This window comes from Apodemus sylvaticus, chromosome 7, assembly GCF_947179515.1.
Source record: "Apodemus sylvaticus chromosome 7, mApoSyl1.1, whole genome shotgun sequence".
NCBI lineage: Eukaryota > Metazoa > Chordata > Mammalia > Rodentia > Muridae > Apodemus > Apodemus sylvaticus.
In genome coordinates, this window is record NC_067478.1 from 110,821,624 (window position 1) to 111,104,467 (window position 282,844).

The 282,844-nt window shown below is 47.4% G+C and overlaps 11 protein-coding genes, 3 long non-coding RNA genes and 1 pseudogene across 30 annotated transcripts; 8 read left to right on the top strand and 7 right to left on the bottom strand.

The window, feature by feature from the left end:
- Positions 1–10,317: 10,317 nt before the first annotated feature.
- Positions 10,318–11,704, top strand: LOC127689807 (TIMELESS-interacting protein-like). Its single transcript, XM_052189391.1, is given in 3 exon segments — positions 10,318–10,496; positions 10,763–11,201; positions 11,204–11,704. Coding segments are annotated over 3 exon segments (1,119 nt in total).
- An 11,659-nt stretch (positions 11,705–23,363) lies between these two features.
- LOC127690120 (uncharacterized) lies at positions 23,364–26,647 on the bottom strand. The gene is made up of 3 exons (XR_007978968.1): positions 26,461–26,647; positions 24,855–24,926; positions 23,364–24,483 (listed from the first exon to the last, which is right to left on the bottom strand). It is a non-coding gene; the product is annotated as an uncharacterized LOC127690120 (long non-coding RNA).
- A 174-nt stretch (positions 26,648–26,821) lies between these two features.
- On the top strand, positions 26,822–74,554 carry Znf700 (zinc finger protein 700). 5 transcript variants are annotated; one of them, XM_052188828.1, is made up of 9 exons: positions 26,822–26,950; positions 29,557–29,647; positions 32,984–33,076; positions 39,168–39,272; positions 43,524–43,650; positions 45,160–45,252; positions 47,707–47,813; positions 48,929–49,966; positions 72,156–74,554. In XM_052188828.1, exons 4-9 carry the CDS (start codon positions 39,270–39,272, stop codon positions 73,011–73,013), a joined length of 2,226 nt encoding a protein of 741 aa, XP_052044788.1. In that variant the 5' UTR covers positions 26,822–26,950; positions 29,557–29,647; positions 32,984–33,076; positions 39,168–39,269; the 3' UTR covers positions 73,014–74,554. The 5 variants fall into 5 exon arrangements, with proteins under 5 accessions (XP_052044788.1, XP_052044785.1, XP_052044786.1 ...); XM_052188825.1 differs by lacking the exon at positions 72,156–74,554 and adding an exon at positions 29,737–29,830 and having other exon boundaries at positions 48,929–51,525; XM_052188826.1 differs by lacking the exon at positions 72,156–74,554 and adding an exon at positions 31,648–31,795 and having other exon boundaries at positions 48,929–51,525.
- Positions 64,631–97,486, top strand: LOC127689308 (zinc finger protein OZF-like). 3 transcript variants are annotated; one of them, XM_052188823.1, is made up of 5 exons: positions 64,631–64,767; positions 89,117–89,243; positions 93,546–93,638; positions 94,655–94,758; positions 95,667–97,486. In XM_052188823.1, exons 1-5 carry the CDS (start codon positions 64,765–64,767, stop codon positions 96,969–96,971), a joined length of 1,632 nt encoding a protein of 543 aa, XP_052044783.1. In that variant the 5' UTR covers positions 64,631–64,764; the 3' UTR covers positions 96,972–97,486. The 3 variants fall into 3 exon arrangements, with proteins under 3 accessions (XP_052044783.1, XP_052044782.1, XP_052044780.1); XM_052188822.1 differs by lacking the exon at positions 64,631–64,767 and adding an exon at positions 87,188–87,325; XM_052188820.1 differs by lacking the exon at positions 64,631–64,767 and having other exon boundaries at positions 89,105–89,243.
- Positions 97,487–99,361: 1,875 nt separating this feature from the next.
- Positions 99,362–147,022, bottom strand: LOC127689808 (zinc finger protein 809-like). The gene is made up of 9 exons (XM_052189392.1): positions 146,771–147,022; positions 142,861–142,987; positions 142,625–142,684; positions 139,771–140,655; positions 109,120–109,239; positions 104,736–104,862; positions 103,378–103,470; positions 101,997–102,106; positions 99,362–101,255 (listed from the first exon to the last, which is right to left on the bottom strand). The coding sequence occupies exons 4-9, from the start codon at positions 140,533–140,535 to the stop codon at positions 100,521–100,523; spliced, it is 1,950 nt and encodes a 649-aa protein (XP_052045352.1). The 5' UTR covers positions 140,536–140,655; positions 142,625–142,684; positions 142,861–142,987; positions 146,771–147,022; the 3' UTR covers positions 99,362–100,520.
- Positions 125,599–129,812, top strand: LOC127689311 (uncharacterized protein K02A2.6-like; annotated as a pseudogene).
- Positions 147,023–154,143: 7,121 nt separating the features above from the next.
- On the bottom strand, positions 154,144–159,821 carry LOC127689312 (zinc finger protein 14-like). Of its 2 annotated transcripts, none has more exons than XM_052188832.1 (4): positions 159,659–159,821; positions 156,475–156,601; positions 156,225–156,282; positions 154,144–155,281 (listed from the first exon to the last, which is right to left on the bottom strand). In XM_052188832.1, exons 1-4 carry the CDS (start codon positions 159,659–159,661, stop codon positions 154,333–154,335), a joined length of 1,137 nt encoding a protein of 378 aa, XP_052044792.1. In that variant the 5' UTR covers positions 159,662–159,821; the 3' UTR covers positions 154,144–154,332. The 2 variants fall into 2 exon arrangements, with proteins under 2 accessions (XP_052044792.1, XP_052044793.1); XM_052188833.1 differs by lacking the exon at positions 159,659–159,821 and adding an exon at positions 158,373–159,652.
- Positions 159,822–164,824: 5,003 nt separating this feature from the next.
- Positions 164,825–166,557, bottom strand: Pigy (phosphatidylinositol glycan anchor biosynthesis class Y). Of its 3 annotated transcripts, none has more exons than XM_052188843.1 (2): positions 166,389–166,489; positions 164,825–165,441 (listed from the first exon to the last, which is right to left on the bottom strand). In XM_052188843.1, the coding sequence occupies exon 2, from the start codon at positions 165,203–165,205 to the stop codon at positions 164,990–164,992; it is 216 nt and encodes a 71-aa protein (XP_052044803.1). In that variant the 5' UTR covers positions 165,206–165,441; positions 166,389–166,489; the 3' UTR covers positions 164,825–164,989. The 3 variants fall into 3 exon arrangements, with proteins under 3 accessions (XP_052044803.1, XP_052044804.1, XP_052044802.1); XM_052188844.1 differs by lacking the exon at positions 166,389–166,489 and adding an exon at positions 165,627–165,726; XM_052188842.1 differs by having other exon boundaries at positions 165,204–165,441; positions 166,389–166,557.
- Positions 166,558–186,766: 20,209 nt separating this feature from the next.
- Positions 186,767–195,843, top strand: Acp5 (acid phosphatase 5, tartrate resistant). Of its 3 annotated transcripts, none has more exons than XM_052188836.1 (5): positions 186,767–186,915; positions 192,292–192,558; positions 192,763–192,890; positions 194,463–194,808; positions 195,307–195,843. In XM_052188836.1, the coding sequence occupies exons 2-5, from the start codon at positions 192,292–192,294 to the stop codon at positions 195,547–195,549; spliced, it is 984 nt and encodes a 327-aa protein (XP_052044796.1). In that variant the 5' UTR covers positions 186,767–186,915; the 3' UTR covers positions 195,550–195,843. The 3 variants fall into 3 exon arrangements, with proteins under 3 accessions (XP_052044796.1, XP_052044794.1, XP_052044795.1); XM_052188834.1 differs by lacking the exon at positions 186,767–186,915 and adding an exon at positions 190,898–190,990; XM_052188835.1 differs by lacking the exon at positions 186,767–186,915 and adding an exon at positions 191,808–191,924.
- LOC127689317 (uncharacterized) lies at positions 189,532–191,014 on the bottom strand. Its single transcript, XR_007978880.1, has 4 exons — positions 190,941–191,014; positions 190,355–190,524; positions 189,998–190,111; positions 189,532–189,876 (listed from the first exon to the last, which is right to left on the bottom strand). It is a non-coding gene; the product is annotated as an uncharacterized LOC127689317 (long non-coding RNA).
- A 14,838-nt stretch (positions 195,844–210,681) lies between the features above and the next one.
- Elof1 (elongation factor 1) lies at positions 210,682–214,801 on the top strand. Of its 2 annotated transcripts, none has more exons than XM_052188840.1 (3): positions 210,682–210,770; positions 213,895–214,030; positions 214,144–214,801. In XM_052188840.1, exons 2-3 carry the CDS (start codon positions 213,915–213,917, stop codon positions 214,277–214,279), a joined length of 252 nt encoding a protein of 83 aa, XP_052044800.1. In that variant the 5' UTR covers positions 210,682–210,770; positions 213,895–213,914; the 3' UTR covers positions 214,280–214,801. The 2 variants fall into 2 exon arrangements, with proteins under 2 accessions (XP_052044800.1, XP_052044801.1); XM_052188841.1 differs by lacking the exon at positions 210,682–210,770 and adding an exon at positions 210,801–210,944.
- Positions 214,802–218,841: 4,040 nt separating this feature from the next.
- Positions 218,842–229,237, bottom strand: Cnn1 (calponin 1). Of its 2 annotated transcripts, none has more exons than XM_052188837.1 (7): positions 229,086–229,237; positions 227,248–227,369; positions 223,391–223,457; positions 222,274–222,411; positions 221,998–222,108; positions 219,704–219,850; positions 218,842–219,589 (listed from the first exon to the last, which is right to left on the bottom strand). In XM_052188837.1, the coding sequence occupies exons 1-7, from the start codon at positions 229,146–229,148 to the stop codon at positions 219,344–219,346; spliced, it is 894 nt and encodes a 297-aa protein (XP_052044797.1). In that variant the 5' UTR covers positions 229,149–229,237; the 3' UTR covers positions 218,842–219,343. The 2 variants fall into 2 exon arrangements, with proteins under 2 accessions (XP_052044797.1, XP_052044798.1); XM_052188838.1 differs by lacking the exon at positions 229,086–229,237 and adding an exon at positions 227,906–227,976.
- Positions 229,238–245,025: 15,788 nt separating this feature from the next.
- Ecsit (ECSIT signaling integrator) lies at positions 245,026–258,101 on the top strand. Of its 2 annotated transcripts, none has more exons than XM_052188829.1 (8): positions 245,026–245,126; positions 251,815–251,932; positions 253,784–254,201; positions 255,276–255,499; positions 256,324–256,381; positions 256,490–256,638; positions 256,996–257,101; positions 257,478–258,101. In XM_052188829.1, the coding sequence occupies exons 2-8, from the start codon at positions 251,837–251,839 to the stop codon at positions 257,735–257,737; spliced, it is 1,311 nt and encodes a 436-aa protein (XP_052044789.1). In that variant the 5' UTR covers positions 245,026–245,126; positions 251,815–251,836; the 3' UTR covers positions 257,738–258,101. The 2 variants fall into 2 exon arrangements, with proteins under 2 accessions (XP_052044789.1, XP_052044790.1); XM_052188830.1 differs by having other exon boundaries at positions 245,031–245,118.
- Positions 254,081–257,539, bottom strand: LOC127689318 (uncharacterized). Of its 2 annotated transcripts, none has more exons than XR_007978881.1 (3): positions 257,445–257,539; positions 256,033–256,194; positions 254,081–254,179 (listed from the first exon to the last, which is right to left on the bottom strand). It is a non-coding gene; the product is annotated as an uncharacterized LOC127689318 (long non-coding RNA). The 2 variants fall into 2 exon arrangements; XR_007978882.1 differs by having other exon boundaries at positions 256,033–256,282.
- Positions 258,102–258,190: 89 nt separating the features above from the next.
- On the top strand, positions 258,191–276,020 carry Znf653 (zinc finger protein 653). 2 transcript variants are annotated; one of them, XM_052188818.1, is made up of 9 exons: positions 258,191–258,823; positions 261,680–261,723; positions 263,855–264,070; positions 273,098–273,709; positions 273,810–274,011; positions 274,114–274,225; positions 274,974–275,088; positions 275,399–275,498; positions 275,593–276,020. In XM_052188818.1, exons 1-9 carry the CDS (start codon positions 258,531–258,533, stop codon positions 275,768–275,770), a joined length of 1,872 nt encoding a protein of 623 aa, XP_052044778.1. In that variant the 5' UTR covers positions 258,191–258,530; the 3' UTR covers positions 275,771–276,020. The 2 variants fall into 2 exon arrangements, with proteins under 2 accessions (XP_052044778.1, XP_052044779.1); XM_052188819.1 differs by having other exon boundaries at positions 273,834–274,011.
- The last annotated feature ends 6,824 nt before the right edge of the window (positions 276,021–282,844 follow it).

Consider the following 282,844-nt stretch of genomic DNA (forward strand, 5'->3'; position numbering starts at 1 on the left):
GAAGAGCAGTCAGTGATCTTAACCACTGAGCCATCTCTCCACCCCTTGATAAGAACTTCTTAATGTAACTGAGAACTTTGAAAGGTTAATAGCTGAGAATCCATAAAAATACAAATTCAGAACCAATAATAAAAAATTAGGGCATACTTTCTCTACAAAATACTGCATAGTGTAAAAAAAAAAAAAACTGAATTAGGCCCACACATCTAGGAAAAAATTTAAATGTGCTGTCCATGTGAAATTGTAGTATACACTTACATTGACAGTTAATGAAAATATGGAAGGACCACTTTAGTTTTCACTTGGGAAGGGGAGAGATTTGTTTTGAAATCAGGCTGTACTTCTGGACTATTTCATATGGTTATAATGAGAATATTTTCGTTATATTGAATAATTGCATTGGATATTCTGTGATGGACTTGGGAAAATTTTCAAAATTACAAGTCAGAATGAAGAATTGAGTAAGCAGTGAGCCAAGGGCAGAACTGGCTGTGGGACCCTGTGGTGGGGATCCATCCTGTAACGTAGCTTCTCTGTTCTCAAAAAATACTTCCCAGATTTTAGCTCAGTGGCTGTCTTAGGGTTTTACTGCTGTGGACAGAAACCATGACCAAGGCAAGTCTTATAAAGAGAACACTTAACTGAGGCTGGTTCAGTCCATTATCATCAAGGTGGGAGTATGGCGGCATCCAGGCAGGCGTGGTGCAGGAGGAACTGAGAGTTATACATCTTCATGTGAAGGCTGCTAGTGACTTCCGAGAAGACAGGATGATGCTTTTAAAGTCCACAGTGCCCACAGTACTACACTAAAAGGGCCACACCTTTAATAGTGCCACTCCCTGGGCCAAGCGTATGCTGGTCTCTTTTTACTCACTCCCAGTTTCTTAGCTGCAGGTAACCAGCGTCAATTGTCCCGGTAATTCCTTCTACTCTACTCTAAAGCCAGAGCTCCATGACCAAAGCTGCTAAGTTCTGCTACTGGGACTGGAAATGGCTCCTTTCCGGTAGATACCAGCTTTCTATTTTCCAGCTCCTTCACTGCCTAAGCTTGGTTGTCCTGGCGCTTGCCGTGTAGACTACCTTGAACTCGAGTTGTGCATGCCTCTGTCTAAGACTGCTGGGACTGAAGGTGTGTCCCACCTGCCTGCACCCCAGCTTCTCTTTACCTTTCACAAGATCTTTATAAGGTCTGCATTGTAGACACAGTCAAGTTGACAACTGAATTGCCGTCACAATCCATCCCTTTGTCAATTTGACACAATCATGTCTCCTTATGTCCACATGAAAACAATAACAATAACCAGTCAGGTCACATTAACACCTAACATGATATACGATCCCTTGTTCAAGTGCAAATGCATAAACAATTTACTCTTTCTAGTTTTTCTCTCTAAGCTTGCTGTGCTTGGTCAAAATGCTCCTCAGAAAAGTAATCCATCGAACAGAGGCAGACCCTGTGGACAAGGGCAAAAACCAGCCACATTCTTCTCTAAAACATAACAAGAATGATTTCTAGACAACAGTCTAAATCTCTTCTCTGAAACCTCTTGATCCAGGCCCCTAAAAGTCTAAATCACCCTCAGTACCAATGTCTTCTTTCATATTATTCCTAGGATGGTCCATAAAGTCCCCAAGTCCACATTCCTCTAAACAAAAGCATGTCACGCCCATCACCTCAATACTCCAGTCCCTTGTACCAGTTTCTGTCTTCGTTAGGGTTTAATTGCTATAAAGAGACACCTTGATCACAGCAACTCTTACAAAGGAAAGCATTTAATCGGGGCTGGCTTACAGTTTCAAAGGTTTGCTCCATGATGATTCCTGCCAGGAAGCAAGGCAGTGTACAGGCAGATGTGGTGCTAAGAATTCTTAAAGAGACACTTGGTTTCCAAGCTCTGGGTCAAGACCCATTTGGGGTCAAATGACCTTGTGATGAGGTCACAATCTGCATATCGGATTGTTACATTATGATCCAGGGCAGTAGCAAGATTACAGTTAAATGAAATAGCAATGAAAATAATTTTGTGGTTGGGAGTCACTACAAAATGAGGAACTGGGTTAAACGGGGGCAGCATTGAGGCTGGGAACCATTTCTCCGGAGCCATGATTGGCCTGGAACTCACAATGTGGGCTTCAAACTTACAAGCCTTTTGCCTCAGCCTCCCAACCACTGGGTTAATACTCAGGGGCCATCAACTTTCCCGCCTGCTGTTTTGTTTGTTTGTTTTGTTTTGTTTTGTTTTGTTTTTCCTTCCCCAGGGTGTGTCTGTGTGTGTGCTCAGTAACCTGCATTTGTGACCCAGAAAATGGAAGTGGAGGCCTGGTCTGTGAAGGGTTAAGGCTGGCCCAACAGTGGTTTGTTAACCCAGGATTCAAGATTCCCAGAGCAGCAGTGCCCCGAGGTTTCGTCCCTTCTGCACTCCTTCCACCCTGCTCCCTCAGGGCTCTGTTAAGGTCAAAACACAGGAGCATGCGTAGAGCTGGGTTCAGATCTTACCTACAACCCTGGTGTGGTGGCTTAGACCTGTAATCCAGGCCTCTGGGAAGGGTGATACATGAAGAAAGATGGGCTGTACTACTCAGCTATTAACAACAATGAATTCCTGAAATTCTTAGGCAAGTGGGTGGAACTGGAGAATGTCATCCTGAGTGAGGTGACCCAATCACAAAAAAACACACACACATGGTATGCGCTCACTGAGAAGCAGATTTTAGCCCAGACGCTCAGAATACCCAAGAAACAATTTACATATCAAATGATGCCCAAGAAGAAGGAAGGAAAGGACCCTGGTCCTAGACAGGCTAGATGCAGCAGTGTAGGGGAATACCAGGACAGGGAAGGGGTTGACTGGGGAACGGGAGGAGGGAAGAGGGCTTATGGGACTCTCAAGGGGGGGGGGGGGATCCAGGAAAGGGGAAATCATTTGAAATGTAAATAAAGAATATATCTAATTTTTAAAAAAAAAAAGAAAGAAAGATGGATTGTCCCAGAACAATATAGTGTATAGAGAGAACCCAAGACCAAACTGGGCAACTTAGTGAGACCATGTCTCAGAAAAAAGAGGGCAGCACACAGTTCCATAGTAAGGCACTCACAACAGCTGAAGGCAGTACAGAAGGCCAGCTGTGAGGAGGCAGCTTGCACTGGTGAGTCTGTCTGGCCTGGCAGAGCAGAGGATCCAGTCCAGAGGCCTCTGGTGGGAGCCTTCCGGTCTCCACCTCTGGATCAGGAACAGCCTGGGCCACAGCACTCCAGGCAGTGCAGAAGGCCAGCTGTGCACCCGGAGGCCGGCTGCAAGGAGGCAACATGCACTGGTGAGTCCTGCATTGACAACAAGACCAACTAACACCAGTGAGATCTAGATGGCAAAAGGCAAACATAGGAACGTTACTAACAGAAATCAAGGCAATATGGCAGCATCTGAACCCAATTCTCCGTTAACAGCAAGTCCTGGATACCCCAACACACCAGAAAAACAAGATTTGGATGTAAAATCATTGGTCATGATGCTGTTACAAGAATACATGAAGAACATAAATAAATCTCTTAAAGAAATTCAGGAGAAAATGCATCAAAAGTTAGAAGCCCTTACAAGGGAAACAAAAAATCATTAAAAGAAATTCAGGAGAATATGGGTCAAAAGACAGAAGCCAATAAGGAGGAAACACAAAAATCACTTAAAGAAATACAGGAGAACTTTGGTCAACAGGCTGAGGTCATGAAAGAGGAAACACAAAATCTCTTAAAGAATTACAGGAAAACACAAACAAGCAAGTGAAGGAGCTGAGCAAAACCATCCAGGATCTAAAAACAGAAGTAGAAACAACTAAGAAATCACAAAGGGAGACAACTTTGGAGATAGAAAACCTTGGAAAGAAGTCAGGGGCCATAGATGCAAATATCAACAACAGAATACAAGAGATAGAAGAATCTCAGATGTCGAAGATACCGTAGAAACCATGGACTCAACAGTCAAAGAAAATGCAAAATGCAAAAAGCTTATAACCCAAAACATCCAGGAAATCCAGGACACAATGAGAAGGCCAAACCTAAGGATTATAGGCATAGATGAGAGTGAAGATTTACAACTTAAAGGGCCAGCAAATATCTTCAGTAAAATTATGGAAGAAAACTTCCCTAATCTTTTAATTTTATTTATTTATTTATTTATTTTTGGTCTTTTGGATTTGGTTTTTTCAAGACAGGGTTTCTCTGTATAGCCCTGGCTGTCCTGTCACTCTGTAGACCAGGCTGGCATCGAACTCAGAAATCTGCCTGACTCTGCCTCCCAGAGTGCTGGGATTACAGGCGTGCGCCACCACCGCCTGGCAACTTCCCTAATCTCTTTAAGAGAGAGATGCCCATGAATATACAAGAAGCCTACAGAACTCCAAACAGACTGGACCAGAACAGAAATACCTCCCATCACATAATAATCAAAACCCCAAATGTACTAAAGAAAGAAAGAATATTAAAGGCAGTAAGAGAAAAAGGCCAAGTAACATATAAAGGACGACCTATCAAAATCACACCAGACTTCTCACCAGAGACTATGAAAGCTAGAAGATCCTGGGCAGATCTCATGCAGACTCTAAGAGAACACAAATATCAGCCAAAACTAGTATACCCAGCAAAACTCTCAATCATCATAGATGGAGAAACCAAGATATTCCATGACAAAACCAAGTTTACCCAATATCTTACCACAAACCCAGCCCTACAAAGGATAATAGGAAGAAAACACCAATACAAGGAGGGAAGCTTCACCCTGGAAAAAGCAAGATAGTAACCTTCTTTCATCAAACCCAAAAGAATATAACCAATCAAATATAAAAAATAACATCAAAAATGACAGGAAGTAATAATCACTTTCCTTAATATCTCTTAACATCAATCTACTCAATTCCCCCCAAAAAAGACATAGACTAAGGGACTGGATATGTAAACAGGACCCTACATTTTGCTGCATACAGGAAACACACCTCAGTGTCAAAGACAAACACTACCTTAGAATAAAAGGCTGGAAGACAATTTTACAAGCAAATGGTCTCAGGAAACAAGCCAGAGTAGTCATTCTAATATCAGATAAAATTGACTTTCAACCCAAAGTCATCAAAAGAGACTCTGAGGGACACTTCTTGCTGGTCAAAGGAAAAATACAAAAAGAAGAACTGTCAATCCTGAACATCTATGCCCCAAATGCAAGGGCACCCTCTTTCGTAAAAGAAACTTTATTAAAGCTCAAAGCACGCATTGCACCTAACACAATAATTGTGGGTGACTTCAACACTGCACTTTCCTCAATGGACCGATCAGAAAAGCAGAAACTAAACAGGGACACAGTGAAACTAATTGAAGCTTTGGACCAATTAGATTTAACACATATATAGAGAACATTTCACCCTAAGGCAAAAGAATATACCTTTTTCTCAGCACCTCATGTTACCTTCTCCAAAATCTGCCATATAATTGGTCACAAGACAGATCTCAACAAATATAAGAAGATCGAAATAATCCCATGCCTCCTATCAGATCACTATGGAGTAAAAGTGGTCTTCAATAGCAACAAAAAGAACAGAAAGCCCACATACACATGGAAACTGAACAATATTCTACTCAATGATACCTTGGTCAAGGAAGAAAGAAAGAAAGAAATCAAAGACTTTTTAGAATTTAATGAAAATGAAGACACAGCATACCCAAATCTATGGGACACAATGAAAGCAGTGCTAAGAGGAAAACTCATAGCCCTGAGTACCTCCAAAAAGAAAATGGAGAGAGCATACGCTAGCAGCTTAACCACACACCTGAAAGCCCTGGAACAAAAAGAAGCCAATTCACCCAGGAGGAGTAGAAGGCAGGAAATCATCAAACTCAGGGCTGAAATCAATCAAGTAGAAACAAAGAGAACCATACAAAGAATCAACAAAACCAGGAGCTGGTTCTTTGAGAAAATCAACTATATAAACCCTTAGCCTAACCAAAGGGCACAGAGACAGTATCCAGATTAACAAAATTAGAAATGAAAATGGAGATATAACAACAAAACTGAGGAAATTCAAAAAATCATCGATGTAAAAATACTAAATAAAATTCTTGCCAACCGAATCCAAGAACACATCAAAACAATCATCCACCATGATCAAGTGGGCTTCATCCCAGGGATGCAGGGATGGTTAAATATAAGGAAATCCATCAATGCAATCCACTACATAAACAAACTCAACGAAAAAACCATAATATCATTTCATTAGATGCTGAAAAAGCATTTGACAAAATTCAGCATCCTTTCATGCTAAAAGTCTTGGAAAGAACAGGAATTCAAGGCCCATACCTAAACATAGTTAAAGCAATATACAGCAAACCAGTAGCCAACATCAAAATAAATGGAGAGAAACTTGAAGCAATCCCACTAAAATCAGGGACTAGACAAGGCTGCCCTCTCTCTTCATATCTTTTCAATATAGTACTTGAAGTTCTGGCTAGAGCAATTAGACAACATAAGGAGGTCAAAGGGATACAAATTGGAAAGGAAGAAGTCAAATTATCACTATTTGCAGATGATATGATAGTATACTTAAGTGACTCAAAAAACTCCACCAGAGAACTCCTACAGCTGATAAACAACTTCAGCAAAGTGGCTGGTTATAAAATCAACTCAAGCAAATCAGTTGCCTTCCTATACTCAAAGGATAAACAGTCTGAGAAAGAAATTAGGGAAATGACACCCTTCACAATAGCCACGAACAATTTAAAGTATCTTGGTCTGACTCTAACCAAACAAGTGAAAGATTTATACGACAAGAACTTCAGGTCTCTGAAGAAGGAAATCGAAGAAGACCTCAGAAAATGGAAAAATCTCCCGTGCTCGTGGATCGGCAGGATTAATATAGTTAAAATGGCCATTTTGCCAAAAGCAATATATAGATTCAATGCAATCCCCATCAAAATCCCAACTCAGTTCTTCACAGAGTTAGAAAAAGCAATTCTCAAATTCATCTGGGATAACAAAAAACTCAGGATAGCTAAAACCATTCTCAACAGTAAAAGAACTTCTGGGGGAATCAGTATCCCAGACCTCAAGCAATACTACAGAGCAATAGTGTTAAAAACTGCATGGTATTGGCACAGTGACAGGCAAGTGGACCAATGGAATAAAATTGAAGACCCAGAAATGAATCCACACACCTATGGTTACTTAATCTTTGACAAAGGAGCTGAAAACATCCAGTGGAAAAAAGATAGCCTTTTCAACAAATGGTGCTGGTTCAACTGGAGGTCAGCATGCAGAAGAATGTGAATTGATCCAGTCTTATCTCCTTGTACTAAGCTCAACTCCAAGTGGATCAAGGACCTCCACGGAAAACCAGACACACTGAAACTAATAGAAAAGAAATTGGGGAAAACCCTTGAGGACATGGGCACAGGGGAAAAGTTCCTGAACAGAACACCAATAGCTTATGCTCTAAGATCAAGAATTGACAAATGGGATCTCATACAATTACAAAGTTTCTATAAGGCAAAGGACACTGTCAAAAGGACAAAACGGCAACCAACAAATTGGGAAAAGATCTTCACCAACCCTACATCTGATAGAGGGCTAATATCCAATATATACAAAGAACTCAAGAAGTTTGACCCCAGGGAACCAAATAACCCTATTTTAAAAATGGGGTACAGATCTAAACAAAGAATTTTCACCTGAACAAATTCTGATGGCCGAGAAGCACCTCAAGAAATGCTCAATATCATTAGTTGTACTGGCTGGTTTTGTGTGTCAGCTTGAAACAGGCTGGAGTTATCACAGAAAAAGGAGTTTCAGTTGGGGAAGTGCCTCCATGAGATCCAGCTGTGGGGAATTTTCTCAATTAGTGATCAAGTGGGGAGGGCCCTTTGTGGGTGGTACCACCTTTGGGCTGGTGTTCTTAGGTTCTATAAGAGAGCAGGCTGAGAAAGCCAGGGGAAGCAAGCCAGTAAGGAACATCTCTCCATGGCCTCTGCATCAGCTCCTGCTTCCTAACCTGCTTGAGTTCCAGTCCTGACTTTCTTTTGTGATGAACTGCAACGTGGAAGTGTAAGCTGAATAAACCCTTTCCTCACCAACTTGCTTCTTGGTCATGATGTTTGTCTTAATCATTAGGGAAATGCAAATCAAATCAACCCTGAGATTTCACCTCACACCAGTCAGAATGGCTAAGGTTCAAAACTCAGGAGACAGCAGGTGTTGGCAAGGATGTGGAGAAAGAGGAACACTCCTCCACTGATGGTGGGGCTGTAAGATGGTACAACCACTATGGAAATCAGTCTGGTGGTTCCTCAGAAAACTGGGCATGACACTTCCGGAGGACCCTGCTACACCTCTCCTGGGCATATACCCAGAGGATTCCCCAGCATGCAATAAGGACACATGCTCCACTATGTTCATAGCAGCCTTATTTATAATAGCCAGAAGCTGGAAAGAACCCAGATGCCCCTCAGTGGAGGAATGGATACAGAAAATGTGGTATATTTACACAATGGAATACTACTCAGCAATTAAAAACAATAAATTCATGAAATTTTTAGGCAAATGGTTGGAACTGGAAAATATCATCCTAAGCGAGGTAACCCAATCACAAAAGAATACACATGGAATGCAATCATTGATAAGTGGATATTAATTAGCCCTGAATCTCTGAATACTGAAGACACAATTAGCATATCAAATGATTCCCATGAAGAAGGAAGAAGAGGGCCCTGATCCTGGAAAGACTTGATCCAGCATTGTAGGGGAGTACCAGGACAGAGAAAAGGGAGGGGGAAAGATAGGGGAATGGATGGAGAGAAGAGGACTTATGGGACATATGGGGAGGGGAGAACTGGGAAAGGGGAAAGCATTTGGAATGTAAACAAAGACTATAGAAAATAAAAATATATATCTACAAAAACAAAAAAATCCCCAAAACCTCACAACTGTCAGTTGCGAGGCCTGGCTTCCATTGTCGCATCTTCACGTCACCCCAGAGCAGCCAAGTTTCCCTCCTGAGACTGAGTCCATGAGTCCCTGTCTACAACTATGTTGAGCAAGAATCAACGATCACCTCAGAAGGCTAGGGGCTCTTTAATCCCAGCTAGCCCCTCCTGTGGGAACTTCAAAACCAGAAGATGGGTGGGAAGGGTAGCACTGGTCACTGCCAGAAAAGGGAGGTTGCAAACCAGAAAGGGTGTATGGTAGGTGAGCCCCACCCGACCCACCACCCTGGTCTGGGAAGGTGTATGGCTGCGATAGAAAAGCTGAGGCCTCCTAGGAAGGAGCTGAGTAACTAAGGGAAGAGGCAAATATCTGAGGGAGGAGGCCAGGGCCTGAAAAATGGGGTGAGAATCTGAGAGAGGAGGCAAAGACTGAAAAAAAATGAAGCCAATGCCTGGGCCTGATGAAAGAGATTATATCTCAGGAAATGCATGCCCTTTGGCTGCTATGAGCTTAGCATAAGACTTATGTGGAAATGAGTAAAACATGGGATGTGAGCTAGAGAGGCCCCTGACCGTTCACCAAGGGTCTGGATGCCTCTCAGCTTCAAGCCTGTCTTCATATATGACTTCCAAACAGTAGTGTCCTTATAGATCATACAAAAGAGAAGGCAGACAGGAAGCCAAACCAGAAGACAGAAATCCCAACTACTCTGGCATCCTTGGTCTCAGTCCAGGGCAGGGCCAATCCCATTTCTAGTTCCTGACCAGGGATGAGTTGAGGTCCCAGTCTCTCATCTGCCTGGCCAGCGTTTATCTTCTACTGTCACCATTCTTCGCTATGAGAGGTAACTCTAACTGCATCTAGGGAATTTAGACAAGGAGTTCCAATTGGTTCTATCCAAGGGACCTAAAAATCTATACCATTTATACAATAATAGCCTGCTAACGTAAGGAAAGGGTGGTTTTCATGCCTGAGTAGAGACATCAGGGAGAAGGGACAAAGGCAAGATAAGGGTCAGGGAGAAATGACATCGATCCTCTGTGAACAGAGGAAAGGACCATCGTGCAAGGAACAGGTACGGCTTCGTGCAAAAGGTTAGCATTGTAAGCCGGAGGGAGAGAACTACATCAAACTGCCAACGACACCAGAACCTAGCGGAGAAGCAGATGACCTGGACAGAGTCTGGCTGTATCCTCAAATACCAGAAACAGACAAAAATGAGGTCTCGACCCTGCGATGAATTGTCTCTTCCTTGAACACTGTAAATGCATCGGCAGAAAGAAGAAACAAAATGGAAAACTCAGTCAACTCCAGATACAAAAATCCCAACACAGAAACAAAAATCATGTCACACCAAGATAACATGTCTCCTCCAAAACCTACAACTTCCATAGTAATGTTTCCTAATGGAATTACATGGAAGAAATTACAGACAAAGAATTGGGACCCTTGGCGCCGAATTTCCCAGCTTCTCTCGCGGAGCGAGGTTCTGAGTCTCCCGAGACGAGAAGCGTTGTTGGTGCGCGTGGCGGCACCGTTTGGGTGAGGTGTGCCAGCCACACCGTAGCTGTCCTCAGACACCCCAGAAGAGAGCATCAGATCCCTTTACAGATGATTGTGAGCCACCAGGTGTTGCTGGTCATTGAATTCAGGACGTCTGGAAGAGCAGTCGGTGCTCTTCCCTGCTGAGCCATCTCTCCAGCCCCCGGATATGCAGTTTCCTGTCTTTGCTTATCATTGCTTAACAAACCACGACCAACAGCAAGCGATCAACCCTGGCCTTTCTATACCGCCTGAAAAGTGCCCAGGATTCCGGACAGCACACAATTGCAGAAGCTATCTGCAGTGAGCAGAATCCCAGCCAGTCCCCCCACCGCCGTTAGAGGTCAGCACAAGAAGATCGAGCAAGAAGAAAATGGCTTGTTTGAAATTCCAGATTGTGAAGCATTACAGAGGATGAAACTTATCCTCCCTTGCCACCCCAACCCCCCCCCCCCCACCCCGGCCTCTCCAGAGAGAGATCCGGCAGAAGCGGAAGCTGATGAAGGATCAGGGGGCGGAATACGGGTGCCGCCAAAGAGAACAGTTAAGAGCAATCTACCTAAGCTAGATGCTGCAAGATCGACTTCAGAGAGGGGGCTTCCAGCCTTAAGGCGTGTGTTTGATAAGACAAAATTCAAGGGGAAAGGTCACGAGGCTGAAGACCTGAAAACGCTAATGAGACACGTGGAGCCCTGGGCTCATAGGCTACTCTATTCCCCAAACTGCAATTTGAAGATTTTATTGACAGAGTTGAAAACCTAGGAAATAAGAAGGCGGTTCAGACCTGTTTAAAACGAACTGGACTTGATCTGCCTATTGTACATGAAGATTTTGTTAATGATGAAGTTGAGGACACTAACAGCCTTGATGTAACTGCTACTGAATCTGATCCCTTTTTGACAAGTGCATCCAACAGCAGGAAGTTTGCTTCTGAATCAACTGGAAGCCTAACAGAAGAGCAGCAACAGAGAATTGAGGGGAATGAACAGCTGGTCTTGGAAAGAAGGCAGGTAATGCTACGACGGAGTAATAGCCAGTCCCTGGAAAGTGACGGGACAGTTGAAGAGACTAGAACTGGTGAGGATCAAGAAGAGTCAAATGGATTAAACAGAGACACCGCTGATGGCCCACATGATGTCCCTTCTGCCAGCACTCATGAAGAGGAACAGCTCAACGCAGAGGAAACACAGCTGGAAACACTAACTTAGACTAATCCAGAAATAAATCACCAACCCTCTACAACAGAATCCTGCAAGCTTGGGATTGTTTGTAGATCTTTCTACTTTGTACAAATCCTTAAGCCTTAAGTAAATTCCTACTTAAGATACAGTGACTATTTAAACTGTTTCCTACGTATTTTAGTAAGTCTATTTATTTTTGGTGTTCTGTATAAGTCTGACTTTATAAGCTGTTATGTAGTTTGCATTGAATTGTTTCTCACTAAATTAGGTGATGATTTAAAATGCAAATATGCACTGACTATTAGGTCAGTTTTTATAAAGAAATAAATTATTTTGTAAGGAAAAAAAAGAATTGGGAATGAATCTATCCATGGTCAAACAATTGGAACACGCCAAGATGATAAGAAACATGATGTAAAGAAGTCAATATGAACATGAAAATAAAGTGAAATTTTGAAGAAAACCCAAATTTGATAATGATAATGGAAATGAAAATCTCAAAGCTTCAGCGGAAAGCCTGAGCCACAGAACTCAGCAGGCCGGAAACAGAGCAGGGGTGGAAGACAAGACGGGGCAGTGGTGGCGCAGGCCTTTAATCCCAGCACTTGGGAGGCAGAGGTGGGCAGATTTCTGAGTTCAAGGCCAACCTGGTCTACAGAATGATTTCCAGGACAGCCAGGGCTACACAGAGAAACCATGTCTCGAAACCCACCACCACCGAAAAAAGAAAGAAAGAAAGAAACAAACAAAGAAAGAAAGAAAGAAAGAAAGAAAGAAAGAAAGAAAGAAAGAAAGACAGACATTGGGTTGTTCAGTAAAGGTCCATGAGAAATTTTGAGGCATATGTATGAACAAAACATGGAAGAATTCTAGAACTAAATAAAAACACCTGGGGCTGGAGAGATGGCTCAGCGGTTAAGAGCACTGACTGCTCTTCTGAAGGTCCTGAGTTCAAATCCCAGCAACCACATGGTGGCTCACAACCATCTGTAATGAGATCTGCTGCCCTCTTCTGGAGTGTCTGAGGACAGCTACAGTGTACTCACATATAATAAACAAATCACTGGAAGTCTTTAAAAAAACAAAAACAAAAACATACAAAAAACAAAACAAAACACCTAAGTGCCAAATTATGGCTGTGGAAGAAGGAGAAGAAAACCATGGTAAAGGCATAAAAATGTCTTCAGTAAAATCATAGAATAAAATTTCCCAAACATAGAGAAAGAGATGGCTAGCCAGGCCTACGACACCTACATCACACTAAATATAGAAAACCAGAAAAGAAATTCTCCGTGACAGAGTTAAAATATTATAAAACAGAGAAGAAGCGGGCACAGAAAGCTGCAGGGGAAAGGTCGAGGCACTTTACAAGGCAGAGTATGAGAATGACACCTGATTATTCAACCTTTAAAGCCAGAAGAGCCCAGACATGTGTACTGAGAGACCAAAAGCGGGAACTCTCGACTACCCATTAAAATTGAAGAAGAAATGAAAACTGTATAAGATAAAAAAAGGCTAGAGAAAGTTATGAGTACAAAGCCAGCTCTACAGAAGATAATGGAAGGAATGTTTCAATCTGGAGAGAATGATAAAAAGACCCAAGAGGTTACAGAGAACAGCAACAACAACCAACAACAACATTGACAACAACAACAACAACAAGGACACATGTCAGGGCAAGTAATGAAAAGAGTTTGGGGAAAATGAAATAAAATCAGCAAAGTGACATTTTCAATAATGACTCTGAAGGTTTGTGCTCTTAATGCCCTAATAGAAAGACATGGACCAACAGACTGGATTAGAAAGTGGGATCCATCTATCAAAAGCAGAAACCTTGTTACAGCAAGAGGATGGACAAGGGTATTCCAAGCAAATGAACCTATGAAACAAGGGATAACTGGTCTAATATTAGGCAAAACAGACTTCCAGCCAAAACGAGACAGAAGAGGTAAAGAGCTACAGTTTGTACTCATTAAAAGAAAAAAAATCAACCAACATATAGTACAACCATAAACATATATGCCCCAAACACAGGAGCACTCATGATCACAGTTGAAACACTATCACACCCCAAATCATAGATGTATCCCAATGCAGTAATTATGGGTGATTTCAATACCTCACTCTCACCAATAGAAAGAACATCTAGGGGGAAAAAAAGAAAACAAACAGAGAAGCCCTGGAATTAAATAACATCCAAAATCAAATGGACCTAAGAGACAGCTACAGAATCTTCTCCCTCAACACTAAAGCACACACATTTTTCTCTGAAATCAACTGTATTTAGGACACAAAGCTGGATTTAAAATCACATCTCATGATACTGATGGAGGACTTTAAGAAGGACATAAATAACTCCCTTAAAGAAATACAGGAGAACATGGGTCAACAGGTAGAAGCCGTTAAAGAGGAAACACAAAATCCCTTAAAGCAATACAAGAGAATACGGATCAACAGGTAGAAGCCTTTAAAGAGGAAACACAAAAATCCCATATGGTATTATGGGAGAACATGTGTCAACAGGTAGAAGCCCTTAAAGAGGAAACACAAAAATTCCTGAAAGAATTTCAGGAAAAAACAAACAAACAAATGAAGGAAATGAACAAAACTATCCAGGATCTAAAAATAGAAGTAGAAACAATAAAGAAATCGCAAAGTGAGACATCTTTGGAGATAGAAAACCTTGGAAAGAATTCAGGAGTCATAGATGTAAGCATCAACAAGAGACTACAAGAGATAGAAGAAAGAATCTCAGATAGTGATTCTATAGAAAACATTGACTCAACAGTCAAAGAAAATGCAAAATGTTTGTAACCCAAAAACATCCAGGAAATCCAGGACACAATGAGAAGACCAAACCTAAGGATTATAAGTACTGAAGAGAGCAAAGATTTACAACTTAAAGGGTCAGTAAATATCTTCAACAAAATACTAGAAGAAAACTTCCCTAACCTGAAGAAAGAAATGTCCATGAACATACAAGAAGCCTACAGAACTCCAAACAGACTGGACCAGAGCAGAAATTCCTCCTGTCACATAATAATTAAAACACCAAATGCACTAAACAAAGAAAGAATATTAAAAGCAGTAAGAGAAAAAGGTCAAGTAACATATAAAGGCAGACCTATCAGAAATACACTGGACTCCTCACCAGAGACTCTGAAAGCTAGAAGATCCTGGGAAGATGTCATACAGACCCTAAGAGAACACAAATGTCAGCCCAGACTACTATACCCAGCAAAACTTTCAATTACCATAAATGGAAAAAACAAGACATTTCATGACAAAAGCAAATTTACACAATATCTTTCCAGAAATCCAGCTCTACAAAAGATAATGGGGTGGAAAATACCAACACAAGGTAGGAAACCACACAGTAGAAAAAGCAATAAGGGAATCTTTCAACAAACCCAATAGAAAATAGCTACACAAACAGAATTTCACCTTTAACTAAGAAGATAACAGTAAGCAACAATCACTTTTCCTTAATATCTCTTAATATCAATGGTCTCAATTCCCTTATAAAAAGACATAGGCTAACAGACTGGATATGTAAACAGGACCCAATGTTTTGCTGCATGCAAGAAACCCACCTCAGTGACAAAGACAGTCACTATTTCAGAGTCAAAGGTTGAAAAAATTTTTTCCAAGCAAATGGTTCCAAGAAACAAGCTGGAGTGACCATTCTTATATCAGATAAAATTGACCTTCAACCAAAAGTTGTCAAAAAAAGGAGGGACACTTCATACTGGTCAAAGGAAAAGTCTACCAAGATGAACACTCAATTCTAAACATCTATGCTCAGAATGCAAGGGCACCCACATTCATAAAAAAAACTTTAATAAAGCTCAAAGCACACATTGCACCCCACATAATAATAGTGGGAGACTTCAACACCCCACTCTCAACAATGGACAAATCATGGAATCAGAAACTAAACAGAGATACAGTGAAACAAACTGAAGTTATGGACCAAATGGATCTAACAGATATTTATAGAACATTCCACCCTAAAGCAGAAGAATATACCTTCTTCTCAGCACCTCATGGTACCTTCTCCAAAACTGACCATATAATTGGTCATAAAAAGGACCTCAACAGATACCGAAATATTCAAATTTTTCCATGTACCTTATCAGATCACCATGTCCTAAGGCTGGTCTTAAGCTCAAACAAGAACAATGGAAAACACACCTACACATGGACTTGGAACAAAGCTCTTCTCAATGATAGCTTGGTCAAGGAAGAAATAAAGAAATTAAAGACTTTTTAGAATTTAATGAAAACAAAGACACATCATACTAAAATTTATGGGACACAATGAAAGTAGTGCTAAGAGGACAACATAGCTCTAGAAACATGCCTCTAAAAAGAGAATGGAGAGAGCTTACACTAACAACTTGACAGTGCACTTGAAAGCTCTAGAACAAAAAGAAGCAAATACACTCAAGAGGAGTAGAGAGCAGGAAATAAACTCAGGGCTGAAATCAACCAAACAGAAACAAAAAGAACTATACAAAGAATCAACAAAACAAGGAGCTGGTTCCTTGAGAAAAATCATCAAGATAGATAAACCCTTAGCCAGACTAACCAGAGGGCACAGAGACAGTATCCAAATTAATATCAAAAATGAAAAGGGAGACATAACAACAGAAATTGTGGAAATTCAAAAAATCATCAGATCCTACTACAAGAGTTTATACTCAACAAAGTTTGAAAATCTGGATGAAATGGACAACTTTCTAGATATATACCAGGTGCCAACGTTAAAACAGAATCAGATAAACCATCTAAACAGTCCCATAAGTCCTGAGGAAATAAAAGCAGTCATTAATAGTCTCCCATCAAAGACTCAGTGAAGCAGTAATAAGCAAAACCAGAACGGGGAAGTGGGAAGGGGTGGGTGGGAGGACAGGGGGAGGGAAGGGGGCTTGCGGGACTTTCAGGGAGTGGGGGGCTAGAAAAGGGGAAATCATTTGAAATAAAAAATATATCGAATTAAAAAAAGAAGGAAAAAAAATAGTCTCCCATCAAAAAAAAAAAAAACAAAAAAAACAAACAAACAAACAAAAAAAAAAGCCCAGGACCAGATGGATTTAGCGGGGAATTCTCTAAGATCTTCAAAGAAGAGCTAATACCCATACTCTTCACACTATTCTACAAAATAGAAACTCAAGGAACACTACCCAAATCATTCTATGAAGCCACAATAATGCTTATACCTAAACCAAACAAAGACCAAACAAGGAAGGAGAATTTCAGACCAATCTCCCTCATGAACACTGATGCACAAATACTGAACAAAATCCTAGCCAATCGAATTCAAGAATGTATCAAAACTATAATTCACCACGATCAGGTATGCTTCATCCCAGGGATGCAAGGATGGTTCAATATATGGAAATCTGTCAATGTAATCCACTACATAAACAAACTAAAGGGAAAAAAAAAAAACACATGATCATTTCATTAGATGCCGAAAAGGCTTTTGACAAAATCCAGCATCTCTTCATGATAAAATTCTCGGAGAGATTGGGAATCCAAGGCCCATACCGAAACATAGTGAAAGCAATGTACTGCAAACTGATAGCCAACATCAAGTTAAATGGAGAGACACTTGAAGCAATCCCACTAAAATCAGGGACCAGACAAGGCTGCACACACTCTCCCTATCTATTCAATATAGTACTTAAAGTCCTAGCCAGAGCAATCAGGCAGCAAAAGGAGGTCAAAAGTATACAAATTGTAAAGGAAGAAGTCAAACTATCACTATTTGCAGATGATATGATAATATACTTAAGCGACCCCACGACTTCTACCAGAGAACTCCTAAAGCTGATAAACTTCAGCAAAGTGGCTGAATATAAAGTCAACTCAACCAAATCAGCAGCTGCCCTCTACTCAAAGGATAAACAAGATGAGAAAGAAATTAGGGAAATGACACCCTACACAATAGTTCCAAATAATATTTCAAACCTAAGTGTGAAGCAAATGAAAGATCTGTATGACAAGAACTTCAAGCCTCTGAAGAAAGAAATCGAAGAAGGTCTCAGAAGATGGATAGAACTCCCATGTTCATGGATTGACAGGATCAATATTGTAAAAATTGCCATCTTGCTGAAAGCAATCTACAGCTTCAATGCAATCCCCATCAAAATCCCAAATCAATTCTTCATAGATCTAGAAAGAGCAATTCTCAAATTCATCTGGAATAACAAAAAATCCAGGATAGCAAAACTATTCTCCACAACAAAAGATCTTCTGGGGGAATCACCATCCCTGACCTCAAGCTCTACTACTGAGCAATAGTGATAAAAACTGTTTTGTATTGGTACGCAGATAGGCAGAAAGATCAATGGACTAGAATTGAGGACTCAGAAAAGAACCCATACATGTACGGTCACTTGATATGTGACAAAGGAGCTAAAAACATCCAGTGGGGGAAAAAAGACAGCATTTTTAACAAATGGTGCTGGATCAACTGGAGGTCAGCATGCAGAAAAAAGCAAACCAACCCATTCTTATCTCCTTGTACAAAACTCAAGTCCAAGTGGATTGAGGATCTACACATAAAACCAGACACACTGAAGCTTATAGAGGAGAAAGTGGGGACGAATCTTGAACACATGAGCACAGGGGGAAAGTTCTTGAACAGTACACCAATGGCTTATGCTCTAAGAACAAGAATTGGAAAATGGGACCTCATAAAACTGCAAAGATTTTGTAAGGCAAAGGACATGGTCAATAGGACAAAACAGCAACCAACAAACTGGGAAAAGATCTTTACTAATCCTACATCCAATAGAGGGCTAATATCCAATGTATACAAAGAACTCAAGAAGTTAATCCCCAGAGAGTCAAATAATCCTATTAAAAACTGGGGTACAGAGCTAAATAGGGAATTCTCAACTGAGGAAACTCGAATGGCTCTAAAGCACCTAAAGAAATGTTCAGCATCCTTAGTTATCAGGGAAATGCAAATCAAAACAACACTGAGATTCCACCTCACACCAGTCAGAATGGCTAAGATGAAAAACTCAGGGGACAGCAGATGTTGGAGAAGATGTGGGCAAAAAGGAACACTTCTCCATTGTTGGTGGGATTTCAAGCTGGTAAAACCACTCTAGAAATCAGTTTGGTGATGCCTCAGAAAATTAGACATAATACTACCTGAGGGCCCATCTATACCACTGCTGGACGTATACCCAGAAGATTCTCCTACATGTAATAAGGACACATGCTCCACAATGTTCATAGCTGCCTTATTTATAATAGCCAGAAGCTGGAAAGAACCCAGATGTCCTTCAACAGAGGAATGGAAACAGAAACTGTGGTATATATACACAATGAAGTACTATTTAACTATTAAAAACAATGAATTCATGAAATTCTTAGGCAAATGGATGGAACTAGAAAGTGTCTTTTTTAGCAAGGTAACCCAATCCCAAAAGAACACACATGGTATGTACTTACTGATAAGCGGATGTTAGCCCAAAAATCTCAAAATAAACAAGTTACAATTCACCCAGCACAGGAAGTCAAGAAGAAGGAGGTCTTAAGTGAGGGTGCTTTGGCTCCTCTAAGAAAGGGAACAAAATACTCACAGAAGCAATAAGGGAGACAATGTGTGGAGCAGAGACTGAAGTAAAGGCCACCCAGAGATTGCCTTACCTGGGGATTCATCCTATAAACAGTCAACAAACCCCGACACTACTATGGACAACAAGAAATGTATACCAAAAGGAGCATGCCATGGTTGTCTCCAGAGGGGCCCTGCCAGAGCCTTACAAATACAGAGACAGATGCTAACAGCCAACCATTGGTCTGGGCATGGGGTCCCCAATGGAGGAGCTGGAGGGTGGTCCGTAGGAGCTGAAGGGATCTACAGCCCCAAGGGAAGAACAATGATTCCGGCCACCCAGATGCCCCAGGACTCCCAGGGACTAAACCATCAACCAAGGGGTACGGTTCCTGCCAAAACTGTGGCAGAGGAATGCCTTGCTGGGCATCAGTGGGAGGAGTGTTCCTTGGTCAGGTAGAGGCTCAATAGATTCCTCAAAAAAGGGAAATCGAGGGTGGGGGAAGTGGGAGTGGGCTGGGTGGAGGGGTATAAGTGGAGGCAGGGGGTGGGAGGAGGGGTTGGGGGTCTTTAGGGAGGGGGGAAATCAGGAAAGGTTTTACCATTGGCAATGTAAATGAAGATATTAAATAAATACATACATACATACATACATAAATATAAGATGATAGAAATCACATCATGTATTCTATCCAACCACAAGGGAATAAAGGTAGATACCAACAGGAACAAAAACTAGAGAATGTGTTCAGAGAAACTAAGAAACACATTTTAAATCGTAGTTGAGTCAAGGAAGAAATCAACAATGAAATGTTAAAATTCCTAGAAATTAATGAAAACAAAACCAGAACATACCAAAATCTATGGGGCACTGTGAAGGCAGTCCTGAGAGGAAAGACTAAATTGGTGTCTACATCCAAAATTTTGAGAGGTCTCAAATTAATAATGTACTTGAAGTTCAGATACATTGAATCTCATAGAATAGAAAGTGGGAAATACCCATGAATGCCTTGGTGCAGGAGATGCTGTCCTGGATATAACAATAATGGCTCAGGCTTTAAGATCAACAATGAATATATGGAACCTCATGAAACGGAAGCATTTCTGTAAGGCAAAGGGCACTTTCAATAGGACAAAACAGCAGCCTACAGATTAGGAAAGAATAGTCACCAACCCTTCATCTGACAGAAGGCTAATATCCAAAATTTATGAGGAATTCAAGAAGTTAAACACCAACAACCCAAATAACCCAATTAAAAAAACAACGGGGTGGGCTGGAGAGATGGCTCAGCGGTTAAGAGCACTGCCTGCTCTTCCAGAGGTCCTGAGTTCAAATCCCAGCAACCACATGGTGGCTCACAACCATCTGTAATGGGATCCAGTGCTGTTTTCTGGTGTGTCTGAAGACAGCTACAGTGTACTTATACACATAAAATAAATCCATTTTAAAAAAAAAAAGGGTCACAGAGCTAATCAGAGAATTCTCAATATAGGAATCTTGAATGGCCAAAAAACACTTAAAGAAATGTTCAAAGCACTTAGTCATCAGGGGAATGCAAATCAAAACGACTCTAGATTCATCTTACACTGCTCAGAATGGCTAAGATAAAAACCTCAAGTGATAGCTTTCGAGGATGTGGAGCAAGGGGGCGTTCCTCCACTGCTGGTGAGAGTGCACACTTGTACAACACTTTTGGAAAAGAACTTGGAGTTTCTCAGAAAACTGGGACTAGTTCCATCTCAAGACCCAGCGATACCACTCCTGGGCATATACCCAAAGATGCTCCACCATCCCACAAAGACACTTAATCAGCTATGTTCTTAGCAGCTTTATACCTAATAGCAAGAAACTGAAAACAACCTAGATGTCCCTCAACTGAAGAATGCATAAAGAGAATGTGGCACATCTCTGAATGGATGAATACTATTCAGCTATTAAAAACCAACACATCAGGCTGGTGAGATGGCTCGGCAGTTAAGAGCACTGACTGCTCTACTGGAGGTCATGAGTTCAAATCCCAGCAACCACAGGGTGTCTCACAACCATCCATAATGAGAAACAAAGATCCTATGGGCTGGACCAAACGGAGCTAGAACAAGTGGGGTTGGGAGCAAGCAGGGCTGGAGCAAGAGAGAGAAAGGGAAGGGGGGGAAACCCCAGTACATCATGAATTTTATAGGCAAATAGATGGATATTGAGAATATCATCCTGATATCAGATCTTGAGATAAAATCCTGATATCATCTTGATAGCTACCTATGATCTTGAGATAACATCCCGAGTGAGGTAACCCTATCCCTAAAGAACAAGCGTGGTATATATTCACTTACAAGTGGCTATTAGCCATAAAATTCAGGATTTCCATACTACACTCCACAGGTCAGAGGAGGCTGGCAGGAAGGAGGGCATAAGCAAGGATACTTGAGCCTCACTTGGAAGGGGAATGGAATGGTTGAGGAAGGCAGATGGAGAATGAATGTAGTCTGCAACTGACAGGGGAGGGGGGAATCTCCACAAAGAGGCACCCAAGAATCAGTGTGGGGTGGGTGTCCTCAGCTGTGACTCACAGCACTGGGGATGTGGCATGGGGGAGGGTTGCCTCCTGTGGCCAGGCAGGGACCCCAGTGGAGCAACAGGGGACACCAACCCACCAACAAAACTTTCAACCCAAAATATATCCTGTCTCCAGGAAATGCAGGGATTGGTGACGGAGCAGAGCCTGAGGAAATGGCCAACCAATCCCTGGCCCAACTTGAGACCCATCTCATGGGCAAGCACCTATGCCTGGCGCTATTAATAATACTCTGTTATGCTTGCAGACAGGAGTCTAGCATGGCTGTCCTCTGAGAGGCCCCACCCAGCAGCTGACTCAGACAGATGCAGACACCCACAGTCACACGGTGGGTGGAGCTGGGGACTCCTATGGAAGAAGAGGAGGAAGGATTGCAGGTCCCAAGGAGGATAGGAAATCTACAGAAAGACCAACAGTGTCAACTAACCTGGACCCTTGGGGCTCTCAGAGTCTGAACTATCAACCAAAGAACATACACGAGCTGGACCTAGGCCTCCACACACACACACACAGACACACACACACACACACACACACACACACACACAGCAGATGTGCAGCGTGGTCTTCATGTGGGTCCTGAACGACTGGAGCGGAGGCTATCCCGAAAGCTGTTGCCTGTCGGTGGGATATGTTCTCTTAGCGGGGCTGCCTTGTCTGGCCAACCTCAGTGGGAGAGGATGTGCTTAGCCTCACAGAGACTTGAAGTACCAGGGTGGGAGGGATACCCAGGCCCCACCCACTCAGAGGAGAAGAGGTGACTGAGAGGAGGATAGTGAGAGGGATGTAAAGTGAATAAGTAAATACTTGAGAGGTCTCGAAAATGATTTTTAGAAAATGCATCCGAAGTCCTTTTAAACGAAGATGAAACAGCACCCCAAAAAGTAGATGGGGAAAGACAGTACAAATAAGATGAGGGCTGAAATCGATGAAGGAAAAATGCAAAGAATCAATGAAACAATATTGGTTCTTTGAAAAGATTAACAATGGGGCTGGAGAGATGGCTCATCAGGTAAGAGCTCTGACTGCTCTTCCAAAGATCATGGGTTCAAATCCCAGCACCCACATGGTGATTCATAACCATCTGTAATGAGATATGACGCCCTCTTTTGGAGTGTCTGAAGACAGCTACAGTGTACTTACATAGAATAAACAAAGCCGGGCAGTGGTGGCGCACGCCTGTAATCCCAACACTTGGGAGGCAGAGGCAAGCGGATTTCTGAGTTCGAGGCCAGCCTGGTCTACAGAGTGAGTTCCAGGACAGCCAGGGCTACACAGAGAAACCCTGTCTCAAAAAAAACAAAAAAAATCTGAATACAAATTTCAATCATAACATAAATAAGATCACATACATACATTCACACACATACACCACACACACACACACACACACACACGGCTTTTGTTTGCTCAAAGTCTCCAGGCAAACTTCATTATTATTTGGATTCATCAAACTAAGGTATATTGTGAAAAAAATGACAAATAACAGAAAATGGTCTTTTCATCTTTCAGTGTGATTATTATTTTCTTTTCATCCAGACACAAGAAAAGGACCTCAGAGTAAGAACACTTGATTATTTTTTTGAAAGGTCATCCTTTGCTTCCTTTAGGTTGATAAAAATTACACAAATGTAGCAGAGGGCATTGATGGTCAAGGAAAACGAAGCAACAGTTAGGAGCACCATGCCATTTCCTGGGTCTGACTTGAGATCTTCCTGGCTAAACTTGAGGATGTCTGGCTGGTTGAAAGCCATCCTAAGGAAATTAATTGGCAAGTGCCCTAGGAAGGGGGAACTCATGGTTTCTTTGGAGACCCAGTTGGGTCATGAGATGCTGTTCTGGAAACTGTCTTATGATAGGCTGCTTTGCTGAACCATTCACAGGAGAGGATGTTTTGCTGAGACCAGACGTGTGGCATTTTTTTTTTCTGGAAGTTTCCTGGGAAAGAGGCATGTGGTGTTTTACTGGAGTGGGCGCTTGAGAGGACACGTGATGTTAGAAAGCGTATAGGTATAACCCACCAGCCAGTGGACCACACCGTGGCATTGGTTCGCCTTGCCATTCTTTGCTGTTCTTGGTTGGTCTTTGCTGACGCTGGTTTTTGCTGAAGATGCTGTGACATTGGTTCATCTTGCCTTCTTCGCTGGTCATTGCTTGTCTCGATTTCATGGAGAAAAAAATGCATCAAAGAAATTCTCGTGATAATCCAGTGGCTCCTTCCTGCTTCCCTGGATGCTGGCCAGTTGCCAGAGCCTTGCCTTCTGCTTGGATCTAGCAACTGCTGTGGATTCCTGTGAACTGAACTGCTGATATCCCAACAGTAAAGATTGGAATTGCCCCAAAGAACTATTTCTAAATAGGCCCACATCCCCCTTTGTCCTGTTAACCTTTCCTTTCTATCACCTCCATTGAATGGCAGGTTAGGAAGTATTTAAGAACCTGTAGGTAGATTATGAAAAATCTAAGCTGATGGCCCTCCTCCACAAAGGAAAAAATACATTTGTAAAACACTGTACTATTATGGTTGTTTTTCCCTGCAGGGAATTTATTTTATACATTACAATTGTAATTGGTCCAGGATCAAAATGCAGACAAATATCATGTGTTTTTTGAAGCCAGGGTACAGCCTTTGTTGAAGATAGGTGGCTATTCATCTACACAGCAAAAAGAAGATGCATTAGACACCTCACAAGGCACTTGTGCCTCCTCACCAGGGAGCCCTCTGGCAGTTCCCCGGTCTTTCATCCCTTCCTTGAATGAGGACAAGGAGAGGAGAAGCCCCTCGGCCTGGTTGACTTTACCAGCCTGAGAGTGATTCCCTGTATCCTGTGCTCCCTCGAGTGACCAGGAGAAGTGCAGCCCACTGGGCATGGCACACACACCTGTTCTCACTCCACATCTTGATGAATTCTTTGTGCATTTGTCTGAGAATCATCAGTTGCATTCACTGCTCAGCTTGGCAAGAATCAAGGCCCCAAAGTTAATGGGAATTGGAACAGTGTGTTCAAACCAGTTCCAGACTTACCTTATTCAGTGAGGACTACGTGTTCCAGTGAGGGTCAGAGTCCGTAAATTTTCTTGACTGGTGGCTTTAACTCTGTGGAAAAAATTCCACAGAGAGGGTATTTTTTTTCTTTTTCTTTTTCTTTTCTTTTTTTTTTTTTTGCCTCTTAACAGATTTGACATTGATTTCCTTTCTGTAAGAATCTGGAATGACCAGAAGAAAACTATAGAGAAAGGGAAGGGTAAGCTGTCCAGAGAGGGACCGTGTCATGTGAGATTTTGGTTATTGATCTATTGTAAGTTGAGTCTGTATTGTTTTAAACTGTCCTGTTAGCATTCACTGTAGATCTGGCAGTTGGAAACACGAGTTTCGGCAACCAGTGTTCTCGGTGTGAAGCATCTCTGTGTGCCTTTGCTCATTACAGCCTCTCAGTTCTCTGTGGTAGAAATGATACTGCATAGATTAAAAAACAAACTTAAAACAAACTCAAGGCACACCCCATTGTTGGCCTATATTGCTTCAAGACAAAAGCCCATCCCCAGTATTAATGCCATTTGCAGTCATAAAAAAGATGTTTCAAATCCAATTTTGTCCGTGTTAGAAAGCATAAAATGTCTAAAATTAGTCAGAGGCATGAAAACAAGTCGTTTCCATGTGGGATTAATTTCATATGTTTCAATTTTTTCCCACCACGAGAAATGCAAAACATATCATTGCTTTTTGAATGGTTGGTTTTATAGTCCATTTCATTAGTTTTGATTTTTTTATGTGAGCATTACAACGTTTAAATTTAGATTTCTGGGGATATAGCTAATATGAAAGCTGGGGGCAGGCCATCAGGGAAAGGAGGAGCACCTACACTTTAAGACATTTTATAATTTGTCCCCCATTTTATTTGTATCAGACATGAATTTTAGGGGTTGCCGCCCATTTCGAAGCTCAGGCTTTCTCCTCAAAAGAGCAAAGTTGGAAAAAAATGTGCAGGGAATCTATAAAACTTGATGCATTCTTCTCATTTGTGAATAAGATGATATAGCTGAGGGGTCAGGAACTCGACACATCCCGACAGGCAGACAGACAGAAAAAGGGACCTCAAATAAAGAACAAAAACTGCAAATTTCTGGCCTCCTCCCTCCCCCAACCCCTACTCTGGCTGCAATGACCTACTTCCGGACGACTGGATCAGGCTGATCAGATCCGCTCAGGGCCAGACAGGGATTTGTTTATATAGTTATGGCTCTATCAAATAGATATTCTTTGTCTAAACTGACTAATCCTAAACTAGGGAAAGGGGGACTCATTCTTGGCCAAAATACTTCAAAACCCAAGCCCTTCAGGGGAAAAAAATGTTGTCCCTTTTCTTCTTCGATCTGGGTGTGCCTGGCTATGTTTGGGTGATTTGTTTTGTTTTTTAGAGTCAGGATCTCTCAGCGTATAGACCGGGCTGGCCTCGAACTCAGAAATCCGCCTTTCTCTGCCTCCTGAGTGCTAGGAGTAAAGACACGCGCCGCCGCCACCCGGCCGTGCTTTTTAGCTTTTATTAAAATTTGATACCTGAAAAAAAAAATTTTTTTTTTTGATACTTGTTGCTGCTGCCTACTGTGTCTGAGATTTTTTCTGTTGCTACCTGCGGTGCTGGTCCTGTCTCACTTCTTTAACTGGCAGAGGAGATGAACTCGATCCAGACCCTAGGACGATATCACCGCCTTTTGTACACGCTAAATGCAAGCGTTCGGTAGGCGGTGGGCTCTCGCACAGGAAGCCATACCTCGGATACCTGCTGCTGGAGAAGTTGTCATTTTTAAACGGTGGGAATAAAGTTAGCCCGCTCGCTTTAGCCACTCATGGATTGGTGCCAGATTCTGTCAGTCACGGTCTGAGCCGGATGAGAACCGAAGCCCTGGCCAATCGAAGGCGCCGGGGAGAGAAACGTGCAATCAGGCTCACAAACAAAGGGAAGGGGGCGGGCTCTGCTAAGGCCTTTGTCTTTGACGTGCCAGCACACCACCATCTTGGGATCTGGAGCCGGTGTCCCAAGTTCGGGGGACTCTGTCGGTCGGTACCGGCCCGGGTCTGCGCCGCGCAGCGAGGACGCGGGGTGTCTGGACTCCGCCAGGGTGAGCGCGGCGTCCCCGCGGAGCCGGCGGCTGCAGAGTCCCCAAGCCCGAGCCCTCCGTCCCCCAGCTGCGGGGTGGGGGCTGGGCACCCCGGGCGTCCTGTCGCGTCCCTGGTCCTTGCGGGGGGACTCGAGTCCCGCCGCCGCGCTCCCCGCAGCTCCGGCCTGGCTGGGACCGCGCTGGACACTGGGGTGCAGCGGGTCGCGGTCCTTGGACCGAAGCCCCCCGCGGGGTTTGGGGCTTGCGGCACAGTCTTGCAACCAGCTGTTCTGAAAGGACTCGTGTCAGCCGGACAGTGCCAGCAACCGCCCCCCAGGTTACCTGGCTCCAGTTGTCCCCGGATTTTCCTGGCCCTGCGTTTCTGCACGGCCCCACCCCACCACCCTCAGCCCTGTATGCTCCTTGCTCTGTGGCTTGTTTCTGAATTTCAGGGTCGCACTGAAGGACTGTTTAACTGTACCGATTTTAGACGCGCGTCCTTTGATTTCTCACCTCTTCCCCTCACGGCATATATGTCCTTGGGTCCCGTTCTCTAGTGGATGGGTTGGAATCTGAATACCGGCCTATCCTCTGAATACCTGCCTTACCTTCTCTGCGATGGAACCTAGGAAATAACATACCAGGGAAGCGCTCTGTCACGAACCCAGCCCCCGCAGAACAGGAATGTCAATGCGGTGTGCTGAGAATCTAGGTGTCCAGGTTCTTCCCAAAGGCAAAATAAAAGAATTGAAGACCTAGGCACCAAAAAAGTAGAGAAAGGTAAACCTTTCACCTCTGAAGAAGTGAGAACAGGCATCTCTTGAAGCAGAAAACAGCCTGGCAGGAAGAGGGGAGGGGGTAGATCTCCAGATCAGGGGGACCCTGAAGTGTCTTTGGGTTTGTCGTGTAACTGGGCCCCAGGATCTTTATTTCCCTATATCCCTTCTCCCTACATGCATTTAATCTCTAGCCCTGGCGTCTGGATGGAGAGAGCAAGGCCAGAGGCCCTCGTTGATGGCCTTGGCCATCCCAACCCCCTTCATTCAGTGGGAAGTTATCTCCTGTCTTCCCTGCTGGTCTGCCTATCAACTCCTGACACCCGGTGGGTGTTCTCTTGTTCTCCCTCTCTCTCCCTCCCTTCCTCCCTCCCTCCTTCCCTTTTGTTTCAGGGCTTCTCACACTAGCCCAGGCTGCCCACAGCTATGGCAGCCCTCCTCTAGCGCCCTGAGCACATTGAACCAACACTGCTTCCCTGACCCCTGACCCCTGACCCCTGACCCCTTCTCTCCCCACCTCTGTTGGCGGGTCTCTGTATTTCTCTGTTGGTTGTTCCTTGTTGGCATTTCTCTGAAACCCTGAAAATGGGTGTGAAGGCCAGGCTGGAAGACAACTTGTACTCGCTGGGCCTTTACTGAGGCAGCCTGGGGTGTGGGCTTCCAGAACAGCTCTGCAGATGGCCCTCCCCTCCCCGGCTTCCTTTTGTTGCACGTTCCCTCAGTACCCGCTAAGGAGAAAGGGGAGAGGGCTTTAGATCTGGGTGCAGATCTTACCATCAAGCTCGACATGGTGGTATAGTCCTGTAATCCCAGGTACTTGGGAGGCTGAGGCAGGAGTAAAGATCCTCAGGTGGACACCAGGTTAGGCTATAGACTGAGTTCAAGCCATCCTGAGGAACCTAGTTAAGTCCTGTCTTAAGAACAACCAACAGGGAACCAATTTAGTGGCAGCGTGTGCTTGGCAGTTTTTCAGGGCCCGTGTTCCAGTCCCAGTCGCCTCTCTGAGAGCTGTCAGCACTCTCTTGTTGGGTAGTTGGGAAATGTTATCCCCTGACTCCCAGTGTGGTGGGCCCACAGCAGGGCCAAAATGGGGACTGTCTCTGAGAGACCCATGCTGCTTAGAGCCAATAGCCCTCCCTGCTGAGACCCTCAGACCTGAGTACACATGAGACAGGGGTTCTCTGGTCACTCTACTGCATGGTAGTAGGGCCAGGGAATGGGTCTAAGTGTGAATGACTTCCTCAGTGCCTGTCACTGGGCAGCCAGGGTAGTCAGCAGATTGACTGTCATAGAAATCAGAAGCTGGTGTCTACTAGACTCCCAAAGGGATGGGAGAGGCAGTTTGCCAATCCCACCCCCCCCCCCCCCCCCCCCCGCAGTCTCTGAGGACGGATGAGGAACTGAAGGGTCTGTAGGAGGGATAAGGATGTGATGGAGGAAATGAGTGTCTGAGGGAGGAGGCCAGGGTCTGAGGGAGGAGGCCAGGGTCTGGTGGAAGAGGTGAAGGTCTGAGGGAGAGGATGCCTCAATCTGAGAAAGAGTTGAGGGAAAGGGGTTTGAGGATGAGAAAAGTGAAAAGACATCTGATCCTGAAGACCGGCTCCTGGTCTGAGGGAGGACGCAGGTTTGAGGAGATGTGATGAGTGAAGCAAAGACAGACTGAATATAAAGTGGAGACATGCAAGGGATGTGGGAAGAGAAAGGAAGCCCCCCCTGCAGCCCCCTCCCTCTGGAGTCTGACAAAGTCTTGCCAGCTGAAGCCCAAGAAGAACAAGGCTGCAGAACTGCCAGTGCTGTGTTCTGCATTACCACACCTGCATTAAAAGTCAGGTCTTCTTGATTGTTTTGCAGATGTAGACTTGCGTTTCCCTGGGAAATCCTTATGACTCACAGCTTCCAGAAGGTCCAAGGGAGGAACTCTATTCCCTGGAAGTTGGAAATGGTGAGTTTGTGGTCTGATTTCCACATGCAGGGGGCGGAAATCCACAGCCTGCATAACTGGGCTAACCTAGGTCCCTGTTGTCTGTGCAGTGTGATTATGGGGTACACTCCCCCCCCCCCCCCCGTCGTCGCCTGACTGCCAAGGGAGAAAGGTTACGGTGGCTCGTGGCTTCCAGAGCATTCGGTCAGTGCCTACCTGGTCACGTCACACTGTCTCTGGAGTGAGAAGGAACGTGGAGCATAGCTGTTTATCTCACTGAAGCCAGGAACAGTGTGTTTGTGGGGGTGGGGGCGGGGTGTGTATGTGTGAAAGCTGGTTAGCAGCCAGCAAGCAGGAAGGGGGTGGGGTGGTGAGGACACCCCAATAGCCCTTCTAGGACATGTCCCTAGTGACTTTATTTTCTGACACTGGGCTCTGTCCAAAGACAGTCCAATAGATTATTGGCCAAGACTTGCACCTGGATTTTGGAGTGCACATGCTTTTGTTGTGGGGTTGCTCATTCTGTTCCACTGTTGACCGTGACCCTTACTGTGCTGTCGCCCTGCTGAGTCGGTCACTGTGGTCCTGTAGTTTGGTAATGGTTATTATGAGAGTGTTCTGGTGGTGGTGGTGGTTTTTGAGACCACCTCACTGTGGCCCTGGGAAGCTTGGAGCTTGTTCTGTGGGCCAGCTCCACCTGCGTGCTGGGATTAAAGGCATGCAGCACCATGCCCAGCCCAAGTGCATTCTTCTTAATTGAGTTATGTTGACAGTTTGGGCTTTTAATGCATATATATGTTTAGGACACTGTTTAGACAGTGTTTTGTGATGATTATCTTTTGTATTAAGAGGGGTATTGAATCTTTAAATCTGTGCGCAATATGGATATCTAGATTTAATTTTTACATCTGTGAACGTGAAATATCTCCCCCCTTCACCCCCTTGTGTGTGTGTGTGTGTATGTGTGTGTGTGTGTGTGTCCTGACATAAGGTGTCACTGTGTATCCAGTAGAGCCTTGAAGACACTGTATAGTTTAAGCTGGCCTCAAAGGAGTAGCAGTCCTGTCTGGGGTGCTGGGTCTTGCGGAGGTTGTGTCCTCTAATCTTGAGTTTTCAGGATAGTGGTCTTTGACTCTTCAGCTAGTAAGTTGTAAAGTTAGGTGGGAGATACAGCTCAGTAGTAAAGAGCTTACTCAACATGTGCAGGACGTAGCCCAGGCTGGCCTCGCACTCAGAGATCTCCTTGCCTCTGCTTCCCGACAGCTGGGACCAAAGGTGCCACCACCGCCCTGCTTGTTGAGCATTTGTTTTTAAAGATTTATATATTTGTATGTGAGTACACTGTAGCTGTCTTCAGACACTAGAAGAGGGCATCAGATCCCGTTACAGATGGTTGTGAGCCACCATGTGGTTGCTGGGATTTGAATTCAAGACCTTTGGAAGAGCAGTCAGTGATCTTAACCTCTGAGCCATCTCTCCAGCGCCCCTTGCTCAGCATTTTTAATGACAACTTTTTCCTATTTATTTATTTAGTGGGGAGAAGATGTGTGTGCCACGGTAAACCTGTTGAGGTCAGAAGACAAATTGTAGGAATTGGTTCTCTCTACCACATGTGCCCTAGGGGTTCCACTCAGGTCATCAGACATGGTGGCAAATGCCTTTCTCCACCAAGCCATCTCAACAGCCTCTGTGGAGAGTTTTTTCATGTATTTTCATCAATGGTATTGACTGCTTTGACTACAGAAAGTTGTGCCCATGCATAATTTTGTTTATTGTTTATTGTTTGTTTTGTTTTGTTTTTACTTTTCATTTGTTTTTTGTTTTAGATAAGGTCTTACCCTGTAGCTTAGGCTAGCCTGAACCTCACCTGTGTTGCCCAGTCAGACCTTGAACTTGCAGACTCTTGTTTCAGCCTCCAGAGGGCTGGGATTACTTTCATGTACCCCTACAACCCACAGCATGGAACCCCATCAATGGCCCAAGGTCGTAGGTTCGATACCTGTCTCTTCCTCCCTGTCTAGGATCTTGGTGTGTAGCCAAGGCTGGCTTGAAACATGTGATGGAGCCTCCTGAATGTCAGTGTTGCACGCTAGACCCAGCACTCCGGCCTGGAGGCAGGGCCTCACGCTCCGTCCACACTGGCCCTGATCCCAGTCCTGCCTGAATCAGGTGCACATCAGCATTTAACTAAGTCTCTCAGCAGCCAGCGGCTGCCTGGGCGTCTCTGCCTCCAGTGCGTTCTTCTCTGAGGCCATTTACTCTGACTTGCAGGAGAGCACGGGCTCTCCAGTTTAGAACTATAGTGTGATTCACACTGTAGTGTGACCCATTGTGGGTCCTGTATTTCTCTCTGTCTTTTTTGTCTCTTGAGGTTGTGTCATGTAGCCCAGGCTAGTCTTAGGTAGCTTTGAAAGCATCATACTTCTGGCCATAAGGTTCTCGCTGGGAACCGGCAGGGCCTCGACTGGGATTTGTCTTACGAAGGCCTTTGGGCTAGCCTCTTGAACTTTATAGAAGTTTCTGACAAAGAATTTTGTTAATTTCCATGTCTGTGAAAGAATTGTTCTGATTTACTGAGGATCCTTTGAGTTTCTTCAGTCTCCTTGTGTGTGTATCTCTCCTAGATGCTAAAATTCTCTCATTGGAACTCCGTTTTTATGTGTTTTCTCTTCTGGAACATACTTCTAGTGTCTGATTCCTTAATGTGCATCTTTGTATATCAAAAGGTCATTTGTTCCTTTTAATTTCCCATTTCCTAACCTGCCTGAGTTGTTTAAAAAGGAAGGCATTGTGCTTTGGGCTTTCTCTCTGCCTTCTCAGCCATGGACTCTATGGTTTTTACGCTTTTTTCTTCTTTAAGTTGCTTTGGGGTTATTTTTCTTTCTTTACATTTTTTTCTTTTGAGACGGTCACCATGTACTCCTGGTTGCCGCATATGCCAGGGTGGCCTTGAACTCAGCCTTTCCTCCCATTTGCTGGATAAACTTCCTCTGCCGCCATGCCTGGCTTTGGTTCCTTTTCCTTTTTTTAAACATGCAGTTTCTGACTGACTCTTGCCATTTTCTCTGTGTCCCATGTGACCTGATGGAGTTTTCTCTCCAGCTTGGTTGTATTTTCTCTTTTATTATCTATTCTCTCAAATATTCTCCAAATCTTTCTTTTGGGTTATTTATCATGCAGTTTAATGCCACTTGAGGGTAAAAATCCCAGCCGATGAACACTGAGTGTAAAGACTGTCTCCGGACAGTCTCTGGCTCACTTGTGATAGTGTTGTCCTTAGAGTGCATCCTGTCATCATTTATCACTGGGCCCCACTTAGCGCATCAGCAGAACTGATGCACTGTTTTCCGTTTGCAGGACACTCCATGACCAGACCAGAGTTCATCTTTGAGTGGGAGCTTCGGTTCGGGCCATGGACCACAGCAGAAGCCTCAATTCGATGCGTGCCCGGTCAGTGAGTGGGTCCTGGGCAGGGGCTGTCCACTCGGAGAGAGCTCATCATATGCAGAGTGTGTTGAGCTCTTTGTATACCCAGACTCTTCCCTGCAGATAGCTAGTCCTGTGATGAAGATATGTGTTTTGTGAAGTTTCTGAAAGGGTTCTCTATGTTAACTTATCCCCAAGTTTCTGCTATTGAAGTATATTTTCTCAGATTTATCAAAATGTCAATCCTATGTGCTACTTAGATCCAATGGTTCTCAACCTGTGGGTCATGACCCCTTTGCGGGGTCACCTGACATCACTGAAAACATAGCTATTTACATTATGATCCATAACTGTACCAAAACTACAGTTATGAAGTAACAATGAAAATAATGTTGTGGTTGGGGGCTACCACAGCGTGAGGAACTGTGGTGAAGGTCAGAGCATTAGGAGTGTGGAGAGGCACTGGGGTGTTGTCTTTCTTGGTTAGTCAGTCTATCTGAATTCTCACTCTTCCTTCTGTTTTAAATTAGGCATTTGCTAGCATGCTCTTCCAACCCTTGGGCTTGATCCCTAATGATTCTGTGTAACTGTGTTGATAATACCCACAGAAATCACCCACGCACTCTTAACATTGTCTTACATTCAGTGAATGTAAAGTGAATCAAAGACACAAGGATTGTGGTGATGGAGAACTCAGAGAATGCTTACAAGGAATGGGAAAAAGTGGGTCTGAGGAGCTGTAAACGAAGCCTGCTGTTAGGGAATTGTTTATTCATTTTAGTTTAAATTTGATGTAATCCTTTTCCAAATTTGGTACATTGTACTTGACTCAGGGGTGGTGATGTTTTTAATATTTTCCCTGTTAATAAAGTCAACACCAGGATTGAGGGCAGCCATGAAAGTCAAGAGAAAGTTTTGTGGCAAATCGGAATCAACAAAGCAGTCCATCAGGTGAAGACATGGTTAGCACAGGTGGAACCGTCACCGTGAGCTCTCAGAGTGCCGTTCAGAGCTGGACACACAGAAGCGAACCCCTCAGGGATGGGGGAACCAATCTACAGTGTGGCTGGTAAGACACAGGCTGGAGAAGAACCACATTTTTTCTTTTTAAAGCACAGTGGACATAAAATACAGGTTTGGAGCATGAAGACAGAGAGAAAGGTAGCTTGGAAGAAAACGACATCTGAAACCACGCCTGTCGATTTTCAGAGAAGTCTCACCTAGCCTGGCATTTTTATAATTGCAGAAGTCCTCTGGTATCCTGACCGTCTCCGTCTCTATAATGGGACCCCAGACTTGTGGTGCTCTATTCAGTATGTCTGATGAGGAATATCCATCTAAAGCGTAATCTTCCTGACAGAACAAGGAAGTTCATACTCCAGATCTTCCAGTAGATTTAGTCAGTGCTGGAAGTCCTTTTATCAGGAAGCACTTAATGCCCAAAACATGAAAAACATAAGGAGCAAAGCACTAAGTTTAATGTGTGGGATAATGTTCCATTAGAAGATGTAACTCAGAAAAGGGTAAGTACACACATAAGAGAATGTAAATGCAGTTATTCTGAGAAATCTTTAAATAATGCTTCAGAAAGCATTAGGATATAAGTGTTAGGAAATGGCCCAGTGAAGATAAGCGATATAAATAATTTTTGTGTCTCCAGTTAGAACTAAAGGTCTGGCTAGGCAGTGGTTGCACACACCTTTAATCCCAGCACTTGGGAGGCAGAGGTGGGCTGAATGCTTCCTATTGCAACTAAACACCGTTCACCACCAGAGGTCAGACTATGGGAAAGTAGATGAATTTACGCATTGTAGCAAAGTATTCCATTTGAAGTCAGCTTTCGTGTAAGAACACACGCAGAAAGAAACCTGTGAATGTAAAGGAAGCAAGAAAACTGTTACCTGCATGCCATGCCTCACTGTACATTGGAGAATTCACACAGCTTGGAATTCGTAGTAAGGTGAAGAATGCAGGACTCTTCAGTCTCAGCTCTGTACATCAGAGATGTCGTGCAGGTCATGACCCACATGACTGCAAAAACTTTCTTGAGAAAGTCTCACTTTGCTTGACATCAAAGCAGATTCCTACAGATGAGAACATTATGATATGGAAATGTAGGCAAAACTTCCTCCACTGCACACCACAGACTCTGCGTAGGCGAGGAGCTCTATGAATGTAAGAACTGTAGGAAAGCATTCTCCCATAAGCCATACCTCATTGCACATCAGATCATTCATAAGGTAAGAACCCTCTTGGATGTAAGGATGAAGGAAATATTTCTCTCTCAGGTCAAAACCATATTAGAGAATACGTAAAGGGGAGAAATTCTGTGACTAAGGAATACAAAAAGTTTTCTGCCAGGTCACAGTTCAGTGTGTCTCAGGGAGCACACACATGCCCTTTGAAAACTACAGAAAAGCTTTCTGTTACAAGCCACAACTTACAAGTCATTAGAGATCCCTTGCGGGTTATAAGCCTTAGGAATGGGAAGAACTTAGGGCATAACTCAAAGTGTGCCAGAGAGCTCGTTCTGGTCAGAATCTATAGGAAGACAGGATGCAGGAAGGCATTCATGTGCAAGTGAAAATGTACTGTTTGTCACGGACACGCGGGGGAAGCACTGTACAAGCAGAGAATGCAGGGAAGCTTTGACCCCCACGCTGAAATTACCTGCGTCAAGAGATACATGCAGTTGAGAAATAATACGAATATAAAGAGTGCAGGAAAGCCAGCTACTGCAAGCCAAAGCTCCTTGTCTATCCGTGAGCTGTATATTAGAAAGCACACAGTTGTAAAGAATACACAAAAGAGTTTAAGGGAGATCTCACTCTGCTTCTAGAGATGATAGAGGAGAAGGCATGAATGTAAAGAATTCAGGAAATCATTTTACATCAAGTTAGAACTGCCTTGATACCAGAGAGCTCGCATAGGAGTGGTGAGAAGCCCAGTAAATACAAGAAATTCAGGGAAGATTTCATTTCGTGTGAGATGTTTTACCTGCATGTGCACATGTGCATGAAGGCCAGAAGAGGGCCCTGATTCTGGCGTTAACAGTGGTTGTGAGGCAAACCCACCTGTGGACACCTGGGACTAATGAAGAGTCCTCTGTAGAACAAGCAACTGTGCTCCTAACCAGAGAACCATCTATATGAGAAACTGGCCCGCATTGTCTGTATTTATTGAGTTTAAAAATGGAAACATTAAAAGCCAGAAAGAAAATTCTGGAACAGTGCACCTCAAGTTCTCAAAGACCGTGAGTGCCAGCCTAGACTACTATCCCCAGAAAAACCATGACCATAGGAAAAGGAAAGAAAAACACCATGATGTAAGCAGTCTGACAATTCATGGCTACAAAACATGGCCCTACAGAGAAGCCTGGAAGGAAGGCTGTGCATTTATGAGAGAAGTAAGCACAGCGAGAGAAGATGGAAATGAGGCTACAGTCACTGAGCCACTAAGAGTGCAACAGAAACAAGCAACCAAAATAAGAGTCCAGCACAATGCCGGTAACCAATAACCTAATAATGACAACATTAGGTATGAATGGCCTCAACTCCCTGATCAAACACACAGGCTAGTTGAGTGGACTAAGAAACTCCATCTGTTGTCTACAACAAACTCAGCTCCAACAAATGTCATCAAGAAGCAAGCAGATGTCGCCATCCTAATATCTGGCAAATATCTTCAAACTAAAACAAAGCAGAAGATATAAGGTACTCTTCCTTTTTTATCACTGGAGCAATTAACTAAGAAGCCATCACAATCTTAACCATAAATGCACTGAACTCTGGCACACAGTTCTATAAAATGCATAGCACTGTCCTTACAGACAAGGGTCAGCTTCACACAAAACACCACTTTCCCAGGAGACGGGACATCTACACAAAAAAATAAACAGAAATTAAATAAGCAGAATTAAATGACAGTGCACATCAAATAGACCCAACATTTACTCCACAGTTCATGGAGGCATCTCTAATAGAGGCCGAGTTAAACCGGCTCCAGGCAGATAATGGACCAGAAGCAACGATGAATCCTTTCTTCTACAAAGGAAGTGCAGGCCCAGATGGCTTCACCCCAGAATTCTGCTGGATTCCCAAAGAAGATCCACAGCCAGCCCTTAAATTAGTTTTTTAAAGAAGAAAATAAACAAAAGAAAACCCAAGCCAGGTAAAGATAACTTCCAAGCACTCACTATACAGTAACTGGACAATTTCCAGCCACATTATATGATGTTAAAACAGAACAGTTTATATCTGAGGGCACACATGCACACACTCACATGATCACACACAGAGAAAATGGTTTTATCACTAATATCACTGACTGGGGTTTGTGGGTTACAGATGAGAATCCGTGTCAATGTCGGTATGACTGAGCTGACTTCAAAGAAGCCAGTGTAGATGAGGCATGGTGGCACATGACTGCAATCCCTGCATTGGGGAGGCAAAGGCAGGCGGCTCTAGGAGTCCCCGGCCAGGTGCTTCTTCAAAGTGAAAACCTGTCTGAAAGAAAAGATACAAAAAAATAATTCAATACAGAGAAATCTCTCACATCACTGACTAATAGTGAAATCAGTGAGCAGAAGAGTCCAGTAGCAGTTGCCCTCACTTCCTTCTTAATCTCAGCAACGCACTTAAGGCTGGGTCCGTTTGTACAACTCAGAAGACTACTCTTCAATAACGTGTGTAATGCTGGACTTTTGATAGAGAACAATAACAAAGTTATGAATTATGCTTTGGGTGTTGTGAGTGAATAACATTGTTTTTAAGGGAAAAATTATATGTGTAATAAAAAATGATAAATATCCTACGGGTAATAATGCTTGATCTTATATGAACAGGGTCAAAGTGGCCCTAAATTATGCTTAACTTACGATTCTAAAAGTCTATAACTGTATTGGAAAAATCGGGTCCTTAAAGATGAAGAAGGCAAAGACAAGACTGAGTGAATATAATTTATATGTTTATAGTTTAAAAATCTTTATAGAGAGCCATGGAAGTTTTGCACAAAGCAGTCAAGCAGATTTTAATAATATGTGTTAAATGACCATGCCTGAAAGCATACTGAGACACAAGCAGAGTGCTTCACATGGAGAGAGCCCCACTAGCCCTGGACAGCTGGTCCCCGCCTTCCCCCACAGTTGTGGCTGGCTGGTCTCTTGGAGCTGTCACTTTGGTGTCAACACCATGGTCGCTGGGTGTGGAGTTAGGAGGAAGAGGATTTAGCAACAGGAATGGAGCCCTAGGATGAGTTAGGTCCCAAGATGAAGTGAGCCTGCGTTTCATAGACTACTCCCAACTTGGAGTCTGAATTGCTTGCCTACAAGACTCATTAAAGCTTCCTCATTGTGGAAGGGTGTACTTTCCGGAATCTCAAACTCTTTTCTAAGAGAGGAAGCTAGAGGAGCTAATGGCTAACTGTACAATCAAACAAAAATCACGTCCTTCACTTGACTATAGCAGGGAAGAATTTCCATCGAAAGGAGCAGAGGATTTTTCTAAAGGTTATGAAAATATTGACTGTTTGCATACCTTAGTATCTCGGAATGACAGCCGACGTTTGTTCTGTGTCAAGTTGAGCCTGGTTAAGGGGGTGCAGTGGTGCTCCTGAGTCTGTGTCTCCCATCTCCTTGGGAGACATGAGAAAGGATAGCGATCTGAGCCAGCCTCTAGCTGGGCCTTGATGATAGCTGCAGGGTCTCATCCCAAACCCTGCCTTAAATTCCTGGAGGCAGACGCACACCTGTAATCCCAGCACTTGGGAGGCAGAGGCAGGCAGATTTCTGAGTTCGAGGCCAGCCTGGTCTACAGAGTGAGTTTCAGGACAGCCAGGGCTACACAGAGAAATCCTGTCTCAAAAAACCAAAAACCAAAAAAAAAAAAAAAAAAAAAAAAAAGAATTCCTGGAGGCGGGAACTTGTCTCTCTGGCTTCATCCAGCCTTGGGTTTGTGTCATCTACTGTTGGGATCTGAGGAGTTGAGAACTAAACCCTGTCCAGCTCAGCAGTGAGGTGAGGAATATCCAGTCAGCTGTAGAGACAGGACAGGTTAGGCGTTCACTGTCCTTACCATAGCCTTCGATCTGAACAAAGCATTATGTGATCTGTCACCAGGATCATCTTGATCAAGAGGCACTAATGCCATGTCTGTTTCCTGGTGACATGCTGCAGCCTTGAGAACCACGGCGAGGACACTGGGTGTCCTGGGACCTGGAAATGGTGAGTCTGTGGCAAGGAGCACAGGCCGGATACTTACCTGATTTTGTTTTTAGTTATATTACAAACATAATTTACATCAAGATTTAATGAATAAACAAATTCAGAAAGCCCATTTCTTCTGGGATGGGTCTGATGGTAGGTTATCTGTGAAATTATCAAAGAATAAGAATATTTCAAAACTTAGGTAGAAAAACACATAAGTTGGTTTATGTACTTCTGTTGCCCATGACAATCACATCTCTAACTTCATAGAGAAGACACCATGTGAGCGACGATGACATGGGAAAATAGATTCATTTTCCGGTCTAGCCTAGGGCACCATATATGTGGACCTTCCCAGCCTGGTGAATACCTGGAACTTCTCCTACCTGTGCCATCCTCAGTCCTTAAACCCAGCCTTGGTCTTACACCGTGTGTGCCTGCCTAGCCTGATGAGTGCCTGTCTTAGGGTTTCTACTGCTGTGATGAAACACCATGACCAAAAGCAGCTTGAAGAAGAAAGGGTGTGTTTTCGCTTACATGTCCTGATGGCACTCCCTCATGACAGGAAGGCAGGGCAGGAACTTAGAGATGGAGCCTGGAGGCGGGACTTAAACAGATGCTGTGGAGGAATCTGTGTACTGGCTGGCTCAGCCTGCCTTCCTATAGGACCCAGGCCACCATCCACTGTCCCTGGAAGTGTCCTCACAAACAGTGAGGGCTCTCCTCCATCGACTGTCAGTCCAGAAAGTGAACCACGATCTTGTTCACAGACCTATCTTTTTATTTTAAATATGCTGAACTTATTCATGATACAGTCTTCAAATTACCTCATTTAAAAGTCACAGCTAAAAAAAAAAATCCATTTTAAAATACATTGATAATTTGAAAACAGGCACAACATGGAAATGAAGACTCCTGATTTTAAATAGCTGCTTACCTATGAAATTATCCTTTTAGCATTTTTTTTTTAGTTCAATTCTGGGTGAACCAAGATGGCCTCTTTATGTTTCTTTCAATAATCCTCTTTTTTAAAAAGGCTTATTTACTTATTTATTTATTTAATGTATGTGAGTACACTGTGCTATCTTCAGACACACCAGAAGAGGGCATCAGATCCCATTACAGATGGTTGTGGGTCAATATGTGGTTGCTGGGAATTGAACTCAGGACCTCTGGAAGAGCAGTTAATGCTCTTAACCACTGAGCCATCTCTCCAGCTCCAACATCCTGAGTTTTTAAAGTTCTAGAGTCTTTACAAATCCACATACCTTAAAATTCCAGTTCATTTAAAACATCCAAAGCTTCTCTAAACACGCAAAGCACTCCATTGTTGGCTTCTGTGAAAGAAAAAAAAGTTAATACTTTCTTACTCCAAGAGAGAAGAGCCCGGACACAGTCACAGGCAGATCGAAGCAGAACAGAAGTCCAGCAGTGTGAGCTCGGTACCGAGACTCACCATCCGCTGGGCCCCAGTGGGCCATGACAGTGGCACTTCTTCAGCTCTGATCCTCCACAGAAAGTGCAACTTCTTTCCTAGACTCTAGCTTGCCTTTATACCTTGATGTAATAAATTTCTAGTAAAACAAAAAAGTACATAAAAAAGAGTAAGCACAAATAAATTACTTAATGATACAATTAAGAATTTTGAAAAGGAATAACAAACCAAATCTAATAGATGAGCAAAACATTATAAAATCAGAGAAGAATTTAATGAAGTATAGATAATGAAAACAAAACAAAGAATTGACAAATCTAAGAGCTGATTCTTGGAGAAGGTTAAGAAGATTGACAGAACCTTGGCCCAATTAACCAAATGAAACAGGACCCAAATGATCAGAATCAGAAATGAATGGGGAAACATTAAAACAGACACAAAAGAAATTCGGAATATTGTAAGGGAATACTTTACAACCCTACAAGTTAAAGGATGGATACGTTCCTAGATTCACCTGAACCACAAAAGTTAAGGAAAAGATCTGAAACCTAAAAAAAAAAAAAAATCCCTAAAAGTAAAGGGGCTCGAAAGACTATTTTAAAAGCCACAAGACTCAAAAATACCCAGGTCTGGATGGATGCTGTGATGGTGTGAATGAGAAATACCCTCATCATCTTAGGCATTTGACCGGAGGCAGTGTAACTTTGATAGGTAAAGCATGCCACCACTACCTTCAAATTCGTGTTCTCTCTCTCTCTCTCTCTCTCTCTCTCTCTCTCTCTCTCTCTCTCTCTCTCTACCAAATAATCATATCAGTATATGCAGAAAGGCTTTAGCACTATCCAATATGTGTATATGTGTTCATGGTTAAAGAATGGGGTAGGAGGGACATACCTCAACATAAACTATGACAAATGTACTGCCAACCTCATTGGGAATGGATTGCGAGAGAGTAAGAGAGTGAAATTAAAGGGAAACAAGTGAGAAAAGAAAAAAAATTATCCTAATTGCAGATGATGTAATATACTACATAGAGAAAAGCCAATATACTACAAAGTTTCTACAGAATTCTGCACTTTCAGCAAAGTCGCAGGATTTAAAACCTACTTAAAGCTAGTAGCTACTCTATGTATCAACCCCAGAGAGACTGAGAGATCATAGCAACACTCTCATTTACAATAGCTTCTCTCGCTCATATATATATTTATTTATATATTTGGAGATGAACAGTGATATGGAAATCTGAAGCCACATAAACCTGTACCTCCCCAACTTGCTTTTTGGTCATGGTGTTTTGTCACAGCAACACTAACCCTAACTATTAGACAAGTCGTAAGCAAACCACGCTGGGTTCCTTCCAGAGAAACGTTTAGTACTTTTTGTCGTCTGCCCTGATCCCCTGGGTAGAAGCCAGTGGAAACAGCACATGCATAGAACACCCAAGTTTTACCTGTTCTCTTGACTCCTGTGGATTCATCTGCATGGAGTGCAGAGATTAGGTAACCCGCCTTCGATCCTCAGAGTGACATTAGTGGTTTGGAATTGTTTCATAATTGCTTAGTACATTGACCCACTGTGGGGCTCTTTCCTGTGTGTGCCAGGGCATTCCAGAATCATTTTTATATGGTTGTTCTCCAAATTATACAGAATATAGAAATCTGTAAAGACCTGGGCTATGTGGAGATATTTATTGTTAGTTAATTTAAGGGCTAGAGAGAGGGCTCAGCAGTTGAGAGCACGGACTGCTCTTCCAGAGGTCCTGAGTTCAATTCCCAGCAACAACATGGTGGCTCACAACCATCAGTGATGGGATCCGATGCCCTCTTCTGGTGTGTCTGAAGACAGCTGCAGTGCACTAATGTACATTAAAATAAATAAATAAATCTTTTAAAAAGTTATTTTAAAATGATTCTTTGTTATACATATAATTTTAACATTAGAGATGAAAGCAAGGTTACATGCTCAGATATGAAAGGGCCTGTGTTTCTGACAACACAATTTCAACATATAGTAGTTTGATGCTTAAATGAAGACTATGGAAAATGATTTCTTTCATCCTCACATCTCTGAGAGAGAGGAAAATATATTTCCAGTAAAGACCCTGCAGTTTAAGACACTCATGTGAGCCAAGGCATTCCTGTCCTGTTGCCTGGGGTTGGGTGCTATGCTGGGGCAGTGGCGGGAAGGGGTGTGTGCGCTCTCACAGCAGCTACGCCAGAGTCACCACTCAGCACGGGTGAGCACTGCCAGACGCCCTGTAGGCCTGTAACACATTCAACGAGGAAGTGATTTTTGGTTATCACATATTGAAAAAACTTTCACATGACAATTTTTCACAACCTCTATATCGATTTATATGATTCCATGTGGATTTCACAGTTTAAGATTCGTGCCTTTTCCACACCAATCTCCCAGAATCAAGCCCTGCCCTTCTCTGTATGCCCTGGGTCAGACAGGGGTGGGGCAGCTCCAACATCTGCTTTTCATTGTTTTGTCTGTTATTTTACAGATTTAATGTCATTTTTACATGTTTATGTGTATGATCTCTTTTGCTCACAATCCTACAAACCATGCACATGCATTTATTCCTCTATGGATTTTTGTTTCTGTTGTAATTCCTTGAAAAATTTCTAATCGTATTGTTTAGAATCATAAGATTAATACATAGATAATATTTGAGTGTTGATTTTTCTTTCTGTCATGATACAGAATCCAAAACAAGCTACATTTTTTATAAGACACTGATGAGACAGATACACATAAAACAACAAATTCCCATTTTCTGTTCCTAAGGCTGGGGATAACTTGGATTGGAGACAAATGTGTCATTCCAGGTGTTGGTGTCATTTGAGGACATAGCCGTGGACTTCACCTGGGAGGAGTGGCAGGACCTGGACGCTGCCCAGAGGACCCTGTACAGGGACGTGATGCTGGAGACCTACAGCAGCCTGGTGTCCTTGGGTGAGTCGGACTCATCGGTAAATCTCAGCAGTACCCATTGTAGTGTTGTTACTTGCTTTCAATTCTGATTTGATATCATACATTTTAACTGACATGGCAATTTTTGAACAACAGTGTAGTTTTATAATACATGTAGTGTACAGTGATCAGATTGCTGTTAACTGATAGTGCATCCCTGTTTATACTGGGAACATTTAAAATCTCCCTGATGCTGTTTTGAAGTCTTCAGTTGGTGTCATCCATATTGTTACAATAGTACTAGAGAACATATGTTATAGACCATCCTCCCTCCTGTCTTCCCAGTTAGCGCTCACCTGCCCTTTCCATCCCTCCATCCCTGTATCTTTCCCTCACTGTACTAATTATTGTTTTACTGCTTGAGGCCACCTGTATTTACAAATACAATAAGAATGTGGAGAAATTTTTATCTTGTGCCTGACTGACATATTTCATCCACATATTGAAACTTTCCTGGGGAGACATAGGACAATGTCTTTGCTCAAATATGAATGGAGTTTTATTGCCCAAAGAAAGATTTCATCAATGCTTGGTATATCCGAGTGTGTTGGATTTATTTAGTAAATGTGATTCTCAGATTTAAAAAAAAAAAAAAAAAAAAAAAACCAAACCAAACAAAAACCCAACAAACAAACAAAAAACCCAACCCTTGTTAGTTTTTACCCACAGTTTTACCAACCTACAGCTGGGAAAAGTGTGTCCTGTCTGGAATTTCAGCTGAGAAATTCAGGATAATCTTGTCAGGAAGTGCTACCCACCCTGTTACAGCCACAGACCTCGAGATCTGCTGGGAGTTTCCTCATTTCATCACTGTGACTGTTGCTAAGCCCATCCTGTATTATAAGATGGTGCCAATTACACCCAGAAGAGTAGCCACAGTCCAGTCCACAGAATGCCCTTGTGCCTGTCACTATGACAGGATATTCTATTATTATGAATTTATATTTGGCATTTTTCTCCACCTACATTCCTCGATTAAAGTAGGTTTATATGCAGATTTCCCTGAAAAATATGGATGTCATTTTCTTTAACCATATGCAACCAACAGTGGACAGTGTCAATGTAGTTCTAGGTTCAGTTTTTAGAAACCATCATAGTAATTTTTTGTAGTGACCGCCCTAATATAAATGCTACCATATGTGGTTTGGGGTTTTTTTTGTTGTTTTTTTGTGGGGGTTGTTTGTTTTGGTTTGTTTTGGTTTGGTTTGGTTTTTTGAGACAGGGTTTCTCTGTGTAGCCCTGGCTGTCCTGGAACTCACTCTGTAGACCACGCTGGCCCCGAACTCAGAAATCCGCCTGCCTCTGCCTCCCAGAGTGCTGGGATTACAGGAGTGCACCACCACCACCACCCGGCTCTGAAGGCAGTTTCTAAGTCATCCATCATCACGTAGTTCCCGGGATGCAGCTGTTGCCTTCTAGTGGGTACTTGAGTCCTGGGAGATAGATCATCTGTAGACCTGACATAATCTGTACATTGTGTCTCCTTCACAGGGCACTGTGTGGCCAAACCTGAGTTGATCTTCAACTTAGAACAGGGACTTGGGCCACGGAGCACAGCCGGGGCTTCAGGCTGGAACCTCTCAGGTCAGTGAGTGCTACAAGCAAGAGAGAACAGTAAACAGTAGAGACATCAGATGTGGGTTACACTGGCTCTTAAAGACCGTTGGTCTCATGAACCAGACAATTGGTTTATTCAGTTTTCCCAGAGTTCTTTGCGTTAAACCACCAGTTTCTTGATGTTGAAGAGTGTCTTTTCCTTGGGAATAATTCGGTGACTTTACACAGTACTCAGTGGTGCGCAGTGGTGCTTCTTCCCTTCCTTTTCTCTCTGTATGTTTTTTTCTTTTTCAAGACTGAGTTTGTCGATGTGTGTCTCTGGCTGTCCTGGAACTCACTCTGTAGACCAGGCTGGCCCCGAACTCAGAAATCCACCTGCCTCTGCCTCCCAAGTGCTGGGATTAAAGGTGTGTGCCACCACGCCCGGCTTTTTGTTTTTCTCCTTTGTTTTAAGTTAGACATTTATTGACATTATTTCCTCAGTGTCTTTTTGACTATTGGTTATCTTTGCAATTCTCATGATACTTAGTAGTCACACAAATGCATCTGCTCTTAAAATACTTCCCTTTTGTGACCAAAGTCCAGCAATGATGTGTCACAGTGAGACAAGCAACACAAGGATGCTAGTCAGGAGCAGAGGGGGAAACACGGGCTCTACAATTGGATAGTAATAAAGGAAAAATATAGAGCACTACACTGAAGACCTATTGGATGGATTTATAAGATCTCCAGTTTGTAAATCTGTGTTAAGTAGTAAACTGAGAGTAAGGTCAGAAACAGAAAACATACTGCATGAAATTAGTGTACAATGTTGTGCAGATCTGGGCCACAAGACAGGTATCTAGATATATGGAAATACAATCACGAATTGACAGGGGCTGAGAATATTTCCTCAATGGGCATTATAGTTAAGAAGGCAAGACTGGAGGGATGGCTCAGCAGTTTAGAGCATCGGCTATTCTTCCCAGAGGTCCTGAATTCAATTCCCAGCAACCAGGTGATGGCTCACAACCATCTATACTGCAGGAATACATGCAAATAGAGAACTCATATACATAAATAAATGTTTAAATTAAAAAGAAAAAGAAGGCCAAGAAAATAGAACATGAGCAGAATATTGAAAACTTAGCGAAAAGTGTACTTATTTTGTTTGTTTTGTCCTTTCGGTTTGGTTTTCGAGACAGGGCCTCACTGCGCAGTTCTGGCTGGCCTGAAAGTCATTATGTAGCTCAGTCTCATCTTGAACTCACAGAGATCCGCTGGCCCCCAACTCCAGAATGCTGTCACTAAAGATATGTCCCACCATACCTAGGTAACATAAGTGTACTATCATAGCTGATATCTTAACAGAGACTCTGAAATTCAGAAAGTATAGTCTTAGGTGTTCTAAACCCCGGGGGAGAACAAACAAACAAACCCTGCCAATCAAGATTATTCTATGTAGCAAAGTCAAAACCAGAGAACATTATGAATTTCTTTAATAAGCATTGTCTTAGTTAGGTTTTCTACTGCTGTGAAAAGACACAATGACCACAGCAACACTTATTAAAGACAATATTTATATTGGGGCTGGATTATCGTTCAGCGGTTTAGTCCATTATTGTCTTGATGGGAAACGTGGTAGCATCCAGGAAGACACGATGTTGGAGAAGGAGCTGATTGATGCTCTACATCTTGGTCTTGAGGCTACAGAAGGGACTGTGAGGCATACCGAGTGTAACTTGAGCATATGACACCTCAAAGCTGGCACACCCCTGCAGTGGCACTCTCCCTTCAGCCAGGCCACATGTAATCTACACTCTCCATGGGCCAAACATTCAAACACGTGAGTCTGTGGGGGCCATTCCCAGTCAAACCAGCATGTACATAAACGGAATCATTGCCTGAATTCTAGTCAACTATTACAGAAGATACTTAAAAAAATAAAGTAACTAAATCTTTTCTGTAAAAGCCAGCCACAGACCACATTTCTCATAAAAGAAATCATTTCCACAAAACCCTTACAGGGTCTTGCTAGTCCTTATTAGAGCGAAGTGCACTACCTGAAACAGCTATGTAGCAGTCTTTCCCTAATCTATGTTGTACTTGGGAGAGAGAATATTGACAGCAGCTAAGTCCTGCATAGAGCTAGTAGAAGGTCAGGCATCCTACGTTCAGATAGTGAAGGAGCAGGGCAGGTAGAGGAGTGAAAGGGGGACGTGGCTATAGAGACATACAACAGAGAAATGAGTGTTTTCTTGCCACATGTTTCAGTAGCACAGCAATGCTACTGAGAACCAGGACTCAGCACCCCAACCTGTTAGTGTGCAGTGGAATTCCCATTCATTGATGACTCGGGTGTGTACAGTTCTAAGGGGATATCTTAAAAGTTCAAGTGTGATTCTAAGAAGGCGCTATTTTACTTTTGTGTTTGAATTTTGTGTATTATTATGAATAAGCTTGTGCCTATTTCATAGAAATTGAAATATTAAATATTTTCAGATGTTGACAAAGTGAGTAGGCTGGTTGATACCATCCAGGAAAATGATAGCAGACGTTTCTGGCAAATTGAAATCAACAGCCACACATCAAATGAAGAACTGGTTAAAGTAAGTAAACTGCATGAGGGCATAAAGTGTGGCTATCCATAGGGGTCTTGATCAGGTTCACTTTCTCTTCCAGCTAAGGAAGCATCATGAGCGTAACAGTTAGCATCAAAGAGAACATTAGACGGAGCAGACAAATCACCCAGTGAAGAAAGGTTATCTGTCATAGGGATGAGGAAACGCGCACAACAAGGCACATGGAGAAATACCTCTGGGAGCTGAGGAGACCCTCAGGAGCTGCAGGGGCTTCTCAGTGAACACTTGGGGGTTTCCCGAGTATTTGAGGGATCTCCCTCCCCTAATCTAGGGTTGATCAGTCCAAACAAAGAAAGAATGGCTAATGGAGCCAATGCTTTGGTTTGAACATGTTCTGACCCATTGAACTTGGTAGAGATGCGAGGTGCCCCACTGCAGGAATAGAGCCCACCAGGCCTTTCTTTTAAGCTCCCAGGCTTTTACCTCAGATCGAGAGAGTGAGGAAGAAGCTGCCATCTTGGAAGTTCACTGTCGTTATTACCTAGTTATTGCCCTCTCCCAGCTGTCCATCAAGCAGGTGTCTGTCTAACTCCAAGTCTCTCCAAATTGTGTTTCATAGCTGGATATAAAGAGTGGAAACTATTTTAGGAATGTTTTGTTAGAAACTTAGTCTATGGCAAGTTGAACTTCTTATTGAACCTGGTAAGATGTAGGCTAGAGAGGAATTTGATAATTTCAAAGTAATTGAAACGCTTCAGTTACCCTGAGTCTCTGAGTATCCTTAACAGCAACTAATCATGTCTTTATAAATGTATAGAATCAAGGAAAACTTAGGGAGGGATATTAGGACAGAAGTTGTCATTTGTAGGGGAACTATAACTATAATAAGCTCAGTAAATACGGGAAATCCTTTAATGAGGCATCATTTATTCAAGATTAGGAAGCAAAATCTCTAATACAGTGTATGAATTCTTTGACTAAATTCAGTAAATGAAGTTATATTTAACAGTGGAGAGAAATATTTCAATGTAGTCATTGGGAGAAATCTCATTAGGAAATCATGACAAGAAAAGCTCAGATAGTAAATTCTACAGAGTATTTCTTGTGATTATGAAAACTGTAACAATTTTTTTTATCTTAAGGCAGAACTGAAGATTCAAGAGGAAATCCACCGAGGGGCAAAATCCTATGACTGTGAAGTATGTCTGGAAGCAATTTACCTGAAGCCGCAGTATAGCAGAAAGCAGAGATATCACTCCTGCGAGAATCCATGCGACTGTAAGGAATGTGGAACAGCTTTCTACTCTAAGTCTCCCTTCCGTCGCTATCCGAGGCTCGAGAGAGGTGAGAAACCCCATGCATGTATAGAGTGTGGGAAATCCTTCTACTGCAAGTCTCACCTCACTGTGCATCAGAGGACCCACACAGGCGAGAAGCCTTACGAATGTAAAGACTGCAGGAAAGCTTTCTACAGCAGGTCCCAGCTCAATGTGCATCTGAGAATTCACACAGGCGACAAGCCCTACGAATGTAAAGCCTGCAGGAAAGCTTTCTACCGTAATTCTGACCTCACTGTGCATCAGAGAACTCATACAGGTGAGAAGCCCTATGAATGTAAAGTGTGCAGTAAAGCCTTCTACTGCAATTCACAGCTCACTGTCCACCACAGGACGCACACGGGTGAGAAGCCTTATGAGTGTCAAGACTGCAGCAAAGCCTTCTACTGCAAGTCCCAGCTCGCTGTCCACCACAGGACGCACACCGGTGAGAAGCCTTATCAGTGTCAAGACTGCAGGAAGGCCTTCCAGTGTAGGTCAGACCTGACCCGGCACCAGAGAACTCACACTGGCGAGAGGCCATATGAATGTAACGAGTGCAGGAAAGCTTTCTACCGCAAGTCAGACCTCACGGTGCACCAGAGAACTCATACAGGGGAGAAGCCCTACGCATGTAAAGAGTGCAGGAAGGCGTTCTACTGTAATTCACAACTTACTGTACATCAACGACAACACACAGGCGAGAAGCCTTATGAATGTAAAGACTGCGGGAAAGCTTTTCAGTGCAAATATGAGCTCACTCGACACCAGCGAACACACACAGGTGAGAAACCTTATGGATGTATAGAATGCAAGAAAGCTTTTTACACCAAGTCAGATCTCACTCGGCATCTAAAAACTCATGCAGGGGACAAACCCTGAAGATACTTGATAAGTCAGTCCTTGACTGACACCAGAGAACACACATACAAACTCGAATACCATAAAATTAGGCTAAATCTCAGAATTCATAAAAATTCAAGAAACCATTGATGTAAGAAAGGTCTCTAGCTCATCTCCACATATAGACCAGTTAGTTTAGGGAATGTGGAAAGACTCTGTGCTCAAATCTTTTGTGACATCATACAGTGTATGCAGGTGAATTCCCCTTTGAATATAAAGGATCCTAGAACACTTTGTTTCTTAAATCATAAAGCACATCCAGTGGCAGGAAATCTCATCCAGACTTCATCAATATGCATGACATGGAAAATGTTGGTACCTAAGTCAGGCTCAGTCTGCAGGAGATCTCACAAAGGTGTAGTAGTGCACAGCAAATGATTTAGCTTGGTACTGCATTCCATCCTGCCCCATTGGGCGATCTTGGCAGGACTCATTTGGACTTGATGTTTAACAGCACAACAAGACATGAAATCAAAAGCCCAAGGAAATCCCAGCATGGTGCTGCTCAGGTTTCATACCAGTACTCAGGGGCAGCGTCACACACATCAGTGCGAGTGTGTGCTGACCTTTTCAGCATAGTGTGCTCTGGGCCAGCTGGGCATTACAGTTAAATCCTGTCATGACAAAAGTGAGAAAATGTTAAATGGCAACCAAATCCACATTGTGGTTAAATCATAAGAAAGAATATGAGTGACTGTTTAAACAGTACTTGAACCTCAACTGACGTCAGAAACACAACAAAAATACAGTAAAGCATAGGAGTGTGATATGAGAGTACAGGTGCACATTACATCGTCATATTACATCACCACGTTACATCACCACATTACATCACCATGTTACATCACCACATTACATCATCAGTATAATGACTTCAGTATTCAGCTGTAGACACAGTAGGAGCCCTATCAGTCTACAGGTTATAAAAGCTGCACTCACACTCATGCAAGCATGACATCAAGTGTGAAAGTGAGAACACGTTTGAATTTAAAAAATGAGCTTGAGTGTGGCTCAGTCACACGTGCTTAAGAAGCACGCGCATTTCCTGTTCTGGGTTTGAGAGTTCTTATACATCACCTGCAGCTTCAACATTCATACCCATGAGGCCATTTGGGAGAGTATAAGCAATTGCGAAGAAGTTGCAACAAATTGATCACACCATTTTGAGTGCTGTCAGTAAAATCACACCTTGTTTAGTGAGACAAGGTCTACATATACAGGCCATGCTGACTTTGAATTCTTTGTATCGTGGGCAGTTCTCCTATTCACAGTCATACTGATTCAAGCTCTTGAGACCTTGGAGCAGAGGAATGGCCTTCCATGCAATCATATATATCTTTAATATGTGACATTTTCAGTGAAATTTCAGCATTTTTATACATCATACATTTGGGGAAGAAAATTCAGTTTATGTAACTTGCATGTTAATTTCCAGATGGAATTGTTTGAAATGGCATTGGAAATGAAGCATCCAACTGTATACTACAAATAAACACAATGATATTTCCAGCCAGTGTAAATTAAGCTTTTTCTTTGGGCATTTATTCTTATCATAACTAGTTTGGTAGTAGTTAGTGAATATAGTAGACAAAGACCTCAATGCTAATAAACATTTGTTTCTACACAATTACTCCTCATCACATAATGGGTTTTTTCTATATATTTATTCAGAGTTGCCTACAGAACAGTCAGCATGCCAATATAGAAAACATGTGTACTTTGTATGAGACATAAGAATGGAGGAAAATGGAAGGGGCATGGTGTGTACCTTTGTATGTGTGTAGTCCTGATTGGAATGTTCAGTATATATGTGAGATACATAGACTATAGACAACAGATAGGTAGGTAGGTAGATGGGTGGATGGATAGACAGACAGACAGACAGACAGATATTGTGACTAATTCTGTTCAATATCTTTTTGTCACTCTAATATCAGACACAAAGAAATTAAAGTGTGAAGTAATTGTTTTGGGTTGTGGTTTCAAAGGACTTTGTTCATGGTTTTGTTGCCCTAGAGTAGTATGAGCAATATTATGGTGACAGGTTATTGTGGTAGAAGAGTTTCCTCACATCATGGCAGGAAACTGACCAAAGAATTAGAACATGTACCTATTACATTTTCTAAAGCACCTAATTATATAAATGTAACAATACCTCCTAAAGTTTTTATGGCCTCCAAAAACAATGCTCAAATTTGAGTTCAAGTACTAGACAGATGCCCTGAGTAATGAACATTCTGTCCTGAGCAGGATAAAATCTCCTAGATAAGACACCACCTGGTTGAAAAACTTCTAGACCTCTGTTATCCCCCACTTCCCCTCCCCCCATTCACTTCATTTCTCACACCTTCCCTCTCTGGCCCCTATAGGTTTGGGATATTCTGAATTAATCATCTTCCTTGAGGGAATCACACTAGTCCTTGAAAAACAATTTTTAAATGTCATTGCTTTCTGTTTCAGATATATACTATATTTTAAAAATCCTCTCAGCACTGAGGAGGTACCTGGGTTGGTAGAGTGCTTGGTAGTATGCAAAAGCCCTGAATTCAGTCCCTAGCAGGCATGATGGTACAAGCTTGAAATCCACAGCCTTCAGAAGGTGGAAACTGGAGGATCAGAAGTACAAAGTCATCCTCAGCTGCATGGCTCCTACTTGGGATCCTATCTCAATAAATAATGAATGAATAAATAAATAAATAAATAAATTTGAGTTCAAGTTCTATGGGAGAAATTTCATGTGAAAACCAAAATGCATGTCAGGCAGTGGTGGCACACACTTTTAATCCCACCCAGCACTTGGGAGCAAGAGGCCTGTGGATCTATAATTTTGGGGTCAGCCTATTCTACAGAAATAGGTCCAAGACAGCCAGAACTACACAAAGAAACTTGTCTTGAAGGTTTTTTTTAACTAAAAAATAATACATAAGATAAAACCAAAATACACTACAAAAATCCACCTTTAATAAAATTCCAGGAATGGAGAGATGGCTCAGCAGTTAAGAACTGAAACGGTGTTGATGCAATAGCAAGAGGATTTTTACTCTGGGGTCCACAGTCGTACACTGTGCAGGGGTAGAGGACTATGGGACCCTGAGCAACTGAAGTCAGGGGTATTTACAGGGGAAAAGTCGAAAGACAAGGGGTGGAGGACAAAAATCACAAGGCAAGGAGGGTGGAGGACAAATCTTGCATGGAATGGGAAGTACAGAATGGGGAAGTCAGGAAGTTTATGCCTTAAGGAAGGTTAGGGATTATCTGGAGCAAACATCCTTGGGGCAGGGTATAGTTAAACAATGGGCAGGACACCAGATATGTCAAGAATGCGGTAAGCTAGTTCCTGGAACAGGGTGTGCTATCTTTCTCAAGCTGAAAGCAGAAAAACTAGTCACTTTGTGCTGGGCTAGTTATGGGTCTAAAAACATTGAGTTGAGGTCTCTCACAAAGAATCCTGCGACAAGAGAGGCAAAGCTACCACCGTGGACAGCTCCTGTGCTACTGCTCCTGCAGTAGTGCTTCAGGAAAGCTGGAGGCTGAGGCAGAAAAGAAGGTGATGCCACCGTGGACAGCTTCTCATGCTGGCAGTAGGCTGAGGCAGAAAAAGTGTCCACTATGGACAGCTCCTGAGGGGCTGCTCCTGCAGAGGCAGGAAAGGCGGTGAGCCACCATGGACAGCTCCAGGGCTGACCTGGTGGTGCCGCCATTTTAACAGGAACCGCCATTTTGAACAGTGCCAGTGGAACATTTCAGTATGGGTAGGAAGGAGGGGGCCTGCTGCTTCTTTTAAGGCTTTTGTGACTCAACAGCTTTTGTGGTGCACTACTCAGGAACTACATTCCCCCTTTTCAGTTTAATAAATAATCAGAGGTTAGGAAGGGAGAAGGGTTTGAAACTGTGGTTTTATCAGACTGCCTCCTGCAGATCTGGGGCAGCAAGGTCCTTGGGGCAAGTTTGATGATTGCTCTCAGGATATAACTGGGTGTGCCCGGCCTCTGACTCCTCAGCTAGGGGTTGGTAATACTATAATCACAACTACTTAAATGTCTGATTAGAAATGTTTTGTATTTGTTGTTGGAGATGTCTAAATGAGAACTTTATAAGGCAGGGTACAATTAGTAAGAAAAGGAGAACAGGTTAAAAAGTGTATCATCCAACTTTATACTGGACTGTCAATGATCCCCTGGCCAGAGGAATAGAGCTTTTTATAATGATATTTATTTATTTATTTATTTATTATTTATTTATTTGGAGAGCTGTCTGGAGTGTTGGATCTTTTATTATAAGACAGCTAGGTTGACTCCATGACAGGCTTCAAACTGGCAGTTTAGAAGACTAGCCCTTAGAACTGGACAAATCCAGGCAAATCAGTTACTTGGGGGGTGGGGGGGGAGCCCCCGGCTTCAGGCAACTAGTCAGAAGCTGCCACACCACCTGGCCTGAGGCAAGGACAATTGGTAAGCAGCACTTTCCAGACTTCCATAGAAACAGTTTCCAGCCCCATTCCCCACTAATGGTTCTAGAATTTCTGATGGACACAACAGATTAAGATAGAGGACACCTACCCTGGAATTCCCCTACCTTGCTACTTTTTTTTTTTTTTTTTTGGTTTTTTTTTTTCGAGACAGGGTTTCTCTGTGTAGTCCTTGGCTGTCCTGGAACTCACTGTGTAGACCAGGATGGCCTCGAACTCAGAAATCTGCCTGCCTCTGCCTCCCAAGTGCCAATACTGCCCGGTTTTTTATTTATTTATTTATTTATTTATTTATTCATTTATTTATTTATTTTGCCTACCATGCTTTAAATTGGCCTGTAAACTCATTTTGGGGTCTTCCTATCTTGGTAATGAGAGACCCCAGCATGCTGGACTTCTGCAGAATAAGACACTCTGCATTTACATACTATTTGAGTCCTGGATACCATCCTTCAGCAAATCATGGACCCTTACAATTATACCTGATTTGTTAACATGAAGTGGCATTCCTCCCCAAGAAATAGACAAAGACCACCTCTCTCTACTTTTAGTAAATCTATCAGATGTGCAGAGGTTAAGATCTGAAACAAAAAATGCTATGACAGGGAAGTGGACTCAGTATCACCTAAAGAGGTGATGTTATGGATGTGAGCGTAAGACCCCGACCCTTGGTCAGTGGTACTTACTTCAAGATGCCCCCCTCCCACGCACCCTCAACCCCCTCCCCCCCCCACCGTGAGACCAAGATACAAAAGCAAGAGGTTTATTGGGGGCAACCTTCAAATAGTTCCTCAAAACGAGTTACTAGGAAGGTGACCCCAAATGGCTATTACAAGCAGTTTTTATACTTTTTAGGGGCACAGGTTACATCAGCAAGGTTACAGTTCAAACTTATTGGCTAAGCATATTGACTCTTAAATCTTTTGGTTAGCAGGATGACATGCATTTGAACTCTACCTGGGACTTGCCAGAAGGTTCAGTGACTACCAGTCAGTACATTCTGAGAATATTTTACTCAAAAGTGTTCCTGTGGGTGGAGAATGGAACTTGGCCTAACTTTGACCCCAGGCAGGAGGGGGCAGCTGTAAGGTGGGTGTGGGGCTGGAAATGCCCTAGGGTCCCTCATTAGGCCTTTCAAGGAGCTTTGGAACATTTTCATCTTGTCTATACCTAGGGTTGAAAGAGTGGGATGTATACTCTCTGTGCTGTAATTTGAGCAGCTGTGGTAAGCATTATAGTCAAGTTTACCAGTGACCCCTGTGTCCCATCTGGGGTGACATTAAAACCTTAATTAGAGTATAAAAGATCTTTTTGGATCATTTGTTTGTGCAAGGACAGGAGTTGTCATCATTGAAAATCGAGCATGTTCATTTCAGCCATTTGAACCATACAGAGGCCAAGCTATTTATGGTAACACAGTGAGACTTTAATAAAATCTGAGTCTGTAAGCCAGGTGGTGGTGGTGGCACATGCCTGTAATCCCAGCTTGGAAGGCAGAGGCAGGCAGATTTCTGAGTTCAAGGCCAGCCTGGTCTACAGAGTTCCAGGATAGACAGGGCTACACAGAGAAACCCTGTCTTGAAAAAAAAAAAAAACCTACTGGACCGAGTTTCTGTAAGGTCCAAGTGGGAGCTGAGAGACAAAGAAGCCCGGGCGGGGATGGAGAAGCTGTACAGCTTCCAGGACGGAGCTGAGAGAAGTGAGAGACAAGGTCATAAAGGCCCAGAAGAACTTAAGGAATTTTTGGTCTTATCAGGCGTCTCCTAGTGGGAGAAAGGAAGGAAACAGGGAGGGTTCCAACAGAGGGAAGCATCAAGTGCTTCAGTAACTGGAGAGCTGCTCACATTGTGAGCCTCCAGGAGCCAGAGAAAAGCTCCTTACTTAGTAGGCAAAGAGAGAGGGAGAGGTGTATCCCTGGCTGGACAGAGGTATCTGGTTAATTGCGGGGATGGACTCTGGAGGAGATCATCATTGTATTGGATTTGGCAGATAACAAAGAAAGAAGGCCAGAGCCCCGAGTCTAACAAATAAATCTGGGCTTTCTGTGGCCCCTGAGGTAGGACTGTCCAAGAGGGTTGAGTAGAAGTGTGTCTGAGTCAGGCCAGGTAAAGGCAAACATGTTTTGTGACTGGGGGTCCAGAGAAATAAGGTCTCAGTATCCTTGAGATCTAAGATGGAGAAATGGAGGGTCTCTGAGGCGATGATTGGAGAGGAGGGTATGTGGGATTGTGAAAGGTAGCCTGGTTTCCAGTTGAGCTAAGGCTTGAAACCCCAGTGATCCTGAAGGGACAGTAGGCGTTTCGTCTGTTCCTGGGCACCAGGCCCCTGTTACTAGCTACAGCCCTCCATAGATTTGTGGTCATCAGTCACGTAAGGCCCTCCACATGTAGAGGATGTGACCTATAGTCACATAGGCTCAAACTGATCTCCATTCTAATGAGATACCTAGAGGCCTGGCGAGGCCTAGCCAACAAACTTTCCTTCCAAGACACCCTCCCTGCAAAAGATATTTAACCTCAGGCCCACTCCAAGAAGTGGTATATGGTTTTATTCATCCTCTTTCCATCACAACAGCAACATCTTAAAACCATGGACTTCCTCTTTTCATCAGGATTGGCCGTGGGGAGCCAAGAAGGCCTTTGTCTATAGAGCCACCATCTAATCTCCCATAGAAGGCCTCTCTGCACTTCCTGCCACTGTTCCCCAAAGCCCAAGCCCGCTTGCTACTACCATCAAGCCAAAGACTCTCCCAGCTTGACCAGCCAGAGCTCTCCATCCCCTTCCTCTCCCTCCCCGGCCCCAGGCTGGATCCAGCCCTCAGACCCCCACTCCACTCTCATCTCTTCCCTGGGTGCTGAGAGCCTGAGAGCCAGACAGCCCCAGTTTTATGACTTTGTTCTGCATTTTATGGTCCGTTCCTAGAGCTGAGGTCTTCTGACCTAGTTTCTGGACCATTTGTGGTCTGTTCTGGGAGCTGATGCCTTGTGGTCCTTTTTGAAATCAGGCCTGGTCCTTAAGTGGAGATGAATGGGGTTATGTTGCCCTTTCACTCCAGAGTCCAGTTGTCCACTCCTCGGGTTATTGTCCGAGACTAGAAATAACCCCTACTCACGAGGCCGTCACCCTAAATTAAAAAAAAAAAATCAATCCAGTCACTCACAGTCCCATCACCAAAGATGAAACTCTATCATTTCTAAGGACGACTGGCTTCTTATGCTCTTGAATACTCTTACTCTCTCTTGTCTTGCTTACCACTTACATGAGGCAAGCCATGGCTTCACTCATGAACCACTCCTTGTGCCCATTACGAAGGCCTTTCACAGACTTCAACAGGCCCTCCACTGTGGAGACTGGGTGTGGCAGCCATCCCAAGATGGCGCCCGGGCTGGCTGCCAGGTCGCATGACTCAACCCTGCATCCTGTTGTTCCCCTTTAAGAGTCATGTACGCACTGGAGAAGTGTGCATGCACCCTTTGACGTCATATCAGGCCACTCTCGGGCCATGGTCTCGATCCTATCATGAGCCCCTTCATGGCGGTCGCTGACTGGTGCAGGCTGGGATAAAACTGGGGCAGCGGACTGGTTTCGAGTCTCCCGTGTCATCTCCCTTATTCTGCTGGATGGATAATGTCAGCAACACTCCGCCAAGCTCCAGCTGTACACCTTCCAGACCTAACACCCCCTTCTCTCTATGTCACTAAAAAGGAGGAATATATATATTCTGGGAGTCTTGGGTTACCAGCTACGACCTTCCTTTGCCCCTGAAAAAATTAGAGCACACTATTCAAGGGTGGGTACCTTTTCTGCTAGCCCTGGCTGCAGCTGAACTTTCTATACACAAATGGAAGAAGTTAACCTTTGGGTCACCCATCACTGTCTTATCTTGTCATCACCTATCCTACCTTCTGACACACAAGGCTCTTTAAAACTACTGCTTTCCAAGACCTCTCCCTTCAGGAAGCATTAGCAAAGGATGCTACAGTTACCTTTCCGCCATGTTCATGCCCACTGCTCAACATTACAAACTGACTCAAGCTACTGACGTAGAATATATAAGATCATTTGTTTCTGCTGGCTTCTGACACCTGTCATATTTGTTTCCAGATTATGGAGGCCACCTCTCCAGCACCTTCCTCCCCCTCCCTGCTTTAACTAGCCCCAGCCTTGGACGGGGGATCCCCGAAACCAGCACCAGCTGTCCCGAACCTCAGACTGAGATTCCCCATCCCCGGAGCAGTGTCTCAGGGCTACCCTATGGCCAACTCTGGCCTGGTACTGGCCTGGTGACAGTGTGGGGCAAGTAGGGCCAACGTCCCATGTCCTGTCTCCCCAGCAGCTGTGCCCTGTGGTGGAGCGGACTCTACAGAGAGTATAATGGTTAATCCTAAGGGGTCGAAGGGAGCTACTGCTGAATTTGTAAGTCAGAGATCCTGAACCAACTGGTGGGCTCCTATGGATTTTTAAACTGCTAGTACAGGGGAAGAATTGAGACATAGAAGACTGTTTCCTAAAATGTCAGAGGTAAGAGGTCCTCTAATTAATTTAGGGGGGCCCTAATTTAACTTTTTATCCTAAAATATTCCCTGGATAGCTCATTTTCTGCAGAACACAAATCTAGTCTTTTATTTTATTTATCAATCCAGTCATTTCTCCAGGTTTCCTTTTGAGTATCTTAAGGATCCTGTGACTTTTGGTTCTTAAGAGATGGCAAGAATATATTTTTTTTCCTTATCATTGCAAAAGATTTCAGTCTACCTTTGTTAAGCACAAACAATAAGCTAGTTGGGTGGGACCGTGCCTCGAAATTATAGTTTCTACCACATCTGGTCCTAACCTGGCTGTCCTAGGCTGACCTTGAACTCAGGAATCTGCCTGTCTTTGTGTCTTTCTGACTTTGTGTCTGGTGACAAGCTGGCTCATAGCGTAGCTGCCTTTGTTCCTTTAAATTCATGAAGCCCCTCCTTTAGATTCAAGAAGTCCCTCATATAATTCATATTGCATCCTTATTTTTTGCATCACTGAGAAATTATATACTTTCAAACTCATGTATTTGAGAGCTCTTTCCCATAGCCTTAAGGGCTGTCCTGAAGGCCGTAGCATTTACCATTTTGCAGAGACATTAGCCACACCCTTGACTCCTGGACTTGTGATGTTTCTATTAACATTAACAGGGAGGACATTTCTCAGAGGAAGTGAAATATCTACATTACACAAAAAAGCCTTATACCCATAGCATCTGTGGACACTCATGGGGGCTCACCCTGTCAGGGGCAGGAACCATGTCATTCTGTCCCTGGCTTGGCATCAGAGTGTACAGTTTGGAGGAGGGGGAGGAGAGGAATGCCAGTGAGTCTGGGGTCCAGCAGATGTGGGGAACAAAGGGAAGAAGCTCCTATTTTGTCTAGGAGGTTTCTTCCCAGTCAGGGAATGGCACAGGTTGGTTCCATAAGGCATAGATAAGGGGATACCCCTAAATATACAGTTAAGAGGTGGGGTTTGGTGAGCCTGATAAAGCCATCCCCCTACTCCAACAATAGAGGAATGAAAAGGAGAAGTGGACCCCCAGAATTTTGTCAAGACTGCAAAAATGGCTCCTGTGTCCAGAAGGAAGGGCAGTGAACACCCTGATACTGTGAGGCTTTATCTATATTCACCTCGGATGAATTACCCAAGGTTTCCTGTCAGAGATGACAGTGGACAGGCCAAGAGAGCCCAGGCCCCCTCAGTTGTCCATGGCTAGACCAAGGACATTGGCTGAAAGGTGATCTGGGTTTGATGTCCCCACAGGGTTCATGGAGGCAGTCAACACCCCCGCAATGTTTCTTGTTGACACCTTGAGCATGGCTCCAGTGGTTCATGGTGGTTTATGAGCATTTAGACAGACCCAAGCCTAGTGATGCTCCTGACCACATTTGGAAACAGGCACATGGAGGTTCTTGTTCTTAGGGAGACGAGGGAGCCTGGGTTTTTGTTTAGCCAGCTGAGAGGCCTTAGACATTTTTGGGCGTTGTTGTTTGGGGGCTTTTTCATCTCTCCAGTGGTTTGTCTTCAAGGCCATGGATAAGATTTCTGACTGAGGAGTCGAGGCTCCTTTCTACAGATGTTTAAGTTTGGTCCTAGTATTAGAGGAACTCTGGGAAAAGAAGTCTCTCCAATTGCGTTGTTTTCCACCTGGGGTCTCAGGATCCAGATTAGTATATCATAGGAGGGCCTCTGTAAGGTAGTCTAGAATTGTGGTGGATTTTCATATTTATCTTGGATGGATGACCTTTTGGAATTTTTCATAATCTACAGCCTTAAGGACAGCTTTGTGGAGACTGGCCAGGAGGCAAGGTATAAATTGATTCTTCGCTAAGATGCCACCTGGGATATTGTGATACTGTTTAGGGTCCCGCCTAGCCCTGACTGGATGGGCAGCCATTGCTGAGAAGAGAGAAAGAGAAACCAAAGAGGCTGAAGAGGAAGGGAAGGAATCTGGGTTTGTTAGTTGACCTGTCCAGCAGGTCCAGTTATTCCAGGGTCTCGATGAGGCACTACCTGAGGGTCAAAAATGGGGGGAAGAGAGAAGGGGGACCAAGCACGCTAACAAAATCAAAGTCAGTCTGGGTTGTGTCAAGGCTTCATTTAATGTCGGGAAGGTAAATGGGTTTTAAGGCTTACAGAGAAGGAATTGACCTTCACACAAGAACAAAGGAGGAAGGGTGGAGACACCCCCAGCGATCTAAGCAGGAAGCAAGGAGGTCATCGGGTAGGGACACTCGGAGTTAATGGAGTTAACGCTGCCGCAGGAACATTCCACGGTTAGGGCGAGAACTCGCACTCTTCTCGCACAAACAGCTCATGGGGAAGGCTCTAGTTAATTGTTCTCATATTTTAGCAGCCACCACCTTAGGGCCGGGAGTAAGCATTAAATCTGAATAGCTCAGGACAGCTTCCCACAGTTAGGGCAGCCAAAAGTAGTAGAAGAATTTTCTGGTTTGGGCCTCACAGCTAGGAACTGTTGCTTCCTTGGTTGGCTTATGCCATGTGATCACTTTTTAATCAAGATGAAAGTGAGACTGCAAAAGTTCATCCTTTCAAACCCTAACAAAGAGGCTGTCAGCCATATGGCTGCCTACATCCTGATGTGGGGTTCAGGGGGGACAGTGGCTAAGATAGCAACAAGCCTCATGTTTCCTTTAAGATTACTTGTGGGTAGATTCTTAACTTTCTACCCTGGGGTCACAAGTTTTAAGTAAACCCCTTTGTTAGAGATTTTATGGGATTTCAATCACATACTTTAGCAAGTTTTGAGAATTGATCCAAAGACTACAGAGTAGAGATGAGCAGCAAGTCCCTATTGTAAATAACCTGTCCCTTTAACCTGTCCCTTTATTTTGCTTTTCTCTCCTTTCTTTGTCACAGTTAGGTGGCTCGCCTGATATGAGGCAGAGATATTGGAGGAAACATTTTAAAAAACATACTTGGCTCTAGTGGAGAGGGAGCTATACCCAACTCCAGAGCCAGATTTTAATTGAAGTGGAGCAACATAAAAGAGTCTAATGCTACTCATACCTAAAAGGCACCTGAAATCCTGTAAAACTGAATCCAGTAGGATAATAATGCAGAGGCTTGGAGATAGGAAAGTTGCCATGTCTGACTGGAGACAGAGGACACTACAGGAGGGAGCTGAGAGACTGACCAGGAGGAAATCACACTTAAATAAAAACACACAAAACTTCCATGATCTCTCTTCATGTGCTGCCCAGGTTGTTGGCTCCTCATTCACCATAGCTGATAAAATAATTTCTTTCAAGATCAGGCGAGTATCCTTCTCAATTCTGTGAGAGATTTAAAATTTTGAATAGTCTTATTCCACCAAACTAAAGTGTCTGAATTTCGTTTTGGGGATGGTTTTGTATAGTTCTTCTGTGTCATTCTAGCTGTTTCTGGCACTGTGTCTAGACCTCATCAGCTCTGTAAACTGTGTAAAGATCGATAGGTATTGAATAATATATAGCTGCATGTCGCGACCACCCTCGCCAGCAAGGAATGACGCAACACAGGAAGATCTTCTCCAAGCAGTTTACTCAGGATCCCTGTACAAGCTTCTTCTGACCCCAGAGAAAATAAGCCAAGCCCTTAAATAATAATAGCCAGCCAGTCAGGCTTAGCCATGTGGGCATTGCTGATAGGCTGTATCCACAAGGGCGCAAGACTCAACAGGCTCCACCCAAATAAGGTCTTGTTAACTGTTACCAACAGGGAGCCCGCCAGCAGGAAGGCGGAAAGCAGAAACCCGCACCATTTTAAGGGTGCAGTAGCAAGCAGCTCCCTACAGCTGCACACAATTACTTCATTTTTAACATGGCTTAACTCCTGTTCACTGTGGTTTTGAAAAGCCTTATAGCTAAACTGCCAACGACCTGTAGCAGTGCTGCTCACACAACACAGACATGTTTAAGAACAAGACAGGGTGGGGTGCCAGGGTGCCTCTAGGAGCCGCCTCCACACCTCAGATGCTTTAACTAAGCCCAGGGGATTTCCTGGCACTAATTTCTCCAAGTCTGTCGCTTGCCCCTCCCCCAAGGGTTGGGATCACTTCAGACCAACCAGGCATCCTGGGGCAGAGAACAAATCCCCAGAGAGTGAATCAGCAGAGCTCAGAGATGAGGGGGAGGTGTCAGGACTCAAAGCCAGACTGACAAGGAAACACTTGCTTGTGATCCCAGCACCTGTGGCGCTGAAGCAGGAGGATTGTAAGTTTGAGGTCAGCATGGGCTTCATGATGAGACTTTGTCTCAAACCAGCAAGATGGAGTTCCTTTTGTCCACCCTTTCAAGGGAAACCAGAAGATGAGAGATTAAGAAAAATGGTTCTTAGGCATGTGACGAACCAAACTCGCCCTAACCCCATTCCGACTAGCTTGCGCCACCCAAGATGATGACTTTAAACCAGCAAGTGCGGAAATGTAACCAGCTGGGCAGAGAATTCCCCCCCTCTCTCTCTTTCTCTCTCTCTCTCTCTCTCTCTCTGTGTGTGTGTGTGTGTGTGTGTGTCTTTCTCTCTCAACATTCTATTAACTCCTTTGATAGTGGAATTTGTGGAAATGGGGGAAATTTCACATCATTTATTATCAGAAAAAAATAGATTTGTTCACTCATAGTCTATTAACCAAGAATTATTAAGACGCAAAACACTTAACATTTGACCACTTATTGTACTGAACAATGCTGTATATGCTTAAATTTCATCTCAAAGTCTATTTATTTCATACTACATGAAAATCTATTTTTATAATCATAAAGATGATTTCTACAAAGACAGTCACAACCAGTCTGCCTCCATCGTAGGTTTGCAAGCCATCTATAATAAAGACAAACTAGGTTCATTCCTGTTTGTGTATTTATCTGCTCAAGGATGGGACCACGGCCCAACTGTACCCTTAAGTACAAAAGGCTCTGTACCACCTGTACAGGAAACTACAGCCACACCTTTGTTTCAAACAGTTACTCTGACCAACTCGTTACATTTACCTTTGCTTCTCTAACCCCAACTACCTGCCTGTCAAAACCTCCATTCGTAAACTCCCTGCTTCTGAATTATAAAAACCCTCATCTTCCCCATAACCAAATTCGGAGATCTCAAACCCTACCTTTGGGGAGAGACAGCCCGGACAGGAATTTGGACAGGAATTTTTAAAATCTTGCTTTAATTAATTTGGCCCTGATGATCTGGGTCGGTGGTCTCCAATTTGTGGAAACAGAGGCATACACTTAATCCCATCACTAGGAATGCAGAGGCAGGAGGATCTCTTGTGAGTTTGCAGCTAGCCTAGTCTACAAAGCAAATTCCAGAGCAGGAGTATATAGAGATCCTATTTCAGAGGGGGAAAAATGTCATGATACTCTTTCTATTTATAAATACATATTAGATGATATAATGCTCTACTTAAATGTGAGGTTGGAGCTGGTTTTCCTACTGGAAGCCCTGCCTTAAAATACAGCCAAGAACTTGTCAATCTTGTTAAATTCACCAATGGTTGGTGACATTTAGGCTCTGAACAGGTGAGACGGAAGCCAGTCTGAGAACCTATGGCGACGAGTGTCCAATCAGACACACCGGCAGAGAGTAGGGGCGGGCTTTCAGTCTTGCAAGCCCTCGCCTCTGACCACCCCTGCTCCCCCTCTTCTCCACATTGGCACCTGTCCAGGTGTTCCGCGCTCGCCCAGAAGTCCCGAGAGGTTCTGCCGGTCGCCGCGTGTCACGTTTCCCCACTGAGAACCACAGTGAGGGCTTTGGGAATCCTGAAATGGTGAGTCTGTGGCAGGTCCGAAGCCCGAGCCCTTTGTCCCCCGGCTGCAGGGTGGGGGCTGAGCGGGTTCCGGGCGTCCCGTCCGGTCCCCTAGTCCCTGCAGGGACCTGAGCCCTACTGCAGAGCTTTCCACAGCGCTGGCCCGGAGCGTGTGCCATGCTGGGTGGAAAGGGAAACCGTAACCCCATGCCTGGACCCGGTCGTTCTGCTCTCCCGTTGTCTCTGCCCTTTGGCCCCACATCTCTGTCCCTGATCGTTCCCGCCTTCCAATTCGTGAGTCACTGTACCTGGAGTTTAGGGTGTTCAGTCTGGTGCCTAGATGATCCTGTTCCTGAGACGTCTGGCTCTATTCCGTTTCCCAGAATCCTGGAACCCCATCTATCTGTGGCACGAACTCTGTACCCACCCCTAAGAAGCACCTCCGTTTTCTGTGTCAGCATTGTGACCCCACTGTGTCTCTGTGAACATGGATGTGAAACCTTTTACATTTTCTGGCAGCTGAGTCTCACTGTGTAGCCCTGGTTAGCCAGTACTCATTATGTAGACTGTGCTAGTCTCAAACTCAGAACTCTCCCTGCTTCTGCCACCCCAGGGCTGGGGTTAAAGGCTTGTGGTTTTACTTTCCTCGTGACGGGTTCCTTGTATACCAGCTTCCTTGGCTGAGGATGACCTTGGTCCTCTAATCTTCATCCTGGAGGCCATTTTCTGACATTCAGATTTCTGTTCTTTAGATACTTCCCAGCAGTAGTGATTGCTGGGTCCTTTGGTAGTTCTATGTTTAAGGCTTTGAAGAACTGGAATGTAAATTTATAAAATGTTTGCACTACCTTTCATGTTAAAAGCAGTACAAGGCTTCCCTCTTTGGCATGCCTGTTTCCTCTTAAGCACTCGTAATTTCCCTCTCTCTCTCTCTCTCTCTCTCTCTCTCTCTCTCTCTCTCTCTCTCTCTCTCTCTCTCTTTCTCTCTCTCCCTCTGCTATTTTTTTTGGTTGTTTGGTTGTTTGGTAGGTTTGGTTAGGTTTTTTTTCGAGACAGGGTTTCCCTGTATAGCCCTGGCTGTCCTGGAACTCACTCTGTAAACCAGGCTGGCCTCAAACTCAGAAATCTACCTGCCTCTGCCTCCCAGAGTGCTGGGATTACAGGCGTACGCCACCACTGCTCAGCTCTCTTTACTATTATTATAGATTTTTTTAGAGTTTAGGAGTCCTGCTATCTGATGCATTCAACGTCTGGTGTGAGTCTGTTAGAATTCAATCTGTCAACAGCCACTGGAAGAGAGCACCCAAGCGTTGTCTCTGAAGAGGCAGAGTTCTGTTTTTCCACCCTTTCCCACATGTCCATTATCAAATGAGCTAATAGAATGTTCAGAGAGGGACAGACAGAGTGAAGGTTTTAGGTCACAGAGCTGGTCACATGCTTGCTTCTTCTTTTGAGATCTGGGAAGATGTTTCCTGAGCTCTGAGCTTTTCTGTGCTCAGTAAACGCTTTTAAAACTGAAGTCTTAGGTGCATGGGCCAACTCCTTCCAGGAAATAGAAGGTACCAATGGACCTGGAGACTTTGAATAGGGAAGCCAGGGTATGGCTGTCCATGTTGAAATCCTTTGGAAAACTCTCGCCGTGTTTTCTGGTATCTTTACATTAACAGATCCCGGTGCTGAGTTTTCTTTCTCCCTATGAGACAAATCATATGTCACCTGCTATGGGACCCTGGTGTGAAACTTAAAATAGAATGGGCCCCACTTTCTGTTCCAAAAGCTAACCGCTTGGGTTGAAGAGAAACATGTCATTGCAGGGGCCGGTGTCATTTGAGGACGTAGCCGTGGACTTCACCTGGGAGGAGTGGCAGGACCTGAATGCTGCCCAGAGGACCCTGTACAGGGACGTGATGCTGGAGACCTACAGCAGCCTGGTGTCCTTGGGTGAGTCTGACTCATCGGTAAATCTCAGCAATACCCATTGTAGTGTTGTTACTTACTTTCAATTCTGATTTGATATCATACATTTTAACTGACATGGCAATTTTTGAACAACAGTGTAGTTTTATAATACATGTAGTGTACAGTGATCAGATTGCTGTTAACTGATAGTGCATCAGTGTTTATACTGGGAACATTTAAAATCTCCCTGATGCTGTTTTGAAGTCTTCAGTTGGTGTCATCCATATTGTTACAATAGTACTAGAGAACATATGTTATAGACCATCCTCCCTCCTGTCTTCCCAGTTAGCGCTCACCTGCCCTTTCCATCCCTCCATCCCTGTATCTTTCCCTCACTGTACTAATTATTGTTTTACTGCTTGGGGCCACCTGTATTTACAAATACAATAAGAATGTGGAGAAATTTTTATCTTGTGCCTGACTGACATATTTCATCCACATATTGAAACTTTCCTGGGGAGACATAGGACAATGTCTTTGCTCAAATATGAATGGAGTTTTATTGCCCAAAGAAAGATTTCATCAATGCTTGGTATATCCGAGTGTGTTGGATTTATTTAGTAAATGTGACTCTCAGATTTAAAAAAAAAAAAAAAAAAAAACCAAACAAAACAAAAACCCAAGAAACAAACAAAAAACCCAACCCTTGTTAGTTTTTACCCACAGTTTTACCAACCTACAGCTGGGAAAAGTGTGTCCTGTCTGGAATCTCAGCTGAGAAATTCAGGATAATCTTGTCAGGAAGTGCTACCCGCCCTGTTACAGCCTCAGACCTAGAGATCTGCTGGGAGTTTCCTCATTTCATCACTGTGACTGTTGCTAAGCCCATCCTGTGTTATAAGATGGTGCCAATTACACCCAGAAGAGTAGCCACAGTCCAGTCCAACAGAATGCCCTTGTGCCTGTCACTATGACAGGATATTCTATTATTATAAATTTATATTTGGCATTTTTCTCCACCTACATTCCTTGATTAAAGTAGGTTTATATGCAGATTTCCCTGAAAAATGTGGATGTCATTTTCTTTGACCATATGCAACCAACAGTGGACAGTGTCAATGTAGTTCTAGGTTCAGTTTTTAGAAACCATCATAGTAATTTTTTGTAGTGACCGCCCTAATATAAATGCTACCATATGTGGTTTGGGGTTTTTTTTGGTTTTTTTTGGGGGGGGGTTGTTTGTTTTGTTTTGGTTTGGTTTGGTTTTTTGAGACAGGGTTTCTCTGTGTAGCCCTGGCTGTCCTGGAACTCACTCTGTAGACCACGCAGGCCCCGAACTCAGAAATCCGCCTGCCTCTGCCTCCCAGAGTGCTAGGATTACAGGAGTGCACCACCACCGCCCGGCTCAGAAGGCAGTTTCTAAGTCATCCATCATCACGTAGTTCCCGGGATGCAGCTGTTGCCTTCTAGTGGGTACTTGAGTCCTGGGAGATAGATTATCTGTAGACCTGACATAATCTGTACATTATGTCTCCTTCACAGGGCACTGTGTGGCCAAACCTGAGTTGATCTTCAACTTAGAACAGGGCCTTGGGCCACGGAGCACAGCAGGGGCCTCAGGCTGGAACCTCTCAGGTCAGTGAGTGCTACAAGCAAGAGAGAACAGTAAACAGGAGAGACATCAGATGTGGGTTACACTGGGTCTTAAAGACCGTTGGTCTCATGAACCAGACAATTGGTTTATTCAGTTTTCCCAGAGTTCTTTGCGTTAAACAGCCAGTTTCTTGATGTTGGAGAGTGTCTTTTCCTTGGGAATAATTCGGTGACTTTACACAGTACTCAGTGGTGCGCAGTGGTGCTTCTTCCCTTCCTTTTCTCTCTGTATGTTTTTTTCTTTTTCAAGACTGGGTTTGTCGATGTGTGTCTCTGGCTGTCCTGGAACTCACTCTGTAGACCAGGCTGGCCCCGAACTCAGAAATCCACCTGCCTCTGCCTCCCAAGTGCTGGGATTAAAGGTGTGTGCCACCACGCCCGGCTTTTTGTTTTTCTCTTTTGTTTTAAGTTAGACATTTATTGACATTATTTCCTTAGTGTCTTTTTGACTATTGGTTATCTTTGCAATTCTCATGATACTTAGTAGTCACACAAATGCATCTGCTCTTAAAATACTTCCCTTTTGTGACCAAAGTCCAGCAATGATGTGTCACAGTGAGACAAGCAACACAAGGATACTAGTCAGGAGCAGAGGGGGAAACACGGGCTCCACAATTGGATAGTAATAAAGGAAAAATATAGAGCACTACACTGAAGACCTATTGGATGGATTTATAAGATCTCCAGTTTGTAAATCTGTGTTAAGTAGTAAACTGAGAGTAAGGTCAGAAACAGAAAACATACTGCATGAAATTAGTGTACAATGTTGTGCAGATCTGGGCCACAAGACAGGTATCTAGATATATGGAAATACAATCACGAACTGACAGGAGCTGAGAATATTTCCTCAATGGGCATTATAGTTAAGAAGACAAGACTGGAGGGATGGCTCAGCAGTTTAGAGCATCGGCTATTCTTCCCAGAGGTCCTGAATTCAATTCCCAGCAACCAGGTGATGGCTCACAACCATCTATACTGCAGGAATACATGCAAATAGAGAACTCATATACATAAATAAATGTTTAAATTAAAAAGAAAAAGAAGGCCAAGAAAATAGAACATGAGCAGAATATTGAAAACTTAGCGAAAAGTGTACTTATTTTGTTTGTTTTGTCCTTTCGGTTTGGTTTTCGAGACAGGGCCTCACTGCACAGTTCTGGCTGGCCTGAAAGTCATTATGTAGCTCAGTCTCATCTTGAACTCACAGAGATCCGCTGGCCCCCAACTCCAGAATGCTGTCACTAAAGATATGTCCCACCATACCTAGGTAACATAAGTGTACTATCATAGCTGATATCTTAACAGAGACTCTGAAATTCAGAAAGTATAGTCTTAGGTGTTCTAAACCCCGGGGGAGAACAAACAAACAAACCCTGCCAATCAAGATTATTCTATGTAGCAAAGTCAAAACCAGAGAACATTATGAATTTCTTTAATAAGCATTGTCTTAGTTAGGTTTTTCTACTGCTGTGAAAAGACACAATGACCACAGCAACACTTATTAAAGACAATATTTATATTGGGGCTGGATTATCGTTCAGCGGTTTAGTCCATTATTCTCTTGATGGGAAATGTGGTAGCATCCAGGAAGACACGATGCTGGAGAAGGAGCTGATTGATGCTCTACATCTTGGTCTTGAGGCTACAGAAGGGACTGTGAGGCATACCGAGTGTAACTTGAGCATATGACACCTCAAAGCTGGCACACCCCTGCAGTGGCACTCTCCCTTCAGCCAGGCCACATGTAATCTACACTCTCCATGGGCCAAGCATTCAAACACGTGAGTCTGTGGGGGCCATTCCCAGTCAAACCAGCATGTACATAAACGGAATCATTGCCTGACTTCTAGTCAACTATTACAGAAGATACTTAAAAAAATAAAGTAACTAAATCTTTTCTGTAAAAGCCAGCCACAGACCACATTTCTCATAAAAGAAATCATTTCCACAAAACCCTTACAGGGTCTTGCTAGTCCTTATTAGAGCGAAGTGCACTAACTGAAACAGCTATGTAGCAGTCGTTCCCTAATCTATGTTGTACTTGGGAGAGAGAATATTGACAGCAGCTAAGTCCTGCATGGAGCTAGTAGAAGGTCAGGCATCCTACGTTCAGATAGTGAAGGAGCAGGGCAGGTAGAGGAGTGAAAGGGGGACGTGGCTATAGAGACATACAACAGAGAAATGAGTGTTTTCTTGCCACATGTTTCAGTAGCACAGCAATGCTACTGAGAACCAGGACTCAGCACCCCAACCTGTTAGTGTGCAGTGGAATTCCCATTCATTGATGACTCGGGTGTGTACAGTTCTAAGGGGATATCTTAAAAGTTCAAGTGTGATTCTAAGAAGGCGCTATTTTACTTTTGTGTTTGAATTTTGTGTATTATTATGAATAAGCTTGTGCCTATTTCATAGAAATTGAAATATTAAATATTTTCAGATGTTGACAAAGTGAGTAGGCTGGTTGATACCATCCAGGAAAATGATAGCAGACGTTTCTGGCAAATTGAAATCAACAGCCACACATCAAATGAAGAACTGGTTAAAGTAAGTAAACTGCATGAGGGCATAAAGTGTGGCTATCCATAGGGGTCTTGATCAGGTTCACTTTCTCTTCCAGCTAAGGAAGCATCATGAGCGTAACAGTTAGCATCAAAGAGAACATTAGACGGAGCAGACAAATCACCCAGTGAAGAAAGGTTATCTGTCATAGGGATGAGGAAACGAGCACGACAAGGCACATGGAGAAATACCTCTGGGAGCTGAGGAGACCCTCAGGAGCCGCAGGGGCTTCTCAGTGAACACTTGGGGGTTTCCCGAGTATTTGAGGGATCTCCCTCCCCTAATCTAGGGTTGATCAGTCCAAACAAAGAAAGAATGGCTAATGGAGCCAATGCTTTGGTTTGAACATGTTCTGACCCATTGAACTTGGTAGAGATGCGAGGTGCCCCACTGCAGGAATAGAGCCCACCAGGCCTTTCTTTTAAGCTCCCAGGCTTTTACCTCAGATCGAGAGAGTGAGGAAGAAGCTGCCATCTTGGAAGTTCACTGTCGTTATTACCTAGTTATTGCCCTCTCCCAGCTGTCCATCAAGCAGGTGTCTGTCTAACTCCAAGTCTCTCCAAATTGTGTTTCATAGCTGGATATAAAGAGTGGAAACTATTTTAGGAATGTTTTGTTAGAAACTTAGTCTATGGCAAGTTGAACTTCTTATTGAACCTGGTAAGATGTAGGCTAGAGAGGAATTTGATAATTTCAAAGTAATTGAAACGCTTCAGTTACCCTGAGTCTCTGAGTATCCTTAACAGCAACTAATCATGTCTTTATAAATGTATAGAATCAAGGAAAACTTAGGGAGGGATATTAGGACAGAAGTTGTCATTTGTAGGGGAACTATAACTATAATAAGCTCAGTAAATACGGGAAATCCTTTAATGAGGCATCATTTATTCAAGATTAGGAAGCAAAATCTCTAATACAGTGTATGAATTCTTTGACTAAATTCAGTAAATGAAGTTATATTTAACAGTGGAGAGAAATATTTCAATGTAGTCATTGGGAGAAATCTCATTAGGAAATCATGACAAGAAAAGCTCAGATAGTAAATTCTACAGAGTATTTCTTGTGATTATGAAAACTGTAACAATTTTTTTTATCTTAAGGCAGAACTGAAGATTCAAGAGGAAATCCACCGAGGGGCAAAATCCTATGACTGTGAAGTATGTCTGGAAGCAATTTACCTGAAGCCGCAGTATAGCAGAAAGCAGAGATATCACTCCTGCGAGAATCCATGCGACTGTAAGGAATGTGGAACAGCTTTCTACTCTAAGTCTCCCTTCCGTCGCTATCCGAGGCTCGAGAGAGGTGAGAAACCCCATGCATGTATAGAGTGTGGGAAATCCTTCTACTGCAAGTCTCACCTCACTGTGCATCAGAGGACCCACACAGGCGAGAAGCCTTACGAATGTAAAGACTGCAGGAAAGCTTTCTACAGCAGGTCCCAGCTCAATGTGCATCTGAGAATTCACACAGGCGACAAGCCCTACGAATGTAAAGCCTGCAGGAAAGCTTTCTACCGTAATTCTGACCTCACTGTGCATCAGAGAACTCATACAGGTGAGAAGCCCTATGAATGTAAAGTGTGCAGTAAAGCCTTCTACTGCAATTCACAGCTCACTGTCCACCACAGGACGCACACGGGTGAGAAGCCTTATGAGTGTCAAGACTGCAGCAAAGCCTTCTACTGCAAGTCCCAGCTCGCTGTCCACCACAGGACGCACACCGGTGAGAAGCCTTATCAGTGTCAAGACTGCAGGAAGGCCTTCCAGTGTAGGTCAGACCTGACCCGGCACCAGAGAACTCACACTGGCGAGAGGCCATATGAATGTAACGAGTGCAGGAAAGCTTTCTACCGCAAGTCAGACCTCACGGTGCACCAGAGAACTCATACAGGGGAGAAGCCCTACGCATGTAAAGAGTGCAGGAAGGCGTTCTACTGTAATTCACAACTTACTGTACATCAACGACAACACACAGGCGAGAAGCCTTATGAATGTAAAGACTGCGGGAAAGCTTTTCAGTGCAAATATGAGCTCACTCGACACCAGCGAACACACACAGGTGAGAAACCTTATGGATGTATAGAATGCAAGAAAGCTTTTTACACCAAGTCAGATCTCACTCGGCATCTAAAAACTCATGCAGGGGACAAACCCTGAAGATACTTGATAAGTCAGTCCTTGACTGACACCAGAGAACACACATACAAACTCGAATACCATAAAATTAGGCTAAATCTCAGAATTCATAAAAATTCAAGAAACCATTGATGTAAGAAAGGTCTCTAGCTCATCTCCACATATAGACCAGTTAGTTTAGGGAATGTGGAAAGACTCTGTGCTCAAATCTTTTGTGACATCATACAGTGTATGCAGGTGAATTCCCCTTTGAATATAAAGGATCCTAGAACACTTTGTTTCTTAAATCATAAAGCACATCCAGTGGCAGGAAATCTCATCCAGACTTCATCAATATGCATGACATGGAAAATGTTGGTACCTAAGTCAGGCTCAGTCTGCAGGAGATCTCACAAAGGTGTAGTAGTGCACAGCAAATGATTTAGCTTGGTACTGCATTCCATCCTGCCCCATTGGGCGATCTTGGCAGGACTCATTTGGACTTGATGTTTAACAGCACAACAAGACATGAAATCAAAAGCCCAAGGAAATCCCAGCATGGTGCTGCTCAGGTTTCATACCAGTACTCAGGGGCAGCGTCACACACATCAGTGCGAGTGTGTGCTGACCTTTTCAGCATAGTGTGCTCTGGGCCAGCTGGGCATTACAGTTAAATCCTGTCATGACAAAAGTGAGAAAATGTTAAATGGCAACCAAATCCACATTGTGGTTAAATCATAAGAAAGAATATGAGTGACTGTTTAAACAGTACTTGAACCTCAACTGACGTCAGAAACACAACAAAAATACAGTAAAGCATAGGAGTGTGATATGGGAGTACAGGTGCACATTACATCGTCATATTACATCACCACGTTACATCACCACATTACATCACCATGTTACATCACCACATTACATCATCAGTATAATGACTTCAGTATTCAGCTGTAGACACAGTAGGAGCCCTATCAGTCTACAGGTTATAAAAGCTGCACTCACACTCATGCAAGCATGACATCAAGTGTGAAAGTGAGAACACGTTTGAATTTAAAAAATGAGCTTGAGTGTGGCTCAGTCACACGTGCTTGAGAAGCACGCGCATTTCCTGTTCTGGGTTTGAGAGTTCTTATACATCACCTGCAGCTTCAACATTCATACCCATGAGGCCATTTGGGAGAGTATAAGCAATTGCGAAGAAGTTGCAACAAATTGATCACACCATTTTGAGTGCTGTCAGTAAAATCACACCTTGTTTAGTGAGACAAGGTCTACATATACAGGCCATGCTGACTTTGAATTCTTTGTATCGTGGGCAGTTCTCCTATTCACAGTCATACTGATTCAAGCTCTTGAGACCTTGGAGCAGAGGAATGGCCTTCCATGCAATCATATATATCTTTAATATGTGACATTTTCAGTGAAATTTCAGCATTTTTATACATCATACATTTGGGGAAGAAAATTCAGTTTATGTAACTTGCATGTTAATTTCCAGATGGAATTGTTTGAAATGGCATTGGAAATGAAGCATCCAACTGTATACTACAAATAAACACAATGATATTTCCAGCCAGTGTAAATTAAGCTTTTTCTTTGGGCATTTATTCTTATCATAACTAGTTTGGTAGTAGTTAGTGAATATAGTAGACAAAGACCTCAATGCTAATAAACATTTGTTTCTACACAATTACTCCTCATCACATAATGGGTTTTTTCTATATATTTATTCAGAGTTGCCTACAGAACAGTCAGCATGCCAATATAGAAAACATGTGTACTTTGTATGAGACATAAGAATGGAGGAAAATGGAAGGGGCATGGTGTGTACCTTTGTATGTGTGTAGTCCTGATTGGAATGTTCAGTATATATGTGAGATACATAGACTATAGACAACAGATAGATAGGTAGATAGGTAGATGGGTGGATGGATAGAGAGACAGACAGACAGACAGACAGACAGACAGACAGATATTGTGACTAATTCTGTTCAATATCTTTTTGTCACTCTAATATCAGACACAAAGAAATTAAAGTGTGAAGTAATTGTTTTGGGTTGTGGTTTCAAAGGACTTTGTTCATGGTTTTGTTGCCCTAGAGTAGTATGAGCAATATTATGGTGACAGGTTATTGTGGTAGAAGAGTTTCCTCACATCATGGCAGGAAACTGACCAAAGAATTAGAACATGTACCTATTACATTTTCTAAAGCACCTAATTATATAAATGTAACAATACCTCCTAAAGTTTTTATGGCCTCCAAAAACAATGCTCAAATTTGAGTTCAAGTACTGGACAGATGCCCTGAGTCATGAATGTTCTGTCCTGAGCAGGATAAAGCCTCCTAGATAAAGCACCTCCTGGTTGAAAGACTTCTAGACCTCTGTTATCCCCCACTTCCCCTCCCCCCATTCACTTCATTCATTTCTCACACATTCCCTCTCTGGCCCCTATAGGTTTGGGATATTCTGAATTAATCATCTTCCTTGAGGGAATCACACTAGTCCTTGAAAAACAATTTTTAAATGTCATTGCTTTCTGTTTCAGATATATACTATATTTTAAAAATCCTCTCAGCACTGAGGAGGTACCTGGGTTGGTAGAGTGCTTGGTAGTATGCAAAAGACCTGAATTCAGTCCCTAGCAGGCATGATGGTACAAGCTTGAAATCCGCAGCCTTCAGAAGGTGGAAACTGGAGGATCAGAAGTACAAAGTCATCCTCAGCTGCATGGCTCCTACTTGGGATCCTATCTCAATAAATAATGAATAAATAAATAAATAAATAAATAAATTTGAGTTCAAGTTCTATGGGAGAAATTTCATGTGAAAACCAAAATGCATGTCAGGCAGTGGTGGCACACACTTTTAATCCCACCCAGCACTTGGGAGCAAGAGGCCTGTGGATCTATAATTTTGGGGTCAGCCTATTCTACAGAAATAGGTCCAAGACAGCCAGAACTACACAAAGAAACTTGTCTTGAAGGTTTTTTTTAACTAAAAAATAATACATAAGATAAAACCAAAATACACTACAAAAATCCACCTTTAATAAAATTCCAGGAATGGAGAGATGGCTCAGCAGTTAAGAACTGAAACGGTGTTGATGCAATAGCAAGAGGATTTTTTACTCTGGGGTCCACAGTCGTACACTGTGCAGGGGTAGAGGACTATGGGACCCTGAGCAACTGAAGTCAGGGGTATTTACAGGGGAAAAGTCGAAAGACAAGGGGTGAAGGAAAAAAATCACAAGGCAAGGAGGGTGGAGGACAAATCATGCGTGGAATGGGATGTACAGAATGAGGAAGATTTGGTGTGGCGTGTTTATGCCTTAAGGAAAGTTAGGGATTATCTGGAGCAAACATCCTTGGGGCATTGTATAGTTAAACATTAGGCAGGACACCAGATATGTCAAGAATGAGGTGAGCTAGTTCCTGGAACAGGGTGTGCTATCTTTCTCAAGCTGAAAGCAGAAAAACTAGTCACTCTGTGCTGGGCTAGTTATGGGTCTAAAAACATTGAATTGAGGTCGCTCACAATGAATCCTGCGACAGGAGAGGCGGAGCTACCACTGTGGACAGCTCCTGTGCGACTGCTCCTGCAGTAGTGCTTCAGGAAAGCTGGAGACTGAGGCAGAAAAGAAGGTGATGCCACCATGGACAGCTTCTCATGCTGGCAATAGGCTGAGGCAGAAAAGGTGTCCACTATGGAGAGCTCCTGAGGGGCTGCTCATAGTGAGGCGGGAAAGGCGGTGAGCCACCATGGACAGCTCCAGGGCTGACCTGGTGGTGCCGCCATTTTAACAGGAGCTGCCATTTTGGACAGTGCCTGTGGGACATTTCACTATGGGTAGGAAGGAGGGGGCCTGCTGCTTCTTTTAAGGCTTTTGTGACTCAACAGCTTTTGTGGTGCACTACTCAGGAACTACATTCCCCCCTTTCAGTTTAATAATCAGAGATTAGGAAGGGAGAAGGGTTTGAAACTGTGGTTTTATCAGACTGCCTCCTGCAGATCAGGGGCATCGAGGTCCTTGGGGCAAGTTTGATGATTGCTCTCTGGATGTAACTGGGTGTGCCCGGCCTCTGACTCCACAGCAAGGGGTTGGTAATACTATAATCACAACTACTTAAATGTCTGATTAGAAATGTTTTGTATTTGTTGTTGGAGAAGTCTAAATAAGAACTTTATAAGGCAGGTACAATTAGTAAGAAAAGGAGAACAGGTTAAAAAGGGTATCATCCAATTTTATACTGGACTATCAATGATCCCCTGGCCAGAGGAATAGAGCTGTTTTTAATATTTATTTATTTATTTATTTGGAGAGCTGTCTGGAGTGTTGGATCTTTTATTATGAGACAGCTAGGTTGACTCCATGACAGGCTTCAAACTGGCAGTTTAGAAGACTAGCCCTTAGAACTGGACAAATCCAGGCAAATCAGTTACTTGGGGGGTGGGGGGGAGCCCCAGGCTTCAGGCAACTAGTCAGAAGCTGCCACACCACCTGGCCTGAGGCAAGGACAATTGGTAAGCAGCACTTTCCAGACTTCCATAGAAACAGTTTCCAGCCCCATTCCCCACTAATGGTTCTAGAATTTCTGATGGACACAACAGATTAAGATAGAGGACACCTACCCTGGAATTCCCCTACCTTGCTACTTTTTTTTTTTTTTTTTTTTTTTTTGGTTTTTTTCGAGACAGGGTTTCTCTGTGTAGTCCTTGGCTGTCCTGGAACTCACTGTGTAGACCAGGATGGCCTCGAACTCAGAAATCTGCCTGCCTCTGCCTCCCAAGTGCCAATATTGCCCGGCTTTTATTTATTTATTTATTTATTTATTTATTTATTTATTTATTTTGCCTACCATGCTTTAAATTGGCCTGTAAACTCATTTTGGGGTCTTCCTATCTTGGTAATGAGAGACCCCAGCATGCTGGACTTCTGCAGAATAAGACACTCTGCATTTACATACTATTTGAGTCCTGGATACCATCCTTCAGCAAATCATGGACCCTTACAATTATACCTGATTTGTTAACATGAAGTGGCATTCCTCCCCAAGAAATAGACAAAGACCACCTCTCTCTACTTTTAGTAAATCTATCAGATGTGCAGAGGTTAAGATCTGAAACAAAAAATGCTATGACAGGGAAGTGGACTCAGTATCACCTAAAGAGGTGATGTTATGAATGTGAGAGTAAGACCCCAACCCTTGGTCAGTGGTACTTACTTCAAGATGCCCCCCTCCCACGCACCCTCAACCCCCTCCCCCCCACCGTGAGACCGAGATACAAAAGCAAGAGGTTTATTGGGGGCAACTTTCAAATAGTTCCTCAAAACGAGTTACTAGGAAGGCGACCCCAAATGGCTATTACAAGCAGTTTTTATACTTTTTAGGGGCACAGGTTACATAAGCAAGGTTACAGTTCAAACTTATTGGCTAAGCATATTGACTCTTAAATCTATTGGCTAGCAAGGATGACATGCATTTGAACTGTACCTAGGACTTGCCAGAAGGTTCAGTGACTACCAGTCAGTACATTCTGAGAATATTTTACTCAAAAATGTTCCTGTGGGTGGAGAATGGAACTTGGCCTAACTTTGACCCCAGGCAGGAGGGGGCAGCTGTAAGGTGAGTGTGGGGCTGGAAATGCCCTAGGGTCCCTCATTAGGCCTTTCAAGGAGCTTTGGAATATTTTCATCTTGTCTATTCCTAGGGTTGAAAGAGTGGGATGTGTACTCTCTGTGTTGTAATTTGAGCAGCTGTGGTAAGCATTATAGTCAAGTTTACCAGTGACCCCTGTGTCCCATCTGGGGTGACATTAAAACCTTAATTAGAGTACAAAAGATCTTTTTGGATCATTTGTTTGTGCAAGGACAGAAGTTGTCATCATTGAAAATCGAGCATGTTCATTTCAGCCATTTGAACCATACAGGGGCCAAGCTATTTATGGTAACACAGTGAGACTTTAATAAAATCTGAGTCTGTAAGCCAGGTGGTGGCACATGCCTGTAATCCCAATTTAGGAGGCAGAGGCAGGCAGATTTCTGAGTTCAAGGCCAACCTGGTCTACAGAGTGAGTTCCAGGACAGACAGGGCTACACAGAGAAACCCTGTCTTGAAAAAAAAAAACAAAAAACCTACTGGACCGAGTTTCTATAAGGTCCAAGTGGGAGCTGAGAGACAAAGAAGCCCGGGAGGGGATGGAGAAGCTGTACAGCTTCCAGGACGGAGCTGAGAGAAGTGAGAGACAAGGTCATAAAGGCCCAGAAGAACTTAAGGAATTTTTGGTCTTATCAGGCGTCTCCTAGTGGGAGAAAGGAAGGAAACAGGGAGGGTTCCAACAGAGGGAAGCATCAAGTGCTTCAGTAACTGGAGAGCTGCTCACATTGTGAGCCTCCAGGAGCCAGAGAAAAGCTCCTTACTTAGTAGGCAAAGAGAGAGGGAGAGCCTGTATCCCTGGCTGGACAGAGGTGTCTGGTTAATTGTGGGGATGGACTCTGGAGGAGAAGATCATCATTGTATTGGATTTGGCAGATAACAAAGAAAGAAGGCCAGAGCCCCAAGCCTAACCAAATAAATCTGGGCTTTCTGTGGCCCCTGAGGTAGGACTGTCCAAGAGGGTTGAGTAGAAGTGTGTCTGAGTCAGGCCAGGTAAAGGCAAACATGTTTTGTGACTGGGGGTCCAGAGAAATAAGGTCTCAGTATTTTTGAGATCTAAGATGGAGAAATGGACGGTCTCTGAGGCAATGATTGGAGAGGAGGGTATGTGGGATTGTGAAAGGTAGCCTGGTTTCCAGTTGAGCTAAGGCTTGAAACCCCAGTGATCCTGAAGGGACAGTAGGCGTTTCCTCTGTTCCTGGGCACCAGGCCCCTGTTACTAGCCACAGCCCTCCATAGATTTGTGGTCATCAGTCACGTAAGGCCCTCCACATGTAGAGGATGTGACCTATAGTCACATAGGCTCAAACTGATCTCCATTCTAATGAGATACCTAGAGGCCTGGCGAGGCCTAGCCAACAAACTTTCCTTTCAAGACACCCTCCCTGCAAAAGATATTTAACCTCAGGCCCACTCCAAGAAGTGGTATATGGTTTTATTCATCCTCTTTCCATCACAACAGCAACATCTTAAAACCATGGACTTCCTCTTTTCATCAGGATTGGCCGTGGGGAGCCAAGAAGGCCTTTGTCTATAGAGCCACCATCTAATCTCCCATAGAAGGCCTCTCTGCACTTCCTGCCACTGTTCCCCAAAGCCCAAGCCCGCTTGCTACTACCATCAAGCCAAAGACTCTCCCAGCTTGATCAGCCAGAGCTCTCCATCCCTTCCTCTCCCTCCCCGGCCCAAGGCTGGATCCAGCCCTCAGACCCCCACTCCACTCTCATCTCTTCCCTGGCTCCCAGCGGAGCCTGGGTGCCGAGAGCCTGAGAGCCAGACAGCCCCAGTTTTATGACTTTGTTCTGCATTTTATGGTCCGTTCCTAGAGCTGAGGTCTTCTGACCTAGTTTCTGGACCATTTGTGGTCTGTTCTGGGAGCTGATGCCTTGTGGCCCTTTTTGAAATCAGGCCTGGTCCTTAAGTGGAGAGGAATGGGGTTATGTCGCCCTTTCACTCCAGAGTCCAGTTGTCCACTCCTCGGGTTATTGTCCGAGACTAGAAATAACCCCTACTCACAAGGCTGTCACCCTAAATTAAAAAAAAAAAATCAATCCAGTCACTCACAGTCCCATCACCAAAGATGAAACTCTATCATTTCTAAGGACGACTGGCTTCTTATGCTCTTGAATACTCTTACTCTCTCTTGTCTTGCTTACCACTTACATAAGGCAAGCCATGGCTTCTCTCATGAACCACTCCTTGTGCCCATTACGAAGGCCTTTCACAGACTTCAACAGGCCCTCCACTGTGGAGACTGGGTGTGGCAGCCATCCCAAGATGGCACCCGGGCTGGCTGCCGGGTCGCATGACTCAACCCTGCATCCTGTTGTTCCCCTTTAAGAGTCATGTACGCACTGGAGAAGTGTGCATGCACCCTTTGACGTCATATCAGGCCACTCTCGGGCCATGGTCTCGATCCTATCATGAGCCCCTTCATGGCGGTCGCTGACTGGTGCAGGCTGGGATAAAACTGGGGCAGCGGACTGGTTTCGAGTCTCCCGTGTCATCTCCCTTATTCTGCTGGATGGATAATGTCAGCAACACTCCGCCAAGCTCCAGCTGTACACCTTCCAGACCTAACACCCCCTTCTCTCTATGTCACTAAAAAGGAGGAATATATATATTCTGGGAGTCTTGGGTTACCAGCTACGACCTTCCTTTGCCCCTGAAAAAATTAGAGCACACTATTCAAGGGTGGGTACCTTTTCTGCTAGCCCTGGCTGCAGCTGAACTTTCTATACACAAATGGAAGAAGTTAACCTTTGGGTCACCCATCACTGTCTTATCTTGTCATCACCTATCCTACCTTCTGACACACAAGGCTCTTTAAAACTACTGCTTTCCAAGACCTCTCCCTTCAGGTAGCATTAGCAAAGGATGCTACAGCTACCTTTCCGCCATGTTCATGCCCACTGCTCAACATTACAAACTGACTCAAGCTACTGACGTAGAATATATAAGATCATTTGTTTCTGCTGGCTTCTGACACCTGTCATATTTGTTTCCAGATTATGGAGGCCACCTCTCCAGCACCTTCCTCCCCCTCCCTGCTTTAACTAGCCCCAGCCTTGGACGGGGGATCCCCGAAACCAGCACCAGCTGTCCCGAACCTCAGACTGAGATTCCCCATCCCCAGAGCAGTGTCTGAGGGCTACCCTATGGCCAACTCTGGCCTGGTACTGGCCTGGTGACAGTGTGGGGCAAGTAGGGCCAACGTCCCATGTCCTGTCTCCCCAGCAGCTGTGCCCTGTGGTGGAGCGGACTTGGGATCCCATTAACTCTACAGAGAGTATAATGGTTAATCCTAAGGGGTCGAAGGGAACTACTGCTGAATTTGTAAGTCAGAGATCCTGAACCAACTGGTAGGCTCCTATGGATTTTTAAACTGCCAGTACAGGGGAAGAATTGAGACATAGAAGACTGTTTCCTAAAATGTCAGAGGTAAGAGGTCCTCTAATTAATTTAGGGGGGCCCTAATTTAACTTTTTATCCTAAAATATTCCCTGGATAGCTCATTTTCTGCAGAACACAAATCCAGTCTTTTATTTTATTTATCAATCCAGTCATTTCTCCAGGTTTCCTTTTGAGTATCTTAAGGATCCTGTGACTTTTGGTTCTTAAGAGATGGCAAGAATACATTTTTTTTTCTTATCATTGCAAAAGATTTCAGTCTACCTTTGTTAAGCACAAACAATAAGCTAGTTGGGTGGGACTGTGCCTCGAAATTATAGTTTCTACCACATCTGATCCTAACCTGGCTGTCCTAGGCTGACCTTGAACTCAGGAATCTGCCTGTCTTTGTGTCTGGTGACAAGCTGGCTCGTAGCGTAGCTGCCTTTGTTCCTTTAAATTCATGAAGCCCCTCCTTTAGATTCAAGAAGTCCCTCATATAATTCATATTGCATCCTTATTTTTTGCATCACTGAGAAATTATATACTTTCAAACTCATGTATTTGAGAGCTCTTTCCCATAGCCTTAAGGGCTGTCCTAAAGGCCGTAGCATTTACCATTTTGCAGAGACATTAGCCACACCCTTGACTCCTGGACTTGTGATGTTTCTATTAACATTAACAGGGAGGACATTTCTCAGAGGAAGTGAAATATCTACATTACACAAAAAAGCCTTATACCCATAGCATCTGTGGACACTCATGGGGGCTCACCCTGTCAGGGGCAGGAACCATGTCATTCTGTCCCTGGCTTGGCATCAGAGTGTACAGTTTGGAGGAGGGGGAGGAGAGGAATGCCAGTGAGTCTGGGGTCCAGCAGATGTGGGGAGCAAAGGGAAGAAGCTCCTATTTTGTCTAGGAGGTTTCTTCCCAGTCAGGGAATGGCACAGGTTGGTTCCATAAGGGATGGATAAGGGGATACCCCTAAATATACAGTTAAGAGGTGGGGTTTGGTGAGCCTGATAAAGCCGTCCCCCTACTCCAACAATAGAGGAATGAAAAGGAGAAGTGGACCCCCAGAATTTTGTCAAGACTGCAAAAATGGCTCCTGTGTCCAGAAGGAAGGGCAGTGAACACCCTGATACTGTGAGGCTTTATCTATATTCACCTCAGATGAATTACCCAAGGTTTCCTGTCAGAGATGACAGTGGACAGGCCAAGAGAGCCCAGGCCCCCTCAGTTGTCCATGGCTAGACCAAGGACATTGGCTGAAAGGTGATCTGGGTTTGATGTCCCCACAGGGTTCATGGAGGCAGTCAACACCTCCCAATGTTTCTTGTTGACACCTTGAGCATGGCTCCAGTGGTTCATGGTGGTTTATGAGCATTCAGACAGACCCAAGCCTAGTGATGCTCCTGACCACATTTGGAAACAGGCACATGGAGGTTCTTGTTCTTAGGGAGACGAGGGAGCCTGGGTTTTTGTTTGGCCAGCTGAGAGGCCTTAGACATTATTGGGCATTGTTGTTTGGGGGCTTTTTCATCTCTCCAGTGGTTTGTCTTCAAGGCCATGGATAAGATTTCTGACTGAGGAGTCGAGGGTCCTTTCTATAGATGTTTAAGTTTGGTTCTAGTATTAGAGGAACTCTGGGAAAAGAAGTCTCTCCAATTGTGTTGTTTTCCACCTGGGGTCTCAGGATCTGGATTAGTATATCATAGGAGGGCCTCTGTAAGGTAGTCTAGAATTGTGGTGGATTTTCATATTTATCTTGGATAGATTCCAATTCTTTTGGAATTTTTCATAATCTACAGCCTTAAGGACAGCTTTGTGGAGACTGGCCAGGAGGCAAGGTATAAATTGATTCTTCACTAGGATGCTGCCTGGGATATTGTGATACTGTTTAGGGTCCCGCCTAGCCCTGACTGGTTGGGCAGCCATTGCTGAGAAGAGAGAAAGAGAAACCAAAGAGGCTGAAGAGGAAGGGAAGGAATCTGGGCTTGTTAGTGCGGCCAAAAGTAGTGGAAGAATTTTCTGGTTTGGGCCTCATAGCTAGGAGCTGTTGCTGCCTTGGTTGGCTTATGCCATGTGGTCACTTTTTAATCAAGATGAAAGTTCATCCTTTCAAACCCTAACAAAGAGGCTGTCAGTCATATGGCTGCCTACATCCCGATGTGGGGTTCAGGGGGGACAGTGGCTAAGATAGCAACAAGTCTCATGTTTGCTTTAAGATTACCAGGGGTAGATTCTTAACTTTCTACTCTGGGGTCACAAGTTTTAAGTAAGCCCCCTTGTTAGAGATTTTATGGGATTTCAATCATATACCTTAGCAAGTTTTGAGAATTGATCCAAAGACTACAGAGTAGAGATGAGCAGCAAGTCACTATTGTAAATAACCTGTCCCTTTAACCTGTCCCTTTATTTTGCTTTTCTCTCCTTTCTTTGTCACAGTTAGGTGGCTCGCCTGATATGAGGCAGAGATATTGGAGGAAACATTTTAAAAAACATACTTGGCTCTAGTGGAGAGGGAGCTATACCCAACTCCAGAGCCAGATTTTAATTGAAGTGGAGCAACATAAAAGAGTCTAATGCTACTCATACTTAAAGGCACCTGAAATCCTGTAAAACTGAATCCAGTAGGATAAGAACACAGAAGGCTTGGAGATAGGAAAGTTGCCGTGTCTGACTGGAGACAGAGGACACTACAGGAGGGAGCTGAGAGACTGACCAGGAGGAAGTCACACTTAAATAAAAACACACAAAACTTCCATGATCTCTCTTCATGTGCTGCCCGTGTTGTTGTCTCCTCGCTCACCATAGCTGATAAAATAATTTCTTTCAAAATCAGGCGAGTATCCTTCTCAATTCTGTGAGAGATTTAAATTTTTAAATAGTCTTATTCCGCCAAACTAAAGTGTCTGAATTTCGTTTTGGGGATGGTTTTGTATAGTTCTTCTTTGTCATTCTAGCTGTTTCTGGCACTGTGCCTAGACCTCATCAGCTCTGTAAACTGTGTAAAGATCGATAGGTATTGAATAATATATAGCTGCATGTCGAGACCACACTGGAAAATCTTCTCCAAGCAGTTTACTCAGGACCCCTGTACAAGCTTCTTCTGACCCCAGAGAAAATAAGCCAAGCCCTTAAATAATAATAGCCAGCCAATCAGGCTTAGCCATGTAGGCATTGCTGATAGGCTGTATCCACAAGGGCGCAAGACTCAACAGGCTCCACCCAAATAAGGACTTGTTAACTGGGAGCCAGCGGGAAGGCAGAAAGCAGAAACCCGCGCCATTTTAAGGGCACGGTAGCAAGCAGCTCCCTGCAGCTGCACACAATTACTTCATTTTTAACATGGCTTAACTCCTGTTCACTGTGGTTTTGAAAAGCCTTATAGCTAATCTGCCAACGTCCTGTAGCAGCGCTGCTCACACAACACAGACATGTTTAAGAACAAGACAGGGTGGGGTGCCAGTGTGCCTCTAGGAGCCGTCTCCACACCTCAGATGCTTTAACTAAGCCCAGGGGATTTCCTGGCACTAATTTCTCCAAGTCTGTCGCTTGCCCCTCCCCCAAGGGTTGGGATCACTTCAGACCAACCAGGCATCCTGGGGCAGAGAACAAATCCCCAGAGAGTGAATCAACAGAACTCAGAGATGAGGGGGAGGTGTCAGGACTCAAATAAAGCCAGACTGACAAGGAAACACTTGCTTGTGATCCCAGCACCTGTGGCGCTGAAGCAGGAGGATTGTAAGTTTGAGGTCAGCATGGGCTTCATGATGAGACTTTGTCTCAAACCAGCAAGATGGAGTTCCTTTTGTCCACCCTTTCAAGGGAAACCAGAAGATGAGAGATTAAGAAAAATGGTTCTTAGGCATGTGACGAACCAAACTCGCCCTAACCCCATTCCGACTAGCTTGCGCCACCCAAGATGATGATGTTAAACCAGCAAGTGCGGAAATGTAACCAGCTGGGCAGAGAATTCCCCCCCCCCTCTCTCTCTCTCTCTCTTTCTCTCTCTCTCTCTCTCTGTGTGTGTGTGTGTGTGTCTTTCTCTCTCAACATTCTATTAACTCCTTTGATAGTGGAATTTGTGGAAATGGGGGAAATTTCACATCATTTATTATCAGAAAAAAAAAATAGATTTGTTCACTCATAGTCTATTAACCAAGAATTATTAAGACACAAAACACTTAACATTTGACCACTTATTGTACTGAACAATGCTGTATATGCTTAAATTTCATCTCAAAGTCTATTTATTTCATACTACATGAAAATCTATTTTTATAATCATAAAGATGATTTCTACAAAGACAGTCACAACCAGTCTGCCTCCATCGTAGGTTTGCAAGCCATCTATAATAAAGACAAACTAGGTTCATTCCTGTTTGTGTATTTATCTGCTCAAGGATGGGACCACGGCCCAACTGTACCCTTAAGTACAAAAGGCTCTGTACCGCCTGTACAGGAAACTACAGCCTCACCTTTGTTTCAAATGGTTACTCTGACCAACTCGTTACATTTACCTTTGCTTCTCTAACCCCAACTACCTGCCTGTCAAAACCTCCATTCGTAAACTCCCTGCTTCTGAATTATAAAAACCCTCATCTTCCCCATAACCAAATTCGGAGATCTCAAACCCTACCTTTGGGGAGAGACAGCCCGGACAGGAATTTGGACAGGAATTTTTAAAATCTTGCTTTAATTAATTTGGCCCTGATGATCTGGGTCGGTGGTCTCCAATTTGTGGAAACAGAGGCATACACTTAATCCCATCACTAGGAATGCAGAGGCAGGAGGATCTCTTGTGAGTTTGCAGCTATCCTAGTCTACATAGCAAATTCCAGAGCAGGAGTCTATACAGAGATCCTATTTCAGAGGGGGGAAAAATGTCATGATACTCTTTCTATTTATAAATACATATTAGATGATATAATGCTCTACTTAAATGTGAGGTTGGAGCTGGTTTTCCTACTGGAAGCCCTGCCATAAAATACAGCCAAGAACTTGTCAATCTTGTTAAATTCACCAATGGTTGGTGACATTTAGGCTCTGAACAGGTGAGACGGAAGCCAGTCTGAGAACCTATGGCGACGAGTGTCCAATCAGACACACCGGCAGAGAGTAGGGGCGGGCTTTCAGTCTTGCGTAGCCCTGGCCTCTGACCACCCCTGCTCCCCCTCTTCTCCACGTTGGCACCTGTCCAGGTGTTCCGCGCTCGCCCAGAAGTCCGGAGAGGTTCTGCCGGTCGCCACGTGTCACGTTTCCCGACTGAGAACCACAGTGAGGGCTTTGGGAATCCTGAAATGGTGAGTCTGTGGCAGGTCCGAAGCCCGAGCCCTTTGTCCCCCGGCTGCGGGGTGGGGGCTGAGCGGGTTCCGGGCGTCCCGTCCGGTCCCCTAGTCCCTGCAGGGACCTGAGCCCTACTGCAGAGCTTTCCACAGCGCTGGCCCGGAGCGTGTGCCATGCTGGGTGGAAAGGGAAACCGTAACCCCATGCCTGGACCCGGTCGTTCTGCTCTCCCGTTGTCTCTGCCCTTTGGCCCCACATCTCCGTCCCTGATCGCTCCCGCCTTCCAATTCGTGAGTCACTGTACCTGGAGTTTAGGGTGTTCAGTCTGGTGCCTAGACGATCCTGTTCCTGAGACGTCTGGCTCTATTCCGTTTCCCAGAATCCTGGAACCCCATCTATCTGTGGCACGAACTCTGTACCCACCCCTAAGAAGCACCTCCGTTTTCTGTGTCAGCATTGTGACCCCACTGTGCCTCTGTGAACATGGATGTGAAACCTTTTACATTTTCTGGCAGCTGAGTCTCACTGTGTAGCCCTGGTTAGCCAGTACTCATTATGTAGACTGTGCTAGTCTCAAACTCAGAACTCTCCCTGCTTCTGCCACCCCAGGGCTGGGGTTAAAGGCTTGTGGTTTTACTTTCCTCGTGACGGGTTCCTTGTATACCAGCTTCCTTGGCTGAGGATGACCTTGGTCCTCTAATCTTCATCCTGGAGGCCATTTTCTGACATTCAGATTTCTGTTCTTTAGATACTTCCCAGCAGTAGTGATTGCTGGGTCCTTTGGTAGTTCTATGTTTAAGGCTTTGAAGAACTGGAATGTAAATTTATAAAATGTTTGCACTACCTTTCATGTTAAAAGCAGTACAAGGCTTCCCTCTTTGGCACTCTTTGTTTCCTCTTAAGCACTCGTAATTTCTCTCTCTCTCTCTCTCTTTCTCTCTCTCTCTCTCTCTCTCTCTCTCTCTCTCTGCTATTTTTTTGGTTGGTTGGTTGGTTGGTTGGTTGGTTGGTTGGTTGGTAGGTTTGGTTAGGTTTTTTTTCGAGACAGGGTTTCCCTGTATAGCCCTGGCTGTCCTGGAACTCACTCTGTAACCCAGGCTGGCCTCAAACTCAGAAATCTACCTGCCTCTGCCTCCCAGAGTGCTGGGATTACAGGCTTACGCCACCACTGCTCAGCTCTCTTTACTATTATTATAGATTTTTTTAGAGTTTAGGAGTCCTGCTATCTGATGCATTCAACGTCTGGTGTGAGTCTGTTAGAATTCAATCTGTCAACAGCCACTGGAAGAGAGCACCCAAGCGTTGTCTGTGAAGAGGCAGAGTTCTGTTTTTCCACCCTTTCCCACATGTCCATTATCAAATGAGCTAACAGAATGGTCAGAGAGGGACAGACAGAGTGAAGGTTTTAGGTCACAGAGCTGGTCACATGCTTGCTTCTTCTTTTGAGATCTGGGAAGATGTTTCCTGAGCTCTGAGCTTTTCTGTGCTCAGTAAACGCTTTTAAAACTGAAGTCTTAGGTGCATGGGCCAACTCCTTCCAGGAAATAGAAGGTACCAATGGACCTGGAGACTTTGAATAGGGAAGCCAGGGTATGGCTGTCTGTGTTGAAATCCTTTGGAAAACTCTCGCAGTGTTTTCTGACATCTTTACATTAACAGATCCCGGTGCTGAGTTTTCTTTCTCCCCATGAGACAAATCAAATGTCACCTGCTATGGGACCCTGGTGCGAAACATACAGAGTAGAATAGACCCCACTTTCTGTTCCAAAAGCTGACTGCTTGGGTTGAAGAGAAACATGTCATTGCAGGGGCCGGTGTCATTTGAGGACGTAGCCGTGGACTTCACCTGGGAGGAGTGGCAGGATCTGAATGCTGCCCAGAGGACCCTGTACAGGGACGTGATGCTGGAGACCTACAGCAGCCTGGTGTTCCTGGGTGAGTCTGACGCCCAGAGCTCTCAGTCGCAGCTACTCTCTCTTTTAGTTGGTAAGGGGGGAATCATTGTGAACTTAATGCTAATTCTGTCTTGTACATTTTAGTAGACACACTGTAATAATAGCTTACACGCTTTTGAGAAACAGCGTGGGTTACAGTGTCCTTACATGGTTTACAATGATCAGATGAAATTATGAAGTAAGTTTATCAGCTCAGGCCCTATTCATTCCCAATTTGAACATTTAAAGATCCTCTCTGGTAATATTTTGAAGGGTTTAATGGATTTCAGTCACATATGTATTGCGTTCTGTAGAATGTAAGTTACTTATTCCATCCATGTACAAGGTCTCCCCATCCCATCCCCCTCGTGTGTTTTTCCGGACTCCAGAGTGAACTTGGTTCTCATCTCCGTTTCTCTGCAAGCTTGGATAGCATACAAGCCTGTGTGTGCACACACATTTCACTATGTCTTTGACTTCTCTGGGAAAATGTAAACATCCCCTCGCTACAAATGTGGAGGTCCTTCCTACTGTTCGGTGGCCTTATATGTTATGGAAATGACTGTGTTATTAATGAGTAGTTTAACAATACTTTCTTATTCTGTGAGTTGACTAATATTAATTGTTTGCTTTTCTGGATGCGTGACTGTGAAGTTGACATTTTCCAGTGTGTCCTGTTTTTCATCTATATTAATGAAAACACTGTCTACATGATTGCCTCAAAATGTCTGCATATTCTGGAGCCTCACGGTTTTCAATTTCATATTTCAGTTTCATATTTAACTTTTGTTTTGTTTTGTTTTGTGGATTTGGTTTTTTCGAGACAGGGTTTCTCTGTGTAGCCCTGGCTGTCCTGGAACTCACTCTGTAGACCAGGCTGGCCTCGAACTCAGAAATCCGCCTGCCTCTGCCTCCCAGAGTGCTGGGATTACAGGCATGCACCACCACCGCCCAGCTTCATATTTAACTTTTTAGTTGACATCTTGTATGGTGGCAATGAGGCGTCCATTGTCCCTGTTTCTTATCATGACTTACATAGGAGAACTTCCTTCCAACTATGAGTTCCTGGGACAAAACCCTGCAGATGAACACTGCAGATGAAGATCGTAAAAGGAGTACAGGGCTGCTTTTGCTTGTGGGTTTGTTTTTAGTTTATTTGTTCTAGAGTCACAAAGGTATCTTTATTGAAAAATCTGAACTACCTATTTAAGGTTTTCCACTACTGAGGGGAACAAAGGCCCTCACAGGCCCGAGCACCTCCCCTTCAGTGCTGTTCCTGTGGGGCATCAGCATGACCACTGCTGTCTTCTCAGCCGCCAGTTGTGCCAGCTGTGGCCCCAGTGCCACAAACCAGGATTTGACTGGTCGGACACCTTGAACTTCTTCCAACTGCCTCTTTTTTATGTGCGTTTTTTTCCCCCTGAGGAGAACAATCTAGTTTATCTGCCCAGGATTTCTCTGAAAGGAACTTGACTTTGATGGCCATCCAGGTGTGGTTGCACAGGCCTTTAATCCCAGCATTTGGGAGGCAGGCAGGAGGGTCACTGTGAGTTCGAGGCCAGCCTAGTCTAGGATAGCCAGGGCTGTTAAACAGAGAAACCCTATCTTGAAAAGAAAAGGAAAGAAAAGGAAAGGAAAGGAAAGGAAAGGAAAGGAAAGGAAAGGAAAGGAAAGGAAAGGAAAGGAAAGAAAAGACGGCTGGAGAGATGGCTCAGCAGTTAAGAGCACTGACTGCCCCTTATCTTCCCTCTGCTCTTGGGTGAAGACGGAGATTTGCAGTTTCTCTGGGCCAAAGATCTATCCCAGCACTCCAAGATGCTTTTCTTTTCTTTTTCTTTTCTTTTTATATTTTAAAGATTTATTATATGCAAGCACACTGTCACTGTCTTCAAATACTCCAGAAGAGGGCATCAGATCTCATTACAGATGGCTATGAGCCACCATGTGGTTGCTGGGATTTGAACTCAGGACCTTCGGAAGAGCAGTCAGTGCTCTTAACTGTTCCCCTCCACTGGAAGCCCCACCTGGCTACAGGAGATAGCCACTTCAGTCTCCATATCCACCGCTGGTAGAAGTCTCAGCTACAGTCACCCCCAGAGACTCCCAGGGACCCCCTCCTTTTCAGGTCACCAACTAGTCCCAAAGATGCCCCCTCCATCGATTGCCATTCTATTCTCACTCCCAGTCCTCCCCTGCATCTCCATTCCCCTGCTCATGCTCTCTCCCACCCAGTTCCCTCCCTCTAGCCAGCATGGATGGCTATTAGTTTCCTCTCTGAGAGAGATGCACGCATCCTCCCTTGGGCCCTCCTCCTTACCCAGTTTCTTTGGGTCTGTGGAGTGTAATATGGTTGTCCCGCACATCATGGCTAATGTCCACTTATATGTGAGTAATACCATACGTGTCCTTCTGAGTTTGGGTTACCTCACTAGTTCTCACCTTCTAGTTCCATCCATTTGCTGGTAAAAATTCACGACGTCATTGTTTTTCCTAGCTGAATAGTGTTCCGTTGTGTAACTGTACCACATTTTCTTCATCTGTTCTTCAATTGAGGGACATCTGAGTTGTTTCCAGTTTCTGGCTATTATTACAAATAAAGCTGCTGGGAGCATAGCTGAGCAGGTGTCCTTGTGGTACAATGGGGCATCTTTTGGGTGTATGCCCAGGAGTGGTTTAGTGGTATATGCCCAGTCTTGGGGTAGAACTATTCCTAATTGTCTGAGAAATCGTCAAATTGATTTCCACAGTGGTTGTGCCAGTTTGCACTCTCAACAGTCATGGAGGAGTGTTCCCCTTGCTCCACATGCTTGCCTGCGTCCCGAGGTCACTTGGCATTTTTTAACTTAGCTATTCTGACAGGTGTAAGGAGGAATCTCAGAGTCATTTTGATTCCCTGATGACTAAGGCATTGAACATGTCTTCAAGTGCTTTTTGACCATTAGAGAATCCTGTTGAAAATTCTTTGTTTTTTTAATTGGATTTTTTTAATTGGATTGTTTCCATTTTTTTTAATTGGATTGTTTCATTTTTTTTTTGGCTAATTCATTTTTTTATTAATCCTCTGTCAGATATAGAGTTGGTAAAGACTCTAAAAGTTTTCCCGTTCTGTAGATAGCTATTTTGTCCTATTGATGGTGTCTTGTATGTTCTATTTCTTTAGACTGGTAACGTTTTCTTCTAGGATTTTGTTGAAAATATTCTCTTGAAGGTGCAACTCTTCACCCTCTTCTCTTCCTATTCCTAGGTTAGTTCCTTTCATGGTGTCCCAGATTTCCTGGCGGCTTTGTGTCGAGAACATTTTAGATTTAACATTTTCTTTTTTATTTTTATTTATTTATTTATTTATTTTTTGTTGGATTTGGTTCTTCTCGAGCTAGGGTTTCTCTGTGTAGCCATGGCTGTCCTGGAACTCACTCTGTAGACCAGGCTGGCCTTGAACTCAGAAATCCACCTGCCTCTGCCTCCCAAGTGCTGGGATTAAAGGCGTGCACCACCACTGCCTGGCATTTGCCTATATTTCTTTAACGGATTTATTAATTTCCTCCTTAAAGGACTCTATAAGATTGAATTTAAGGTCATTTTCTTGTGCTTTGATTATGTTAGGATATCCAGGGCTTGCTACAGTAGGGTAGCTGTGCTCTGAAGTTGTCGTATTGTCCTGGCTTTTGCTGATGGTGTTATTACACTGGTCTTTAGCCATTTGGCTGTCCCTGGGTGTTTCTATGTGTTTCCAGTCCGCCAAGTCTGATGAAGGCTAAGGGACTGTGGAGCCCCAGGGAAACAGCAGGTCAATCTTGGCAGCTGGGCGTGGCAGCTGGGTGTGGCAGCTGGGCGTGGCGTGCCCCAGAGGACCTGGAGGGCAGGGGAATGGGTGTTTGGAAGGAATCTCCACTTCTGTTTTCTTTTCTTTTTTTTTTTTAAGATTTATTTATTTTATATGTTAGTACACTGTTGCTGTCTTCAAATACACCAGAAGAGGGCATCAGAACCCATTACAGAGGGTTGTGAGCCACCATGTCGTTGCTGGGATTTGAACTCAGGACCTCTAGAAGAGCAGTCAGTGCTCTTAACCTCTGAGCCATCTCTCCAGCCCCCACTTCTGTATTCTTAAAAAAAAAACAAAACACCATATTATGTAATTTGTTGGGCAGTTTAATGGCCCTGAAGATAGTATTCCAGTCAACAAAGACTCCACCAAAGGCTTCTACTCGCTGATCACAGCACTGGTTATGCATTGGAGCTGTTTGGTTTTTCTCTAGGCTTGACTCAGCCCTCTGGCATCATCTGTCTTTCCTACTTACAGGGCACTGTATGAACAAACCTGAGCTGATCCTCACGTTGGAGCAAGGACGTGGGCCAGGGAACGCAGCAGAGGCTTCAGACAGGAGCCTCCCAGGTCAGTGAGGGCATGGTGGGCAAGGACGGTCAGCGAGAAGAAAGTTCATCTGCTGAGCTTTTCCCACCCACTTTTATCTAAACCTACTCCTGACGAGTAAGTTCCTAGAATAAACATTGGCATGAAGACAGTGTTAGCGATTAGCTTGGTAAACCAGCAAGCCTGTTTACAGGGAATGAACTGTTGTACAATTAATTTGGTGTGAGTGAGTTTTTAAAATTTTGCACTTGAGGGTCGGTGGTGCACACCGTTGGTCTACATAGTAAGTTCTAGGCCAGCTAGAGTGAACAAGTGAGACTTTGGCTCCAGTATATACCGTTTTTATTCAAAAATGTCACCCATGAGCAGAAAAATGCACTCGCATGATAAACTGCTAGTTATTGTATTTATTGTTGCTTTAGAAAGTACAGCAGTCTAGAAGGCGGAGGAGATGTGTAAACATGACTTAGGAGAGGAGTTGGGAAAGGTGTCTTCTCCTTCAAGAGGAAGATGTTTTTCCTAACAAAACACATGAAGTATTATTCTATTGCTTTTACCCAGTATAAAGTAAGCCCCTTTAAACATATATGTAGGAAGCTTTTCCCTAACATATATTCTAACTTAGGAGCAATTTGGCTCCTACTTTTGGCTATACCTACATCCACTATATACTTAAAAATAAGTCTATTTCACATGTGAATGAGGGGTGCTATAGATGACATTGCATATATAGTTAATATCCTAGAGAAATGGAAAAACCAGGAAACAGCAGATGAAAATCACCGTTGAAACCTACAACACAGGTGAACAGCTTGTGCTTTACGAGAAGGCAAGGCAACAAGACCGCCCAGCATGTGGTGTGATAGTCAGTCTCACTTGTTATACGAATCCATGAAGTACTAAAATGTTTACACTTATTACTACTTAATATTATTTTACAACTTCTAAGAGGAAGAAGAAGTCCAATTCATTTTAGAATTGCATTAAGAAGACTAAAGTGTAATGTCTAGATAAGGATAATTTTATTTTAATTTTAGATTTTCATATATTGTCTGCACCGATTGTGACCAGCCAGAAAAATCACAAGGCATATGTGTGGCAAGCTGGGACCACCCAAAACAGGGCATCAAATGAAAAGATGGTAAGTAAAACAAATTTGGGGCCCTGATTTAACTCAAACCTGACCGTAATAAAGAGGGAACCTACCACCCAGAAGATGTTACAGGTATTGGCAAGAGGCTCACTCGAAGCATGATCTCCAGCACCCTTGGAAAAAGTTGGGTGTGGCCACAGGCAGCTGCTATCCCAGTGTTCAGAAGAATGGGGAGGAAGGACTTCTGTCTGGGACTTCAGGACATCTAAACTAGGCCCCTGGTGTCGGCCTCTGGTCTCCACTTGCAAACGCTCACACATGTGCATGCATGCTTGCACACCACTAGACACGCATGCACAAACATGGATGTGGTCATATTTTCCCCCACACTTACAAACACTCAAGCCAGGCAACGATGTGCTGTCTCTTGATATTTACTCTCATAAATTACAGAGTAGAGAATAACGCAAAAACTTATTAATTTATTTATTCACTTCACATCCTGATGGCAGCCCCTCCCTCCTCTCACCGCAGCCCCTCCCACCCCCTCTCCTCACTCCCTTCTCCCCTTTTCAGAGCAGTTGGCAAATCTCTCTTTCACCCTGCACATCTTATTTTCCAGAACAACAAAGCTTTAGGATATTTGACCAGGGTTATCATTCTACACTAACTCAGTGTGTTTGATGCATAGTGAAGCCTCATTTTAAAGATGTTACAATAAATTCAATAATAAGCAACACTTACAAGTGTAACCTAAGACATGGATCATGGGACATTATCTAACCAGAATCTATTCAGGATTCTGACCTATAAAGGTTGACTCAGTAGACAAAGTGTGTACGTGTATGAGAAATGTGTGACTGTGGGAAATCATACCTCACAGAACCTCAAGAACATAAACTAGGAAAAAAGCCTTCTGCACATATAAGAAATATAATGAATTCTTTTATTTAAAGGCAGAGGTAACGGAGCAACAGAAGATCCATCAAGGGTCAAACTCCTGTGGAAGAGAAGCACATGGGAAGACAGTTTCTCAGAAATCCCAGAGCACTGGGATTCAGATGTCTCCTACGTGTCAGACAGCTCTCCGCTACAAGGCAACACTCACTAAAGGTCAGAGACTTCATAAAGGGGAGATAAGCCTTGAGTATGAGGAATGCAGGACAACCATCTCCCAAAGCTCACGTGTTACAGTATGTCAGAAAACTCTTATAGACATAAAGCTTTGTGGATGTACAGAATGCAGAAAAGCTTTCTCTCGCAACTCAGAGCTCACAAGTCATCCAAGAACACACACACGTAAGAGGCCCTATAAATGTACGGAATGTGGGAAAGCCTTCTGCTCTCAGAGAAAACTGACTCTACATCAAATACTTCACACAGGCGAGAAGCCCTATGAATGTATGGAATGTGGGAAAGCCTTCTCCCACAAGGCATACCTCACTCAGCATCAGAAAATTCACGGGAGCAAGAAGCCTCACGCATGTGCTGAATGTGGGAAGGCCTTCTACCGCGCATCACACCTTACTGTGCATCAGAGAACTCACACCAACGAGAAGCCCTATAACTGTACAGAATGCCAAAAATCTTTCTACTGCCGGTCACAGCTTACTCTACATCAGCGAACTCACACGGGTGAGAGGCCTTTTGAGTGTATGGAATGCGGGAAATCTTTCTACTACAAGGCACACCTAACGCGACATCAGAGAATTCACACCAACGAGAAGCCCTTTGAATGTATAGAGTGTGAGAAGTCCTTTTACTGCCAGTCGGACCTCACTGCGCACCAGCGATCTCACACAGGTGAGAAGCCCTATGAATGTATGGAGTGTGGCAAATCATTCTACCAGAAGTCAAAACTCACCCTACATCAGAGGAGTCATGTAGGCGAGAAACCTTATGCATGCACAGACTGTGGGAAAGTTTTCTATTGCAAATCACATCTCACTCTGCATCAGATAGTGCACACAGATGAACACCCGTATGTATGTACAGAGTGTGGGAAATGTTTCTACTATAGGTCACAACTCATTGTCCATGGAAGAACTCACACAGGTGATAGACCCTATGCATGCGGAGAGTGTGGAAAAGCTTTCTCCCGCAAGCCACACCTCATTCGACATCAAAGCATTGCTCACACAGATAAGAACAATTTGATTGTGGCAAATGTGGGAAAGGTTTCTACTGCGATCCACGACTCACTTTACATCAATGGATGTGAGCATGTGCCAAACATTTTGAAGGAAAAGAATTCAGGATAGCTTTCTACTTCAGGGCACAAATAACAACAGTGATCAATTTGGACAAACAGCCCTGTGAATGTGAAGAAAGAGAAAACTTTATGCTGTAGGCTGTGAGAAAGAACTCTGAAAATATGAGTTCAAAATACAGTTTCTCAACAATGCAAAATACAATGATGCAATATGAATTATATTAGGAGCTTCACAAACCTAAAAAAAAAACAGAGTCAGCTGCACTATGACCCAGGTTGTAAGAACAATTCCTGACTTCAAGGTCAGCCTTTGAAAGAGCAAGAACAGGCCCAGGTCTGGAGTGAACTGTAATCTCAGTTATTGTCTGTGCTTAACAAAAACAGGAAGATCTCTGAATTCATTTGCAGTGTTTAAGGAAAGGAAGAAACAAATGTGTTTGCTGTCTCTTCCTAAGAATCCAGGGGCTGGAATGGGTGTGGGAGGGAGGCTGGTTCATGAAAAAATCAAAAGGAAACGCGGAGTAAATGACTGAATTGATATGTAAATAAAAGATTGGTCTGCAAGAGATGAGCTATCCAGAGTTTTCAAATTTGTTTTCTTTTTTTTTTTTTTAAGATTTATTCATTATATGTAAGGAAGCTGTAGCTGTCTTCAGACACACCAGAAGAGTGCATCGGTTCTCTTTATGAATGGTTGGAGCCATCATGTGGGTGCTGGGATTTGAACTCAGGACCTTCAGAAAAGCAGTCAGTGCTCTTAACCCACTGAGCCATCCAAAATTGTATTCAAAGCTGTCTGGAAAGCTGTCTCAAGCAGAACACAGGCTGTCAGCTTGTACCCTGCGATTGACTTTTGTTTGGTTTTTGTTTTTGGTTTTTGAGACAGTATTTTTCTGTATAGCCCTAGCTGTCCTGAACTCAGGCTATAGAACAGGCTGACCTCGAACTCAGAAATCTGCCTGCTTCTGCCTCCCAAGTGCTGGGATTAAAGCGTATGCGACCACTACCCGACTGTGATTGACTTTTGAGTCATGTTTTTCACCACTCTCTGGTTCCCCCCTCCAAGCCAAGGCTGGTCCTCGGCACAGAAAATCTGAGTTTGATTTCCAGGTCCACTGCTGCCAGGAACTCCGACTCTAGGTAATTCAACACCCTTGAATCTCCTTCTGTAGCTAAAGGAGGTGGCTGGGGCCAGGCATGTGGCTGGGGTGTCCCTGCATGGAAGTCCAGAGAAGCTATTGTATGAAAATGTAGAGGGGAAGCCTGGATTGGCTGGGGTCTCCAAGAGGTTAGAGATGCCAGAGCTGTGGGATACCTGCCCAGGAAAGCTGTTACCAGGGAGTGGAACCATCCCGAGAGAGAGAGAGAGAGAGAGAGAGAGAGAGAGAGAGAGAGAGAGAGAGAGAGAGAGAGAGAGAGAGAGAGAGAGAGAGAGAGAGAGAGAGACACGTGTGCTGCCGTCAACAAAGCTGACAGGAGTTGGAGACCTGAAGAGTGCTTTGACATCAAGATGCAGAGGTTGGAGTCTGCCCTGCCCTGCTGGTTTTCAGTCCAGTGTTTGCTCACCATGCTCCCTTCCCCATGTTTTGGAATGGTCATGTGTATCCTGTGCCGTGACACACAGGAAGTCTGTGGTCTGCTTTTTTTTTTTTGGACGGGATTACAATTAAGAGATTGCGGGAATCTCAGAAGAAACTTTGAACTTTAAAACATTGTTGAGACTGTGACAGACAATGGGGACTTTTTGAAGTTGGACTGAATGTATTTTTTCATTTTTTATGTTATGGTTACAAGCCTGTGGGGGGGGGAGGGAGTAGAATGTTTGAACAGCGATGGCCCCATCCTCAGTGGCCTCAAAGCCTTTTGATAACCATGATCTCTAATGGAAAGTTGAGGCAGGAGAATAGTGAGTTCAAAGCCATCGTCAGCCACAGGGCATGATCCAGGTTAGTATGTGCTACACAAGACCCTGCTTCAGAAAGCAAAAAATAGAGCTGACGCAATGGTTAAAAGAACAAATGTTCTCCCAGAGGATCCGAGTTCTATTTCTAGCATCCACATGACAGCTATCAACTGCAGTTCTAAATCCAACGCCTTTTGTTGGTCTCTGACAACAATGTACACATGTGGTCCACAGATATCCATGCTGGTAAAATTACTAATACACATGAAATTGGATGGCTCCCGCATCAGCAGAGTTAGTATCTTGTAAATTACCATCTTCTCTAAAGCAATTATACACTTGAGAAAAGAGCTTTTTCAATATATAGTGCTCAGAAATCTAGATTAGAACATGCATGACAATAAATTATGCCCTTATCTCTCACCCTTCACAAAATGCAACTTGAAATGGATCAGGAACTGAAAGACCCCCGAAGAGGGGAGACCCTCACTCAAATCTCAGGATGAAATGACACCCAAGGAATTCACAGGAGACAGTTCTTGATGCAAACACACGAGGTTTATTCAGGAGGAACCAGTGCACTAGGGTTGCCTCGTAACCACGCAGGGCCAGAGGAGATCGACACCCAGTAACTGGAGTCAGGGGTATTAAAAGGGAAAAATCACAAGGCAGGGAGTGGAGGAAAAAGAAAAGAATTCACCAGGCAAGGGGTGGAGGACAAATTATGCATGGAATGGGGAAGTACAGAATGAGGAAGTCAGGCAATAGTTTATTCCTTAAGGAAGGTTAGGGATTATCTGGAGCACGGTATAGTTAAACCTCGTAAAGATAGTCACAAGGCAGTCATTCAGACATTCTTTTTGGTCAGCTAGTTCCTGAAACGGGGAGTCTCAGAATCAGTTACGCAAATGTCAGCTATTTCCGAGGTCAGGATGTACTTGACCCTCAAGGGTTCTTTCTCAAAGTCAGGCCGCTTGTTGAGTGAGCATGTTGAGGCTTGTTTGTTAGGGGTCTAAAAACCTTTACATTTTTGAATTGGGGTCTCTCAGAATGAATCAGCTGGGCTATTTGCTTGTGAAGACATTCATGTCTCAGTTGATAAGTTTTGTTGGCCACATATTTTCTCATTCCCTGGAGACACATGAGCATGACCCCGCCCCCATCTTAACACAATTGCAGGTTTCCACTCTAAGGTCCACACATCCCTGTAGTACATCAGTGGCCCTGTGCCTCAGGTTTTTCAATAACCCAGTGTTTCTCAGCTGCTGCTTTTCCTTTTTCACCAATATTAAGAAAAATTAGAGTTAACAAAGCATTATTTAGTCTGTCCCCGGAGGTTTTTAACACTTTTTGTTTAATAAGCATTGATTGACTCATTTTACAGATCTCCCCCCCCCCTCCCTTCTCCCTCTTGCTCCAACCCCTCCACTTGCTCAGGTCCAGGGTTTTTTTTTTTTATTTGTTTCTCATTAAGGATGGTTGTGAGCCACCATGTGGTTGCTGGGATTTGAACTCATGACCTCTGGAAGAGCAGTCAGTGCTCTTAACCGCTGAGCCATCTCACCAGCCCCAGTTGGCTCTTTTTATAATTGCTCGTCCTGTGGGATCGTGTGTTTACCAGTTACATGCTTTATGTTGTAGTATGCAAAGATTTGCCTCATTTTATTAGATACATATGCAGGAGTGTTATCAGTTTTAATTCGTATCCCCATACTTACCTGTGTGCTTTTTCTGATGTGCTGTGAGTTGACACTTCCAGTGGAAAGATTTATTGCATTCTTTACATTCATAAGGATTCTCAGAGGAATGAGCGATCCGATGTGCCGTGAGCTGTGACTTATGGGAGAAAGCTTTCTTGCAGTCCGTGCATTCATATGGTTTCTCGCCCGTGTGGGTCTGCTGATGGATAGCGAGTTTTGACTTTCGAGAAAAAGCTTTCTTGCACTCGTCACATTTAAAAGGTTTTTCGCCCAAGTGAGTCTTCTTGTGTCGGTTGAGGTCAGACTTGTAATAGAACGCTTTCTTGCATTCTGGGCACTCGTAAGGCTTCTGACCTGAGTGGGTTCTCTCGTGTGCATTGAGGTGAGACTTGCGGAAGAAAGCCTTTCCGCATTCTTTGCACCCATAGGTCCTCTTCTCCTGTCTGTGAGTCTTCTGATGAGACCTGAGGTCTGACTTCCAGTAGTACTTCTTACTGCATTTGTCACATTTATAGGGTTTGTATGCATTATGAGTTCTTCTGGAATGCTTAATTAGGGTTGAATTATTACAGAAAACTCTCTCGCACTCCTCACATTCATACAGCTTTCCATCCCTGCACGATGACTGGTTCTTGGCTTTCGGTAACTTGTCGCACAAACTTTTTATAGGTGCTCTGCCATGACAGGACGCTGTCACTTTGGTGACTTCCTGTTGAGCCTTTCGTTCTGCCTTGAAACAAAGGAATTTGTTACATGACTTGGTGTTTTTCCTAGAATGAGCCATCTGATATTCTGAGTTATCGTTTCTTTCTTTTCTTCTTTTTTTTTTTTTAGATTTTTTTTTTTTTAAATGTATGTGAGTACACTGTAGCTGTCTTCAGACACACCAGAAGAGGGCACTGGATCCCATTACAGATGGTTGTGAGCCACCATGTGGTTGCTGGGATTTGAACTCAGGACGTCTGGAAGAGCAGTCAGTGCTCTTAACCGCTGAGGCACCTCTCCAGGCCCCGAGTTATGATTTCTTAATGAAAGGTTTCTAATAATCACTAAATTTCCTCTGTGCACTTTAGCATTTACTGATTTAAACACCCACAAACACTACACTCAGTACTTTGTTTCCACATAAGCCACGTCTTGGGCAAAGAAGATATTTCAACTATTTACAGAGTTTACTAGAAGTCTCTGACATGAAACTTCTTTATGTATCAATAATATCGCCTTTCTTTCAAAGGCTAATGTAAACATTGACTATAACACTATGAACTTTATTGTTCTGCAAACCATGCTGAGGAGTCTGGGTTACCTACTTAGATGAAAATGGCCAGGCTCTTCTGCAACCTGCATCTAATCGGGCTCAGGAAGGGAACGTACCACCTTCCGCCAGGGTTAAGTGTGAGAATGTTTCATGTTGTTGCGTGTGGACATGCGAGTTGCTTCCCACTGACTTCGCGTCACATGTTGTACTTACTTCAGTCGTGACTCTGTTTGGTGTCTTTCGGTCAGTTATTCTGGGTTGCTGCAAACGTTTCTTAGGACCTTTCTTGCTGGTGTCAATCGGAGTACTCACACTATGAACACCTATTATTACAAACATCACCACTCAATAAGACATGCATATTTCTGTAGAATTTAAACATAAAAGCAATCTCGTTCCTTCAGATGCTTATTGTACGCCTTAGTTTTCTGTCAACTTGATAAAGTTAAAGTCATTCTGACAGAGGGAGCCTCAATAGCAAATTCCCCGAGCAGACTGACTTGTGGGCATGCCTGCGGGACATCTTCTCGGATGGTGTGAAGGGCCAGTGATCAGGGCCACCACTGGGCCGCCAGTCCCCACGAGAAAGCAAGGCACAACGAGCAGGCCAGCAGGCAGCAAGGTCTCCGCTCCAGTCCCTGCTGTTTGAGTTACAGCCCTGAATCCCCTCGGTGAAGGACTGTGCTGTGGAACTGTAAGCTGAAATAAATCTTTGCTCCCTTAAGTTGGTCATGATGTCTTAGCACAGCAACAGAAGTCCCAACTAAGACACCTACTGACCTATGGTAAATGTATACTTTATTTCATAATAAATAATAATTTACACTAAGAAATCATGATTCTAACTCCTGTCTCTTTGCTTCGTTTTACTGTGGAAATGTAGTTTTAATTCATTCTTATTGTAGAAAGCCATCAATTCTTTCCAATTTTAAAGGATAACTTTGTCGGTCAAAGTAATCTTGCTTCACAGTTTTGTCTCAGGGTTTAAAATAAGTGAGCCCATGCTTTCTGGTCATGCAGTCTTTGCTAAGACATAAATTATGCAAATATGTTTACCTTCTAAAGTAACTAAGCAGATGCCTCTTTCACCAGCTTCTTGTGTACTTTTAGCAATTTAATATTAATGACCTTTAAAAAGTCTTTTTGGATCATGTGAATTTGTGGTTATTACTCCCACACCTAGATACTGGTTATTGTGCCTACATTTCTCTGCGCTAGTCCTTCTCTCATTGTGTGTGTGCTACACATAGTGCATGGCGTAATTCTGTGTGTGTGTGTGTGTGTGTGTGTGTGTGTGTGTTACACACAGTACATGGAAGTCCAAGAACAACTTGAGAGAGTCATTCCTCTCCACTATGTGGGACCCAGCCATGAAAAAGAAATACAGTTTAGCAAAAAAACAGAGACAGAATAACACCAAGAATGGTCTTTTAAAACTGGACTTAAGACAATAAAAATGACTTGATTAAAAAAATGCATGCGACTAGCTATTTCAGGACTGGATTTGGGTAAAATCTGATAAAAATAGTTCAACATGGCCATTATCTAATGAGTGTTCCGTCTGCCGCTGACTTCCTAGCAGACATTTACTGACCTGGACGGCTCCAGCTTGAAGCTCCTGCTGGGTTCCACGGCTCAAATCCACGTTCCAACTTGAAGATCAACTTGGGTTTGGCAATGCAGGGGTCTGCAAATGGGAAATAATGAGCAGGCGGGGCCAGAGCACCGGCACCGCCCCAACAAGAAACCTCAGCTCCATCCGGAACTGTGCTATCACGAGTGGGTAAGAAACTTGGGTCAGAAAGGATCTAAATTCTCACTCTTCACTGGCTACAAGAGCATCCTCGTGTGGCATTAAACTGCAGCACAGACAACCGAAAATAATAATGTCACCAGAGTTCAGCAGGCTGGAACCAAAGGCTGCAGGGCTGAGAGCAAATGCGGCTCTTGGAAGACGGGCTTAGTTTGGATTTCAGTGCTGCGAAGAGACTCCGGGACCACAGCAGCTCTTACAAAGGAAAACATTTCAGTGGGGCTGGCTTTGTTCAGAGGATCAGTCCATTATCATCATCATGGTGGGAAGCAGGGCAGCGTCCAGGCAGACATGGTGCTGGAGGAGCCGAGACTTCTGCATCTTGATTCACAGGCAGCAGAAGGGAACTGTGCACCACACTGGGCATAGCTTGAGCATGTCCCCACAGTGACACACTTCCTCCAAGGCCATACCTAATACAGTGAGGCCACGCCTCTTAATAATGCCACTCCACATGGGCCAAGTTCAAATACATGAGTCTATGGGGGCCATTCCTATTCAAGCCACTACAGAGACCAACGTTCATATCCCAGTATCTAAACTTGGCAGCTGGCAATTGCCTGTTCAGTTCTGTGATTCCGAGACTTCTAGTGTCCCCAGGTGCCCACACATGTGGTAGCTCAGGTTCACAAACACAAACACATAGCTACAAATAAGAATACATCTCTAGAGCTGGAGAGATGACTCAGCGGATAAGAACCCTGGCTGCTCTTCCAGAGGTCCTGAGTTCAAATCCCAGCAACCAACATGGTGGCTTATTAACCATCTGTAATGGGATCTAATGCCCTCTTCTGGTGTGTCTGAAGGCAGCTACAGAGTACATTAAATAAATAAATAAATAAATATTAAGAATACATCTTTAAGCCGGGTGGTGGTAGCACACGCCTGTAATCCCAGCACTCTGGGAGGCAGAGGCAGGCGGTTTTCTGAATTCAAGGCCAGCCTGGTCTACAGAGTGAGTTCCAGCCAAGGCTACACAGAGAAACCCTGTCTCAAAAAAACCAAATCAAAAAAACAAAAAAAACAAAAAAAAAACAAAAAAAAGGTTTAAGGATACATCTCTAAAGTGAGAGATTATTGCTATACTTGTTAATCAAGGAAAACTCATTTGCTGAGGCTAAAGGGGGAGTCAGACTCACCCAGGAACACCAGGCTGCTGTAGGTCTCCAGCATCACGTCCCTGTACAGGGTCCTCTGGGCAGCATTCAGGTCCTGCCACTCCTCCCAGGTGAAGTCCACGGCTATGTCCTCAAATGACACCGGCCCCTACAATGACATGTTTCTCTTCAACACAAGCGGTCAGCTTTTGGAACAGAAAGAGGGGTCTATTCTACTCTGTATGTTTCGCACCAGGGTCCCATAGCAGGTGACATTTGATTTGTCTCATAGGGAGAAAGAAAACTCAGCACTGGGATCTGTTAATGTAAAGATGTCAGAAAACACGGCAAGAGTTTTCCAAAGGATTTCAACACAGACAGCCATACCCTGGCTTCCCTATTCAAAGTCTCCAGGTCCATTGGTACCTTCTACTTCCTGGAAGGAGTTGGCCCATGCACCTAAGACTTCAGTTTTAAAAGCGTTTACTGAACACAGAAAAGCTCAGAGCTCAGAAAACATCTTCCCAGATCTCAAAAGAAGAAGCAAGCATGTGACCAGCTCTGTGACCTAAAACCTTCACTCTGTCTGTCCCTCTCTGAACATTCTGTTAGCTCATTTGATAATGGACATGTGGGAAAGGGTGGAAAAACAGAACTCTGCCTCTTCACAGACAACGCTTGGGTGCTCTTGGCTGTTGACAGCTTGAATTCTAACAGACTCACACCAGACGTTGAATGCATCAGATAGCAGGACTCCTAGACTCAGAGAGAGAGAGAGAGAGAGAGAGAGAGAGAGAGAGAGAGAGAGAGAGAGAGAAATTACAAGTGCTTAAGAGGAAACAGGCATGCCAAAGAGGGAAGCCTTGTACTGCTTTTAACATGAAAGGTTGTGCAAACATTTTATAAATTTACAGTCAAGTTCTTCAAAGCCTTAACCATAGAACTACCAAAGGACCCAGCAATCACTACTGCTGGGAAGTATCTAAAGAACAGAAATCTGAATGTCAGAAAATGGCCTCCAGGATGAAGATTAGAGGACCAAGGTCATCCTCAGCCAAGGAAGCTGGTATACAAGGAACCCGTCACAAGGAAAGTAAAACCACAAGCCTTTAACCCCAGCCCTGGGGTGGCAGAAGCAGGGAGAGTTCTGAGTTTGAGACTAGCACAGCCTACATAATGAGTACTGGCTAACCAGGGCTACACAGTGAGACTCAGCTGCCAGAAAATGTAAAAGGTTTCACATCCATGTTCACAGAGACACAGTGGGGTCGCAATGCTGACACAGAAAACGGAGGTGCTTCTTAGGGGTGGGCACAGAGTTCGTGTCACAGAAAGATGGTGTATGGCTGGATTTGTGTGTCAACCTGACACAGGCTGAGGTTATTACAGAGAAAGGAGCTTCAGTTGGAGAAGTGCCTCCATGAGATCCAGCTGTGGGGCATTTTCTCAATTAGTGATCAAGGGGGGGGGGCTTGTGGGTGGTACCATCTCTGGCCTGTATTCTTGGGTTCTATAAGAGAGCAGGCTGAGCAAGCCAGGGGAAGCAAGCCAGTAAGTAACATCCCTCCATGGCCTCTGCATCAGCTCCTGCTTCCTGATCTGCTTGAGTTCCAGTCCTGACTTCCTTTGGTGATCAACAGCAATGTGGAAGTGTAAGCTGAATAAACTCTTTCCTCCCCAAATTGCTTCTTGGTCATGATGTGAAAGATCCTAACCCCTTAAAAAATTTATAGATCCCTAGCAAACAAGCTCAAGGACAAAAAAAAAGATAAAGTGCCAGGCAGGCCCCACCTGGCTACCGCAACATGGCCTCAGGGTTGGGACACCAAGTTCCAGAACCTAGCCAACCTCCAAAAGTTTGCATAACTGCCGTGAGACTAATTTGAGACATTCTGTACTTCCAGTAAGGCATGCAACCTCCCCCGCCCTTCCCCTTTGCTTGTTTTTTCCTTTAAATACCCCTGATTTCAGTTGCTCGGGGTCGAACTCCTCTACCCCTGGTTCCCCGAATAAACCCCGTGGATGGTCTCTTGTGAGTTCTTGGGGGGCTACATTATCCTGAGACCTGAGTGAGGGTCTCCCCTCTACAGGGTTCTTTCGCTGTTTGTGCAGGAATAGAAACCCTGACTAAGACAGACGGGGAGAGAAAGGCAAATCCTGAGGCTGGTGTCATGACAGTGTCTGCCTAGAAGGAGCAAAGCTCCTTCTCAGCAGTTCCCCGCTCTCAGCAGCTACCACAGAACAAGTCTAGCAAGTCTGTTAGGGTCACCATCACTGGGATGAAGCACCAAGACCAAAAGCAGCTTGGGGAGGAAGGGTTTATTGCACTCACAGTGCTGTATAACAGTCCGTCATCAAAAGGACTGAGGACAGGAGCGCAAGCAGGGCAGAACCTGGGACTATGGAGTGGTGCAGCTAACTGGCTTGTTCCCCACGGTTTGCTCAGCCTTTTTTTTTTTTTTTTTTTTTTGGATTTGGTTTTTTTTGAGACAGGGTTTCTCTGTGCAGCCCTGGCTGTCCTGGAACTCACTATGTAGACCAGGCTAGCCTCGAACTCAGAAATCGGCCTGCCTCTGCCTCCCAGAGTGCTGGGATTATAGGCGTGCACCGCCACCACCACCCAGCCCTGCTTTCTTGTAGAACCCAAAACCACCAGTCTAGAGATGGCCCTCCTCCATCAATCACTAATTAAGGAAATGCCCTCCGTTCTGGCGGACAGCCCCATCTCAATCAAGCATTTTCTTAATAGAGAGTCCTTGCTCTTAAATGACTTTAGCTTATGTCAGGCTGACATAGAACACACACAAAACACAAAGTCCTATTCTCAGACTGCGTCACAGCACACAACTGAAAGTACAGGTCAAAAAACTGGGAACACTAAAAGGTTTTGGAACATGCAACCAAAGATTAATCCAAAATCAAATGGGTACTGAATTCAACATGTAACTGGTAGGGCTCAACTTTGTGCTTCTGGGTGACTTTGCATTGCATCTGTTCAGAGCATGCAACACGCATGCTCTGCACAGTACATGCCATCACACCACCAATGCATGTCACCTGTAAGACCCTGGCTCATAGTCACGCATGCTATAAACTACAGTTCTTGTTCCTCACATAATTATCTGCTCTTCTAAATCACAGGTTTTTGTTTTTAATTAATTAATTAATTAATTTTATGAGTACACCGTCCTCTCTTCAGACACCCCAGAAGAGGGCATCAGATCCATTACAGATGGCTGTGAGCCCCCATGTGGTTGCTGGGAATTGAACTCAGGACCTCTGGAAGAGCAGTCAGTGCTCTTAACCGCTGAGCCATCTCTCCAGCCCTGACTCATGTTTTCTTAACTCATCCCATTGTTGTGAGCAGTCTATCCTGTGGTGCGCTGGCCACAGCTGTTATGCGTGTTTTTAACTGCTGAAACACTTGTGTGGTCTCTTTCTCAGAGGCCAAGGGTGGGTGCCAGGTCACCCTGAGGCCAAGTAACTCAAAATGGAGTTTGGAGGGCAAAATGGAGTTTATCTGCTACCTTGACTTCTTCGTAATCAGAAGAAAGAGATCTTACCAGCGAGAGTAAAAAAAAAGAAAAAGAAAAAGAAAAAGAAAAAAGAATTCATAACAAAAAGGAGCTGTAGAATTATAAAGTCTTAGTGTTTAACAGTGACCATAGAGTGATTTTTGGAAACGGGTAACTATAATGTTGCATTGATTCACTGCCACTCACTGGTGTCTTGAAGTGTCTGTGGGGACAGTCAACGAGGCTCACAGGAATAGATGGGACCGTCTTAACCCTAGACAGATGAATCTACAGTGATGGGACGAATTTGGAGACTTGAGGAAGCCTTGATAGGGCCTCAGTCAGTAGGTACTGAGCAATCTCTTATCCCGTGGGATGGTTTTAGGGAACCCACAGTCCCCCAGATTCTAAGAAGGTGACGCCAAAAAGGTGGAGTTAGGTTTGGGGCCCTACTTATCTCTTATTCAGTGAGAGTCTGTCTCTGGTGTAATGAGTCTGGAGGAAGAGCCCGCTGTAAGTGGCCCTGCTGAAGAGTCTTGCAGGATTGTAAATCCGTGGCCAGGAGAAGCCAAGGTCAGTCTCCGCTGTGAGCCTCTTTAAGTGGGAACTCTCAAGGATTTGATTAATGCTTGCTTTTTTTTTTTTTCCAGAAGACTGAGGATACCAGGTTGCACTGAAATAATCCCTGATTTTGAGAGTCTCTTTCCCCGAGTGATACTGGGAATGAAAGGTGGGGTACTGTCAGTTTGAAGTGATCAAGGGACCCCTCAAAGCATGGAATAATGTATGAGGCTGTTTGTGTGGCGGTGCTGCGCTGGGCGTTGCAGCCGCTCGAGTCCCCGCGCAGGGTCCCGGGACCCGGTAGGTCGCCCGGGGTGCCCGAGCCCGCCCAGCCCCCACCCCGCGCTCACCATGATGGGTCTGGGAGCGTCCTGCAACTCGGTCTCCGCCACCAGCACAGCTGTCCCCAACAGAAGCCTCGGAACGACCACAAGACCCAAGACAGCAGGCTCCGACCTCCACCGAACTTTCTAAATTCGCCCCACTTCCTCATTTCAGAGCTGTCCATTCACGGGCCTGAGTGACAGTCAAAGGCACCAATCCGACGACGGAAGGCGGGGCTAGCCGTGGGCATAAGACTGATTATGGGGATTACAGGGAAATTCTTAGCGGACAGAAATAATGGTATCACGATAATCTATTTTAATTTCCCGTGAAATTTTCTTACTGTGATTTGTGCGTGTGCGAGTGTGTGTCTGTGTGTAGGCGGGACCTGAGCTGTGGATCATCGCTAAGATTAACCATCTCTGACCCAACCCTGAGGCGGCTCCAGGAAAGGGCATTAAGCCCCAAGAGACAATTTCATGTGACAGGAGTTAGAACTTCTCAGAGTCCATAATTAAGGCAGCGAACAGATCTAGAGAAGGGGACAGAACAGTACACGCCCGGGCATGCCCAAGCAGGCCTGAAACATGGCTGTTAAGTCATTCCAGGAGCTGACCGGCCATAAAGATCAGGGACATGCCTGGACACTCTCCGCTGAGTCACGAGCCTTCTGGACTGACTTCATCCTGTCTCCCGCCTCTTTGATGTAGTATAATATTGACCAGATTTCCTGCTAACAAAGATAAGCCGCCCTCCTACACTACTGATGCCCAGATGTGCGAGTACTGCTTGCTGCTGTAACCACGAGCCAGTTCCTCCCGCCAATGTTTGAATCAGCCAATCATGGGCAACCGCGCCAACCCCCCCTGACTTTTCCTATATAAACCCCTCGGAGAAAATGTCCACAAATACCAGCAGACATTTGTAGGTAAGCAAATACTCAAGTGCCAGTTGCTGCTTTAAGGTGCCATCTAGTTATTTTTTTTTTTAAATGTAATTTCTTTTATGTGTACGTGTGTTTGCCTGCAGAGATGTGTACCAGGTGTGACCGTCCTCGGGGCATCAAGTCCCTGGAACTGGTGTTATGGTTGTGAGCCTCCGTGTCGGTGCTAGGAATAGAACTGGGGTGCTCTGGAAAAGCAGCCAGTGTTCTTAATCAATGAGCCTGCTCCCTAGACCCTGCACTGTTGGCTTCTTGAAGGAGGCCTTGTCCCGACTAAGAGTCTGGAAGAATTCTTAGTCTAATGAATTGCTTTGGCTTTGTTACCGTATGAACCTCCTTTCTAGCCATCGTGATTTGCAGCAAAATGTCACATGGGTTTCTGGGGGCTTTCTGGACAGAACATTTCCAGAGAGCCAAGTTCTCACAGCTGCTGGCACTTTGTTCCGGGAATAGCATGGGTTTGCCTCACCACCTCCCAACAGCGCTACAAGCTGGTGACTAAATCTTGAGTAGACATTTCAGAGGCTAACTGTAGCAGAGATGATGGAAAAACCACAACGCAACACTTGTATGTGAGCACCCGTGGAAGCACCAGTTCTGAGAGTTGTGGAGAACCCTTTGGGACCGCTTGCTTCTAGACACTGGGTGGGAATTAGACATCAGGTTAGGACAAAAGAAGTAAACTCAAGGCAGGAATCTGCCTGTGGGCCAGGACTGGGGAAATGGGCTCAGATTAAGAAACATTTACATCTGAGCTAATGCCAAGCTCAGAGCCAGCTCAGCAGAGGTTCGTGTGGCATTCGTCTTGGTCATCCTGACAGGCCCCTAGATTTTGTTTATTGCCTTGCTTGGTCCTCAACCGAGAACTGATACTATCATTTTGCATATATTTAAAGTGGCATAAAAGTAGACTGGGAAAAAATAAACCTGCTTCAGCCTCAAAACCGACTGGGGTCTCACTCCAATGTTGTCTAATTGTCTTTTTTCTTTTTTCTTTCTTTTGTTTTTTGTTTTTTCGAGACAGGGTTTCTCTGTGTAGCTTTGGCTGTCCTGGAACTCACTCTGTAGACCAGGCTGGCCTCAACTCAGAAATCTGCCTGCCTCTGCCTCCCAAGTGCTGGGACTAAAGGCGAGCGCCAGCACTGCCCAGCTACATTTCTTGATTCTTAACAGTTGCCCCAGGTGGGTATAACCTAATCTGGTCCTGTTGGGGAAGACACAACTTGAGGAGCTTCTATTTCATCAGAATAGTCTTTGCTAGTGTAGGATCATGGATGACCGGGCTGTGAGCAACTCCAGGTCCAATTTAAGCCATTTCCTACTCTGTGGCTGACACCCTGGCCAGTGAAAATCCCCACATGGTTGCCCTGCCCATTTACATAGAGAACAGCCACCAAAGGGTCTTCCTAGTGGCTCTGAGAATACTCTTCCCATTTAACAGCTCACCTGGGTCTGCCTATGCCAGCTTCTTAACAAATGTGTCCAAGTACCACTTGTTCAAGATCTCTTAAATGATCCAACACTCTCTTCCAGAAATACCCTCAGAGATGAGCTGTCTTAAACACCCTTCAGAGCCCCAGCAGGTGAGAGTTGGCCTGCTGGTTATTAAGGCGGCCATCTTCTTCCCACAGCTGTCTCTGGAAGGCATCACCAATGGACACACAGGAGGGATTTTCCCAATCAACACTAGCCATAAATGGCTGGAAAATAAACACAGATGTTCCTTACACTTGTACTTAGTAGGTACTCATCACACACATGCAGAGATTTATGTTGGCTGTACATGTGATTCCACAGTTTACAGGACTGGGAAGAAAGACAGTTCTGTGGCATCTGCACTGGTTCCAGACCAAAAACCTAACAGAAGATACGTTGACCAGAGACAGGCTTAAGATGTACGTGGAATGTACCAAGGTGAGTCTCAGAAATAGTGTGTGTAGCCGGGCAGTAGTGGCGCACACCTGTAATCCCAGCACTCTGTGAGGCAGAGGCAGGCGGATTTCTGAGTTCGAGGCCAGCCTGGTCTACAGAGTGAGTTCCAGGACAGCCAGGGCTACACAGAGAAACCCTGCTGGGGGGGGGGGGAAGGCAGGGGGGGGGGAAGGCGGGGGGGGGGGGGGAAGAAAGAAAGAAAGAGTGTGTGTGAGTGTATGTGTGTGCAAACATGCACCTGTGTGCCTATGTATGTTCCTGTGCATGTGCGTATGTGTGCAAAAGTATGAGCGTGTCTGTGTTGTATACTGTATGGGCATGTGTAGAGGTCAGAGGTTGACACTGAGTCTCTCTCCATTGCTGTCCGTGTTTTACTTTGAGACAAACTCTCTCACTGAACGTGGAGCTTGGCATCTGGCTGTGTTGCCCATCCAACACTGGGATCACAAGCCCCGGGACTTTACTTTGGACACTGGGGATCCAAACTTAGGCTTTATGCAGCAAGCACTTTACTCACCGACCCAACCGACTCCCCAGCCCTTTCTGGAACTATTTTCTCTTGGAAGAGACCACATGGGTCTTTTAGAGCCAGCCTGGTAGTTTGTGAAAGTCTAGTTAAGTTTACCCAGGTGCAGCAAGCCACACACTAAAGGAAGAGAATGAGTTTATCAAATATCTGACCACCCAGGGTTCGACACAGCTGTCAGATTAAGAGCAAACTAAAACAGATTACAAGTGCTTGGGGCCATGGTGAATGGGAATGCCAGCATTGCTGCCGTGGAGGATCTAAAATCACGCACACCTTTAATCTCAGCACCCGGGAGGCAGAGGCAGGCTGACTTCTGTCAGCTAGTTCTGCAAAGTGAGACCCTGTCTCAAATAACAACAAAACTGACTTCCCATCCATGTGTACCCAGACATTCATCGAGGTCCAACAGTCAGACAGTGAGTAGACCTTTGCTGTAGTTAGGGACATGAGTTCAAGCCTTCAGAACAAACTGTACCATGTTTGTCTGTGAAGCTTCTACCTGGAGTAACACCACCCGGTAACAGGAGACAGTGCACTAGCACATAGAATTCTCAGGTGCTAATGCTATCTGCAGACTTGTTCATATGTTTACATTTTCTTAAAGATTATATTTATTTATTTATTCATTTCATGTATGTGGGTACACTGTTGCTGTCTTCAGACACACCAGAAGAGGGCATCAGACCCCATTACAGATGGTTGTGAGCCACCATGTGGGTCCTGGGAATTGAACTCAGAACCTCTGGAAGAGCAGTCGGTGCTCTTAACTGCTGAGCCATCTCTCTAGCCCATATGTTTACATTTTTTACAGTTATAATGACACATTTAGAGATCAGAGTACACCTTGCAAGAGTCAGTTCTGTCTTTCCACTACACAGGACTGGGGAATTGAACTCCGGTGGACTCGGTATAACATTATCCCTAGGTAGACATGAGCAAACACCCACTCACCCCACATAGGACAAAATAAGGATACTATTAAAGTCGAACTTAGTGAGCCAGCAAATTTAGGATTGAATACAGTAGTATAGGTAATGGGTTATTTACATGAACAGTAAAAACTCAAAATCAGTTCTATCATGTAAAGTCTATCAGCATGAATGACAGCCCATTAGAGCTGAGACCCCCACGAGCTCAGTGTCCGGCCCCCAGGCAGCTCAGTGGGTCCAAGAATATTTCTTTTAGGAATCTCAGCTGCTCTGAGTGTTTCTTAGCAGTTCTTACTGCTTATAACACTTGGAGAGAAAGAGAGGGAGGCTCTCATGTATCTGGCTAGCTCCGGGACTTCCTAAAGTTTCTTCTGAGTTGGTTACTTCTGCATTTTAACAATGCTCCCTTTAGAAGTTCCAGCAAGATGGGATGTTTTATCTCTGAGGAAACTGTTACATAACCCGAGGTTCCTTTTAAAGACCAGATCACCAAGTTAGGAGAAAACCCTGCTGGAGGGCATGGGAGAAAGTGTGAGGATGGATACAATCAAAATACATTGTATACACTGGTGAGATTCTTAAAGAGTAAACTACCTCATTGTAAAAGAGAGACATAGACAAGCTTATGACATCTATAACCAACTTCACAGTAATGGCCAATTAGTGCTAGATCATTTCCTCTAAGAATTGAAACAAAACAAGGATTGCAACTCTGTTTCACTCTTCTTTAATATGCTGTTTAGTGTCTCTCCTGGAACAACAAAACAGACACAAAATGGAAAGGAACTGTCCTCACTTGCAGATGATATAAACTCATAGAGATAAGATCCAAAATTCCATCAGAAAACTTATCTTATTTTCTTTTTCTTTCTTTTTTTTTTTTTTTGGTTTTCTGAAACAGGATTTCTCTGTATAGCCTATAAGAGTCCGTCGGAAGACACACACCGTCGGAAGACACACACACACACACACACCCAATAAAGCCACAGAGACCAGAATCGCTGCAATCTGCAAGAGGTTTATTGTTCCAATGTACACTGGGGTCCCTCAGCATGTAGGCAAGAGAAGAACCCTGAGCTCACAAAAGCACAACCTTTTTATAAACATTTTGGCGGGGAGTTTAGCAGTCGCCTTAGTTGGACGACTGTGATTGGTTACCCTGAGCACATTTAAAATTATTGGTCAACTCTAATGAGGAAGTTGTCTCATTTGGCCCTATCCTGGCCACCTTGCGGTATTTGTGGTATTTCCTAGCATTTTCGAGTCACTTCCCTCTCTGTCCTCACCCTAGGCAGGGTGGTTCTGTTTAGGCCTTATTCTCCCCCCAGACAGTCCTGGGCAGAATGCAAAGTTTCAGTCCTGTGGGAAGCCATCCTGAGCTATTTGGACTTATGCTTACTCATGGCCCTAAGGTGGTGGCTGCTAAAATATGAGAACAATTAACTAGAGCCTTCCCCATGAACTGTCAGTGCGAGAAGATTCCCGAGAATACCGCAAGATGTTCCTGCCCTAACTGCGGAATGTTCCTGCCGGCCTTAACTCCAGATGACCAGATGACCTCCTTGCTTCCCGCTTCCATCACTAGGGGTGTCTCTGCCCTTTGTCTGGTGTGAAGGTTATTTCCTTCTCGGTAAGCCTTAAAACCCACTTACCTCCCCGACATTAAACGAAGCCTTGACATAACCCAGACTGACTTGTCTTTCTTAGCATGCTTGGCTTCCTTTCTCTCTCCCCCGCATTTTTGACCCTCAGGTAGTGCCCCTTCGGGACCCGGGAATAACTGGACCTGCTGGACGGGTCACAGTCCAGCTTTGAGGCCCCAGTCTGGGTCATGGGGAGCTGTCCTGCTGTTTCTGACAGGGTTCTCACAAGTCCTGGCTGTCCTGGAACTCTCTCTGTAGACAAGGCTGGCCTCGAACTCAGAAATCAGGCTGCCTCTGCCGCCCAAGTGCTGGGATTAGAGGCACGAGCAACCCCTGCCCGGTTTTTTACATTGTTTTTCATCAGAAAACTCTTGGACCTGATAAACCATTTCAACAGAGGAGGATAGAGTCAACCTGCAAGAGCCAGTAACTTTCTATAGAAAAACAGTTAAGTAGCTGAGAGGAACAAAAAGTAGCTAAAGAATCCAGTTAACCATAGCTTGCTAATCACAGGGAAAATAAACCAAGAAGGTAAAAGATTTCACAATGAAAAATTTAAGACACTAGATAATTAAAAGCCAGCTATGGTGATCCCAGTACGTAGGAGGCAGACCGTTCATAAAATTCAGCAGAATTTTATGTAGCCATAATGAAAAATCAAGTAATCTTCAGGAAAACCAAGCAAAGTGGAAAATATTTTGCTAAAATGGGTCAGACTGGCAAGGACAAACGCTTCATGTTTTTCCTTTTGTAATGATCCCGCATTATGACTTATGTATGTGTGCTGTTAGGGGGGCTTTAAAGGGGTGTGATGGAAAACGTGACAATAAAGCTGAAGGAACATCGTCTGGGAAGGGAAAGGAAGAAAAAATTACTTTCTGTAGTAACCTGGAATTAGTAAAACACTGACACTATAAATTTAAAAATGTAATTTATGAGCTTTAATCCCAGCACTTGGGAGGCAGAGGCAGGCGGATTTCTGAGTTCGAGGCCACCCTGGTCTACAGAGTGAGTTCCAGGACAGCCAGGGCTACACAGAGAAACCTTGTCTCGAAAAAACAAAAACAAAACAAAAACAAAAAAAATGTAATTTATGCAACTGGGCTATAGCTTATTGGCAGAGCACCTGTCTGGCCCAAAGGGACTCCCGGGTTTAAACCCCTAGCTCAGCAAAAGCTAACGGAATCAAAGAAAACAGTTTTGGACTAAAGCAATGGGCCTCGCGATCAGATTTCAGCTGGTAGGATTGGCAAATTTGCGAACAGACAGGTATCACACAGTGCTGTCTAAAGAAGGAGACTGAGACTGAGAATAACTGAGAATAAATGAGCGGAGCGCAGAGAACTCGGTCATGTTGGAGACAGCGCAAGCATTCTCAGCAAACTGACGGGGGAGACGGCGACGTGTGAGAAAGATATCAAAAGAAATCACAACCAAGGAAGAAGGACCTTAAACTCACGGAGATCCACCAGCCTCTGCCTCCTGAGGGCTGGGATTAGAGACCTTCGTGCGAGCGTGCGTGCGTACGTGCGTTCATGCGCGCGCGTGTGTGTGTGTGTGCGTGCACGCGCGCGTGCGTGTGTGCGTGCGTGCGTGCGTGTGCGCATACGCCAACACAACCAGTCACAGACCTTTCTCCAAGTATTAGTAAGAAGAGACTCTCCCATTGAGAAGCACATCTTAGGGGACAAAGGCACTCTAGCATTCTCCAATCCCGTGAATTAGAAACACCTCAATTCAGCCACGGGGCCAACACACTCCAGGACAGGCAGACGGCATTTATTAAGATGACCACAAGCCCAACGAAGTCAACACAACCTGCTTAACTACTCACGTTTCTTACAGATGACTCTTTGGAATAACATGAGACTATTATTCAGAAAGAAAGCCAGTTTGTAGCTTTCATATGCTTTCTACGGGTTCTGTATGTGTGAGTGTTTGCCAACATACACTTATGGGCACCACACACACACACCCGGTACCCACTGATGTCAGAGGAGGGCACCGGGTATCCTGGAATTGGAGACCCAGATGTTTGTGAGTAAGCACTAAGTGGGTGTCGGGGCAAGCCTTGGTCCTTGGCAGGAGCCGGGCTAAGAAGCACTGGGCCACCTCTCCGGACCCTCACTGTCTTATACGACATCTGTCAAGAACATCCATCGTGGAACAGGATGCATTCACTGCAGCAGGCTTATCATATTGCTTTCACCTGTAACTTTCTTCTGAATTACAAGTTTTCAAGTGACATTAGAATTAACTGGCATGGCCGCTGTGGTCAGGCCTTCAATCCCTGCACTCGGGAGGCAAAGGCAGAGGATCTCTGAGTTCAAGGCCATCTCGACGGCACATACTTACTCCAAATCAGCCATTTCAGCCCGGCCTACAGGACGAGAGTATTTCAAAATAAGAAATTATGTTAGCAACGGGCTCGTGTTCCGCTGCTTTGGATTTTTTTTAATCACATTTGTGTGCCTGTCCATGTGTGCCAGGGTTTGCAGGTGAAGGTCACCACATGAGTCCTGAGAAATAACCTGTCGTCAGAATGGACAGCAAATTCCTTCATCTGACGAGCTGTCTCACCAGCTCTTTTTGATTTTGATTTGTTTTGTTTGGGATGTGGTGGGGTAGAAACTGGGCTTCTCTGTGTAGCCCTGGCTGCCCTGGAACTCATTCTGTAGACCAGGCTGGCCTCAAACTCACAGAAATCTTCCTGGCTCTGCCTCTAGAGGGCTGGGATTAAAGACATGTGCCACCACTACCTGACTTACATTTTGGTTTTTAATCTGTTTGCTTAGAATTATTATAATTGTTGTTGTTGTTATTGTTATTATTATTGTTATTGTTATTAGATTCTCAGTACATAACCTGGAAAGTCCTCAGAGTCAGAGCGATTATGTCTGTACCTCCTGCATGGAGACCATCAACTCCCACAAGTTATCTCTGACCTGGGTACTATGGCACATGTGTGTTCACACATGCACAAACGTAAGAAATGTAAAAGTGAAAAGTCACTTAAATGCTGGAAAATAGGCCAGAAAAATGTGTGTATGTATGTGTGTGAATGTGTGTGTGAATGTGTGTGTGTGTGTGAATGTGTGTGTGTGAGTGTGTATGTGAATGTGTGTGTGAATGTGTGTGTGTGAATGTGTGTGTGTGAATGTGTGTGTGTGAATGTGTGAGTGTGTGTGTGAATGTGTGTGTGTGAATGTGTGAGTGTGTATGTGTGTGAATGTGTGTGTGTGAATGTGTGTGAATGTGTGTGTGTGTGTGTGTGAATGTGTGAGTGTGTATGTGTGTGAATGTGTGAGTGTGTGTGTGTGAATGTGTGAGTGTGTATGTGTGTGAATGTGTGTGTGTGTGAATGTGTGAGTGTGTGTGTGTGTGAATGTGTGTGTGTGTGAATGTGTGTGTGTGTGTGTGTGTGTGAATGTGTGTGTGGACACAACTGCCGCATCTGACGGGTGGAGGTCAGTGGACACCTCTGGCTTCCGTCCTCGCCTACCTTCACATGGGTTCCAGGAATTGAACTCAGGTCACCGGGCTTGCATGACTAGAGCTTTTATCTGAAGGACCCAGCATAGCTAATTCTATGTTGTGTTCAGACTCCATCTTAGGTCCAGCTTGTCCTTAGTTTGAACTTAGTAACTGGAAAAACCATAGCTTGTTCCAGGAACCAAGACACCCCCCAAACAACAGCCACCCTACTCATGGTAACAGGAAATACCCAGTGTCATGCCCCGGCAAATGACTGGTGTTAACCACGAAAACCATAGCCAAGTTTATGACGCTAGCTAAAACTTTTTGTGCAAGCTACGCTTTTTGGAAATGTCACCCAATCGTGTAACTGCTAAGTTGGAAAGCCCCTTTGCCCTGCGTAAACTGTATACAAGGCAAGGCTGCCCCAGCCCGGCATCTTCCACACCCACCCGCTGCAGTGGAGAGGAGAGGTTGGAGGCGTCTGAGCTTGATGCTTTGCTTTTGCATATGAGTTGGACTCCTGGCTGTCCTTGCTGGTCTGTGGGGACCCATGGTCGGGGCATTACATTATCCACTTATGTGTTTCACCAGACCAGCAAGGGTTTTTGACTGTACACATGGTTCAGAATTGGCTTGCCCATGAGGGGCATGCTGGTAAGGTTATACTCAAAGGTCACTCTAGTTTTGGCTTAGAGCATGGCTCATTGGCCTACTGCACTTTCGTTTGGGATGCTTCTCAGAAAACTTCTCTGCATATTTGGTCATCTGTATCAAAATTCCTGACAGTGAAAGATTTAACCCAGCTCCTGGGGAGTTATGGGCTCTTTCTCCCGGCTCCTTAATTCTTCTGTCCTTTTTTTGTGGGGAGTGAGGGGTAGTATTTTGGGACAGAGTTTCCTCTGTGTGGCCCTGACTGTCCTGGAACTTTCTCTGTAGACCAAGTTGATCTTGAACTCTGCCTGCTTCTACCTTCCGAGTGCTGGGACTTGTAGGGCTCTGCAGCTACATTCTCACGGTGGGTTCTCTGGAAGGAGAGATGGGAATAGGAACGGGGTGGCAAGAGAACACACATGGAGACAGACATGGCTACTGGTTCAAGTCTCAACCTTTACTGCATCTCTCCCAAGATAAAAAGGGAGGCCAAGCCCCTCCCCCCAGACTCCAGGCTGAGTTCTGGAGAAGTCATCTGGGGATTCTTGGCTCCACTGCTCAGGCAGCTGGGTGGGTCACCTGCTTAATTCAGGAATTCATAGACCTGGAGGAACAATGAACTTCACCTTCACTCCGAGCACTCCACCCTAGGATAAAAAGTCCTGCTGTAACCTACTTCCCTATTATGCCCTAACATCAGATTCCTGCCCTACCTTCCAAGCCCTTGTCCTTGGCCAATGTCAAGTTCCTACCATGTGGCATGACACCCCAATATGGCTCTGTACGGGGACTAAAGCTGTGTGCCACCATGCTCGGCCCTTCCTGTCCTTCTGTCCTGCCTCAAAACTTTCAAGAAATTAAAGTGCAAGGTCACATTTGCGGCACAGGAGTTTGAGCCAGTCTGGGCTACGTGCGAACCTCCTCCCACAAAGACAATGGTACTTTTAAGGTATAAATAACGACTGAATTTTTAAGTTTTAAGAGGAAGATCTTGGAGCTGGAACAAGGGCTGAGGTTGACAGTCCTGGCTGCTCTTCCAGAGGACTCAAGTGTAATTCTCAGCACCCACATAGAAACTCACAAGTGTGTGACACAAGGCCCAGGGGAGTGGACACCTTCCTCTAGCCCCCAAGGGCATCAGGCACAGACATGGTACACAGATATGCATTCAAACAAAAAATTCATGAACAAAAAGAAAAAATAAAGGAAAAAAATTAAGGAGGATGTTCTTCCTTATCCAAAAGGTGTGGTTAAAAAAAAAAAAAACATTTAGGATGCAAGGACATGTGGATGCTTTGTTTTCAAGCCTGAGTGCTTGTGTGCCTGTCCAGTGCCTTTGGAGACCAGAGAGGGGCCTGGATCCTGGGGTATAGAGTCTATCATATGACAAGCAATTCCATCTTGTGGTGGTTTGAATATTGGTCCCCATAAGACTCATGTATTTGAACGCTTAGTCATCAGGGAATGGAACTGTTGGAAAGAATTAGAAGGATTAGAAGGTGCGGTCTTGTTGGAAAAATTGTGTCACTGGGGGTGATGATGTAACTCAACAGACTCCCCCCGCCCAGAGTCTGTGCTCGGGCCCGCAACCCCTCAGCACACAGCTTGACGATAGATTGATGCAAGAGCATGAGGTTTATTGTTCCACATTCGTGGGGTTGCTCAGCCACAAACGGAGAGTTCACCCGGAACAAAGAAAGCAGACATCTTTTATACCCTAGTTGCAAGGGGGGCTGGATTACTGTGAGTAGTATATTTTTAAATTTACAGGTCAAGAGTGTGTGGGAAGCCGTCCTGAGCTATTCAGACTTATGCTTACTCATGGCCCTAAGGTGGTGGCTGCTAAAATATGAGAACAATTAACTAGAGCCTTCTCCATGAGCTATCGGTGCGAGAAGATTCCCGAGAATACCACAAGATGTTCCTGCCCTAACTGCAGAATATTCCTGAAGTTGTCCCCACTAGGAAGAGCTGCTCGCTTCCTGCTTCCATCGCTAGGGGTGTCTCTGCCCTTCCCTCCTTTGTCTGGTGTGAAGGTTATTTCCTTCTCTGTAAGCCTTAAAACCCACTTACCTCCCCGACATTAAATGAAGCCATGACACAACCCAGACTGACTTTGCCTTTCTTAGCATGCTTGGCCTCCTTCCTTCTCTCCCCCCTTTTGACCCTCTGGTAGTGCCTCTTCGAGACCCTGGAATAACTGGACCTGCTGGACGGGTCAAGAGTGAACCTTGGTAGCAAGACTGTTGACAGTTTGTGGTTTTCCCCGGGACCCCAGTAGTGGGAGGGGCAGGAACGTGATTCAGGGAACTGTTATTTTTATTTTGTCTTGTCTTGGTCAGAACAGCTTGGTCACTTTGCTCGTTAAAACTTTCTTTAAGTTCTGTTAGGTCAGAACATAACCAGTGTTAGGTTGTGTTCAAGGTCAGACTGTTAGGGCAGAGCAAGAGCTGCAGCTGCGGGCTCCCCAGCCAGGCTGACCTCTGCATTTCTTTTTTTTTCTTTTACTTTTTTTTGGATTTTGGTTTTTTCAAGACAGGGTTTCTCTGTGTAGCCTTGGCTGTCCTGGAACTCACTCTGTAAACCAGGCTGGCCTGGAACTCAGAAATCTGCCTGCCTCTGCCTCCCAGAGTGCTGGGACCACAGGTATGCACCACCACTGCCCAGCTTGACCTCTGCATTTCTTAAAGGGGAAGCTACAGATTACGCTTTCAGCAGCTCATCACAGAGAGGCACTGCTACTGGGAAGGGACCTTGCTTTCCACAGTGAGGTTTCCGATTTTCAAAAGCTCATGCCAGGCCCAGAGTCTCTGTGTCTCTCTGTCTGTCTGTCTCTTTCTCTATCTCTATCTCTGTGTCTCTGTCTCTATGTATCTCTGTCTCTATGTGTTTCTGTGTCTCTCTGTCTCTGTCTCTATGTGTTTCTGTGTCTCTCTGTCTCTGTGTTTCTCTGAGTCTCTGTGCCTCCCCCATCCCCTCCACCTATGGATCACAATGCAACTCTCAGCTACTGTTCCAGCTTGCCTCTCCACCACGATGCTAATGGACTAAAAGTCTCTGTAGGCCAGGCACCCTAAAATGGTTTTTTTTGTTTGTTTTTTTGAGACAGGGTTTCTCTGTGTAGCCCTGGCTGTCCTAGAACTCACTCTGTAGACCAGGCTGGCCTTGAACTCAGAAATCCACCTGCCTCTGCCTCCCAAGTGCTGGGATTAAAGGCATGCACCACCACTGCCTGTCTTGAAATGGTTTTATAAGGACTGTTTTGGTCATGGTGTCTCCTCACAGCATTTGAACAGAGTGAGTAAGACACACCCTTTCAGAGGTGCTGTTGGCAGTGATAGGTGCTGGATAGGTGCTAAAGCTTTATTTATTTATTATTATATGTGAGTACACTGTAGCTGTCTTCAGACACACCAAAAGAAGGCATCAGATCTTATTAAAGATGGTTGTGAGCCACCATGTGGTTGCTGGGATTTGAACTCAGGACTTTCGGAAGAGCAGTCAGTGCTCTTATCGGCTGAGCTATCTTCCGCCCAGTTTACATCTTTTTATAGGTGTTCTAAGATAGTAAATTTGTTGTTCCCAGTTTTTCATCCTCTTCACCCCCTCCAAAGAAAATCTATGGGGAGCATTCCTGGAATGCAGCTGACAGTCACCCCAACAGCCTTGCCCAGATGTGTGCTGACGCGTGTTTGCCACTCATCAACTTGCTTTGGTGTAAGATCAGGAACTGAGAGGCCTGACCTGGACGCCAAGGCCTCAACCTAACCTGCAAGGCCAGGTCCAGATAAATCAGAAACAAGGTTTCTAAAAGCAGCAAGCAGCAGCTGCCATCATTGAAATTCCCAAAATAATTCCAATAGACAACTCAATTTGGGTTCCTGCAACAGTCATAATTGCTTTATCCAAAAAGCCAAACCCTACAAAAGGGATCGCGTTGTGGAAGGGTTCCTATCTCAGCTGTCCTGGAGCAGGTGGTAGAGCTTCCAGTTTTTCTTGTAAGACGCAAATGGACTCAAAGCGGTGCAGCTCTTTGAGCAAGCAGCTTCTCTAGGTGGAGTGCGGGCTGTAGATGAAGTCGTGTGCGCCCTGTACCATGTGTAGCACCTCCACGGGCTCCTTCATGGGATATGCGCCCAGAAGCTGGGGACCACCAGGAAGCCCGAGCACCAGAAGTCCCTGGCGGCAGTTAACATTTTAAATATAAGGAAAGCACTCTAAATTAATAAAGTTGGGTGTGGTGCATGTGACTTTAATCCCACTGCCTGGGAGGCCTATGCAAGCAGATCTCAGGTCAGCTTGCTCTACACCTGGAGTTCCAGAATATGGCGGCTATACATGGTTGTCAACTTGACTGTATCTGGAGCTAACTGAAACCCAAGCAGCTGGGCACACCTGTGAAAGATTTTTTTTCTTAATTAAAACTTTTGAAGTGGGAAGACCCACTTTTATCAGATCTTTGAGATGGAAAGATCCGCCTTTAATCTGGGCCAGACCTGCTAGTGAGAGACCCCAACTCGAAATTTTTAACCCCTAGCAATTAGCCTAGACATACTGCAACTTGGAAAACCGTCAATCTGAAGATAGCGATTCCCCTGCTTCAAGGACTAGCGCTTCCCCCTGCTTCAAGGATTAGCGCTCCCTCCCTGCTCAAATTAACTGTTTGCCCAAGATAACCTGTAACCTTCTGCTGAGCCATGAATTGTCCCTTGATCTCCCCATTCCTTATGACATAGATCACTGCCTAAGCCTCCCCTCCCCTTTTTCTTTATAGTTTTCTTCTTAAAAAAAACCCCAATGACAGCTGCACGGGGTCAAACTCCTGTGCCCCTGCATGGAGTTCACCCCCAGTGCACTGGAGAAATTAACCTCATGTGTTTGCATCAAGAATGGTCTCTCATGAATTTTGGGGGGCATCGTCCTAACCCGAGACTTGAGTGAGGATTTCCCAGGATTCAGGAGTCTTTCATTTGGGGGCTTGTCCAGGATTTGCGATAGACACTCTCCCCCACCCCCCAATACCCCCACCACCACCACCCCCCCATGAGAGCAAGGAACTCCCTGTCCAGGACAGAGGGGAGGGTTATCGACAGACATGTCAAGAGATAACTGACTGTCACCCTGGGAGATGTCCCAGGAGGTCTGAGGGAGCTCCGAGGATGCTCGGAGAGTCCCTGTCTAGGTGCCAACTTGGAACCCGAATCTCTCCTAGAGAGGAGAGATTTTGCGTCCTCTTGGCCGTCTGATTCTGTTTCCTGGTGTTGGAAGTCCCACAAGAGGCGGGCTCTAGTCTCAGCTTTTGTGGTCTTCCTGAGTGTTCTGTTTGTGGTTTATGTGACTTGGACGATGGGACAGACAGTTAGCACTCCTCTCTTTCAAACTCTCGACCACTGGACTGAAATTAGAAATAGAGCATGCAATCTGTCTGTAGCAGTTAAGAAGGGATTATGGATAACGTTTTGTTCTTCAGAATGGCCTACGTATGACATTGGCTGGCCTCCGGAGGGTACACTTGACCTGACTGTGATTTCTGCCATCAAAGACATTGTTTTTCAGGAGGGACCAGAGTCTCACCCTGACCAGGTACCTTATATTTTTATTTGGGAGAATTTAGATCAGGATCCTCATTCCTGGCTAAAGCCTTGGTCTCAGAAAAATAAGCCAGGCTCCTGAGTCCTGGCGCTTCGTGACTCTGAGCAGAAAATGAAAACAAAAACAGCGAGCCTGAGCCGCTACACAAAATAGAGAAGTCAGAACTGGAAATCAGAACCCAACCCTTGGCCCTCACTAAGATTTATCCCGAGATTGAGGAGCCCACAAAATGGCCTGGTACCCCACCTCCCTACCCCCTCCCTACCCCTCCCCCCAGAACCCTCAACAGGATGCCAGTGGAGGGGCAACAGTAGGACTGGCCACTGGGACCCGAAGTCACTGTGCTCAGAGCCCCAGAAGACCTGACTAACTACGGCATTGCCTCTGCATGCCTACAGCTCCCCTCCAGCCAACGCTGAACAATTGCAACCCCTTCAGTACTGGCTGTTCTCATAGGCTGACCTCTATAATTGGAAGACAAATTGCGCCCCTTTCTCAGAAAATCCCTCTAGCCTTACAGGTCTGATAGAATCCCTCGTGTTCTCCCATCAGCCTACCTGGGATGACTGCCAACAGCTTTTACAGGTCCTTTTTATCACCAAGGAGAAGGAAAGAATCCTGCTAGACACATGAAAGAATGTGCCAGGAGCCAATGGTCAACCAACTTAACTCCAGAACAAAATAAATGCAGGTTTCCCTGTGAATCGTCCTGACTGGAACTACAATACCTTGGAAGGTAGGGGGCAGCTGATGGTTTATCGCTGAGCTCTAGAGGAAGGTCTCAAAGGGGTCGGTAGGCACCCCACCAATTTGGCCAAGGTAAGAGAAGTTCTTCAGGGGGAAAAGGAACCCCCTTTCTGTGTTTTTAGAATGGCTTTTGGAGGCGTACAGGTGAAACACACCTTTTGACCCTGCCTCTGAGGGTCAACAGGCAGCAGTAGCCATGCCTTTTATTGGACAGTCTGTCTCTGATATTAGGAGAAGATTACAGTGCCCGGAGGGTCTGCAAACACTATCCTTGCAGGACCTAGTTAAGGAAGCAGAGAAAATGTACCATAAGAGGGAGACTGAGGAAGAGAAGAGAGAGAGAGAGAAAAAGGAAGCAGAAGAAAGAGAAAATAGAGGGGATAAAAGGAAGGAAAGGAGTTTGACAAGGATTTTGACTGCAGTAGTAGGTGACAGGGAGGCTTATAGAACAGAGCAAGGAGACAGACAGGGTACCTGGGCAACACAGGGCTGAGAAGACCCCGGAACTCTGGGGGATTTTACAACAACCTTTAGCCAAGGACCAATGTGCATATTGCAAGGAGAAGGGACATTGGGCAAAGGACTGTCCCAAGAAGAAGCCAGGTGCCAACCTGCCCAAGGTTCTCACTCTAGAAGATAATGATTAGGGGGGCGGGGCTCGGACCCCCTCCCGAGCCTAGGGTAACCCTAACTGTGGAGGGGACCCCTACAGACTTCTTTGCTGACACTGGAGCAGAATTTTCAGTTTTAAAGAAACCATTAGGAAAATTAAAAAAAAAAAAAACAAAAAAAACATAGTGATTGGGGCGACTGGCCAGAAACCATACTCTTGGACCACCAACAGAAAAGTTGATCTGGGAAAGGGTCAAATAACTCACTCTTTCCTTGTCATCCCTGAGTGCTCCGTGCCATTATTGGGGAGAGATTTACTGTCAAAATTAAAAGCTCAAATACATTTTTCCTCGAAAGGAGCTATAGACAATTAGCAGACCCCCACTTCTATGATTTTAGCTGTAAAACTAGAGGAAGAATACAGATTGCACAAGCCTCCAGCCTCGCAGGGCAAGACCCTGAGCGGAGCATGGCTTGAGAGGTTCCCCAGAGCATGGGTGGGGGTGGGGGGGCATAGGAGAGGTCAAACAAGTACCCCCCCATCATCGTAAGTCTAAAGACTGATGCAATCCCCATTGGGGTATGACAATACCACATGAGCAGAGAGGCCCAAAAGGGCATCAGACCTCACATCCAAAGACTCCTGCGACTAGGCATTCTAGTTCCTTGTCACTCTCCCTGGAACACTCCATTGCTGCCAGTTAGGAAGCCAGGCACCAATGATTACCTGCCAGTACAAGATCTAAGAGAAGTTAATGAAAGAGTGCAGGATATCTGCCCCACTGTCCCCAGCCCCTACAACCTGCTCAGTTCTCTCCCTCCTGACAGACATTGGTATACGGTTCTGGACTTAAAGGACGCATACTTTTGCCTGAGACTACATCCTACCAGTCAGGCGATCTTTGCTTTCGAATGGAGAGACCCAGATTCGGGACAGGCTGGAAAACTGACTTGGATGCGTCTGCCCCAGGGATTCAAGAACTTCCCTACTCTTTTTGATGAAGCCCTCCATGGGGATTGGCTCTGTTTAGGTCAGAAAATCCTCAAATTTCCTTGATTCAGTATGTTGATGATTTACTCTTAGCTGCTGCGATCACAGTGCAAGAATTCAGACTTGGGACTGAGAGATTATTGACTGAGCTGGGTGAGTTGGGGTACAGGGCTTCAGCAAAGAAAGCTCAGATTTGCCAAACAGAAGTAACCTATTTGGGCTACATTCTTAAAGAGGGGAAGTGCTAGCTGACGGAAGCTAGGAAAAAGACTGTGACACAAATCCCTACTCCTGCAACCCCAAAGCAAGCAAGAGAATTTCTGGGCACTGCAGGGTTCTGTAGACTCTGGATACCAGGATTTGCCACCTTGGTAGCCCCACTCTACCCTCTCACTAAAGAAACTCGGGTTTTCTTGTGGGCCCCCGAACACCAGAAAGCTTTCGAAGAAATTAAATGGGTTTTACTCAGTGCACCAGCTTTGGCCCTACCAGATGTAACTAAACCTTTCACCCTCTATGTAGATGAAAGAGCAGGAGTGGCACGAGGGGTCTTGACCTAGGTCATGGGGCCATGGAAATGATCTGTAGCCTACCTATCAAAAAAACACTCGACCCTGTAGCTAGCGGATGGCCATCTTGCCTGAAAGCCATTGCCGCTGTAGCACTACTTTTCAAAGATGCTGACAAACTGACTCTAGGACAACAGACTATCATAATAACCACCCCCTCCCCAGAAAGTATCATCAGACAGCCTCCTAACTGCTGGATGACGAACACCGCATGATTCACTACCAAAGCCTCCTGCTGACTGAACAAATGACTTTTGCCCCCCCCCCATCCCCGCTGTCCTTAACCCCACCACCCTACTACCTGAGACAGATGATTCTCTGCCAATACACCAATGTGTATACATCCTGGCAGAAGAAACCGGAACACGGAAGGACCTCACCAATCAGCCTTGGCCAGGATGCCCTAATTGGTATACAGATGGCAGTAGCTTCACGGTTGAAGGTAAGCAGAAAGCGGGGGCATTGGTGGTGGATGGGAAACGGACCATCTGGGCTAGCAGTTTGCCTGAAGGAATGTCAGCTCAAAAGGCAGAACTGATTGCACTCACCCAAGCCTTGTTGCTGGCAGAAGGAAAGACTATCAACATCTACATGGACAGCAGGTACGCTTTCACCACCGCTCACATACATGGGGTAATCTATAAACAGAGGGGGCTACTCACATCTGCTGGAAAAGACATTAAAAACAGAGAAGAAATCTTGAGTCTGCTAGAAGTCATACATTTGCCAAAAAAAAAAAAAAACCTGGCCATTATACATTGCCCTGGCCATCAAAAGGGCCAATATGCCATTGCCAAAGGAAATCAAATGACTGACATGGCAGCCAAACAAGCAGCCCAAGGAGCCATGGTTCTTATAGCCAACCAGGGCATTAAAAAGTCCAAAGACTATTAAGACATCTGAGAGACCAGTTTCAGGTACCGCCCCCAGGATCACTGCCAGATGAAAAATTTAAAAGTAATATGCAGCTACACTCCCAATAGAGTAGCAGAGACAGAAGATGGGAAATCCATCTTACCCCAAAAAGAGGGACAACGATATGTCACCAATTTACACCAATTAACCCACTTGGGAACAAAGAAATTAAAGGACACTGTACGCCACTCCGACTATCACGTCATGGGCCTCTCAGATATTGCTCAAGAAGTAGTTCAAAACTGTAAAGCCTGTGCCTTAACCAATGCTGGACATCACATAGGCACACCTGCTAAGCGCCTACGAGGAGATAGGCCAGGAGCATTCTGGGAAGCCGACTTCACGGAAGTCAAACCAGCAAAATATGGTAACAAATACTTATTAGTTTTCATAGATACTTTCTCAGGTGGGGTAGAAGTCTTTCCCACAAAAAGGGAGACAGCCAACGTAGAGGCAAAGAAGATACTAGAAGAGATTTTCCTGATATTCAGCATTCTTAAGGTAATTGGATCAGACAATGGCCCTGCCTTCATTGCCCAGGTAAGTCAGGGACTGGCCACCCAGCTGGGGATTGGTTGGAAATTACATTGTGCTTATAGTTCTGTGCCCAGAGTTCAGGACAGGTAGAAAGAATGAATAGAACCTTTAAAAAGACCTTAACTAAATTATCCTTAGAGACCAGCGGAAAGGACTGGACAGCCCTCTTGCCCTTTGCCTTGTTCCGAGTATGAAACACCCCAGGGAAATTTAAACTCACACCATTGGAGCTCCTCCATGGGGGACTGCCCCTCCTGGCAGACGCGGGAGAGATACATGACTCTGACGCCTCTTTCTCCCAACCCCTGATAGCTCGTGCAAAGGCTCTTGAACTGGACAGAAAGGACGCCTGGGAACAGCTCAAGGGGGCATACGAACCAGGAACCACAGCCATTCCACAGAAGTTCCAAGTGGGAGACTCCATCCTGGTCCGGCATAATCGATCCGGCAACCTCGAGCCCAGATGGAAAGGACCTTACCTGATACTTCTAACTAGTCCCACCGCCATCAAGGTTGTGGTATCCCGGCTTGGATCCACGCATCCCACGTCAAAGCAGCGCCCCCTACAGCCCGAGATGACTCCTGGAAGCTGGAGCTGACTGATGATCCTCTTAAGCTGCGCCTACACCGCCTGCTCACTACCGAGGAATAGCAACCTCCTCCAGCCTATGACCCTTCCTTGGCAGGTATTATCACAAACTGGGGACATGGTCTGGTCCACTTCCAAAGTCGGCCCCCCAGATACTTGGTGACCCTCTTTGTTTCCTGAGACCTGTGCCCTAATAGCCGGACTAGACTCATGGGACATTCCTGAGCTATCCCATAAGGATGTGCACTGCCTTCAGAGACGTTATATGGTCGGGAGCCCTCACTCCCCATACCAGATGTCCCAAAAACAATATGAGGCACCTTATCCCAGCTGTAAGAGCTTACCTGTCGGGAGAAAACTCCAACAAACCCCTTTTTATGTATGCCCCAGAGACGGCAGGTCTAGACAAGAAGCACACAGATGCGGGGGCCTGGGACAATTGTACTGTGGACAGTGGGGATGCAAAACCACTGGAGATGCCTCCTGGCATCCCCCGTCCTCATGGGACTTAATCACTGTCTCCCGGAAAAATGACTCCCTTAATATCACCTTTACAGACCCAGGGAAACGGTTTACTGCTTGGCCCAAGGGACGAACCTGGGGTCTTAGGTTCTATATGTCAGGATGGGACAACGGGTTCACATTTCAGATTAGACTGAAGATTGAAAGCCCTCCAACAGTTCCTGTGGGGCCTGATAGAGTGCTTGCAGAACAGGACCCCCCTAAGCCGCTAGACAAAGGAATCATTCCAAAGCCCCCTCCCCCTGTCCTAACTGAGGCTCCCACTAACGCTCCCGCCCCAACTCTAGTCACTCTGCCCCCCACCACTGGAGACAGGTTACTAAACCTAATTCAGGGGGCATTCCAAGCTCTAAACGCTACAAACCCCAATGCACCTACATCCTGCTGGCTCTGTCTGGCAGCAGGTCCCCCTTATTATAAAGGGACTGCAGTCACTGGTGCCGTCAATGCTACCACAGACCCCAGCCACTGTCCCTGGGGGTCCCAAAGTAAACTAACCCTTACTGAAGTATCAGGGACAGGTTCATGTATAGGCCACGTGCCCTCGACTCACCAACATCTTTGCAATAATACCCTGGTTTTTAACACCACCGGATTTAACCAATATCTGCTCCCTAATAATAATAGTTGGTGGGCGCAGCACTGGCCTCACTCCCTGTGTGTCTACTACTATCTTAATCAAAGCAGAGATTTCTGTGTTATGATTAGATTAGTTCCCAGAATCTATTACCATCCAGAAGAAGCAGTTAGAGAACTCCTATGAGAGCAAGCATCAGTGCGAGAAAAGGGAACTAGTCTCCCTTACAGTTATGCTAGGACTCGGATTAGCAGCAGGAACAGGGACTGGAACTACTGCCCTTATTAAGGGACCGGCAGACCTTCAGCATGGACTAAATACCCTCCAAATGGCCATAACCCAAGATCTAAGAGCTTTAGAAAAATCTCTCAGTCAACTGGAAGAGTCCCTCACTTCATGGTCTGAGGTGGTGCTGCAGATCAGGAGAGGATTAGACTTACTGTTTCTTAAAGAAGGGGGCTTATGTGCAGCTCTAAAAGAAGAATGTTGCTTCTATGTAGATCACTCCGGAGCCATTAGGGACCCCAGGAGCAAGCTCAGAGAGAGACTAGAAAAACGCCAACGGGACAGAGAGGGTACTCAAAACTGGTACGAGGGTTGGTTCAGTAAATCACCATGGATGACGACTTTGCTTTCGGCCCTGACAGGTCCCTTACTGATTTTGCTCTTTCTACTAACTATAGGACCTTGCATAATTAATAAGCGAATTGCTTTTATTAGGCAAAGAATTGGTGCCGTACAGATTTTGTTGCGCCAGCAGTATCAAAAGTTAGAAAAAGAACGTACAGTATGTGAAATCAAAAATTTAATTCTTTAGTTCTAAGATTAGAACCACCCACTAAAAAGGAGTGGGAAATGAGAGACCCCAACTCGAAATTTTTAAACCCCTAGCAATTAGCCTAGACGTAGTGCAACTTGGAAAACCATCAACCTTAAGATAGTGCTTCCCCCAGCTTCAAAGACTTGCACTTCCCCCTGCTTCAAGGACTAGCACTCTCTCCCTGCTCAAAGTAACTGTGTTTGCCCAAGATAACCTGTAACCTTCCACTGAGCCATGGATTGCTGCTTGATCTCCCCATTCCTTATGACATAGATCACAGCCTAAGCCTCCCCTCCCCTTTTTCTTTATAGTCTTCTTCTTTAAAAGCCCCCACCGACAGCTGCGCAAGGTCGAGCTCCCCTGCCCCAGCGCGGAGTTCGGCCCCAGTACACTGGAGAAATAAACCTCATGTGTTTGCATCAAGAACGGTTTCTCGTGGATTTTTGGGGGCGTCATCCTATCCCGTGACTTGGTGGAGGATTTCCCGGGATTCGGGAGTCTTTCACTAGCAGCCTATTATTTAGGACATAGAGAAAGAAACTTTGCTCTTTGCTGCCTTGCTCTCACTAGCAAGTCCCTTCCTTCACTGGCTCTGGAGCCTGCTTCTTTGGGATTCTGATGAATACTGAAGACCAGCTGAGACACCCAGCCTCACGGACTAAACAATGTGGAACATGATCACTGTTGAACTAGCTGGACCATAGCCTGTAAGATACGCTAATAAATTCACTATATATCCATTGTATAAATTCTGTTCCTCTAGAGAACCCTAATAGACAAACCAACCATGGCTATATGTGAAACCCTGTCATCAAAAGAAGGGAAAATCTGGGCAGCGGTGACGCACACCTTTAATCCCAGCATTCAGAAGGCAGAGGCTAGGGGCATTTCTGATTTTTCAGGCTGGACTGGTCTACAGAGCAGGTTCCAGGACAGGTAAGACTATACACAGAAACCCTGTCTTGGATAAACAAACCCAAGTGATAACAGGCTGTGAGACGACTCAGTACCTCAGGTAAAGGGGTCAGGTTCTGAGCTCATCTCCAGAACACAGGTAGTAAAGGGAGAGCGTGGACTCCCACGGGTCTCCCTCCACACGAGTGCCATGGTGCTCAAATGTCCACACACATAAATAAATGTAGTAAAACCTTTAATGACAGAACGACACTAAAGACATAAACCAACAGCATCATTATCTGTCACTGTCAAGTACTATATGTATTATCCTTAATTGCTTGTGCTACATTTTTGTAGAACTGGATGCACAGATTTGGTTATACTAATATCACCAAATTATGTGTCACTTTGGTCTTTAAGGTTACTAAATAAAGTTTTCAGGTCCATTATAATATTTTTTTTGTTTGTTTGTTTTGTTTTGTTTTTTTGTTTGTTTTTGTTTTTTTGAGTCAGGGTTTCTCTGTGTAGCCCTGGCTGTCCTGGAACTCACTCTGTAGACCAGGCTGGCCTCAAACTCAGAAATCTGCCTGCCTCTGCCTCCCAGAGTGCTGGGATTACAGGCGTGCGCCACCACCACCCGGAGGTTCATTATAATCTCAAGGACCACCATCACATATACAGACCGTCATGGACCAAACACTAACACGCAGCTGGTGCCTTTTCACTTCTGTAATGATGGGGGGCTAAAACCCAGAGCCTCCCTCATACTAGATGAACACTACCAGTCTACATCTCTAGTCCCATGTTCATATTCTTTTAGGGGGTTAGGGCATTGAAGACAGGGTTTCTCTGTGTTGCTTTGCTATTCTGGAACTCACTCTAGAGACCAGGCTGGCCTCAAACTCCAAGATCCACCTGTTGCTATGTTCCAAATACTGGGATTAAAGCCACCACACCCGGCCATGATCATACTCTTAACTGTCAGGCAAGCAGCAGGAAAATGAGGTGGAAGCAGGCATTCCTAAAGTTCTGGTACAGTTATCTGTCTACACAGCTGGTCACTCTGCCCGATGTATGGAGCACCATGGAATACCAGTGGTCTTATGAAGAGACCTGATGCCTGGGTTGTAGAGAGCTGAGGACTGAGGTTGGGGCTCAGATGGTAGAGTGCTCCCCTAATGTATATGAAGTCCTGGGTTCACCACATAACAGACGTAGTACCTGTAAGGCCAGCCCTCCTGGTCTAAGGTAGAGGTGGGAGGATCAGAACTCCAGGGTGAGGCTGGAGAGACAGCTGGGCAGTTTGGGTGCTTGCTGCTCTTGCAGGGGACTGGAGTTCAGTTCCCAGCACCATGCTCAGCTGGCTCAAACTGCCTATAACTCTAGCTTCAAGCTATCCAACATAGCCAGGCAGTGGTGGCACACGCCTGGAATCCCAGCACTCTGGGAGGCAGAGGCAGGCAGATTTCTGAGTTCGAGGCCAGCCTGGTCTACAGAGTGAGTTCCAGGACAGCCAGGGCTACACAGAGAAACCCTGTCTTGAAAAAACCAAATCCAAAAAACAAAAAAACAAAAACAAAACAACAAAATGGTATCCAACAGCCTCCTTCTTGCCTCTGTGGACACCTGCACACATGTGCAAACACACCTAAATAAGAAAAAAAAAGTCTTAAAGACATTCAAGGTCATCTTCAGCTGTATGAGGAGTTCAAAGCCAGCCTGGGCTGTGAGACCCTGTCTTTAAAAAAAAAAAAAAAGCCACAATGTCATTCATACTTATGCTGCCCGCAGAAAGCCATTTACAACTCTAGATCATGCTATCAAAGGTCTTGCCTTCTAATACAAAGTCTGTTATATAAATGCAGCCAGAAAAAAAAAAGGCAAATAACAAGGATAAAAATATATAAAAAGAAGGATAAAAAAATATAAAAAGAGGGTCTACAAGATGGCTCAGTGGTTTAAAAAAAAGTGCTTGCCATACCACTGGTAACCTCAGTTTATCTCTAGGTCCCATGCAGGAAAGAGAGAACTGACTTTCAAACGTTATCCTGTGACCACACGTACACCATGGCCAGCATGTGCCCACACTCACACATGCACACTGTGTTCCTTTGTGTGTGCCACAATAATTTTTAAGTGATCTAAATAATAGCACTATACACCTTTAATCCCAGTACATGGAAAGCAGAAGCAGGCAGATCTCTGAGTTCAAGGCCAACCGGGTCCACATAGTGTCTTACGGGGTTACAGGGCAGTCAGAGCTATATAGTGAGACTGCCTCAAAAACAGTTGGGTAGGCAAGATAAAGATGTGTGTCAGTGACAGAAGCCACCTAGGAAAAGCTATGGTAAGCAAGTGATGGCCCACCATTCTGCATGGCTGTAATGGGTGCACTCTGGAGAGGCACAGCCCCAGAGACTTCATCCCAGGACTGCTTCTTGCTACTGTCATGCCTTTCCTACCACTGTCACATAGCCTAATGACTCCTGAGCATCAGTCCACTCTACAGGGCAAATGTCCTGTAGATCAACATGAAGATCAACTTTCATGAACGAATGCTGTTTGGATGAGCTAATGAGTTCACTGAATTCCTAACTTGATTCAAATATAGGAGCTTGAAGAGATGGTTTTTGTTGTTTTTACAGAAAGATGTGTTAAAGAATCAAGAACAGAATGTGCCCCTCCTCATAAAATAGTAAGTAAAGGCTGCATAATTAGGAATACAATGAGTTTGCATAAATTGCACTAAGAAGAGAAATAGGCTTGGGACAAATTTGTGATCAAAGAAAACATTCATTCTAGGTTAGGTCCAAGGATGAGGTCACGGGCGTGCACTCTGATAAATCAAGGTCATGTACAACAGTTGCTCTGAACTTATAATGAGCTTATGGAATGAAACACTGTTTTGAACTTGCTATGGACATCTGTGATGGTTTATATATGCTCGTCCCAGGGAGGGCCACTATTAGAAGGTGTGGCCTTGTAGGAGGAAGTGTGTCACTGTGGGGATGGGCTTGGAGATCTTCTCCTAGATGCCTGAGGATGCCCAGTCTGTTCCTGACTTCCTTCAGATGAAGAGTAGAACTCTCAGCTCCTTCTGTGCCATGCCTGGCTGGACGCTGCCATGCTTCTGCCTTGTTGACAGTGGACTGAACCTCTGAACCTGTAAGCGAGCCCCGATTAAATGTTGTCATTTATAAAACTTGCCTTGGTCATGGTGTCTGTTCACAGCAGTAAAACCCTAACTAAGACAACATCCTTCTGTATCTCCCCTTTTGTGTAACATTTTATCTATGAGGAAACTTTGATAATGGAACTTTTCTCTAAGAAGGCATAAATTTCCAGAGAGAAGAAATAAAGTGTGGCATTTGGGTCTCTGTCCCATCCATCAAATGTACATACATATATTTCTGTCTGTCTATAGATATAGCCACACATATATGTGTATATATGTAAGAATGCATAAACAAGGAATTGATGAGACAGGTGGTTGGGTCTGGCCAAAGTGTGCATGTGTGTGTGTGCGTGTGTGTGTTCGTGCATGTGTGTATGTGTGTGTGTGTGCCTCTGTGTTTGCTTGACTTTTTCCCTTTCTTCCCTTTCTTCTCTTTCTGGCTCATGAAGAGTTAATAAACTCTGAGCCTCTTGCCTGGTCAGTTAGGAACCCTTGAGTCAGAGAGAAAAAAGCTCAAATAACTAAGCTTTTCTTCTTAATCCCCCGCTGTTTATTATTATTATTATTATTTATTTTTAAAAAATAAAAAAATAACCGGGTAGTGGCGGCGCACGCCTGTAATCCCAGCACTCTGGGAGGCAAAGGCAGGCAGATTTCTGAGTTCGAGGACAGCCTGGTCTACAGAGTGAGTTCCAGGACAGCCAGGGCTATACAGAGAAACCCTGTATCAAAAAAAAAAAACAAATCCAAAAAACCAAAGCATATATATATACTTTCTGACTGCCAGCGATGGCTGGGTATGGGCCCGACACTCCAGCGCCATCCATTTTCAGACTAGTTGATTTGGCAAGTGAGTTGTTACACACTCCTTAGCAGATTCTGACTTTCATGGCCACCATCCTGCTTAATCCCATTGTTATCAGCAGGAGTTAATTGTCAGAAGCCTGCAGCTTTTGGCTACAAAATAGCAGAGTTAAAGAAGATAGAAATTGCAAAAGGCAAAGCAGCTTTGACACCATATGCCCTGTACTGGATGGTTTTGTGTGTCAAGTTGACACAGGCTGGAGTTATCACAGAGAAAGGAGTTTCAGCTGAGAAAATGCATTCATGAGATCCAGCTGTAAGGCATTTTCTCAATTAGTGATCAAGGGGAGAGGGCCCCTTGTGGGTGGTGCCATCCCTGGGCTGGTAGTCTTGGATTCTATAAGAAAGCAAGCTGAGCAAGGCAGGGGAAGCCAAGCCAGTAAGGAACATCCCTCCATGGCCTCTGCATCAACTCCTGCTTCCTGCCCTGTGTGAGTTCCAGTCCTGGCTTCCTTTGGTGATGAAAAGCAATGTGGAAGGTGTAAGCTAAATAAACCCTTTCCTCCCCAACTTGCTTCTTGGTCACGATGTTTGTACAGGAATAGAAACCCTGACTAAGCCACTCCCCTTTCGCTGCCTGCCTCGGTTTACCCTGTGGTGCTGGACTGGACCCTGGCAGCTCAGTGGTAGGGCACTTACCTATCATGTTCAGCGACATAGGTTCCATTCTCAACATCATAAAACAATAAAAACAGATTTTTAAAAACACAAAAAGTGCCATGTCTGAGAATATACAAGAATAGGCATGGCATGCACTCACGTTTATGGCAAGTAATTATACAGAACGTAGAGAAAGGTTCTTCTCTCCTGCCCTAAATTAGCTTCTCTGGATCAGAAATAAGTGAGCCAGGCATGACGGTACACGCCCACAACCTGGAGACTCAGGATTCTGAAGCAGAAGGATTACAGAGTCTAGTACTAGATAGAATATCTATGCCCTCCCCCCAAAAACTTAAATAATAAAAAGAAGGACTGAAAATCAATGGTGGGGTAGAGAGCAGGCTCAGTGTTAAGAGCAGGCACTGCAGTTGCAGAGGACCTGAGTTTGGTTCCCAGTGCTCGTGCTAGGTGGCTTACAACTCCCTATAACTCTACTTCCTACGAATCCAAAACCCTCTCTGGACTCTGTGGACACTACATTCATGTGCACAGACACACAAATATGTACAACTAAAAATAATAAAAGTAAATCACTTTTTAAAAATATATGAATAAGGAAGACCTAGGACACAAGGAAAAGTCTCACCAATAACTCAATTGTTGCCTTTTTAATAGCTCATTGCAAAAATATTGTAAATGAATATTTTTTTATATTAGCAATACACTTCACTGATGACTCTAACAGACTTCAAAAAGGAAAATTAGTAACAAGTTTAATAAAAACATTTCTTATAAAGCCAGGTACAGTGGCACGTTTTTAATCCCAGCACTCGGGAGGCAGAGAAAAGCAGATCCCTGAATTTGAGGCCAGCCTAGAATACAGAGTGAGTCCTAAGACAGCCAGGGCTACACAGAGAAACCCTGTCTCAGAACAAACAAACAAACGCACTACTGTGTGGCAGGATTTTCCCTGTCCAATTACATTATTAGTGCAGCAGGAGGCCTGTGATTGGACAGGGAAAGGAGAGGCGGAGCTAAGAGTTGCAGGAACAGAGATCCACTCAGAGGAGGGAGGAGAAGCCAAAATGGAGGCAGAAGGGCAGGAAGAAGATCCTGATCCCGCGTGGTTTTAAATAGCCACAGGTAGTTATGATATCTAAACGGATAGAATAATTGGGATTTGTCTAATTGTAGGCAGCTTTTATCATCATCAATTGGTTCTGAAACTACTGTGTGGGCAGCTTGTGAATTGAGAATTTATTGTTACATAAATCTGACTTGTTAATTATAAGCTTCTTATAAGTTTTGTTTCTACCAGGTTGCTGGGTGTGGTGGCGGCTGACCGTGGAGTAGATGGTCGTTGTGTGGGGCTGATGTGACAGTGAAGGGAACTTGGGAACTCCGGCCCTACTGGAGAGTTAGTGGGCAGAGAGGCTGGATGGAGAGCAGAACTTGGCGGTTCTTTTTTAATATTTCCCACAACACTACTGGGCTAGAAAGATGTCTCAGCGGTAAAAAGCACTGAGTACTCTTCCAGAGGTCCCGAGTTCAATGCCCAGCAACCACATGGTGGCTTACAACCACCTGTAATGGGATCAATATCCTCTTCTACTATGTCTGAGGACAATTACAGTGTACTCATATACATAAAATAAATAAATCTTTAAAAATATAGTAACTGCCAAAAAAAAAAAAACCCAAACCAACCCACTACTTATTAAATTTATGTACCATTGTTTAATGACTTTCAGAATAATCTAATCTCAATGTTCATATAAGCAAAAGTAACAGATATCTATAGTCCAGAGTCAGTTTTTTGTTTGTTTGGTTGGTTTTTTGTTTTTTCGAGACAGGGTTTCTCTGTGTAGCCCTGGCTGTCCTGGAACTCACTCTATAGACCAGGCTGGCCGCAAACTCAGAAATCTGCCTGCCTCTGCCTCCCAGAGTGCTGGGATGAAAGGCATGCACCACCACCGCCTGGCCAGAGTCAGTTTTAAGAATGAACATCTGACAAAAGAAAATTCCATTTCTTTCCGTTTATGATTTTTCAAATACATCTACAAAGTTAGATGGGACTCTCCCATGTTGTCCACACTTATAGAATCACTTTCCAATGGTTGTCTTAATGAATTCACAATTCCTCAAGTAAGCATCATGTGAACATTCAATAAGATGGGAGATTAATCATTATTTTTCACTTTTTAAGGGTCCTACGCAGTGAACCTCTTCACATTTGCGAGGACACAGACGACTGGTGGTTTCCCACAACACTTGCATTCATCAAGCTACTCTGTAATACAAGTTTGTGATTTCCAGATAACTGAGCGACTGAGTGATTTCACACATTACTTAATGTTCAGGGTTCATTTTCCCCTATGTATCCATGTGGCCTCATTAAGTTGCATATCCACTGAAGGCTACATATACAGGGTTCTTCCTGGGATTCACAACTAGAGAAAGTTTCCAGGTTTATTTTGTTCACAGTGTTTCTCTAAGCAAGAGAATATCTTCAAAGGGCAATGGGACAATAGAAGGTTTTACCACAGGATTTGCCTTTAAAGGATCATTGTCCATTATGAATTCTTCCATGTATTATAAAGGAGCGAGAACATCTGAAGGCCTTCCCGCACTGCTGACACCCATAGGGCTTCTCCCCTGTGTGAGTCCGTTCATGGATTCGAACAGAACTGGAGCAGCTGAAGGCCTTCACACACCGTTTACACTCATAGGGATTCTCTCCAGTGTGTGTGCGCTCGTGAATTTGGAATGAGCTGGGACAATCGAAGGCTTTCCCACACTCCTTACATTTGTAAGGCCCGTTTCCAGTGTGCATTATCATGTGCCTTCGAAAGCTTGGGAGAGAAATGAAGGCCTTCCCACACTCCTTACAGTCGTAAGGCTTCTCTCCAGTGTGAATTCTTTCATGTTTGCGAAAGGAACTGGGGAAAGTAAAGGCTTTGCCGCATTTTCTACATTTATATGGTTTTTCTCCAGTGTGAATCCTCTCGTGACTTCGAAACGACGTGGGGCAACTGAGAGCTTTCCCACACTGTTTACACTGACAAGGCTTCTCTCCGGTGTGAGTCCTCCTGTGGATCCGGAAGGAGCTAGGCCAGCTGAAGGCCTTCCCACACTGCTTACACTCATAGGGCTTCTCTCCAGCGTGGGTCCTCTTGTGTGTTTGAAATGAACTTCGACAGCTGAATGTCTTCCCACATTCCTTGCACTGGTATGCCGGTCCCCGTCCCCGTGACTCTCCCACAGTGTATGCTCGCTGTGACACCGCATGTGCCTTTTCAGAGAGGAGCGACAGGAATAGAGTTTTCCGCATACAGCGCACTCACAGGCTTTTCCTCCAGGAAGAATATTCTTCTGTCTGAGAACCAGAGCCTGGGTGCAGACTTCCCTACACGGACTCTTCCATTCATGGGGTCTCTGTTCCACATGAGCACTGTGAGAATGAGCATCACCTATTAACAATTTCATAATCATGACGGATGTCAGAAACACAGATCATACTTTTTCTATTTTCAAGGAGCATGTACAAGATAAGTACTTTAAAAGAGTTTAAGCGTAGACTTTATGAAAATGGAGATACTGGGGCTGGAGAGGTGACTCAGCAGTCGAGAGCGCTCGCTGCTCTTGCAGAGGACTGAGCTGCTGTTCCTGGCACCCATGTAATAGCTCACAACTGTCTGTGAATCCATATCTAAAGGATCCACCACCTTCTAAACTCCACATGAACTAGGCATGCACATGCCCATACATGAAAGCAAAACATCCAGACACATAAAATAAAATAAGTACATCTAAAAAAATTTTATTATTTTATTTTATTACACAATTTCCTTTTTCTGTTTTCATATGCAGTTTCTTATACTGTTTCAAAGGGAGTTATTCTTTGAATACTGCACAGCTGTGTTACTTTAAAAGTTCTTGGTGAGCTGGGTGATTGTGGTGCACACCTTTAATCCCAGGACTCAGGGGACAGAGGCAGGTGCATCTCAGTAAGTTCAAGGCCAGCCTGGTCTACAGAGTGAGGTCCGGGACACCCAGGGCTACAGAGAGAAACCCTGTCTCAAAAAAATAAAAAAAGACAACAAAGAGAAAACCCTGTATGAAAACAGCACTGGCTGCTCTCACAGAGGACCTGAGGGGCTCTCAGAATGCACACCTGGTGCACATAACCACCTTTAACTCTCGTCACCCCGGGAATTTGATGCTCTCTGGTTTCTGTGGAATCTACACTTGTGTGAACATACCCACATAGAGACACATAAATTAAGAAGAAAAAAAGTTTTAAAGAGGGAAAAGAAATGACATCATCATGTTGCGAGGCTGGAGCGATGGCTCTGTGGTTAAGGTTACCTGCTGATCTTCCAGAGCACTTAAGTTTGGTTCCAACCCACACTGGGCAACCCACAATGGCATGTAACTTCAGGAACCCCTTTTCTGGCAATCCTCAGGCAATGCACAAATATACACAAACCAATACACACACAAATAATTTAAAATAAATATTTACATTCTTAAGTACTTATGTGTATGCACCTGCTTGCCTGTATGTATACAATGTGGGTGCAGTACCCATGGAAACCAGTAGGGGGCATCATATCTCCTGGAGCTGGAGTTACTAGAGGTTGTGAATCACTTGATTTCAGTGCTCAGAACTGAATCCGGGTCCATCACAAAAGCAGCAACTACCTTTAACTATTCAGTCAACCTTCCAGCACCAAAAACAAAATCTTAAAAAATTATGGAACTTTTTCTAAAACAGGTGTTGAGGTTTGGTCTTTTGTTATTTACTGTAATGCTAAGTGTAGGACTCCATGATCTGACTGTTCCAGAGAGGAGACAGTCTACATGTAGGCCTTGCCCCCAAGTTATTTCTGATTGGTAAATAAACACACCAACAGCCAATAGCTGGGCAGAGGAGACACAGGTAGGTTTAGGTTTCCTGGGCTCGGGGTCTGAGGAGAAGGTGTGGGAGGAGGAAGAGAAGCCATTGTGGGTTAGATGAGCCAGAGAGACACGGCCCTGGGAGCTGGCCAAGGGGAGTGAGGAAGAGAAACACAGCGAGTAGTAATAACTCAGGGCTACTGACGGGCGCTAGACTCCAACAGCAGAGAGGGCAGGCGTCGCCCGGCTCTTGTGCTGCTTGAGGCTTATCGTAAATATAAAGGCTGCGTGTGTCTTCTGTCCAGGACCTAAAGGGCCAAAGGCAGGGTAGACATTCTGGGTTGAAATTATATAATTTCAACAAGATGTAATATATACTCTACTTAAAATATAAATATTTATATTTTATATAATAAAAATAATATATAAGTGAACAAACACGAAATTGAAGTTTTGTTGTTTCCAGGGACATACTAAGCCTCCATCGTAGGACCCTAGTTTCTTTGATGAGTTCAACTCACCTTATGTTTCTTCCCTGAATTTTGCTTGATCCCTAATGATCTGGTCTTCCCAATTCTCCCCTAAAAAGAATAAAAATTACAAATGACAGAAAAATTCATAGGCTCTAGGTCCACAAGGAGCCATCATAATCGGCACACTTATTCACACCTTTCCACATGCTGAATAGTGACATCTCGTGAGTGAGCACGAGCCATCTGTTCTTTAACCAGCCAGGTTTAAGGAATTTCATTCTCACCAATAGAAGCCAAGTTAGTGACGGTTTCCTGCATCACATCTCGGTACAGTTCCTTCTGGGAATCGTCCAGCAGAGCCCTCTCCTCACGGGTGAAGTTCACAGCCACATCCTCAAAAGCCACTGAGTCCTAAAACATCCCACGAAAGAATGGTGAATATGACAACATTCACCTCAGGAAGAGCCTCCATGATTCTGTGTCCTACAACATGCCTGTAACATGGTCCGTAACTACAAGATCTGTCTACACTCAGCTGCTCATAAACTTAACAACACGAGTACTTGAAAGTTAGTTTTACTACAGGACTATGACCAAGTCTCACTGAGCTCGGACAGATGGGCGGATGCAGGGCATGCTGGAGAGATTCTATACAAATTAAAATTTTCATTTTAGGTAAGAAAAACTTTCATCTCCTGCTCTAGTATAAACCATATCACAACCATTCCATAAAATATATCAAATCTGTATGATGGCTTGATGGTATACTGAGAGAGAGAGAGAGAGAGAGAGAGAAAGGGAGAGGGAGAGGGAGAGAGGGGAGAAGAAGGAAGGAAAGAAGGAAGGAAGGAGGGAGGGAAGGAAGGAAGGAAGGAAGGAAGGAAGGAAGGAAGGAAGGAAGGAAGGAAGGAAGGAAGGAAGGAAGGAAGGTGGACAGACAAGACAACCCTCATTTGATCTGACCTAGGATAAAAATGTCTCCCAAAGGAAAACCAACGTGAGGGTTAGCTTGTCCTGTCCCCAGGTTCAATGTGCTATGAGAAGCTACACTGACAGAAAGAGGTTAACATCTAAACCTGCTCAGACTGAGCCACACCTGGAGCCATGTCTGCTATGTCAAACTTTTATAAATTTGGTGGTATATCTCAAGCCGACTGCTTTCCCTTTGCTTGTGTAATCTGCCTGCTTGCTCTTGCTTGCCCAGCAATAAAATGTGTATAGAAGACTGATGCTCTCTGCAAACAGAACCTTACCACCTGATGCCTGTCCTCTTGTTGGGTCTGGGCTTAGTGTTAGAGCTATTTTCTCTATCCCAACTAGCTCCCAAATAAATGAGACAGAGACTGTAAGATTTATTCAATCAAGCTTTACGGCACAGTAACTGTGCAGTTATTAAGCGATTCTAGTCTTCTAAGCTAACCTGGCCGCCTCCCAGCCAACATCCCCAGGATACTTGCATGTCAGTATTGGTTTGACTCTCTCTGCTCCAGTGTGGTCCCATGGTTCCTAGTGGCAAATGCTTCTCTTCTCCATCTCTACCCCTCCAGTCTGGGACTGGAAGTCCCACCCTATTCTCTCCTCTGCTCAGCCATTGGCTGATCAGCTTTTATTGACAATTCAAAGAATAAATGGGGAGAAATGTTTACACAACATTAATATCAGAGATTCTTAGAATAAGCATCACAATGATTGCAATCAAATATGGGGCAAAGAAAGCAGCATTTGAATAAGACAAGGTAAACTTTCCACAAAGCATCTCGGCACTCAGGTTACAAATCTGATCCTCCACAGGATATGTGCATCTGGAAAGCTAGTGGGAAGAAACGTAAGAGTTTTCTAAAACATAGTCCCCAGTACTTATTTCTGTTTTCCAGCCACAAAAATGTCACAGGGCTGGGCTGGGGGTAGGAAATGCTGGAGAGATGGTTCAATGGTTACAGCACCTGCTCTTCTACAGAATCTGGGTCTGGATCCTGATTGAAATGGTGAAGAAATGACGGCTCCAAGAAAAGGCTGAAGACGTCTATTGTAGATATGAGGAGGAACACAGCTGGGGGCATCTGTAAGGATCCAGAGTGAACCAGCCCACGGAAGGGGGCAGGATGAGCAAGAGGGCAGAGAGAGGGGGCAGCGAGAGGTCCTGGGAACCCACAGATCTAGAGGTAAAGGGGCAACTAGCCAAATGGCTGATGTAATGAGTCTTAAACAATTAAAAATTAAGGCACGGGGCACAGCACAGCACAGTCCTAATGGCTCAATTGCATGCTGTGTGTTCTTGTCTTGGAAACAGTGCAATAACTGCACAATGGAAGTTCCAGATTAACGCTTGACTTGTAAAGGAAGTTTGAAGAAATTATTAGAAAACGAATAGAGCCAACACTGGGACCTCAAGAAAAGAAGAAATAAGTTGCACAACATTTAAGAGTGGCTTCTAGGCCGGGCGGTGGTGGTAATCCCAGCACTCTGGGAGGCAGAGGCAGGCGAATTTCTGAGTTTGAGGCCAGCCTGGTCTAAAGAGTGAGTTCCAGGACAGCCAGGGCTATTCAAAGAAACCCTGTCTCAAAAAAAACAAAAAACAAACAAACAAACAAAAGAGTGGTTCCTGGATAAGCAAGTATGGAATGCATAAAATCTTACACAGTAAAACTAAGTCAGAACACTGGGGCTCTTAGGAGAGTCACTGTGTGCAATGTGCAGAAGCAGAAAGCTAGGGGAACTACGGAGTTAAGGGTTAGCTTGATTCTTTCTGCCCACTGCCTGGCAGCTTTGCCCGTCATTTATCATTAGAGCTTCGCAGGAAAATGCAAGTAGCTGACCTCAGAGTTCCGAGCTCCTAAGTATAATAAGTTAACGTTAAAGTTTAAATAATGATAAGTTTGCAATTATTATTATTTTGGCTCTAGGTCTGGGAATAGGGAAGCTTGAAACTTTGGGGAACAATTGTAATTCTTGACTCTGTGGGATGTGGTTATTCTTTTGAGTTTTATTTGGCAATGATTATACAATGTCTTTTTGTTTTCTACCCGCTTTTGGGGTATCAATAATAGACTGGGGGAAGAGAAAATCAAGAGAACATGAGAAGAGCAAGTGAGGAGAGAATGTGAGGTGTGTATGGAGAGAGTGTGTGTGTGAGAGTGCATGTGGTGTGTGTGAAAGGTGTGTGAAGAGTGTGCGAGTGTAGGAGTGTGGGAGAAAAGAAAAGCACACGAGAAAAGCAGAGTGTGTGCAGCCTCAGAGAGAGAGAAGAGAGAGAGAAGACAGAGAGAGAGAAGAGAGAGAGAGAGCGCAGAGTAACTTTAAGTCATGAAAAACTGCCTGTCAGTTTGTACCCCAAAAGTAGTGTCTTATTTATCATGCGCCTTCCAGATATCCCTGCTTCCAGTTGAGAACTGCGATCCTGTGTCGACGCTGGACCCCGCCATTACTGCATCTCAGCCCAGCTGAGGCAACCCCCCTCTCCTGGGTTTTTCCTCTCCCAGTAAACCTCTGTGTGAGCTTTGTTAGCTGTGACCTTGTAGTATCCCTTGGCTTTGATCGCCAGGATACCTATGTGTGCAGAGCTGTAACACTTTGGCGGGAGCAGAACTTTCTGGGAGCTCCCCTGCGGAGCAGAACTGTTACAGTTCCATTGGGGAGACCATCCCGAAACCTTCCCCCGCACCCCGCAGCTGCCGAAGCAGAGCTGTAACACTCCTGTAGGGGAAGCCTTTCCCTTCAGAGCTGCAACTCACACACACCCTTCTCAATAAGTAAATAATTCCAAAAAGAGTCAAAAAAAAAAAAATCTTGAAAAAGGAAAGCCAGTTCATTTGTTCTAAAACTATAATTAAAACACTGCCTCTGGCTGGAACGCAGTGACAGTTGACAGAGATGCAGTCGGACAGAGAGAGAAAGTTGGTATTTGGAAACCTGGGGATTTAAGGAAAGCTAAGAAAGAATATGGAATCGTGCGTTCGAGACCCTGGCGCCCACAAACTTGGAAACCTTCAAAGGAAACGGGTCCCCATTATTTGGAGGCTGGGAATCCTCAGGACTCCGCACCCGAGCTTGGAGTCACGACGCAGAGCCGGTCGAGGCCAAGTCTGCGCAGAGTTGCAGAGTCGCCGAGTCGGAGACAGAGCGGAGGCTAGGCGGGCAGAGGACTGCAGAGGCGGGCAGGGCAAGCCGGGTGGAGCCGAAAGGAGCCGAACATACCCGAGTGGAGCCGAGAGGAGCCGAGTGGCGCCGAACCTTGCCGAGCCAGCGACGCTCTCCCGCGCAGACTCCAACGCTGAGGCAGCGGCCCGCTCCAGTCGCGTCGGGTTACCGCTGCCCCTCCCCGCCCTCGGCCCGCCGGCCTCACTCACCATTTCCCCGCGTCCCCCTCAGCTCCACGGCTGAGACCCTGTGCGAACTTTACTGAAGCAGAGTCGGGAGAGCGGGGGTCTCCTCGCCCCAGGCCCCGCCCACTCCTGTACGCAGGCGTCTCTGATTGGACGGCTGGCTCGGGCACGCCCCCTTGCCTGAATGACAGCTGAGCACCGAGACTCTCCGAGCGGTCCAGCAGGAGTTTGCCTCCTGGTAGGCATCTCTGCTTTTTTTTTTTTTTTTTTAATTGATATATTTATTTACATTTCAAATGATTTCCCCTTTTCTGGACCCCCACTCCCCAAAAGTCCCATCAGTCCCCTTCCCTCCCCCTGTTTTCCCACCCAACCCTTCCCACTTCCCTGTTCTGATTTTGCTCTATACTGCGTCACTGAGTCCTTTCAGAACAAGGGGCCACTCCTCCGTTCTTCTTGTAGCATCTCTGCTTTTTAATGAGGATTTATTCTTCGACCAGAAACTGCTCTTTGGTGTTTGTCTCAGCTCCCTCTGAATGAGGGACATGAGTGGGCACCGGAAATTACACATTTACTTCCTAGATTAAGTGAGATAACCTTTGTCCAAAGCAAGAGGCAAAACAAAAATACAATAAACAGGGCCTTCGAGATGGCTCAGCAGGAAGAGGCACCATGAACAACCTGACAACCACAGGAGCTCTGTGTGTGTGTGTGTGTGTGTGTGTGTGTGTGTGTGTGAATGTGTGTGTGTGTTTCTCTCTCTCTCTCTCTCTCTTTCACACACACACACACACACACTCACACACACCGTGTTTGTTTTAATCCTGAAATGCAAAGGTTATACTTTGCATGTCTTCTCAGACTTAACACAAGGCTGAGCAGCATCTCACAAACTATGTATGATCCAAATTTACTTCAAAGTAACCTGGAAAGCAGGCCTGGTCGGAGGCCAGCCTGGTCTACAAAGTGAGTTCCTGGTATAGTGAGATTGTGAAGATGCAGAGAGAATAACAGAAGGTGGGGAGAGCCTTGCGGTTTCACGGGGTGTGTTGAGGTGGGAGGCAGAGTAGAAGTCGGAGCAGCGTAGGCTGTAGTGTGAGATCCTGTCTCAAGGCCAAACAAAACATGCTTCCAACCATGAACTCATGCTATCGTGAAACCTCCCTAAACGTCATGTCCTTGAAATGTTTTAAAATTTTATTTATTTTAGTCATGAATCCCAGTACTTGGGAGGCAGAGGCAGGCAGATTTCTGAGTTCAAGGCCGGCCTGGTCTCTAGAGTGAGTTCTAGGACAGCCAGGACTACACAGAGAAACACTATTTCAAAAACAAAACAAACAAGAAGATTTATTTTACTTTTACCTTATGTGTATGAGTATTTGCTGGCATATGTGTGTGTGTGTGACTGGCTCCCGTGGAGATCAGAAGAGGGCATTGGTTCTCCTGGAAGTAAGTTACCATAAAGATGCTGGGAATTGAGTCCAGGTCCTCTGGAAGGGCAGCACATGTGCTTAACCACTGAGCCAGCTTCCCAGCCCCAGGTAGACGTGACAGCCTAGGCTGGCTTCAGATTTGTGGTGATCCTCTGGGTTCAGCGCCACTGCGTTTTATCTTTATGGGTGTGAGTGTTTTTCCTACATATTTGTCTAGGCACCATATGCTTGTCTGGTGTCTGTGGAAGCAAAAAGAGGGTGTCCGAGTCTCTGACATGGTTGGGAGCCACCGCATGGGTGCTGGGGACCGGACCTGAATACTGTTTAGGAACAGTAAACATGCTTACCACTGAGCTAACTCCAGCCCCATTCACCCTATTTTCTGAGGCAGGGAGATTCCCTGAGTCTAGAGATCATTGATTGGCTAGGGACCCTTGGAGATTCATCTGTCTGTCCCCACATCCCTGTCAGCACTAAAGCTGCATTTAACCAGCTCTTATGTGGGTGCTAGGGGGCTGAACTCAGGCCTTTATATTTGTACAGCGAGCACCTTACCAACTGGGCCAGCTCCCAGCCCCTGTGTCCATGGCTGGCCTAGAACTTACTGTGTAGACCAGGATAGCTTTGAACTTTTATCAGTCTCCTGCCTCAGTTTTCCATGTGCTGGGATTACTGGTACATGTCTAGAATTCCAGCTCTGTGTGTTTTATATAGCTGTGGGTCTTGCACTTCCTGTGTGCTTGGTGCCCATGGAAGCCAGGAGAAGACATCAGATGCCCTAGAACTAGATTATAGATGGTTATGACTGACCATGCGGTTGCTGGGAATTGAACCCAGGTCCTCATGGTAGCAGTGTTCTTAACTATTGACCATCTCTCCATCCCCTCATGACTTGTTTGTAAAGCTCATCTCTGAACTATTGACTTTTATGTAATCCTTCACCAAGGTATTAATCTACACAATGGTCTGATGGCCAGGACTTGAAGACAGCAGATCTCTGTGAACTTAAGGCCAGCCTAGTCTACATGGAAAGTTCCAGAAGAAAGGAGGAGGAGGAAGAAGAGGAAGAGGAGGAGGGACAGGAGGAGGAGGGACAGGAGGAGTAAGAGGAGGAGGAAGAAGAGGAGAAAATGAAGGAAAGAAAAAAGGAACAAAAGAAAGGGTCTAAATTACTACAAATGCTAGTATTTTTTTCAGTTACATCAATCATTTTAAAAATGCATTTGGGGGCTTGTTTTACTTTGTGGGGTGTCCTAGTTTGCTTGTGGTTAGTTGTCGTTACTATGCTAAAACACCAATCAAAAGCAACTAACGGAGGAGAGATTTTATTTCACCCTAACGCTTCCACTTCACAATCTTAAATGGGGGTGGGAATTTGGGAAATTCAGTTGAGGTTCCTTCTTCACCTGTGGCTCCAGATTGTGTGTTGAATTCACACACACACACACACACACACCCCAAACAAACAAAACCCTAACTAGCACAGTGTGCTTTGTAAAAAAAAGGTTTTAGGAATTGAACCTAAGGTCTCTCATATGCTAGGTAGGCATTCTACCACTGAGCTATATCCTAGCCCTTGACTTTCAATTTCAAATTTCTTCTATCTATGAGTGAGTTGAGTATATTTCTTTCTTTCTTCACTCCCGGTGAGTATATCTTCCTTCCTTCCTTCTTTCCTTCCTTCCTTCCTTTCTTCCTTCCTTCCTTCCTTCCTCCCTTCCTTCCTTCCTTTCCTTCCTTCTTTTCTCTTTCTCCCTCTCTCTTTCTCTCAATCCTCTCATATATTACATCCTGACATCAGTTTCCCCTCCCTCCCCTCTCCCCAGTCTCCCCTCTTGCCAAGACCCACCCCTCCCCACCTACCCGTAGAGAAAAGTAGGCCTCCCAACTGACATCAAGCAAACAGCAGTCACAGCATAACAAACTACAGTAAGACCAGGCACATAGGACCACATCCAGACTAGATGATGCATCCCAGTGGGAGGGAAAGGCTCACACTAGCAGGCAAACGAGCAAGAGGCAGCCCCCACTCCCGTTAGGATTCCACAGGAACACTGGGCTACCCAGCCATAACATCTATGTATGACGGTCAGACCCCGACGGGCTCCCCCATCTCTTCAGGACCCCATGAGTCAGTTGACTCTGGAGCTGGAGTTATGAATGGTTGTAAGCCACCACATGGTTGCTGGAAACTGAACCTGGATCCTCTGCAATAGCAACAAGTGCTTTTGTTGAATCGCCACTCCAGCAATGCAAATACACTGTTTAAAATTACATGTTAGCTAGATCTGGTGGCACATGACTTTATGAAAATCTTGTCATGATCTGAGTTTTTGGGTTAATATTGAAACTTAATTCTTAAAGCAACAGGATTAAGAAGTGGGAGCCATGAGAGGTTATGAAGATATCTTCATCCTCATGGATAGAACGACCTTATAAGACCGTTTGTAGTGGGACTGGAGAGATGGCTCATCAGCTAAGAAATTTGCTCTTTCTGGGGATCCAAGTTTAGTTCCCAACATCCACACCGGGCAGCTCATAACCACTTGTTACTGATACTTCTGGATACTGAGGGCACCTGCACTCACATGTACAGACCCACACACAGAAACACACAACCACACATAAATATGTAATTATGTAATCCATAATTGCCAGAGCCCGCCGGTTTGTCAACATGGGAACCCCGACTTGGGGAGTGAGGATGATTATGGGAAAGGCAGAAAGAAGATGTAAGAGACAGAGATGGGAGGGCGGCAGGTCAACACCACGCCAGCGAGCAAGGGTGTGCATTCTCTCAGTGTCTATTAAAGGCAAGCCACAGAAAGCATGACCAATTCCAGGAAGATGAACAGTGACCACAGATCCTTACATGGTAAGTTTATGGTACAGTAGCTGTGTCTGACTAAGGCCATTTCCTTCAGCCTAGGACAGTCTCCCAAGGATCTATGTGTAAGCAGAGGAACTTGTCAGGGTATAACATACATCTTAATTAAAAATAAAGACAGGTGATTGCAGACTCCTTCATGATTAATCACAAGCAAGGAGTCAGTCAAAGTTAATTCCAGAAGTGCTCCACAGAGGTAATGCTAATGCTTCATTTGGTGCAGTTTAGTAGGCTCTAGTACTGATGAGCCCCAGTCCGTGACTGATGAGCCCTGTTGGTTCAGGCCTGTCGTGAGGTAACACCTCATAGAGGATCTTGCTACAATGAAGTCAGCTCACCTCACTGCTGGAAAGTGAAAGAGAGGAAGGGAAGGGGCTAAAGTCCCACTGTCTCCTTACTGAGCATGTCAACAACCCAAGGACCAGGGGCTAGGGAGATGGTGTTGAAGTTAAGAACACTACCGCTCTCCTGAGGGCCCTCGTTGGATTCCCAGCACCCACACCAGGCTGTTCACAACTGCCTGTAACTCCAACCTCTCTGGCTTCTGTGACTACCTATGCAAGCCTACACACAGAGTCACGCACATACACATATTAAGAAAGATAACTCAGGTGTGGTGGTACACCGTTCATCCCAGCACTTGGGAGGCTGAGACAGTCAGTTTTCGAATTTGACGCCATCCTGGTCTATATAGTGAGTTCAGTTCAGCCAGGGCTACATAGAGACCCTGTCTCAACACCACCACCTCTACAAAAAACAAACAAAGACAAAGACCTCATTAGGCTGTGCTATAAAGGTTCCACTACCTCCCAATAGTGTCACATTGGACCTTTAAGCAGGCTTGCAGGGGCTCTCGGGGATGGAGGGCTTGCCTAGGGTACGTCAGATCTCATTATGGATAGCCCATCCCTACTGACGGGGAGGAGGATTCTAAACTCCAGAGCTTTGTTCTAATCATCAGGATTGCCGATCCTGTGGGGCAGCCTCCCTGCACCACAAGTTTCTATCAGAAGGTCACTCCATGACTGGGGAAATGGCTTAGTGGCTAAAACACCTGCCGTGGAAGTATGGAAAGGTAAGCTTCAATCCTTGGAGGCCGCGACAGCCGCGAGTGGGCCGTTTCCTTAGTGGCATTCCATTTGCAGCGATAAAGCACCATCCATGACCAAGGCAACTTATGAAAGACAGACAGTTAAGGTGGGGCTTACAGTTTCAGAAGGTGAGTCCATGCCGGTGGAGCAGAGGCATGGGGGCAGTCCATCCCAGGGCTTATATCTTGATTTGAAAGTTGGAAGCAGAGCAGCTCAGAATAGCCACCCCAGTGACACGCCTCCCCCAACAGGTCACCCAGTTTTACCAACTGAGTATTCAAATATATGAGTCTATGGGGGCCATTCTATTTTTTTTTAAAGATTTATTTATTTATTTTATGTGTATGAGAACACTGTAACTGTACAGATGGTTGTGAGCCATCATGTGGTTGCTGGGAACTGAACTCAGGACCTCTGCTCACTCTGGCCCTGCTCACTCCTGCCCAAAGATTTATTTATTGTTATATGTAAGCATACTGTAGCTGTCTTCAGACACATCAGAAGAGGGCGTCAGATCTCATTATGGATGGTTGTAAGCCAGTGGTTGTTGGGATTTGAACTCAGGACCTTTGGAAGAGCAGTCAATGCTCTTAAACACTGAGCCGTCTCTCCAGCCCCCTGGGGCCATTCTATTTCAACCAGCACAGTAGCGACTTAATTGCCTTGTTCCTTCAGCAAGATCGAAGGTGCAGACCAGAATCCCCAGAAGCTCCTGGGTCTGGCAGTGTAGTGCATGCAGAGACCCTGAGGTTGTTCTTTGTTCTCCACACCCCACTGGCACAAACTCCTGCACGCGCACATGCGCACAGACAAATATTAACAACAACCAATCAGAGCTGACCAGACAGATGGCTCAGCAGGTAAAGGCACTTGCTGGGCATGTGTGGCAACCTGAGTTTGGTCCCTACAACCCATGTAAAGGAAGGAGAGAGTGGACTGCAGACAGTTGTCCTTTGCCCTACACAAGCACATGATCCCCCACCCACACATTAGTAAATGAAAAGGGGGTTTTCAAATGTTACTCTGGAAACACTGCAGAGGCTGAGGCAGGCGGCCTGTGGAGTTCCAGGCCATCCTGACAGGAAGAGCTAATCACAAAAAGGAAGCAAGCGGGCTGACAAAATGGCTCAGGAGGTGGAGAAGGCTTTGGTTGCCAACCCTGATAACCTGAGTTCTGCCCCTGATATCCATGTAAAGCAGGAGAGAAAGCCATAGAGTTGTCCTCTTACCTCACACATGCCTTTGTATTAGAATTGTGCTTTTCTCCGTTTTTCATTTCATCCCAAAGCCTTCTCCATAGCAGCCACTGTAATCCATGTCCCCTGGGTACTAACTTGAGAAGCCACCCTATCGTCTTAAAACTACCCGTGTTTATGTATGAAGTGCTAAGCCTGCAGAGGCCAGAAGAGACCTTCAGATCCTCTGGACCCGAACTCACAGCTGTGAGATGTCAGACATGGGTGCTGGGGACAGACACTTGGTTCTCTGGAAGGACAGCAAGCACTCTTAACCACAGACAGGGTTTTTCTGTGTAGCTCTGGCTGCCCTGGAGCTCTCTATGTAGATCAGGTTAGCCTTGAACTCGCGGAGATTCACCTGCCTCCACTTCCCAAGGATTAAAGATTAAAGGCCTGTGCTATCAGGCCTAACTAAAGAATCCATTTGTCTATCTTCTGGCCCATCTCAGCAAAATGTTCTGTTACACACACACACACACACACACACAGAGAGAGAGAGAGAGAGAGAGAGAGAGAGAGAGAGAGAGAGAGAGAGAGAGAGAGAGAGAGAGAGAAAGAGAGAGAGAGAGAGAGACAGAGAGAGAGAAAGAGGCAAGCAGATTTTATTCTTTTATTTATAAGGTTTTTCCTCAGCCCCCTCATGCTTCCACATAAAATCTGACAGTCTACGGCTTACCCAGATTCTCTGAACAAGAGTTTCCCTCCAGTAACCGTTTTCTGTACCTGAACCAGGATAGTAACAGATTTTCTCAGGACCCGTGGTGTTCTCTAAGTGCAGGCTTTCCCTACACAACGTGAGCACCCTCGTGCCTCAGAACCGCACTGGGGGAGCCGAAGGCTTTCCCACAGAACTTACATCTGTAAGGCCCAACACCAGTGTGCCTGATCATGTGTCCCTGGAGGCTAGAATTAGAAATGAAGGCCTTTCCGCACTGCTGACATCCGTAGGGTTTCTCTCCAGTGTGAGTCCTCTCGTGTTTGCGGACTGAGGTGGAGCAAATGAACGCTTTCCCGCAGTACTTACACAGAAAGGGCCTCTCCCCCGTGTGAGTTCTCTCATGTTTACTAAGTGCGCTGGGTGAGTTAAAGACTTTTCCACACTCCTTACACTTATAAGGCCCGCCCCCAGTGTGCCTTATCATGTGTCCTTTAAGGCCTGAGAGAGAGGTGAAGGCCTTCCCACACTCCTTACAGCTGTAGGGCTTCTCACCAGTGTGGGTCCTCTGATGTCTTCGAACTGAGCCCCAACAGATGAAGGCTTTTCCACACTGTTCACACTGACAGGGCTTCTCGCCTGTGTGAATTCTTTCATGGATTCTTAGTGAGCTGGGATAGTACAAACCTTTTCCACACACGTTACATTTATAAGGTCCACCTTCGGTATGAGTCGTAACGAAGTCACCAAGGCTGGTCAAAGAAGGGAAGTCTTCCTCGTGTTCTCGGCACCCATAGGGTTTGTCTTCACGGTGAGACCTGCCATTGACTTGGAAAGAGTAATTCCAGAAGGCTGTCTCACATTGCCTACATTTGTAGTCACGTACTTCCTGTCCAGTGTGCGCACGGCTGGGCTTCCGGGATGAACAAGGCACGAAGGCTGTTCCACACACACTACATTCACAGAGACTTACTCCACGAGAGCTTTTCTCTTTCAGGTCATGGTTAAGAATTTGGCTGACGGTTGTTCCACAATGGCTCCCTTGTTTGCTGTCACTCGGTCTCTCCACAATATGGCTGCTGTTAAAAATAATTAGAACACATTATAAAGGCTTTGCGCACAATTTCATATTTACCTATATGCTTCAAATCTATATTTCTACTTGGGGGCTGGAGAGATATCTCTGCAGTTAAGAGTATGTATTGTTCATTTTTTTTAATGCTTTTATTATGCTTTTTTATTTTATGTATATAGGTGTGTTCCCTACATATATGTCTGTATACCACTTGTGTGCCAGAAGACAATGAACTCCTAGGACTGGAGTTACACATGGCTGTGAGCGGCCATGGGTGCTTGCTGGGAAATTGAACCTAGGCTCTCTGCAAGAATAACATACGCTCTTAACTTCTGAGCCATCTCTCTAGCCCAAAGAACGTGTACTGTTCTTACAAAGGACCCAAGTTCGGTTCTCAGCACCCATGTCAGAAGGGTCACAACTACCCTTAACCTGCTGCCTCTGGCCTTCGTAGGCCATAATACATACATACATACATACATACATACATACATACATACATAAAGTGTGAACATAAATAAGTAAATAAATAAGCCTGCAGATAGGTGGGCTTATTATTTTAAAACTTCATGTCACACTAAAATTCTGTGTGTATCTGTACATGTCTCTGTGTGTGTGTGTGTGTGTGTGTGTGTGCATATGTGTACATGTGGAGGCCAGAAGTCAATCTCACATGTCTTCCTCAGTCACTTGGCTAATCTTATTTTCTGAGACAGAGTTTCTGCTTTCACAAAGAACTAGCTAGCCAATGTGATCGGACTGAGCCCCAGAGGTCTACCTAGCTCCAGCGCCCGAAAGCTTGGATGACAAGCACATGTCCCTACACAGATTCTAGGGAGCGAACACAGGTCCTCACAGTGCCTCAGAAGGCACTTCACCGCCTGAGACACCGAGCCAGCTCCTACCCTTCTGTCACGGGACAATCTTTTCTGTTCTCAGTGAGTTACCTTAGGATTCTGCCCTGATTTCTGTACCAGTCTTCAATATTCTGGTCCCATCTTTCCCCTGCAACCCAGAGGGAAGAAAACTGAGTTATTAGAGAGAATGATGCATCAGACTCCAGGGTCGTGATCCGCTGTAATGATGCTATGGTTAGTATCAGAGAGTTCCTTTTTCACACTCCCAATCACGGACCAGCAATGATGGGCAGAGCTTGTTTGCCTAACTGGAAAAGTAAGGAGGAGATGTCACCCTTACCCACAGAGGCCAAGTTCATGAAGATTTCCCCAACAACTTCTCTGTAGAGGTTCCTCTGGGACGCGTCCAACAGAGCCCACTCCTCCTGGGTGAAGTTAACAGTCACATCCTCAAAGGTCACTAAGTCCTGAAACACGTGTTTACAAGAAGAGAGTTACATATGTATTACAGAGATCTGCATCCAGTCAATAAAACATTCCCAGGAGGGGTTGCAGCGACGGCTCAGGGGTCAGGGACATTTGTGAGGATCTTCGGAGGATCTGAGTTCAGTCCTTAGCACCCATGCTGGGTTGCTCGCAACCACCAGCTCCACACTAACACCCTCTTCTGGTCTCCTTGCAGTGGGGCAGGGCAGCACACAGCCTATTCTAACACACACACACACACACACACATAAATAAAAATGAATCTCCCTTTAAAAAGACGTCCACATACACGTCTGTGGCCTCCTCACCTTTAGTCTATGGGGAATGAACACAGTTACCGGGCTTTAGACTGCACTCGCTTTCTCCTGCAGCACTGGCATGGAAACGCAGGGAGCTGACCCGTCCACTTTAACTGCCGGCTTACGTTCTTCACATCCACTTGCTTACCCACACCCACACCATGTGGAGGATCCGTGCGCATGCGCTCTACCACCTCTGTATTAATACCGAGCGGGGCCTCTCGCTAAACCTGCCGCTCGCTCGCCGCACAGGTACAGCCAGGCTAGGCTTTAATGGAAGCTAGCGACCCACACTCCGGTCTCCATGCTTCCGCAGTGCATGCTCACCCACTAAGCATCTCCCTAGGTGGTGTCTGGCTGTTGCCCCAAGCCAGCCTCCAACTCATGACCTTCCTTCCAATCCTTTTCAAGGCTGGGATGACAGCTGCTGCCACCAGGCCGAGCTTATTGAAAGATTTATCACAGACCCATTTTTTTTCTCTCTGCCTCCCTTTAAAATTGTGCAGGATGGGCCAGCCAGATGGCCTTAAGAGCACCTGCTCTTAACCTGGAGGACCCAGGTTCAGTTCCCAGCGCTCTCAAGGCTGTTCACAACCATCAGGAACTCCAGTTCCAGGAATTCTGGTGCCCTCTTCTGGCCTCTGAGGGAAAAACATGATGCACTGACATACTTGCTGGCATATACTTAACACATGTAAAATAAAAGTGAACTTTTAAACATAAAATTGTACAAGGAAAGACAGACAGAGAGCAGACAGAGGGGAGAAGCAGGAGCACTTAGAGCTGATAACATCTTTACAGTCCCGCACCTCAGAGCAGCTCCACTCTGCCTACAGCCCCCCCCCCTTTTTTTGTTTTTTTGTTTATTTTTTTATTTTTTTTTTCCCCGAGACAGGGTTTCTCTGTGTAGCCCTGGCTGTCCTGGAACTCACTCTGTAGACCAGGCTGGCCTCGAACTCAGAAATCCGCCTGCCTCTGCCTCCCAGATTGCTGGGATTACAGGCGTGCACCACCACCGCCCGGCAGGGCGTCAGATCTCATTACGGATGGCTGTGAGACACCATGTAGTTGCTGGGATTTGAACTCAGCACCTTTGGGAGAGCAGGCAGTGCTCTTAACCACTGAGCTGTCTTTCCAGGTCCATCCCCTTCTCCCCTTCAGTACTGAGACACATGCTGAAACAAGGCACCACAAAAGTTCCTTCTAGTAGGGCTTAGTTCACACTGAAACAGGTTAACAGCTGAAACTGCATTGATTTTATTATTTATTTAATTGATGTACACGTGCCACAGAAGAGACCAGAGCCCCTGCCTGGGTCATCCATTGCAGCTTGGATGTGCCATGGAGGGTGTGGAGACCAGAGCCCCTGGGTCCTCCATTGCAGCAGGAGGCATGCAGGCGGCTGGGGTGGAGGAATGCGGGGCAGGACCACCGGGTCTCACTCACTGCGTACTCAGTGTTTTGTCTGCATGCATGTCTCTGAAGGAGATGGCTCCCGAGGCCGTGGATTTAGACAGTTGAGAACAGCGGTGTGAATGCTGGAAGCTACACCCAGGTCCTCTCAATCAGTCACAGAGACATCCATCTCTCCAGCCCTGGGTTTCGCTTTTTAATGAAATGCATACTTTTCTTGGTTTTAGGAAAAGACTGTGTCGTCTTTCAATCTCTATGGATTAAGTACTTGCTTTTGCTGAAACACTGTGACTCAAATGAATAAAGCTCTTAAAGGTGACACCCCACAGGGAAAGGCAGCTGTACCTCAAGTGAAACAGACCCAGAAAAAGTTTGCAAAAAAAAAAAGAAAGAAAGAAACCTAATCTCGATGCCTGTGCCCAGGGACGACACTGAGAGGGCAGGTCTACGCATCTTAGAGAACACAGTTCCAAAAATCTTCATGCAGACAGCCAACCAGGCAGAACAAGGCTTTGCAAGCCATTCAGCCAAACCTGGAATCCTATCCCCGGAATCCCACCAACAGGGAAAACTAAGACAGGATTATTAATTTGAGACCATTCCTGAATTGCAAAGGGAAACTTGTACAATACATACATGCTAATAAACACACACACACACACATATACACACACACACACACACACACACAGGAGCTACAGTTCAATGATAAAGCTCAAAGCCCTGGGTCCTATCCTCAGCACCGCAAAGATCAACGGACCAAACCAACCTTGCCCTAAAGAAAAGGTGTAATTAAAATAACATGTGTGTTTAGGATGTAGAAAAGTCACCAGATTGGGCGGTGAAGGCCAGAGGATGAGGAGTTAACTGACCAGCAGGCAGGAAGCCATGGAGTCCATCTCCAGTACGGCTTAAACCCAGGCTAGATGGACTAGAAGCCCTGTGGAGAAACTGAGAACGAGTCGGGGTGGAGGGAACGACGGTGGAGAGGGGGCAGAAAATCAAAAGACGGTGACCTGGAGAGGGGGGGCTGCTACTGGAGATGTGGAAAGGGGGAACCGGAAACGAAGGCCTGCATTGGCAGCTGAGTCTGAAAAGCTACGCGGGGATCGGGTGGCTAATTGGAGGCCGCCGGTAAGCAGGGACAACACTGGGGACGTCGGCCGCACTTAGGGAGCAGGGGTGGGCTGGGGACCCTCAGGCCGCAGCCAGGACCTCGCTGCCGCCCCGCCCACCGCACTGCGGTGCGGAGAGCGGAGCCGGAGCCGAGCAGGTGGCGAACTCCCGAGCGCAGCAGCGGTCGTTTCCACCGCCCGCTGCACTCACCATCCCGTCCTCCCGGAGCTCCCAGGGACGCTCCCTCCCGGTTCCCGGTTCCCTGCAGGGCTCGGCAGGACCCGGGCGGAGGCAGAGAGCCGGAGTGACAGCCGCCGCGACAGACCCGACCACCCGAGCCTGCGTCTCTCCGTGGCTGCGCGTGGCACCGCCCGCCCCGGCTAGCGGCGCGTCTCATTGGACAGTTGCCGCAGTCCCGCCCCTTCGCCGCGGCGGAGGGGGAAAAGATTGGGGGGGGGGGGAATAAATTAGCTCAAGCTGCAACTGGGACAACGTTCTCCTCAACCTGTGGGTCGCAGCCCCTTTGAGAGCTGGGGACGGGGATGTCGAAAGTCCGCGTTAAAGGGGTCGTTTTAAGAACCTCACAAGACAGAATGCTGGTGTGTTCCGAGCCCCTGTGTGCAGATGTTATCAGCATGTCAAGTTTCTCAGGTCAATAACCCTTCAGAAAACACCTGCTTTTCATTACTGAACGCCTGCAGAAATGTCTGGTGGAAACTGGAGATGTAGCTCAGTTAACAGAGTCCTTCCTTGCCTAGAATTCAAAATACCTCTGGGTTCAGTCGCCGGCAGTGTTATTAAAAAAATAAAAAGGCCCAGTATGGTGGTGCATTCCTTTAATCCCAGCCTTCCAGAGGCAGAGGCAGAGGCAGGTAGATCTCTGAGTTTGAGGCTAGACTGGTTTATATATCAAAGTCCAGGGCAGACAGGGATACAGTCTATGTTTCAAATAAATAAAATAATTTTAAGTTATTGCTGGAGGGGAAATGTGCACTATGGCATAGGTGTGACATACTTTTTTTTAATGTGTTTGGGATAGCCACGGGAGGGTCCCAGACACCACAGAAACGTGGACCCTAGGACCCAATGGGATTGACTTTAGCAGTAATGTGCAGAGAAGGGGGCGATAGAACCTGTGGAGAACACCCCCAGTAGGTAGGCACAGCCCCTGGTGGAGAGAAGGGGCAACCCACCCATCTCAAAGTGTTTTAACTCAGAAATGTTCCTGTCAAAAGGAAGAACAGGGACAAAAAAAAAAAAAAAAAAAAAAAAAAAAAAAAAGGAACAGAGACTGAAGGAAAGGCCAACCGGGAACCGCCCCACCTGGGGATTCATCACGTCTGCAGACACCAAACCTAACCCTGTTACACGGTCAAGAGGCGCTTGCGGACAGGAACCAGGTGTTCCTGGACAGCTCCAGCCAGCAACTGACCAATGCAGAAGCAGATGTGTGGGGCCAACCATCAGACTGAGCTCAGGGAACCTGGTGGGGGGAGCTGGAGCTTGGTCCGGGGGAGGTTGAACCCCCCCAGAGTAAGGGGGAGCTGGAACAGTGGGGTGGGAGAGTTGGGGGGAGCACTCTCACACAGGCAAAGGGGAGGGGGAGGGCAGATGTGGGATGGGGGTTGGTTGAGGGGGTAACCAGGAAGTGGGATATCATTTGAGATGTAAACGAATAGAATGATTAATTTAAAAAATGTATTTGGGTGTGCTGCATGCATGTCTGTGCGCTGCATGCGTGTCTGTGCTGCATGCTTGTCTGTGCGCTGCATGCATGCAGGTGGTGGCCACAAGAGGGCACTGGATCCTCTGAGACTGGAGTTTCAGATGGCTGTGAACTGCTGTGTGGGTGCTGAAGAAACTCCAGTGTTTTCTCCAGCTGAGCCATCTTTCCAGCCCCCCGGGGACATCTTTCAGGAGCCACTGCTCTGCTTCCACCGTGGCTCCCAGGAATTACCTCAGGTCGCCAGGCCTACCCCAGAGAGCCATCACGGGGCCCGAAGGCTAAGCTTCGGAGACTAGAACTGTCACCAGCATCACTTTTCCCAGGACTGGTCTGACCTCAGATGCCTTCTCACCTAACTGCTTCTCCTCAAGTCTGCTTCTCTATCCCGTAAGAACCACTAAGCCTTCCCTCAACCCCCTCCACCCCCCACCCCAGGGAGGTCACCTGAAGACCTGGATCTCCCATCTCATATTTGACTGTCCCTTGTCTTTGCAAAACTCATTTCAAATGGGCAAACAGATCCTGGTTGATTAACATCAAACTGGATTTTTAAAAAAGAATCTAGATGGGCTGGAGAGATGGCTCAGTGGGTAAGAGCACTCACTGCTGTTCTGAAGGTCCTGAGTTCAAATCCCAGCAACCACATAGTGGCTCACAGATTCTGTAACGAGATCTGATGCCCTCTTCTGGTGGGTCTGAAGACAGCTACAGTGTACTTATAAATAATAAATAAATCTTTAAAAAAAAAAAAGAACCTAGAATGTTAGCCCCAAAGAGGCCAAGGATGTTTAGGGTTTATTTGCTAGAATGTTTTTTTTTTTTTTTATTTTATTGAAGTCATAGCTCAACAACACACACACCCACACACACCCTCACCGTGAGTCTTCTCATCTCTCCTGGGTAGCACAGGGGTGCTTCACTGTTCTTCAGTGACAGAAACGGCCCTTCAGCCCGTCCAGAGAGTGAAGGGAAGAGCTGAGCCTCTGGGGGACAGGGCCGTGGACGTAAGACAGCTTCCTGTGCTGTTCGAAGACTTGAAGGGGGAACCAGGACACACCAGATACACGCACACCTCCTGTCCACACAATCCAGGGAGGGGCGGTGCTGTCTGCCGGGCCCCGCCCCTCAGTTGGGAAGAAACCAGGGCAAGCTGCTCAGGAGGGGAAGCACGGGTGGAGGGAAGGTTTGGCGCAGGAGACCCCCCCCCCCCCCGTCTCCATGGCCCCCTCCGCAGTTGAGACTTCTGATTCCCCTAAGCTAACAACAACAATAAAAAGCTTTCTCCTGTGTCTGTCTGTATCCGCACCTGGGTATTTGCACAAGTGTAGTTGTCTGAGCGTGTCAGAGGGGACTGAGTCAGAGAGCCACCATGCACAGGCACTGGAATCCACAGCCTTCTCCAGGAGCAGTACACGATCATGCTGGTGAGTTTTGCCATCTTGACTAGTCACCTAGAAAGAGGGAACCTCAAGGAACCGCTTAATTGCTTCATCGATTAGCCTGTGGGTTGTCTATGATGTAATTTCTTAACTACTGATCCAGGAGGGCCCAGCCCACCGCGGGTGGCGCCACGCCTAAGCACATAGGCCTTGTCTGGACAGGAATGTGAACTGGGGACCAAGCCATCGATGGTCTCTGCTGCAATCCCTGCCTCCAACCTCGACCTCCTGCCCTGACCTCGCCCTCACTGATGAACTAGAATTTAAAAGTGGAAGTCAGCTGGAAGGTGGTGGCGCACGCCTGTAATCCCAGCACTTGGGAGGCAGGGGCAGGCAGATTTCTGAGTTGGAGGCCAACCTGGTCTACAAAGTGAGTTCAGGACAGACAGGGCTACACAAAGAAACCCTGTGGGGGAGGGGGGAGTGAAAGTCAAACCCTTGCTTGTGGTTATCACACCAACAGACAACAAACCAGGGGCTGGAGTGATGCTTACAACACTTGCTGCTCTTGAAGAGCCACCCATACGGTGGCTCACACCACTCAGCTAACCCAAGTTCCAGAGGGTCCAATGCTGGCTTCTAACCTGAGCCGTCACTCCAGCCCCTGACTTCTTTAATCCTGTTTCCAGGGTGTCTGGGACTTGACCCCTGTCATGAGCCACTGGGGCCCATGTACTCAAGGACTCCTGTGTCCCATGCAAGCATCAAAAACTGGCGATGGTCACACCCAAGACTTCCCATCTCTGGCTTGCCTTCAAGCAAGGGTAGATGACTTTCAGCCAAAGAGAACGTTGTTTTCTCTTTTTTCAAGACTTTGTGTTTATTTAGGGGTGTGTGTGACAAACCTGAGTACAGTGCTTTTGGAGTCAGAGCCTCTGAGGACAAAGAATCATGGAGGTCAGAGGAATTTAGGATGGGAAATCAGGTGTGGTAGTTTGACAAAAAACAGCTCCATAGGCTCCTATCTACATGCCAGATCTATAGTTTTGCTTTGAGTGAAGTTTCCTCGCAACTTTGCAAATCTATTGAAGGGTTTTTATTCCATGACTAAGAATCCAAGAACCAGGAAACATCTTGATCACCTGATACCAAAAAAAAAAAAAAAAAGATGGTAGGGGCTGGAGAGATGGCTCAGTGGTTAAGAGAATCGACTGATAATGACCTTCCAGAGGTCCTGGGTTCAATTCCCAGCAACAACATGGTGGCTCTCAACCATCTGTGATGGGATCTGATGACCTCTTCTGGTGTGTCTGAAGACAGCTACGGTGTACTCATAAATAAATAAATCTAAAAGAAACAAAATGAAAGTAATTTATAAAGTCAGATTTCGTTCCTCTTTAAAATAACTTTTTTTTATTAATGTGTGTGTGAGTGTACATACATGCCGCAGGTGTGGAGTCAGGTCCTCTGGAACAGGCAGTTGTGAGTCACCAACCTGGGGACCAGGAACTGAACTGGTCCTTTTTAAGAGCGGCTGGTCCAAGCAACACCAGAGCCATCTGCCCGGCCACAAACTCAGACTTGACGAAAGTACTTGATATTCCCAGCTTCCGGATATTGATTTTTATCTATGGTATTAGTTCTACTCCACCTAGCTCCGCTGGGAGAAGTCATCCCTTACATAACACTTCACCACTGACCTTGAAGCTGAGACAAAATCCCAAATTATCAATTTTGATAGTCTCACTACACTGGCCTGGAACTCAAGAGATCCACCTCTGCCTCCCAAGTGCTGGGATCAAAGGTGTATGACACCACTGCCTGGCTTCCAAACAACTAACTTGTAAATGAATGGGTTAAAGAAAAAACCAGTCCTTAGGGCCTGGGTGGTTAGTGGGCAGAGTGCCGGCTTGGCACTCGTGAGGCCCTGGGTTCCTTCAGCACCACATGAATGGGTGTGGTAGCTCTTGCCTGTAACTTCAGCACTCAGGAGGTGGAGACAGGGCGGTCAAGGCCTGCCTCTCACAGTTTGAGGTCAGCCAGAACTAAAAGAGAAGGAAGGAAACAGGGGGGCAGAGAGATGGCTCAGGGGTTAAGAACATGAACTTTCAGCCCGGCAGAGGATCTGAATACAGCTCCGGCAGCTCACAACTGCCTGTACCTCCAACTCGGGGGATCCGACACTCACGCGGCCTCTGGGCACCTACACTCACATGCACACAGCCACACACAGCTGAGAATAAGCCGTAGAAGAGACAGTCTTCGGATGAATACTGGTCATGTGCCTCCCCCTCGAGACATTTTATTGAAAGTATTTTTCAGCGACAGCATTAACAGGAGAATCTGCAACACTTGGGGACAGAACCCAACCACCTGCAACCCCCTGCGGCAAGCAAGACTCGGCTCGCAGCCCCAGCAGGAGGGGCCTCGGCTACCCTAGTTATGTCTGAAGAGCTTCAGGCCCATCCATGTCCATAGGTGGAAGAACACGTACACCGGGACGGTGACCGGCAGGAGCAAACTGTAGAAGCAGAGGCTGCTGGCGCTGGTGCAGCCCTCCGGGAAGCCTTCCTCCACAGAGGCGGAGTAGAACAGGCCTGCCAGGGACACCAGTGGGATGAGGACTGTCATGGTGGGCAGAGACGGGATCATCCTCCTCCCTTGAGTTGTTTGAAAAGTTCTGTTCTCGTGCTGGTGCGTTCCCGCCTTATCTTCCCTTTGCCCCACTCCTCAATCCTCCAGGCATGCTTCCCAGGGGCACACAAACACTCCAGCGGTCCCAGCAGAAGATGCCGGCCGGCTTCACAGCCTCAGCGTCACACGCAGCAGTTCGCCGCGACTGCAGACAACACACGCGTCCCTCGCAGCGCAGGCTAAAGGATTCTTAGCTGTATGAGAAATGTACAAGGTGACAAGATGAAGGGAAGGGAGAGGAAAGGAAGGGGAAGCAGCCTGTACCAGCACTGAGCAGGTTAGAGGCAGGAGGATTGCTGGAACCTGCAGTCTAGCCTCGAACGTCGTGATCCTCCTGCATCAGCCTCCCCAAGCCACCACGCCCGGCTAGAAAACAAACCTTTAAAAATGGAGTGTCCTTCAAAACTGCCCGTGGTGACTCCTATCAGGGGGTATCAGTATTGAGGAGGCAGTGACAAAAGAACGGCTGCCAGTCCATACTCCTAAACACCGCAAGTGTCATCCATTACTTTGGGAAGTAAGCAATTTGAAAAGCAAACTGAAGGGCAGGTGGACTGATCCTGAGGGAGCGGAATGAGCCCTACAGATCCAGATTCACTTCAGACATCTGAGTGCAGGAGGCTTCCCAGAGACGAGGACCGGGTGGGAACCGGCACCCGAACCCGGAGCCTCGCTCGTCACGAGCCCTCCGCTGTCAAGGCACAGACCGAAGACAGCGCCAGCCCTGGGCGCAGTCGCCTCGGGGACGCGAAGGGGCACCAGGGTCCCGCTGCAGCCTCTGCGGACCGAGGGGAGCGACGGCGGGGCCCGACGGAGAGCCGAACGGAGCCGAGCGGGGCCGAGCAGGGCCGAGCAGGGCCGAGCCGAGCCGAGCAGGGCCGAGTCGGGCCGAGCCAGAGAAAACCGAGCCGAGCCGAGCCGAGCCGAGCCGAGCCGAGCCGAGCCGAGCCGAGCCGAGCCGAGCCGAGCCGAGCCGAGCGAGCAGGGCAGAGGGGAACCCGGCCAAACCGAAAGCGACCCAGCCAGCCAAACTAAACCGGCGGCGTCCGTGGCGCAGACGCCTAGCTGGCGCGAGTCCTGCCCCAGCCGGTTCCAACAGCTCCTCTGCTCGTATCTCGGGACCTCGAGACCCTCAACTCACCATTTGCAAGCTTGTAGAAGTCCGGGTCCCTGCGGCGCCAGGCAGAGACGGTGACCGCTCCACGAAGGCGGGGCACCCCTGCCAACCGCCCAATCAAATCCATGCAGGGGCGGGGCGAGGCGCCCAGATCCCGCGATGGAGCCGATTCGCCCATGCTCATTGGACAGTTCACCTTGTCTTCGCTCAGACTCCGCCCCCGTGGTCTTGAGTGACGGATGAAACCAGAAAGGCTCAGAGAGGACCCTGATAGCTGAGGGCCGTCCTGCAGGACCCCATCGCCTCTGGCTGGGCGTCCTGTGTGTTAATCCTGGTGGAAGTAGGAGAGGAACATGTTTGCCACAGCTTATTCACGGCGTCCCGCAGCAGACAGTGGCGTCTTTCTGCACGGAGAAGCCTTCCCCACTTCTAATTGATAAACTTGAACCCTGAATCGCACTTGGTCGCAGCCACCGTCACGAATCCTCTTAAGCAGCTGGAAAGAAGTCCGATCCGTTGTTTTATGAATCGGTGAATGTCAAAATAATAGTCTGTGCTGGTGAGATAGCTCAGCGAGGAGAGGCGTTTCCTAACCAGTCTGACTCTGAGTTCGATCCTCTGGGACCCACATAGTGGAGAACTTATTTTTCTTCTCATATTGTCCTCTGACCTCCACGCGTGTACCGTGGCATCTGCGTGTACTCCCGTAAAAAAAAAGTGCAAAATTCAGTTTTAAGAGAGAATGTAGCCAAGCACGCTCCTAATCCTAGCACTCAGTAAACAAAAGCTGGAGGATTTCTGTGAGTTCGAGGCCAGCCTGGTCTGCACAGCAAGATCCAGGTCATTGGGACTACACAGTAAGATGGTGTGCATGTGGCTGGAGGGAGAGGAGGACGGTGTTCGCAAATGCTCTCCACAGGGCCGGCCACTGCTTTGCCTAGTGAGACATCTGCTCCCAGCGTAAAGAAAAATGATGAGCTACGATTCTGTGCAGGAGTCTCCAACCCTTAATCTTCCAGCAAACGAAAAGATCTGAGAGTTTTTCTTCGCAGAGGTAGAGTCCATGTAGGTTTTATTGCAACCACAAGGTGGCAGGAAAGAGCCGAGGACAAACCATCCTATGGTTTACACAGAGAAGATAACATTTTTTAATGAACAGTTTGAAAGTCGGAACAAAAAATAGCCAGCAAGATAGTTCAAGAGGTAAAGACACCCACTACAGAAGCCCGTGAAAAAACCAGTGTTGGCGCAAGACACCCAAGACCAAATTCTCAGCACAGAGGAGATTTGCCCCAAAGGACAAAGGTCAGGGCATCAGATCCCATTACAGACAGTTGCGAGCCACCATGTGGTTGCTGGGAATTGAACTCAGGACCTCTAGAAGATTAGTCAACGCTCTTAACGGCTGAGCCATCTCTCCGGCCCCGAGGTGTTTAATTTTAATTGGACATGTTACATAGAGCACTCAAAGGGCGCTTTGGATTGCTGGATTCCAATTGCTGACGGCTGGACCTTGGTGGTCAGCCTCAGGAAGAGGAAGTGCCCAAATAAGGAAGGGAACAGACCTTGGTGGCTAACTTTAGGAATGTAATAAAGAGGCTTTTAGCAAGGCAGGGGGGATGGGAGAGAAGGGCCAGGCCAGAAAGGGGCCTCACCACAAACAAAGCATGGATAGCAGCAGTGAGGTGCACCAGTGAGCGAGGGGCTGCTTACAGGTGAAGGAATGACTCGAAAGCATTTGTGAGAGGCTGAAGCGGCAAGTGTGGGCGGGTGCCTTTGGTGGCCCATGCCAAGGTGTGCCACTAAGAAATGATGCCACGTGACAGATCTAGTGTAAGCGGTTTACTTGGAGGGAGGAGAGTGAAAGGCCTTCTTGGAGTGGGGGCATCAGGGAGACAGAGGGGAGCACAGGAGAGGGAGGGAGATCTGGGGTCGCTGAGGGCATTTTGTATGCCTTACCCATGGGTAACATAAGCTGCCTCTAGGCCCCTGGGGCCTGGCTGGTGGAAATGTCTGATTGCTAACAAACTGCATCACCAAAGCCCACCCCAGCATGGTGTGGCCTGGTTAGCGTAGGTGTGTCACTGCGGGCCTGGGCTTTAAGAGCCTTGGCCTAGCTTCCTAGAAGCCAGTCCTCTAGCAGCCTTCAGATCGGATGAAAATATAGAACCCTTGCTGGGCGGTGATGGCGCACGCCTGTAATCCCAGCACTCTGGGAGGCAGAGGCAGGTGGATTTCTGAGTTTGAGGCCAGCCTGGTCTACAGAGTGAGTTCCAGGACAGCCAGGGCTACACAGAGAAACCCTGTCTCAAAAAAAAAAAAAAAAAAAACCTCTCAGCTCCTCCTGCTCCACGCCTGCCTGGAGGCTGCCATGCTCCTGCTGTAATGATAATGGACTGAACCTCAGAACCTGTAAGCCAGCCCCGATTAAATGTCTTCCTTATAAGAGTGGTTTCAGTCATGGTGTCTGTTCACAGCAGTAAAACCCTAACTAAGACAGTGTCTCAAAAGCTTGGAAGCAGGCAAATCAGCAAGTTGGAGAGTGTCCTTTATGGGGGGCCTTAGCTGCTCTCTGCTACTTCTAGGCTGGGTTTGTCTGAGAGACGCATTCATACACACACACACACACATACGCACACGCACTTGGGGAGGGAGGAGCCTAGTGAATCTGATCAGTTTCAGGAACTTCCTGACGCTCTTTTGAGTTACTTACTTGCCCTCTTATGAGCTTCCCTGCCAGGTGGAATGTTTCATTCTAGGGGAATCAGCGGCAATCAGTTCTGAGGACACTGTCTGAAAACATGGCTGGTGGTGCTTGTTATCTTTCTGTTCTTTCGATTTTTCCCTACCGGCTTGTTCACTGGGTCTATTTCCTGCATTCCTTGTTCATTGGGTCTATTTCCTGCACTCTTCAGCAGTATCCTTAGTTGTCTCTTGACCTGTCCTTCACTATTCTGACAGTTAGCAGAGGTCAACTCATAGCCTTGGAGACGCCTCTGGTCTAGATTTGATTTGATTTGATTTGATTTGATTTGATTTTACTTTTTGAGGCAAGAGCAAAGATTACATCTTAAAAGCAAATGCTAAGTCCATGAAACAGCTGAGATTCCAGAAGCTCCCAGAGAAATGCAAGAGCTTTCACTGTGACCTTTTAAAAATAATGTTTTATGGTGTTAGAGAGATGTCTCAACCATTAAGAGCACTAGCGATTTTTCCTAAGGACCAGAGTTCAAATCCCAGCACACACTGTTAGGAACAAGCCAAAGAAACTTATTATAAGTACTACGATTTTGTTTTCAGACTCCACTTAATCACAGGGAGAAACTGAATCCAAGGTCCCAGGCCCAGGGGAGCTGGGGACTTCCCTATCGCTGATCAGCTTCTGTTGTAAACAGTTGTCTTGAGTCCGGAGATCTCAGGGACAACACCTCCATCTTGCCTGGCAGAGTCAAACAGGTTCATGTTCCCAGGCTTCAGAACGAACACCTCCCCCACTTCTCCAAATGGTTTCTTAATCGTCTGCTGATCCTTAAAGAAATTACTGTTATCTAAACCAAGGTACGTAAGTTGTAAAACCAATTGCCTGTTGTGCCCTAACTAACTGCACGCCACTGACCTGCTCTTATGCCCCTTATCACTCTGAGCTCTGGAACTAAAGACTAAAGTCTAGGAGGATGAATTAAGGACCTTGAAGCCAGGTGCCCTGGATATGGCCCAGTCTCCAACGGGGACTCTCTCTTGCCTAACCCACAATGCCGAATATAGTTGGATAACACTACAGATCCTCCCATCTCTCCCCTCACTTTGGGTTCCCATCCCTTTTTTTTTTTTTTGGTTTTTTTCGAGACAGGGTTTCTCTATGTAGTCCTGGCTGTCCTGTAGACCAGTCTGGCCTCGAACTCAGAAATTTGCCTGCCTCTGCCTCCCAAGTGCTGGGATTAAAGGTGTGCGCCTGCTGCGCCTGCGCCTGCGCCTGCGCCTGCGCCTGCGCCTGCGCCTGCGCCTGCGCCTGCGCCTGCGCCCACCACCACCTTCCCCCCCCGCCCCCCCTCGTTCCTCCCCCCCTCCCCCCTCCCTGGGGTTCCCAACCTTTAAATATGTTGTACAATCTCCCTTTGGAGACTCAGGTCAGATCCCAAACTGGCTGCCTCCCTGTGCGCCCAGAAGAATGAAGCTCTCATTTTTAAGCTTCAGTCTCTGAAGTGAGTTTTCTTGACTTCCACCCCAACCCATCACAACCATCTGTAACTCCAGTTCCAAGGCTGTGTAGTGCCCTCTTCTGGCCACTGCGGGTACTGCACACACAGTACACAGACATGTGCAGGCACATAAACAAATCTGTAAAACTTATTTTATTACATTTGCTTATTTGCAGGTGGACACATGTGCTTCTGTACCACGTCGCTCACGGAGAGGTCAGAGGAGAATCTGTGGGACGCATTTCTCTCCTTTCTTCACGTGGGTCCCGGGAATCAAACTCGGGTTGTTAAACTGGCAGTGAGTTCTTTTGCCCTTTAAACCATCTTTCCAGCTCCAGTTCTGAGTCTTTCCTTTTGAAGATATTCAGAGAACTGGATCTGAGACTCCGCCTCCTGCTGCAGACCCAGATTAGGTCTTTCCTATGTTATGGGGTCTGCTTAGGTCCAACACAACTCAAACACCAGGTCAAAGCAGATGACAAAAGTTATTGTCATCAAGCTGCTACTGAGTGACCAGGCCCAGAGATCAGTCCCATGAGCTGAACTGCAACCCGAAGGAAAGTTGTACGGCATAGTTAAAGGATGAAGCCATCAAGCTAGGCGAGCAGGGTAGACTGTGGCGTTGTTCAATCATATTTGACAACCGGGATTGAGCAAGGGAGTTTCCACATATCAGGTTAGGCGCTGGATCCCAGGCCTGGGAACATGAACTTAGTTTGACCCTGACAGCAAGATGGAGAAGTTTTCCTTTAGATAGCTGAACTCAGACAACTGTCTCCTTATAAGTCGTCTGAAGGTGGAGATTTCTGGGAAACTCAGTTGTGTCATCTGATGTGTTTCTGAAAGCTCTCTTAATGAGAAGATGTTTTGCTGAAGCAGACACATGGGAGAATGTTTTGCTGAAGCAGACACATGGGAGGATGTTTTGCTGGAGCAGACACATGGGAGGATGTTTTGCTGAAGCAGACACGACACATGGTGTCTTTCTGGAAGCTGCCTAGAAAAGGGCATGTGATATTTTGCTAGAGCGAGTGCTTGTAAGAACACATGATTTTTGGAAAGAGTATAAATATAACCCAAGAGACAATGGAGAACATTGTGGTATTAGTTCCCCTTACCATTCTCTGCTGGTCTTCATTGGGCTTTGCTGATGATGGTCTTCGCTGACTTGCCGTATGGTATTGGTTTACTTTGCCTTCTTTGCTGATCAGCGTTTGTCATGACTTCCTAGAGAGAAATGCATCCAAGAATTTCTGGTGGTGCTCCGATGGCTTCTTGCAGCTTCCGCAGACTCGGGCCAGTTGGCAGAGCCTCAAGGTGTCCACTGAACTAAACTGCCATTGCTGATTCATGAATGGTGTTTGCAGGTGGCTTTTGCTGCTGATTCTATGAACCGAACTGCTGATATCCTGACAACAGCTAAAAGTAGAAATGCAATCACTAAGGAAAACCCAAGCTGAAATAAAACTAAAAAGGAAAAGTGAAGGATGTCAAACAAAAACCACGGAAGTATGACTCACAAACAGAGAACAGCCCATGGAAGAGAGAATCTCGGGCATTGAAAGCAGTAAAAGAAATGGATAAATCTGAAGTGAAAACTTCTGGTTTCTTTGGTAAGTCAGTTAAGTCAAATGAAGTTTTGCTGGGGCACATGGGTGAAAGGATGTTTTGCTATAGCAGACACGTGAAAGGACATTTGATGTTTAGAAAGAATATGTGTGACCCCACGGGAGCGTGAGCATTGGTTTTCTTTGCTCCATCTTGCTATTCCACTATTCTTCGCTGACCGCACGCATGCGTTGGTTCACCTTACACTGCATTGTTGGGCTTCACTTGTGGTAATGTCACAGAAATAAACTCAACAAAGAACTTATCCTGAGGTCCCTGCGGCTTCTTGCCACTGCTTCGGACTTGGGCCAATGGACAAGCCTTGTGGTTTCTTCTGGATTGAACTGGCTGATTCATGCGTGCTATCTGCCAAGTGGACTGGTCTGCAGCTGCTGATTCGTGTTTGGTGTTTGCTAGTGGACCAGATGGAGAACAATGAAGATTGGAATTGCCCCCAAAGAACTATTTCTAAACAGACCCACTTCCCCCATGTCCTAATTACCTTTCTTTTCCATTACCTCTGGTGGGTGGTGGACTAGAGGGGAGGTTGACCCCCTATTAAAGTAGGTTGAGAAAAAATGTATGCCTACATAAATCTGTCAAAGAAAATGTTAAATATATTTTTAAAAATCCAGACAGAAAACATCCAGGAAAATTTGGAACTCTATTAAAAGACCAAATCTATGCTATGAGTAATAGGGATAAAGAAAGGAGAAGAAATACAGGTCAAAGGGATAGGAAATATTTGTAACAAGAAAAATCATAGACCTAAATGTACAGAATATAAAAAGAATAGCAAAAGCTTCCAGGAGAAAATACCAGGTACATCTGAAGGCAGACCTATTAGAATAACACCTGACTTCTCAACAGAAATTCTGAAAGCCAGAAGGGTCTGGATAGACAGATGTTCTACAAACACTGAAAGATCACAGATGTCAGGCCAGACTACTATATCCAGCAAAACTTTCAATCGCAATCAAGAAGGAAAGAAAATTATTCCATCATCAAATCAAATTTAAGCAATTTATTTCTACCTATCCAGCTCTACAGAAGGCATTAGAAAGGAAACTTCGGTCTGAAGAGGCTAGCCACACCCAAGAAGTCACAAGAAATAAATAATCCCAGAACGGTAAATCAAAAGAGGGGGGACATACCATAATAACAAAATAACACCAATCAATGAACTGTTCATTGATTTCTCCCAACATTAGTGATCCCAAGACCCCAATAAAAAGACACAGACAACAGAGTGGAATCGATAAAAAGGATCTATGCTCCCGCTGCATCTAAGAGTACACGTTACCACCAAGGATCAGTATCACCCTAGAGTAAAAGGACAGAAAAGGAAATTTCAAGCATATGGGCCCAAGAAGCCAGCTGATGTAGTCATTTTAATATCTGACAAAATAGACTTCAAGTCAAAACTAATTAGAAGAGATAAGGAAGGACACTACTTATTCATCTAAAGGAAAAATCCATCAAGAAAATATTAAAATTCTAAACATTTATTCACCAATAAATTTGGAGAGAAGATCCAAATGCAAGGGTACACCCAAGTTTATAAAATAAACACTACAATTTGCTACAGTAAAACAACATATCAATCCTCGTATAATGATAGTAGATTGAGGTAAAACTTCTGGTTTCTTTGGAAACTCAGCTGTGTCATGTGATATTTTTCTGGAAGCTGTCTTGTGAGAAGACGTTTTGCTGAAGCAGACACGTGAGAGGGTGTGTGATGTTTTGCTTGATGCTTGAGAGGGTATGTGATTTTTTTTTTAAAGATTTATTTATTTATTATATGTGAGTACACTGTAGCTGTCTTCAGACACCAGAAGAGGGAGTCAGATCTTGTTATAGATGGTTGTGAGCCACCATGTGGTTGCTGGGATTTAAACTCAGAACCTCTGGAAGAGCAATCAGTGCTCTTAATCACTGAGCCATCTCTCCAGCCCGGGTGTGTGATTTTTGGAGAGAGTGTAAGTAGAACCCCACGGACAGTGCAAGGCTGCTCTTGCATTGCTATTCCTTGCAACGCTTCACTGGTTTTTACTGGTCTTCACTTCATAGGAAGAACTTCTCATAGTATTCTGGCTGATGCTTGCCATTTGGGTTGACTGAAACCTATTCAGCAGAGCCTGGCAGATTCTACTGAATCCAGCTGCTGCTACTGACTTGTGTTTGGTGTTTGCCATTGGACTGGACTGCTGGTATCCTGACCACGAAGAGTGGATTCACCCCAGTGAACTACCTACTTCTAAACAGGTCCACAACCCCCTTTTCCTATAAGCCTTCTTCCCCCACCTCTGGTTGGTGGGCTACAAGGGAAGTTGAAGTCATAAAGTAGGTTTAGGAAAATCTAAGCCAGCAGCAGATGACTTCAGTACCAGACTCTCCAACGGCAGGCCATACAAACGCTGTGGAGAGAAGTGCTAGAGTTAAACTTTCTTCTCAGCAGCCGGTGGAACTTTCTCCAAACTTAACCACAAAGCAGGTCCCAACAGATACAAAGTAACTGAAATAACCCATGCATCCTGTCATCACGATGGGTTAAGGCAGTATGTCAACAACAGAAAGTACACAAACTGAGTGACTCTCAGTGCAAATTAATCAAAACAGAAATCATGAAAAAATTAAAATCTTTTTAGGATTGGATGAAAATGAAATTACAGCGTACAAAAATCTATGGGACACAGTGAAGGTGGTTCTAAGAGGCAAGTTCAGAGCACTAAGTGCCTACATCAAGAAAACAAAACAAAACTAGAGAGACCTCATATTAGTAAGTTGACAGCGCACTGAAAGCTCTAGAACGAACGAATGAAGGAATATTGTCCAAAAGAAAAGGTGGCAAGAAATGATCAAGCTTGGGCTGAAGTCAATGAAAGGGAAAAAAACTAACAAACAAAAGGATACAAAGAATCAATGATACAGAGCATTCTTCTCTGAGAAGATCGGTAAGCTTAAGAAACCCTTAGCCAAAGTAACCAAAAGACAAAGAGAGTATATGCATTAAGATTAGAGATGTAAAGAGTTACAAAAATACCCTCCAAAAATCCAGAGAATCTTAAAGAACATACTTTTTAAAAATCTATATGCTACCAAATTGGAAATTCCTAAAAGAAATGGATTAATTTATCTCTGTTTGTGTGTGTGTGTGTTCCACCAAAGTAAAGATCAGATAAGCAATTTAAACAGATGTATAACCCCTAGTGAAATAAAAGTAATAAACAAAAGCCCAGGCCCAGATGAATTCAGCGTAGAATTCTACCAGACCTTCAAAGAACACCGATACTGCTCAAATTATTCCACAAAAATAGAAAGGAAAATTTTCTAATTCTTTTTATAAGGACACTAATACATTGATCGCAAAATTACACAAAGACACAGCAACAACAACAAAAAGTTACAGACCGATATCCCTTATGTCCATAGATGGAATAATTCCCAATAAAATACTTGTAAACCAAGTCCAAGAACACATAGAAATATCATCCACCATAATCAAACAGGCTTAGTCCTAGTGATGCGGGGATGGTTTAACACACACAACTCAATAAATGTATTCCTCCATATATACAGACTGAAACACAAAAGCCACATGATCACCTCATTAGATACAGAAAACATCTTTGACATAATAATGAAAGTCCTGGAGAGACTAAAGGTACAAGGCACATACCTCAGCACAATGAAGGCTGTTGACAGCAAGCCAGTCATTACCAAGCTGCACTTAAAGCATTTCCACTAAAATCAGGAACAGTATAAGGCTGCTCACTCTCTCATAACTATTCAGTATAGCACTGGATGTCTTAGCTAGAACATTAAGACAACTAAAGGAGGTCAAGGGATACAAATCGGAAAGGGAGAAGTCAAAATATGTTTATTGGCAGCTGATATGATTTTATACATGAGTGACCCCAAAAATTCTACCAGGAAACTCCTTCAACCGATAAACACTTTTCAGCATGATAACATTATACAAAATTAACATACAAACATCAGTACCCCTCCTAAATACAAATAACAAAATACTTAAAAAGAAATCAGGGAAGTAGTACTTTTCACAATACCCTGCAAGTGAAAGACTTGTATAATAAAACACTTAATACATTGAAGAAAGAAATTGAAGAAGACACTAGAAGGTGAAAAGATTTCCTATGCTCATGGATCAGTAGGGTTAATTTTGTGAAGATGGCCATCATACCAAGAGCTATCTACAGATTCAAGATAATCCCCATCAAAATTCCAACAGAATTCTTCACAGAAGTTGAAATGATAATATTTAGCTTCATATTAAAACACAAAAATCCAGGACCCAGGATAGCTAAAACAATCCTTAATAATAAAAGAACTGCAGAGATTGTGCCACCCCCAATTTCAAGTTGTGGTACAGACCCATGGTAATAAAAACAACATGGTATTGGCATAAAAACAGAATTGTTGATCAGTGAAACCAAATTGAAAACCCGATATAAGTCCACACATCTATAAGGACCCGATTTTTGTCAACAAAGCCAACAATACACACTGGGAAAAAAAACCCAGCAACTTCAAAAACAGTTGATCAGACTAGACAGCTGGTATAGAAGAATCCAAATAGATCCACACTTATCACCCTACACATAACTCAACTACAGATGAATTAAAGATCTCAACATAAGGCCAGATACACTGAATCTGATAGAAGAGAAACTTGGGAGTCAGCGTGAATTCACAAGCACAGGAAGCGACTTCCTAAACGGGACACCAACAGTGCAGGCACCAACAGTGAACACATGACATCGTTGTCAGTTGTCAGAAGCTATGATAGGACAAGCTCAGAACTAGCAGGTGACTGATCTTCCTGAGATGGTCTGCCTGGGACTATAATCCATGACAGATTTGCTCCTATAGGCAAGGCCCAGGAGAAAATCATTCTAGGAGAGATTCCTGTATTAATATGCTTTTCCCGCTATTATTAAACATACACGACAATCACTAGGTATTAATCTACTCTTTTGAGCAGATCTCTGCAGATCCACAAAGATATACTGTCTTGTAGTGATGCTATATAGGAAAATTATATCAGTGAGTATTAAGCTCTTATATAGTGGGACTCATATTAGGTCCTTTCTGATAGTCAACACTGCAATGAGAACTCTGCCAGTCTCCCAAATGTCACCAGTTAGTTAATTGCCTCTTAGTAACCAGACTTTCTCTTACTCAGAGTACATTCCAAGAGGTTGCAAAACAATTAACCAAAGGTCATAAAAAGGGAACTAATGATTTATTATAGGTGCTAGGACAGAAAATAAAATATTGACTGGGTTTATCTATATAAAACTTCACTAATAACTACTTGTGGTTTTTTTGACCTTCAGTGAACCTATGGAGCCGTGACAGGTGATGGATGTTTACTCCTGATGGCTATGTATGTAAACATTCTCTGTTGTAAACTGCTATTTCAATTTATGACTTGATTTTATGTTATGAACTTCAGGTGAACTTTTTAACATGTGATCATGTATTCTGAAAAATGTTTAAGTGCTGAGGACAAAGAGAAAAAGTCAGAACTGAACTGAGGGGAACTTTTTTGGACAGAACACTTCTTAGACAACAAGCAGAAGAGAAAAAGAAATTTCCCTTGCCCCACTGAGGACATTTCTGGGTTTCCCCCTTTTCTTAAATAGCTCTCATAAGAAACTTTTTACAACTTAGTAATAAATGACACATTTCAAAGTGTCCTGTGACTTCAAACTAGCAGACTGAAAGTTAGAGCCGCAAAATTCCTGCTGAGATAGAACAAAGACCACAATACTTAATCAGCCACCCCACCCCACCCCACCCCACCCCACCCTCCACCCCTGTCAGGCTACAGGTGTCAGTCACCTAAGCCAGCAGCTTTTTACCCTCAGAAAGAGCAAGAAAGTTTTTAGGACTTTTTAGAAGTTATCTGTGCCCCATCTCTACCCTTTCCAGGCCGGGAGGCTCCCAGCACATTGTGAAGCTGCGATGTGGAAAAGGACCCCATCATTCAGGCAAAACGTCAGGATACGGAATGGGAAACGGCCTTTATTAATTATACATCTGGCAGAAGGCTAGTATCAGATGACAGCTCACCCTGTCAATGCGGGTGAAGGGAGAACACATCCATTGCTGGGAGAACTGCAAGCTTGTATAACTGCGGTGGAAATCGGTGTAGTGGTTCCCCGAGAAGCTGGGAATCAATTGTCTCAAGATCTAGCTATACCACTCTGGGACGTGTGCCCAAGAGAATGGATATCCTACTACAGTGACCCATGTTCACCGCTGATCTGTTCATGATATCCAGAAATTACAGCCAAGATGTCCATCAGCTAGTGAATGGATAGCGGCAACGTGATACATTTACACAATGAAATATTATTCAGCTGTTAAGAAAAATGAAATTGGGGCTGGAGAGATGGCTCAGTGGTTAAGAGCAGTGACTGCTCTTCCAGAGGTCCTGAGTTCAATTCCGAGCAATCACATGGTGGCTCACAACCTGCTGTATGGGATCCGATGCCCTCTTCTGAGGTGTCTGATGACACACATATTGCCATACATAAAATAAATAAATAAATCTTTTAAAAAAATATTAAAATAGCCGGGCGGTGGTGGCGCACGCCTTTAATCCCAGCACTTGGGAGGCAAAGGCAGGCGAATTTCTGAGTTCGAGGCCAGCCTGGTCTACAGAGTGAGTTCCAGGACAGCCAGGGCTACACAGAGAAACTCTGTCTCAAAAAACCAAAAAAAAAAAAAATTACAAAATTCACAGGTAAATGGGTGGAACTAGAAAAACAATCAAACAAACAAGCATCCCGAATGAGTAACCCAGACCCCAAAACAGGTGTTTCACATTTTCTTTTATGCATGCATGAGCTTTTAAGTCTTGCTATGTGTGCTGTGATTTGTAAACCACAGAATTTAGGCACAGAGTAAGGAACTAAGAGGGAGGAGAGGCTCCTCGGAGGAAGGGGAAATAGAATGTACAGTTATGGGCGGAGGGAGTGGAGGCGGGAGGGAAGCCCCTCGGAAGGGTTGTGGCAGTTTGCGTGTCCGTCGCTGGGACAAACTCCGAGCAGAACCAGCTGGGGAAGGACAGGGTTTATTCGGCTCCTCATCAGGAGACGCAGAGCGGGGCTGGAACCGCCAGGCCAGAGCTGAACAGGAGCCGGGAAGGGGCGCCGCCGCTCTGTCCTGCGCGGCTGCCTTTTTGTACAGGCCCAGCCCACTGGCCTAGGGGTGGTGCCACGCCCTGCGGACGCGCCCTCCTCCATCAACTAGAAATCCAGAAAACGATGTCCAGATGCACACACAGGCCAAGCTGATGGGGGCCATGCCTCAGCCAAGTTCCCTCTTCCCATGCTTGTCAGGTTGCCGATGCTAACTCTAAAGACAGGGATTTACTGTTACACACTTAGTAATGCTGTCACTCGAGGAAAATATTCAGCTTTTATAAAACGAGGAAATTTTAAAATATTTTTAAAAGATTTATATATTTATCTTTTTTGTATGCTTGTGCGCCTGAGTGTATGCATGTGCATTACATGTGAATGCAGGAGCGCCCGAGGTCAGGTCCCCAGGACTGTAGTTACAGGCAGTTGTGCGTCACCAGCTTGGGTCCAGGAAACTGAACCCAGGTCCTCTGCAAAAACTGCAAGTGCACAGGGCAGTGGTGGCGCACGCCTGTAATCCCAGCGCTTTGGAAGGCAGAGGCAGGCGGATTTCTGAGTTCGAGGCCAGCCTGGTCTACAGAGTGAGTTCCAGGATATCCAGGACTACACAGAGAAACCCTGTCTCGAAAAAAAAAACATAATAATAAAAACCGCAAATGTTCTTAATGGCTGAGGCGTCTCTCCAGCTCCCTGGTCCCCCAACCCTGCCACAAGCTAAATAAATCAATAAATTATTAATGGGAATTTGCCTTCCAGAATAAACTGTGATATCTGGGGTAGGGCCTCATCCACTCTTCCTGCTTCTCTTCTTACCCTGTCACGGGGCTGAGCACACAGATTCTGCTCTAACCTTCAGCCAGAGCCGAGGATGTGTTGTCGCCTTTTTTGTAGTCCAAACCCTCTGGCCTGGGGATGATACTGCCCACAAGAGGGCGCTAGCTCCCTTCCTCTGCTAGGAAATGGCGCAACGCAGTTTGCAGGAAGATTTTTGTCTGCTTGAGGTTGTTTTAGTCTTGCTATATAGCCCAGATCGGCTTCAAACTCAGCAATCCTCCTGTCTCAGCTTCCCCAGATCTGAGATTGCAGGCATGAGCCTCCATGCCTGTGGCCTTGGTGAGGTCCGATATATAAACAGAAATAACGGGTGCTGGGTGTAAGGCTGACACGGTCCGCTTGGCTTCCCTAAAGTCCTCCTCATGGGTTTCCTCATTATTCTGCTTTATAGTTTATCCTTTCTCTCTTCAAAATTATTCTTAAGATTTGTTTCTTTTTTATGTATTCGGGTACGTGTACGGGTATATGTATTGCCCGTGTGCATGTCTGTGAACCACACATACACCTAGCACTCGGGGATGACAACAGAGGGCGTCAGATCCCCTCCGTCTGGTGTTAGGGATGCTTGTGAGCTGCTGTGTGAATGCTGGGAATTGAACCTGGGTCTTCTCAAAGAGAAGCCAGTGCTCTTAACCACTGTCACATCTCTCCAGCCCCAGGTTTTATTTTCAGTGAGTAGCTTCTTATCAAGTCTGCTCACTTAAGCCTGTAATCCCGGGGCAAGAGGTTCAAAGGTCATCCTTGATTACATAAGGAGTTGGAGGCTAGCGTGAGCTACATGAGAACATGCCCCCTCCCAAGAGTTTATTCTAGAAGAGTACATAAAATTCACGTGCATATGGAGAGACTTTAAAAACTACTGGAAATAGCCGGGCAGTGGTGGTGCACGCCTGTAATCCCAGCACTTGGGAGGCAGAGGCAGGCGGATTTCTGAGTTCGTGGCCAGCCTGGTCTACAGAGTGAGTTCCAGGACAGCCAGGGCTACACAGAGAAACCCTGTCTCGAAAAAACCAAAACCAAAATCAAAAAAGGAGCTTCCTACAGACACCCCCAGGACTCACTCACTAACGAGACGTGTTTGCCGGATAACCAGTTACATACAATAACAGATTAAATACAATAACCAATGCATATAAGGAGGCACAAATACATTTTTTTCTGGAGAGATGGGAGATGTCTTTGTCAACGGAGTGTTTATTATACATGAACTTGAGCTGGACCCCAGAGCACAGGAGAGGGCTATAAGATGGCCCCACCCACAAAGGCAAGGCTTTTGACACCAATCTTTGACAACTGGAGTTCCATCTGTGGGACCTACACGGTGAAAGAAGAAAACTGTCTCTGGAGGTTGCCCATCAAGTCCCACACACATGCTGTGATGTGTGAAGACACAAACAAGTACATGGACACTCAAAAATAAGTTTAAGAGATTTTGGTTTCTAAGTGTGTGTGTGTGTGTGTGTGTGTGTGTGTTCCCCAGAATTTAATGTACATCACACACACACACACACACACACACAGTATCCATGAGTGTCAGAAGCAGACGTGAGATCCCCTGGAGCTGAAGTTACACAGTTGTGAGCCGCAGTGTGCAAGTCGACGAACCCTAATCACTCACTTATTTAAATAGTTAAAGGAGCAGTTAGGAGCCTGTTACAGAGGGCCCAAGTTTGGTTCCCAGAGCCCTGCTGGGTGGCTGGCCACTGTTGTGATTCCAGCTTCAAGAGACCAGATGATGCCGGGCGGTGGTGGCACACACCTTTAATTCCAGCACTTGGGAGGCAGAGGCAGGAGGATTTCTGAGTTCGAGGCCAGCCTGGTCTACAGAGTGAGTTCCAGGACAGCCAGGGCTACACAGAGAAATCCTGTCTTGGGGGAAAAAAAAGGAGAGAGACCAGATGACTGCTTATGGACTTATATGTATGTAGTTCCATCCACACACATACACAATATGCATAATATAAAATAAATATTGAAATAATAGTAACATGGACATGGTGGGACATTGTAGTGGTGCCCTTCCATGTGCCTCACCAGGGATGTGGGGACAGCAAAGGTCCCAGGGGCTCACTGACCCACAGTTTGTCTTAATTCCATGTGGCTCTCAGTGGGAGGAGCAGAGCCAGCCCCTGTCACTAAAGCTGTGGTGGCAGTACGTCCCGTGTGGACCCGTGTGGACCGGTGTCACCGCCTCAGGCTGAAGACCTTGTTGGCCAGAATGCAGGGTGGGGGTGGAGGTGGGGGTGGAGGTGGGGGTCCTGGGAGCGGGCGCCAGATAGGAAAGATGCAGAACTGGGGTAAGTGTCCAGAACTGGAGGCTGAAGAGCTGTCCGCCAGGACAGGCACACGGGGGTGACTGCCAGCTTCACGCGTGGGGGAACCTGTGAAGGTGCGCGTGAAGCAAACTCGAGTTCAATGGCTTTAGTTTTCTGGGAGTTTTTCTCTCTAATTTACATTTATGTATGTATGTATGTATGTATGTATGTATGCATGCATGTGTATTTTAAGTGTGTATGTGTGTGTGTGCCACAATGCCCATATGGAGGTCAGAGGAAATTTTGCAAGAGTAATTTTTCCTTCTACCACAAGACTTGGAACTAAGGTGTCAGATTCGGCAGCAAACACTTTTCATGAGCCATGTTGCCCGCCCGCGTGCCCGCCTGCCCGCCTGCGTGCCTGCCTCTTTTTTCCTTTCTTCCTTCTCTGTCTCTGTCTCTGTCTCTCTCCCTCTCTCTCTCTCCCCCTCTCTCTCACGATGTATCCCTGGCTAGCCTGCCATTATGTAAACCAAGCTGGCCTCAAACTCACAGAGATCCTCCTGACTCTGCTCCCAAGCCCTGGAATCAAAGGGTCAAAGGCATGCAGCGCCATGCCTAGCCTCTTTAGTGTTTTGAAACAATATGTCAAGTAGCCCAGGCTGGCCTTGAATCGGGAGGGGATAACCTTGATGTCCTGCCTTCCCTGCCTCTACCTACTCAACAGTGGGGTGGCAGTTTATAGCACCCCTCCAGGCTTGCCTGGCTCTACTGTAGGTTACCTCGGAGGCCTGTCCCGTGTTGCTCCTGAGTCTAATCTTTAAAGATTTATTTATTTTATGTATACAAGCACACAGTCGCTCTCTTAGACACCCCAGAAGAGGGCATCGGATTCCATGACAGATGGTTGTGAGCCACCATGTGGTTGCTGGGATTTGAACTCAGGGCCTTTGGAAGAGCAGCCAGTGCTCTTAACTGCTTTGTCCCTCCCGCTCCCACCTAGGACTCAGGGTTTACTCTTTAGAGCAAATCTGGATTATCAAATTGATTGCAGTTCCGACGATGGCCACGTGGGGCAGCAGTGGGCAGCCCAAAGCTTCAATTAACAGGAACTCCAGCTGCTCAATTCCACCTCTAAATTCCCTTTACTAGGGAGGGACTGAAGGAGGGAAGGAAAGAGGGAAGGAAGATGACAGTTCAGAGCGAGAGAGGCTGCTCAGCGTGTTCGGGGCCCCGAGTCCCATCTCCAGTACTGGAAAAATGAAAACAGACAACGACAATAACAGAAAACATGAATGGCCGAGCTTTAGGGCAGAAGCAGGGGGATTCTGAGCTTCAGGACAACCAGACTTTATCTCCATAAAATAATCTACAACTGAACGAATAAAATAAAATACACCTTTGAAGACAGTTTTCTTCAAGCTTTTTTTTGGGGGGGAGGGGCTGAGATGCATATCTTCTTCTTCTTCTTCTTCTTTTTTTTTTTTTTTTGGTTTTTTGGATTTGGTTTTTTGAGACAGGGTTTCTCTGTATAGCCCTGGCTGTCCTGGAACTCACTCTGTAGACCAGGCTGGCCTCGAACTCAGAACTCTGCCTGCTTCTGCCTCCCAAGTGCTGGGATTACAGGCATGTGCTACCACCGCCCGGTTTTTCTTCAAGCCTTTAGTTAAAATGGAAACAACTCTGTGGCTTCTGTGCCGAGCTGGGTAGGGTCTTACTTTCCAGAAAGCCATCAGATTAGCATCTGGGCCTACTCACTCTAGAGAGTGGAGTGGGGGGAGTGGGAGGTGACAATTGTCTGTCATCTCATCACGCCGGGAGGCAGAAACAGGAAGATTAGGAGTTTAAGGTGAGCCGGGCGGTGGTGGCGCACGCCTGTAATCCCAGCACTCTGGGAGGCAGAGGCAGGCAGATTTCTGAGTTCGAGGCCAGCCTGGTCTACAGAATGAGTTCCAGGACAGCCAGGGCTACACAGAGAAACCCTGTCTCGGAAAAAAAAAAAAAAAAAACAAACAAACAAAAAAAAAAAAGGAGTTTAAGGTGAGCCTCAGCTACATAGTAAGTTTGAGGTCAGCCTGGGGAACATGAGAGTGGGAAAGCAAGTGAAAGACTTCTTAGAATCCAGCCAAGCTGGCAGGAGGCAGCAGACCCCAGTCAAAGGGTGAAGGCTATTCTTGACAGTCAACTTGATTGACAGTCTGTAAGGGTCCAAAATTGCTGGAAGAAGACCCCAGACTCAGAAGGTTTGCAAAGACAAAGTGTTTATTCTGCAGAAGATCCAGCACGCAAGGATTACCAAATAGCAACCTGCACAGAGACTTTTCAGTCCCTTTTATAACGGGACTGCTTAATTGCTTCTGAGATAAGAACAGGCTTATAAAACATTCCAAGGGTTTACAGAAATCATTAACTGAAGGTCATAAAGAAGATATGCAGCAGGGCAGGGGTGGTGCACGCCTGTAATCCCAGCACTCTGGGAGGCAGAGGCAGAGGGATTTCTGAGTTCGAGGCCAGCCTGGTCTACAGAGTGAGTTCCAGGACAGCCAGGGCTACACAGAGAAACCCTGTCTGGGGAAAAAAAAAAGTCGACTAGGTTTATCTAAGAAAACTTTAAGGATGGTTTAGTTACAGTCTAAAACTTTTCCTTGGCCCTGCAAACCAGTAACAAACGGAGAGCGTTCAGGCAGATCGTCGCGTCCTGTGTGTGCCACTTAGGTGCTTGCTGTCAGGACCTCAGATCCAGCTTATGACTGATGTGCTGACTCAGCGAGCTTTTCTAACCATGTGAACCCAGGCTCTGAGAGTCCTGCAAGTACTGAGAACACGCGGCAGAGGTGCACAGTTCCCCCACCGCCTGGCAGGCCAGCCTGAGGCTTTACCTAGCCTCACCCCCCCCCCCAGTCCCCTTACCCCCCCCCCCCCCCCCCGCTGCGTCCGTCCCTTTGAGGTGCTAGCAGGAGGCTTCGGAAGCCAGCCTTAAAGTGACTCAGTCAGGCGGGCCAGCTGCAGAACTGCAGACGAGGCAGAGAACCTTTCACCCAGAATAGAGAGCAAATAATGGTCCACGGCCTAGTTTCCGAGAGGAGATAAAATGGGATATGAAAAATGAACTCCCCAGGTGAAGCTGATGACTCCTCTGGACCAACCTGTGCTTTCAGGAAGTGTTACCAGAGGGGGTTAACCTTCTGTCACCTGGATGGGTGGTGCCTTCCTGCAGGTGGCCCAGACCTGGAAAGCTGCCCCACCCCCACCCCCTGCCTCTCTTTCCTTTGAGTGCCTCTGTTGCTGCTGCTGTCACTGCCACGTCTGCCGTCCTTCTCTGACACTGGAACCCAACCTTGTCCACCTCCCACAGGCCAGCGGCTGCCCAGGAATCCAACACAAGTCTGGGACTTCTGAGGCGTCCGGCCTTGTGCCCTGAAGCTGCTACCAGGTTCCCAGCCTCCCCGGAGGGAGAGTGAGCCGGCCACTGTTGCCGCAGCAAGCCCCGTCGTGTGAGCCGCTAGAATCCGGCTTGGGTGTTCTTATTTTACTTTTTAAGATTTATTTTCTGTTTATGAGTGTTTGGCAGCCTCTATGTATGTATGTGTACCGCGTGTGAACCCGGAGGGCAGAGGAGAGCATCAGATCCCCTGGGACTGGGGTTCCAGACAGTTGTGAGCCACCATAAACTCAGCCTTCTGGAAGAACAGCCCGTGCTCTAACCACTGAGCCATCTCTTCAGCTATGAAATCCCTTACACACACACACACACACACACACACACACACACCCTTCAGTTCTGCTCCCCTAGAGAACCTTTGTGAGGAAGGAGTTTAGGAGAGCCCAGTACGCTGCAAACTCAGGCTTGATGGAGGATAGAGAGAACAGATTGTACAAAAGGCTTTGCTTCCTCCTGTCACGTGCCAAAGACACATGTGCGCCCCCGATAGACGCTAGAGGCACCGCCAGAGAGACCACAGTTAAAATGGAGTGCTGTCCATTCTTATCCCTATAATCCCAGCCAGGAGGATCAGAAGGTGGTCATCCTCAGCTGTACAAAGTTCCAGGCTAGCCTGGGCTATGTGAAACTCTGTCTCAGGTACCAAAAACACAAACAAGAAACCAAACCTACAGGCAGGAAAAGTTATCTTGAGACAGCCACACAGGTGGAGAGATGGGGGGGTGGGGGGCAGGGAGGGAAAGAAGATAACCGTCCCTGGTCAGGCGTTGATAACGTGCTACCGAATAGCTGAATAGCTACGGCAAGAAGATAAGCCCAGGGACTCGGGTGTGGCTCATTGGTAGATGGAGAGACCCTAGGTCCACGGCCAGCACTCGTTAGGGGAGGGCAGAGAAGGGAGAGAAAGAAAGAAAGTCAAGGGAGTTACAGGGCTGGAACCCTGGAGCGCCTCTGAAGAAGGAAGAGCCTTCAAGTAGGTGAATCACTGAAGGCAAAGGCCCTAAGGTCAGAGGCCAGAGGTCAGCAGCTCCCTAGAAGGTGAGTCAGAGAAGCCAGGATGAGAGGACTTGGGAAAAAGACAGGGCGGGAGGGGGAAGGGAGCAGATACAGCTGGAGAGGATGCAGGGTGGGGAGCATTCGATGGGGAGCTGGCTTGGTTGCTCTTCCTGTGCTCCTGGCGCTAGGGAGGTGGAGGCAGGAAGATCAGGAGTTCAAGGCCAGCCTCTGCTATCTAGTGAGTTTAAATCCAATTCAGGTCATTAAAGTTAAAAACAAAAAGACAGGGCTGGAGAGATGGCTCAGAGCGATTGCTCTTCCAGAGGTCCTGAGTTCAATTCCCAGCAACCACCTGGTGGCTCACAACCATCTATAGTGGGCATCCGATGCCTTCTTCTTCTTGTGTGTCTGAAGACAGCTACAGTGTGTACTCACATACATGAAATAAATAGATAACTTAAAAATAAGACAGTTATGAAGCGGTTCCCTGTTTTTCTCTGAAGGCAAATTAAAGCACAGAAAAATGAATAGACGTTGGGCCAGCTGGGCCTCGATGGTACACGCCTGTTGTCTGAGCTCCTGGAAGGCTGAAGTCAGGAGGATGGCTTGAGGCCAGGAGGTCCAGGGCAGCCTGGACTAACGACAAATCCTAATCTCAAAAACTTCATGTAAAGTCCAATAAGCAGAGCACAGCAGGGAGCACGACTTTGGTCCCACGCCAAGCTCTGGATGTCCGAGGCCAGCCGGGTCTACCCAGCGAGTTCCTGTGACGGACACTGCCTAAAACCAAACAACCAACCAACCAAGCAAACAACAACTAGGCTTTGTGACTCAGACCTATAATCCCAGTGCTCTGGAGCGCCAGGAGTTCAAGGCCATCCTGAACTACACAGGGAGAGAGGCCGGCCTGGTCCCTAGAATGTCTGTGGATTTTCCCAGCTTTCCACACGCATCCTTTGGCGGCCGTGAGTTCCCACTGCACTCAGGCCCCACAGCTCTCGGCTCTCCTCAGGCTCTGGCTCTGTGGCTGACATTGGCTGGAGCTCGTAGGCCTCTAACTTCCGCCTTCCCGGCGCTGGGATCCCAGGTGTGGCCACCACGCCCAGCTCGGGTCTGTGCCCATCTGTTTCGTCAGTGCACGTACTGCATGTGTAGGTGTGTGCACAGGACTCGGAGGCCTGTTCTATCCGTCCTTCCATCATCTTTGCCAACGAGCACTGTCACACACAGAGCCCTCTCACCAGCCCCATCGCATCGGTGGCAGCTGTGGAGTTCAGGGAGAGGTGCACCGGGAGGAGGGGTTAGGATATGTGGGGAGGAGGGGGAGGAGGGCTGGGGTGGGGGAGCTCACACATTAGCTCAAAGCCACATGATGTCATTGAGACATCAGACGAAGACTTCCCTCAGTGGGTGTGGGTGTGGGTGTGGGTGTGCACCTGCCCCCTTCTCCTTCAGAATTTTTGTTTTGTTTTGTTTTTGAGACAGGGTTTCTCTGTGTGGCCCTGGCTGTCCTGGAACTCACTCTGTAGACCAGGCTGTCCTGGAACTCAGAAATCTGCCTGCCTCTGCCTCCCAAGTGCTGGGATTAAAGTTATGCACCACCACTGCCAAGCCAGAATTTTTTTAATTTTAATATTTGTGTGCATGATAGATGTATGGGCTCACGTGGACATTATGGAGACACTATGGTGGTCAGCCAGCCATAATGGTCTCTAATCCCAGCACTCTAGAAGCAGAGGCAGACATAGCTCTGTGAGTTCAAGGGCAGCCTGATCTACCTATGCAGTTCCAGAACAGCTGGAGCTACACAGTAAGACACTGTCTTAAAAAACAAACAAAAACAAAAACAAAAAAAAATTTTTTTGGGGGGGGGGATTTGGTTTTTTTCGAGACAGGGTTTCTCTGTGTAGCCCTGGCTGTCCTGGAACTCACTCTGTAGACCAGGCTGGCCTCGAACTCAGAAATCCGCCTGCCTCTGCCTCCCAAGTGCTGGGATTAAAGGCGCGCGCCACCACTGCCCTGCTCAAAAACAAAATTAAACCTGTAGTGATCAGAAGATAACTTTGGTTTTCTCCCTCCACTCTGATGTGGGTTCCAGGGACAATTTCAGGCTCCACGGCAAGAGCCTTTCCAATTCTATCTGCTTCCATGTCTTTGTGTGATTGTGAACATGTGTGTGTGTGTGTGTATCCCAGTGAATTTCCTTAGGCTTGCTTACAGGAGCATGGAAACCTCACCACAGAAGAAACTGCCTCTCCATCCTCCAGCACCTGTTAACCACCAGGTTCTCTAGGAGTATGTAGATTGATTGATTTTCACTTGTGCGTGTGCCTGTGAGCGTTGACCTGCTCGTAAGTGCGGGTGCCTGCAGAGGCCAGCAGAGGGTGTCCGTTGACCTGGAGCTGGAGTTACAGGCAGTTGTGGACAGCCTGACATGTGTCCTGTGAACCAAACCTGGTCCTCCGTGAGAGCCTTACAGTCCTGAGTGCCCCCGGGTTATATGAATGATAACCACTGGTGGATCTTTCTGCTCCCTGGGATTATGTTCTTTTTTGGGGGAAGGGTATTTTTTAGGCAGGCTCTCACACTTTAGCCCAGGCTGACCCAGTACTCACTACAATCCTCTTTGCCATCAACAGACATGATCTGCCACACCAGGACTCTTTGAATCTTTATTGCATTTCCTTACTTTCTTATTACTGGGAGGGCAACGACCCTCATGTGGCGGTCAGAGGACAGAGCTGGTTCTCTCCTTCTACCTCATGGGACTCAGGCTCTCGAGATTTGCCAGAAAGCGCCATTCTGAGCCATCTTGAAGGCCTATCACCAGTCTTTATTCTTTGGGATCCCTTTGTTGTTTGGGTTTAGCTTTTGTTTTTAGAGGCAGGTTTGCTCTGTGTAGCCGCGGATATCCTGAAACTTGCTTCCGCCTCTCAAGTGATGGAATTAAAGAAGAGAGCCCCGCACAGGTCCAGCTTCAGTCTCTGGAATTCCAACGACAACCTATTTACGAATGAGACAGCCTCGCGTCTTGAACTTGCTATGGAGCTGAGATTTATCATGACCTCCTGACCCTCTGACCTTTGTGGCCCAGGGTTACAGCCCAGCGCTGATTTATACTGACCTCCGTCTGTGACCTAGGGCTCCATACGTGTTGGCAAGCGCTCTCCCGACTGAGTCACATCCCCAGCCTCCGTGCAAACCGGCGAAATTTCTAGTTTGAAATAACAGGAAAGACCTGCAACGTGCGGAAGACAAGGCTTTGCTCCGCCCTCCTGGGTCCCTCTCTGCCTAAATTCCTCCTCTCCGGATGGATCTCGAAAGCCAGTTTTACAGGTGGCTGTTATCTGGCACAAATAGCAGTCAACCCCCCTACCCCGCCCCCGCCCGCCCCTGCGCGCCCCAAACCCGCTGCTGGGATGGAACCAGAGCCGCCCGCCCCGGTGCCGGGCAAGCCCTCCGCCACCCTAGCCCCTCTCACCCGTGTTACAGACCCGGAGACCGATTAGAGTCCGCACAGCGGGCTAGGGAGGGAGTCCTGGGCTGGACCTCTCCAGCACGGCCGCCAGAGGCTGCGAGCGCCCCAAGAGTCCAAGGCAGGTGGTATTGATATCGGGTCCCGGGACCCCCTCAACTCCTGGGACTCTGGACCTTGGAGACGAGGCGCCAGGTAAAGGCTGGGGCAGGACTGGGGCGGGGAAACCGAGGCACCCGCCCTCTGCAACTCTGGACTCAGTAGGGCAGGCGGGGAGCCGTGGGCGAAGGCTGCCCGGCGCCGCCCCTTCTCAACTCGTGCAGCCCCGAGCGGCCCGCCCGCGGAGCCGCCGCTCAGTTGGGCAGGCACAGCTTGTCCTGGACCCTGGACCCACCGCCAAGTGAGACTCGCCCGGCCAGGCCCCTGCTCTGCTCCCACGGGGGACCGGTCTCTGCCTGTTCGGGCCACCCCCCCCCCCACTTCCTTCCTGTTCGCCTCTACTGAGAGGTGCGAGTGAGGAATGCAAAGCAAACCCCGTGCTGGGTGACTCGGGGTGAGTCGCCGAGCCTCTCTGAGCCTTTATCCAACGCACGGAACGAGAGCTTGCGGAATCCGCGCTTGCAGGGACGGAAGGGATTGGTGGTGAGTGTTCAAGGAGTCTAGAAAGACTGGGCGGTGTGTGAAGCCAAGGAGAGAGGGGTGGGGTGGGAAGCTGGCCACGCCTACCGCCGCACTGGGCTCTGCGGTCAGCTCGACCTGCAGCTGGCTGCTGTAGGTGCCAAGGTCAGAAGGCTACAGCCACGTGGTGTGTGCCTTCTGGAAGTTCCTCAGGCTGGAAACCAACCGGGTGTGGGGAAGGCCATGGAAGAGTGTGGACAGAATTTCCTGGAAAGGGCGTCCTCGCTGCTGTTTATGGGGACAAGGGGCGACTCGGAGACAGTCCCACACTCAGATGACATCAAATACACAACTTACACTAGGGATACAGCAGGACTTAGGCACAAAACACAGGCGAAACTGGGGTCTGTTACATGGGCGGCACAGAGGAATTATTTAGGCTCAAGGTCATCCTCGGCTACATAGGGAGGCAGTTAGGGATCAGCCTGGACTTCTTGAGACACTGTCTCAAGATAGACAAACAGAAAGAAAAGAACGAATTGGGAGTGTATGTCACAGGCAAGCCACTGAGGTTCCCATGCTAGTGCCACCCACCCAGACAAAGTGACCCGTGAGTTACAGACACCAAGGGTGTAAGACCACAGATGTTCATCAGGCCCAGAACAACCTCAGCACAGGGTACAGTCAAACTCAGGACCTCCCCTCAGACCCTGGCTGATTCCTCACAGCCCAGCCTGGCCTGGGTGCCCCCGCCCCCCAGCCCCATTTCCAGTTCTGGGGAAGTCCAGTGCTCACATGACCCAAGGGGAGGGCTCCTGGGCAGTCCTCGGAGAAAATGCATCATCTTTCCTAATGATGCACTTCTGCCCCAGAGAATAAAGAGTCCGGGATCACCGCTTCTGATCCAGGAGCGCAATTGCCTCTTGCAGCCTCTCTGGCCACCTGTGCTGCCTCCAGGGTGGGTGTCAGCAGAGCAGGGCGGTGTGTGGAAGAGGCCTGAGGGGCCACCTTCCCTAACTCCTCAGCTCCGTGCAGGCCCAGTTGCTGCTGGTGTGTCTGTGGAACTGTGTGTGTGTGTGTGTGTGTGTGTGTGTCTTTCTTACCTCAGACTTCCTGTTTCCATTTTCCAAACTTCCAATGTAGCTGAGGCTGGCCTTGAACTTCCGATGCTGTTGTCCCACCTTCACGGCGCCTGAGTTTATAGGCATGCACCAGCAGACCAGGCTCAGCCAGCTTGTCTTTGCTGGGACCAGGGCAGGTGGGGCTCTCAGGGTCTCGCTCTCTGTCCTTACCAGAGACTCCAGCCTCTCTCTCTTCCCTCACAGATGGATGCACGGATGGTGCTGCTGGCCCTGCAAATCGTGTCACTCTCACTGCTGGCCCACTGTACAGCGCCCCCTTCCACCCTGAGGTTTGTGGCTGTGGGTGACTGGGGAGGGGTCCCCAATGCCCCATTCCACACAGCCCGGGAAATGGCCAATGCGAAAGAAATCGCCAGAACCGTGCAGATGATGGGCGCCGACTTCATCATGTCCCTGGGGGACAATTTCTACTTCACCGGTGTACATGATGCCAATGATAAGAGGTTCCAGGTACGTGCTCATCAGAGTCAGAGGTGACAGCCAGCGGGGAGGTCACTCCACCCTGGGACCTGCCTCTGGGGAGGGCAGGAGGCAGAGAACTCCTTCAGGCACCCCGGACTCCCGATGGTTCCCCTGCCCTTGGTTTCTGATTCGGTGGAAGCCACAGAGTGGCTAGTGACCCCAGAGGAGGGACGCCCTTACTGTCTGTCACAGGAGACCTTTGAGGACGTGTTCTCTGACCGCGCCCTTCGGAACATCCCCTGGTACGTGCTGGCTGGAAACCACGATCACCTTGGCAATGTCTCGGCACAGATTGCCTACTCCAAGATCTCCAAGCGCTGGTGAGCCTTCCCTCTGTCCCTGAAGAGGCTGTCTGCCTGCCACTCAGGGACAAGGAGTCCCTTTGGCTTTGGGGAGACTCTTTTTTAATTGTGTTTTATTAATTGGGGGGTCTCGGGGCGCGCAACACAATGTGTGCAGGCCAGAGGACAGACTATGGAATCACTTTTCTTCTCCTGTGCGGCTGCCGGGGATGGAGTTTAGGTCACCGGTGCTTTCTTTACTCTCTGAACCACAGAGGCAGTGCCCTCCGAAGGTCTGGGTTTTCTTTTGTTTTGTTAAAACAGGGCGTTGTGTAGTCCTCACTGGCCTTGAACTGGCTATGTAGCCAAGGATAATCTTGAACCCCTGATCCTGCTGTCTCCAGCTCCCAAGGGGTAGGATTTCAGACACGCACCCCCACGCTCAGTTGCTTGTTTTTGAGATGGGATCTTGCTCTGCAGTCTTGGCTGGTCTCAAAATTAAGATTCTCTTGCCCCGGCCTCCAGAGGTGGCAGACACATGCCACTGTGCCTAGCCAGAGAAGCCTTTTGAGGTGGAGGGGCATTCTCAGTCAGGAAAGCACTCGGTAAGCAAGCACAAGGACCTGAGTTCAGTCCACGGTCTGGGTTAAAGGAACTATGGAGGCACGTGCCTGTGTCACAGGGCTGGGAGGCGGAGGCAGAGGATCCTGGGGCTCGGTGGCTGGAGGCCAGGCTAGCCAGCCTAGCTGAATCCGTGGGCCCCACAACTCAGGGAGATCCCTGTCTCAGAAAGCGAAGTGGCTCTGTGGATACAAGAGCCTTGCAAACCTGAGGACCCGAGTTCAATCCTGGGAACCCATCCCGAAAAGAGATCCCATTACCAGAAGTTGTCCTCAGACCCTCACCCACGCATCCTAATAATCAAAAATGGAAAAAACAAACAAACAAACAAACAAAACTAAAAATGTAGGCAGGGTCGGCAGGGTGGTAGGGGAGACAGGAGGATGGATGGATGGAGGGGCTCCCTGGGTTGCAGCCTAGTCCCGGGATGGGATACACGCCGGGGTCAACAAGAGACCTTGTGTCAAATGAACAAGGTGGAGAGTGGCAGAGGACACTAAGTCCCCTGCAGTGGCTTCCGTGGATGCATGGGCGTGCCCACCCCACCCCACATATAGAAATATGACAGAAAACTCAAGATGAACAACAGCTCAACCTGACCACTCCAATTTCTATGCCCATGTGCACACATGAATATATGTGAGCATAGACACACACACACATATACACACACACATTTAAAAAGAGGTCCTTTGCCTCTGGGTTTGTTTCCCAACACCCATATGGTAGCGCACAACCATCTGTAACTCTAGTCCCAAAGGATCTTTCTCAGGCCTCCCTCCAAGGGCACAGCGTGCACGTGGTACACAGACACACATTCAGGCAAGCATTCAAGTGTATAAAATGAGAAAATAAAGAATAAAATCTAAAAAGAAATGTTTTTAAGATTTTTATTTAAACAAATGAAAACGGGAGGTCCTTTGGCCAGAACCAACCTTAGTGTGTCTCTGCTGAAAAGGTTTTTACCCACGGCTTCTGTCCCCTGCACAGGAACTTTCCCAGCCCTTACTACCGTTTGCGCTTCAAAATTCCGCGTACGAACGTAACTGTGGCCATCTTCATGCTGGACACGGTGATGCTGTGTGGCAACTCGGATGACTTTGCCAGTCAGCAGCCCAAAATGCCGCGAGACCTGGGAGTGGCCCGCACTCAGCTGTCCTGGCTCAAAAAGCAGCTGGCAGCAGCCAAGGAGGACTACGTTTTGGTGGCCGGCCACTACCCCATCTGGTCCATCGCCGAGCACGGACCCACCCGCTGCCTCGTCAAGAACTTGCGGCCGTTGTTGGCCACGTACGGGGTCACTGCCTACCTGTGTGGACATGACCACAACCTGCAGGTGAGGGCTCTGTGGATAGGATGGGCAATCAGGCAAGGGGTTCTTACTATACTGCAAGGCGCCACATGGCTACACTCTTGTTCAGAGGGCTTATACGGAATACTGGACACCCCAGCGAGGGGCTGGGGGCGTGGCTCAGCCGTAGAGCCCTAACCTAGAATCCCCCAGCGAGGGGCTGGGGGCGTGGCTCAGCCGTAGAGCCCTAACCTAGAATTCCCCAGCGAGGGGCTGGGGGCGTGACTCCCACCTAGAATCCCCCAGTGAGGACCTGAGACTGGGACTCAGAGTGCTTGCCTACCAAGCAGGAACCCATGGATTCCATCCTCAACACCTCCAAAGGCAAAATGTTCCCTAAAGCCAAAGTAACTCCCAGTTGTGCCTGTGAAGTAGGATCCACTCCTGTAGACGGGGAAACTGAAGCGAAGAGAGGCTCTCCACCTCAGCTTTGTGGTCAGGGGTAGACCTGTCCCCCACCAACCTTGTATCCTTTGCCCCCAGTATCTTCAGGACGAGAACGGGGTCGGCTATGTGCTGAGTGGCGCCGGCAATTTCATGGATCCCTCTGTGCGACATCAACGAAAGGTCCCCAACGGCTACCTGCGCTTTCACTACGGATCTGAGGATTCCCTGGGCGGCTTCACCTATGTGGAGATTAGCTCCAAAGACATGAGTATCACATATGTAGAGGCCTCTGGAAAATCACTCTTTAAGACCAGCCTTCCCAGGCGACCCAGACCCTGAACACGGGTCTACAAGGGTCCGAGGGAGGAAGCCTCTGCAGGCACGGCGGTGGGTGGGCCCTGTGAGGACCTCACCCACGGGCAGCGTGTTCTCTGCCCTGGTACTCTGGCAGAGTGGGAAGGGGAACCAAGAGGCATACTTACAGGAGAGAAGTGTGCTCACACCAACTGGCCCTCACAGCCCGCCTCACCCCTCAGGTTTTGGGGTACAGCTTTCTTGGGAGCAGGGCTTTCTTTTAAGTCAAGCGTCTTACTGTCACTGTTATTCAATAAAACAATAGTTGATGAGGCTGTACTTTGTCTCCAGGATGGGTGTGTCATCAAGGTTAAAATGCGTGTGTGTTCACGGGTGGTAGACGCGTGGAAGTTAGAGGTCACTTTCTGGGGGTCTGCTCCCTCCTCCCACCATGTGGGTCCCAGGGATCAAGCACAACAGGTTCCCCTGGATGGCAGACGCCATCTCTCCAGCCCTCCCTTCTAGCTCTTAGTCTGATATTTAGCCAGCTAACATTATACCTGGGCATTAGCCCTCCGGCCGCAGCTATGAGTCTGGGAAATCCAGGAGCCGTGGAATCGAATCCAGGCCTCCTGCATGCAATACATCACTCGACCACTGAGCTACATTCGTAACCTTTGGTTTGTTTTTTTGTTTTTTTGAAGCCAGGACTCATGTAGCTCAGGCTGGCCTTGAACTGAGATCCTCCTGGCTCTGTTCCACCCACCCACCTACCCCCCCTGAGATGATAGGCAACTACCATCATGCCTGTGTGCAGATGTGATTTTCCCAGGCACACAGGAGAGTGAGACAGGAGGACCAGTTGGCTCTAGAACTCCCAGGCCAGCCTAACCCTAACCCTAATCCTAACCCCCTAACCCTAATCCTAACCCCCTAACCCTAATCCTAACCCCCTAACCCTAACACCCTAACTCTAACCCCCTAACCCTAACCCCCTAACTCTAACACCCTACCTAACCCTAACCCCCTAACCCTAACCCTAACAGCGTAGCAAGGTTCTGTTGAAAATGAACAGGGAGCTTGGTGCCGCGTGCCTTTAATCTCTCCATGAGAAGACAGAGGCAGGCTCATCTTTCTGAGTTCTGGACCACAGTCTACATCAAGGTCCAGGCCAGCTTGTGCTACATGGTGAGACCCAGTCTCAAAAAATGAACCAGTCAATCAGTTACCATCAGAAAGGACATAGCGAGGCTTCCAAGTTCCCGCTGTGGCCGTCTTCCCTCAGGCAGGACCCGCCCGGCCAGCCATCCTCACTTCCCTGTTCTGCTTGCTTTTTTGAGACAAGGACTCATAAAGTTTGTGTGCTCAGACTTGCTATATAGCAGAAATGACCTTGGACTCTGGCTTCCCCTGCGTCAGTCCCCAAGGACTCTAGTTAGAGCCTTTCTGCTGCACACTGGTTTCTGTAGCGCTGAGGATGGGGCCCAGGGTTTCATGGCTGCTGGTCTAGGCAAGCACCCGACCAACAGGGGTGCATCTCTAGTCCAATTTTTAAATTTTTTTTTATTGTTGTTAAATGTTATTTTTAATTATGTGTATGTGTGTGTGCCTGACTGCTTGTCTATATGTGGATGGCGTATTTGAAGGTACCTACAAAGACCAGAAGAGGGCATTGGGTCACCCCAGGAATTACAAGCAGTTGCCAGCCACCAAGTAGTTCAATAAGCAGCCAAGAATAAGCTTGAATTCCTGATTATCTACCTCCATCTTGTGAGGGCCAGAATAGCAGATATACCACCATATAAGGCTCCAAGTTTTAGGGACTTTGGAGAATTAAACTGAGGGCTTTGAGACTCTAAGCGTATAATTTACCACAGAGCAGCGGGTTCCATTTTCCTCTCCTGATGAGGGTGGAATCCAGACATTTTGAACACACTTTCGAAGGCCCTACCACTAAGCTACGCCCGAGACCACTGTTTTTCCTGTCTTCTCCGTCGCTCTCCGCCCTCAGCTTCTCATTCCTCACAGTTACAGAGCACCGGCGAGCGGTGAGCACAGCTCTGCTCAAGGTCCCTCTGTGTCACTATGGCTCTCCACAGGTTTGTCTCACAACATTAACTTTCAACCATTTCAATATGGAAGTGGGAATAGTCACTCGTTCAAAGTTTAAGGAAAGTGCAGCAGGGTTTGGGGTACAAACATATAATCCCAGCATACAGGAAGTCAAGGCTCAGTGACCGGAAGTTCAAGCTTATCCTCTGAAACATAATAAGTTTGAGGTCAGCCTGGGCTACATGACATCCTGTCTTAAAATACATATGTGAGTCAGGAGTGGTAGCACATGACTTTAATCCCAGTACTCGGGACGTACAGGCAGGTGGATTTCTATGAGTTTGAAGCCAGCCTGGTCTATGCAGCAAGCTCTAGGACAGCCAGGGCTATACAGAGAGCCCCTGTCTCAAAAACACCAAAAAGTGAAAATGAGAAAAGTCTATGGCTGGGGATTTACCATGTTTGTTAGGTAAGCACAAAGAGCTGGGTTCCATTGCAGAACCGTGTAAAACCAGCTGGCTGGCTGGGTATGCGCGTCTGTCACCCCAAGGAAAACAACAAAGAAGGGACCAGCTAGGTAAAAGTGCCTGTTCCTGGGCTGGAGAGACAGCTCAGCGGTTAGAGCACTGGCTGCTCTTCCAGAGGACTCAGGTTCGATTCCCAGCACCCACGTGGCAGCTCACAAGTGCTTGTAACTCTAGTCCTAGGGGACCAGCACTCTCTTCTGGCCTCCACAGGCACCAGGCATGTGCATGGTGCACAGAAATACAGACAGACAAGGGCTGGAGAGACGGCTCTGTGGTTAAGAGCACTGACTCTTCTTCCTGAGGTCCTGAGTTCAATTCCCAGCAACCACAGGGTGGCTCACAACCATCGGGAATGGGGTCCAATGCCCTCTTCTGGTGTATCTGAACACAGCTACAGTGTACTCATATGCATAAAATAAATATTTTTTAAAAAGTACATACAGACAAAACATCCATGTGCATAAAATAAACATATAAAAATTTGTAAAAACTGCTTGTCATGCAGCCTAATGACCCGAGTTCAGTCCCCAAGACCCACAGGTGAAAGGCAAGAACTGAGCCCTGCAAGTGTCCTTTGACCTCCGCACTCTGACTTCCACACTCTGACCTCTGCACTCTGACCTCCGCACTCTGACATCTGCACTCTGACCTCTGCACTCTGACCTCCACACTCTGTGACTCATGCATGTCCCCTCCACACAAATAAATGAATGTGGTAAAAAATTAAAGCAAAGTCGATATTAAAACAAAATAGAAAATTAAAAAGTGTACCGTGTTCCCTTCTCCAAGTCTGCCCCTTCTCTGCCTTCTATCCTGACAGGAAACTCCTTCCCTGTCTGTTCATCTCATAATCATCCTCTCTCTCCTTCTCCCTCTTTTTCTCTCTCCCATTCTTCCTTCATCCCTCTCTCCTTTTCTCCCTCCCTCCCTTTCTTCATCCCTCCCTCCCTCTTTTCCTTTAGCCCTCCCTCCTCTCTCCCTTTCTCCCTCCTCTCTCCCTTTCTCCCTCCTCTCTCCCTTTCTCCTTCCCTCCTCTCTCTCTTTCTCCTCCCCTCCCTCTCTCTCCCTTTCCCTATAGAGAGAGGGTCTCACTGTCTGCCAAGCAGCCCCAGCCTCCCAAGCTTTGGCTAGAAGTGTGTGTCACTCCGCCCAGTTTCTTTTGTACATTTTCTTACAAAAACCAGAGCAAACCAGAACATGTTTTTTCCTTACCCACTGAACCACACCTTGTGTTTTTTTAACCTTCCTTTTCTTCAAAACCCACTTTTTTTATGTGTAATTCACACACGTAATTCAAACGTATTAAATGTACAGTTTTACAAGGTGTGTGCACGCATACTTGCATGTATATGTGCATGCATGCCTGTGTGCGTGTGCATGCGTACCCCAAGCCAGGGCCTGGAGAACACTAAGTACCCACTCTATCCTAACCACACCCCTAGCCAGGGGGCCTAAGGTGCTTTTCTTTAACAGATCTCTGTATTTGCATGTGATTCTTGCTCCCCGTCGCCCTTTAAGTGACCTCAGATCAGAGGCCCAGTTTCTGAGGTACTGGGGATCAGATCAAACCAAGAACTTTGTGCAAGTACTTTACCAACTGATCTACACCAACCCCTCTGATAAGTTTTGGCAAAGTCATAAAACCACCACTTGTGACATTGCGGAAGAAATACAGATCAGCAATAGAGCCTAGAGTGGGCCTGGGGTGTGGCTCAGTGGCAGAGCTCCTGCCTTGAATCCCCCAGTAAGGGTTGGGGGTGTGGCTCCATGCTAGACCACCGGCCTAGCATCTGTGAGTTCCTGGGTTCCATCCTTAATCCCAAACACACACAAAAGAGTCGAGAATTTTCATCAGCCAAAAAAGTTTCTTTTCTTCAATTTAATGTTTGTACCATTTATATTTGAAGATCTGCCCCAGCTGCTGGAGGTAGAGTTCTGCAGATCTTTTAGTGCAGAGACAGGGACCTGATCCTGAACCTGTAACCCTCCGTCTATCAAGAATCTCGGATCTCGGGCGGCTTGGGGGTTCATGTTGCAATCTGCCTGCAGACAGTACTGCAACGGCCGCTCCGTGGACTCACGTCCGTGTTCAGACTTGCTTCTGGATAAACTGGATTTGCTCCTGGGAGAACCACTGTCTTTGTAGCTTCTGCCTGAGGGCACTGGGAGTGAACTCCAGAGCCTCACCCACAAGGGCGAGCCCTCCGCTCCTAAACCACCCTCCCTGCTCCACCTGGGGTGAAGACGGAGCCTACTGCTGGTGTGCACCTTCAATGTCAGCACTCTAGACGGAGGCAGGTGGATCTCTGTGGGTTCAAGGCTAGCCTGGGCTACACAGTACATTTCAGAGCTACAGTGAGACTATATCTCAAGAAGAAAGAAAAAGAATAAGAGAGGGAGGCAGAGACAGAGGTAGAAAGGAAGGAGAATAAACACAAAGAAACAGCTGGTCTGGGGAACTGGAGCGCAGTTCCCTTCTGTGGGGGATTGAGTAACATTTGCCTGCAGACATATTTGCCTAAACCATTGGCGTGAGGAAAGTCACACAAACCACTCTCTTGAGAACTTCAACTGTCACACCAGGAGTGACAGAACAGGGGTGCTGGGTTGTCTGCTGCCTGGCTGAGTCAAGCGACAGCCCACAGTACCTCACTGGTGTCTCCTCCACAGAGAGGAGCATGACAGAGGCGCTGCCCTGTGCTGCACTGTTGAACCTGAGACACAAGTGACTGTGCCCGTTAAGAGAGGGGTGGTGGGGCTGGGCGATGGGTGGCTCAGGGGGTAAAGGTGACTGCAGTCAAGCCTGCCAACCCAAAGTCCGTGCCTGGCACAAACACGGTGGAAAAAGGGAACTGACTTGCACATTGTCTTCTGACCTTCACCTGCATACAGCTCCTATCCCTACTAATAAATAGTTTGAGGGTTTGTTTAAAAAACAGTTTTTGCAGTTGTCTGCCTCCACAGCTCCGTCTGACTAGACTTTTCCTGTTTCCCTGAAGGCATCCAACCCCACAAAGCAGCCGGTGACCTCCTTTCCCGACCCTGCCTGCCTTCCTGAACCCTAAGAGAAAAAGGTCGCTCACTCATCTTCCTCCTGCTGGCTGCTGCGGAGAGGGAGGCGCTTTCTTACACCTTGCTTGCTCCGGTATTTTTCTTGGTTTTGCTTTTTTTTATTTTTGGGGTTTTTTTTGTTTGTTTGTTTGCTTGTTTGTTTTTGTTTTTGTTTTTTTTAGATTTTTTTTTTTGAGACAGGGTTTCTCTGTGTAGCCCTGGCTGTCCTGGAACTCACTCTGTAGACCAGGCTGGCCTCGAACTCAGAAATCCGCCTGCCTCTGCCTCCCAGAGTGCTGGGATTACAGGAGTGCGCCACCACCACCAGGCTGCTCCGTTATTTTTCTCTCAGACTCTATAACATGTTCCTTGAGCTGAGATGGATGGACAGACAGACTAATAGACAGACAGAGAGACAGACAAACAGACAGATACTTCTTTTTTCAAGACAAGTTTTCTCTACATAGCCTGGCTCTCCTGGAACCAGCTCTGTAGACCAGCCTGGCCTCCTGAGTGCTGGGATTAAAGTGTGTGCCACCACCACCTGACATGGCAGGTTTTTAAGCGTGATAGCTCGTGTCTGTAATTCTAACACCTGAGACGCTAATGTAGGAAGATCATTGTGAGTTTGAGGACAGCCTGGGCTACAAAGGAGTTCCAGGTTAGCCTGGGCTGCACTGTGACCCTTGCATCAATGTCACATTAAGGAGAAAGTAGAAAGAAACTGATCTTGACTACTTTGACGAAGAGTAAGTCCAAATTTGAATTCTCCATGTTTCTCCCCGTGTCATCCACGTGTGTGTAGCCTGGTAACTGGCCGGTCGTAGCCTGCCTGCTGTGTGTCACATCTGTCCCTGCTGTCTGTGCCTGTGTGTCTGCTGTGTCTGTCCCAGACAAGGGTCTCTGTTCCATGGCATGGGAAAGGAAGAAGGGCTTCTTTACAGAAATGTCTGGCCAAGTTTGCAGGGACGTGATTTTACTAACTTCAAATTGCCTAGACTAGCACTAAAACCATGCTGACATTACCAGTCTATGTCCTCACGTTGCTTCCAACATTTATAGGATATTTGTTTTGTTTATGATTGCTTTCAACCTATTGGCTGCTTTCAGTAATGATTACTACACGACACACACATATCACACATACATACACACACACATACCATACTACACATATAAATACCACACACACACACAACACATATACTTACACACACAGCACATATACTTACACCACACACACATCACACATATCACACACACACAACACATATACTTACACACACAACACATATACTTACACCACATACACCACACACACATCACACATATCACACACACACATTACACACATCACACACACATGCTACACATACACTTACACCATACACATATCACACACACACTTACACCACACACACACACCACACACATACCCACATACACACACATGCCATATAACACATCACACACAACACACATACTACATACACATATATCACACATATCAACACACCCATATACCACACACACATACATACACACAACATGCATACCACACATACCACACACACCATACATACTACACACACCACATACATACACAGTACGTACACAAACATCACACATATCAAAATACACATACACATGACACACATACCATATAACCAACCACACATACCACATACACTCACACATCACAGGTACCACAACATATACATATCACACACCATGTATACACCACACATATATATACCACACATACCACACACACATAGATACCACACACACACAATACACATATACAGCACATACCACATACACACATACACATCCCCCACACACATACCACACACCATATGTACAGCACACATACATATATTACACATACCACACATACACACACACACACACACACACACGCGAGCGTGCAATACACATACACCACACATACCACATTCACACATACATCACACCATACCACACACATACACACATACACCACACACCATACTTACACCACACATACCACACATATATACCATTCACACACACACATACACCACACATACCACATTCACACATACATCACACCATACCACACACATACACACATACACCACACACCATACATACACCACACATACCACACATATATACCATTCACACACACACATCACACACAAATATACATACCATACACACAACACGCATACATACACCACACACACATAGACACCACAGACACACAACCATCACATACATATCACACATACTATACCATACTCACAGTATACTCACAGCACAGACACATACAACATACACACATGTACTACACACATACATATACCCCACACACATACACACACACCACTCAACACATACGTACATATACCACACATACCCTACACACACCATACAACAGGATACACACATATACACACACAACACACACAGCACACATAACAACACACATGCACACACAGGCACCACACTATTCTCGTCGGAGGCATGGGAAAAGTCATGGTTAGAGGTTGAAAGCTATGCACTCAGTTTAGGCTGTAAAAGCTCACTGTGTGGGAAACGCAAAGACAGTAAAATGTTCCCATTTTCTTAATACGGTTTACCTGGAAACAGGCTGAGTACACAGGAGGATGGCATTTAGAGCTCATGTCTTGAATGACCTCAAAGCACATTACTAGCTTAGCTGCAAGGTCTGCAAACATTTTAGTCCCTCTGCTGGGAAGAGGTATTTTCAGAAAACTATCACCACAGATCCTGTCTCACAGATCCTGTTTCAAAACAAAACAAGGAAGGAATTGGACCGTGTGCCAACCGCGAGCTGACTCCAGCAGGAGGTTACTTGGCTTGTCTGACCGTGAGGGAGCACCACCTTGCTGGCCTCCCTGACCTTGTTTGGAGAGGTTGGGGAGTGAGAGGACTTAGCTGGTAGGGGACTGTGCTGCCAAGCCTGACTACCCAAATTCAATCCCTGAAACTGCACACATGTGCGCAAACACACACACACACACACACACACAGAGTTAATGTAAAAAAAAAAAAAAAAGGTCAAACATCAGAGCCGTGTGTCTGTAACTAGCCTAGAGTACATGACACCCTGTCCTTAAAAAAAAAAAAAAAAATCAGGCTGGGCAGTGATGGCGCACGCCTGTAATCCCAGCACTGAGTTCGAGGCCAGCCTGGTCTACAGAGTGAGTTCCAGAACAGCCAGGGCTACACAGAGAAACCCTGTCTCTAAAAAAAAAAAAAAAAAAAAAAAAATCAGTTCTGACCCTGACCCAGCTGAGGTGACAGCAGCTACCACTTGTTGTCCCCTTTAGACTCATCCTTGCTTCTCGTAGGACATTACAGAGCCCCAGACAGGTCTCAGCATCATGTCTGCTCTGGTTGGCTGTGGTGATACTCAACTCTGACCAAGAACAACATGAGGCGGAAAGGGTTAACTTGGCTTGTACTTCCAGATCTCAGACCATCACTGAGGTAAATCAGCACAGGCACTCAAGGCTGGAACTGAGGCAGAAGCTGTTTCACAGTGCTGCACACCAGCCTGCTCTCTCTCCATGGCTCTGCCGTCCACCTAGGACCATCTGCCCAGGGGCGGCACCGCCACAATAGGCAGGGTCCTCCCACATCGCTCTTGAGGAAAGGGCACGGTAAGCATCTGATGGAGGCATTTTCTCAGTTGAGGATTCCTGTCCCCAGATGATCAAGTTGACAAAACAAATAACAAAAAAAACCCTACAACAACAAAAACCACCTACCCAACACAGGTTGCCAGCTAGCTGTGACTACAGCTCAGGCCTCCAGGCTAACCTCAACCATCTTGGGAATTCACAGCCACCAAGCCCTCTTCCCACTGACTCAGAGGCTCCTGGCAGCCGGAGGTCTGAATCAGCAGTGAGCTTCACCCGGTGTCCCTGTTCCCAGGGTCTAGAAAGGAGAAGTGACATGTAAATGTCACATGGAGGATGCAAACCAAGTTCCTTATCCCGCTAAGCACCATATGCTCCAAAGATGTCTCAGAGACAGAGAGGGCGCCTGGAGGCTGTGCGGCGCCCCTGCAGAGGGACTTCTGGCCAGCTGAGGTGACAGCAGCTACCAGGCGCTGGTCATGAGATCAATGCTGTTCGTCCCCTGCACTTGGAATGGAACCCAGCGCCCTGTGCATGCTAAGCAAGCGCTCAACCGTGCAATCCCCAGGCACGGGGTGTTTTTTCTTAGATGCAGTCTCACTATGTAAACCAGCCCGGCCTCAAACACACAGAGTTCTGCCTGCCTCTGCTTCCTTGGTGCTGTGTGCTACCACACTCAGTTTATCACTTTATTATTACGTGTGTGTGTGTGTGTGTGTGTGTGTGTGTGTGTGTGTGTGTGCTTCCACCATGGTCTCTGGGTATTGAACTCAGTCACCTAGCTTGCAAGGCAATCTTCTTTATCTGTGAGTTGTCTCTCCAGCCCGTGGCTGGCTCTTTGAGACAAGAACTCACTGTATAGCTTGGGGTTTTTTTTCCTGGAGGCCATTGTGAAGTTAGGCTGACTTCAGGCAGATTCTCTGGCTTCTACATCCCGAGTGTGTAGATTAAAGGAACGAGTCACCATGCCTATCTTTGATTTTTGTGTTTTAATTTGGGCACAGGAGCTAAGTTGCCCAGGTTGACCTTGAATGTTGAGCCTCTTGCATCAGCAGCCACAGCGACTAGGATGACAGCCGACAACAAGCCAGGCTAAGACATCGTCCTGTTTATTTTAATTCTGTGGTTTTATTTATTTTGATGGGCCTTCTCTATGTAGCCCATTCTGATCTCTGACTCAATGTAATCCTCCTGTCTCAGGCCCTGAGCTGGGATTACAGGTGTGTTCAACCGTGCCGCGCTTTTGACACCTTCTAACCACGAGGACTTGGCCGGCCATCATGCCCCATGTTATATCCATTTCTTTTTTTGCGGATGTGGTGAAATATCTTAGCTAAAGCGAATGATGAGAGAGAACGAGTTTCTTTCTGCTCACAATTCAAGGGCATAGTCTCGGGTAACAGGGAGGCCAGCGGCAGGGGCTCGGGGCAGCCAATCACAGCACGACAGCAACCCGGAAGCTGAGGGAGATGATGCTGGTTCGCTCTGACTTTCCTTTTATTCTGTGCAGGACACCAGCCTGGAAAAGGTGCTACCATATTCGTGGTCGGTCTTCACACATCCATTAAACTAATCCAGACAGCCCTTCACACATGCCCCCAGGGGCGTGTCTCCCATCTAGATCCTGACTCTAGCTTGCATGGAGCTGATAGAAAAACTAACCAGGACAACTACTGAAAACAAGTTTTGCATTTGTGTCTTGACCATAAGTGCAAATAAGACAGCAAGCCACAGGGTAACATGCACAGACTGATCTTATTTTACGTGCATTTGTGGTTTTGTATTTTTTGTGACTCCAGGGTCACACACTGTAGCCGAGGTTAGCTTTGAATTGTTTGTGTAGCCCAGACTGGCCTATAACTAGCGAAGATCTTGTGTCTACCTTCTGAGCACGGGGATTTTAGGCCTGAACTACACTGGGCTTCCCATCCTGTGCGAGTAAAAGCTGCCAACACAGAAAATGGTCTTCAGAAAAGGCAGTTCCAAGGATGACACTGCCCCCTATAGGGCATCTTGAAGATCCGTCTACTCTAAATAAATACCTTAAGTTGTTTCTGGAAACACACTAAATAAATAAATAAATCTTGGTAAAATCCCCAAGGCAAACACTTACCAAACTGAACAGTCAACACCCTTCCTTCATTCTCTTTAAAACATAAGTAACCTGTGACACAGCCAAGCACTTTCCGTGTGTGTGTGTGTGTGTGTGTGTGTGTGTACATGTACAAGATGCAGGAATTATTTCTCTCCACCATGAAATTTCCAGCAACCGAACTCGGGTTGGCAGGAAGTGCCTTTACCTGCTGAACCATCTGCTGGCCAGAAGCCTTTCATTAAGAAAAGTATGAGCCGGAGGCTGGAGAGATGGCTCAGCGGTTAAAAGCACTGACTGCTCTTCCAAAGGTCCTGAGTTCAAATCCCAGCAACCACATGGTGGCTCACAACCATCCGTAATGAGATCTGACACCCTCTTCTGGAGTGTCTGAAGACAACTACAGTGTACTCACATATGATAAATAAATAAATCTTTAAAAAAAAAAAAAAAGTATGAGCCGGGCAGTGGTGGTGCACGCCTTTAATCCCTGCACTTGGGAGGCAGAGGCAGGTGGATTTCTGAGTTCGAGGCCAGCCTGGTCTACAGAGTGAATTCCAGGACAGCCAGGGCTACAGAGAAACCCTGTCTCGAAAACAAACAAAAAAAAAAAAAAAAGAAAGAAAGAAAAAGAAAAAGAAAGAAAGAAAAAAGAAAAGTATGCACTCAGCAGGTATGTTCGAAGGGTCTGCGTGTAAAAGCCAGACCCTCACGTCTCTCCATCTTACATATTGAGGCAGGGTCTCTCTCGGACCACCTCTGGCTAGCCACCTTGCTCCAGGGATCCTCCACCTCCTGCAGGCTTGGGTTGCAGGCGGGTAGGCACGCCTACCTGGCTCTTACGTAGGTGCTACAATCTCCATTCTTCAACCTGGCAGGTGTGTTAGCAGCTGAGCCATCTCCTCGGACATCCCGCGCTTATTGTGGCCCAGACTCACTCCTTGATTTCTTCCTGTGGGAAGACCCCGCCTTCCTCCTTGGAGAGGGAGCCCTCAGGGGCTCTGCCAAAGAGAGACGCCCCCTCCTCCACTCTGTTATCTCTGCCTAGTCAACTCTTCCTGGGGCTTCTAACTTAATTTTGAGCTTCAGCCAGTGTGCCCCAAGCCTCCTCTTCCCAGGTCACCTGGCTATCCTACCAGCATCAAATGCTGAGCCCCACATGCCTCTCTCTGCTGCTCAGACATCCTGGAATGCACCCTTCCTGTGCTTTTCAGTCCACTGAGGGGCTGGGGATTTGTGTCTCCCTTCTCCATCTCAGTTCCAGAAACTAAGTTTGGCTTCTATCTTAACTAGGGTTGACTGCTGTGAACAGACACCATGACCAAGGCAACTCTTTTTTTTTTTTTTAAGATGATTTCTTTGTTATATATATGATGAGTACACTGTAGCTGTCGTCAGTCACCCCAGAAGAGGGCATCAGATCTCATTACAGATGGTTGTGAGCCACCATGTGGTTGCTGGGATTTGAACTCAGGACCTTCAGAAGAGCAGTCAGTGCTCTTAACCGCTGAGCCATCTCTCCAGCCCCCAAGGTAACTCTTATAAAGACAACATTTAATTGAGGCTGGCTTACAGGTTCAGAGGTTCAGTCCATTATCATCAAGGTGGGAACATGGCAGTGTCCAGGCAGGCATGGCGCAGGAGGAGCTGAGAGTTCTACATCTTCATCTGAAGACGGCTAGCAGAATATTCCAGGCAGCTAGGATGAGGGTCTTGAAGCCCATGCCCTCTGTGACACACCTACTCCTACAAGGCCACACCTCCTGATGGTGCCACTCCCTGGGCCAAGCTTATACAAGCCACCACAGCTTGATGCCTCAGTTTCTCCATGTATAAAGGTCTTTCTGTTCCTGTTAATACAGCCCCACCTCAGGCCACAGTCCATTCAGCTACTGCCGCTGCTTTCAAACTGTTCTTCCAGCTCTCCTGACCCATCTGTGCCCCCTCCTACTTTCCATCCACCAACTAGGGGTGGCTTTAGAGGGGGGACAGGTCTTTGTAACCCAGGCTGGCCTCAAACTCAAACTATAGCTGTATTAGTGTCGGGGTTCTCTAGAGTTACAGAGCTTATGGAATGAATCTCTCTCTCTCTCTCTCTCTCTCTCTCTCTCTCTCTCTCTCTCTCTCTCTCTCTCCCTCTCCCTCTCCCCCTCCCTCTCCCTCTCTCCATGTGTCGTTTATTGAAATGACTTACAGGCTACAGTCCAGCTAGCTAGCTGTGAACAAAAAGTCTAAGAATCTAGTAGGTGTTCAGTCCACAAGGCTCGGTGTCTCAGCTTGTCTTCAGGATATGCTGGAATTCCTAAGAAGCAGGCTCCGAAGTGAAGGCTTATGTCTTCCAGCCTTAAGATCTGGATCAAAAGCACGTGTTTTCCTGCCTCAAGATCTGATTTAAAAACCTATGTCTTCTCACCTCACAGGTCTGGCTGGACAAGATGTCGATTCACCCACTTCAAACCAAGCAGCAAATCTGTCACAGGTGTGCCCTCCATTACTGCATCGTGGTCATCCCAGGTATAGGCAAGTTGATAACCAAGAATGGCCATCGCAGCAGCTAAGAGTGACTTTGAATTTCTAATCCCCCTATCTCCACTTCCTCAGTGCCTTCAATCACAGGAGAGCAAGATAGGACAGGAGTGTTGTGTGCATATATTAGTCATAATAAGAGGCTTTCTTCAAGTCTATATATAATGTATGTAATGGCTATTCCTGGTTTTCAGCTTGAGTATATCTGGAATGAACTGCAATCTCCCTGTGATCCAGAGGCTAGAAGACACAAGTTTCTGACCTGGATCTTTGCATGGATCTTGAGGCATAGTGGCCATGATAGGCCCAGGCATAGTAGTACACACCTTTAATCCCAGGAGACTAAGGCAAGGAGATCTCTGAGTTCAAGATCAGCCTGGGACAGAGCAAGTCCCAGATCCAGGCGAGGTGGTACACACCTTTAATCTGGGCCACACCTTCTGCTGGAGGCCTATATAAGGACACTGGAAGAAGGAAGGCTCACTGTTGTCTGCCTGCTTGCACTTACTTGCCAGCGCATCTGTTGGAACCTGCTTCGACAGAAGACCAGCTAGCCTCGTGGGACTGAGCAACTAACTACCAGATTCGTGGACTTCCCGTTCACAGCTGACCATGGTTGGGGTGGTTGGACTAAAGACCGTTAAGTCATCACAATAAATTCCCTTGGGCTGGTTAAGAGCACTGACTGCTCTTCCGAAGGTTCAGAGTTCAAATCCCAGCAACCACATGGTGGCTCACAACCATCCATAAAGAGATCCTACGCCCTCCTCTGGTGTGTCTGAAGACAGCTACACGACCTGAGGTCCTGAATTCAAATTCCCAGGAACCACATGAATAAATCTTTAAAAAAAATAAATAAATTCCCTCAATATAGTAAGACACTCCATAAGTTCTGTGACTCTAGAGAACCCTGATAATGCAATGTACTTTGACCATATTAACCCCCTAACCCGTTCTCCTGCCTCTCACTCCCACTGGTCCCCTTCCTATCCTAATTAGATCTTCTAGGGCTAAGATATTGGAGTGAGCATGGAGGTTAGGAAAAATCTCGGGTTTCAAGTGGGTAAGACAAGTGACACGGATCCAGGAAGATGATTACAGGTGAGGACTTAACCAGGAGAGCCACCGCTCCCTGCGATTTAATCTCTGACACCCGTAAGAATTTGCTCGCGGATGAGCCGGACGGCGGCGCATGCGCTGTAATAATTGCGCGGAGACAGGCAGTTGGAGGCGTGGTCTATACGCTCATTTACTTGATTAAGGAGTGGGCGGGAAACCCAAAGCGACGTTTCCGCTTCCGTTAGGGACCGGAAGTTAGCGTCTCCTGGGTGAAGCGGCCTTGGCTGAGAGGCAGGACTGGTACAAGTAAGTGTAGGGTCTCGCGGGCGGGCGTTGGGCTGGGCGGGACCGGCGCTCTTCTCTAGATCACCCGCAGGGCGTAGAGCCGAGGCCGGGGCATGGCTCTGAGGACGGCCGCGAGGGGAGCCTGACCCCTGGACCCCTGCAGCTGGGCGAGCGGGCGACGCCACCGAAGCCTGGGTGAGGCGGACGCGTCGCTCCTCCGCCCAGACCCCTTCCCGCCATCCCGGTCGCCTCGGGACACCATGGCTCGATCGCAGGCTGGGATTCCGGGGCCACACAGACACAGCTTCAGGGCAACTCGGTGATTCGTTCAACAAGTAGTTACCGAGTGCATAAGGTGTCCGGGCTGTGGGTGCTGGGGATCGGCAGGGCTGCAGACGCCGGAGGAGCTGTGCGGAGCTGTAAGGTGATCGTGAGTTTGTTTCGGATGGTGCGTGTGTGCGTGTGCGTGTGTGTGTGAGCGTGTGTGCGCGTGTGCGCGCGTGTGTCGAGGACAGCTTATACCTGTAGGCTCTCTCCTCACCGTGACAGCCCCGGCTGTCAAGGCTTGGCAGCCGGCATCTTCACCTGCCAAGCCATCTTCCTTGCCCCGTTTTGAAAGTTTTAGAAATCTTTGCCCTACATTTTTTTTCTCTGTGTGTAGAATGTGCACAGAAGTTAATGGACAACTTGCGAAACCCATCCTCTCTTTCCGCCTTTACGTGGGTTCAGGCTTGGCCGCGATGCCTGTAAGCAGCTGGGACAGGGTGGACCAAGATGTCCGGTCTGGACTCCGTTGTAGCTGGTTGCCAGGGCCCGATGGGCGGGGAAGCGAGCGCATCTGCTTAGACAGTTGAGAGCTGGGCCCCGGACCAGGCCAGCTCCCCCTGCAGGGTCTGGCCTCCCTTCTGTGCGTCTCACACTTTGTCCCTGTCGCTTCCGCCATTCTTTCCGAAGTAAAACGAGGAGAACACCCTTCATCTGCCTCAGGGTCTTTTCAGATACACCTCTCTTCCTGGCTGTCTGGGCATCAAAGCTGCCTTTTGTCATCCAGGCTTCATCTGAAGTGACCCCGGAAGGAAAGGACCTTCCTGATGCCTCTGCACCCAGAGTAGCCCCATCTCAGAAACTTGTTAACTCTAATAACCTCCTAGCAATAGGATTCATCCAGTTACAAGTTTTCTTAGGAGCCTGTCATCTGTAACTATTTGTTGTTGTTGTTGTTTGTCCCCCCCCCTCCCAGACAGTATTTCTCTGTGTAGCCTTGGCTGTCCTGGAACTCACTCTGTAGACCAGGCTGGCCTCGAACTCAGAAATCCACCTGCCTCTGCCTCTGTCTCCAAAGTGCTGGTATTAAAGGTGTGTGCCGCCACCACCTGGCTTGTCATCTGTAACTATTAATACAGATATTTTGAAGATTTATTTATGTGTCTGGCATATCTGGATACAGAATATCTGATATGTGACCCCAAAACCCTCAGGTTGAGAGCCTCTGTCCCAGAGCCTTATATATGCTTGGCTGCTATTAGCTGGATTCATCCAGTTAAGAGTGCTCCTGATGCCAGATGGTGGTGGCACATGTTTTTAATTCCAGTCTGTGAGAGACAGAGGCAGGTGGATGATGAACTCTGATCTCTGAGTTCGAGGCCAGCCTGGTCTACAGAGTGAGTTCCAGGATAGCCAGGGCTACACAGAGAGACCCTGTTGAGTTTTCATGTTAAGAACTGTAAGTCGGGCTGGAGAGATGGCTCAGCAGTTAAGAGCACTGACTGCTCTTCCAGAGGTCCTGAATTCGATTCCCAGCAACCACATGGTGGCTCACAACTGTCTATAATGGGATCCAATGCTCTCTTAATGGTGTGTCTGAAGACAGCTAAGTGTACTATAGTATACATAAAATAAGTAAATAAATCTTAAAAAAAAAAACCCTAAATCTTTATTAGCATGGATTTTTAAACTTATTTGTATCATGGATAGGTAGATAGATAGGTAGATGCTTTGCCTGCATATATGTCTGTGTGCTTCCTTTGTTTTGCTTTGCTTTAGACAGTAGATTGAAATCTGTTGCTCAAGCTGTCCTCCAGCTTTCGATACTCTGACGTGCTGTGGGTTACAGTGTGAGATGGGCTAGCTCGACTAGACGCCAGCCTGGGATGAATTTTCCACCCTCCTCCCTGAGCCTCCTAGGTTCTAGAACCTCTGGTATATGCTACCATGCTGGCGTTTTCCAAGTCTTAATTTTTTTTAAATTTGAAAGCCAAGTGTGGTGGCTCATGTACACCATTAATCCCAGACAGAGGCTGGCAGGTCTCTGTGAGTTTGAGGCGAGGCGGTTCTACATAGATAATACTGGGTCAGTCAACGTTACCCAGTGAGTCCCTGACTCAGTAAGTAAACAGCTGAGTGTGACGGTGTATCCTGTTAATCTCCACACGTGGATGGCAGAAGTGGGTCTACAGAGTGAGTTCCAGACCAGCCCTGGACTACAATGAGAAGGGGGGGTGTTACGTCGTGCATGTGGGTCGGAGGACAGAGTTTGGGGAGTCTGTCCTCACCCTCCCTCTTGTTTCTGGCCGGTCCCTATGTAGTCCAGGCTAACCAGCCAGCGAGTTCCCAGACAATCCTTCCTGTCTCTGCCTCCCATTCCATGTCAGAATGCCAGGGTGCAGATCTGAGCCACTGTGCTTGGCCTGGTAGAGGTTTCTGGAGTTGAACGAGGGTTGTCATGTTGTCATGGTTTGTACTAAGCCATCTTTCCTCCCTGACGTCATCTTTAGTCACTCCTGGACCTAAGCTCCTCCTCCCTTAGCAGCACGCATCTTTACGTCAGCACCCCTCTCTGTCCCTGTCTCTTCTCCAGCCAGCCGTCCCCCCACCTTCCCCTGAGACCCTGAGCACAGAGATCATAAGTGACCTACTAAAGATGAGCAGGACCTTGGGAGCCAAGGTTCAAGGTGTCCTTGGTCCTGTTGGCCAGGGTGTGCACAGGGACTGTTGTGCCTAGGCCCAGGAGCTTGGGTGATTACAGAGTGTGCCATCTTCCCTTCTCCACAGACCGCTGCTGGTCGTCTCTGGCCTGCTTCTAGAGGATGGAGGTAGAGAGTAGCCAGCTACTGCCAGCCTCTGACCCCTTTCCTCTGCACCACAGGTTTTATCCCCTCTGCAGTTATGGGACGAAGGAAGTCCAAACGGAAGCCACCCCCCAAGAAGAAGATGACAGGCACCCTGGAGACCCAGTTCACCTGCCCTTTCTGCAACCATGAGAAGTCTTGTGATGTGAAAATGTGAGTGGCCTCTGTCTCCCACCTTGCTCGCCCCGGGCCTTCCTGCTGGGGGAGTGGCCTCCACAGGCTCAGGGCTTGCTTCTCACGCTTAGCTCCACCTTGTCTGACTGCAGGGACCGTGCTCGAAACACTGGAGTCATCTCCTGTACCGTGTGCCTAGAGGAATTCCAGACACCCATCACCTACCTGTCAGAACCAGTGGATGTGTACAGCGACTGGATAGACGCCTGCGAGGCGGCCAATCAGTAGCCGCGTCACGAGCCTGCTCCTCCGCGGCCCCCATCCGGCTCCCCATCCAGAGACAGCCCTCCCTCTGTGTGGATGGCTTGGATGTGAGTAGTGCGTGGCTGCAGATGTGACTGTGGGCATGGAGGCAAGCGACACTGGGTCTCACCAAGCAGCCCAGGGCGGCCTTGCAGACCCTACGCCTCAAATGACTCTGAAAGCCTTTGAGCTGCTCCCCGCCCTGCCCCACGCCTCAGCTTCCTGTCTTCTCTGGTGACAGTTCCTGACATCCCAGGCAAGGAACAGCTGTGGGGCCTCCAGTCTCCTCAGCCACGTCGCCAGCCTTGCCCTTGGGGACCTGGACTCTGTCCTTCCCGGCCTCCTAGTGCTTGTGGTCTGGGTGGGAGTCAAGGCTACGGAGCACCGGGTCTCTTGGCTGGCTTTCCTGGGGATGCCATTTTCTTCGTTTGTCTTTGTAGAAAAGGTCGGGGCTAGTTGGGGCACAGCTGTCATTCATGAGCCTTTCAATAAAGCAGCCAATGTGTAGCCCTGCCTCTCTGTACTTTCTGGGGTCATGAGGTAGCCCCAGTGTCAGAAGGGGAGGGAGGATTCATGGCTGAGGCATTCAAGAGAGATCGTAGTGACTCCATCTTGTATGGTTCAGTCAGTTTTTCTTGGTTGCTTGCTTGGTTGGTTCGGGGGAGCAGGGGAGGTGACATAGGGTCTCTCTGTAGACCAGGTTCACCTTGTACTCAGAGATCAGCTTGTCTCTGCCCAAGTGTTGAGATGAAAGGAGTGAGCCACCACACCCATCCAGTGGCAGTGTGTAAGAGAAGGTGTCACTGCAGCCCAGGGTAGTCTCAAGTTCAGCCTTCTGCCCCAGCCTTCTAAGTGGCAGATTCACAGAGATATAATGCCACTAGAAACACTGCACAGTTGGGTGATTCTGGGTATTGAGGACATTAGTGAACTAGACAGGCATCTGGCTTTGTGTGTACAGCGGCAGTAAAAACCATAGATACTGGTGGGGAGATAGTTCAGTCAGTAAAGCCTTTACCCACAAACATGAAGACATGGAAACTCGGTACGGCTGAGTGCACTTGTACCCCAGTGCTGCGGGCACAAGCAGGTCCCTGGGGCTCCCCGGCAGACAGCCTTGTCTAGTGTATGTGTGTGTGTGTGTGTGTGTGTGAGAGAGAGAGAGAGAGAGAGAGAGCGGAGGTGCTGGGAGAGGTTAAAGGCGTTGGCTCTCCTGGGGCTGAGAAGTGTAGAGCATTCTGGGAGACCGGATGTGGGCGCTAAGAACTGAACTCAGGTCCTCTGGAAGAACAGTGGGTGCTCCTAACCACCAGGACAGTTCTCAGCACTCGGGAGGAGACAGAGATAGGAATTCAGTTCCCAGGACCCTCGTGATGGAAAGAAAAGAGCCGACTGCTGAAAGTTGTTCTCTGACCTCCACATATGCCCTGTAGCACACAAACCCTGCACCACACACATCACACGCAAAATAATAACAAGATTGCTTTAAGTCACAAAAACCAGGCCAAGGAAATGTCTTGGCTGGCAGGTGTTTGCTGTGTTAGCTTGACCATCTAAGCTCTGCCCTCGAGCCCCACGTGGTGGGAGGAGAGAGCCACCCTCCGAGGGTCCTCTGAGCACACATGCTAAAGAAAGTTTACAATTTTGTACATATTTTAGAAAGGATTTTATGTGTAATGACATTTAGCCCTGTGCCTGTACCACACGCATGAGGTGATGAGGAGGAAGTGAGTCGGATCTCCTCAAACTGGAGCAGCAGGTAGCTGTGACACAGGGATGTGTCCCTGAAGATCAGAAAAGGGTGTTGGGTCCCGAGGAGTTGTAGTGTCAAACAGTCATGAGCTGCCTGACGTGGGAACTGAACTCGGGCCCTCTACAAGAGCAGACAGTGCTCATAACCATTGAGCCATCTTTCCAACCCCAAGATAAAACTTCTAAAAATAGAAAACGTGGCTAACAACTGAGGACCACCAGCTGAGGTCGACTTATGGCACACTTGCACATCCACATAGACACAAGACTTCTAGACGGGTGGCCCAAAGGTGACACTCAAAAGTTGGTACCTGTGTTGGATGTCTTGCTGTGTGCGGGCAGCCACCCTGTGCAGGTGAAGCCAGTGCCTAGGTAAGAGGGGATGCTGGTGCCCAATTCCTGCAGCCTTACATGCACAGAAGGACCGTGAATTAAGGAAGCTTGGCCTCACGGCCCTCCATTTTAATTCCTTGAGACTGAAGTCTCAAGTCCCGGGTGCTTTGGACCACTGGCAAGGTAATGGTCATAGGAGGGACATTTTCTTTTCTTTTTTTCTTTCTTTCTTTCTTTCTTTCTTTCTTTCTTTCTTTCTTTCTTTCTTTCTTTCTTTTTTTCTTTCTTTCTTTTTTTTTTTTTTGGTTTCTTTTCAAGACAGGGTTTCTCTGCGTAGCCCTGGCTGTCTTGGAACTCACTCTGTAGACCAGGCTGGCCTCGATTCAGAAATCCGCCTGCCTCTGCCTCTCAGAGTGCTGAGATTACCACTGCAGATGGGGGATTACCACCGCCAGGCTCAAGATGGACACTTTTAATGCTAGTATGTGAGACCCCTATGTGCCCTCAAGAGGTCTCAGGGTGACAGGAGACTTGAACCAAGTGACCTGGATTCAGCCCCTCACTTGCGGTTTAGGGCTCCTCATGGGATGTCACTTGTAGAGAGCTCAGGAGGTGGCTGTCAGTAAAGTACTTGACCAGAGATCAAGTCCCTAGCATCCATGTAAAAGCCATCTTTGCTCCACAGCACTGGGCAGGAGAGACAGATCAGATTGTTGGGGTCTGATGGCCTGCCAGCCTCACCACATCAGTGAACTCCGGGGTCAGGGAAGACCCTGTCTCCAAAAATAAAATTCAGGGTGACCAAGGATGGTGCAACACCAGCCTCTGCCCTCCTGCTCACACATGCACATGCCCACACAAGCAGTTGTGTATACCACACACGGAGACTGCCGGAGTCATGCTAAATGAGCCGGTGGCAGAACCTGGCATCGGGTGGCTCTGTGGCCACCCCAGGGCCGGTAAACAGCCAAAGCAGGTATTAAGCTGACCCAGAAATGACGGCTGCCAATCTGGGCTGCTAGATCTTACCTCCTGATTTACCCTTCAGTGGCATGTCCCTTGATGCTCTGAGGTCCCCAGGCAACCAATGGTAGGAAGGTTCCTAGGTTGGTGTCCTCTGCAGATGGGGCACCCAGAGCTGACATCAGTGCCCTCTTATCTGACAGGTCAGTGCCACCTTATCTGACTGACAGGTCAAGCCTGGGCTAGGCTCATGCCCTCAGCACAGCCTCCCCAGGACAAAGGGGGCCGAGACACCTGGAGTCCACTTTGTAAGGCTGGGGTCTATCTGTATGTATGCAAAATTACTGCTATCTCCCAGGGTTACAGCCTCAGCCTCTGTTCTGAGAGTGATGGAGCAGGGAAGCGACTGGGGTCCCTCCCGTCTTTCTGCATTCTCTGGAGCCCTGACCAGCAGACTGGTAGTTTTCAGGCAGAACATCTAGAGCCTTCTTCAAGAGAACAGGGTCTTTGCTGAAGCAAGGTGATCTCAAAGTCCTGTCTAGACTCTCGGGATCCTAGGCCAGCCCTGGGACTCAGGGTTTGGGTTTGTTTGTTTGCTTGCTTGCTTGCTTTCTCAAAGACATTTATTGCTGGATGATGGTAGTCCCAGCACTCAGGAGACAGAGGTAGGCAGATCTTCATAAGTTCAAGGCCAGCCAGGCCAAAAGAGCAAGTTCTAGGACAACTAGGATTGCACACACACATACACACACACACACACACACACACACACACACACACACACATCCTGTCTCAAAAAGCCAAAAAACATAAAAAAGTGTGTGTGGTGAGTGCATGCTGTGGCAGGAAGTGGGGGGCAGTTTAATGGGGTTGCCCCTTCATCAAATAGGACCTGGAGTTCGAACTCACAGTTGTCAGACTTGGCAGCAGACACCTTTGTTGCACGTAACACACCACTACAGTTGTGACATCTCACCAATCCATGGGATTCAGTTTTAAGGAGGAAAAAGAGAGATACCTCTGGGTACAAGGCAGGCATAGAGAGAGAGCCACGCCCCACGGCTAACAGCTCAACTGCCCTTGCCTACATTGGGCACATTGCCTGGTCCAGTAGTTCCAGTGCACACCACTTGCACACAATCTGGGACCCTTCCTAGGATACTCTTGGTCAATTTTTTTAAATGTATGTGGCATTTGCAATGTGCCTACCCTGTGTAGTGGTATAAAGTCTGTAGGTGCACCTATTTAGTTTTTAAATCATATTTATTGTATGTATCTCATGGCCTGTGTGTAGAGGTCAGAGGATATAGCAGAAACCGATTATTTTCGACCATGTGGGTCTCAAGGACTGCTCTCAGGCCATAAGCTTGGTGTGTAGCGCCTTTACTGAGTCATCTCACCGGCCCTAGTGTGTCTAGGAGGGTATGCTGACCTCCTGTGTGTGGGAGGACGGAGACCACTATCTAAGCCACGCTCCTAAACAACATCCAAGACTCTGATGACGTCACAGCCATTTATTGTGCTCCAGTGAAATAGAAAAAGAAAGTGTCCAAGTTACAAACGCTGCTGTCACATCCACAAATGCCAGCCACTGCAAAACCAAACTGCGTGTGTCCTCTGCGCTTCCCGGCATGCATTCTGCCCCCGTTGCAGGAATGGGGCAGGGGTCAGGCCAAGCCTGGCTTCTGGGGGCTTCGCTTGAAGGGTTTCTGGTTCTGGGAGTACGGTACTTGCTTGTGAGGGAGTAAGGGGGGGCAGCTGAAATAGCTTTACTCAGTGCTTCTTTTGGGTACTGTTGGGGACACCCGATTCTATGCTGGGCCCCGAGAAAGCTCCTGGGATGAGGGGCCCCCTTCTTCCCATTGCCCCCCTCGGCCTGATCTCCCCAAACTGTAACCCTATAGGCAGGTGCCAGGGGGCTGGGGGGACGCCATGCAGGAGATGGGGTTGGCTGGGCCAGCTGGGTCCAGCCAAGAGCAGCAGCCAGCCCCTTAGGGGCCCCTAGGCAGAGTTGTAGTAGTTGTGCGGGTGGTGATTGTGGGCGGGCTCACCCAGCTCTGGGTACTCCGGGTTCAGGCAGTACTTGGGGTCGTACACCTGGCGAGGCAGCCCGTACACCGTCATGCCCCTCTGGGAGGCTCCCTTGTTGCTGCCCATCTGCAAGCTCACGTTGAGTGTGTCGCAGTGTTCCATGCCCAGACCTGGCTCAAAGATCTGCCGCTTGGTGCCTGGTGCAGTCATGCCAGCCTAAAGGATGGAACATTGTTCAAGCCACGGGGTGGGGGAGGGGGCAAGGGGGAAGGGGCAGGGGTTGGCCTCCTCCCCCACCGCATCTCACGGGGTGTCCCACTGACTACACACCTGGCTGGCGCCCTTGTTGGTACCCATCTGCAGGCTGATGGTGGCCTGGTCCAGGGGCTGATCTGTACCTAGTTTGGGATCATAGAGGTGACGCCGGGTACCATAGGCCGTCATGCCCTGCTGACTGGCAAACTTGTTGGTGCCCATCTAGGAAAGAGAGTAATTATCAATACGGATTACAGGGTATCCCTGTGAGACACCAGAGCAGGAGGCCAGAAACAGAGTGGAGATATTATATGACCAGGCGTTTAGGTCCAACGTGTGACCCACATCCTGTCAACTGGAATCCTGGCCGAGGGAACTACAGCTGTAATCCTGAGAGGATTCGAAGTTTAAGGTCAGGCCCTGAGGGACAGATGGCTCAGTGGGTAAAGGGTCTTGCCTCTGCGCCTGATGACCTGAGTTGGACCCACGGGGCCCACATAGTGAAAGGAGAGAACCTGAGAAGGCTGAGGCAGGGGGATCGTGGTGAGTTTGAAGGCAGCCTGATTTTTATGGTGAGTTCCAGGCCAGCCTGGGCCACATAGTGAGAAGTTGTCTCAAGCAATAAAATAAATGAGCCAGGCGGTGGTGGTGCACGCCTGTAATCCCAGCACTCTGGGAGGCAGAGGGAGGCGGATTTCTGAGTTCGAGGCCAGCCTGGTCTACAGAGTGAGTTCCAGGACGGCCAGGGCTATACAGAGAAACCCTGTCTCAAAAAACCAAATCCAAAAAAACCCAAAATAAATAAAATAAAATAAAATAAAATAAAATAAAATAAAATAAGCGAGAAAGGGAGGTAGATTGGTCTGGGGCTGCCAGCACAGGTCCGGAGTCCCATCTCCTGGATGGTGATCCCAAGGACGGAGGACAGCACGGGAAAGGCCTGCCTCGCCTCCGGCAACAGCATCAGCCCAAGCAACGTAGGAAGACCCTGTGTCAGGACAAAAACTGCACTTGGGAGGTAGAGGCAGGAGGATCAAAAGAGAAGCCCAAGGCTAGCTTTGAATAGTGAATTCAGGGCCAACATGGACTATAGGAGACCCTGCCTCAAGTGCTTGCCTAGGACCCAACCCACGGGGCAGTGCTATCCCTAGCCAGGTGGTTCTGAGTTATGCAAGAAAATCGAGCAAGCCATGGAAAGCAAGCCAGAAAGCAATGGTCTCCACAGCCTCTGCTTCAGTTCCTGCCAGAGCTCCTGCCCTGACTTCTCCCCAGTATGTACCGTGACGTGGAAATGCAAGCCAAGCAAACCCTTTCTTCCTACTAATTGCTTCGGTTAGTGTTTTATTACCTCAGAATACAAACTAGAAAACCCACTGAGAGACTCTGTCTCAGAAAGCAAGATGGCCGGGTGTGGAGGCACACAGCTTTGATCCCAGCACTTAGAAACAGAGGCAAGTAGATCTCCGTGAGTTTGAGGTCAGCCTGGTCTATATAGCAAGTTCCAGGACAGCCAAGGCTACAAAGAGAAACCCTGTCTCAAAACAAAACAAACAAAAACAAAGCAAAATGGATGGCTCCTGAGGAGGGACAATGGCTGCGACCTCTGACCTTGATGTGTGCACACACAACCGCAGACACAGCCACACAAAAGGAAAGTGAGTGGGGTTGGAGCCGTGACTGAGGCAGTGTGCTTGCCTAGGCTCCGTCCCGACACCGGAGGAGGAGAGTAGTGGGCTTCCTTCTGCAAACCCTAGTTTCTCTGTGTGGAAGGGATGGAGAGATACTCAGTGGTTAAGAACACTGACTGCTCTTCCAAAGGATCCAGGTTCCACTCCCAGCACCCACAGCGATCCTCAACTCCATCCCCAGGGGACACAACATCCTCTTGTTGTCTCTGTGGGTACCACACACACCATGACACGCATACATACATGCTTGCAGGCAAATATAAAAATGATCGTTAAAAGGATCTAGAGGCTGGAGAGAAGGCTCAGTGTTTAAGAGCACTGGCTGCTCCTACAGAAGACCTGAGTCTGCTTCCAGCATCCACGCGACTGTTAACAATGGTCTATAACTCTAGTTCCAGGGGATCCGATGCCTCTTCTGGCCTCAGTGTGTCTAGGTACATAGGTTGTTCATAAATATACATGCAGGGAAGACACTCAGACAGGTAAAATTAAATACCTGAAGGGTCTGTAAGATCAGGACCTACTTAGGACGATGGGCAGAGGGAGCAAGTTGGTAAACAGAGCCCTAAGGCAGTCTGGTGTCCCACCCAGTCCATACTGATATTCTGAGCCCCAAAGCCTCCAGGGTCTGGGCTGCCTTCCCCTCAGCCCAGAGCAGCCCATGTGAAGCAGGGGCCACACCTGCAGTCCAATGATGTTCCTGCCTTCTCTCAGCTTCTCCGGCTCAAATCTCCGCTCCTGTTTCTCTGCGTATTTCACCCCCACATTGACTTTGTTTCCTTTTGTCTTGGCCTGCAAGGAGGAAAGGAGAAAGCACGGGTGAGCCTCCGGCAGGGTAGGCCGCACTTCCGCCAGGGACTCCCCTCAGTGAGGCTCAGGGGCCTAAGTATCCCGATGGATATCAGACCTCAGCCCAGTGCCAGCGCCTGCCCCACACTGGCCCAGCCCCACACTCACCATGCTGGCCAGAGCCAGGAGAGTGGACTGAACTTGTGTATGGTTGGTGTTTTCAAACAGGTCGTTGGCCTCAAAGATGTCATGGGGTTTCACCCCATACTTGGTGATGGCTTTGATGAAATTACCTATGTTCTCCAGCTGTAGGGAAAGAGACCATGTCAGAGATTGGGGGGCGGGGCTGCTGAGAGGCTAGGGGACAAGGGACTGACTAAAATTCAATGCCTCTTCCGGGCCTTTGTGGGCACTAAACACAGACACACAGACACACACACACACACACAAAGACACACACACACACACACACACTGATAAGTACATTAAAAGGAATCCCTCTGAGGAGGCTGAAGCAGGAACTCAATGAGACATTGTCTCAGATTAAAAAGTAGGAGCCAGGAAGGTGATTTGGGTGAGAAATACCAGCAGACAAAACAAACAAGCAAACACTTTCTGTACAAGTGTCAGGATCAAGCCGGGTGGTGGTGGCACATGCCTGTACTCCCAGCACTCAGGAGGCAGAGGCAGGCGGATTTCTGAGTTCAAGACCAGCCTGGTCTACAGAGTGAGTTCCAGGACAGCCAGGGCTAAACAGAGAAACCCTGTCTCGAAAAAACCAAATAAAAAAAAAAATCAAAAAACAAAAAACAAGTGTCAGGATCAGAGTTCAAATCTCCAGAAACCAAGTAAAAGCCTGAAACAGGGCGTGAACGTCTAAAATCCTCGGATTCCTACAGGCGAGACCAGAAGCAGGGACAGAATCCTCACTTCAGAACTTCAGAGACTGCCAGCTCAGTTCGGGTCCCAGAGGAAAACAGTGGAGAGATGGAGACCTTGTCCCAAACAAGTAGGAGAGGACCAAGACTGGAGAGGACAGGGTTTCTCTGTGTAGCCCTGGCTGTCCTGGAACTCCTCTGTCTGTGGGAAGAGGCTTTGACAAACCCAACGACGGGAATCTGGGGTGGAGTGTGGTTCTGAAGTAGAGCCCCTGCCTAGACTCCCCCAGAGAAGGGCTGAGGCATGGCTGGGCTGTGCAGCCCCGGCCTAGCACACACTCACAGCTCCGGGTTCAATCCTCAGTACTAAAACAGAAAACAAACCAGTGCGTCGTTTCTGAACTTACCTGGTGCCAGTTCTGGGTTGACTCATTGACCTTCTTCACAGAACCCGGCTGCAGCTTGTTGATAAATCTAGCAAAGAGAAGTGGGGAGCGGGGCAGGTGAGTCCCGGTTGCTTCAGGATCCAAGCTGGGTGGCAGAGCTGACAGCTGGAAGGGCTACTTTTGTACCTAGCACACACTAATGGTGGGCGCAACTGAGGGCAGCTAGACCCAGTTGCCAGCCAGGAAATCCTTGTGTCAACCACACACACACACACACACACACACACACACACACACACACAAGTCAGCGGACAACTTCAAGGAATCTGTTCTTTCCTTCCTACCTGTGGGTCCTGGGAATTGAACTCAGGTTGGCAGTGTTGGTGCACGTGCCTGCATCCATTGAGCCGGTCACCAGCCCATTGCGTGTTCTTCATTGTTCTCTCTTGCTCCAGGCATGAGTGTGATTGTGTGGTTGGTTGGCTGGTTGATCACCTTTTCTTATCATGATGATAATATTGCTGGGTATGGAGCCAACAGGATTTGCCCACTAGCACCAGAGCTCCCTCTGCAGGCTCCACATGGAGTCTGGCTCACTGTGCACACGCCTAGAGCAAAGGCCTGTATACACCAGGAGTTTTGGGTTTTTTTGTTTTGTTTTGTTTTGGTTTAGTTTTGTTTTTTGGTTTTTGGATTTTTTTTTTTTTTTTTTTTTTTTTTTTTTTGAGACAGGGTTTCTCTGTGTAGCCCTGGCTGTCCTGGAACTCACTCTGTAGACCAGGCTGGCCTCGAACTCAGAAATCCACCTGCCTCTGCTTCCCAAGTGCTGGGATTACAAGCGTGCGCCACCACCGCCCGGCACAATAAATGTGTTCTATAACTAAGGGAATGGCTGGTCCGCCCATTAGCTGTGCAGGGGTTGGAACTCAGGCAGCCTTGCCCAGGCGTATGTCCTAGACTGGAGGACCTCAGCCCTGTCTCTGGACCCAAGCCTAAGTCAGCTCTCTGTAAGCCAGGACACCAGTATGTCCCGGATCCTTGCTTCTGGTAGATGGGAATGAAATAAGGTAAACAGCCCCACCTGTTATCATCTGGACCTTGGGGAAGCTGAGGCGTGCCGCACCCCTGAGAAGTTTCCCAAGGGCAAGCTATAACTCAGGGTGTCAGACTCAGAAGCAGACAGGCCCCAAGGTCCAGGCTTGCCCAGTGTTAGGGGGAAGTGGGATGTCTAGGTGTGGTCATGTTAGCCTGAAGTCCCAGCACTCAGAAGGTTGATGCAGCAGGGTGAGGAGTTTAAGGCTAGCCTCTGCTACACGAAACCCTGTCTGCAAAAAAATAAAAGAAGGAACTAGAAAGACAGCTCAGCGGTGAAGAGCACTGGCTCCTCGTCCAGGGGAAGACACACATGCTGCCAAACCACCCACATGTATAAACATAGTTGGCTTGGTTGTTTTGCTTTGCTTTGCTTTTATGATTTGTTTATTTTATGTATATGAGAACACTGTAGATGTACCAATGGTTGTGAGCCATCATGTGGTTTCTGGAAACTGAACTCAGGACCTCTGCTTGCTCCGGCCCAAAAACGTATTTATTATTATATATAAGTATGCTGTAGCTATCTTTAGACACACCAGAAGAGGGTGTCATATCTCATTACAGATGGTTGTAAGACACCATGTGGTTGCTGGGATTTGAACTTAGGACCTTCAGAAGAGCAATCAGTGCTCTTAACCGCTGAGCCATCTCCCCAGCCCTTGTTTTGTTTGTCACAGAAGAGGGCAAGCAAGACGGCTCAGCGGGTAAGGCCACTTGCCGCCAGCCTGGTGACTTGAGCTCAAATCCTGGGTAAGAGGAGAGAACCAGCTCCCACGACTTGCCCTCTGACCTCTATCTGCACACATGCGATATGTGTGCCCCATTTCACACTCACAGACACGTGTACAAAGAAGAGCTTGTGCCTGGTGCTAGGAGTTGCAGGAGTCTCTCTTACTATTGCTGTGTGCTTGTGTGTGCAGCTTGTGTGTGCAGAGGCCAGGGCCCAGTCTCCCCTGTGACCCCTCAGGTGCCCTTCACCTTAGTGATGGGGGGGGGTGGAGGGCACGTGAGATGGGGTGCCTGTGTGGAAGTCAGGGGAAAGCTGTGTGAATTCTGTCCTCTCTCCATCTTCCCAATGGAGTCAGCAATGGAGCTCAGGCAGCCAGGCCTGCACAGCAGGGCCTGTCCCCAGCGAGATGTCTCTCTAACCTCCACCTCATTTTTTGAGACCAGGCCTGGAGCTTACCAAATAGGCAAGACTGGACAGGACAGTGAACCCCTGGGCTCTGCCCGTGTGCCACCAAGCCTGACCACCACCTGTGTCCGATCCCTAGGACCCACATGGGTGCAAGGGGAGATCTGATTCTGGGAGTTGTCCTCCGGTGTCCACACTCACGCTGTGGCACACACACAGGTGTGCACACAAGTAAATAGATATAATAAAAATGTGTATGTGTGTGCGCATGTGGGTGTGTGTGCACGTGTGCTTGTGGGTGTGTGTGCACGTGTGCTTGTGGGTGTGTGTATACGTGCGCATGTGTGTGTGTACCTCTGTTCACATGTGTAGAGGCTACACAGTGACATTGGATGTCCTCCTCTGTCACTCTCTGCTTATCCTTTTGAGGCAGGGTCTGTCCCCACCTGGGTCTCACTTTTCTCAGCGGGGCTGGAAGCCCTCAGGCCCCAATATTCTTCCTGTCCTTCCTGCCCTCTGAGCCTGGGTTGCTGGCGTTTGCAGGGCTGTTTCGCTCGCTGTGTAGACATTGGGACCCCACCTCTGTTCTTCTGATCACGGAGCAGGTGCTGTCAAGGCTAAGCCACCTTTCTAGCCTGCCTTCCGTTTTAGCATTCAAATCCAAGACCCCAGCAAGCCTCTTCCTGACTGAGCCATCTCCCCGGGCCTGGTGGTGTTGTTTTGTTACATTGTTTTGTTTTGCAAAGCAGGCTTTCCTATAGCCTGTGGCCCCAAACTCAGCGTGGAGCCAAGAGGGACGTGGAATTTCTGATACCTCCATCTCTAACGTGCCTGGGGTTACAGGCTTACACCACAGTACTTGGCTTTATACTGTGCAAGAGATGAACCTAGTGCTTCCTGCGTGCTAGGAGAGAGCTCCACCTTCCCCACCCAGCTTTCCGGGTCTTAGAAGACAGGGTCTTGTGCTGACCTAGAATTCTGAACCCTACCTCAGCTTGGCCAGCGCTGAGGTCACAGGCATACGACAGGCCACGGTGAGGATTTTCTTCTTCCCCCAGTGATGAGGGCAGCGGGAAGCTATGGTCTACATAAATTCCTGTGATGTCACCCTAATGTCCTTAAAACTGGTGATAAACAGCCACTATTGTCATTTAGCTCTGATGTGGAATCCATAGACAGGCTTGCCCTGTAGAGTGTGCTAGCTGAATAATGTCCCTGTAACACTGCCTCTGGGCTTTGGTGTTCCCTGACTGTTTTTGTTGTTGTTATTGTTGTTGTTGTTGTTTTGGTTTGGTTTGGTTTGGTTTGGTTTGGTTTTTCGAGACAGGGTTTCTCTGCGTAGCCCTGGCTGTCCCGGAACTCACTCTGTAGACCAGGCTAGCCTCCAACTCAGAAATCCACCTGCCTCTGCCTCCCAGAGTGTTGGGATTACTGGAGTGCGCCACCACCTTCTGATGCAACCTTTCAGACTCTTGTCATCTCTGCCTGTGAAACCGGCACGGGGGAGTCCCTTTGGCGTCTCAAGGAATGGGGGTGGTATCAAATATCAGCATCTAACTCCAGCTCCAGGCTTGGGATCATCAGGGGATGTTGGGGGGGCTATTTGCTGGGCTAGGGGCAGGGCCTGCACCCTAAGAACCCCACTCACTCGCAGAGAATGATGCCGTCTTTGAGGCCATCCATGAAGTTGTTCCCGATGCGCCGGCCTGTCACTCCCTCGATCCATTCTCTCAGTTCCTGCTCGCGCTGATGGTCGTATTTCTGGGCCAGCTGAGGAGGAGACGGGCATGCAGGGCAGGTGATGAGGGCCCGCGCAATAGTGGCTTTGGCTTTCCGGGGGCCCAGCCCAGCCCGGATCGGCCGGATCTCCTACCTCATCCCAACTAAGGCAATCCTGTCTTAGTGTCCACAGTAGGGGAGGGGTGTTGGGGGGGGGAGGCTGAGGGCCAGGGCTGAGGTGGCACCTGCCCAGGGGGCCATTCCGGGCATTCTGAGGTTTGGCACCAATGAATAGACAAGAAGGGGATGGAAAGCCAGATCCTTGAAGCTGGGGGATGGGTGGGGGCGGCGCTTGGCTCCTCGGTTTCCCCTCCAAGCCAAACTTGGGGCTTAGCGTCCCCTGACCCGGCCCTCCCCACTCTCCTGTTGGAAGGGGAAATGCCTTAAACTGGGGGTGGGGAAGAATCCTAAGAAGAAGCCCCCGGGGACTGGAGTCCCTCGCACAGCTGCCTCTGCGGTGTAGTCCCAGGTCATCATCATGCATACAACCTCTAGTTAGAAACGAGAGCATCTTGTCCCAGCTCTACCTTGACTGCCATGTTTCTTTAGGTCTGTCCTCAGCCCACTTGGTCTGTCTCCAACTCTCTACATTATCTTTTACTCCGTCTTGGGGGCCCCATCTCTGAAGACCTGTCCTGACGGCTGTGGGGCTATGCCCCCCTTTTTGTAGCTTCCGCTTTGATCCCACCTTCCCGGGTAGGGGTGGGATTCCGCACGTTCCCTTCTCAGCCTCTCAGCCCTGATCTCCCGCCTGGCCGGCCTGCTCTCCTGTCCCCTGTCTCCAAGGCTGCCTCTCGCTCTTTCTGCAATCCCCCTGCGTGCTAGCTTCCCAGCCCCTGGTGGCGGCGAGACAGAGGGATGCTTCACTTCTGCATGCCGAGAGGAGGGATGCAGCCCCTCACCTGGCCCCAGCCCTGCCGCCCCCCTCCTCACCAGCCCGGCTTTATAAAGCAAACCGGCCCTTATATAGCGCGGGCCCGGGCTGCCCAAGGCCGCCTTATAAGGCGCGGCGGCTCCTCTGCGACTCTGGGGCCGGCGCTGGAGGGGGGAGGGGGCGGTGCTGCCATCGGTCTCCGGCAGAGCACCCGCCCCCCACACTCCCTGAACTCCAGCCCCCAGGATACCCCAACCGGATCCAGGTCCCAATCCCTGCTCCTCGCTCCCCACAGCTCCTGCTGTGGGACCCTGGAAAGAAAGTGCCTCAGTGTTCCCTTCTGTCAAATGGGACAGCCTCTCCCCCTGACAGCAGTCCCCTGTCCTGAGAGACTTGCCCATCCCGCTGCTGTGGAGACGGTTTGGCTTTGCACTTGCCTTACCTGACGCCCTAGCTCCTTGTTTCTCCTTTCTAGGCCTCAGTTTACCCATCCATGGCAGGAAGATGCTGTCTCAATATCTTTTAGCTCTGCAGTCAGGCAGAGTTGCTATTTTTAAAGGTCGGGAATCTGTCCCTTCACCTTACATCCCTCCCGGGAACAAGAAGATGTGACCAAGAACTCTGAGCAGGTGGGAAGCTTTGCAGCACTCTGATTACTTCTATTTATAGATCGTGGGGTCCCCTCACTTCACCCCTCCAGTAGCTGAGGGCTCGGCAAAGACAAAAACAGCTCCTACCTGTTATCTTCTCAGGACACATGACACAGGTAGGAGGGGGTTCAGGGAACAGGGCTCTGTCCCCATGGAGCGTTTGTCCGTCCCTGTCAACCTTACCTTGTTCTTTACTTCAGCAGACAGGCCGTAGGCAGGACCTCGGTTAAAATGTGCAGAAGACATGCTGGCCAGGGCGCTGGCAGAGCGGAGGTGCAGATGACACTGGGAAGCAACAGGCGGCTGAGCCTCCTTCTGCACCGGCTTCCCTCCTCACACGTTTTTGAAGCTCCAGAATCCAGCCCCGGGCTCTCCCAAGCCTGTCCCATTGGCCACGGGGGCTTGCCAAGGGGCGTGGCACCCCACACATACTCTGGCCACCCCCACCTCCTGATGTCAGAGCCTTGGTATTGGGAGCTGACTGTGTCATTGTTTCCACCTAGGGGGCTGAAGGCCTTATTCTGGGAGGTGGGGGCGTTCCTCACACAGCCCACCATGCCAACCGTCTGTGTCCTGTCTCTGAGACTCCTTATCTCAGAGGTCATTGATCTCTTTCAGTCCTAAGACAGGACTGCTGCACCCCCACCTCAAGGCCCTAGAGTAGCGGACGATCTGACTGACCTCCAGTCATGAACCCTCTACATATAACCCTCCCCTCTGTGGGTCTCTATTGCCAAATCTCTAGAGGGCTAATGACAGTGCTTGCCTCACAAGGGTGTAGCAAAGGTCGGGGGTGGGGGTGGGAAATGTCACCTCCAGGGTGCCCAGGATGAAGACAGGCACAAGGAGGGCCTCATCAAATCTTGATTTCTTTGAAGAATCTGGTACCCAGTTCTGTCCTCTCCAGTCACTCGTAAGGACTTAGAGCAGCAAAGAACCTAGATCTAAGCTCGTAGATAACCCAGGCCTGCAACCCCAGCCCGTGAGAACCTGAAGCAAAGGGAAGCCTGAGAGTTTGGGGCCAGCCTGGGCTACATAGAATTCCAGCACAGCCTGGGCTTGAGAGTAAATCTGTCTGTCTGTCTGTCTGTCTGTCTCTCTCTCTCTCTCTCACACACACACACACACATGCAATGAGAAATTTTTAAAGGGTGAGGCTAGGACATAGGTCTGTTAGTAGAGTGTATTTGCATCCACAAAACCCTGGACTCAATCCCCAGAACCACATAATCCAAGCCTAGTAATCCATGCGTGTAATCCCAATACCCAGGAGGTACAGGCAAGATGTTCAGAAATACAAAGTTATCCTTGGCTACATACTGAGTTCAAGACCAGTCTGGGCTATCTGAAATGAAAAAGCAAACAAGGAAATATTCTGGATCTATTCCCAATATCCATTCGCTGACCACCTGAGCCCCCAGGGCCAGGTTAGCAGGTCTGGGCCATGAATGCTCTCCTGTCTCTATCCAAACCAGACTGGTTTGGTTGGACATCTGTAAGTAGTCCTACTTAGACAGCTCTCATCTGGACCATGGAGTAGATGTCAAGGACAGGATAGTGACAAGTAGGTGACATCAGTCTTCTATGCATTAATGACACTTCAGGAACCTGCAATGTGCTGGCCACATATAAAGGGCACATCTGACAAGGCATGGACGACCACACCATTAATCCCAGCACTCAGAAAGCAGAGGCAGGTGGATCACAGGGAGTTCCAGGCCAGCCAAGGCTGCATGGTCAGACCCTGTCTCAAAACAACAACAATAAATAATAATAACACATTTTTATTTTGGTATGGGTTGGAGACCATTATTGTTAGGGTTAGGGTTAGGGTTAGGGTTAGGGTTAGGGTTAGGGTTAGGGTTAAGGTTAAGGTTAGGGTTAGGGTTAAGGTTAGGGTTAGGATTAGGGTTAGGGTCAGTCAGTGGTGAAGCCTCAGTGACAAGCTCTTACTCAGCATGTGAAAATCTTCAAGTATAAGTAACCGTCCATTGCAAGAGAACAGTGCAGACTGAAGATACTTTCAGGTGCTGTACGGAACAGTGAACAGAAGGGCTGATGAGGTGGCCTAGCAGGCGAAGGAACTTGCCACCAAGCCTGACTACCTGAGTCTCGTGTCTGGGACCTGCATGACACGAGGAAGGAGACATGGGAAGGAGAAATCCAAAAGCCGTACTCTAACCTCCACATGCAAGATGGGGTATGTATGAATAAACACACACACACACACACACACACACAGAGTGAAATACACATGTATATTCTTTTTTTTTAAAGATTTATTTATTATATGTTAAGTACACTGTAGTTGTCTTCATATACTCCAAAGAGGTTATCAGATTTATTACGGATGGTTGTGAGCCACCACGTGGTTGCTGAGATTTGAACTCAGGGCCTTCTGAAGAGCAGTAAGTGCTCTTAACCGCTGAGCCATCTCTCCAGCTCCACACATGTATATTCTAACATTTCTGGGCAGCGAGTGAGACAATGTCATATGTGACTCAGGCTGATATTAAACTTGCCATCTAGCCAAGGATGGCCTTGAACTCCTGATTCTCCTTCCTCCACTCAGCCCGAGAGGACAGTCATGGACACCCACGCCCAGGCACATCGACATACACTCCTCCCATCCTCCCTGTTCCCCCTTTTTATATTAGATTGTCTTCCTCTTCCCAGTGGGTGCCATGACTACTTTCACACCATATAGAATATTAAACAACAAACATACAGAACTTCCCAGGCTGGGGAGACGGCTCAGTGGCTAAGAGCACACACTGTTCTTGCAGAGGACCCGAACTCAGTTTCTTGCTCCCTATCAGGTGGCTCCCAACCTCCTGAAACTCCAGCTTCGGGCAATCTGATGCCCTGTTCTGGCCTTTAAGGGCACTGCACACACAAACATAGACACAGAAAAAAAGAAAACCTTGCTTGAGACAAGATCTTGCTAAATTCCCGGGTTGGACTTGAACTCGGAATCTGCCTCTCTCCACCTTCTATGTTGCTGAGATTACAGGCACGCATTGCCTAAAATGACTTTGCCAATAGTCTTTCTTTCATTTTGTTTTGTTTGGTTTGGTTTGGTTTGGTTTTTGTTTGTTTGTTTGTTTGTTTTTTGAGACAGGGTTTCTCTGTGTAGCCCTGGCTTTCCTGGAACTCACTCTGTAGACCAGGCTGGCCTTGAACTCAGAAATCCACCTGCCTCTGACTCCCAAGTGCTGGGGTTAAAGGCTGCGCCACCACTGCCTGGCATCAATAGCTTTTCTTTCAAGCCCTGTCCAAACTGTGACCATAAAGCCACTCAATACTCACTGCGCCTCTACAACCAGTGCTGTTATCACGGGATATGTTTATATATACATATATATATATATATATATACACACACATATATATATGTGTGTATGTATGTATACATACATACATACATGTATATGTGTGTGTATATATATATATGACAGTATACATACGTGTGTATGAGTACACTATGGCTGTCTTCAGACACACCAGAAGAGGGTATCAGATCTCATTATGGATGGTTGTGAGCCATCATGTGGTTGCTGGGAATTGAACTTGTGACCTCTGGCGCCCCCTATCATGAGCACTTTATAGATGGAGGAATGGAGGTACAGGCATAGGTGTGGAATCCCTTTCTGTAGGAATGTCACATAGTTTTGTCAGTGTCACAGCAGAATTTGAACTCAGCTTCTGTCCCTAATTCTCTGAGATTCAAACAGGGTGTCTCCGCTATCACACTGATGCTTGGAGCTGGATAATTCTTTGCCATGTAGTCTAAACACTGTGACTTTAACAGCATCCTGGGCCTTTTATGAGATGCCAGTAGCACCTGTTCTCCTTATTTTGGAGATAGGCGTTCCCAGTGTAGCCCAGGCTGGCCCCCTCAGTCGTAGTGTGTCAGGTGTGCACCAACACACCTAGTATAAGTTAACAAACAGAAATTGTACAGGCGTTGTCAAATGAACTTTGATAATGGAGGGATGGATACCCAGCTGGTTGTCATTTGACATCTGGTGACATGTGCCTGCAATCTATCGTTTGGGAGATGCCAGCAGGAAGGTCAAGAGGTCAGGGTCCTCCTCAACTATATAATGATTCTGACCCAACCTGGGCTACGGCACATGAGACCCGTCTCAGAAAACAAACAAACAAAATAAAACAAAGTGCCAAGGATTTATTTTTGTTGTTGTTGTTTTGTTTTTTTGTTTTTGGATTTGGTTTTTGTCGAGACAGGGTTTCTCTGTGTGGTCCTGGCTGTCCTGGAACTCACTCTGTAGACCAGGCTGGCCTCGAACTCAGAAATCCGCCTGCCTCTGCCTACCAGAGTGCTGGGATTACAGGCGTGCGCCACCACCGCCCAGCCAAAGATTCTTTTCAGGTGGTTCAGTGCTTGCCAGTCGTGCATAAAGATTGGTCTCAAAATAAAATACTTGGGTCCCATATCATCCCCAGTCAGGCACAGCTAGAGTTTAATTAGAGTTTGTCTCTAATCACAGCCACTGGGAGGCACCAGGACCAGAGATTCAAGGCCATAGATAACTTACAGACTGAGTTTGAGAGGCTACATAAGAGAGATCATATCTCAAAAAAAAAAAAAGATTAAAAAGAGGAGAACATGAAAAATAAATAAAAGAGAAATGGTTGGTCAGGGGGCACACAGCTGTAATCTCAGCACTCAGGAGACAGAGTCCGGTGGGTCTCTGAGTCTGCGGCCAGCCTGGTCTACATAGTGTGATCCAGGCCTGCCAGGGCTACACAGTGAGTGTCTGGACAGGAGGAAGAGAGAGAGAAGGAATGGGAAAGGAGACAGAGTCAGACAGACAAAGACAGAGAGGGTAAAAGAGACAGACAGACAGACAGGCAGGCAGACAGAATCAGAAGGCCGAGGATCAAATAGCACCAAATAAGATAGCAACCCATGCCTCCCAACAGCCCTCTAAGGAGGGTCCTGCAGGGGGAACAGAGAAGTGTAGTCAGTTGTACAGGTCACGCAGCCTGCAGAAAGTAGAGTGGAATTTGAATTGATTCATAACCCAAAGCTTCTTCCATCGAGAGAGCTACGCCAAGGTCTGGTACCCCCCTGGCGGCCAGGGCACAGCGCCGAGGCGAGCCGCTGACGTCAGCGCTGACTCATTCGCGGGGCTCCCGGGTCCGCCGCGGCTTGGCCATTTATAGAATCCGTGCGAGCTCTGAAGTCAGAGAGCAGGCAGGCGGCTGAGGGGGCGGTGGGTGGGGAGCCCGGGTACCCCAGGGGCGGTGCTCTGTGGGCCTCCCTCAGCGTCTTGATCCTGGAGTTCATCGCCAGTCCCATCCTGGTCCCTGACCACCTAACCACAGGCCCACAGCAGCTACTGTGCCTCAGTTTCCCACTCCTAGAAGAAGCTTGGGATCTTTCAGGTTTGCTGATGTACAGCTATGATGCCAGCACGCAGGAGGTGGAGGCAGGAGCATCAGGAGTTCAGGTCAGCATGGACTACATAGTGAGCCCCAGGCTAGCCTAGACTATATTTAGATAACCTGTCTCAAAGCAAAACAAATTTTTAATGAAAATTTTGTTTAAATAACCCAGGCAGTGGTGGTGCATGCCTTTAATCCCAGCCCTGGGGAGTTAGAGGCAGGAAAATTTCTGAGTTCAAGGTCAGTCTGATCTACAAAGCAAGTTCCAAGACAGAGAGGGCTACACGGAAAAAAACCTGTCTCAAAAAGCAAATAGTTAAACAAACAAATAAATAAATCTTAAATATTAAATAACTAAATATTAAATAAATAGGAAGGGAGGAAAGGTGTCTTCCTAAGCTCGAGGGAAACACTCCCTAAACACTTCCCCACACAGTTCGGCACCTCTGTGTGTTGGCGGGAGTGATTAAACTCCACGACACCAGGTTTTGTTGGCAGTCCTCTCTTAAAGAAATGTTCAACATCCTTAGTCATCAGGGAAATGTAAATCAACATGACTCTGAGATTCCATCTTACACCTGTCAGAATGGCCAAGATCAAAAGCTCAGGTGACAGACAGCTCATGCTGGTAAGGATTTGGCACAAGGGGAACGCTCCTCCATTGCTGGTGGGAACGCGAACTTGTACAGTCACTTTGGAAGTCAGTTTGGCAGTTTCCCAGGAAACTGGGAATAGTTCTACCTCAAGACCCAGCTATACCGCTCCTGGGCATCTACCCAAAAAATGCGCCACCATACCTTGAGGACTCAGTTATGTTCACAGCAGCTTTCTTCGTAATAGCAAGAGACTGGAAACAGCGCAGATGTCCCTCTACCGGAAGAATGGATAAAAAAAGGTGGTCCATTTACACAACGGAATATTACGACGTAGCTATTAAAAACAATGACATCATGAAATTTTCAGGCAAATGGATGGATCTTAAGAATATCATCCTGAGTGAGGTAACCCAGACTCAGAAAGACACACATGGAATGTAGTCACTTATAAGTGGATATTAGCCATAAATTACAGGATAACCATGCTACAATCCAGAGACCCAAAGAAGCTCGGTAACCAGGAGGGCCATGGGGGCTTGACTCTCACTCAGAAGGGGAAATAGACATCAGGATGGATGGAAGGGGGATGCTGAGGGGGAGGGGAGGGGGAGGGAGGGCTCACGTTGGGGGAGGGTAGAGAGAGATTTCATCCCTAAATGCACGAACAGTGGAAGGTCCGGGTCTCACACTCACCCACCTTTGACATAGCTTACTCACCAAGTGGGGTGTAGCCCCCCAGCGCCGTGGGACCCGTCGGGACCAAGGACGGTAGATGTGAGAGTGTTTTGCATGTTCCTTTTCTCCCCTCCCTAGAAGAGCAACTGGAGGAACCCACAGGGACTGGGTCACCACCTGTGACTGGCATTTCTCTAGAACATTCTATATCTCTTAGTCTCGCAGGCAGTAGGGTTTCCAGAGCGGAAGAAAACCCTTGGTTACTAGGCATGGTGGCGCTCACGTTTAATCCCAAGACTCCTAAAGCAGAGAAGCAGGTGGGATCTCTGTGAGTTCAATTCCAGCCTGGTCTCCATACTATGAGTTACAGGCAGGGTAGGGAGGGCTACATATGAGCTGCTGTCTAAAAGGGCAGAGAGAGTTTATTTGTACTTAGCTTTATTTTAATTTCTGAGACAGTCTCTTGTAGCCTGGGCTGACCTTAAACTTTCTTTGCAGCTGAGGATAATCTTGAACTTCTGATCCTCCTGCCTCTGTCTTCTGAGTGCTGGGATTACACACCTGCCTGTATGTTTATTTTTTTAAAATTACATTTATTTTATATGATACACAAATTCGTGTGTGTGTGTGTGTGAGTTCTTTTCTATTACAAGGTGTAGGGGTTCAAACTCAGGCTTGCTTGCTGGCATTCTCTCTCTCTCAATCTCTCTCTCTCAATCTCTCTCTCTCTCTCTCTCTCTCTCTCTCTCTCTTCTCTTGGATCTAACACAGCCCAGGTTGGTTTTGAACTTCCTGTGTAGCCATGCCACCACACCCAGATAGGTGACTATCACACTGAGAAAGATGAGACTCTGGCAACCGGCAACTCGTCGTGGGCTATCTGATGCTACCGGCGGGTGTGAGCAGCTTTCAGACATTTCATCGGACAAAAGTCCTCAGCTTCAGATCCAGGCTGTCTCCTTTCTTAGTAGTCTCAAGAAGTCCACGCGTGGGTATGGAGAGCCGCAAGTGTGTGCGGGAACGCCCACTGCTGTGGCCATGTGACCCCACACATCCATCAACGGGGATATGAGACACAGACAAGGGGCCGGAGCAGAGCGTGCAGACTCCGCGGCAGCCAGACGGAGGTGCCCCAGCACAGGGGTAAGTGCCGCACTCCTCACCTGCTGCTCTTTCCGAGCTGCTGTGGTTTGGATGAGAATGGCCCCCATCCTTCGGCTAGGATGTTTGAAAGTTTGGTTCCCAGTTGGTGGGCTGTTAAGAAAGGACTAGGGCGTGGCCCTGTTGGAGGCGTGGCCCTGTTGGAGGCGTGGCCCTGTTGGAGACGTGGCCCCGTTGGAGGCGTGGCCCCGTTGGAGGATGTGTGTCCTAGATGTGGGCTTTGAGGCTTCGCAGAGTCCAAGTCAGACTTGTCCCTCGAACTCCAGCTTTTGGGTCAGATGTGAGCACTCAGCTACTGCGCCAGCACCACGCTTGCCTGTCTGCGTCCATGCTCCCGCCATGACACTCATGGACTCACCCTGTGAAACTGTAAGCAAGCTCCCCAAGGAAATGCTTTCTTTTCTAAGTTGCCTTGGTCGTGGTGTCTCTTCACAGCGAGAAAACAGCGACTAAGAAGAGGATGTGCGCCAACGTCCTGGCTTCATGGCCTTAGACAGGCTGATTTATTCTGGATTGCCTTTAAAAAAATACAGGTTTTAGGTAGCCCAAGCTGATTAAGAACTCAATATGCGGACATTGAGATGACTCTGGTAAAAACCTTTTGATATTAAGATCTCAGTCTTACCCTGAGAAGACCAACTCATTTAATGTCCTCCGACTTCCAGATGCACACGTGACCCGCCCAAATAAAGTCAAATACTTTTTTTGTTTTTTGTTTTTTTCGAGACAGGGTTTCTCTGTGTAGCACTGGCTGTCCTAGAACTCACTCTGTAGACCAGGCTGGTCTTGAACTCAGAAATCCACCTGCCTCTGGAATGCTGGAATTAAAGGCGTGTGCCACCACCACCTGGCCACAAGTACTTTTTAAATATAACTTAACATGTAGTTGAGGATGGACTTAAGCTTTTGATCCTGTGCCTTCATCTTCTGAGTGACAGAATGACAGCCAGCACCCCACCCCAGGTCGCCCGCTTGGACAGCAGTCCTCACCTTTCTGAGTCTCCATTTCTTTCTGTAAGGGCTATTGAAGTAGTTCTTCTCAGGCTTGCTTGTTTTTAACAGGTTTCAACATTCATTCATTCATTCATTCATTCCTTTGTGTCTGTATACCAGTATATGTGGGGGTCACAGGACAACTTGCAGAAATGTTTTCTCTTTCCATTATGGGAGTCTCAGGAACAGGACTTGGGTCCTCAGGTTTGGTGGCGAGTGCCTTTACCTGCTGACTCATCTCCCAGCCCTTCTCGGCTGGTGTTAGTGTCCGTGGGTCTGTCTCGGGATATCCAGGATTCCTTGGTCCAGGAAGGCACAGGTCCGGTTGAGATTACAGTCAGAACAACCCCCCCCCCCCCCCAACACACACACACACAGAGGCGGCTTGAATCTGAATGTATTTTCTGGTATCTCTCTAATTCCAGTCAAGTTAACATCTCAAATTAAGCATCACATACATCTGTAAAAGGCTAGCTAGGCTTTCGCAGGCAATACAGGGTGTTTACCCAAAGTCCAGGGCCCATGTGGTTAAACTGCTTGGTCTCAATGTCTTGCTGGCTTCATCTTGGTCTCAATGTCTTGCTGGCTCGCTGGGAGCTGAAGGATGGTTCTCGTGCCTAGCCTCCTGGCGAAAATGGCGGCATTGTAGAGCTTGGGAAGCTGCCTGGCTCGAGCTGTCTTTCAAGAGTACTTCTGCCTAGTCTGTTAGTAGCATTCTTCTCTGTGCCATGCCTGGGGCCATTGTAGGCCACCCTAGGCCCCAGGCGATTAGCTGGATCCACTCCAGCCTCTAGCCCTTAGCTTGATGAATTAACTAACTCCTCTGAGTCTCTCTTTCTCTCTGACTCAATTTAGTCTTTTTGAGTAATAAGTATAAACTGTAAGCTGAATCGCACCTGGATAAGCTAAGAAAAGTTGTTTTCCTCAAGGGCTCCCTGTGTGAGGCCTGTAACACAAAAGGCCAGTTCCTCATAAAGCTTCCTTTGCTATTCAGGTAGGCCTGAGATAGCCTGTCTGTAAGCAAAATCAAGAGTTAAAGGAGGAACTGGATTAACTTGTGGGGAAAGGTAGCTAGGGAATCAACTCCAGTGTAAATTCTTTCTACTTTGCCCAATACTCATCTGTATGGCAGGGACCTCATAAGATTTTTCAGATGTAAATACCCTTAGTCTGGGCTATTGTTTGGAATACACCTGCCCTGAAAAGGCAGTGACTGGAATTTCTGGAATGCCTTTTCTACCATAATAACCTAAGTGGTTGGAGCAAAGCAAAGCAGAATTTTTTGCTATAAGATGAATACTTATATATCTATATTTGCTTGGTTATACCATGTCCCGGCTATAAGGAAATAGGAGAGTTTAGGAAATTGCCAAGTGAGAGTTTCAGCTTCTAAATATACAGAGAGGTCCGTTATTCCCAGGAGACATTTTTTCTTTCACCTCTGTCTATAAAATATCATGTTTACAGACTTGACTGGGCCACCACGGCAGACTGGTTTGCTGGGTACAAACATTTATACCCACTAAGAATGAGGCGCTGAGAGCTGGAGAGGTGGCTCAACAGTTAAGAGCGCTGACTGCTCTTCTTAAGGTCCTGAGTTTGAATCCCGGCAACCACATGGTGGCTCACAACCACCTGTAAAGACGCCCTCTTCTGGAGTGTTTGAAGACAACTACAGTGTACTCACATATAATAAATAAATAAATCTTTTAAAAACTGAATTTGAATCTCTAGAACCCATATTGGTATGGCGGCTGGGTGTGGTGGTGCACACCTTTAATCCAGCACTTGGGAGGCAGAATCAGAAGGATCTTTGTGAGTTCAAGGCTAGCCTACTCCATACATGGAGTTCCAGGACTGTGAAGGCTACATAACAGAGATACCTTGTCTCAAAACAACAACAAAACAAATAAATTAAAGCAAGGCATGGCTGCCTGTACCCGTGACCCCAGCATGGATAGGAGCCTGGGCAGAGACAGGAAGAGGGTCCTGGAAGCTGGCTGATTAAGCCTACTGACAAAGTAGCCAGGTTCACTGAGAGGCTTCCATGTTAGTAAGACAGCAACAAAGAAAAACAGCAGAGTCCTCCTCTGGACTCCTCAGTACACATACAGGGCACAGGCACCTTGATACACATGTCCATACACATACATATCACTCACTCACACAGACACACAGACAGACACACACACACACACACACACACACACAACTGGTAATTTCTAGAGAAGAGTTGTAAAACTAATTACAGAGTTCTTGCGTCTACTTGTTCCTAGATGCTTATGTTAACATTTTTAAAAATTTTATGTATATGAGTATACCGTAGCTGTCTTCAGACTCACAAGAAGAGGGCATTGGATTCCATTACAGATGGTTGTGAGTCATTATGAGGCTTCTGGGAACTGAACTCAGGACCTTAGGAAAAGCAGTCAGTGCTCTTAACTGCTGAGTCATTTCTCCAGCCCCGGTGTTAACATTTTTTTAAAAGTTGTATATGTATGTGTGTTCCCATGTGTTTGTATGTGCACATGAGTGTTTGTATGTACAGTATGTACATGTATCCAGAGGTGCTGGATCCCTGGAGCTGGAGTTACAAGTGCTTGTGAGCTGCCACGTGGGTCCTGTGACCCGAACATGGGTTCTCTGCAAAAGCAGTAAGTCTTCTGAAGTGCTGAGCTATCTCTCCAGCCCTTAAAGTTAACTGCTATAAAAATAAATTAACTTCTCGGTTTGTTTGTTTGTTTAGTTAGTTGGTTGAGACAGGATTTCATTATGTAGTCGAGGCTGGCCTCAAACTCACAAGTCTCCTGCCTCAGCATCCTTTTTTTGTTTTGTTTTGTTTTTTTGTTTTTTTGTTTTGTTTTTTTGAGACAGGGTTTCTCTGTGTAGCCCTGGCTGTCCTGGAACTCACTCTGTAGACCAGGCTGGCCTCGAACTCAGAAATCCGCCTGCCTCTGCCTCCCAAGTGCTGGGATTACAGGCGTGCACCACCACTGCCTGGCTTCTGCCTCAGCATCCTAACCCTGAGGATTATAGGCATGCATCCCAATGTCCTCCAGCTCAGGAAAACGTCTCTCTCTCTCTCTCTCTCTCTCTGCTAAGCTACAGGCTTGTGAGGGTTGCTGTTCTGTCCTTCCCTCACGCTGTCCTTTATGTGGCCAAGAGCCTTCCTCGCCATTAGTCTCACGCCTCTGTAGATCTCCAGTGGTGACCCTTCAGTCATGTGTGAGCCTGGCTCGAGTGCCAGCCCCTCGTCAGTGACTCTCTGTGCAGATGGTCTCATAAGTTGGCCCTGACTGAAGCTTTTTGGGAAGAGTACCAGAGAGGTGACAGTGTGCCTTCTGTGTGCATCATACCCAGGGTACGTGATGTCACCGTGACTCACTGGTGATGGGAAACGTGGTCCTCTGGCTGCCAGGAAGTCTGCCAGCATGCTCCACTATTTTCCTAGGGTTGTTTTAAGGACCTCATGATAAAGAGGGACCCCTGGGGCCTCAAATATACTATTGTGCTCTGTACCATGTGGGACTGACACGGGACACAGGTATCATTGGGAGCACTTGTGTAAATCAGCCACTCAGGGCTGCATTCCTCAGCCCTCTCTGTTTGTCTGTAAGTTTTTTTTATTATTACATTTATATACTTGTGTGAGTACATCCACACACAAGCCACGGCACACAGGTAAGGAGCAGAGGAAACCGTGTGGAATCTGTTGTCCCCTTCCACTCGAGTCCTAGGAGTCAGGTCAGCTCTCGGGCTGCAATGCATTTACATGGGTCACATCATGGCGTCACTGCTCTGGGATTGTCTCCTTTTTAACGGTGGTAATGAGAACTGAACCTAGGGACTTATACATGCTAAGTAAGCACTTACCACTGAACTACACGTTAGCCCATGGTACCTTCTCATTTTAAAGCCTTTATTCATTTTAAAATTTTATGTGCGTGTTTCGCTTGCTCTTAAATGTAGCATGTACCTTCAAGCCAGCAAGGGCAAACTGAGTTCCCAGCACCCATGTGGCCAGCAGCTCACAAGGGCCTGTAACTCCAGTTTCAGATCTAATGCCCTCTTCTGGCCTTTACAGGCACTGCACACAAGTGCACATACTCATAGACACACACACACACACATACACACACACACATACACACACATATACACATAAATAAAAATAATAAAAACTATCTGGGCATGGTAGCACAGGCCTTTAATCCAAGTACTTGGGAAGCATAAGTAGGTGGATCTCAGTGAGTTCAAGGCCATCCTGGTCTACATAGCAAGTTCCAGGCTAGTCAAGAATGCATAGTCCATAATAATAATAATAAAAGCCAGGCGGTGGTGGCCGCACGCCTGTAATCCCAGAACTGGGAGGCAGAGGCAGGCGGATTTCTGAATTCGAGGCCAGCCTGATCTACAGAGTGAGTTCCAGGATAGCCAGGGCTACACAGAGAAACCCTGTCTCGAAAAAAACCAAAAATCCAAAAAAACTAAAAAAAAAAAAAAAAAGAAAAAACCAAAATCCAAAATAATAATAATAATAATAACATTATTATTATTATTATTAAACAATTAACCATCAAAGGCAAAGAGAAAGTTGTAACAGTGTAACTGGTCCCCTGAAGCTGACCCCTGGTCCACTGAGCTAGAGTGCCCTACTTGTACAGTAAGTAACTAAGGCAGAAGCCATAGTCCCAAAGGTCATAGAAAGGTCAGGAGCACGCGCATCCTCTCTCACTGGACAGCCTTAGCTAGGCAGTAAGGGGCTGGCAGCGACAAATCGAAGCCCTGGCTCTACCTCTGCCTTGGCTGTGTGTATTAGTCTGTCTCACGTTGCTATAGTGACGTGTCCAAGACCAGGTAGCTTTATAAGAAAGGATTCATTCCGTTTAATATATGTTCTGGAGGTTCGGGGGCTCAAAACTGAGCAATGCCTTCTTCCTGGTAGAGTGCCCGCTAAGTGCTTGGCGTGGCATGGCATGAGACCGGAGTGTGAACATGTCCTCTGGGTCCTCCCGACACACATGCCTTTTGAGACAGGGTTTCTCATTATGTAGCTCAGGCTAGATTGGAAAGGCTAGGCGGGCCAGCCTGGTCTTGAACTCTGAGAGGTGTGCTTGCCTCCGCCTCTTCCCTTTATATGAAGCCACTAGTCCTCAGTAGCTGGGGTCCCTTCTGATGACTCCATGTGTCCCAGTCACCGCTCAATGGCCTCACCTCCTAACTCCACAGCTGGTTAAGTTCTGTCCTTTTTATGGAGACAGGGTCTTGTCTAGCCCAGGCTCCACCATGTCAAGACTAACTCTCAACTGTTGATTCTCCTGCTTCCACCTTTCGAGTTCTAGGATGACAGGCGCATGCTGGGTTTGAACACGTTCCTTTGCCTCCTTCTTCCTTTTCTTAGCTACAGATCCAGTTTGAGGCTAACCTGGGCTATATGGTAATAGTTATCCTAAAAAGCGCTAATATCCTAAAAATAGTTACTCTAGTGGCCAAGGACAGTGGCACAAGATGCTTAGCTGTGGCCAAGTCTAGAGCGGCACTTCCTGCTGCGGCATGCATTACATCTGCAGATCTCCGTGAATTCAAGGCCTGTTGGAACACAGTCCAAGAACAGAGTTGCGTGAGAACTGAGTGCTCGTAAGAAAACAAGACATGACTCTTGTGACCTCAGTTTCCTCGAAACACAGAGTTGTTCTTGGAATGTTTGTGTGCTCCTGCCAGGTGTAGTGGACGGCAGTGCATTCCCTTCAGCGGTTGTTATTCATGTCCCTCTGTGGGAAGACATGTTCTTGCCATGTGTGGCCTCACCAGTGAACACCTGGCCCATGTGATGCTTCTTAACCCCCAGAGTGTAACTCGCCTGGTGCGCTGAATTAAAGTTGGCTATTGCATGAGTCTTCAGTCGGCCTCATTTTAAGGCCCCACTCTCCCAGGTTCACACTGCCGACTAGAGCTGTAAACAAGGGCTAGCCAGGTCTATAGAAAGAGGTCCAGGCCAAGCAACACAGTGAGACCCTGTCTAAACAAAAGAAAAGGACCGGGCTACACCTCGGTTGGTAGAGTACCTGCCTACCATGCAAGAGGCTCTGGGTTATACCCCAGCACCACAGAGACGGTGCACGGTGGCCTGTAATCCCGGCATGAGAAGAGGCAGAAGATCAGATCAAAGGCAACTTGAGTTACACACACGTTCAAGGCTAGTCTGGGCCACAGGAGACCTTGTCCTACAAATGATTACTTATGGGTTGGCAGGGTGGCTCAGTGGGTAAAGTGCTGCCAAGTCTGATGGCCCGAGTTCAATCCCTGGGACTCGCAGATAGAGTCTAGCAAATTCTCACCACATGCAGCACCCCCAAAAAAGGAATGTTTAAACCTGCACTTAAAACAACAGCAGCCCATATTCAATCATTTTATGTATGTATAAAATCACTATTATCCACACACGCGTACAACAATTCCAGGGCCATCCGATCATCTCCACATGCACTCCATAGGCCTCTCAGCCCTCAGTGTGGGTGGTCTGAAGAGTCGATCTGGACTCCCCGTTGGGGAGGGAGAGAGGGGTGTCAGGAATGCATGTCCTTTCTCACAGTAGCCCTTGTTGTACTTATATGGCCATTTCGCATAGATGAATTCAAACTTCAAAAATTTTTATTAAAGGGCGTTAAAAGTGCTCGCGGCCACGCCTGAGGACCCAGGCTTCATCCCCAGGACCCACATGGAGAGAACATTCCCCCTGAATTGTCCTCTGACTTCCACATGAACGTGCTCACATAGACTTACACACATAACACACAATAAAAATAAACATGACTTGACACTCCGTTAAAGCTGCTGGCAGTGTTGCCCCCCTGAAGTTGCAGCTATTCAGGAGGCGGAACCCCGAGGATCCAGGGTTTTGAGACTAGACTGAGAACCACTGCAAGACCCTGACTCACTCAACCAAACAAACTAAAAAACCCGTTTGGTAAAAAGAATAAATCCCGGGACTTGGGACTGTGGCATAGTTGACAGCGGTAGAGTGCTTGCTTAGCACGCAGGAGGCCCTGGGCTCCGAGCCGCACGTGGTGCTTGTAGTCCGTAACAATAATAATTTACCAACTCGGCGGAGAAAACTGGACCGGACCGACCCGGGGCACCGGATCCGGCGATCATTCCCAAGGTCTCCGGCTTCCAGCGTTCAGTGAGGGGCAGGGCCTGCTCCAGGCAAAGCCGGTGTCTTCCCTCTTCCTATTGGTGGATCTCTTATTGAGGGCGGGACCTACTGTCACAGGCTCTTCTGATTTGCTGTCGCCCTCACTCGTAACCGGAAGCTCTGAGGCTCAACATGACTGCGCCCGGAGGTCCCACGGAGCCGGCTCTAGTCCGCGGCTGGCCGCGTGAGTAGGTGGGTCGCGTGTGGGAGGACTATGGGACTGTCTGGGGTTTGGGACGTCCACTTCCAGGCCTGGTAGAGCTGGAGGATGACCTTCAACTCGGCCTCAGAGTCAGGGCACTGTGACCTTTTGGGGTGCAGGCTTGGCAATGTGCGAGGAAAGGTTGCTGGGAACCTTTGCTGCAGGCGTTCGGTTTCAAGATGGGAGAGCGGACTCGGGCCACACGTATTATCTGTGAGGCAAGCACTGGAGCCTTCCCACGAGACCTCTCAGAGACCGGGAATCGTGCCAGCCCACACGCTTACATGCACCGACCCCGCTACTGAGATTTATCTATGTTTGTAGAAACATTGCTTATTCACACTCAGTTGATCGGTGTTGGGCATCCACCATGTACCAGGCACTGGCCCAGCTAGTGGAGACACAACCAGGAGAAAATCAAATTTTAAAAAGTATTACCTAAGAGATCCAGTTTATTGAGCAAATCACAAACAGAACACGTAATTTCGTGACTCCAAAAATAGTGACAATGTGCTTTTCCCTGCGACAATAGTCTTTATGTATCCCAAGCTGGCTTTGAACTCATCATGATCATCCTCCTGCTCCAGCCTCCTGAGTGCTGGATTACAGGCATACACCAAGACTGTAAATAGTAGGCAGAGGGTAAAACAGGTTCAGAGCCTGTGAGACCAACAAATTTGTCTCATTTCAGAAATAGTGTGGTTGGAGCTACAAGAGATAGTACACAGCAGGTAGAGTCCATCCGATGTGTATTGACTTTGAAGTATGTATTTTAGTTATGGTGTGGAGGGTGGGGTGCATGTGCTGTGGTGGTGTGTGGTGGAGGTCAGAGGACAACTCCGGTGTTTTATCCATACACCTTATATTGGTTCCACCTTATGAACCCAGTCATTAGGTTTGCTTTGTTCCAACAGCAGGTTCCTTTCCCAGCTGAATTCTCTCTCCCTGCTCTTATTTATTTAAATTTTAGACAGTACCGCACTGTAGCTCAGACTGCCATGGAACTTGATAATTATCACCAGCTGGTTTGATCCTGGGGGCCATCCTCCTGCCTATGAAGGCCTGGCTGGTCTGGAACTTGCTGTGTCTGTGTAGATCGGTCTCACCTCAGACTCAGATCTGCCAGCCTGTGTCTCCCAAGTGCTGGGATTACAGATAGGTGCTATCACACCCAGAATTCTCGTGTGTTCATATGTGGTACAGAGATGTATGTTAGTACATGTACAGGTGTGCACAGAGGACACATGTCAGCCTTGGATGTTGTTCCTCAGGAGCTGTCCACCGTGTGCTTTGAGACAGATCTTTCAGGGGTGCGTGTAGTTTTGATCAGGCTGGCTAGCAGCAAGCTCAGGACCTGCTCTTTCTGCTTCCTCAGATTGCTCAGACGACAAGCGGCTTTGTCTGTAGGTGCTGGGACCAAGCTCCTCATACTTTCAGGGCAAGCGTTGTTTTTGTTTTTGTTTTGTTTTTGTTTTTTATTTTTCGAGACAGGGTTTCTCTGGAACTCACTCTGTAGACCAGGCTGGCCTCGAACTCAGAAATCTGCCTGAGGGCAGCATTTTTTTAATCAATGGAGACATCTTTCCAGCCCACCTAGTTCCTGTTGTTAAAAGCTTTCCTTTGCAATGGAAGAAAGCAACTGGAAGGGCAGAAGAGCGAGGGCGGAGCCGTGTGCAGGAGAGCAGACCGGGGACTGGTGTGGTGACCTGCAAGAGGGATACATTTGGACGTAGTCTCCAGGGCTATCTGATGGATTGAGTAGGGACAGAGAATGCTGAATGATCCCCATGTGGTGGCTTGAATGACCACTGGTGCTACTGGCTAACCTCCGGAGAAGCACAGTAAATAAAAGTATTGTCAGTTGTGTGCCCAGAATGGGGTTTGGGATGGCTGGCTTGTACCAACGTTGTGCTTAGATCTGGAGGCAAAAACATTAGGGAACCATGAACATAAATACTCATGACTCTAATACATGCAGGAGCCACCTATGGGTATTACAGTGCAGATTCTTATGCAGTAGCCCTGCATTAGAGCCAACATCTTACAAGTCCTGGACCTCAAGTTACAACACAAAGTTTTAGATTCTTTTTACCTAACTATAGCAAACAAGTACCTACCATGAGCCACACCATCAGCCTCTCACTGCAGAATCTAGCAGAGGCTCACCAGGGCCAGCAGCTCACTGGAGGAGTGTAGGCCAGGTTTGTATTAACCGAGTCACAGCCTGGGTCCAGTCCAGTTGCATTTCCTCAGACTTGCAGCTGTCTATCACCTAAAAGTTGTCAGAAGCACGGACATGTTTCCACAGAGCCTGAATCTGCAGGTTTTGTGCTCCCAGGGCACTGGTCTGCATCCTCTGCTTTGCAGACACTGTGGACACTGAAAGGCTTCTCGTGATTGGCTGAACACAGGGCATGGATGCCAGGAAGAAACCCAAGGATGATAACAGGGCTGTGGGGGAGGGGACTTCACTCTCTGACACTTGGGAGGAAGTCGACACCTCGAAGTCCTCGGCTTCTTCTGTGCGTTAAGCACATCACTTCACTGGCCTGGCTTTACTAGGGCAGCCGTCCAGCTGCTGAGGTGGGAGCTGGTGTGTAGACATGGCTGAGGCGTGGCTTTCATGATGAGAAAGCAGGGAGCTGGGAGGGAGATACGAGAAAAGGGGTTGGGTTTTTTTGTTTGTTTTTGCTTTCCCTTAAATAAGTTCTCATATGTAGTCCTAGCTGGCTTGGGACTCACCAAGGTCTGGCTGCCTTTCCCTCCTGAATGCTGGGATTAAAGGTGTGAGTTACCGTGTCTGGCTCAGCTAGAGAAAGCTGTCTGCTTGTTTGTTTTTACTTGTTTATTCACTGTGCGGCTGTGCGCCTGTGCCTGCCCGTGCCGCTGGAGGAGTGGAGGCAGAGGACGATCTGTGGGGTCAGTTCTTTCCTTCCACCCTGGACTGCAGGGATGGAATTCTGGTTATCAGACATGGCAGCAGCTGCTTTATTTGCAAAGCCATCTTTTTGCAGGTGTTTTGTTTTGTTTTGTTTTCTTTTCTTTCCCTGTTTTTGAGACAGGTTTTCATGTAGCCCAGGCTGGCTTCACACTTGCTGTGTGTCCAAGGCTGATCCAAGACTTTCCCCTCCGTGCTGGGATTTATAGACATACGCCACAGCACCCACTTCCAGAGAGTTTTAGTGATGGCAAGAATGATCAAACTCTTCCTAACATGTTCTCTGTGGCCTAGACCCCCTGATACCAAAACTAAACAGGTATACTAAACAACTGTAGACTAGTGCCTCATGGATACGACGGTAAGATTCTGTCGTAATGAGTTGTCAAACATGCAAAAAGAATTCTACATCATGCCTAAGAGAACTTATGTTCAAAATGCAAGGTTAGTTTAATATCTGAACATTTATGTATATATCAATAGAACAAACCCCTAAAATTACACAATTATTTCAGGCAATGCAGAAAAATATTTGAGAAAACCCAACACTTGCTCTTTTTATTTGTCTGAAACAACACCCACTGTGTAGAACATGCTGGCTGAGCTGGCCCTGCAAGCGTCATGCCTAGCACTGAGACAGGCCAGATGAGGTGAAGAATGAAACCTGGGTCAGCAGAACTTAGCTGGTACTGGGTCCAAACCTCCGGAGTCTAATGCCAAGTGATTTCTTACACATTTAAGCAGTAAAACTTTGGGGATAAGGTTCCATATGACAGTGATTTCAACAGAGCTTTAAGCATGGCCACATCGAAATTCCCTTGCAAAGTACATCTCTAGCAAAGCATCTGTCCCACGGGAATGGCTTCTCCTGGCTGAGAACGGTGTTCAGGACAAGGGCCCGGGGAAGGGACTGTAGTCAGCCTATTGATGGACTCTACTGACTGAGAACAGTGCTCGGGACAAGAACCCAGGGAAGAATAAGCAGAAAAGCAAACTCTTTTGCAAAACACATGGGACCTCTTTCATGAGAATAGGTTCTACTGACTGAGACAGTGTTGGGATTCTAGGGGGTTCTATGGGGCTGGCTTTATAGAAGAGCAAAGATTGCCACAGAGATCTGCCTGCCTCTGCCTCCTGAGTGCTGGGATTAAAGGTCTGAGGCACCATGCCCAGTGAAAGAATAGATCCTTTTGCCAGAGTTAAGGAGCCGGACAAGGCTGTGTGCTCTGGCCACTTGTCAGTGTTGTACCAGAGCTTCCAGGAGTAGTACTCAGGCAGGAGAAATAGAGCTGCCGTGGAGACACTGCCGTGGAGACAGTGTGGGTAGGTACGTACTTCCTGCCGGAGCCTGACCACCTGAGTTCTACCTCAGGTACCCGGGGTAAAAAAAGAGATGGGGCTGGTAAGATGACTCCCTGGGGAAAAGTGCTTGCTGCCAAGCCTCAGGACCTGAGTTCAGTCCCCAGCACCTACATGGTGGCTCACAGCCGCCTGAACCTCCAGGTAAGGACCCGAGTTCAATCCCCAGCACCTACATGGTGGCTCACAGCCGCCTGAACTTCCAGGGCAGAGGAGCCGACTTCTCCAGGCACCAGGCTCTCATGTGGTGCACATACATAAAGACGAAATACTCATACATATGGCAGACCAAACAAACCAGCCAGGTAGCAGTGGCACATGCCCAGCATTCAGGAGGCAGAGGCAGGCAGATCTCTGTGAGTTCAAGACCTGCCTGATCTACAGAGTGAGTTCCTGAACAGCCAAAAATACACAGAGAAATCCTGTCTGAAAAAAAAAAAAAAAAAAAAAAAACAAAGAAAAGAGGGAGATGGCTCAGGATAAAGGTCCTGCTCCTAACCCTGAGGACCTTTCTATCCCTAGGACTAACGTGGTAGAAGGTAGAACCTGATTTTGCAAGTTGTCCTCTGTGCTGGTGCTTGGCACATTTGTATACATACTCATGAATGCACACATACAGTTTTCTAAGAAAAACGATAATAATTTTGTCTGCAGCCATACCTGTTGTCAGGTGGCTCCTACTTTCTTCTGAGCCCCTTCTCTCTTTTCCTAAAAGATTTTATGCCGGGCAGTGGTGGTGCACGCCTTTAATCCCAGCGCTGGGAGGCAGAGGCAGGTAGATCTGAGTTCAAGGCCAGCCTGGTCCACAGAGTTCCAGGACAGCCAGAGAAACCCTGTCTCGAAAAGCAAAACAAAACAAAAAAATAAAAAGATTTTATTTATCCGAGTACACTGTAGCTGTCTTCAGACACACCAGAAGAGGGTATCAGATCTCATTATAGATGTTTGTGAGCCACCATGTGGTTGCTGGGAATTGAACTCAAGACCTCTGGGAGAACAGTTGGTGGTCTTAACCTCTGAGCCATCTCCCCAGACCCTGAGCTCCTTCTCTTAACACTTGTGCTCAAGCCTGTCTTCTTTTCCTCTTAAAGCTGAAGGAGGCGGCAGAGAAAGGGGGTCCTTGGGGCATTGGTCAGCTAATCCAGCTGAACGGAGAGGCTCCAGTACAGTGAAAGGCTGGCTCACGGTGTTGAACGCTGTTAATCCCAGCACTCAAGAGGCAAAGGTTGGGGATGTCTGTGCAGTTTGAGGCCAGCCTAATCTGTATAGTAACTTCTAGACCAGCTAGGGCTGTGTAGTAGGACCCTGTCTCAAAAAGGGAGTTGGGCAAGCGGGGCCAGAGAGAGAAGAAAAAGTGTCTGAAGACAGCTACAGTGTGCTTACATATAAGAAAGAAATCTTGCCGGGCAGCGGTGGGATTAAAGGGTGGCGCACGCCTTTAATCCCAGCACTTGGGAGGCAGAGGCAGGTGGATTTCTGAGTTCCAGGACAGCCAGGGCTATACAGAGAAACCCTGTCTCGAAAAACCAAAAATAAATAAATAAATAAATAAATAAATAAATAAATAAATAAATAAGTCTTTACAAGGGGGGTGCGGAGCCTGAGGTGGACAGATGCCCCAGCTGTGAAGAACACTCCTAAAGGACTAGATCTGATTCCCAGCACTCACAGGGCAGCTCACAACCATCCCTCTCTGCATCCCCAGGCACGGGGCAGCAAGTAGTATACAGATACACATGCAGGCAAAACACCATACATATAAATAAAGATAAAAGTAATGAGAAACATCTTTTAAAAAGCCAGATGTTACGGCATTCCTACAGTGAGATAGAAGACTTCCGAAAAGTTGGTCTCTGGCCTCCACAAAGGTATTGTAGCCTGTGAACCTGATATACACATATACACACAATAAACAGGCAAATCTCCCCCCAAATGAAGAAGGACTGCCAGGTCTGAGCCTGTGGGATGATTGTATGAAGGTGCTTGCTGCCAAGCCTAGAGGGCTAAGCTCAGTGCTGAGACCCACGTGGGAGAGAGACCAATTCTCCAAGGTATCCTCTGACCCCCACACAAGGGCGCGCGCGCGCACACACACACACACACACAATAGATCAGTAAATATAATTGGAAAGATTGCCAGGTAGCTCACACCTGTAATCTCAGCATTGGGGAAATAGGCAGGAGGATCAGGAGTTTAAGGCTACCCTTGGCTACCTGAGCAATATGATATTCTTTGGTGAAAACAACAAAATCTAACAGAAATAACTCTTGGAGCTTGGAGGACTAGGCTCTTCCATCTGAACTGCCTCTTTGTCATAGTGATGCCCTGTCTCATGGAAGGTATGCTACAGGCTAATGCTGTCTCAATCTCTCTCAACTAGGCGTGGTTGAATCTACAGAGGCATGAGCTGGGTGCAGGTCAGCTTGCTGGCCCGAGGCCTCTCCAGGGGCTGGGGAGGCATCTGCAGGAAGGCCCTGTCAGGAACTCCCTTTGTTCAGGTAAGCACAGGCTGAGCATTTTGGGGTGGAGAAGGGAAGACCTGAGCTTTACTCTTAACCCTCTCAGGATCAGGCCACAGAGGCTGAAGGTGGTCCCTGTGTTAGTTAGTTTGCCATCACTGTACTAAAGTGCCATGACCATGCCAAAAGCAATTAATTAGAAAGAGTCTGTCTTGGGTTACAGTTCCAAGGGTAGAGTCCCTTGTGGCCATTTGTGGCCAGAGAAGGAACCTGAGATCACATCTCAAGCACAGAGGAAGGAGAACAACCTGTAGATGAGAAGCCATTATAAAACCTCTTCCCCTCCGGCAAGGCTCCATGTCCTGAAGGTCCTGTAACCCCCCTAACAGCACGACCAGCTGGGCAAGAATTCAAATACCCAAGCCTGTGCGGGCCAGTACTCACTCAGACCATAACAATCTGCCTCTCTCCCCGGCCCCACACACAGACTCCTGGCAGTATCATCATGCAAAATGCATTTCATCCAATTTCAAAAGTTCCTATGGCCTTTCATAGTGTCAATATCATTTAAAAGTCCAAAGTCTATTCTGAGATTCAGGCAATCTCTCAACTCTGACATCCTAAGAAGTAGAAGTAAATCTCATCAAGGAATGACACAGACTGTATCCTTCCCTTCCGAAAGGGAGGAATGAAGCCATGATGAAGAAATACAGAACCCAAAGCGAGGCTGAAACCCCAGCAGGGCAAAGCCCAAGTGCTGTAGCTCCAGTGTGTGAGGCTTCCACAGACTGATGCAGTGGTTTCCTGCGACCTCCGACCTCCTCGGGACTCTTGCTTCCTTCCTGCCTTCAAAGCCCATACCACACAACACTGCCAGGTTATCTCATGTACTTCAGCACGGTAACAGAAAAGTAACTAGTACAGAGGTTGGTGTCCAGAGGTAGGATGGTTGCTATGAAGACCCTGACTGTGTTATTGGGGAAGGTGGAAGACTTTAGAAGTACAGTCTAGACAAACAAGTGAATGCTGTAGTCAGAGTTTGACAGACCTGTGGAGGAGCCACAGACCACAACAATGTGTGTATACTGTCGTAATTAGGGTTTTATTGTTGTGAAGAAACACCATGACCAAGGCAACTCCTATAAAGGCAAGCATTTAATCAGGCTGGCTTACAGAATCAGAGGTTCAGTCCATCATCATCACGGCAGCAAGCGCGGCAGCACACAGGCAGACATGGTGCTGGAGAAGGAGCTGAGAGTTCTGCATCTTGATTCAAAGGCAATCAGGAGAAACTGGCATCCAGGGAGCTAAGAGGAGGCTCTCAAAGCCCACCCTCATAATGACACATTTCCTCCAACAAGGCCATACCTCCTAATAGTGCCACTCCCTGGGCCAAGCATAGTCAAACCACCACACTTTGAAACTGGGGTATGCACATGTATGGATGAATGTATCTGTGTCAAATCTGTGTGAGTGCTCTATCCTCTGAGTCATCTTGCTGGTCCTGGTAATGCTTCTAGATGTTTTCTTCGTGTGTCTGTGTCTGTGTGTGTGTGTGTGTGTGTGTGTATGTGTATACACGTGTGATACGCGTGTGTTTGCATCATATGCAATCCCAAATAGCCTTGGAACATGAAAGTGTGGTTCAAGCAAGCTTTGAGCTCTCAATTCTCCTGCCTTAGCCTCTGGGTGGGTGGGGGTTGGTGGGTGGGGGGGTGTTGGGGTTTCAGGTGTGTACCATGTGACAGTGTGCTTTAATGCACTATGTCATGATATCTAAGCTATAGTTAGCAGCTACAGTAGCACAGCTCTAAAAAGGCCCTCCATGATGTCCAGGGTACCACTGCAGGAAACATAAACCAAGAAGCAGGCTCCCTCCTTTCTCCCCAGGTGTCCCCCCAGGCCCCACGAGGCCTCCACTGCAGCGCAGTTACACACAAGGATGAGGCGTGGTTGGTTCCTCGACCCCCCGAGCCCCAAAGGAAGCCCATCAAGGCTCCAGCAATGCATGAAGACCTGTTCAAGACATCAGGAGACGGGGAGCAGGACAAGGCGAGCTTCCTGAATGCAATACACAGCTTCGGGACACACAATGTGCGCAAGCGTGGCCACGTGGACTTCATCTACCTAGCACTTCGCAAAATGCCAGAGTTTGGTGTGGAGCGGGACTTGTCAGTATACAACCTGCTGCTGGATGTTTTCCCCAAGGAGGTCTTCCGGCCGCGCAACGTGATCCAGCGCATCTTTGTCCACTACCCACGGCAGCAGGAGTGTGGGGTCGCCGTCCTGGAGCAGATGGAAAGACACGGTGAGGGAAGTGGGCCCAGCCTCCCAAGTCCCCCACCTGCTCCTTCCTTCCTCTTTCCCTCCCCCCCTCCAATTACTGGGCGTAGAGCTGTGGGCAAGTTGGAGGAGGACTAACCTGGATGCCCCAAGGCTAATACCCAATATCTAATAACCTCAGGTGCATACTGTCATCTCAGCTCTTGGGCAGTGATGGGTAGACAGGAGTCAACCTCATCCTTTTCACTACATATAGTTTTTGTTTTGTTCTGTTTTTTTCTTAAAGACTTATTTTTAATTATATGTATGCTAGGGCTAGAGAGATGGTTCAGTGGCTAAGAGCACTGACTACTCTTCCATGGGTCCTGAGTTCAATTTCCAGCACCCACATGGTGGCTCACAACTATCTGTAATGAGATCTGACGCCCTCTTCTGGTGTGTCTGAAGATGGCTACAGCGTATTCACATATATAAAATAAATAAATCTTTAAAAAAATTATATGTATGCTATGTGTCAGTGGGTATGTGAGTCCTGGCAGCCTGGAACTGGAGTTAAAAGTGGTGCAGTACATTAACTAACTGCTGAGCCATTTCTTTCCCCACCCGTTTTTCCCCAACACATACACTTTACATGGTCTCATGTAGCCCAGGCTGCCCTTGAATTTGCTGTGCTGGGTGTTTGGCCTTGGCTGGTTTTTGCCTACTGTTCCAATTGCTGAGATCACAGGCATGTGCTATGTCGAGACTTTTCTATGGTGCTGGGAGTGAAGCCTTCAGCCGTGTGTGTGCCAGACCTGCACTCTACTCAACTGCACCTGAGCCAAACAAACAATCACTGATGGCCAGATGTGGTAGTGCACACTTTAGACCCCAGCCCTTGGAAGGCAGAGACAGGCAGATATGTCTGTGAGTTCTGTTCTACAGATGACAGACTTCCAGGCTGCCTACATAGGTTAGGAGCAAGACCCTGTCTCAAAGTAAGAATAATAAAAAGAATCATGAAAAATAAATCCCTTTTAATTCTGTTCTTCCTGACTTCAAACTTGTGTCTAACTATATCCTGCCTCTCTGAGGCTGTGCCTGGATCTGCCCCAAACAGGAGTCATGCCCAACACGGAAACGGAGTTCCTGCTGATTCAGATATTTGGGCGCAAAAGTTACCCCATGCTCAAGTTCCTGCGGATGAAGCTGTGGTTCACTCGATTCAAGAATATCAACCCCTACCCAGTGCCCCGAGATCTTCCTCAGGACCCTTTGGACCTGGCCAAGCTAGGCCTGCGGCACATGGAGCCCGACCTCAGTGCCAAAGTCACTGTCTACCAGGTGTGCAGTCCTGTGTGCATGCAGCGCCCCTCCCTGCCAGGCCTCACTGCTTCCCTGGGGTCTTCTGCTGGTGCTCTGACAGTGATCACGCTCATTCCTTATTACCACAGTTGGACCTGTCTTAGGCTATTTACCCATTGGAAGAAAATACCCTGTCCTCGTTGCTGTAACAAAATTCTGGAGGCTGGGTAGTTTATAAAGAAAAGAGCAGCCAGGCACAGTGGCTTCTATCTTTAATCCTAGCACTTGGGAAGCAGGGGTACCTGGATCTTTCTGAGTTCAAGGCCAACCTGGGCTACATAGTGCTTCAAACAAATCAAAAAACCCCACTGCTAGGCCAGGTGTGGGCATGCACAGGGCGCTCCATGTCAGCCAGAGCTCCGCAGGGAGTGTGCCTCACCCACTGGGAAGGGCTGGGGACTGCTCAGTGGCAGGGCACCAGCCTTCCTTGTTCAAGGCATGGGGTTCCAGTCCTAGTGGTGTGACAAAAGAGAGAAACGTGTCTTTATGCTGCACGCTAGGCAAGCACTCACCAGCTGAGTCAAGCTCTTGGTGCCATCTGAAGAACTGTTGCTGCCATTTTTGTTCATGGATAAACCGAGCTGTGTAGGCACCGTGACTTGGAAGAGGTCACTGCAGGTTGACCTTAGGCTGGGTGGCTTCAGGGTGCAGTCAGTGCTGGCACTCTGGCCAAGCTGCTCACAAGGAAGGAGAGAAGGGCCACCCCAGTGACACGGTACAGCTACTCAGGAAGCACCCCCTTCCCTTTGCTCGCAGGCTCCCCTGTAGAGGTTGGGGAGTCACAGCCCTGCTCTTCCTTGCAGATGTCTTTGCCCAGTGACTCGACAGGCATGGAAGACCCCACACAGCCTCACATTGTAGGTAAGGCCCCAGCCTATCCCAGTTTCTGCTGGATCCCTCTGGGCCCACTAAGTGAACTCCTGGGCCGTTGGCCGCTGAGGCACCAACAGGTTCTTATCTCCACACCAGGAATCCAGAGTCCAGATCAGCAAGCTGCCCTGGCCCGCCACAACCCGTCCAGGCCTGTTTTTGTTGAGGGTCCCTTCCCTCTCTGGCTTCGTAATAAGTGTGTCTATTATCACATCCTAAGAGCTGACCTGCCACCCCCTGAGGAAGAGGTGAGTCACTGCCCAAAGCACTTGCTGCCAAGCCAGAACACCTGTGCTTGGTCCCCAGGACCCATGTGGTAGAAGGAGAGGTCTGACTCCTACACATTGTCCTCCCGAGTTACACAGGGGTATGCATAAAGGTCTTTTTGTTTAAAAAAAAAAAAAGACATAAATAGCAGTACTCAGGAGACAAAGGCAGACAGAGCTCTCTAAGTTTAAGGCCAGCCTGGTCTACACAATGACTTCCAGATGAGCCAGAATTACAGATTCTGTGGGGGGTGGGGCTGGCACTGTCCTAAAGGCTCCGCTGAGGGATGCATTTTGTGTTCTGGCCTCTAACGCTGCCTGCTCTCTTGTCTGAGGTAGAAGGTAGAAGAGATTCTGGAGGAATGGAATCTGTACTACCCACAGAAGCTAGACCTGGAATACTCAAGGAGTGGCTGGGACAACTATGAGTTCGACGTGGATGAAGGTAAAAGCAGGTCTCAACACAGCAATCCTGTGTGGTGACCATTTCTCCACTCTCCACACCGTGAGGGGTCATGTGCCCCCAGGGTACCTCTCCTTGGCTACTCCCTCTCCCCCTTGTATCTTTTATGGAGCATTCTATACTGTCCAGAGTTGTGACCAGAATACATGCAGGCCTTGGGTCAGTAGGGATCGTCAAGTTATATTTGGGGCAGCCTCCAAGTTAGGGGTGGAACTTAGTTTCTCTATAGTATCTGAAGCAGCAGGCAGCATGGCCCAAGGGAAATGTAGAACATTTATGTGGCAGAGGGAGCCGGGTGTGAACTCAGGACAGGAGGTCAGCGTACCTCAGGTGAGCGCACAAATGCCTCTCCTCACAGTGACAGAAGGCCCCGTCTTCGCCATGTGCATGGCTGGTGCCCATGATCAGGCAACACTGGCCAAGTGGATCCAAGGCTTGCAGGAGACCAACCCAGCCCTGGCACAGATTCCAGTGGTATTCCGCCTGGCCAGGCCCACGGGGGAGCTACTGACAACCTCAAGGCCGGAAGGACAGTCCCCTCCCCACAGTCCTCCCAAGGGTCCTGAGGAAGATGATGAGGCCATGCAGGCACAGCAGCAGCAGCAGGGTCAACGTTGAGACCTGGCATGAGGACAAAAGACTGGACTGGTATGAAATAATATGGAGAAAATTAAAAAAAAAAAAAAAAAACCCCTCAAAACCTCTTCCTGGCCCTGTGGTTTCCCTTCAGATGTTAGGCATGGGCTCTTCTGGGTTCACCACCTCAGAACCCTTTGTAAAATTGAGTTCCAGGTCAGCCAGGGCTATACAGAGAAACCCTGTCTGGAAAAAACAAACAAACAAACAAATCTATTTATGTATTTATGATATGGGAGGGATGTGCAGAGGTAGGAGACCAAAGTTTGCCAGCAATCACCTTTACCTACAGAGCCATCTTGTTGGCCTTTAAAAATATCTTTTAAATATATTTGCCTTTATTTCATGTGCGTTGGCATTTTGCTTGTTTATGTGAGAATGGCAGATCTTGGAGTTACAGACAGTTCTGAGCTGTCATGTGGGTGCTGAATTTGAACCCTGGTCCTCTGGAAAAGAAGTGAGTGGCCTTAAGCACTGGGCCATTTCTCCAGTCCTTTTGAAAAAAAAAATTTAACGACACTGTCCTAGAATTCGAGCGAGGCAAGGATAACCTAAGTTTCAAGACCCAGCTGCCTCTACCTCCCAAATAAACTGTAAACAGCGCACTTCCAAGGCCGGCCGGACTACGCGCATGCGCAGCTTTGGCTAGTTGTCCCCGTTTGGCGCCGCGGGCAGAGAAGACCCTGTGAGAAATCTCCCGGCGGCGCAGACTAGGCGCGCCACTTCCGGTCGAGGCTCCTAACAACGGGGGAGGCCGGTAACCAGGGAGGGGGGGATGGCGGAGCGGGCTCCAGAGCCCGGGGCGGAGGCGGAGGCGGGCGCAGGCGGGGAGGCGGCAGCAGAGGAAGGCGCGGCAGGCAGAAAGGCGCGGGGCCGGCCGCGGCTAACCGAGTCCGACCGGGCCCGGAGGCGGCTCGAGTCCCGGAAGAAGTACGATGTGCGGCGCGTGTACCTGGGCGAGGCGCACGGCCCCTGGGTGGACCTGAGACGCCGCAGCGGCTGGAGCGACGCCAAACTTGCCGCCTACCTCATTTCGCTGGAGCGTGGCCAGCGTAGCGGTCGCCACGGGTAAGGGGGCACGGGGCGCGGGGCCGGGAGAGGGAGGGAGCGCAGAAGCCAGAGGGCGGGACGAGAAGGGCGAGGGCCCCGCCCCCGGAGTCCGAGGCCCCACCCCGGGCCGCCTGGCGGGCTTCGGGCTCGGGCTCAGGCAGCCCAGACCCTTATGCGCCTCCTCGCGGCTCCGCCTCCGATCCATTGACTACCCAATGCAAGCCTGCGCCCCACCCCTCTGCCCGCCTTCAGCAGCGCTGACTGCCCGTCTGAGGACTCGACCCGCCTCCTGGCCTGGCTTGGGGCTGTCCTCAGGTGTAAACCTCCGGAGGCGCTGGGCTCTCTGGTGTTCAGTGTACGAGTGCCTTGCCTTCAAGTATATATGTGTGCCACGTGCATGCCTACTCCCTGCAGAGGTCAGAAAAGGGTGTCGATCCCCTGAAACCACCAATGGGAGCCACCAAACCCGATCCTCTCCCAGCAAGCGGTCTTAACCCAGCCATCTCTGTTTCAACTCCCTTGTCAGGGCTACTAGTGTGCATCCTGAGTGCTGGGACTAAAGGCGTGTGCCATGCTTGGCTTGAGAGCCCTTTTAAGACAATTATTGTGTAGTGTTTGTGTGTATGTGTGTGTGTGTAAGAGAGAGAGAGAGAGAGAGAGAGAGATGTATGTAGGGGAGGTGGGGGGCTGGCTTTGCAGAGCCTTCTGGGGATCAGACTGAGATCGTGAATGTTTAACCACACTGTAGCTGTCAGAGTATTGGTAAACTGTCATGTGCTGCTTGCCCGTACTGAGAAGCTGGCTCTGAAAGTATGGCTGCCCCTCCTATTTGAGACTCCGGCATGTTTGACTCAGTGTCCCCCAGTACCCTCTGTCTTACTCTGTGACAGGAAGAGAAGAGAACAGCAGAAACGCCCCAGAGTAAAAACCCTGTGACCTTAAAACAGCAAGAAGGTGGAGCATCTCCAACAGAGGTCACTCCTGTTGTCCCATAATGCAGACATCCACAGTGGAAAGCGAAGCCGGAAGCAAGCTCAGCCACAGAGGGAGAGCTCAGTTGGGAACCAGCTGAGGCCCAGCTTCCAGCCAGTGGCTACGTGCTGTGAATGCTGGACTTGATAGTATCTGTCTGGTTGGCACAGACAGTTCCAGCCAGCCAGGGCTACATAACGATATTCTGTCTCAAATAAAATACAAACTGAGAATAGGGAGCTTAGAAAGGCCTTGCCCTTCGTAAGGATTCGGTGCAGCTTTTTTGCACTCAGCTGTGTGAATGTTCTTCTTCTTTTTTAGGATTTATTTATTATATGTGAGTACACTGTAGCTGTCTTCAGACACTCCAGAAGGGAGCATCAGATCCCATTACAGATGGTTGTGAGCCACCATGTGGTTGCTGCGATTTGAACTCAGTACCTCGGGAAGAGCGGTCAGTGTTCTTAACTGCTGAGCCATCTCTCTAGCCCATGAATGATTCTTTAAGAGTTGATTTTAGGCCCTGACAGGTTGGCTCGATGGTTAAAAACATTTGTTGCTCTTGCAGAGGACCTGGGTTTGGTTCCAGTCACAGCCCTGTGGTTCACAACCATCTGTACTTCAGTTCCGAGGGATCCCCATGCTCTCTTCTGACCTCTAGGGGCACCAGGCAGGTGCAGAGACATGAATGCAAGTAAAACATATGCACCTGAAATAGTAAAATCATTCTTAGAGGCACATGCCTTGAATCCCAGCGCCTTGGAGGCAGATGCCAATAGAGCTCTTTGAGTTTGAGGCCAGCCTGGTCTCTATATTGAGTTCTAGGATAACCAAGGCTACACAGAAAGACGGGTCTCAAAACAAAACAAACAAACAAAAAACAAAAATACATTTGTTCTGAGGGGCGGTAATCAGCTAGGAGCTAGGGTCATAACTCAGTGCTGGAGTGTCTGCTGCGAGAAAAGCTCTGGGACAGGTGCGCGCGCACACGTACAAGTTGAGCACACAACCCTACCAGTAGCTTGCCTGCCATGCGCCTGAACCTCTAATTCATTGCATGTTTGTAATGCCAGCACTGCAGAGGAAGGCGTTTGCTCCCAAGCATCGTGACCTTAGTTGATTCTCAGGACACATGGTAGAAGGAGAACACTCCTGCAGGTTATCCTCTGCCCTCGATACACAAGCACTACGGCACATTCCTTACCCTGTAAATAAATAAGTGTAACACATTCTTTTTTTTAAAAAAATGAGACACTCACACAGAAGCGTGAGTAGTAAGGGCAGCCTAGGAAGCCGGGAAGAAGGAACTTGCGATCCCTGCCCTACCTCTGGAGTGCTGGGCTTACTTACAGGCATGAGCTGCCTGCCACGTAGGGTTTGTGCGGTTCAGGGAGAAGGAAGCCTGGGCTTTGTGCATGCGCAGCATGGGCGCCAGTATTTTCTTCATATTATTTTTTTTATTTTGCTTTCTTGAAATAAGGCTTTCCTATATAGCCTACGCTGGCCTTTTCTTGATAGAGTTGAGAGTAGCCTCAGTTCATGAGCCCCCCACCTCTGCCTTCTGAGTGAGTGCTGGGGAGCCAGGCATGCACCAGCACTCCTGACTAACATTCCTAATGACTGATAGAGAGGCTGACTCTGCATCGGGGTATGTGTCCCACCAGGTGGGACTCAGGGTGTCTCTCAGCATCCCCCCCCCCACTGCCCCACATCCCATCCCCAGGCCCTTCTGAGTGCCAGTGTTCTCTGAGCTAAGTGATGGCCAAAGACTGCAGGAAAGGGAGCATGGCAGTAGAGGTTCACGGGCCTCCCGGAGCAGACAAAGTGCTGCTGTCTTCTGCCAGGCCAGGACTCGGACCCACCTGCGCCCCGAGCTCACCCTCGCCACTCTCTGTGTTACAGGAAGCCGTGGGAGCAAGTTCCCAAAAAGCCAAAGCGGAAGAAGAGTAAGTGGGGCCCAGCGTGGGGGGGGGGGGGAGCGCATGCAGCGCAGAGCCTGGAAGTGGCTGGCCGCCGCCGTTGTCCCTGTCCCTTTGCTACCCCTGCCTGCTGAGGCAGTGTGTCGGGGTCTAAAATGTCCCACTCAGTATGACGGTGGTGCTTTGCCAAGTCCATCATGCCCGTCAGGGTGGTCCTAGAGAGAACCTGCTGGTGGCAGTGGGTCCTGCTCTGCCTCTTTTTTGATGCAAAGGTCTCATGTAGCTTGTTAGCCTCAAACTCATCCTAGAGGCTGGCCTGTATCCCACAATACTTGGCTGTCAGGTGTGTACCAGCAGTGCAGCTCATGTGGCTAGCGATGGAACCCAGGGCTTTGTGCTTAGGACAAGGGAATTGGTCCTTGCTTTCTCCCACACGGGTTCTGAGTGTCTGAGCTGGGGGGGGGGGGCGGCTTGAGAGCAAGCACCCTCACTCCGCCAGTTTGGCTGCTTGCTCTTTTTTTCTGGCTGCCTTTGCTCTGTAACCCAGGATGGCCTCAAAACTCAAAACCGCCCTGTCTCAGGGATGCAGGCCTGCCTGAACATGCCCATCCCCAGGTTTGGCACACAAGGAGCTGCAGTCTTCCTGGGCAGCCCGAGGGGGCTAGGGAGTGCCCGGCTGGCAATGGAGCAGCTGTGGAAGTCCGTGTCACACATGGTTCTCACTAGGGTGGAGCCCCTGGGCTCACCCCTGCAGCCCAGGGACCTCTTTTGGCCCTCTTCCCTTCCAGCCTACAGGTGGAGGACAGTCCCACGGCGCCGCCATACTACATAGACCTCAGCCCTCCTCAGGGCCTTCATGACTTCTTTGCGCCCTCCCTCCTCCCTGGCAGTCCCCAGATGTAGAATTCTGGTTTGCCCCTGTCCACTCATCTAGAGCTGCCTAGCCAGATTGTGGCAAAGCCAAGATCTAACTGCAGGCGGCCTGGCTCTGCCATGCCCACCCTCCAGCACCCTTACCATGTCCAGAAGCTCTTGCCCTAGCCAGCCCCAACAAAGCAAGGCTGATCTGGCTACCCTTTATGTCTGCCCTTGTGGGGCTGCTGCTCTGCTGGGGAAGACAGACAAGAGGCATCTAAATAGATGCCACAGGCAGCCTCGTGTGCTCTTATAAACAAACCGGAGTTGACTGGACTGACTGTGGAAAGGTTGGCTCTGACAGCAGTGTCTGTGGGGAGAGTTCTGAATGAAGGCGCTGACAGGAACATGGAGGCACATAGCAGAGCGTGTGCAAAGGTTGGGGCAGGATCATATCTAGCTCATGTGAAGGACAGCGAGGAGGCCATGTGGCTAGAGGGAGAGGACGGGAGGGATGGCACCTGGCAGTGCTTGTGGCCTTGCCAGCCACCTGGCACTTCCTTTCTCAGTCCCCTTGGAGGAGGGGCCGCCTTGAGGGAGGACAGGCCCTTGTCTCCTGGCGCCCCCTCGTGGCTGTCGATGGCAGTGGGAAGGCACCAGGGAGACCTTCCTGGACTGTGTGGGATGAAGTTTTTGGGTTGGTTTTTTTCTTTGTTTTTTGTTTTTTGAGACAGGGTTTCTTTGTGTAGTCTAGGCTGTCCTGGAACTAACTCTATAGATCAGACTGACCTCGAACTCACAGAGATCTGCCCGTCTCTGCCTCTTGAGTGCTAGAATTAAAGTCGTGTGCCACCACTGCCCAGCAGTGGCAGAATGAAGATTTTTATTTAGAAACAGCTGAGTGTGGTGGTGCATGTCTTCAGTCTCAGAAGAAACAGCTAAAGGCTGAGCAGTGGCATACCTTCATGCCAGCACTGGTGAGACAGAAGCAGGCAGATTTCTGTGAGTTCAAAGCTATCTTGAGCTACATAATAAGACTCTATTAGAAAAAAGAAAGAAAGAAAAGAAACACAGCCAACAGTTATTGTGCCAGGCGCCATTAGCTGTGTGACTTCACTCAGCCAATGACAGTTTCTGGCTATCTCCAAGTCCCAGTTATCTCTAGGGGTGTCACCTCCCCAAGCCTCAGCTGCTGCTTCTGCAAAGTGGGAATGGGCTTCAAGAGGCTGTCTCAGACTGGGAAGTGTTGGCCCCAGGGGGGGTGGAACACTGTCCTCATCTACCTCGGGCCCTGTGTCCACAGGGCGGCGGCGCAACGTGAACTGCCTGAAGAACGTGGTCATCTGGTATGAGGACCACAAGCACCGCTGCCCCTACGAGCCGCACCTGGCTGAGCTTGACCCGACCTTCGGCCTTTACACGACGGCCGTGTGGCAGTGCGAAGCGGGGCACCGCTACTTCCAGGACCTGCACTCCCCACTCAAGCCCCTCAGCGACTCCGAGCAGGACAGTGACAGAGGTGGGTCCACAGGGCAAGGGCCGGGGAACAGGCCTGGGGCCTCTGCACACTTCCTGTGGGCCAGGCAAGACTGGCACCAGTGCCATTAGGGCAGTGGCCTGGACAAGCCCTTTGCCAGGCTTGCAGCTTTTGAGTCCCTGCCAGAATTTTGTCCACGTGGCTACTAGCTACCTTTGTAAGTTCCCTCTAGCTCTCCAGCTCTCTCTTGCTCACTCTCTGTCCCCCTTCCTCATCCTGCTCCCCTTCCTTCTCATCACTGCGGTACCTACCGGCTTCCTTTCTGTTTTAAACATCTTATGCCTTTGGGGTTTGGAGGGGTTTTTTGTTTTGTTTTTGTTTTGTTTTGTTTTTTTACTTGTTTTGGGGACATAGTTCCATTATGTAGCTGTGGCTGGTCTGGAACTTGCTATTTTGGACCATGCTGGCATCAGATTTACCCCTCTCTGCCTGTCTCTGCCTCCTAAGTGCAGAGGGAAGGTGTGCACACCACACTCAGCCCTGCTCTGTTTCCTTAGCCAGGTTCTTTTCCTATAGTTCAGGCTGGCCTTGAGTTTTGCACAGCCCTTGTAATCCCAGCCTACCAAGTACTGGGATTACAGATGTGCATGCCAAGCTAACCCTCACTTAGCTTGTTCTAGGCAGGGCTCTACCACTTGGCCACACATCCTCAGCCCCCACCCCATTTTCAGCCCTTACTTTTTTTCCCCATTTTTTATTTTATGGTGTTGTTCGCATATGTCTGTGTACCACAGTGCTTTTGGAGCCAGAACTGTTGTATTCCTTCAGACTAGAGTTATAGATGGTTGTGAGTCACCATGTGGGTGCTGAGAACTGAACTCTGGTCCTCTGGAATAACTGTCTCTCCAGCCCCTTTCAGCCTTTTTACTTTTACTTTTGAGATATGGGCTCACTAAGTCACCCAAGTTGCCCTTGAACTCTCTAGCTCAAGTAAACCTCAAATTTGAACTTGAAATCCTCCTGCCTCAACATCCCAAGCAACCAGGATGACAGGCTTGGGCTCGACTCAGGCTTCTTTGCTGTCCTTGATCTTCTGTTTCCCGCTGTGGTCCCTTTCTCCCGCCACCAGCCCTGCCTCCTGAGTCTGTCACCCTTTCCACCCCTCCCTCCCTCCCTTTGCCCCACTGAGGCTGAGAGGGGCTCTCAGGAAGGCCCAGAGGCATCCTCGTGTGTGCAGTGAGGATGCCGCATGCTGCCTCAGGACTTGGCATGGCTGACAAGGCCCGTAGGGCCAGTCGCCAAGTACTATGCAGGCCTGAGGGTGGAGCTAGTCTTCAGGGCTAAGTCTGTGCTGGCAGGCATCACCAAGCAGGTGGCATCCCAGCTGGCTGAGGGGACGCTGGGGTGAGACATACTCCTGATGGGCCCACACCCACAGCCACCCTGCTGGGCCTCGGCCAGTCTCCAGAGGGAAGGTGTCCTGTGCTTTTTGGTTAGCACCCTGCCCTCCTCAGTGTGTCCCACTGGAGGCCCTGTCCCAGGCCACCTGACTCCTGCCCATAACTCTGTCATCTGTCCTGCCATACAGCTCTTGAGGAAGTCCAGGAGGATTGGGACTGGTTTATCTTGTACCTTCCTAGGCTGCGATAGTGTCACCTCAGACCAACACTGACATCCATAATTGGGCTTTTGGGAATGAGCCCTGTGATCCATTAGCCATGTCTGCCTAGGCAGGAGTAAGGAAGTGTCTTTGCTCCTATCCTGGCCTCTTCTCCAAACACCTCTCCCTGAGCCTGGGGTGGCAATGCCAGAGTCAGCCCGAGAACCTTCTACTGGAGCTGGGAATGAAGTCCAGAAGCATACAGATGTTTTCTTGGTTGGTGCTTGGACCAGAACCCAGAGCCTTGCACTGCTAGGCAAGCACTCGTTTGAGCTCTGGAAGCTGGATATGGGGCACACGCTGCCTGCGCTGGCTTTGAAGTAGCCATCTTTCTGCCTCAGCCTTCTGAGTAGTTGGGGTTTCAGACTGGCACGCCCAGGCCCGTTGTGATTACATATCCTTCAGGGACTTGGTGGGGACGGAGAAGTTATAGGTGTCCCGTAGGCCCGTTCCTCTTCCCTCCACTCTGTGGCCCCTGAATCAGGAGGTATTCCCATGCCTATGCGAGTCACCTCTGTCACTATAATGAGTGCCCAAGGCAGTCCAACTAGGAAGAAAAGGCTTGTCTGGGTTTCAGAGGCCCTGGCGATGTTGGAACCTGCTGCTCAGGGATGGCAACAGTGGGAGTGCCTGCAGAAAAGATCACTCGCCACAGCCGCCACCACCGCTCGCTAGAGCAGACGGAGGTACCACAGCCTCCTTCAGGGACACTCTGGGTCCTCAGGCTCAGCCTGCCTAGTAAAGGCTCCACCATCTTCTAATGGTGCCATTTCGGGGACTGTTTCTTTAAAACAGGAGCCTCGGTGAACACTTAGTCAAGCCATAGCCATGATCCAAGGGCTACTAAGAAGCAAAACAAACAAAAGGCAGAACACCAGAACCCCATCTACTCGTTAGGTCTCCAGTGTCAGTCAGAGTGGTGCTGTAAAGCCAGGCCGTGCACACAACTGCAAGTAAGAACCTGCCCAGGCTCTGGGCCACAGAACTTGGCACCAGACAGCATGTTCCAGCCATGTTACGGGTAGAATCAAAGTCCCAGGCGCCCGTGGCTCCCACTCCTCAGTCTCTGTGGATTTTAGTAGCAAATGCATGATTGACATGTCAGGGCCCCTTGGCTTATTGGTAGCCTTCTGGGAATGGGAATGGGAGGTGTGTGTGTGTGTGTGTGTGTGTGTGTGTGTGTGTGTGTGTGTGTGTGTGAGAGAGAGAGAGAGAGAGAGAGAGAGAGAGAGACCCTCTGCAATAGCAGTACATGCTCTTACCTCTGAGCCATCTCTCTGGCCCCTTTTGGGCATTTTGTTCTAGAGCCAAAGCAGGCAGTAAACAGAATAATCAGTACAGCAGCAAATACTGAGAGAGGGGCTGTAACTCAGTGAGCTGACTGACAGCCAACCAACGCCAGAGAGAAGGTTCTGGCAGCTGGGACTGCATGTGCAAAGACTCTGAGACCAGAACTTGTCTAATGTCCCTGAAGTAAGAAACCTAGAGAGGAAATAAACAGGAGGCGGGGGGAGACTCGGGCCATGCAGCATGGGCTGCAGACGCACTGAGGGCCTTCGGGATACTTCAGAAAGACGACCTGGCCCACAGTGACACACATTGGGGCTACTTTTGTGTTTTGATTTTGTTTTTTTGAGGCAGAGTTTCTCTGTGTAGCCCTAGTTGTCCTGGAACTAGCTCTGTAGACCAGGCTAGCCTTGAACAGAGAGATTTGCCCATCTCTGCCTCTTGAGTGCTAAAATCAAAGGTGTGTGTACCTGCACACTTGGCAGTTTTGTGCTTTTTAAGATGTTGTGTAGCCGGGCAGTGGTGGTGCACGCCTTTAATCCCAGCACTTGGGAAGCAGAGGTAGGCAGATTTCTGAGTTTGAGGCCAGCCTGGTCTACAGAGTGAGTTCCAGGACAGCCAGGGCTACACAGAGAAACCCTGTCTTAGATTTAAAAAAAAAAAAAAGACCTTGTGTGTGAGGGTAGGTGTGTGGGTGAGCATGTCACAGCATGTGTGCAGTCAGAGGACAGCTCTCAGGACGGCTTCTTCATGCACCCTGTGGCTCTCCTGGGTAGAGCTCAGCTTGTCACTTACCCTTGGACCCTCCCCCTGGCTCTATCACATCCGTACTACTGCACAGTGCTCAGTGTCCCACATGCCTGGCTACCCTAATATACTTGTCCCCAGTCCTTTTAATCCTGTGACTCCAGCCTCCTCCTGGGCTTGCCTGGCTAGGTGCTAGGGACAGGGAGGTGGAAGCTTGCCCAAGGGAAACGGCTCTGCTGCTCTATTGCATGGAACCAGTGCTGGGTGGGATCTACTTGTTGCAGGGCGTGGGAAATGGCAGAGCAGCAGGATGGACAGGAAAAGGCTGGGTTTGGGAGCAGCCAGCCTGTTTCTTACAGGAAGCGATAAAGCAGGTTCTTAGGAGCTAGGGGTCCAAGCTGTCCGTGTTGCAGCAATGCTGGGGCTGTGACCAGCATCTGTAGGGATTGAGGAGAGACAGTTGGGCTGTGGGTGGATGGACTTTGGATTCGGTCCCAACAGGTTTTACTGACAGATTGGAAGTGGGTGTGAGAGAGAAAGTCAAGGAAAGCCCTAGGATGTTGGCTTGAGCCACAGGAAGGACAGAACTGCCACCCTGTGAGACAGGGCCACCTGTGAGCAGAACTGCACAGGCTCTGTTGGAAGAACATCTTGTGAAGAAGATCCCAGTGTTGCTGATGGGGGCAGCAGAAGGTGTGGTTCCAAGAACTTGGGGCTCAATAGGGAGACCGAGATCCTCATGAATGCAGAGTCACCAGGACCTTGATACAGTCTATGGTGTCATAAAAATAGACACAGTTCAGGAGCTAGGGACATGTCTGAGTGGGTAAGGTGCTTGCTATGCAAGCATGAGAACATGATTTCAATTCCCACACATATATCAAAAAAGGCACTCGTGTAATCCTAGCAGTGGGAAGATGGAGCCAGGAGACTCCAGGGGCTCACTGACTAGCCAGGCTAAGAGCCACAATGCTGAGCCCCAAGTGAGAGAGACTCTGTCTATAAAAGTAAGTCGGGACTAGACATGGTGTCAGATATCTGTAGTGTGGCACTGGAGAGGCAGAGGCAGGTGAATCTCTGTGAGTTCAAGGCCATCTTTGTCTACATAGTAAGTTCTGGGCAAGCCAGGACTACATAACTGAAACAAACTACATAACTGATTGAAAAATAAAAGTAAATGAATAAGCTAGGGAGGGTACTGAGGAAGGAACTCGGAACTGGTCTCTGACCTCTATATGTATCTACGCACATGTGCATACAAATGCAGATACATAAACACACACAGAGGTCCCGTGTGCAGTGCCTCTGTCTCGCCCAGATTCAGCCGTCCGAGGACTGGACAGTGGGAGAGCGCAGCAGGCACGCGTCAGTCCACTCAAGACAGTGGGGCCTCTGTTCCTGGTGGCTCCTTGTTCTTTCTGGATTCTTGAGACGCTTGATCCTTACTTTGTTCTGTTTGCATTTGTTTATTTGCTTCTGAGACAATACAGTATTGGAAGAGGAGTTGGTGTTGCATCAGGCATTGTAAATGATTTAAGGCAAATGGGGGAGTGCATATAAGTTCTATGAAGGTTTACAGTTTATTTAATATTTATTACATTTACTTGTTGGGGGAGTGTGGGTGGCAAAGCACTGCTGTGGATGTTAGTAGACATCAGAGGACAATTTAATGGAGGTTGGTGATTGGCATTCCTCTATGGGAGTTCTGGGAACCAAACTCAGATCCTCACTCTGAGACAGGTCTCTGTGTGTAGCCCTAACTGGCCTGGAAATAACTGTAGACCAGGCTGGCCTCGAACTCACAGATATCCGCCTGCCTTTCCTCCCATGTGCCACCATGCCAAGCTTCCCTGCTTATTTTTGAGACAGGTTCTTATGTATTCAGGCTGGCTATGAGCTCATTATATAGCCAAGAATAATGGTGACCTAGCAATCCTCCAGTCTCACTACCCCAGTGTTGGGGGTAGCGCTGGAGGTATAGCACCACTCCAGTCTATGCAGTGCTGGCGGTGGAACCCAGAGCCTCATGCGTGCTTGGCAAGTGCACCACCACTGGAGCTGCAGCTACAGCCCTGCAAATACTTCATTAAAAAAAATTATATAGGTTGGGCATGGTGATGCACACCTTTGATCCCTGCACTTGGCAGGCAGATGTAAGTGGATCTCTGCAAGTTCAAGACCAGCCTAGTCTATGGAGTGACCTCAGAACAGCTCTGTGTGTGTGTGTGTGTGTGTGTGTGTGTTTGAGAGAGAGAGAAAGAAACACACACACAGAGAGGGGGGGAGAGAGAGAGAGGGAGGGAGGGAGAGAGAGAGAGAGAGAGAGAGAGAGAGAGAGAGAGAGAGAGAGAGAGAGAGAGAGAGAGAGAGAGAGAGAGAGATGGGGCAGTGCAGAAGAGGGCATTCCAGGACATGAGCTCTCCTAGAGCTGGAGTTAGTTGCTGTTGTAAGCTCCTTGGGAACGGACTAGGGACCTCTGGAGGAGCAGAAGTGCTCTTTAGCCCTAAGCTGGGCCATCTCTTCCGCCCAGCAGCAGTGCATTTGTGCTTCACACAGAGACACTTTAACAAGGAGCTCTTTGGAATAGCCTGAATCTGTGCTGGTTAAGCTGATTCACCTACATAGCTGCTAGATAGGAGCAAATCGCCTAAAAGACCAAAGACGAGGGAAGACGTAAGCTCAACTCCTGTTCATCAGGGAGGGGCCCAAGCATCTGCTCATGAGAGCTGTCTGAGGCTGGGGAGATGGCCCAGTCAATAAAGTGCTTGCTATACAAGCATGAAGACATGAGTCTGGGTCCCCGGGACCCACAGTGAGATAGCTCAGTCATAAAGGTGCTTGTCGCCAAGTCAGATGACCTGAGCTTTGTTCTCGGGAACCATAGGATGGCCAGAAAACCAAATCATGCAAGTTTCCCTCTGACCCCCCCCACATGCACACCATAGTGCCCCCTACCTGCAAATAAATACATTTGAGAAATAAAAATAATACAGGAGAGAGATTAAGGAATACAGATGTCCACTCTGGTCTCTGCAGACCAGGCTTTGTTCTCGGGAACCATAGGATGGCCAGAAAACCAAATCATGCAAGTTTCCCTCTGACCCCCCCACATGCACACCATAGTGCCCCCTACCTGCAAATAAATACATTTGAGAAATAAAAATAATACAGGAGAGAGATTAAGGAATACAGATGTCCACTCTGGTCTCTGCAGACCAGGCTTTTGGTCAGTGAGCAGGCAGCTCGGCAGTGGCACGTGGTGGTGCTGAGACTGAGGCTCTCTCAGAGTCCGTCGTCAAGAACTAGGCTTGTGCCGGGCGGTGGTGGCGCATGCCTGTAATCCCAGCACTCTGGGAGGCAGAGGCAGGCGGATCTCTGAGTTCGAGGCCAGCCTGGTCTACAGAGTGAATTCCAGGACAGCCAGGGCTACACAGAGAAACCCTGTCTCAAAAGAACAAAATCCAAAAAAACAAACAAAAAAAAGGAACTAGGCTTGTGACTCCATTGTACTCTCTTCTGGACACTGCTAAGTTACACTTCATAGCTATGAGCAGAAGCAAACTGAAGGGAGAACTTTCAAGAGTTCCATGAATCATCCCAACAAAGTCATGACACCAAAAGCAGCATCATGGGAATTTCCAACTGACACCTAGACAGACAGACACCAAGTAACCCAGGACTTTCAGCAGACATCAGAAGTGCTTGAAAGGCCTTCTGACCGAGCCCTTGATTTACTGGATCAGAGGCTCACTCAAGGCAGGTTTTTTCCTGACAGTATGTGAAGAGATCCTAGGGAGAGCAGGGAGGGGTGACGCTCAGTTTGCTGATGAATGCTTTTGATCCCAGCACATGGGAAGCAGAGGCAGGTGGATCTTGAGTTCAAGGCCAGCCTGGTGTACACATGAATTTCAGGGCAGCAAGGATTACACAGTGAGACCCTGTCTAAAAATGCTAATAAAACAAGCCAGAGAGGCCAAGAATGAACAATACTAGGGCCGAGCAGGGCCTGTGTGGTGATTGAGTACAGCCAGCCAAAGCAGCGGCCACAGGGACCTCAAAGGGACCACTGGCTTGGGCCCTGAAAGTCACAGTACTTTGTGGCGACACATAGATTCCAGCTCCAGCACACCCATGTTTTCACATGAGTCCGGGTAAAGGCCCGTGGGTAACCTTGAATGTCATCCTCAGAAGTGTTACGTATCTCCTTTGAGAGGCTCCTCCCCGGCCTGGAGCTCACCAGCGCTGGGTGGGTACCACGCATGTGTGCCACTAAGCAGACCTGACATTTCTAAATTGTTTTACATGTTATTATTAGTCTGAGTGTACTGTGTATGTAGCATGTGTGTGACTGGGAGGGCACTAGGGGGCATCCATGCCACAGAGCACACGTGGAGGTCAAAGGACAACTTTGTGGAGTTGATTCTCTCTGTCCACATATGTGGTGTGTTACTTTTTCTTTCTTGATGTTTTGAGACAAGATTTCTCTGTGTAGCCCTGGTTGACTCTGGAACTCACTCTGTAAACCAGGCTAGGCTCAAACTCAGAGATCTGCCTGCCTCTACCTCCTGAATGCTGGGGTTAAAGGCCTGTGCCACCAGCAGCCTAGCTGATCCGTTACTTCTCTGTTACCAAGATAATACACCAGGACCAACAGAGACTTAGGGAAGAAAGAGCTGCGTCTGACTTAAGGCTGCAGAGAGGATAAGAACCCGTCTGGTGGGACAACCTGGAGCAGGCAGCAGCCGTGGCAGCCAGGGCAGGAAGGGAAGAGCTTTTCTCTCCAAATGCAAACAGAAGCAGAGTAAACTGAAAGCAGATGAGGCTGTGTAACCTCAAATCCTGCCCCTACTGACACACTTCCTTCACCAAGGCTGCATAACTTAAACATCTCCAAACAGTGACACCGGCTGGGGGCCAGTGCCTGAGCCTGTGGGAACATTTACCACTCAGATCACCACATCTGGGTCCAGGAACCAGACTCAGCTAGCAAGACTTGCACGGCAAATGCCTTTAGCCACCAAGCCAGTTGACACACAGAAATTTAGATTTATTTTATGAGTGTTTAGTCTGCTTGTATGTAAGTATATCACATGTATGCAGTATTTATAGAGGCTAGAAAAGGGTGTCAAATCCCCTTCAACTGGAGTTACAGACTAGATTAAGCCACCTTATGAGTGCTAGAAAGTGAACACTGGTCATCTCCAAGAGCAGCGAGTGCTCTTAACCAGTGAGTGATATTTGCCGTCCCTGTGCATGGTATTTTAACATGGTTTCTGCGGATGGAGCTCAAGTCCTTGTATTTATTTATAAAACAAACACTTCGAGCTGAGCCACCCCTCCCCCCCAGCTAGTAACCCTTTCCTTTCTTCTCTCAGTGGGCAACGGCCTGGTGGCTGGCAGCTCTGACTCAGCCAGCTCCAGCTCCAGCTCTGACTCGGAGGAGCCTCCTGAGACCCAGCCAGCCAACGCCTCGGCTGCTGCTGCAGCTGTCACCCCCGGCAGCCCCACAGGCAGCAGTGGGCTCATCACTCAGGAAGGAGTCCACGTCCCCTTTGATGTCCGGCACGTGGAGAGCCTGGCTGAGCAGGGCACCCCTCTGTGCCAAAACCCTGCAGGCAGCGGGCCTGAGGCCCTGGAGACAGTGGTGTGTGTGCCAGTTCCCATGCAAGTGGGCACTGGCCCCGGCACCCTCTTTGAGAACATGCCCCAGGAGGCACTGGGTGAGGTAGTAGCCAGCTGCCCCGTGTCAGGCATGGTGCCTGGCTCCCAGGTGATCATCATTGCTGGTCCTGGCTACGACACCCTCACAGCCGAGGGCATCCACCTCAATGTCTCTGCCAGTGGTGGCACTCCCAGCAGCAGCCTGGGTGAGGAGGTGCCCTGTGCCATCATGGAGGGTGTGGCAGCCTACACACAGACAGAGCCCGAGGGCACCCAGCACAGCACCATGGACACCACCTCCATAGCCAGCATGGAGACCAAGAAAGGTCTGGGGGTGCCACTGTGGCCTCTGGCAGGGGTGGGAAGGGTGGCAGAGGGGAATGAGTAGCCCTCAAAGTGAGCTCCTTGACAGCCTTGTCCCCACAGACACCACCCCGTGTCACCCCGTAGAGAAGGAGGACCTGTATATGCTCAAGGAGGAGAAAGAGGATTCAGTGTCCCCAGAGCTGGCAGAGCTGGCAGCCACGGTGCCTGAGAATACAGAGGCAGGGGCAGAAGTGGATGGAGAGGACCTGGACACCAGTGAGATGTCAGCCATCATCTACGAGATTCCCAAGGAGCCCGAGAAGTGGGTGTGAGGGTGGGAGGGTGGGACCAAGGGCAAGGGACAGCTGCAGGCTTACAGCCTACTAGGGACTGGCACCCTGATGCCACGGGCCCTTCTCTCCAGGAGACGGCGGAGCAAGCGGTCGCGGGTGATGGATGCTGACGGCCTGCTGGAGATGTTCCACTGTCCATACGAGGGCTGCAGCCAGGTGTACGTGGCTCTCAGCAGCTTCCAGGTGAGGCCACCCGCCAGGCACGGCCATGTGGCCGCACTAGATGGCTGTACCAGGCGTCGGTGGGGCTGGGCTGCCTCCACGAGCCCATCTTGTCACAGCTGGTCTTGCTTGACTTCTGACTTCCTCAGCCCCATCTCTGCAAACACAGGCATAGCCAACCTGGTCTGACCAGTACCTCCCAGGTCTTGGAAGACTGTCCCAGTCCCAGGCACTGGCCATGCCTGGGAGCCTCAGATCCTCACACAGTTGGAACCTTCCCCATAGCTGCCTTCTGTAGTGTGGACAGTGTGCCCTAGAGTAGAGCGAGCGGGGTTTCCTCCTCTCTGCGCACTGAAGGCAGCGCCAGGAAGCCTTTGCACTTGCTGAGCGTGTTTTAAGCATGTAGGCTGTTCTCCTGGGTTAAAGAATGAAAGAGAAAGAAAGGGGAAAAAAGAAAAGCCATTGACTTAAATCCCCCCAGGGGCAGTGCGGCACTTGGGAGGCATCAGCCAACCATTGTGCCCTGGAGCCTCAGTTTCCCCATGCTCATAGGGCTAGCAGCAGGGGCCCGCCCAGGTTAACTGGAACTGAGAGCCAAGCGGGATTGGAAAAGCGGCTTTTTGACCAGTGCTCCGGTCCAAGTTGGACCCTAGGATGCCTCTTCACTTTCCAGCCTAGGCTGGCTCTGGCTCCGGCTACCTGCTGCCTCCCCACTTCAGTAGCCCCCAGGTGTTCCCTTGGCACCCACTCTTGCCCCTCTCACCCCTAGAACCACGTCAACCTTGTGCATCGCAAAGGGAAGACCAAAGTGTGCCCTCACCCTGGCTGTGGCAAGAAGTTCTATTTATCCAACCACCTGCGGCGCCACATGATCATCCACTCAGGTCAGGCCCTGCCAGCTAGGACCGTAGGCCAGCTGTAGGGCACATGTGTAAATTCCAGCGTTCAGGAAGCCTGGGCTGTACCGTGAAATCCCATTCATACCTGTACCCGGCACTGGTTTTCATGTGCAGTTGTCCTGAATCCCAACACAGGTCATATGCGAGCTCATCTTAGCTTGGCAGTTGACACCTTGTGTCAGAAGCCCTCTTCCTACCTGCTGTCACTCGGCTCTCAGGGCTGGGTGGGGGAGGGGAGCTTGCTCCTTGTAGCCACCTCTACTGGGCAGGGTCTTGAGGCCGCTGCCACCCGCAGGCGTCCGGGAGTTCACCTGTGAGACCTGCGGCAAGTCTTTCAAGAGGAAGAACCACCTGGAGGTGCACCGACGCACGCACACTGGGGAGACGCCCCTGCAGTGAGTGCCCAGCACCAGGGAGGGAGGTGACCTGAGCGGGTTGCAGGGGAGGCTTAGCCCGCGGTGACCCTTGGGCCCCTCTCCTGCCACGCAGGTGCGAGATTTGCGGGTACCAGTGCCGGCAGCGTGCTTCGCTCAATTGGCACATGAAGAAGCACACAGCAGAGGTGCAATACAACTTCACGTGCGACCGCTGCGGGAAGCGCTTCGAGAAACTGGAAAGTGTCAAGTTCCACACGCTCAAAAGCCACCCGGACCACAAACCTACCTGACGTGCCCATGCCGGTGGACCTCAGCCTCTATTTATTTGTACTCTTGGACGTTATGTCCAGACCTATCAGAGCCCTAGACAGCCACTGGGGCTGCCCCAACCGCAGGCCGGAAGGAGGCATTCCCGCTCTCCCTGGGCAGGTGCCCCACCCTGCCCATCACTTCCCACCCATGGAGCTGGCACATGGGACTGCACTGCTGAACGGTGTCAAGAGCGCAGAGTGAGATTAAAGTGAAAAGGAGTTATCCTTCCCCTAAGCCTGGATAATTGTGGGCACTGGGCCGCCCTTTATGACCAATTAACCTGCTCCCTTCCTGACTCAGGCTACTACGTTGGGGGTGGCTGCCATTGGATAACACACATGCATCTTTCCTGTTAGCCTCTTGGGGGGCGGGGCTAGAATCCTGAAGGCCACACTTCCGTCGCTCACAGAATGTTTATTCCTGACCCAGAGAACTGTGGGAGGAGCTAAGCTGTTGAACAAACATTTGGAAACTCCAATGTAGACGAGCATCAGGCAAAAACTGGATTGATGAGTTGGTTTAGGAAGGAAGGGAGCTTCCCTGAGGAGGTGGCTTTTGCTCTTGAGCCTGAAGGACAGAGAATCCATTGCTGTGTGGGAGGGCTCGGTGTGTTCCTGGACCATGACACCATGGGATAACAATTGCCTTGGACCCACTGCCTGCAGGGATACTCCTGGAGAAGTAGACGCCACCACCAGGTGGTGCGCGAGCCGTTTGTCTAGTCGGAATAGTTGCTGCCACGTGACCCAGGGGAGCACAGCCGCGAGCTCTGGCACGTGCCCTTGGGAGCCCTGCGGCGCCGCCGCGCGCAGATTGGTCCCAATGGGGTGGCAACAAGACCCAATTCCCACTTGAGACTCGGGGGTACATCAGCCTGATACAGAATTAACGGAACGGAGCTGCTCTAAACTCTCCAAGAGCCGGTTCTCTTACTCAGGCAATGGAAGCAGGCAGTTTCCATGGGAACCGCGCTGGGGCCTTTGCCCGGGAAGTAACCTGGCTGCAGAGACTGCCAGCCAAGCGGAAGGCGGGGGCAGAGGTGAGCTATCCTCTCGGGGAGGTCCTGCTTCGGCAGCCGACTTGCCCTACAAACCTCGGAGAACCTGCTTTGCCATCACCCCTACTGTGTGGGTCACTGTGATTAGCCCGCCCTCTCAGCGTATACACCCTCTCATTGGCTCAATCTCCAGAGCGTCTTACAATTGGGTCTCTCGAGAGCCATTTCTGATTGGCTAAATCACGCATTCTGGACAAACCGGATCCTGAAGGGGCGTACAAGAATAGAATAGGACAGCTGAGACAGCTAATGGGTAAAGGCGTCTGCCCCCCAAGATTGGCTACCTAAGTTCGATTCCAGGGTGTCACGTGTTGGAAGAAAAGACCAAAATCCTGAAAATTGTCCTCTGGCTTACACACATGCACCATGACTCGCGTGCATGCACGCACATGCACAAAATGTTAATTTTTTAAAAACAAGTATGAGGTTAAGCTAGTAGGTATTGTGATTCTGGCTGCTTCCAGCAGCGCTTTCCTACCTCCTCAGGCCGCTGTCTGTGGTGCTGAAGCCTTACGCGAGCCCCCATCCCGCGCCAGCAAATGTTCTAAACTTTAAAGGAGGTGTTGCCACTTCAAGCTCCTTAAAAATTAAAATTATATATATATATATAATTATACACACACACATATGTGTGTGGCTTTCACAGGACAACCAATCACATGCCCAGAAAGCTAAACATTAACATAACGACTCCCAAATCCTGCTTATCCAAGTTTGGAGACCTATTTATGGTCTCTTAAGCTGTATGACTCTAGTAGGGATCGATCATACAGAACCTTTAGCACAAACCTCTTCACCTGCTTCGGAACAGTGTGGGGTCCCCCTGACAGAGAAGGTACTGGCGCCCACATTCTGAATTCTAGAGTACTCAGGACACTTAAAACCAACACAGTGTAGTTTCCTTCCACGTATGATAAAGAGAACCCTAAATGCTCAATCACTTCCTCACCTACACTTTTTCTTCCTTTTTTTCCCCCCATTACTGTTCTTGTTTGGTTTTTGTTGTTCATTTTTCTACAATGTCTGTGTAGCTCAGGCTGGCCCGGAATTCACCATATAGCTGATGGTGACCTTGAACTTCTGACCTCAGCATCCCCAGGGTTGTGATCACAGGCTTGCATCACCAGGTGAAGTTTATGCTGTGCTGGGGTTAGAACCTGGAGCTTCATGTGTGCTAGTAACTAAACCAAGACTCAGCCCATTCTTTAAAAATGTTATATTACTATTAGTGTGTGTGTGTGTGTGTGCCTCAGGTGTGTGTGGAAGTTAGAGGACAAATGTGTAGAGTTGGTTCTCTCCTTCCACCTTTGCACGGCCTCCAGGGAACACACTCAGGTTGCCATCTAGCATGGTGGCACACATCTTCCATTCCTACACTTTGGAGAGGCAGGTGGATATCTGAGTTGGAGCCCACCCTGGTCTATCAAGAAAGTTCCAGGACAGCCAGTGCTACACAGAGAAACCCTGCCTCAAAAACAAAACAAAAATCCCTCAGATTTCCAGGCCTGTGTGACAAGAGGGTCTTCCTGCTGAGCTATCTGTCCAGCTTCTTGCAGCCTTCCGTTTTATTTTATTTTATTTTATTTTATTTTATTTTATTTTATTTTATTCATGTAGCTCAGGCTAGCTTTGAACTCTCGACCATCCTGACTGTCTTCTAAAGCTGGCCTTACACTGTGCTCACCTTTCATTTTTTGGTTGTTTGGTTGGTTTGTTTGGGTTTTTTGTTTGTTTGGTTTCTCCCTTCTTTGTTCTTTACTTTTTAAAAAAAAAAAAAGCAGCCCACAACAGCCTGAAGTTTGCTATGTAGCCCAGGTCAGATTAAAGTGCTGTGTAGCCCATGCTGGACTCAAATTACCAATGACCTTCCTGGCTCATCACGCCTATTATTATTTCTAATGTAACCAGAGGTCATGTGGAAACAAAAACTATTCATCTCGGATCTAGCAGCACGGGTCTGGGTCTTTGGCCCTTCCCAGCCCCTCTACCCCGCCCCACCCCTGTTGTGTTTGGGTCACCGAAGGCTGTCCTTTACCCCTTCAGAGTTAAGTGCTGAACTGAGAGGGGAACCCAATTTGTCTGCAAAGCTAAAGTAATACTCAAGAAGGGTGTCACGACTGGACTCAGGGTCCGCAGGCAAGAGAGAGCCGAGATCTGAGGCCTCATCCTATTCTTTCTCGGCGTGCAGAGTCCAGGCCGGCGCACTCCCTTCCACCAGCCGCGCCGTCGGGAGCCGGGAGGAGGCGGGGACCCGCTGTCTCAGCCAATGAGCGACGCCGGCGCTGGCAGCTGCCGCTATAAAGGGCTGGGGGCGGCGGCAGTGCGACCCAGAGCGCGGAGCGCGCAGCGCGAGCCGGTAGGAGGGAGGGAGGGAGGGCGGGCGAGAGGAGAGGACCCATCACCCGGCACGGGACAGGCCGGCCGAGGGCCCGCCGCAGAAGGCAGAGCTGCCGAGATCTCAGTCAGAGAGAGCGACTTCCTCGGGCCCCGCGGGGCCGCGCTCCGGGCACCCTCCACCGTGCGCTCGCTCCCTCCATCCACCGCCGCCCGGGGTCTGGCCGTCGAAGCGCGCATCCCCAGGCTCGGGTCAGTTCCCGGCTTTCGAGGGCGCCGCTGCCTCCATCTCTGCCTCTGCAGCGTCCGCAGCCGCAGGCGCCCGGGCGGGACCCCGGCGTGAGCACCAGGAGCCCCCATAGGAGTGCACGACCCCCGGAGCCGTCCTCGATACGGACCGCGCCCGCTGGGCACACAAGAATGGTCACTGTAGGTATTCCCTTGTCGCCGCGAGACGAACACGGGAGGGAGGGGCGGAGGCTGGCTCCACGGAAACGCGGAGGGGGGGTAGGACCAGGCCTAGCTAGGCCTGGGTGGGGGGGGTAGGACCGCGCCTCGGGCCTGAGAGCGGCCAGAGCCGCATCCGGAGTCCTGGGAAGTGGAGCCTGGTCCGAAAGGCTTTGGAGAGCCTGGCTGTGTACGGGGTGCCCTCGGCCACCCGGAGGTCCTTGCGGCTCCTCACTGGAAGGCTGTGGGGGAGGGGCCGCGGCGGCGGAGGATGCTTCCAGCATCCCAGGCCCAGACCCGCAGGCCGCCCAGGAGGACGAGGGCCACGATCGCCTACTGTAGGTCCGGGTAACGCCACTCGGCCTTCTCTGAGAGCTTTTTAGGGGGAAAGGGGGATGGAGAGGCGGGGTGGCGTCGGATTGCGCTGCTCTAGGCCCGAGCCGCACCCGAGAGGCGGGCATCTTCGTCCTCGAGCCCCGTCGACCTTGCGGCAAGCGGGGAGGGGAAGAGGAGGGGGCGCCCTGAGGCCTCGCGGCCGCCACGGTGGTCCCTTTGTCTCTCCGCCGGGCCGTAGCCTCGCGCGGGGCCTTGGGGCGGCGGGGGGGGGGCAGTGCGGGAGGGGGGGTCCCGTTCCCGGGCCGCTGCCTCCGGGTGAGGGCGTCCGGGGTTGCAGCAGCACTCCATAGGGCCTGCTGCACGCGCCCTCCCCCCGGCCAGGGCTCCGGGCCGCAGGGTGACCTTGAACGCGCCCGCAAAATCGGGCCGCCCGGCCGGCGCACGGTAGCTTTCAGCAGCCTCGGAGCTGGTCAGCTCCCGAACTCACGGCCCCGCCCGGCATGCCACGCCCTGTCGTGCCACGCCCATTCAGGCCCCGCCCCTAGGCCCCCTGGACCTGGCCCTTGCGAGCCCTCGGACCTCCACCCGGCAGCCCGGGCGTGTCCCAGGGCGGGGCTGGCCAGTGCTCACCGCACCCTGGCTCCACCCCCGCCTCCCTGAGCGACTAGCTCCCCGCGCCGCCGAGCGCCCTTTGTCTGGTCCCCGCGCCCAGCCTACCTTTTCTGCTCTTCGGAGATCTCTTCCTGTGTGTCTCTGAACACCAAGTGTTGTTCCCGGCCTCTTTTTTTGAGTCGTGGTGTGCACGGTGGGGGCCAGGAAGCTCAGTAGTCGATCTTGGGTCTCCTCTCTCCTGGGCCTGGGCACCAGGCCACCTGGCTTTAAGAAAGGACCACCAAGTCCTCCCCATGCCTACCCTTAGGTTCCGCTTGCTGTGTGACCTCAGGCTGTTTCCTTACCATCTCTGGTCCTCAAGGTGCTCATCCAGGTCTGAGAACAGGAATGTAGCCTCCTGGAGACTCTCCGAACCCCTACAACAATATAATACCTCCAAGACTTCCTGCATCTGTTGTTCTGTTTGAAAAGAATGCGTAAAAGAGAAGAGGGTGTGGTCAGAGGTTACAGCCGGGCCTGGAGACCCTCGTAGGCCTGGAATTCCCACTGGTGGTGGTGAGACACCCAAGAAGAGACGCCTTGAGGATAGACCAGGAGGAAGGGAGGGGCCGATGTTCCGTGGGGCCCCTCATAGATTAGAAGCAGAAGGAAAAGGGCTCAGCAATACGAGGCTCGGTCTGCACCACGTGGTGGCCCTGACTTGCTGTGCTTAGATGACCACTCAAAGCCCTATTGTCACCAGCATCCAGGCGTCTGTCACTGTGACTTGGAAGCCAGAGGCCCAGCTGGAGGCCTAGGGGGTCTGAGAAGCAAGTAGCTTTAGGTGTGTTGTTGACAAATTCCCACCTCAGCTGAGTGTGACTGGGGTAAGGGCAGTTACAAAGGGAGTCTGAGGGGGGGCAGCGGAGAGATAAAGTGTGGGGGGACCTTTAAGCCTAGAGTGGGAAACAGGCCCACAGAGGAGCCGGACAGGGAGGGAGAGAAGGGCCCCATCAGCCAGCCTTGTCCTGCCCTGGACCAGTCCTCCAGGTCCTTCTCTGACGCTGCGGTGCCACCATCCCAGGCCACACTGTAACCGCGGACCAGGGCAGGCCCGGGTGTGGCTTCTGCCAATCCGATCCCCATTATCGGCTTAGGCGGCTCAGCTGGGTCAGCTGTGAAATGAACACCAGGCCCTGCCCAGCTAAGCTCAGCACGGAAAGGGAGAGAAATGGTGAAAGAAGCAGGCTGGGCTGCGAACCCCTCGGAACTAACACATCCCGGTACCCCCAGTGTCCTTAAAGTTGTGGGCAGGATGGCTGCCAGGTGACCGTATAGACTCTGGGGTCAGGCTGGGTGTTCTGCTGACTTAAACTGGCAATAATGGCTCAGCAGTTGCTTGGAACCAACTGGGCCAACCTGAGTCTCATCCCTATAACACACAGATGGAAGGAAAGACCCAACTCCCAACATTGTCCTTACATCTCCACACAGGTGCAGGAGAACACACATGCAGACACACACAGGCCAGGGTAGACTCCAGAGCAAACACGCAGTTCCTTACTAAGAACTGGAGCAAATGGTCTCCACTTTTCTATATAGTACTGAAAGTCTAAAAACACGTAGCTGGGTGTGGTGGCACATTGCCTTTAATCCAAGCACTTGGGAGGCAGAGGCAGGTAGATGTCTGTTTCTTCAAGGCCAGCCTGGTCTATATAGTGAGTTCCAGGACAGCCAGGGCTACATAATGAGACCCTGTCTCAGAAATAGAACAAAAATCCAAACTCCACATGCTCAGTGCCTGACACACAGTAGGACTCCAAAAACTAGGATGCAAAGCTTCACTTCTAGAAGTGGAGACACAGAGTACCTAGCATGTACAATGTCATATGTTCAATTCCCAGTCTCCTCCCCACAGACAGCAGCGCTCAGAGCCCGAAAACAGCAGGCTCTGCTCTCCTGGAATGCTTGCTTACCTTCTAATTCAGTTTGTTTGGAAGACAGATATTACTCCACATCAGGTTCCAAGGTGCTGAGAATTACAGACATGGGCTACCATTCCAGTCTTGGTTTGCTAGTTTTGTTTTGTTTTGTGGTACTTTTCATCTAGTTGTGGGTTTTAGTGCTGCGGCTCACACCCAGGCTTTGTTCTACCGCAGAATTTGCTGTCTTGGCCGTTGTTCTTCGATCCTAGATTTTATTTTTAACTTTTATTACACTTTCAAATTAGTTTATTCCTGTGTGAAGATCAGAGGACAACTTGCAAGATGTGGCTCTCTGCTGTGTG

Coding starts and splice junctions, on each gene's coding strand:
- Znf700 (XM_052188828.1), top strand. Junction 45,253..47,706: donor TTCAGGCTGGAACCTCTCAG/GTCAGTGAGTGC, acceptor AAATATTTTCAG/ATGTTGACAAAGTGAGTAGG. Junction 49,967..72,155: donor CTCGGCATCTAAAAACTCAT/GCAGGGGACAAA, acceptor CCGAGGCTCGAG/AGAGGTGAGAAACCCCATGC.
- LOC127689308 (XM_052188820.1), top strand. CDS start 89,105: ATGTCATTGCAGGGGCCGGTGTCATTTGAGGACGTAGCCGTGGACTTC. Junction 89,244..93,545: donor CAGCAGCCTGGTGTTCCTGG/GTGAGTCTGACG, acceptor TCCTACTTACAG/GGCACTGTATGAACAAACCT. Junction 94,759..95,666: donor GGGCATCAAATGAAAAGATG/GTAAGTAAAACA, acceptor TTTTATTTAAAG/GCAGAGGTAACGGAGCAACA.
- LOC127689808 (XM_052189392.1), bottom strand. CDS start 140,535: ATGCGGAAAACTCTATTCCTGTCGCTCCTCTCTGAAAAGGCACATGCG. Junction 102,107..103,377: donor TTCAAGCTGGAGCCGTCCAG/GTCAGTAAATGT, acceptor TTGTAATAATAG/GTGTTCATAGTGTGAGTACT. Junction 101,256..101,996: donor CAAACAGAGTCACGACTGAA/GTAAGTACAACA, acceptor CTTTGTTTCAAG/GCAGAACGAAAGGCTCAACA.
- LOC127689312 (XM_052188832.1), bottom strand. Junction 156,283..156,474: donor CATGAACTTGGCCTCTGTGG/GTAAGGGTGACA, acceptor TCTGGGTTGCAG/GGGAAAGATGGGACCAGAAT. Junction 155,282..156,224: donor AATCAGGGCAGAATCCTAAG/GTAACTCACTGA, acceptor TATTTTTAACAG/CAGCCATATTGTGGAGAGAC.
- Pigy (XM_052188842.1), bottom strand. CDS start 166,548: ATGAGCATGGGCGAATCGGCTCCATCGCGGGATCTGGGCGCCTCGCCC. Junction 165,442..166,388: donor CTTCTACAAGCTTGCAAATG/GTGAGTTGAGGG, acceptor TTTCTCATACAG/CTAAGAATCCTTTAGCCTGC.
- Acp5 (XM_052188836.1), top strand. CDS start 192,292: ATGGATGCACGGATGGTGCTGCTGGCCCTGCAAATCGTGTCACTCTCA. Junction 192,559..192,762: donor CCAATGATAAGAGGTTCCAG/GTACGTGCTCAT, acceptor TGTCTGTCACAG/GAGACCTTTGAGGACGTGTT. Junction 192,891..194,462: donor TCCAAGATCTCCAAGCGCTG/GTGAGCCTTCCC, acceptor TCCCCTGCACAG/GAACTTTCCCAGCCCTTACT.
- Elof1 (XM_052188840.1), top strand. CDS start 213,915: ATGGGACGAAGGAAGTCCAAACGGAAGCCACCCCCCAAGAAGAAGATG. Junction 214,031..214,143: donor AAGTCTTGTGATGTGAAAAT/GTGAGTGGCCTC, acceptor GTCTGACTGCAG/GGACCGTGCTCGAAACACTG.
- Cnn1 (XM_052188837.1), bottom strand. CDS start 229,148: ATGTCTTCTGCACATTTTAACCGAGGTCCTGCCTACGGCCTGTCTGCT. Junction 227,370..229,085: donor CTGCTGAAGTAAAGAACAAG/GTAAGGTTGACA, acceptor TCTCCTCCTCAG/CTGGCCCAGAAATACGACCA. Junction 222,109..222,273: donor TCCTGGCTCTGGCCAGCATG/GTGAGTGTGGGG, acceptor TCCTCCTTGCAG/GCCAAGACAAAAGGAAACAA.
- Ecsit (XM_052188829.1), top strand. CDS start 251,837: ATGAGCTGGGTGCAGGTCAGCTTGCTGGCCCGAGGCCTCTCCAGGGGC. Junction 256,382..256,489: donor CACACAGCCTCACATTGTAG/GTAAGGCCCCAG, acceptor TCTCCACACCAG/GAATCCAGAGTCCAGATCAG. Junction 256,639..256,995: donor TGCCACCCCCTGAGGAAGAG/GTGAGTCACTGC, acceptor TGTCTGAGGTAG/AAGGTAGAAGAGATTCTGGA.
- Znf653 (XM_052188818.1), top strand. CDS start 258,531: ATGGCGGAGCGGGCTCCAGAGCCCGGGGCGGAGGCGGAGGCGGGCGCA. Junction 273,710..273,809: donor CAGCATGGAGACCAAGAAAG/GTCTGGGGGTGC, acceptor TTGTCCCCACAG/ACACCACCCCGTGTCACCCC. Junction 274,226..274,973: donor TGGCTCTCAGCAGCTTCCAG/GTGAGGCCACCC, acceptor TCTCACCCCTAG/AACCACGTCAACCTTGTGCA.